The sequence below is a fragment of the Corvus cornix genome, chromosome 3, assembly GCF_000738735.6.
Source record: "Corvus cornix cornix isolate S_Up_H32 chromosome 3, ASM73873v5, whole genome shotgun sequence".
NCBI classification, from domain to species: Eukaryota; Metazoa; Chordata; class Aves; order Passeriformes; family Corvidae; genus Corvus; species Corvus cornix.
Genome location: NC_047056.1, coordinates 27,497,360 through 27,758,238, shown reverse-complemented (window position 1 = coordinate 27,758,238; position 260,879 = coordinate 27,497,360). Strand labels below are relative to the sequence as shown.

The following is a 260,879-nucleotide window of genomic DNA, read 5'->3' as shown; positions in this document are numbered from 1 at the left end:
CTAGCAGTTAGGATTTGCCTTCTACAAAATAAGTGATCAAACCAGCACTTCCTATCCAGGCTTCATCCTGTGCTCATTAGAGCTTGGAGCAAGACATACTTTCGATGGCACAGGTTGAGGAGAATTTTACAGAACAATCAGAACAACCACTTGAGATTCTGAATTGCTGGAGTACTGGAAGTCTCATTTTTATAGGTAAGTAATGCAAAAAGGGATCTGACAAGAATTTTTGGTTTAGACAGTCTGGTGCCTTGATCTTCAGTAGGCTGGGAATCACACTTAACCCATTTGGTCTTCTGCTACAGCTCAGCATGCATGTGGAAACATCTAAGGTGAAAAGGGGAGGACCCTCTCTACTATCACAATATCCCAATATTCTGAGTTAGAAGGGACCCACACAGATCATGAAAGACTGCCTTGGCCAAGAGAATTGCCTTTGGTAAGATGAATGTGTGAGAAGGCCATGTTTATTTACAGTCACTTTAGCTGCTCCTTGCTTGGGGTGTTGTAATGTCAGGAATCAAAGCTGCTGGTTTTGTTTAGGGTGAGTGTCCATGTTGCTGTTACGTAAATTAAATGCCTGATTTCTAGGTCAGTAACTGAAGTCTTACAGCCCCGTTTACTTAATTCTTTCACTGCAGGATGGGAGTGGTAGATTTCAGTACTTCCTGCTAATGGAAGAATGTCTGCTGAGATACAGTCAAGTGTGGTGGAAGCTAATTGCATTGGTTATGAACCTTTTGGTGGAGGTGCACTTGCAGGTGCTTTTGCAATTGTGAAAGAGTCACTCTAGGTGGATTTCTGATGTGCGTGTGTGTGTAGGAACACTGACATTTCAAGTTCAGCTTCTGATAGCTTTACAAGAGACAATCCATCATCCTGTTAAATATGGTGGATATTCTCGTGTTCTGTTCCAGCTAAAACAAAAGCTTCTGTGGCACAAGAGTGCAGTAAAAGAGCTGGTGGTGTTTTAGTCCAAACTAGACATTGAGGTGGGAGATCTTAAGCCCAAAGACTTCTCCCTTACTGGGTAGGCCTAGGGAGATATCCTGTTGATCCCTGATGGAAGGGAATGAAGAGAGGTTAATCTTAGTAGCACCACTGGCAAGGGGAAATGGGCATACAGGTGGATGTACTCTTTGAACAGGAGAAAACACTTCTTTTACAGCAAATGGTAAAACATAGATCTGGAACCTCTGTGCAGATTCAAAACGCAGCTGATGAGGTGCTGGGCAAATGTCTCCATCAGATCCTGCTTTGAGCAGGGAGTTGGACTAGGTGATCTCAAGAGGTTTGTGCCAAGGTAAATGATTCTCAGAAATAGAAGTGCCCCTGCTAGCTTCCTGGGCTTGCTGTTGTGTCCAACCCTACCTTCATCTGGTGATCCTTCCAGTGAAGGAGGATGCACAGTTGCATGCCACAGCCTGGTGAGTTTTAGAGTAGATCTCTAACTCGTCCTAGTAGTGTTAGGAATCACCAGAGAGGACTACGATACTCTACCTCAAGGTTGTAGGTGAGCTGTCCTGAAAAAACTTAGCACTTGTGGCTGTCTAGTTTTGATGGGGGGAAGTACATGGCTGGATGAGGAATAGTAGCTGGTCAATTTGCAGCCTGTTGGGATAACATTTAATAAATTAATGATAGCTAATAGCTAAAGGAGAAGGTTAGTGAGGATTAAGGGCCTGCTAATAAGATCAGTCTTACTTGGGTGATACTATAACGTAGAAGGTAGGTGAGCAGGTAATGCAGGAGTGCAGCTGATGGTCCTGCTATAGCAACGCACACTGGGTATTTTGGCTTTCAGCCATCGGTCTCTAAAGACTTGGCTCTCTGGGCTAAAGCAGCTGTGTCTGCTGCTCTGTCGGAGTGGGCTGCTCTCGGAAAGTGTTCGGCAACAACCTGGGCACAACGAGTAGTAAAATTACTGCTTTCCTGCATTTTGTGTCACTTCTATGTGTTTATTGGACTCGGTCCAGTTAAGAGAAAAACTGGTTTGCTAACTGTTGAGTAACTAAGGGGAGTTCCCATAGTTCAAGATTAATCTTATTGCCAGCCATTTCCAGTGGGGGTGGGTTGGATATACTAGAGACACTTGAAAATTTCTCCTTCAAATACTGCTTTTAAAAATGGCTTTTCTGTGGAAGTCTCCATGCTGTAATGGACAATGAAGGAAGTTTAATTCAGTTTTTTAAATCATAGACTTTTCAGTTAAAAACATTCAGCTCTACAAAACTTCTATAAAATTGAGTCTTGAAAAGTACTCTTTTTTTACCGAGAATAGTAGGTATTTGGGACAGCAATGTGTATGAATATTCTGGGGGATGCAATGTGAGTATGAAGAAAAAAATGTCATCTTCAACCAGAAGGGACAATTCTGAAAAAAACGTGTACTGCATTTTATACCAATGATTAACAGAACCTTGGAAAGGAGATTGAATCATCTTCGGGACCGAGAGAGAGATGATGGAGAATTTGAGAGATCTCTTTTCTATTTATGCCTACCTTTATCATTAGTACACATTTGTGATTGGAATGAGGAGAGCTAGCTTGTATCTGCTCCAGCTTCTGGTTTTGAAAAAAGTTCTCTCCTACAAGAATAGATACAGCTTGTCAGGGTATCTCTTTACTCTGTTTTCGAATAATTTAGTTGTTGATAGCTGTGTATACACACCAAAAAAAGGATTTTTAGGGCTTAAACTAAGTTTTTGAAGAAAATATAGAAATGACTGGAGTAGGGATGGGGACCTTAATTGTCCAGTTTCCTGTAAGGACAAGTCTGATGTCATAGTTACATCTTTGGATTATGTAAAATAGCAGTTTTGAAATTGTTGACTGCCTTCTAGCTGCTCCTTGGAAAAATACTTCCTATGGCTTTTTCAATAAGAACTATGGAGAAGAGGGCATTTATTTCAGTGTCCTGAACTTGAGAGTCCTGAGATACTGTTCAAGAAATAGTGCAAAGGTCAACTGGGACACCTTCAGACACAGAAGATTCAGTAAAGATGACTTTAACAGTAATAGCCTAAAGATGAGTGTATTCCCTGTGCAACTAGTTGGGTGATGTGGCACAATAACTCTTGATGACATTATTGAGAGTTTCAGCTTCAGGCTGTTGAAGAATGGGTCTGCTTTTTACTGGGTGCTGTATGTACACAGAGTAGCAGATTGTTCCTGCTCTAAGATCCTGCCATTCAAACAGAATGTCATGCAGTGTTCTGTAGTGACTGCACACTGATACTTGGCTTTTTTAGGAGGAGCTGAACAGGAAATTATAGTGAAAAAAGGCGATGTAAAAGAAAGGGGGTGAAAGAATATAAAATTAAGAAAATAGCATGAGAGGAAGACAAAAATTTGATGCAAATGTCCAATAATTTGTGCAAGGTGAATCCACCACTATGTTCTGAATAATATCAGCACTGTAGGGCTGGGAACCCCTGCCTTGCTCCTGCAGGGTGTTTTCAAATCGCAAGGGTGGTAGCTGGGTTTATACATTTCTAGTGGCCCCCAAAGCTGGAATAGAGTATTTAGATGGTTCCAATTGCATAATCCTCATCCTTGCAGATCAGACCTTTGGCCAGGCATGTACTTGCTGAGGAGTTAAACTTCCCTATTAGTAAACCAGTACTTTTATCAGTAGTAATTGACACCCTGATCAGCAAACCATACCAGCTCTCCGTTCAGTACCTCTCCCTTAGTCACTGAGGTATCACCATCTTGTGCTGGCTCGTTCCTTGTGACAAGGCAACCCTCAGAGGTCAGACAGGTATTCCCCTTCCTTCCAGGTCTGACAGGCTTGAAATTTGGATTGTTGCTGACTGCATCATCACAGCAGCACATCCCAGGTCCTGTGGTACCTTCTTAAAAGGCACATGCTTTTTGGCAGCCAGAAAAGTGCTACCAGTGGCCCTCAAGAGAAGGAATTTCTGCTAGCTTTTTGTGTCTGGAATTGCAGAAAAGTTGTCTGTTTCTGGAGTGAGAGATAATGTATTTTTTTAGACTAAGAAGAGGGGTTTTTTTCACCCTGCTAAAATAAGCAACTCTTGAAATAAAAGGGGAAAAAGAGGATCTGCTCTCTCCCATCTTCCCACTCTATCATGATTTCTGAACCATTAGATGATTTGCAACCCCAGACAGGCTGTGGGGTTTTACAGTTCCCTCTATTTTTAAGGTCTTTGAGACCTGACTACCATAATTTTTTTTTCTATTAAATAACCACTGTTTTTCAAGTACTAATTAAACCTGAGGCCTTTGAAAGACCTGTGAAGCTCCCTGTGTCTGAAGTGGAAATGCAGAGTCTTTTATTGCTGCCAAATTAGTCACACAGACTAGGAAAATCATAATTTAAGGTCTACTCTAAAGCTCTGTGGTCAGTGTAGTCTTTACATTGATTCAAAAGGTCTTGAATATGCTTAAAAATAAAGCTTCTTAATGGATTGGGATGTATGATAATTTCTAATAATTTGGAATTGATTCACAAAGCAATGTAAAATGTCATTAGAATTTTTCCTTTTTTAAAAGATGTTAGAATTAAGACACTGCATAATTGATTTGCATTTTCCACTCTGAGAATGCTAGGCATTTTTCCATGGAGTTAATAATGGCATTTATTTATACATACATTGCACTTTTAAAGGCTGCCAAGATAAAAAGTATTAGAGGAGTGTTTTCTGCTGACTCTCTGAGGAAGTCATTGCCACCAGGCAGATTAAAAGCCAGTTTGCAAGTTCATCTGAAGCCAAGAGCAAAGGAGCACTTTAGCAATTCTTCTTGTCATTTTAATCATTCATTATTTCACCAGTAGGGCAAGTTTCTTCATTTTTTAAATGGACTGTGATGCCCACGCTAATCATAAAGGGAAGTTACACCTCTGCTAGCTTTTCCATTCCCTTCCACCATAGCAGCATAACTGCATTGATACTGTGGGGGTTTCTGCAGGCAGTAGCTTCCCTAAAATCTTTAAAATCCTTTTGTGGTTCTTTGCTGGGCTTTGGAAGGAATGCTACAAAATAATCTCCTTCTGTCAGCTTTTTCTTTCCCCTGAATTTGCCTGTGTTCTGCCTTTCCCTAAGGAAGCATTTGCTAAGGAGACCCATCTCCACATACCCTGAAGAAATCTTCATGTGGTCCAAGCTGGAGGTCCCTAGATTGCCATGATATAGATTCATCATTCATCTGGCATAAATTACACTTTGGGTAATTTTGGGTGTTATTACCAAGATTCTCATAAATTCTCTTTGGCTACTGAAGAGATGTATAAAATGCTCTTGCTGTTTTTCTCTTCTTAAAAAGTAATCTTCACAGGCAATGGAATTGGGGAAAACAGGGAAAGGGGTTCATATGCATGGTCTTTGCTTTCTTGGCTGCCTCTAGCTAAAGATAAGTCTGCTTCCACGTTAGCAGTTGAAAAATAATTAAAATCAGTCATTTGCTTGTGAAGCAGATTGGAAGTATTACCAAGCCTGAGACCTTATTTCTCATCTGCATTTGAGAGAAAAGTACCTCCTTGCATTCTGTCTGTGAAGTGTAGGCAAGCAGTTATTGAGGTAATTTGCTGAACAGTCTTAAGCAAACTGGCAGTTTTCAGAGAACATCTGATGCAATTACATTTTCTATCAGAAGCATGGGGAAAATGCACCCCATATTCAAATGTGTATGTTTGTCTTCAGCCCTCTCTTCTGCACCTAGCCAAAGCAGCCTGTTTTCACCAAAATTGCTGATAGTTACATCCATTCACTGTTAGGTTAGTAGGATGAAAGCAGTCATATAAATGGTATACTCCACTTGGGTTGAGTTTTTTCCTCAAAGGGGACAGGCAGATTTTAACTTGCCAATAATCCCAAAGGGCAAAATTTCACTGGTGATCTAGTACAACTCTGAGGAATACTCTAGCCTTTTCAGACGAGGCTTCTCTTAGCTTTTCATAGCTCTGGATTGTTCTGCTATTTCAATAATTTTCAGAAGAATCTATTTATAATTTCACTGATGAAACAAATTGGGTGCCATACTGGTTAGTGCTTTCATCAGTTTTTGACTAATTAAAATAAAGACAAATTGAGAGTTTCCATTTCCAATCTGCCTTTAGAGAATAAACTGCGCAAGAAACTCAACTTACCTGCTTATTCAGCCAATGCTAATAGTAGTTATGCTGTGTAACATTGCCTGCAAGAAGCCCAACTCAACAAGTGAAGCCCACGCACAGTTTCAAAGGAGAAGGCAGAGAAAGACTTTCTTTCTAGCTGTAAAACCCAAACTAGTATCTTGCTATTAAGTGCTTCTGTGTGCTTTCTTCCTATTTTTGGAGGCGTGACAGGGAAAATGTTACCAACATACTTGTTTAAAAGCACCCTGAAGAATTCCCAGCACCTTATCTCTTAAAGACAAGGTAAGCACTTATGTACATATGAGAGACAGAAACAATAGCCATGGCTCACTTTCAGAGCGTCAGTGGGTGGAGGCTCTAGGAATTGTTATCTTGTAGCTAATCTATGACCTGTAATATCTGCTAGAGTTGTACTAGATCAGCAGTGACATTTTGCCCTTTGGGATCATTGGCAAGTTAAAATCTGCCTTTCCCCTTTGAGGAAAAAAGCCCCAACTCTAGTGGAGGATGCCATCTGAGATTTAAAATACGTTCCTCAGAATATTTTGCTTTCGTGTTTTTTTCACGTACAAGAAGTAGGTTGGTTGGGTTTTTTTGATTCCCTCAGGGAGACATTTGAATGTTGTAGTTAAAGGTACACATTTTTTCATTTGTCCTATTTCTTCAGTTCTCACCACCAGTCTCCCCTTTGTTGGGTGCAAGCAATCCCCAAACAAACCTACATATTTACCTTTTGAGTTTTTGTGAAAAGCACTGCCATTGTTGCTCCTCCCTACTCTTGGCCTTATTTTCTATTCAAAATACAGAGCTGGTGTGTTTAATTGTTCAATGGACTCCAGCAATGCTGATGGTTTTGGCTCCACAGTCATTCTTGTGAGATAACTTCATTTTGCCAATAGAGCTGCTTTTAATTCCACTGTTCAGAAGATGTCTGTCCTTGTGGGCAGTACTTTTTGTCCTGAATCCCAGCACTTGAGATAGCATAGGGAACAGGAGACTGTCTAGTGTGACAGGTACCCAGCAAAAAAGCTCTTCACCTCTTGAACAGAGATTTTACCTCTTCAGTGAAGCTTAGAAGACTGTTCAGAGCACCTACAGAAGACTATTTTAATACAGCCTATGTGAACCTGTTGCCATGCTGAAAACAGCCCCAGTTCAGATCCTTACTGTTGCTCGTGATATGTGTATATTCTAATTCATTCATCATGGGGAGGGTCTATCTCCTCTGCTAACTTGCAGCCTCAAAGGAGAGCCTAGCAAGGGCATTCTTTTCCAGGCTTACTTGCTGTTTGGCACAGCAATCTCAGTAATGTGGAGACAAAAACAAAAGTGTCATATGAATTTTGAGCCATTCAGTCAAGCTACCCACAGCAATAAATCCGACATTCTCAGCTCAATTTGAATTAACTTACCAAAGAGATTTTTGGCTATTTGCCACTTACAATTATTCTAATTTTGTTTGAACATGTAAGTCCTAATTTTTATCTTAGTGTTTATTTTCTCCCTAAATATTCTCTATTACAATAGAGCACTTTTGTGCAATTACTTAATTGTAAATAGTGCTTTAGAAAATCATTGGAGCCTTAGCTTTATGGGAAGCTGTGCTTAAGCAAGAACAGAACCTTGAAAGATACCTATGCAAAAGGATGGGCCATACCCATGAGTCAGTTTCTACCTTCAGTTCCACCATATTGTTCTTCTCTGTCATGTGGAAGTCTGGGAAGTATTGGTAGCTTGAAGGTCCTGTCATCCTGCTGTCTGTGCTTTTTCTTTCAGGATATTAACAGTACCACCAGGACATTAAACCCTCAGCTCTCTTCCAGCTCCTAGGTTTGCATGCAAGTAAATCAGATGAAAATTATGTGATAGGAAAACTGATTTATGTATTTCAACATTGAAGCACACCTGTGACTCCCATTTATATGCTTCAACTAAAGGCCGCTGAAGTCTCCTTTTGATTTCAGTGTTATCTGGATCAAGCCCTCAATCTTGACCATCTGTGGGGTAGGTCCTGATACAGTATATTCTTAAGGATATGCTTAATTTCATCCCCATTTAATAAAGCAATTAAGTATGTGATTAACTTGAGTAAGAGGTGAAGCCTGTGCTAAAAATCAAGCATGAACTTTGCTGAACTGGGACTTAAATACTAATTTACTTTAGAGGCTATACTCACTCAACATCTAGAAAATAGGTCTTCTGCAGAGACACAGCCCTGGTAGATATCGCTGTGGATACAGATCTTTTCAGACTAGAGTTATCTAAAATCCAACCATTTTGAAGAAAAACACTCTGGCTTGTTTGTGCCCTGTAATGTACACGGGTCCTTCATTTTACAGTAAGTTTGGCTACACTGCCTGAGTGTACTCATAATGAAAGCAAGTTATTTTGAAGTAAAATCTGGTAGAAATGATTGATAAAACAGAAACTGTGTCAACAGTGCCTTAACTCACCATAATTGCTTCTTTTTCAGTCCAGGTGGTTTGTTTTGTTCTGCAGTCCCAAGGATCTCAAAAATTTACTTCAGTAAGTACTATGCAAATGAATATTTCCACTAATAAAATATGCATGGACATCTGAAATGCAAAACATGTACATAAATTGCCATGTGTTTGCTGACGCATAGGAGCTCTATGTGTGACCTGAGCACAAGAAGTAATTCAAATCAGCTTAGCACTAGCACTGAGGTGATCCAGAGAGCTGTGAGGGGCTGCCTTATTTAAATAAACTCGAACTTGCCAGAGACTAGAGGCACTGCTAAATGAGATCCAGTGAATGGCTCTGTGGTGGTCTGTGAAGTTACCTCACCTAGTTACTGGCTGTCATCCTGTCTTGGACGATGCCCCTTTCCACAGCAAAACTAGCAGAACAGAAGGTGTGCCCCACCCCAGCTGCTTTATTGCTGGAGTCTGCTTCTTGCTTTAAACTGCAGGTGAAGTGAAATTGAAGCTAAACCAACAGACTTCACACTGAAGCTGTTGAGACACTGACTATATTCTCTTGACTTCACTGTGAGCATGGCAACCACAAATATGGTGTTAGTAAGTCCTTAAATTATTGCAGAAAGGTGTGATAAGCTGATCTATTAATACCCTAACAATCATCAGCAACTTCATCTCAGCTGGTGCGGGAGGTCCTGTTACCCTATGACTTGGACCTGTGGCTTTGGTGCTCTGTGGCACACCAGGGCATTGGTGTTTTAAGCACAGCTTGCAAAGAACTGTATTGCAGGAACTGTCTTTTTAATGGCAATGAGATGGCTGCTGAAAAAAGGGCAACACATCAGCTCATGTTTATGGGTTTTACAGCCAAATTGTCTTCAGCTGGCTACTAAAACACCTTAGCTTTCTTTTTGTGGCTATTCAATCTTGAAGGTCCTTTCTGGTGTGCGTAGTGAAAAGTGATATATGTTAACCATCCTCAAAAAAAGAGACAAGATAAACAGTGTTTTATTTCTTCCCTTGTAAGGGTTTAAAAGAACTAAGAGTATCTGCCAGATTTACAAGGAGGTGTGTTTTGGCGGTGTGGCTAAGATGAATTCAGATTGTAGAGGAGCCAAAGGATGAATATTTCTGCTGCTGAAAACAGGAGTGAGTGCATTGGATGCATATCATGTCCATGTGACAGAAAAAAATGATCTGTAAAATTTCTGTCTTGCTTAAATTACAATTCCATAAAATTTAAAATGCTTTCAGCCCTTTCAGTATTGCAGCCAACTCTAATCGCTTCAGTAGTAGCATGACTTCTCTGGCCTCTGTAATACAATTCCTGATTGACTGCAAGAGATCAAGCTCAAGGCCACTGCAGCTCCATTTTAGTATTTCATTCAAAATATTGTGTATGTTGTTTATTAGATTGTCAGCTATCACTGCACAGGCAATACCAACCTGAGTAACTATACTTCCCATCTGTGGGTTTGGCACTGCATTGAATAGCCCTCCAGTCACACCCTTCTCAGTAAAGGAATAAAAGCAAAGAAAAGGCCCCCAAACCTGCAGCTTGATGTATTCTCACTGAAGAATGCTCAAGTTACCCTACCACTGGAGTATTACAGAAGGGGCAATTGCTTCAGACAGAGAGACTGGGATTTAAAAGCTGGTGTCTTCAGTTTACCTGACTGAATTTGCTAAATTGAAAATGCAAGTATGTCTGCAGTCTCCTCCTCCAGCAGAATTAGATGATGGGCCATGCTGAGAAGCTGGAAAATGGCAGTCTTCAGTGATTACTATGCTTCACAAAATGGACATCTGTTACAGGCTGAGCTAGGCACCTAAGGGAATCTCTACATGATCTACTGCAGGAAGGCTCAGGCTTTCTCTGTGCACATCCCAAGCCAGGTGCATGCTCCAGACTGGAGAGAAGCCAAGCAGCCATGTTAGGGGGCAATAAGCATGAGTTGATACCCCCGGCCTCCCAGCAGGATTACTAGGTCAGGTGTGGCACTTTACTCCTGAGAACTATGCCCCTGGCTCCGAGCGGTTCATGTCTGGGAGGCACAGCTCAGCAGCAGCAGTGTAAGCATCTCACCTCCCACACCCCAGAACGCTGCAGGCTGTCCATCCAACTCCCTGGTGCTTTGTGCCCCTCATTCCCTTCACAGGGGCGATAGGCACCTAGCTCAGTGTTGTAAAAAGCAGCATCTCAATTTGCTTTTAGGTATGGCATTATCAGTGCTACAACATCCAAAATGGCACTAAATACCGATGCGTTATTTTGGATCTTCCCCAGGGACCAGAATTTGACTTTTTAAAAAATCATATTTTGTTAGGAAACATGTGTTCAGGGCTCTATTAACCTCTCTACAGCTGACACTCAAGGCCATCTGTGCAGCAGTTTGTTACACCACTAAACCTGGCAATTTAATTATGGGATGCCAGTTCTTTCTTCTCTGCTGTGAAGTGAACATAGTCATCACTTGTTTCTATTTTTGCATGAAAATGATTCATAATGTAGAATGTACTGTACTACAAAAGGGATGGAAGAAAATAGTTCCATGATACATGTTGGGAGACAGAAGCAATGGCTTGCTGTGATTCATGCTTGTACTGCCCAGGCATTCCAGAAATGGTTTTCTTCACAATTAACCACAAAATCTGTAAACCATAAAAGGAAAACCATCAGTTTAACAGCAAGTGATTCCGGCTGGCTGCTTGAAATAAAGGAAGGTGATAATTCATAGAGCAAGTGAAATGTCAAAACTTACTGGACAGTTTCTCCTAATTAACTTTATAATCAGGCAGCCCACAGTGGCAGTCTTTGCTCTGAAACTGAGAAGACTTACTGTGCTTCAAAAATCGATATGGTCTGATGAGAACCAACTCCTGATGCTTATTATGGTGTGTCTGTGGCATAGTACCCTCTGTACAGCCGCTTGTTGAGGACAGGGGCATGTAAGGGATTGGCTGAACTGCAGCCCTGCTCCCCTGGACAGCTGAGGGGCTGCTGCCCACATATTCCCTGTGGAACAGATTTGGCAGGGAGAAGGCAGTGAGTAGGCTGAGCCCTGGCAAATTGCTCTTCCCCCAGCACAACAAAAAAGTGAAAACAACACTGCTGAGAGCACTCAGCTGGATGTCAGCTGAAATATGAAAATGTGGGTGTTGCTTCCCTCAAGAAGCCTTTTTGCATTTTTTGGGACCTCCTCAAGCTTGGTACAATTAGGTATGTCTCAAGGACAACATGCTCCTTCCAAGGTTTCTTATACGGTCTGAGGATTTGTCATCTTTGACTAGGAGAAGTTTACAGTTATGAGACAGGGTGAACTGGAGCTATAGCTAATGATGCCCCTCCTACAGTTCATAAGCAGTATATTTACTAACACATGCATCCTGAGAGCTGCCATGCACTTGGGAATGACTCTGGAAAAACATACATACACAATTATTACTACAGAAGCAAGGACAATTTATTACAGCTGCTAATTTACTTTTTTAAACCAGAATCAGCAGTGATAATGCTTGTGTACGTTCTGCTCTGTGTCTGCCATACCTAACTCAGCCGTGGTCTTGGCTGTATTTCTTACAGTAGACAGAGAGCTCTTTTACCTGTTTGGGCTGAATCTATTTGCTGATCAACAATCTTAAGGAGCCACTAATTTCTAGATAGCTGATGAAAATGAGAAAAGGGGTTTTTTTTATCCTGAGTTATCTATGCCTTGCCATATTTATAATTCTAGATAAAATAGTATTTTTAGGAAATAAAATAAGCATCACTACTACTTAGTGTTTGCCTGAAAGTATAGCAAAGGATTGTATTAATACCAATTATCATGGGACAGATGCTCTCATTTAAGTAAAAGCTAACCTTTTATTTGAAAATCCTTTAGGATCTCATTAACTGCTCCATGCCAGTAACCCATTTTGGTAGGAGAGCTGTTCTGAGTAAACAGCAACTTCTTAAATGAGTTACAGATACTGCTATTACACCATAATTTGCAGCAAACTAACGCTTCTAATGTTGTACTTGCAGCCTTGGAATTTCAGCCAGAATCTGGAGTGCTTTATGGACAAATTAGAGCTGCTTAGCTGCTGATTTGGAGAACACATTTATACTTAGTGTTTATTTTGCTGTGTAGCTGTTTTGTGCCAGAAACGTTCTAGTTTGACCTCAAGCTAACAACTAGTTATAAATGGCATCTGTGCTGAGGTTTTTCATCATATACCCTAAGTAATCTCATAAGCAACCGCTCCTCTTCTAAATTTCATCGTCATCACCATAATGACACAAACTGATACACTAGTGTAGTGCCACTATGTGTGGGGGCTAGCTTTTCAATTTCATAAATGTGTATCAACATCCTGGGAATGGCTTCAAATACAGTTATGGTCAGGAAAAGGATTTTGTAAAAGCAATGACTCTGTGTTCTATATTAATTCTGAATTATAAACATAGCAGAAGATACACAAGACCTACTTTCCAGATGGTTTTTTTTATCCTGGTATTAACTGTCAGGAGAAAGCTCTGCACTATTAGCAGTCTTAGGTCTATTGCTAAATGTCAGCTGCTCCATGTACAAGAATTTTTCTTTGTCACTTCAACATTTCCAATATTCTTTTAATTAACCTCCCCCTCCAAAAGAGTCTTTTAACAGTCATGATCCCAAGGGTCTGTGAGTGTCAGGATTAAGGGCTCCTGGGATTTCTTTCTGGGGTCCTGACTGTGTCAGGAAGGGCCTTTCCCACTAATCACCAATCACCTTTACTTAATCACCCCAAGTCAAATCTGTCAAATTTATAAATCAAGGGCCCAATCTTTTGTTAGCTCTGACTCAAGAAAGTTGCAGCACTTTTTGGTTTAGCTCAGTGAGAAGGATCATGGGCCTCCAAAGACCAGTCAGATTATGCTTTTCCCCTTCCCTCCTGCTCATCACTGAATGCTTAACCAGGTCTCTGAAGCTGGCATGTAGTCTCAGGACAGCCCTGCAGCTACTGCTGAGGGGTCAGATCGGCACTGCCCCAGTGACTCAGGCTGCCACCATCCAGCAGGGACAGGCTGGAGCTCGGGCGTTCAGCTCTGACTGTCATGCTTATAAAGCTTCTGCCTCAAGCACTCCAGTCCCTTTCTGGAAGCCTCTGAAGCTTGTTTTTGTAGTGCTTGGTCACTGCAGTGTTTGCTTCACCACTTGAGTGGCATCCTGGCCTGTGGATTATGCCCATGGCTGTCTTCCCTCAGTAGCTCTGCTGCTTCCTTTCCCCAGCACACCACAAACTTGAGTTTAGCAGGAAATCTTCTTAGTCTTCCTTGGGAGAAAGTAATCTCCCCCTTGACCTCATCTGGCCCTTTGGCATTTTCTTTGATGAAGGAGAAAACATGCATAATTTACAAACCATTCCCACATGGAATAACAACATCCAGCTAAAAGATTTGTTCCTATCTCCCTCCAGGAGACCAGGATATTTGAATATGCCAAATGTATATAGAAATGTCTCTGCAAGCTTAAAAGAACCATGGCAAGCCTTGCCACTTCTCTGGGAGGCTGCTGCAAGCCTGTTTCAATTGGTGGCTATTGGGTGTGGGATTAAGGTGCTTGTGCCTTCTTTCTTACTTCTCTTTTGAAGCACACATAATAGCTATTACTGATGGGGAGCAATCAAGTCCTTGTCCTAGAATCCCACCAGTGGAGCAGCTGTAGAATGAGAATAGCAGTATTTGTAATGGCAGGGTGCAGCATATGCTGACTAGCTTGTAGGTTAGTGCATACTCTACCTACTTCCACACCCATTGGAGGTCAAAATGCTTCAAGAGCCAAGAGAAATCTACTAATATCATTCAAAGCGTTGTGGCTAAGATCCAGGTAAGGAGAGCCTCAAATTAGAGAAGCAAAATTCTCTATTTCCCGTCCATATTATGACAACTAATAATCTCCTTTTATGGGTAGTCATTAAATGGTCACTGAATCAGTGTCAGTGTGGTTTATCTGCCGTGTAACAGTAATGGTGAATGTGAGATCTGACTAAACCATGGTCTGGTTTGGAGAGCTGACTTGTCAGAATTCTTTGCACTCATAAACCTGCTTTATTTTGTCATCTGCAACCTCTCTCATGCCTTTCCCTTGTTGCTCACTCTTTTTTCCTCTTCTCTGTCTTGTCCATAGGATTATACTTGGCATCCTACCCACTTTTATTTCAAACATACCAACTTTGATCCATCTGATCTTTCATTCTAGCTGACCAACATGAGAAAAATTATGACACAAAACCTAGGGAAAATGCTGCTAAAGTTTAAGAAAGAAATCCAGTAAGCTTCTTTATTTTATAATTACTTATTGTATTTTGTGTTTACTATTTGTCATAAGGTTGATCTTTAGGATACAGGATTCTAAGCTTCCCATCCTAGATGACAGGAGTATTTGATGGCACATTCATTTATTCAGGATGATGAAGGCTAATTCTTTGTTAGACTGCAAAGGAAAGACATCATGCAGGTTTTTTACTATGCATCTCATGACATTTTATATTTAAATGGGACTTATGTGGTTCATGAATTGGCCTTAAATCATCTACATGCTGTCATTAAGCATTTTCTTAACAGCTATTCTTTAGTTAATTACTTATCAAATGTCAAAATGTGAAGGCTGAGTGAAATGTCCTGTTATCTGAACAAACCCTAACTTCACAATCATTTTCTGTAGACAAACAAAATTAAGTGCTACATGAAAAATCACAAGACATTGTGACTGCACAAAAGCTTCATTTTAATGCCTGACTAAACCTGACAATCAAAAAATAAGGGAGGGGAGCAGGGAGAATGAATAAATATACATTGCCCTACCTAATGGTTATGAACAGGTTCAGGATGGACCACAGCTGTTAAAGACCAGGTTGTGGGGGTTTTTTTCTGGATATCCTTTTATGGAAGATTATAATTCAAAATTGGCTGGTGGAAGTCGTTGGAGTTTTTTTAGATGAGTATTCCAAAATCTTCTCATCTTCAACAAAATGTATGTTTTCATTCAAAATGGGGCTAATAACCTGAAACTTCTGGAGAAACAGACATGGCTGTAATAACTGACCAGGATTATCTGTATCTGCTGTGGCCATAAAATTATTATTTGGGTTTGGTTTGGAATGGGATTGAGGATTGAATTATCTGTTCAAAAATGTAAACCAGCTCATTTCTCAGTTAAAAAAATAACATAGCCATTAGAAAGAAACGTAAATACAATGTATTGCATAATATGCTAAGGCTATTTTAGTGTGCTTTTCCTCTTCACAGAGTTGCTGTGTATTTTCTTAATGGCAGAGATCAACTTCCAGATATAACTAGGAATGCCTTTTCTGGGTTGCTTTTGATTGCTTCGATTGCAGCAATTTCAAGTTTGGGCTTAAAATGAGGTAAGAATATGTAGAGGAAAGCTTGAGTTATGGTGTAGTTTGCTGTCAATGTCTGCAAACAAGTGATATGGATAACACTTCAGTTTCCTATTAGGAGGAACTTCCCTAAATAATGTTCCTTGTTAGTTCTCCTCTAACCCCGAAATGACAGGAGATACTAAAATAACATGAGAGTTTTATACCAGTGTCTATCAAGTCTAATCAGAAATAAGCCTTTAATGTGTCACTGACAAAAAAACAAAAAAACCAAAAAACAACGAAAAAAGTGAGGCCAGAATCTTGTTATATATACAAAAGTACTTTAGCTCAATAGGATGAGTCTACATTTATTTTAAACCTTGAAGTTTTTTCTGTGAATGAAGAGCGAGGATCAGAGTATCTGAAGAATGAAATATCTGTTTGTAGCTCTGCTCTGGAAAGTGTAGCTCTCATTTGCACATCTAAAGCCCACTGGTTAAAAAGCTCCAGCGAAAGGAGCAGAAAACCCTGGCTGAGCCCTGCAGCAGCTCGAGCTGTCCAGCAAACAAAGGCAGGAGGACTATGGCAAAAAAAGATGACAGGCAATGTTTTGCTCTGAGGGCTGGAAAAGAATGTACCAGCATGTGCTGCCTTAGTCTGGGACTGGGTTAACTCACAAAATGTGTATATGACTCCCTGGAGAGGGAAAAGCAAGAAAGTAATGTAAAAAGGGGTTATATCCCTACCAGGCATTCACAACACCAAGCAGGGGAAACTGAGGCAAAGGGTTGTTGCCCACCGTGCTGTGAGCAGCCATGTTTTCCTTTCATTTTATATAAAAACAGGAGCTTATTTAGCACTCTTTTGTTTGTCCTTTTCCCTCCCTTCTTTGCTTGTTAGGAGGGGAGCATGGCCTCTCATGGCAGTTCAGGTAAGATATTTTCTTTTCCAATGTCCTGAGCAAAAGGAAATCTTCCTCCCTTTTGTTGCTAATTATACCTAAGAAAAGAGTTGCATCTACTGTTTATAAGTAACAAATTATTCTGTGCAATTGACTACAGTCTAAACAATTATGAAAAATTCAGAAATTAGTTGGTAGTGATGCACTGGAAGATAATGAAGTTCTCAACTTCTTGTTTATATTACAGCATCTGTAAGTAATGTTTGATAATGTATCTGCTGGGACATTGACATGATTATCTGCATCAGTTAAAATGAGTGTTAATTTATAATCAACTGTGATTGGAATACTGTTCCATGGCATTGAGTTATTCACAACAAGAAATATTCCATTAATCAATCCAAGAGACTAAAGGACAGGATTAAAAAAAAAAAAAAATTAGCTGCCTAGAAGTGCTAATGATGTTCTTAGGTAATTTTTTTTTAAAATTCTGGTGTTTCTTCAAAATACCCACTTACTTTGAAACCAGTACTCATAAGACGTTTATTTCTTGTACATTGTTTTCCTTAAAAGTGCTTGCATCCATGAAAATATAAATAGATATGTAAATATATATTAAAATATATTAATAGTTTGGAGGGCTCAAAAATTAAGGCCGTTTTTAAAAGAGCTATTTGGAAATAGGAGAGACCCCTGAACTGAGAAATAACTGTCTCCTTTTACTCCAGGAACTGATAATTTGGCATATACACCGCAGGATGTTCTTCCTCGGTTATGTGCTCATTGTCTGAGGCTGCACTGAGGACTTGCAGGATGTGCAGCACACTGTAAAGCCAGGCTGCTAGAAACCGACTGTGTGAAATGAAAGTTCCTCATCAGCATCAGTGCTCATTCTTCATTGCTTGATTGGGGTGATCTTGTGCTTTCCAAGAGCTATTATGCATGCTGTTTAAAAAATCAAAGCAGCAACAAACTTCCAGTGCATCGAGATGATTCACATCACAGCTACTGGTGCTCAAAATATTGTGAGCTACATATGGTAAAGAATACACTTCAAAGGCATTTATCTAACTCCAAAAGTCTTCTGTTGTTGATGGGCAATGTAAGGTCTGTGAGTCACCCACCACACTTAATCACTGTGGCTAATAATTGGAGAAAAGGAGCTCCCATGGGAGCTGTTGTGTAATGTTGATTTTAATAGTCCTTGCTCAAGCCTACCCTTTTGCATAATGTGAGGGCTCCTAGTACCTCTGCCACATGAATAACCCCAGTGACTTCACTGTGAGTGAAGCACAGAACATTGTGAAAGCCAGACTCCACCAAAGCCAGTGGTAAAACCTGCATTTCGTGCAGCAAGGACAAGATCTCACCTGCAAGGGCTCTCTCTGCCCAGCTCTGCCAACTGAGAGATGAGAGTCATGGGGCCAGTGTCCTCTCATGTCCTCACTGTGTGAATAGGGTGAAATGCTTGCCAGACATGCTGGTATCAGTCTTGAACTCAGAGGTACTTTTTTATCTCTTTGAGTCTCAGATGCTTTGATTCACTTTTATGCAGTCTGTCATTTTTATGTCTCAGGCTGAATCCTACTTTCAACCAAGTATTTCCACTAAGTCAGTGTGAGTTCCAATCCCTGCTTTGAATCTGTCAATGTAGGAAGCAAATCTTGCAATCACTGTACTGATGTGCAGAGGTGCCAAGTTTTGCCTAGCTGACTGTCCCCTGGACAGCGAGGGGGGCTGTGTGTGCCTCTTGGGAGGGCTGGCATTGATGTGGCAGAGCAGCACCCGGGGCAGGAGCCCTGCTGCAGCTCACTTGTAAAATAGAGTGTTGTGACTCAGCTGGTTTTATTTGTGGCAGAAATGTAAACGTCTGGGCTACAAGGCAGGAGCTAACAAAAAGCTTTGTTCAGCAAGCTTGGGAACACAAAGCTGCCACGGTGTTCAGATGCCTAAGTCCCTGAGTTTTGTTCAGATTTTACTCCTAGCAGGGGTTGTTCTCCCCCTCTGTAAATGAAGACATCTTATTTGGGTAGTCAGCATGGTTTTAGAATAGATCCTCAGGTTAGTAAACTTTGGCCTCAAGTTTTATTTACAATGTAGTACTCTCATGCAAATTGCAACACAGAGCAGCGGGGGAAATACAACATCTGGTTGGGTTTTATAGTTTCTACACTAATGCATCAAGGCAAATCCATTTAAGTAAGCTGTACAAAAACATCATCACTTCTGCTTAATTATAAATCTGTTGCATATCATTTTGGGTTTTGAAAATGAATATGGATAAAGAGACTTACTTCTAATCTATATAAAGAGATGAACAGATGATGAACTCAAACCATCCAGTTCTATGCCAGTGCATTTCCCATCTGTACAGAAATGGAAAAATGTTTACTGTAATTAAGACCTGACACTTCAAGTAAATAATTATGGTGGTGAGAGACAAAAAAAAAACAGTAAAAAGCAAAATCACGTGAGAAAATGTCACTACATATTGCCAAGGTCAGTTGACACCAGAATACAGAAGGCAGGAAATGCACTTTTCAGTTTGAGTAATGGGTGTGTTCTTCCTCTTGGCAAAATGCATAAAGGTGAGCATATTGCTTAACAGCTACGTGCTTCAGCTTTGTCTCCTCCAAGGTGGGGATAATAGCTTTCTAAAACATATCTGAGAACACTGGTTTGTTTTTATGCTGATACTGTATTAGTCAGAAGAAACAATCACTCATCTTCCAGGTCTATCACTGCATTGGGAAAGACACACAGCTAGAGTGCAGGGGAAGTGATAAAATTCAAACACCGGAGAGACAAAAAGGCAGATGACACCCATCATAAACTGCAAAGGCCAAGAGGGCATTAACCTCTGTTCCTTGTGTGAAGATCCTTGCTGGCTTAGGTTTATAAGTATCAAAACATCTTGAAATGGTACCTTGAAATTTCTGTCTGCCAAGGTAGTATTTACTGTGTTTAGTGGATGAAGAATCCCTCAATAGAATGGTGGAATAATATGTGACCTGGTTGGCACTTGTGAGTCCTGTAATCTGTCCTCCTGTCTGCCTAGATTTGGAGAAAAAAGATCTGTATTTCCTCTACTTTCTACTCCTCATCACATGTCTGACGTAACTTCGTTGTGAAGTATCTGAACAAACAACTCGATTAACGAGACGACCATAGGGATATACATCCAGGGATGACAAATCTCAGGGACTATGGGCTTAGTCTACTTAGCCAGCTGTGAGAAGGAAACATGAACAAGGATGAGACCGTTTTCAGCTTAGCCAAGGATGAGCATAACCAAGACTTTCTTTTCAGCTGTGGCTTGAATTATCACCAGTGTCTGGATACTCAAGGTAGCCTTGGGGGCAATTAGAATGTGCTGTACTCCATGCACACCTCTGAATAGCCCTTCCTTTGAGGAATGTATTTAGAAAACTGCAAATCACAACACAATGATTCTTTCTCCAGAAACAAGAATCATCACAGTACATTTATATCTTCCTTGGAGAAGGAATTATACACACAGCTCTATTTTATTCTTAATTTCTGAAGCAGTAGGAGATAATTATCTTACTTCAATGTCCTATTCCAATTACATTCTGTTTTACAATCCTATAAAATTCAAAATAACATGAAAAATCCTTATATGCCTATATTGTTATAGAAGTGTTATGTGTAAAACTTTGTGCATTTAGAGCCAAAAAGTTTAAAAAGAAATCCAGTGTCATTTATTTGTGCTTGCTTACTTGCATTACTTTTCAGCTTGAATAATACCAATTTGATGGTTTATGATTATTTCACATTGAATTTCACTGCAGGCTCCCTCTGCACCAGCACAGCTCTTCAGTGGTTCACTGGTTGCAGATCCTGTGGGGAGAAAAATTATTTCTTTGTTGGAAGATAAAATTTAGTCTGGAATTTGTTTAAATTGCAGCTACCTGCCAATCAATCCTGGACTTTATCACAGACTCATTAACATGTCGGCCCTGACACTGTAATGGATGCTTGGGCAAACCTCAGATCTGGCTTGGAAATCCCTGTAATGCCAAAGAATTAAATCCCCGACCCACTGAGTGCCAGGAGTGAGGAATAAGTACAAGAAAGTACAGTTAAAAATATAAGTAGCTGAAGCAAGAGTTTGGGCATGCTGACTTAGCCAAGAGCCCAGGAATCCCAAACGGGCTCATGTTCAGGGAGTGACTTGTGTCCCGTTGGCACACAGCACACCACAGCCTGGTCACCAGTTCCACTAAGGAGGTAACAAAGGGGTGCTTGCTTTTTAAAACAAGTTCACTCTCAGCCTCTGTCTCACCCCAAGCCCTTTGCAGAGGTTGGTGCCCACACTTCCCTCCAAGAGCGTGAGTCAATGAATCAGAAACAGGATCGTGTGTGTTTGTCAATGAGCAAAATCCAGAGATCCTCCTGGATCCTCCAGTGTTTTACTGGGCTTTCTGTTTGTTGGAGGCAGCGTGGCTCAGCAGGGCACTCAGCAGGGACTGAAGAGCTGTGGAGACCATGGGCAAGTAATTTCATCTTTTTGTTATTTTGACTTCCTTACACATCTAGAGATAATGACCTCTTGCCTCTGAGGACTGCTTTGGAGGTTGCAATGACAATGGCTACTCAAGGCATTAAGTCATGGATCTAGATATGGCACAAGAGAGGCTGGGCTCTTATTTTGACCTTTCAGACCCTTTTGCAATACAGTATTCTTAAAGGAAGTCCTTTTCTAATAGCCCTGGAAGTTTACCACTCATGATTCCTTCCTTTATCTGGTATTTCTTGGTTTTGATTTGTGTGGGCAACACCAGGGCCTGGAAGCTATGCACCCACAAGGTGGTTTCCCAAGCAGCCACCAACTCTTGCAGGCCTGGGTCGGGAGCACGTCATCTTCATCAACTTGCAAAACAGCATCAGGAGTACAAGGAGGGAGGCAATGCCACCTCTCTCCAGACACGATTTCTCACCTGGGGGAACCTAGGAGGGGGCTCAGAGGAGCTGCAAATGAAGAGGGAGTTGTAGGCCATGCGACTCAGAGGAAGAAAAAGTATTCAGGGCTGTGGGAGGAAAGGCAATTGAGAAGTTTTTCTAAAAAACCCCAACAGCTCTCTGGCAGAACAAGTAGAAATAAACCTGAAAAGAATTACAAGAAACTACAATTAGGTAAATGTTAATCAGAAAAGAAGGCTCTAAATTTAGGGTAATGTACTTATTGATGGCAATAGCAGAAGTTGCAAATTCTGCACACTTTATTTTCTGGCCTGATTTTAGGATTGTACTCAGTCTATGTATAATTTAAAGTATTGACTTCAGTGGGAATACCTGTGTTCTGAAAGCCCTGTGTGTGTGTTATGTATCTGTTGGAGCCAAGGGCTCTGGTGGGAGCAGCGCTTTCTGTGCTGGTAAAGGTTGCTAAAGTGTTTTTAATTCTATTTTTGCTCTTTCTCTGGCACTTACAATTGCTTACAGCTTTCTGAAACTTTATGTACTGAACTGAACTCTTTCAGATGGTTTCCTTTTGAAACTGGTTTCATGCATGTAGGCAAGAGGAAAACCAGTTCAGCCATTTTAAATCAGGAATGGGCTTTATTTCTGTGCACTGGTTTTAAATATTTCAGAAATGCCTCCTAATCCATACAGTCGTTTCCAATTAGAGGTCAGACTTGCAAGGTGTAAAAGACCCTCTCTCCTGAGACTTGAAAAACTGAGCACTTCACAGAGATGTAAAGCTTACCTTTATTTGATTTGCCTTTTTTTTTTTGTTTGTTTATTTTTAATAATTTTCTCGAAGTAGTCCTAAAAATGCAGAGTGCATTGTTCATAAGTTGATGCAGTGTTCCATGTTCCCAGTGTAGGTGCAGTTTTAGATTTCTGCTTTGGTGACTGAAATAAATCACTGGGCCTTAATACTGCAAGTGAAGTGGGACACAGCCAAGGGAAACTGTAGAATAAGCTTTCGAAATTAAAAAATGTCACATCAATGTAGTTCTCCTCCATGGGAAGCTGAGCAAAGTCTTGGAAAACTTTGCATTAGCAGAGAGGGATTGGTGATCCAGGGTATGTCTTTGCCAATGACAAGCAAAAGCAAGCAAGAACCTTCCTGAAGGTGTTTTATTTATGTGGTTCCTGGTGATCCTCAGGCAGGAAAAGCTTTCCACACAGTGCTGTGTTTCACTCAGGAAACACTGAACTGCTTTTAAAGGACAGTAAAATATTCTGCTCTTGATTTGGCAGGGGAATCTGCAAGGTGGGTTCAGTGCCCCATGTGTGACTGCCTCATCTGCTGACTGGTGTTAGCAGCACCTGTGCTGTACTGATGTACTGTGCCAGGAAGGTGAAGGTGTCCAGCTGCCGAGAGAGGGAAAATCCCTTCTTGTTTCAGCTGATGCTTCACATCCTTCTCTGGTGGCACAGTGTCCTTAGTAGCAGTGAAAAGGATCACCCTGGTACTCTGGGTGAAAGGGAGACAAAAGAAGCTTGGATGCTGTGGTGTGCCATGTGCTCAGGCCACCATCTGGAGGGTGGTGCTTCCTTAGGAGCAGAAAGGTGACCATGGCCAGGAGCTGTCACCCTGCCCAGGGAACCCCTGTGAACAAGCTACAGCAACACAGAAACACCTTTCCCCTATTTCATTTGTCTCTTGCAGCTTTCCTAAATCTTCCTCCCTGTGAAGTTTCTCTTGGCTGGTGTGATGCTTTCCACCCAGCCAGGAGAGAAGGTGGGTTCCCCTGATACACCCAAAGGAAAAGAGATATTGTTGTGTATCATTTCTTTTCCATATGGAAAGACAGGGCAGAACGAAGGTGGGGCAGATGGGTGTGACCTGCCTCGAAAGAGAGCAAGGCCAGATGAAGAAATACGGGGGTGGGAGAGCCATCCTTATCAAGCATCATAAATCGCTTTCATTGTGACACATCAAAGCAGAAAGCTTTAATATCTTCTGGTATTTCTCGCTACAGGAGGACTTCAGAAGAGTTGGGGCAATCCTGAGCAGACTTGCCCGGCAGCATGAGGTGGGACTGGTAAATGTCCTTGTCCCTGGGATGAAGGATGCCTTCATCTTGCACCACAAGTATTTGTAGTGATGTTATTGGCTCTGGGAATCAGTAACTAGCTAAGGCTATGAGATAAAACAGAGTGGCTTACGGCACTTGGCACATGGGAGCCATTTTAGATCCTGGCAGTGGTGTGGTCGAGCACTTGGCAGCCAGCTCTCCCTGTGCCCTGCTTGCCATTTCTGCAGTGTGGTGTTCCCAAAGGGGCAAAGGAAGGGGCTTGCTGCTGGGATCTGCGTGCTTCCCAGCTTGCCTCCAGTTCTGTGTTGATATTAAGGAAATGCAACTTGTACCTCAGCCCTCTGTGCCCTGGGGCTTATCTAGGGACAAACTGCATTCCCATTCTCTGTTAGGAAGCCCAGGCATTATCTGCTTAGGCTGTAAACACTGAGAGAAGGGTGCCTGTGGCTTTACAGCATCTAGCTCAGGGTGAATCCAATCCTGAATCAGACTTTGGACTGTCTTGAAATTTGAATAATTCTAAAGGTCATTTCTCTTGCAGAGGCTGGGAGAAACTTGCTCCCAGAAGAAGGGGACAGCTTAGGCAGCCATCTCCTGTGTTGTGAGCACTCGTAACAGGGAGACTGCCCAACACTACATTTTTTGTCAGTCTCTGTAAGTAATAGATCCCTTTGTGCTCCATGTAAATGACTGGGACAAAGTGTATGTAGAAGAGTCTGATTATACCTACAAACTGTATGCCACTCCTTAGTGTTGGGAAGTGCAAAGGTTTCTTGACTTGCTTTACCACACCATGCCAGACCTGCCAACCCAGCTGCTGTCAGGACGCATCTGCCTGGGAGACCTTTTGCTCTTCTAATACTTGAAGAACCTGGGAGATCGTTCAAGAGGCATTCAGAAATGCTAGTCCAGAAAAGGAAATTAGGTGGGCATGCTGTAGACAGCCTGATCTTTTCCCTGTTGCAGCACTGTTAATTAGGTGTGTCTTCCCCATGGTCAGCAGGGTGTTAACACTACAGAGTCAGCAAGAGCCCTGCTGCTGTTTGGTGGCACATTCAATGGCCCAGGGAGCTGCTGTCCTTCCTGCTAAGCGGCCTTGGCCTAGACTTTGTTTTCTAGGAAAGATCCTAAGATCCCAGTTCTGAAGCCCTCCCACCAACCTGCCTGCCCCAGGGTGGAGAAGTCAAAAAGCATATGTGTTTGTGCATTGCCACCTACACTTCAGCTATTGTCAGCTGAAGACAGCTCTTGACTTGTGCCAGGTTAAGGGCTGGCCTTTGCTCTCAGGTTACCTTCATGTGAAAGGATCTGCCATGCCTGATTTAATGAGTGTCTGTGAGAAGCGGTTACACTGTCCTCTCCTTCCCTGAATGGAAGGAAATGACTGATGAATAACTCAAACCTGCAACCTGATCTATAGGTTTTTTGCCACCAATTATGTTTTCTGCTAGTGTAACCCTGGGGTTCCCCTTCGAGTGGGTGAGGTGGTTCTGCTGTTCCCTCATCTCCTCTCTGCAAACAACCCTCATGGTCTGTGATACTGGTATTCCCACTGTGTAGTGAAAATACATCCTCTGATGGGTTTAAAATAAACAAATATCTCTCTAAAACGGCGTTGAGTAGAAATTGATAGAGATTGATGGTACAATAAACCTCCTTGTGTTGCTGTTTGTCTGAACATGGCTCCCATTGTACCGATGTGGCTGTTGGGGAGGCAGCAGGGGACGCATGGCTGAGTTTCCTTTATAGTTGCTTTCAAATATTTATCTGCAGGAGGATAATGGGAGAGCTGTGTTTCCTCTTGTCGTCAGAATTTCAGAAAGGATTTTAATCCCCTGTGCTCCTGCTGTTTGTGGAGCCCTGACAAAAGTGGCTTGATGCTGCTGGCACAGGACTATTTCTCCTTCTTGGTGGCCTCCAGCAAGGATGTACTTGGACTTGCCAGACTGAGCAGCACAAAGTTTTGGGAACTCGACTGAGTCTGCTTTTCTGGGCTATAGGGTACAATGAGTGAGAGCTAACAGGGGTTCCCACTCTTTCTCCTCTTTTTTTTTCCCTGTGTTCCTCCACTTCCCCTTTGGAACTGACGAGAAATTGAGTGAAGCTGGAGGATGAACAAGTCTTGACTCCAGTGTGAGATGTAGGTGTCCAGCACATCCCAGTGATGCCATGAAGATTTTTTGCCTTTTCTTTTATACCCCTGTTATACCTTTTTACAACTTCTGTATTCCTAGTGCTTTTTCCCTACATTCTTGGACTTGTTTGTCAAGCTGAGAGACGAAACATTTTAGAAACTTCACAGCTAGAGATCAGTGTGCCCCAGACCCCAAGGTCCTCTCCAGAACACATTCTGTAAACCAAGATAGAACCATCCAGGGGAAGGCTCCTTGGGGAGGGGGGCTCACTTGAGCCTCTCATTGGGGAATTTTTGATAGATTAGTAATTAGTAAGACCTATAATGTTATACCAAATCTTTTGGGAGTGTGCATTGCAGTGTGCATTTGGGTGCATTTGACCTGGACGTGTGCACCTAAGGATCCTAAAAATAAATACCAAGGTAAAATCCCTTTTCCCTTCGAACCATGTTTGACTCTTGATTTTAAGACCAGGAAAAGGCATCACCAGCACTGAGCACCAATTTCCTTCTTGCCAGCATGGCCATTAATGTGACCATGTCTTAAGATGACTGCAGCTTTTGCTCCAAATGCTTATGACTTATGAAGGGTTACAAATGTATTGTTTAAGACCTGGTTTAAAACTTCAAAAGCTACTGCAAGTCTGGTATACTGCTCAGTTTTAAGTCAGCACTGAGGTTACACTGCTTGATACTGTTTACTACAGGTCTGTCCACAGGGACTGCCTTAACTTGCTGTCTGCTGATCACTGTTTAGTGCCTCATATTTCCTTCAGTCTGAAGGTCTTCTCTTCCTTTGCTGTATCTCTGTGTGGGCAATTAACAGTTTTATTGTGCCTTTGGAAGTAGGGAGCACTGCAGCAGCCGTAGCACCACTGTGCCTGGCCTTTACCTTAATGATGGTGTTACAGGCTACGCCCAACAGAGATAAGGATCATGTAAGGTTGCCTTCTGCCTCCCCAAACCTTGGAGTGACAATGTGAGCTCTTATAACATCATAAAACACAGTTCAACAATTGCTGTGCAGCTAGGGGGAGAACCTACCAACAGCCTGCCTCTGCTTCTCAAACTGCCCCTCTTGTGAGGCACACTCACTGCTGTGATATTGGTACACAGGGAACACGGCATGCACAGTGGCAAGGCACAGAGCCAAGTGTGTATTGCTGTGTTGTGATATGCTACAGGTGCACCCATGTTTTCACAGAGCATGTGAGAGGAGGGGCTGCAGCCTCCTTCCACCAACACGGGGTTTTTCACAGCTGCTATGCCCCCTTTATTTGATGCATCCCACCCCTGCACTAAGCAGGAAAGGGATTCTTCTCCCCTGAGTCCAGACATGAAGTGAAATTCATTTCTCCTTCCTCTTTTGTAAAAGAAACAGCCATGGAAAGGGTCCTTTAGGAGCAGAAAGCTGCTGTGAGCTCTCCAGGGGACCCCTCTTGCAAAGCACACTCCCCAGCTGCTGGGGCTCAAGCCTAGGAGGAGGTGAGAAGGGCCCATGTGCTCACGTGTTTCCAGGCCCAGTTATCGTAGAGATGTGTGTAACACAGCATTGTGGCTCACAGTGGTAAAGTACAACCTGGTGATGGGAAGGGAAAAATTCCTCTGTGAGATAACTGGGAAGTAAAACCTTGGACTCAGGTGCAACCCAGTTCGAGGTACAATACTGGTGTTAAGCTTTCCTCTATTAAGTGCTTGATAAAATAGTGGGTTGATAGATACCAAGATGGTATCTAAAATCATATTTAAGATTGTGTAGGGTTTTTTTCCAAAACAGGGCCCTTCATGAGATGTGCACATGTAGCAGTGTGTCTAGATAAACACATCGCTCCTCTCCACGTGGGAGGAGCAGCCACAGAACCGCATCACACTGAGCCCTGCTGGATGCTCCTCCATCTGCAACCTACTTGGTATGCAAAGACACCTTTTCTGCAGTGAAAAGGCTTTGATTCACCCAGGTCGAGATCACATTATCAGCATTGCAAAAGTGCCAAGAGCCTATACAGCAGGCACCCTTCTGCTCGGCTTGATCATCTGCTACAAATGTGATCCTAGCAGAGATAATTGGGAAAGGTGTGTTTATTGCTTTGCACTTAGCAGATAGGGATATGCCTCACAGTTGCACAAACATGCCCTTGGCTAAAGTCTGTTGCTAAGCAATAGTTTAAGATAAGGAATATATACAAATTCCCAAATGTTCAAATTTTAGGGCTTTAGGTACACATAGGAGAGAGGCATAGCAACATCTTGCCTTTGTCCACAGCCCCCAAAAGGAATGCTCATCTTTATTAGCCTGGGAACAGCATTAAATTGTAAGGATCTACTTTGTGTTCCCCCTCCTGCAGCCAGCTGTAGTGCACAGCAGAATAAACAGGTCAGATGAGTACCCAGCTGTACTTCTCATCTGAGGTGACAAGGTACAGAGAAAGGACAGCTCCTTCTCCCTGTGCCTTTGTTTATGGCAGACTTTTGCACATGGAGATCACAGAATCACAGAATAGTTTGTGTCGATAGAGACCTTTAAAAGTCTTCTAGTCCAACCTCTCCTGCAGGGAGCAGGGACATCTTCAACTGGATCAGGTTGACCAAAAGCCCCTTCAGCCTGACCTTGAATATTTCCAGGGATGGGGCATCCAGCACCTCTCTGGGCAACCTGTTCAGCATTTTACCACCCTCATTGTAAATAACCTTCTTCCTTATATCTAATCTAGACCTACCTCTCTTTCAGTTTAAAGACATTCCCTTTGTCCTATTACTCCGTGCCCTTGTAAGAAGTGTCTCTCCAGCTCTCTTGTACCCTGGAAGGTGCTGTAAGGTCTCCCTGGAACTTTCTCTTCTCCAGGCTGAACAACCTCCACTCTCAGCCTGGATTCATAGGAGAGGTGCTCCAGCCCTCTGAGCATCTTTGTGGCTCTTCTCTGGACTTGTTCCAGTGGGTCAGCATCTTTCTTGTGTTGGGGGTTCCAGACACTCCAGGTGGGCTCTCACCAGAGCAGAGCAGAGGGGCAGAATCACCTCTCTTGCCCTGCTGCCCACACTGATTTTGATGCAGCCCAAGATACAGTTGGCTTTCTGGACTACCAGTGCACATTGTCATGCCCAGCCTTTCATCCACCAAATGATAGGGAAGAGCCAGAGCTTTTCACTTCTTATCTCCCTCTCTCTGCTCCTGTGCATGCTGTCCACGTGGCCCTTGTAGCTAGAAGTCACCTCGGTAGCGTGTCTGTCACCCACGTTGCCTTGTTCCCCTCAGCCAGTGAGTCACTTCATAAGCAAAGGGGAACTCCCCCAAGGTGGGTCTCTGCTGCTCACATCTCATGGATTGTTGCAGACTTGGTCTGATTGCATCTGAAATTGAACCTGCTTCTGTATTCTCCACCTGTCCATAGCTTTGAGCCACCCAGTTTCTCCTCGTGCCCCCTGAACAGTTTTCTCTGCTTTATGGCCTGCTGTTGGTGGATCCAAGCAGTGCTGTGGGGTAGGAAGTGAGCCCCATCCCTGCCTTTCAGCAGAAGCCTCATGGAAAGCCTTCTTGTGTTCTGCTCTGTGTCTCCAGTGCCTGTGAGGGAAAAGCGAGTAGCTGCAGGAGCTTGGCAGCAGCAGTGGGCATGAGCTGAACTGACACACAGGGTGCAAATAGAGTCATAAAGTATATGTGGCAGTGTGATGCATATTAAAGCAATTTGCAGGGTAATGTTTCCCTGGCTGTATTCTTAGTAACAGAGAGAAGCGATCTTCCCACCTTCGCTACAGGCACGTTACAACGCCCAGCAGAGCCTGTCAGAAGCTGGATGCAGTGCTGGCTTGCAGAAGTCTTCACAGCCTGGGTTTGCATGGGCCCCGTCCCTCCTGGCCAGCCTGTGTCCTGCAGCTCTGCATTGTGCAAGGCCACGTGCCATAAACCCACAAGTGGGCACATGCCATCTCCCGTTCCTGGCTCTCAGTTGCATGTATAAAAACATGCCCAAGAAATGACTGTGTTCCCTCAGGAATAAGGAAGGGCCAGCCTGGCTAAACCGAGAGGAGAAAATTTTACATCCATGTAGCTACTAACTCTTTATTTGGAAAAAAAGAGCTGTTTGTCTGGTGCTTCTTGGACCCTTGGCTTAATATTAAAATGACCTTCGCACAAACCTTCTCCAGCTCCTTCCCAGAGGACAAGACAGAAGTTACCATTTCCTTTCCATTGGCTCTTGCTTCAGAGCAGAGGTTTAAAAGCTGGGCTGCAGCTGCCCTCTCCAGTGAGGCCACAAATGAAGCAACTGCACTTCAGCTCAGGAGATGTTAACCCCTCAGCCTGCAGGGTAGGTCACTAAAATGCCAGCTGGCAAGAGATCCAGTGAGCTTCCCCAGAATATGTCCTAAAGCAGGTGAAAGGTCTTCCTCTCACCTGCTATTTCCAGGTCTGAGATCTCTGAAACTCTGGCCTTTTCATCTCTTCTCTCCCTCTGTGTTAGCACAGAAGGTGTGTATTGCAGGGGTGGTGGGCACACCAGCTGGAAAGAAGGAAAAGGAGGTCTTTTCTTTTGGTATATCCACATGGTTCCCCCAAAACCTGTTGCCAAACACCACCACCATAATTTTCTGCCCACGGCCTTGCTTGGAGAGCTTTCCTTTCACAGAATCACAGCATGGTAGAGGTTTGAATGTATGTTTGCAAACCACCTAGTCCTACACCCTTCTCCAACCAGAGCAGGTTGCTGATCCAGAGTGGTTTTGTCTGTTTCCGAGAGTGTTTGGCCCACAGCCCCTCTGGGGAACCCATTCCTGTGCTTGACCACCCTCAAGAAGCTTGGTTTCATTTTTAAATGGAATTTCTGGTATTTCACTGCCACCAGCAACACACCCTTGTGTGAGCTGGGCCAGGAGGTCCTGCTTTCAAATATCTGCTCAAAGAAGGATTGCCCTCCTTTTTGTGCTGTTTCTGAGATGCTACATCTGCTCCCTTGTCAACCATCTACCTCATCTCTCCCAAGCCAAAGGAAGTGGCAGTATCTCCTCTTGGTTTCTAAGAGATTTAAAAGTCTGCTTACATGGTTCTTACAGGCATGTGAAGCCGTATGTGCAGACCATAATGTAAAACACAAGTTCATCTACTTAGTTTGTGCTTTACAAACAAATGGCAATGGTGTCCTGGACCACCTTCACACTTTGCTGCCAGTGTGAACAAAGGCATCTTGAAAACATGCCCTACCTTTTCTGCAAGTAGCTTGTTAACCTGCTAAGAATACTATCATTATACAGCCTCTAAAGCCCAAGAACACCAGTGCCTGGGTTGTTGTTAACGAACATGGCCTGAGCTTTTCTGCGTGTTCTCCTGGGGGGTTTGATCATGGAAGTTACTTTTGTTACATCCAATTCCACTAAATATATCTCCAATTTTCCTGTCTCTACATCAAACGTTACATGTTAGGGAGCCTCGAATAACAGCTGCTGCCACTCATGTTAACTGAGAGGAGCACAAGACACTGAAGTGTCTAGTTTCTCATCACTTATGGGATGGATAAAAGTATCTGTTGTACTGACTAGTCCATCAAATATGAATGATGCAGATAGAGTAGCTGTTTACACACAGCGATCTATTTTAGTTAAATTGAAAACACACACGGGAGTGTTTCAGCTTTGAGGATAGAAAACACTGGAAACGTCAGGGGGTTTTTTTGTTTTGTCTCTTCTGTTTGCTGGTAACAATTAACTCTTAGGAGTGCCCAGTCTGTGGCTAGCAGAGGATGAGCTCTGCTCTTCTAGGACAAAGATCCAAATAGTGTTAGTTGTCCAACCAAATCTCACAAAACCAAGGACAAGGTGCTTGCCTCCTTTTGCCGTTCTAATTTTACCAGAATACTCAACTCTTACGTACAGTATTAACATAAGCATTTACAAAGCCAGTCCCTCTGGAGGATGACAGCAATTGTTTTGCTTAATGTTTAATGGCTTCCTCTCCCTCTGGACTCCCCGCCAGGGCATATTGTAATGAACAAGCTCTGGAAGAATATTATAGCCTCACTTGATCTATTAGGACACTTTACATAGAAATTTATTTTGCTCTACCATGAATTATATAAACACACAAATTAAAGATACATACGCAGTAACTGCTTGCAGAGAGCATTGTCTGCAGCAAACTTGTTAGGAGAATGAATTACTGTGTAGAAAATCACTTAACCTTTGTAGATTTCCTGGTACTGTGTTTATTAGTGCCCTTGCTTTATTTTGAAATAATATCTCTGTGTTATCTGAAAACATGCTTCAGATTAGAAAATGAACATACAGCATAGAAGTTTCGTATAAACACACTAATTATATTGGAAACAAAAAGCGAGGTCTCATTCTGCGCTCCGGTGTCGCTGTACAGAAGAGTATGGACGTGTCACCCTGTTCAAAGACTTTTGAAAGCAGAATTGGGCAATACTGGGCTAAACTCCTTCAGAGGAGGAAAAGGAAAATAATAAAAGGCTTTGGTTTCCATGGGCAAATGTTAATTGCAAGCGGAAGGCTTCTCTGAATAGCCTTTATCAGGATTTGTCCACCAGGCTCAGTGGCTAATGTTCTGCTGTGGAAAATATTTCTCCAACAGCAAATGGAGATGAAGGAAAATATCAGTCTAACTTTTTGGCAAAAGGTCTGCTTCAGTTAGAAAAAACAATGCTCAACATGCACATGTTTCTGTCAGGAAGGCTGCAAGCAGGAACATGGCAGCTGTAGTAATTTCACAAATAGTGAAAACAGGATGTCTCAGGAATAGCAGGCTGGGTACAGAGTAACCCACACAGAAGTGCTTGGCCACAGGAAGCTGTGTGTGCATGCAGACCTGCACCCGTAGATATTTTCAGTGTCAAAGCTTCGCTGAGGCTTTACATAGTATTTTTGTGATAAAAGAGGCAAACGATTAGTCACTGAACATTTCAAGTGACCTCGGTAACCTGACTGCTGACTCATTCTGTGACCTGTCTTGTACAGTGGTAGAGCTCCCAAGTAACTGAGGAGAAGCTGTTGCAGGTGCCTATCAGGGTGACTCACTTGCCATCATGTTTCTGACTGCATGGACATATGGGACTATGGAATGAAGGCAATGGAAAAATTTGGTTCAGAATGTTTTAAGTCTGTAGCCTTATTTCAGGGTCATACTATGGAAATGAAAGCAGGTGGTGATGCTGATGTGTATTGGAGCAGATCTGTTATTCCTTAAATCTTCTTGTGGTTTGGGGCTTGATCCTACTTCCGTGGTGCAAAGTTGTTTTACCTTTGCTGTGAGAATACCTGTCACTGTGTGCATGCTGCATCATCCTTGTATCTTATACAGCTCCAATTATAACCCTGCAGGCTGAGTCAGTAGAGAACAAAGACTCCTCACTTCCACTGAGAGCTTCCAGGTGATATAATACAAATAGAATAAAACTTTGGCCTTGAGGGGAAAGCTCGAGCACAAGGCTACTTGGAATAATTACACCTATCATAGAAGCCATGGCATCCTGAAATGAGCTGTCAGGGAATATTAACCTGACTGAAACTCCAGCCTCCTTACAGGCTGGGAGCCCTGGAAGTGACTGCAAGGGCATCGGGGCGGGCTGGAGGGAAGACATGTATGCTCCAGCTGGCAGCACATCTGAGTCTTGCAGCTAGCTAACGGTGGAGTAAGAAATAAGCTGGGGGGGGAGAAAGTTTCCTGCTTCTGCACATCAGCAGCTACTGCTTTTCCTTTGCACATTGTGGATTCAGTATGGAATGGCTGCCGGCAGGGGAAGGAGTTGCAGATACTGCCTGCAAAGCAAGTAGGAGACCTGGAAGGTGGCAGGGGGAGGAATCAATGTGATGGAGAGAGGAAGATCCGAACTCCTGCAGCCTCTGTGCTCTGGTGTTTCACGTCCACCTTAGGAAAGAAGCAGCTTGTTAGCAGCTGCTAATGCCAAATAGACTATGGATCAACAGACTTCAGTCTCCTAGGAATTATACAAACAGTCATTTATTGCTGGAGGTTACAAGAGGTTAACCCTGCGTATTGGGGCTGTAAGATTTCTCAAGAGCAATACAAAGCACTTCACACAAGGGCTGAACAACTGAAGTGTCGAGTCTGTAAAAGGACCTGATCCAAACACAGTAATTTGCAACGATAAGTGAAGCAAGGTTACATATTTCTGGTGGAGACTTAGGAGAAGAACATCCCTTGTAACTATTTAGATTTTTCTGCGATAGGAGCAAAGGGAGAAGAAGGTGATGCCAAAGTCGATTAGGGGTATGTTGTCCTTTTCTGTAAGAAAAGCCAGTGAATTTTAGAACAGTTCTTTCTAGTGAAACCTAAAGTGCTCTGATTTTGAAAGTAACTTCATTGTCCTGGAGCTAGAGCACAATGATTTGTAAGTTGAAACAAAACATAACTTTGTTTTAGTTATGTTTTAACTGACATAACTGATAATCTTATCAGCATGATCTGGTTACAAATGAGTGTTTTCTCTAACAGTGAAATCCAACTCTTGAACAAAAACACTTGCTGGATATCGAGCATTTCTTTACACTTTAGGTTTTGCATAATGAAGTTATAGGACCCACTGGATGAGGATGAACATTTCTGGTTTTAGTAGGTTGGTAACATGATTCTCTCATGTGGGATGACTGGAAGCACAGCTCTGAGCATTTTGGGTTTTCCTGGTACAGTTATTAACATGAAGGAAAATGTGCATACACAGGTTTCAGAAAATGGACAGACTGTCAAATCCATTGATCAAATGTTCAGAGAGATGAAAGTCGAAGACACTTTTCAATGCAATAAGACAGACAGCTGTTAGTCTCTAATTCAGTAGTGAATAGTGAGACCTATATGATAAATCCTCTAACTGTTCTATTGCAAATTATGCATGCTCCTCATTTTTACAGATGTTTGGGGGTTTCATTTTTTTCCTTAAAGCTCTTCAACATGCACACATTCCCATCTTCCACCTCACTCTCCCAAATGCAATCATCTCTCTGCGTGATTGATCACCATGGTTTCCAATTCAATTCAGGTCCCCAAAGAGGTCTTTTAATTAAGAAGCTCTAATAGAATCTCAGAGAAAAGTTCTAAGTCCTCAGTCTTCAGGCTGTGAGCTACAGATCCCAGGGGTGTCTGTGGCCAACTAGTATGAGACCCTGAACATGTCCTTTGTGGAAAGGTCATATCCTATGCAGAAATTTGTGTTAGTGAATCTTACAGATGTAGACATCCCATGGAAAATTCCTGGGGCTCACACAAAGCTGAAAACTTCTATAGGAGGCTGCTGTTGAGCAGCGGGTAGTGACCAAGAGAGAGGTGAGATGGAAGCAGGTGTGCACAGAAATGTCTGTATATGAAATTCCAGCTGCTATTGGAATTGTGAGGTGCTCATCCTGTGTGAGGTGCTCAGCCTGTGTGAGGTGCTCAGCCTCACTCCCCCCACTGCAGCACAGGGGAGCTGCCGGGGCTGCACCCACAGAACCTGGCTGTGCTTTGCTACATGTAAAAGTGCACTTGTTTTGGTAGCAGCACTCAGACTATTTAAGAACCAATTTCTACCCAGAAAAAAAAACAGCTGCAGACTTTTAATCACCATCACTGGCACTGCACAGGTGTGATTTCCAAAACTGCTTGGGACTGGTCTCTGTTTATTTCGGTGAGGACAATCCCAGCCTGTGTGTGCGCAGGTGTGCAGGGCAGCACATGCTGTTGTTTACTCAGCAGTTGGTGCTAATCTCCAGGAAACAACCTGTGCTTGCTGGACTGGGGATGCAATGTTTGGTAATGTTGTGCAGAAGCACTTGAGAATGCTTTCACACCAGGAACTTCAGCATTAGACACGTAGGAGAACAAAAAGTGGAACTGGAAAACACTTCTGAACTCCTGCAAGCATGGTATTTGCTGAAAAGTAAAGTTCCAGAAAACTGAAGCCACATATAGAACTTGAGATAACTTTGATGAATAGTTCTTGGCTGGAAGACAAAAAGAAAAACTTAAATGTTCTGTGTCGATTGTTTCAGGATTAAACATCTTGCAGTTTTGTTTCAAAATGCTCTCCCTTCTGGCAATTCTCTCAAAACTTCTGGTCATATAAATCTGAATTACTGAAGATACTGCTTGAGGAGTCCTGTCAGAACAATATTTTGTTTAATTGGAAGCTTTTTAAAGCTCTTTATTTAGTAGAAAATCTCTGAAGTTTTTCTTCGGAATGTAGCTTGAAATAATTTTTAATTTTTTTCAGCTTATTACTTCTCTGTTAGCCAGATGAACAGAAAGCACTTTGCAAGTACTCAAGAGGGGATGATGGGAGAACAGAGAAGAGAAAAAAAAGATAAAAGCTTTGGCTGTGATAACTCATCCCCTTGGCACAGCAGTACTCCAAGGCCAGACCTGGACCACTTGTCCAGAGGAACCTGGTGTCCAAAGTACATTTCTGTACCTTGTAATTGCACCTTGTAATTGCACCCACCTGTGTCTGATGCAGGCCACTCTGAAGATTTACAGAAGTCATTCATAGTGTAATAATATAACAAGTGAGTGGAAACTTCCATTAACTCGTCCTCCACAGAAGAGACCTTGAAAGAAAAAGGGGTTTGAAGGAGGGCTGTGCCATGCTGTGACTCGGGTATGGTAGTCAGGGGTGGGAGGCAGACTAAAGAAAGGAACAGAGCCTGAGTCACAGTGAAGGAACCAGTTCTGCACAGAAAAACACCCCTCTCTCGGCTCCACTCCTGGCAGAGTTGGTCTTTCATCTGGTGAAAAACGGGGATGAAATACCTCCCTTGCTACCCTTTGGGAAACTCTTCAGTATCCTCAAAGGAGTTATAACAGCAGCATCATTATAAGTGGGAAATGAATTGCTCTCTTGCTGGATTTAGCAGCTTCCTGTTTTGGAAACCCGAGATACCATCTCAAATTTCTGTTTGTTGTCAGCCTGGAAGAAGAGACTCAGAGGCTGCAAAGCCTCTGGTGAGGCAACGCTTCATTTGCTAATTGTCTCTGCCAGACAATGCCATTTACACTGAGCACAAAATCACCTCTAACCTCCACTGACCAGAAAATCGCTATATCCTTGAACTCCCATCCTTTTGAAACAGTACCCGGCACTGCAAACCCGGCCAGCGTGTGTCAGCCCCTCTCACTGGACAACAAAACACAGGGATAATTATTGCTGATTCATTCACAAGCATCCTGGTTGCCAGACATAATTACAGTATCATCAACTACTGCATTATAAAAAAAGATGTTTGACTTGTTATGCATAATGTAATGAAGCTTTTGCTTGAGGACCGTGCTGAGAGGCACAGGACTGGCATCTGCCCTAAGCACGCTGTGGAGGGGTCTGGGTCCTGTGTTCTCTGGCTGGACTGGGGTCTCTGGTGCAGGGTAGAGACAGAATTGACGTCCAGAGAGGTCTTTGCAGTCAGGAGGCTGGTGAGGGGCTGCTTGACATCTGCTCTTACTCTCACAGACTGAGGTTTTTGCATGTTTCTGTCAGAAAAGCTGCTGAAGCTGGGCTTTGCCTCTGTGAGAGCTCCTCAGTAAGGAAAATGTCCCGTTGTACAGTTTTTATTGCTCTTTTGCTTTTTTAGGCCATGTTACAATGTTTGCCATTTTTGCTGCATAAAATTCAGATGTTCTGCCTACCTGCTTCTCCTCCGTTAGCCAGATGATCACAGCAGCTGCATCAGTTCTAAATGGGATCAGACCTGAAAGTTGCAGCTCTGACACTCAGGGCAATGACCTGCAAGGATTTTTTCCTCCACTGTTTAACACTTGCTTAAGTTGGAGCACTGAGAAAGCCTTTGAATCCTTCCCTTCAGGTGGTGGATCTGCAGGGATGGTTTGGCTGTGAGATGTCGCACTTTGTTTTGGAGACAAAGCAGCAGAGGAAACTGGCTTGACAGCCACAGCTCACTTAAATGCTCCCGTGGCTGCTAATGGCAACAAATATGCCAGTGTTGCCCAGTGTTGCCCCTATCTTCTCTACCACCAGTCTTTAAAGAGCTGGAGGTTATTTTTCCTTTGTTCCAAAGACTGGTTCAGGCACGTCTGACTGGCATGCGACATTTCCTGAGGGATGTGGTTAAAGACAAAGTAAACGCTGGTGCTTTGGTGACTCCACAAAAATCTGATAGCCAGAGACTGTCATGGAAGAGGGCATCTGGAAAGCAGTGATGCTTCTCATCTCTTCCCTTGGGAAGTTTATGGGACTGCTAAATATCAGGAACTGCTAAATATCTGGACCTCACATGAAGCAGGAATATATCATACGTATCTGAACATTCTGGTGCAGAAAGAAGTGGAGGCATGCATAAATCATTAAAAATTATATAAAATATATAATTATTAAAATTTATTAAATTATTCTTAATGACCTTTCAAGAGTATTGTGTCAAAATTATCACTGAAATGCAACTTGGTTCTCTGCAAGGGAAGAAGTGATTCTGTATTAAAGGTGGAGCTCCCAAACCAACTGGAGCTCCTTCCAGCAAAAATGAGGGGCAAAAAGGCTTTTTTTCTTCCCATTTAAACAGAAAGGGAGTATTAAACATCTGTGTGATGCAGAGAGGGTACCAGGCAATGTACCAGCAAACATGAGTTGCCTCCCTCAGAAGGGACTGAACAATGACATTCCCCAGCTTTTGCTGGGGTTCAGTTGCAAGCCTCCAGTTGGGCTCCTGCTTGGAGGGGCCATGGAAGCCTTCTCCTCCCTCCCTCCCTCCCTCTGTCCCCCACACCAGTGTTTTGCTTCCTCTCTGTATCGAGAGGGGGAAAAAGTCAGAGCCAGTATTTTATTCACTTCAATTTTCAAGACTGTACCAACAGCTGAAGGACTTAATTCTGTTACTGCCACAGAGGAACCTCGTTCTGCTTGAGTTATGCTGAATACACTCATAAACCAAAGTAGCCACAGTTATGAAGACATGTTCTTCAAAAAGCTCAATCTGAGTATGAAACTATGGGACGGACTTCTTAAGCAGGCCCTCTTGAAACTTGCCCAAAAGATTATTGTGTAAATGCAAAGAATGCTCTGGAAGCTCTTGAATGGAGACATTTTATTTCCAAATAACCACAGGAGTAACTGTTTGTAGCAAAAAGATGATTAATGGCATTGTGGCCAAAATAAGGTGAGTCCCTAAACTTGACAGCATAGTATTTGCATATTACCTCGATGTTACAGTTTCTCACACTACCTTTTATTTTTACTGGAAGAAGCACAAGAAAAGCATGATGCTCGCTTAAATCTCCACAAACCCAAACATCTGAAGCTGCATGGCTCCGTTTTCCTGGCTCTGTTCCTCTCTGAAGGCACGCCGCTTGCTTGCTCACTCTCGTTTTTCCCATGAACTACAGGGTATAGGCCAAAATACCCTTTGCAACTGGTAACTCCTAGGCACACTGGGTTCCAGTTAATATAACAACTGGACATTTCATAATGCTTGAAGCATCTGTGGCATGAATACATTAAAAGTCCTGAAATTAGCAGGAAATATAAGGAGCACTTTTTGTTTTCCACAGGGTCAATTTTATTAATTTCGTGGAAATATCTTACAGTGACAAAGTTAAGTTACATGGAAAACTGATTCTGACACCCGTGACAACAGTACGAGAGTGGCATGGAGGACATGCTTGGATGTGCAAATGCTGAGCATCTCTCTGTGCACTGGCCCAGGGAGGTTCTTTACTTGTATCATCATGGGCTGCTACGCAACAGCGCAGCGTTGCATCCCTGTCAGTGGTTTCAGCCACCAACTGGAACGTGTTTCTGTGGGAAAACGAGCTGCATCTTTTAGTACCCAGTCACTTGGGAACCTGCCTTGGTTTGCTGGAGCTGAAGGCACAAGCCAGTTCATCAGAAGCCAAGTTGGAGGAAACACGTTGGCAACTGCTGGGTCAGTGGTTACCTCCCCTCCTGCCAACATCACTGACTGAGGGACGATTCAGCTTTCCATTTCTGGGAAAAAAACCTTCTATCTGATCATGCACTGATACCCTGCAGCACTGAACAACTCAGCAGTAGGGAAACTGACCCTTGGAGCCAGGCTTAGGGAGCAGTCTGAGGGTCACTGAACCAGCACAAGTGATGGGGTGTTGGCGAACAAGACCCACTGGGCTGGTGGCAGCAGCCACCTTGCAGGTGGCAGGCACCAGGGCAGTGCTGATGGGCACCCAGATGGGCACCACAGCTGCCCCTCTGGGCACAAAGCAGCCCCCCTCAGCCAAAAAAGGAGCGAGAGGCGTCTCAGCTCCACATGCCCATTGCATAATGGTCAAATATGCCTGTAATACAATTGAGTCAGAGGGAATTATTGCTGCACCACGGTTGCTTTGGGAAGCCTTTCTCTTGTAGGCTGAACTGCAACTATCAAATCTCTGTTGGGTTGGTTGAAAAAAGATCATGGCAGTGATGTCTTTTCACTAAAAAGGATTGTTTCCCACTCTGCTGTCAGTAAAAAGAAATACAAACTAGCCAAACTCATTCTTCACCAGGAGTCTCTGAAAATAGAACATTTTTGGACAAAATAACTGTAATTCAAACTGCAGCAGCCAGTGCTATGCCTACTTTGGTACCCAGCCAGTGAATTTTAAAGTAAACACCCTCTAGGACTGTTCTCCATTTGGATTTATTAGTCATTACCAAGAAAAGATAATTAGCACTTGTGAAGCACTGTGATAATCAGCAGCATGAACTGTTACCAATAGAAACAGACCGGGGTCCTTGCGTGGCGCGGGAGGCTGCAGCTCCGCCGTTCTGTACGGAACGAGTACACGGGTGGGCAGACCCTCAGCTGGGGAATGCTCGTAACCAACTGCTCCAGTGGAGCTAATGACACTTTACATGGGCTAAGGGAGGGAGGGGAGCTGTTCCCTGGCCTGCTGGGCTTCTCCTTCTGTTATCCTGGAGGTAGAGTCATTTTTGTTACAATATACAATCCTTCTTGTTGGTCAAAGACAACGGCACATACTACTCCTTTACTGCACAACAGGAAAATAGAAGGTAATTATTTTTTCTCTTTGCATGCACTCTGCCAAAAAAATGGAAAAGAACCTTGTGGTGGAACAAGAGGAATGTGATACTTTACGCAATGATGTGGGCTTTTTATCTTCCTCTTTCAAAACGAATGAATGAGAAAACTCTGTTAGACTCAAGTCAGTACTGAAACTTGCAGAATTGGTTCCCCATTGTTCCCCAAACTTCCATTACTTATGATGTGTTATAATCATATGAGAGATGGGATGTAAATCTTGCGTTCTTAAATCTCAAACCCTGAGCATTAAGCATGTCAGGCTCCCTGCCACGCGTATTACCGAGCTCAGGGAAGTAAGTCTATCAGATTTATCAACATTGCTGTCTGAATAAATACTACAACACATAGGCTTGTCTCAAGCAGTTGTCTTTGTTTCTCTGTATCTGCAAGTGTGAACAAAATCCATGCTGAGTGAGAGAGCTAGCATGTAAGTTTGGGAAGACTTCTGTTTTGGCGAGCACAATTAACAAATACAGCTGGAGGATTTAGCCCTGAAGTACTTTTAAGTCTGCAACAACCACTCTCTTTTCTGCATTGTACAGAGCATTTCAAGCCAATACAATACCCCTCCAGCCAAGAGGTGCTTTGTATTCTCTGGGAAGCATGCAGGAAATCTTGGGATTGAGTCCAGTATGCATGCAAAGTACTTTGCCTGCAATTGTTGAAGGGGCTGTGGCGTGGTGTGCTGGTAGAGGGTACCATACCCCTCTGATTCCTGTTGATGATGGCCTTTACTCACGCGCATCTTCCCTGCCACACGTGCAGCAAAGGCTCTTAGGACTGAGATTCCAATGCCAGCAAGACTCATTAATGCACACAAGATGGAACCACCCTGGCAACATCTGACTTGATGCACTCAAAGTACTCATGAATGCTTGCCCCTCTCCCAGGAAAATGAGTGCTGTGGCAAGTCTGATTATCACCAGGATGAAGTTTGCCTGATAACAAACGCGATGGGCTGGTGGCCGTTTACAAGCTACGTATGCAGAAGCAAATGGGTCCGTGAGTGTTTGCTTTTCAGCTGCTGCTGGGAAACAGGCACCCTCCTGCCAGGTCACAGACCAGCTACGTTACAGACCTCTGAAGGCAGTTCCCTGCTCGCAGAGGTGGATGTGTAGCTTGTGCTCCAACAGCCCCCCAGTACACGGAAGTTGCTATGGCAGTGCTTTGCAAATATACATTGCACAACGGAGCGGCGACGTGCCACCACACGGGCTCTGGTTTTGTGTCTTACACAGAAGAGTCGCTCCCATCCTGGGAACTGGGCAGCAGAACAAACACCAGAACAGAGTATCTATCTATACATGTATCTCTGCTTAAGTCCATTGTCAGATTGCATCTGACTCTGGAACTGGGTTTAAAACACCTGGGTAACAATTTACATATTATGTCAACAGCAGCATCTCTCCCCCTCCCCTTCCCTCTTTCCACCCTGCAGGGCAGAGCAAGCCGACTTCATAGCATCCTTCACAACAAAGCGTGTCTCAGCTGTGTCTTTTTGTCTTCATGAACCTCCTTTAATTCTGGTACTTTAACACCTACTCCTTCCTCTGCTGCTGGTGCTCTTGCAAACAAGAAATGCGGCCGGGGAACACCGTCTCCTTGGAAACCTGCCTCTGGCCTAAAAAAGTCCATTTGGGTGCCTGTGTGGCACCGGAAAGCCAGGGAACTCGTGGGCTGAGCACCCTTCACGGCCAGGCTGCTTTCACCTGGAGTGAAATCAGCCTTAGATCGGATCTGGAATCCCTCAGGGAACAGATACATAAGCTGGGCTATTGCATCTGCATCATTTAATGGGAAGAAATAAAAATATTGGCCTGGGAGTGCACCAGGCTGCTGCGAGGAACCTGAGAGCAGTGTGCTTCCCTCAGTGCAGGCATTGTGAGGGAAGGCTGGGGGCGGGAGTTCTTCGACGGTATGGGCTGGGAGCAGCACAAGGGCCCAGCTCTCCATTAGCCTGCAGATTTCCAAATAATTGTAAACAACGCTGACTTCAAGTCTGCTGCCAGAGCCTCAGGCTCTGTAAGAAATAACCCCATCTTATTTATTGCCTGAGGATATTATTATTTCCAGAATGAACTAGCTGTGGATCACAATACTGGGCAGAATTATAGTACAAAGTGTGCTTTAGTGCAAACTTACTTATGACATAGTCACAAATCTTCTTTGGATGAAAATGGGTGCAAAGCCCCAACTTTTTTTTTTTTTTTTTTTTTTCCAGAAAAGTGCAGCAAATTTTTGCCTCATCTTTACCTTGGGACTGGTCTGGACAGGGCTGGCTCTCGTGTGACAGCATGGTCCAGCTCCACCTCGCTGCCAAGGCCCTGGGGAGGTCACGCAGAGCTAAGGAGAGCTCAGCAGGGGCTGTGCCAGCTGCATCCCCTCCCTGGCTGTGCCAGCCGTGGGGAGGCTGTGTGGATTAGAAGCTCCTCAGTATTAGATCCTGCTGAAGGCTCAACTCCGTACCTCTATTGTGAAATTTCTATGGACAATCCAAAGATTCAGTTTTAAGGAAGAAACAATTCATATATAGACATAGTGCCTTCAGCACACTTTCCCTTAAAAGACCGCTGCCTTCTTCTGCATCATGAAAAGATGGATATGAAAATGTTTTGTGCCAGGAATGGTAATGCAGTAGAGCACAGAGTTCAGTCACTACATACTGGTAAACACTATATTTCTCACTAAACTGATGCAACAGGTGATTAATAAGAATGAAGGAATGAAGCTCAGAGTTTAAAATTAGCTACTTCATGTAAGGCCTTTCAATAAATATGCAAGTGGAGATACTTATGTGTTTTTAATACTAGTTCAAGTGTGAACTGATCTGGTCTTTGGTCTTTCTGCTTTTGTGAATTATACTGCAATAGCAGCTTTATTTTTAAAAAAGTATTTTTAATTTAAATTGGTCTAGGCAAGTGCTACACTAAATATAGTGAGCATATACAGTATATAAAGGCAAGGCAGAAAAAGGATTATCAAAATAGCTGAAATTATTTTGTAAACAGCATATATTGCATGTCTATTTGGTGCAACTGTCATTCTTGTCCTGTCAGATCTGTGGGGAGACAGCCACAGGCTTAAACACAACTTGGTCAGGTTAGTTGGTGAATTTACCCCTATTTAGAGCAGGTCTGGGCTGTAATTCAGGGCTTGGGGGTTTTATCTTTAATGAACACTGAAAGGTGCAAGTGCTTTGAACACCTATACCTAAATGATCTTTCTACAGTCACCTTGAACCAACACTTTGAAATAAGCCTTGCTATTAACTTGAACAGGAGGTTAGCCAGGCACCTGTGAAGAAAAAGGCATTCTCTGTTTTTGCCTGTTGCAAATTCTTCTACAGTTCATCTTGTCTAAGCCAAGCCTGTAGCCCTGAGCCCCGTCCTGGAATTACTTAGCCCAGTTCCAGGTTACAATGGCACTTCTCTGTTGGGCTTCTTCTTTGTTTATTTGTTTGGTGTTGGTGTCTGTCCGCACAATGAAAGTGCTTAGCTGCAGGGAAAAGCTTCAGAGCTCCCTGGGTATGACGGTGAACGGAATGACAGGACTGCTGGATTCAAGGTCCAGGGCAGTAAGGAAGCATTCGATGGCTGCTTCGTTTTTCCCCTGAGCTTGCAAGACCTCTCCAAGGCTGTTCCAGGCGATGTGACTGGTGGTCTGGGTGCGGACGGCATCTCTGAGGACTTTCTGGGCCAGTTCCCTCCGCCCAAGTCTGCTCAGCACCAGGCCCTGTCAACAAACAAGTGATGAGCAGTTAACAACAGCGCAGAAGAGAGGAAGAAAAGGAGCACCCCGAGCTCCCACCAAGCTGCCCTGCGAGTACAGGCACAGGAGTCCTATGGAGGGAGCATCTCCACCTATTCCTGAAGAATAAAAGTGATCAGTTGTCAAGTTCTGCGTTTTTTGATAGCAATGCGCAATTTAAAAAATAATTGTGAAAATAATTTTTTTTTAAGCAGATACTGATTCAGCTCTGCAAGGGCTCCTGCTGTGTGTTACTGGGAGAGCATATACTGCTGCTATACAAGAAGGGTTACAGGCCCTTTAAGCATCCCTCTCTCCTTGCCCAGAAAATATACACAGGTTTGACTACAGCCAGTATCTGAATTCATTCAGGCACATCTGCAACACCCAGCTGAGGCTGAGGTAAAGTCTCTTATCTCCTACATCCTGACCACACTGAGAGATCTTCTCAACAAACAGGGGGCAGAGGGATGTGGTCTCTTTCCAGCCTTCTAGAGGCAGGCTGCATGGAACAGCATGGGCTGTGACAGCTCCGTCCTCCTGCACTTCAATGTGGATCCTAAAGCAGTGTGGGGGAGGAGAAGGATGGAGGAACCTTGTTTAAAAAGCTGTCCTTAGGGTAAGAAAAGACACAAGTGGGTGTAACCATCTGGAACGAACAGGAGGGGGAGGATGAAAGAAGTGTTAGGAAGAACACGTTTTCCTATAGGGCTCTCATGGATGTGTCTGAACCCACAAAGCACCTAATGAGCCAGGCTCCCTGTTAATTACACAGCACACCGAGCCAGATGGTCATATGGGCTTTGCAGGCCACAACGCATCCATGGCACTTCTCTGCTTCTTCCTGAAGGTGCACACACCAGAATGAACCTTCCATCAGCATGTTCATCCAGGTGTGGCCTCTGGAAGAAGCAGCCACCGCTGCCATGTCCCCAGCCAAGCTCTGCACGGCCTCTGCCTGCACTCACCCATGGAAATGCTGGCAAGTGAGATGACTTCATGCTTTTCCTGGGACAGTGTAGTAGGTGGATGCATATATATAAGGAAAAGCATTACCTTAATCTTTAATGTGTCTAATTGCCTTTTAGTGCATATGAAAAGATGTAAGAAACCTGAAATCTCTCACAACCAGAACCCAAGTAAATTTCTGATGAAAGAATGGTGATGCTTTTGGAAACAGTGAAGATTTTTCCTCTGTTTTGTTTGCCTTTACAAAAGTACCATTAAACACAGGGTGCATCAGCATCCTCAAGGCCAGTGAAAGTACTAATACCTACAGAAACACATTAATTTGCCAGAGAGAAAAATTAAGAAACACCCATTTAATGAAATATTGGCAGTTCTACAAAAATCTTCACTGCCTCTTCCTTACCCATAACCTTGACCTGAATAATCAACTCAGTATCAAATCTGATAATTTAGAGATGCAGTGGGGATGTTTTTTCTTTAGGTTTCTCTCTATGTAAGAAAACAACAAGGCAACAGGGTCTAACGTTACAATCCCCCTGGGAGCAGGCATAGGTGGCACAGAGGTACCCTGGTGGGAGAGGCTGGTTCCCCTGGAGGTAGCTGCCTGGAGATGGCTGCAGGCACGTAATGACAGACTGGAAGGAATTTGTGCAATTATAATTTGAGTCACCCGCTTGACAGGGATAATGAGGCATAGAAAGGGCAAGTAGTGTGGCCATAGCAAATCTGCTGCTGAGCCAAGAATAGACAGGAGCTATCTCAGCTCAAGTTTGTCCTCAACCACAAACCCACTCTTCCTAAAACCTCCTCCTGTTGCACTGACCGAGCAGAGCCATTGTGCTCTCTGGTGGCCGGGGACCCAGCGCTGTCCTCACCCTGACACATCGAGCCTCTCAGTGCTCTCAGAGGGCTGCTGGCCCCGGAGGCACAGGGGCCAGCGAGCCCATGCAGCTGCTGCCTGTCATCCCTCTCCAACGAGGAGGGGAATTCCCTGCCCGGCTGACATCTCGCGCCTCTCAACAATGCTGCAGTGAAATCCACCTCATCGTAAACTGCTCGTGCAGCACAGCTCCCTTGCATGCCCCAGCACCCTTGCCGGTCAACAACCAGAGCCTGGTGTGGCTTCCCTGCCGGGGCTCCCCAGTGTTCGCTGTGCCTGTGCTCGAGGCCCCAGGAGGAGCACACCCAGCTGCTGAGCCCACCGGGGGCAGATGCCCACCAGAAGTGCAGCTCATATGAAAATTTGCTCTTTGGTATTCAGTGCTTTCCAGTTTGCCAGTTTAGCTAAAAAAAAAAACCATCTGTGAACCCTCAGAGAGAGCTATTCCAGGCTCCCCAAAGCCAGGAGAAGGCCTCCTGTTGATGCTGCAATATACTGCATGAGTGAAAAACTGCTATTTTTTTGGAGGAAGTATTTGCTAGAAGAGTTCGAGATTTTCACCTCCTCCTTGCTTACATGCACAACTGTTGGTGCCAAATGCTGCCCAGGTCCGTGGCCCTTCCCAGGCGTGCCACCATCCTGCTTCCCCCTTCTGGTGAGGAACAGCCCCATGCCCTCTTCCTGCACACATGCCTGGACTTCCATGCAGTGTGAGCACAGGACACTGGGCTGCAGGCCTCAGCCCACACGGAGACTGGGATTGGCCAACCCAGGTCTGCCAATGCTCCCCAGCCCCAGCACAGAGACCTAGTCCTCTGCCCAGAGTGAGCTGTGACAGATGGTGTCAGCCTTTTAGCGAGGCTTAACTGAAGCGGCACAAACATGCTGCTGATGTTTAAAGGACAGGTTGAACATCATTAATTCTGTGTGCAGGAGAGTTTCTTGCTTTGCGTTTCCTCTCTCCCCTCCTCCCCACACCACTCCTTGCAAACCACAAGCATTTTGAGAGCTGGAGGCTGCACAAACCCCAAGCCTCAAGAAGACGCAGCACTGAGCACTTGAGTTGTTGTTTCCCTGAGGTATTTGCACTTGAGAGCTTCTCCTTGCTACTGAATTTCTCATTTCCCCATGGAGTCTGGCTTGCTATAAACAATGCCTGCATGTTGTTGCTATGTAGGTCCAGTTGGAATCTGTCTACAGTGCAAAAGAAAAAAATTATATATAAATTCAGAAAGCCACCCACTGACAGGCAATTTGTATTTTTATCTGGAAGATTTTTTTTAAAAAAGATTTTTCTAATGGAAGTTCAGCTCCTGAGTTTCTATGGAAACTCATCTGCTTGGTGTGCATGCATAATTTCATAAAGTCAGATCTCAGGAAGATGAGCAATTAGTATAAATACAAGCAGGAATGTGATTAAGGGTTTCATCCTCTTACTCCTGAAAATGGAGGTTGGGATGGGGTTTTGTTGTCTGTCCTCGGATTCTATTTGTGTTTTTGCCAAACCAATGCAGAAACTGGTGTACAAGGTAGCCTGACTCCTCTGCCACCTCCTGGCTAGCACTGGCACTTCTGGTTTTGCCCAGTGACTTTCCTCCCAAAGATGACAAACACCTCTAAGTACAGCCTTCCCCGTCAGTGGCGTTGGTACTGAGTCAGACCCTAAGGAGCAATGAGGACAGGCTTATTTTTAAACTCAAGCAAATTATAAATAGTGAAAAAATCCCAAACCAACTCAAAAGGTGAGTGGGAATAGTTTTTCCTTCAAACTCCTGTGGGCAGCACATCCCTAGGGCTCCCACCCCAGGCCCATGTCAGCCACACACAGGCGTTTCATGGCCTGCTTGCACCAATGCAGCTGCACAGCGCTGGGATGTGAACTCACTCACTCACTCGAGGAGGCCTGAGGGTACCCTCTGCAAATTAATTTGATTTCTTCCTTAGGTCTGAAGATGTACCTCGGGTCTTGCAAACAGAGGCAGAGTGGTGAGGGCAGAGTACAAGCCAGACTGTAAAAGACGGCGCTGGAAGCTGTGGCAGAAGCTCATCTGAGGTGAAGGGCTGCGACACAGCGAGAGCGGGACAGTCTAGCGGGGTATGAAGGCTGAGAGGGGACAGCGAATCTGCTCTGCTGATTTAGTGTGCCTTATGCTGACAGCTGGACTCCTGAATTGATGGGTTTTAATTTCATGGAACAGAGGGTGCCTATGGGAAGCTTTTCCAAAGGTGTTTTTGACCTCGCCTGCATGCAAAACAAACAGAACCTAAACCACTTCTATGGTGACACCGGACTGGACTCCCTTGCCTTCAGTGACGTGATACTTAGTAACTGATACTTGAGTGAGGCTATTTTTGTTTTAGAATAGGAGAGCCATATCTCAATTTAAGTTAGATGGGAAAAAAGTGACTTATTTTCAATTTTCACTAATAAAGAGAGTGAGCATAAACCACACTTGAAGTCCCACTTTTAGAAGGTAGTGAAATTTCCATCTGTGCCTTTATTTCCTTAGAGTTTGGCAAAACCTCTTCAAATGTTAGCTCATAAAATTCCCAGAAAATATTGCAGGAAGACATTATAGAAGACTACAAAGTAAGCCTCATGTACAAGCTGGAGTTTATTTTTAGTAACGAAAATCAAAACTTCCTTTGCAAATGTTTAGTTCAAACACCTGATGAGCTGCAGGGAATTGTCTCCTTCCAAATAGGTGGCACAGATTAGCTTGTCCTTTCCTTTAGGGCTTGCATTGGAAAGAGATGTCCAGAAAAACATTTCATTTCATTCCTGGAAGGTTGCTTTTTGTTGTATTTGCAAGGTCATCTCATTTTTGGAGAATCTGTATAGGTGGATTAGACTCTATCCTTTACAAACAGATTTTAATAATCATATTAAATGCAAATTCTCACTGTCTTTGCATGAGACTCTAACTCCAAAGTGAGGTTGTCTCTGGTGCTTGTCTCTGCTCAGCACAGCATTTCTGCCTATTATTGTCTGAATACCCTAAGAAGTTTCCAGAATAAATCAGGCTCCGCTGCTGGGCTTCCTTAAGTGCATTATTTAATTAATTTCAAGGTAAATGCAGTATCCTTACTGTCTACTCCAATTTGTAATATGGACATGTCACTCGTGGTTAGTAGGAGGGTAATCAGCAGCTGGCAAAAGCAGGGCAGGCTGCAGAAAAGTGCTCGTTCAAAAGTGTGCTTATTCAGCAGAACCCTACAAAAAGCCTTTCAAGATGCATTTGGCATTTGGTGATAACAGTCTCATGTAGCAGAAAAATCCGCACTGCTACAGGGCAACATACGCTTCTGTAATTATTTAGCAATCAGAATAAGTTGTAAGCAAAATCTGTTGCATAAAGCATGAAATATCAGAGTCCTTCTGGAAAATGGCAAAGATTAACACTGGAAATCCTAGGTCTCCTAGAATACAGACAGACATGTAAGTAGCCAATTGCTCTGTGATTCTTTCCCCCTACATTCACGACCTTTGCCTCTCTAAAGAGCGAGGATTTTTTTTAGCTGTGAGCAGTGAAGTGAGATTTTGTTGTGCTGTCACTTAGCCACGCAGCGCCTGGCAGCATGGGGGTAGCTAATCACCCATTTTGCTGATTCAGTCCAGGTTGTGGTGAACCTGAGCTATACATCTGAGCTCTGTTCCCTGAAAAGACACTGTAGGAGTACATGGACCAGTCAGGGTCCTCTCACTGAACTGAGTTAGAGACCTCATCTTAATTTGCTGCCCTAACAAAGGATGACTGGGATTCACTTCTGGCAGAAAGCTTGTCTTTCAGTGTTTCTGCTGCCTCCTTTGTTGAGAGCTGTTGAGAGCAGCTTTTCCTCCTCTTCCTTCCCCCCCTCCTCTGCCCAAGCTGCTGCATCCCCTGTCAGTCAGTGACGCCGAAGTGCTGCATTTGATAAAGCAGAGGAGGGGCAGGAGAAGGGAGGAGAGGGAAGGCAGGCAGGGCCACTGCAAAACACCGAATGTGGAAAGGAGAAACGAAGGAACGCCACTGGTGGGGGGGAACTGGCAAGTGCTGGGAAAAGCAAAAAACCTGAGATTGCATCATGATTTGTAGCACTTGTGCACTGCCTGTGGGTTTAACTCAGTAGGCTCAGCCTGGAGACTTCAGCTCCAGTACTGCAGGCACCAAAAGGCAGCCCAGCCTTTGCTGTTTAAACTTCACTGCAGCCTCTTTGTGTGCTACAGAGGAGTGTGAGGGAATGGAAGAAATGAGACTGCAAGGAGGCATCAGGAGAGAGACCAGCTGAGTGTGAAGACAGTGACGACTTAAGCCCACCAGAGACCTGGGCACATGGATACGCCTTATCAGTCACACCAAGGTAGTGCTTGCAGGGAGAGAAGAAAAAGCAAAAGAAAGAAAAGACCTAAAGTGGTGAAGTCCTGAAGAGAGGGACACCCCCTTCCTTAGCCTGCCAATGTGTTTTCCAAGGCAGTGAGTAACTGCAAAGGCAGCATCTCGCCCGGGCCCCCTGTGAGGCCGAGGCACCCCCTGCCCCACAGAAGGGAAGCCTTGTGCCGTGCTGCACACACTGCCCTCTGCCCAGGCTTGCTGTCTCTCTTTGAGTTCATCAAACGTTAGCAGGGATGTTTCTACCGTGTTTGAAGCTTAAATGTGATAAAACATTTATTGACATAAAAAGCAAACCCTAAGGCAGCATCTCAAACCAGGAGGCTCTGATCTCTTCACAGGGAGGCTCATACAAGCCTAGGGAGAATGAAGAGTTTTTCTGCCTTGTTGGATTGTCATCACTTAAGCTTCATGCAAAGCAGAATCGTTTGCTGCATGCTGAATATTCTCTAGACAGTTCTTCCTTTGCTGAGACCTACATGGAGATGAAACAGTAAGCAACGAAACCTAACAGGATTCCTCAACCACACATCTGAGAGCAACTACATCCAGTATTTGTTTCACAGTCTCTTTTCCTAGGGAAGGAAAGATTTCTCCCAGCCCTGATCTTAGCAGTTGTCATAGTAATGCTGCAATAGAGCACACAGGAGATTCAACTACGACTCAGGCTCATGGTGTCATCTGTAAAAATATGCACCAAAAGGAGGTCCCAAACTAATCATAAATAACAATTTAGAACACGTAATTTATAACCTAAGGTCCCAATTCTGCTATGCATTGTAATGGCTTCCCTGGCAGAAAGCTTTGCTGAAGTTAGTGAGATTCAGCCTAGATACATCCAAGTATTTCAAAATCTGTGCAGAACTGAAACTGATAACAATCAGCAAAGAGAGAAAAGGCATGTAACACACATGCAGGATGTTGAAGAGTGGCAGGCAACCTGCTGGCTAAAGCACTCGACTAGAAAGCAGTTGCTGTGCTCCACTGGCTGCTAATACATTTCACATTGAATAATTTGTCATTACTCAGGAACAATTCCAACAGCAGGGACAGGGTCAAGGGACAAGCTTTGGGAAGCAGAAGTCCTGGGTTTAAGTGTTCTCAGGCTAAGGAGGGTTGAGAACTTGCCTTTCTTGCACCCAGGGAGTACATGCTAACTTCTAGCAAATGTTTTAAGAAGGTGGGGCAGCTGTTAAGCCCCCCCATTGCCCCAGGGGGGTAAAAACTCTGCCCTTATTTTGATAGTAAGCAGGTGCCTATGTTTTGTTGCACCTTACACGATGTTGCTGCAGATAGTTAGGGAATGTCTAGGCTTAAGCACTGGACACCCAATTAATCTGAGTGTCCACAGTGTGCTGAAGAATAGGGAATTTCTGTTTTCTTAGGTATCTCTCCAGTGCCAATGCTGGATCTTTCCCCAGTTTTTAATGCACGGCTTTGCAACAAAGGAGGGGCTGATGCACCCATTTCCTATGCATGTTACCTTCCCCTCTGCAAACAGAGTAAATCTTGTCTGACTATGAGTCATGAACAGGTTCTCACAGATAACATTTTCAGCTCTGCCGAGCCTCAGTCCCACAGAACTTATCACCAGAGCAAGTGCTGCATATGGTATGGCGCTGAGGAGGGGCGCAGGGCAGCGAAGACACGCTGACAGAAGCACACAGCATGCCAATGTAGATTACAGCAGATGTCTTCTGAAAGGAGAGCCGAGGTATTTAAAATATCTTAATTTGCTTAGTTTTCCACTACTGGCAGTCTCTGGGATAGCATGTGATTAATGACATCCTCCACACAACTACAGCCAGAGCCTCCGCCTGCAGTATCGCAGCTGAGCGCTGAGCTTAGCTGAGCTGCTGGGAAACACAGCGAGCTGGGCAGGAACACACTGCTGTGGTCCAGCCAGTGCCTCCAGATTCTGCTACAGTGCCTCTGATCCCACAAGGAGTACGTTTCCTGATCGTCTCTTAACACAGGATCTCTCCTAAATCATGAACCTCCATGTACAAAGAGATTTTGCTGAATTACAGGTTGCATTTTGTGTTACATGCTCAAAAGAGAATGAACAAAGAAACCCCTTGAGAAGGTAAAGACTTGATAAATACTGCACATAAATGGAAGCTCCAGCAACACTGGAGAGCTGTGATGTTTTCATGTTTCCCATTTGTTTGGCAAGAAGGGACTTCTGCTTCCTTCTCTTGACTGTGACCAGCTTGGTGTGTATCAGGACAGCTTGCTGAAAACCTGGAAGTCTTGCTAGTTCCCACGCCCCTGTTTGTGCAGCTGTGTTGTATGTACCAGGAGGCAGCATATTCTGCTATTGTGCTACACACTTTGTTATTTACTGTATTACTACAGTCTATAACTCTGTCCTGTCCTGCGATAACAAGCAGCCTAAATAGCACAGAATTTAAACTAATTATAACCGGTTTGCTTGTTTATGAAAAACAGTGTTGGAAGGTTGAAGTATAAAGGGGATAGCCATTCCATCCCTTCTCCCTTCTGACAGTTCCCTGAGCACTTTCTGAAACACCATTTATGAGTTCAGCTGCAGACCAATTTGACTACCACAATCTCTCTAGGCTTTAATTTGATCTTGGAGCAAAGCATGACCGGAGGACAATACTACTTAGTAAAATTGCAGTGGTATCTCAAGGTCTGTGTACAGGAAACCGTAACTAAAGCTAGTAATCACCTGGAAGATCAGGTTGGAGCTCAGTTGAGAAGCATCTGCTGCAGGTTAAGATCAGGCCAAGGACAACTGGATGCAAGTTTTATTCTCCAGAGATGACTGAACCACCCCAGAAACTCAAGGGGTTTAAGAAATGTATTGGGTTCTTCTCTAGTAAGGTGTTACTCACACTTTGGAGAAGAGATCAGAGAAGAGCTGGGGAGTTTTGTCTTGCAGGATTTTACTGTGGTTTCTAAAGTTATATAAACAGAGCCTGAATAACGTGATAATGAGCACCTCGGGGACATGGAGAACAACTTTCCATAACAGAGGAAAGCAAGTGATTGGCACAGAAAAACAGGAGCTACAGATTCCCTGGAAACGGGGATAATCCACCTCTGAGAAGCAGAGCACCAGCCCTCCCGCTAATGGACTGAAATCTCTGCGCTGTGCACTGGATCAGATTTGCTCCTTCCAGCGACCCCAAATGCCCCAGCAGGCATATATCAGCCTTTCGCTGATACGGGGACTGCGCAGTTCCCCCAGGAGAGGAAATGGCCCCTCACAGTGTCTAAGTGATGGCTTCGGTGACAGGGAATCGCTGATCACTTTGTTTGTGATGGCTTCACTGTCTCCTCTGCATGGAGGAAGGAAGCCTGGTAACTGCAGAGGAAGAGAATGGGCAACAAACCAGCAAAACAACTCTGTCAGCTCCTAAGTGGTGCTCAGGGGCCCTGATCCTGCTGCACTGCCAGGGATTTGCTCCGATGGCTGGGCTACAGAAGCTGCCAGCTAACTAATGGATTTGCTGGGAGGATGGCCGTGGGGGAGGGCGGCTTCTGCAGCAAACAGAAATGAGGGGAACAAAGTGTTTGCAATTCCTTGGACACTGAGTGAGCTGACACACAAACTTATTAACGTGAGTATCCAGAATGCTCATTTCTCCTCTGGGAGCCAGTGACTAGAGGCAAAGCCAAGTTTTCTCCCTCAAGCTCAGCTGCTTCAACACAAAAATTTGAATTAAGAGGCTGCTCTAAGGATTGCTTTTCCCCAAGGAGAGCTTAGAGCAGTTATTTTGGGATATCTGAAGCACAGGAACATTCCTGGGATTCTGCAATAAACTTCAGAGTTGGGAAAACAGAATCTGCTAACCAGCCATGGTTTGGAAGGAGACTACCAATCATCTCCAAAAGCCAAATGTTGCTCTACTGTTGCCCTACTTGGTGGAGATGCAAAAGGTCTGTGCCGGACAGGCATCACATCCATTGGGAGAGCTTCTCTTAGGGTCAGATTAGAATTAGTTTTGGTGGTTCTCTCCAGCCCAGCCCATAACCCACCTGTGTGAGACTGCAGGGTACTGCTGTGGTACTGACAGGCAGAAGGCAGCTGTCCTGATTTCCCTCAGCATGTCTGGGGATGCTCCCTGCAACCACCGCCTTACGTGCCGCGAGCTGCCAACACTTGCTGGGGAATTCCAGTGGAGAGCACCGTCCCACAGGAGACTGTGCTGATGGTCCACCAGCAAGTGCTGCGCTGCTGACATGCCATTTTTGGAAGGAGGTGTAACTAGCTATGTCACCCTGCAGAGCAGGCTGAAAATAGGATTGCACTCACTGTGCCATGTGGCTCAATGGTATGTCAGGACATGTATTTTTAGGAAATTCCTCCTTTGGGCAGAAAGGGTGAAGAGCATGGCCTGGTTTGAAGGCTGCTGGCTTTGCCCAGATCTTTCATTCTAGAGTGTGGGAGCATGTCACTCACCAGTCGGTCTGTGGAGGCTCCCAGAGCCTGGGTACAGTGCTAGTCCTAGTCACCTCCTGATCAGGGTGGCTGTGAAAGGGTAAAAGATGACTGGTCTGGAGCTGTGCTTTGTTTTGTTTCAATGCATGCATGCTTGCTCTCTCTTTGCTGGTGCCTTCAGGGAGGGAACTGACCTCCAACAGAGCAGAGATAAAGAAAAAAGTAAGGAAGATCAATGTCTTGGGAAGACTACGGTCCCTGAAGAGCAACAATAAAAATGTACCTTTCAGAATGAATGTGTGAGGGGAATAAGGAGCTCAGAGAAGATACCTCATGCAGAGAAGAAACAGAGAGAGAGAGGGAGAGAAAAGTGGACGGTAAGTAGGGAATTTGCCTCTGGTGAGGTGCTTTCTGGGTGCAGCATAATGAAAAAATGCAGTACACCTCCAGGCCCAGCCAGTTACTGATGCACAGACAGTGCTGTGAAAAGGACAAGGCAAGGCAGTGCTGGACTCAGAATCAGTGTCTGACAGACACTTGCTGGCTTCCTCTTTTCCCCAGAACATCATTCCTATCAGGCAGCATGTGTTCAGCTCCAGCATCTGGGTTGTGATTTTTTGGCAGCTGCACAAAATCTCTGCTATTAAATCCCACCTGCCAGTCTCATGTCTGCTCCCAGAGACCTTTGCCTGTTAGCAAATGTTTCAAAATCACACTGCCAGGCACAGCACGTCATTCTACAACCATACCTCAGGCAAAAACCCTCATGCAAGGTCTCCTTTTAACTTCAGTGGGCTGCAGAAGGGAAAGGCTAGAGGACAGGCCTCTAGAAGACAGCCAGAAATATTCATTTAGGTCATGGCTTGCACTGAATTCCTTTCAGCACTAATGTGAAACAGCTATTTTCCCCCTGAATCATCTGAATAATACTTTTTTGTCTGAGACATATTAAGAAGCTTTCTTTTGAGACACGTTCCACGCTAGAGCTGCGCAGAGAGAATTTGTGAACTTTGTTCACCGGAATCTGTTCATGTGAAGTTGTTCTTCCCCTCTTTAAAATTCTTCCTTTCCCTTCTCTTGCTTCTTAGCAGCCCAGATGAGCAATGCTATCAGTACGATGTGTGCATACTGTATGTCCACTCTTGAAACAGTTCCTTAGTAAACAAAATGCAGAAATACAGCTTGCTCATCTATCTTGGATAAGAGCTCTACCCACAGGAATAACTGCAATTTTTAATTCTGCACGGCGAGAAAGGGTCTAAACTTCCACATAAATCATCTGCTGTAATATTTCACAATCTGATTTTCCCTGGCATAAGCCTAGGCAGTGAGGCTGTGCTTCTGGTGCAAAGGACAACATCTCCTGGAGATGAAACAAGCTACTTGATTATGGTATCTCTAAAATTGCAAACAAAAGAGACAATCAGTGCTTTTTGATGTGGACATCTGTCAGCAGAGAAACAACTGCTAATTGTCATGTAATAAGCATACCAGACACTTCCATAGCAGCCATCTTTCTGGAAGTCAAGCATGAAAAAAATGTTACTCATCCAAGCACCAAGCATATTTTGTCTGAATCTGGCTGCATTTCTGCAACTGTTTAAAACTCCAAAGTGATACAGTGCTCTTTTACAGACAGATACTTGAGATCAAAATACTTAGCCAAAATATGTAATGGTTTTTGTTGGCATGTGGTTAAGGTATCTAGCTTTATATTCTAATATTTACATTTTAGTTTTAGAAGCAATGTAGGTGTAGTGAGAAAAGGTGCCGGTATCTCACATAAATACAAGCACGTGGGATTTGTAGAGAATTGGTTCAGCAGCAGAACCATTCAGTTGCACTTCATTCAGAGAAGTCCTTGCTCCCACAGAAGCACTGTAGGAGCTGTCAGTTTGGCAGCTACATGGCTCTACATGAGCTCTGAGCAATGCTGAAGCAGCGCAATGCTGTCTAAAAGCCATGTGCAGGGAGAATAGCTAATTCTCTTTGTGTGAAAGGATGGACTCTACACAGACTGCCAACTATAGAATCCATACATGTAATTTCCTAGAGCATCTGCACACCTCCCTTGCAGGCATGGGCTCATCAGCCCATCACTTAATTGAAGAGAATGGAAAAAATAGCTGCAACCTCTCCAGGAACAACCGGTAAGGCGATGTCTTCTAATGACTGAACCAGGTTTGAACCAACCAAGAACTTCTTTGGAGCATCTCTTGTTTAGATGGCACCCAAGCTGCCTGCACTACAGACCAGTTATTTTGATGGTTACAAAGTTTGGCAGTAGTCTAATGATGGATACTGTATTTGGAATGAATTTTCTTGAGGGCTGCCAGAGAACTGCTTGATCATCAATTAAGTGGTTAATCTCTCCTGATTTTCAGCAAAATGGTAAAAAACTCGACTGCCTAAGCATAACAAGCGTGGTAACTCCTGCAATCACACAGAACCATATACATAAGATACATTTTAGCACTGCCCAGAGTCCTAAGCAACAAAAACAAAATAACAAGCATCATGAAGTCTTTTTTATCCGTACGGAGTGAACAGAACGCTTAGAGAGCAATAAAAGCTCCAGCACTGCATCCATTCTCTAGTCTAGCAAAGCCTTTTCATTTTAATGAGGTTGGTCTGCCTTTCTCCCAGGAGGAATAGGCGTGGGTACATTAAATGAACCAGCCTGCATCTTTGAGATGCCCAGGGAGGCAGCATGGAAAAGACCCATGGTGTCTGGGGAGCACGGGAGACAGAAAATGAGGAGAGGGGCATCTTCAGTTGCTACTGTGTCAAAGCCTCAACAAAACACAGACTACAGCAGCAGCAGCCCCTGATGGGGATGATGTACTTGTAAAACATTTACATTTTCAGCAGGATGTTTCTAATTAAACTGAATTGGTTTGCACACCTGCTGGGAGTGACTGCTCTGCACCTCATCTCCCGCTTCTACTTGAGCACAGAGGATGCAACTGCCGAGGCTACCAGACAGCACTGTGTTCCTTTTGTGCACTGACAGTAATTGAGAAAATGGATGGCAACAGCCGGGTTTGTGTTTGCTACCGTTCTAGGAAGCACTTTATTTTCTCTCTGGTTTTTTTTTTTTCCCCCCAGATCATCAGAGGTTTTACAGCCCTTCTGCAAGACTGGGTGACTGACAGGGCTTTGTGTAGTTTCCTGACTGTAGGACATTACGATTGATGCTGGTATTAAACCCCTCAGGTCCGAGGAAGGAACCCGCTCAGATCCTGGCTAGGATCAGATCGCAAGGGAAAGGATGGTATTGAAGCATACCATGATTGGTAGTGCAAGGCACAACAGCCAGCTGTCACTAAGCACTTCTTACCGTGTTTTATGAGCACAGCCTGACTCAAACATTTTAAGAAAGGGTTTTATTAATACTGTGTTATATTGTCTGAGGCATTTATGGTTTTGCCCAGAAAAGTCTGAGACAACCAAACCTCCAGAGAAAGCTGCTAAAACTGTGTGGACAGTCTGCAGGACTTCTGGATTATCACTGCTGTCCTAGGCTCCCTTTCTGCATGTTTAGGGAGCCAGCAGTTGTCAGTGAGATGTAAGTCATACCTCAAAAGAATACTTGAATGCAATGGCCTTGTTGTACTGCGGCATTGCCCTGCCATGAAATGAGAAAAATGCACTTACTGTGCCGAGGCAGCAGGTCAGCATCCCAAATGTTCTCCCCTCCAACAAGCTCACTGGGTCAGAATAATTCTGTTTTGGATTGTACAGGACAGTCTCCTGGGTAACACGCTTCACAGCAATGCTTGGGGGGAACACGCCCTTGAATGCAAGGCAGTCAATGAGATTTATAATTACTGTGTTTTATAACCTGGCTCATTCAGGCAGGGAAGGATACTGCTGAAGGGAGCTCAAACAAGAGAAATCATCTATCTGCAGCTATGCAAATAATTGTTGTTAATGTGGTCTAAATCCCAGATGTCAAAAGGCGCTCTTTTGGCCACTGTGCTGTCCAGAGTCACACAAAAAATGCACACACTGGTTTTAAACTCAGGTGGCTGTAGGACATGGAACTCTGACTTCGGCTACCCTCTCCCAGAGAAGGGAATGTAAAATCCACTCTGTATCACTGAAATCTTCTGACTGCATTAAGCGAAGTCTTGGCTCAAGGCCAGGTCCCAGCTGTCCCTGTAGTGATAATGACCGCTCTCCCCCGGGGTGCTGGGCACAGGCAGAATCCAGCTGCATTTTCACACACGCACACATGTAAATTGTCTGAACACGGTGGTGTTAATGCTTCTGGGATGGCAAACTGAACCTATAGATGTCTCATCAACAGCGAGCCCCATGCAGAATGCATTTTATTTTTGGAAAAGCCTGGAGGTAAAAAAAAAATCTCCTGGTACAGTTTATCTGATGCTTTTTTTTTGAGTGTCCTTGATGCGTAACAGCATGCTATCATCTCTAAAGATTAAAAACAATCCCTTCTTATTGCTCTACTGGGTATTTTCAAAGAAATTCATGCACAGATGAAAACAAATAAAAACAATGCCCAGTGGCTCTGAAGAGATCCTGGGCCTCTAGTTTCAAGTAGTCTGGAGACAATTTTAAACAAACACAGACCTCCTAAAATCCTCAGCTACAGCTCCAATGAGGACATGAAGACAAAACTTCAGTAGCTTCAACAGGGTGAGGCTGGTGGAGGATTTTCAGCATCATCTCCATTTTGTGGTTTTTAGGGTACAGCTTAACTAAGATCTAGAGTTTATCACATGCAACACTGCATTTTCATTATTTCTTAAACTGTAGCTTCAAGTTAAATAACAACACCTTTGTTCAGGCTTGGTTTAAACAAAAATTCAGAGTAACCAGATTGGTTTTCATGATGTTCAAGTCTGGGGTTTTTAATGGACTGTGGCAAGGACGGAGAAAGTCACCCCCTTAACATCAGTGCATGACTGGGGCCCAAAACGACTGAATTAAACACAGTGTAAACTGAGAGGGCCTCAGGCACTGATGAAGGAACAGTTCAGCTCACTTCAGTTAACATGTCTTTTGCTTTTACCCACTTGGCTTCCTTGTTCCGAGGATATGGCCCAGTACAAGAACGAAATCCCTCCCCCAGCCCCTGTTCTGCTTCCAGTGTTTGCTGCTGGCTAGCTCTGATGGACAGTTGCAGGATTTCTCTTAAGGAGAAATCTATGTGACACTGCTGCACTTAGGGAAGTCTGAAAACAGGCTTTTTTCTTTTTCTTCACTCCTGCTTCTGCACTGGCTTTGCTCAGACTGGAAAGCACTCTGCCAAGGCATACTTGAGGGTTTGTTTTTTAATGGCTGGGCAAAATCATTCACAACATCACCCGTGAAGCAAAATAATTCCAGATGGAACTAAGCATAAGATGCTTGGGCCAAGCACACGAAGTTGAGTACATGAGTATTGATTTAGGGGTGTTTGTGGTATGGAGGATAACAGAGATAATACTGAATAAAAAACCATGCTCTCTTGATGATAAACAGCCCCACAATGCAGTGTATCACAGTGCACAGAAAGGAGGACACAGCAGGTCATCTTCAGATTATTCCTGCTGCAGACTTCCATTGCATTTTTAGAAAATCTCTCATTTATTTCTAAATTAACCTTACATCTGCTGTGCACTGCCCACCTACTTTACTGCAGTTGAAATTTCTTTGCTTTTAAGTCTGTATGCTGTCTGGGATGTTGAAACCCCTGTCACGTTCTTGGACAGTAATACAAAAAAATCCCTCTGTGGCCTTCCCTCAGCCTCTTTAAGGCATTAGACTGGTTGCTTATCTGTGTTTGTTAACCTTGGCCATCCCCTATGCTCTGCTGTGAGGCCAGTGCTGCTGACCACACTGCTGTTAGTTGGCTGCTTGTGGCGTAGAAGCACTACAGCAGCATTTAAGATGTACAGCACTGCAGAAAGGCAGTTACTTTCAAGGCTTTCTTTGCCTCTTCTGCTTTGGATGGGGATTACTGGAAGCACAGTGACTTGCTTTGGGAGAACTCGTTTTATCCTGTCCCTGGTTTACCTCTTGAAGTGCTGTTTTCCCAGCATACTGGGGGAGCTGTGGAGGCATGAGATACCTGTGTTGCATGAAGTGAGGGACAGCAATGTTCAAGCTAGTTAGGTTAGTTAGGCTTGTCAAAGCTCTACGCAGCAGTCCTAGTCACCGGCGGAAGGGGAGCATGTGGGGCAGCCACACCCACACAGCTGTTCCTCTAACCCCCCTTCCCTTGAGAAAAACAGCTCAAGCCTAGGAAGTGTTAAAGGCATGCCACAGACATTTCTTCTTTGCCGCAAGCACTGGGATATTCTGCCATAGTTACCTAAAAGCCATCATAATTCCTTTTAATTTGAAAGGCTTCACCTTTCACCATCTATGGTATCTGAGCAAAGGAAGTCTCTCCTAAAGGGAGCTCTCTTCTAATAGGAGATAGGGAGAGGCAGCCCTGGTTCTTCTCAAACTGTGGCAGGCTCTATGACCACTGAGATGGAAAAAGTTTGCAAATCGTCTAGTTCAAAGTATGCAAAAATAGCAGGGCTACAATTCCAACAAGGCTGCTCTTCTGTCCCTGCTTGATGCCAGCTTGTGAGAGTGAAAATGACTAGTGCAAGACTATCAAGACTTAATCCATTGTAGAATTTCAGTTGTATGAATTTGATTTGAAAGGATTTATGCTACATGTATGTATCATGACTTGTCATTGCTGCCTGCACTGACACTACATTATGTGAGCATTCTTATTCCAGAGACTAGCTGCATTGATAAAATCACTTGGTACAGCTGACCAAGCTAAAAATAAATATATAAAAAATAGGCTGGTTTTTGGCTCAAGGATCTCACATATACACCATTTTTACTTTGTGATGCTGCTATTTTTGACGTTGCTATTTTATATTTTCTGGCTTGGGAAAGCTAATTTCAAACAATGGGTTAGTTGCAAACTACTTCCTTTGATTGTTCTCCCTTCACTACTCAAAGTATGAGATAAGTTAAAATTATATATGCTTCAAGTTAGTCTGATCTGCTGTGTCAGCCAGCAAACAATATATAATATAGAATTTCTCAGAGAACACAAAACCTGTGAGCTAAGAAAGTCTTCTAATCACTGGTGACTATGGTGAGGTAAAAAAAAAAAATTTCAAGTTGCAGAAATGTGAAATTAACACCTATCTCAAATACATTACAATCCTTTATCATTAGTGGAAAGCAGTCCTGAGTTTTCAAGGTTGCTTGGTCAACATATTTGTGGTATTACAGGAAGAGCAAGGAATGCTAAGGTGAGGGTTTCTGCTCCTGAAGCCTGGAATTCTCCAGGGCTTCTGGGTTTTTTACTGGTCTCTCTCTAGATTTATTTACTTTTCTTGCTCTCAAGGCAAGACTGTTTTCAGGCAAACAGGATACCAAATGGTCCATGAACCCAGTGCTGATGATACTGCAGGCAATTTTGCTCTTAATGTGCATGAAATATGTGCAGAATCTCTTACTCTCACTGAAGTCACAAGGAGAACTGGTATCTGCTTGTACTGCAGAAGCCTGTTCTGAACTATCCTCGCGTAAATAATCTCAGTTCAGAAAAGATTTAAATGCTGTGGGGTCTGGCTGTATGTTAGCAGATCTATAAGCTCTCCTACAACATCAAGCTTTGAGCCTCACAATGCAGTAAGGGATTATACAGGACTTTAGAAATGCTTCACTGTGGCATTTGTTTAATGTGACCTAGCTTCTTTTGTCTGTATTAGTCACTCCTGTGCTCTGCTGAGCTCCAAGTGACAGCCTCAAAGAGAAAATACCTCTGCTGGCCAATCTGCCACAAACATTACTACAAAAAATAATTATATGAAGTACAGTGACATCTTCAGAAACTCTGTATATTTTGCTAGATACAAGGGAATAATACTACTCTCAATCCCATTAGAAGTGCCAAACCTGCTCACCATTAGCTGCTTTGGGAAACAATGGCCAGAGGGGTATTTACATAAGGATGAAGCTAACTTTTCTCCAAGTTTAAAAAAACTGCCACAATCTCAGAGCACCTTGAGAACTTATTTTAGATGCAATTCCTCGATCGTCCTTCACTACCAGTTTGGTTTAGCCAGGTTGGTATGTTGTGCTAAACGTGCTGAAAAAATGCTGTATTTCACTTTGCAAGGCAAGAGAGGCAGTGGGGGAGACCTGTACAGCAGGGAGAGGCTTGACTGTCTAGAATTGAACGATGGTGATGATAGGGTTGAGTGTTTATGGGCGAGAGTCAGGGGGAAGGCCAGTATGGCAGATATCCTGGTGGGAGTCTGTTATGGACCACCCAACCAGGCTGAAGAGGCAGACAGAATATTCTATAAGCAACTGGAAGATTAAGTCCTACAATCCCTCATTCTTGTGCGGGACTTCAGCTTACCAGATGTCCACTGGAAATACAACACAGCAGACAAGAAGCAGTCTAGGAGTTCCTGGAGTAAGGTTTCTGGGGTTTGAGCTGGAGAAATAGAGGCTCAGACAGGATCTTATCACTCTCTACAACTACCTGAAAGAAGGATGTAGCCAGGTGTCTCTTCTCCTGAGTAACAAGTGATAGGACAAGAGGAAGTGGCATCAAGTTGTGCCAGGGCAGATTTAGGTCAGGTATTAGGAAGAAATTCTCCAATGAAAGGATTGCCAAGCATTGGAAGAGGCTTCCAAGAGAAGTATCACCATCCCTGGATATATTTAAAAGATGTGTGAATGTAGCACTCAGGGACAGGGTTTAGTGGTGGACTTGGCAGTGCCCGGGTAACGGCTGGACACAGTGGTATCAGAGGTCTTTTCCAACCTAAACAATTCCATGGTTCAGCTGTATTCTGTCTCTAGTGCTGGTTCATGTCATATTCATTGCAGGTGTTAAAGTCTGCAAGACACAGACTGGCTTGACAGGTTGTGGAGAAGAAGGGCTCCTGTTGCTTGTAACACAAGGAGAGACAGACCACAAGAGTAAGTTCACCACTGAACAGCAACAGCATGTGCTGTGCTAATATATGGAACAGCAGCTTCTCCTGACCCTCAGGGTTAACGGGCCCAGGCACACGAGAGCCAAAGCAAGGATGGCAGTGTCCCAGCATCTCTTGGTATTTGGGCTGCACAGTGAGGTTTTGGTAGTGTGGGGGCCAAAGGGGTGGCTAAGTCAACTCCTCTCTCTCTCCATTTCAGGTACCCAGCACTGCCCTCGCTCAGCCTCCCACTCCACTCACTTCAGGATCACTAACTGCTTACAAACAATGCTTCACTCTTTCAACAAATTAGACTCCTCCCTCCTGCCCTCACCTGGCTAGTTCTGCAAGGAAAGTCTTCTTTGGAATCTGGCTCATACCTTCCTACTTTGCTCTATCTTGGGGCACAGCCCACTTCCCAAACAGCCTTAGAGGACCTGCTCCCTTTCCAAAGCACCAGACCCCAGCCAGTCAAGATTTTCAGGTGATGCAGGAGATGCTCCTTCCATCTAGGGTTTCATAACCAAATCTGAGCCTGCTAAAACCAGCTGGCACTATGCTTCATGTAGCTCTGATGTCCACAAGTACGTGTGTGTACACAGAGGCACACACACGACGACAGAATGGAAGCTGTAGCCCTGCTGTTGGCCACAGAGGATGCCAGACCCATTCTAACAGCTCACCTGTTTAAGAACAAACAACAAAAGCATAAAATCACATCACGGAGCCTCCTACCAAAGGTGTCTTCCTCCAACAGCTTTCCAATGACTAATGAATTCCCAAAAGGCCTAACTTGTGAAAAAACCCCAAACCTAAGCACTGTGTGGTTTCTGGTAGGATGGGCACTGTGAGTTACTGAAAAATTCAGTCTTGATATAAAATCTCAGCACAACTCAGAGATGGCAGCTCTATATCTTATTTAAGCATTGAATAAACTTAATTTTCTACTTATTCTGAGTGTAAAGGCTTTACTTGCTGTAAGTGGTCATTATGTGTGATTCACCTCTGGCCCTTAACAACATAGGTCTTGCTTGTGATTTCTGTGCCCCAGTCTCCCTGCAGCTTTAGGGGGAACTGCATTTGCTGAATAGTGACATTTTGCACATGGCATGTAATAACCTCATGCAATTGTACAGGCTGGACACCAGCTGGGGAGAAGTAGCTCTGCAGAAAAGGACTTGGGGATGCTGGCAGACAAGGAGTGAGAACGAGCCAGCAGGGCACCCAAGCAGTGCCCAAGGCTAATGGCTTACTGTGCTGCATCAGGTAATGCATCACAGCAGACTGAAATTAAGTATTTGTTTCTATTTGATTCATATCTGGAGCACTCTCACCAGTTTTGCATTCCTCATTTACAAAAAGATGATGACAAACTGGAGAAGGATGGGTGAATGGCCGCTGAGATGGCTGGGGAGCCATGATATTATGAAGAGTTTGAGAGAGGAACATCTATTCAGCCTTTCCCTCTCCAGGCTAAGGAGAGATTCAAATGCCATCTTCAACTATCTAATGGGTGACTGAAAGAAAGACAGGACCAAACTTTTCTGAGAGGTGCTCAGTTGCAACAGATTAAGGTACGGCAAGAAAAATTCGGGTTGAGCAGCCAGAAAGAAAAAATTCTTCACATGGAGTGTGCAACATCAGAACATGTGCCCAGACAGGTGGTGGAACAGCCATCCTTGGAAATACTCAGAGCTCAGCTGGACACAGCCCTGAGCTACCTATATCAAATACAGATATCTGAAGCTGACCCCACTGTGAGCAGGAGGTGGGACTAGATGACCTCCAGAGGAAAGGTCCTTTCTCACCTGAATTCTTCTATGATTCTAATGTATCTCATGACACGTGTGCTAAGATACTAAGAGCACTTAATATATCATCACTGGTGTCAGGTATCAGCAACACTTTCATCAGCTGGAAAACTGCCGAGCTGACTCAAAATATTGTACATCTTGTCTAAATGCAATTTAATAAGACACGTGGCAGTTTCGTGTGTATTTCAATTAGCCTTGTACCATGCACACTGACATTCAAAACTAGCTGAGTTGGGGGTCTGTTCCCCATTTAGTTCAGAGTTTATATGGAGCTTGCCTGGTTTACTGTAGATCTTACTAAGGCTCACAAAACAAGGCCCTCCTTCAGAGTCACATTAACCACAGCTTAGATTTTGAGAGATCAGAGCAAAGCTGACACAGTGCAAACCTAACAAATCAAACCCTAAAACCCTAAAAGACTAATGTTCCTGCATAAAGAAGCAAATCTCACATAGAGCTCCACAGACCTGCCTCTTCTTTTATTGCTCTGCTCTTAGGATGAAAAGAGGAGCAACAGGGCAGTGACATCTCTCCACACTGGCACCTATTATTGTAATGCTAAGTGCTAGCTCCTATCACCCCTGTAATCCCATTTGGGAAGCTCTGCTACAGCATTTACATTCTTATCTTTGTTTAGTCAGTGCTGGCAAATAAAAGCATAAACAAATAATCTCCACTGTACAGCTTGGTAGTACTGAGATGTTGCCATTCGTGTTTCAGTTGCTTTTTATTTGCAGTCTCTTATGCTGGTGACAACCTTGGAAAGCAGGTACAGCCTGAAAAGTGATTCAGCTGAAAATGGACCTTTTCATGCCCTTTCTACTCCAATGAATGCTGAACAGGTGAACACAAGCAAAGGGAGAACTGGGCTAATTAAGAAAACATCAAAGCAGCAATTTCTCTGAAACAAGTCAATGTGTTTTACCTCATTTCCTGCCTTAGGCCATGCACTAGGAGATACTCAGCTGCCTCATGTGATATAATTTAAAGAAGTATGTGATCTACACAAACATAGGCACCCACTTTAATTCCACAGTCTTTCTGTATCTTCAGGGGAAGAACAGAGTGAGATTTCCATAAGGCAATGCAAAGCAGCAGCCTAACAAAAGGGGCTCTGCACCAATGCTGGAGAATCCCTCTCTCTGGGCAACAGGTAGAAAGAGTGACCAACTCTCCAAAGGCTGAGAACTAGGCAAAGTGAATTTTTGCCACATCAATCAAAATTATCGCTTCAGACTCTCAGAAGCAACGAGGAAGTATAAAAGTCCATTGATCTGTTTATTCCTTACACAGCTAATGGCTATGAAGGGAAGCATTACCTATCTGACTTCCAAAAACACTAGTAATGAGGACTGACTTAGGCAAACGTCGTATTTGACAATGCCAGTGAACTGCAAGACTCCAGAGAGCAACCACAAGACAGAGATGCTCCAGCCTGTTTCTGATTCAGAAGCTCCCAGTTGGTGCCCAATGACTGCCTCCAGTCCATGCCCTTCCAGACAGAAGAAAGGATCGGCTAACTGGTCATAAATCTCCCCACTGAAAGATGATTAGCTTGAAAATCCCCTGTTGTTCTGTCAGGAAGCCATAGAGAAGAGGTGCAAATCCATTAAATTACATCTGGCAGATATACATCTAAGAATACATGGCATTTGGTGATACAGGGAAACTACCATGCTATACCTTCAGACAGCTTATATGAGTATCTCTTTCCAAATTAACATTCTTGCCATCTGATTCTCATTAGACTCACTCAACTGTTCCATTAATCTTGTATTTTTCCTCCCAAGGGATTAACATTGATTTTTTTTGTCTTGAGCACACACAGGAAGGTCATACTGTTTCCTACAGGGCGGATTCATTCAATCAAGAACTACACTATTAAACCCGACTTGATGTTATTGTCAATAGAGCTGAGCTGCCACAATGCTGTTTAAGAGAATTTCCATGCAACTCTCCTGAGTCCAGCTACATCCATCATTCCACTTCACGACACACTAGACACTCGACAACTCATTAAAAATATATGTAAAAAATGGAAGTCAGGGCTGCATCCCAGGGAAGCCCTACTAACATTCAAATTCCACCTCTAATTTAAAAAACAATAAACAGCAAAATAATTACAAAATGCTTCTGAGAATAGAAGTTCTTCAGCAGGAAATGAAAACAGGAAGGCAGGACAGAAGGCAGACCTGCAAAATATTTTTAGCTGCATATTCTGCATTTCAGGTCACAGGTAAGTACATTATTAATTCAGTCACTGGTGGTCTGGGCAACCACTAATTTGGGTTTGGTAAAGTCCTGCTTTTGGGGTGATCCAGTCTCTCCCTCATAAACTGATCAAGCTGAAGTATCAGAGGGATGAGACTGTTCTTTCCACATCATAACCCAGAAGGCTGCTTCAGAACCTCTCTGCACCAGTGGCTGGGAACCCTCTTCCATCTGCAGCAGCAACTTAGAGCAAAGCTGCCTCCTCTAGCCAATGCAGCTTTCCTCTCCCCACAGCATTCCCTCTTTGCTTCCACATGTACCTGCAGAAAGCAGATGTATCCCTTCCCAGTCTGTGTTTTATTACCTTGACAAGTCAAGCTCTCTTTTGCCCATCCCTGAGGATCACAGGTTGTTCATCTCCCTGTGGCTTCCCTCCTGCACTCCATCTTTTTCCAGCCAGGCATTCTCTCAACTACTTTGGCAAAAACAGGCAAAAGTCACATTAGGAATATTGAACAGCAGCTCATTGATAGACTAGAGCTTTATACAAGCATGAGGAAGGACAAGAGGAAAGGAGCAAGAGGAATGTTTTCAGCACGTAAAAAATGCACAAGTTTAGATGTCACAAAGAGCAAACAGGAAACGTATAGTAAGTTCCTGCCTCAGGACTTGAGTTTTCCAAAGGGCTGAGGACTTCCTCCCAGTTTCTTGGTCCTGGATTGTTTGTTCTGTTGTTTTCAGATACTCCCTCAACACCACCGGAACAAGCTTCTGACCTAAGTGCACTTAAGATTCTTAGTGAATTTTACCTTTCTTGGATAAAATAGCAAATAAATAGTATTAAAAAAGCCATCAAAGTTGGGTTCACGTCCTGCAGAAATCTACAAGGTGGAGAGAGATGAAAAAGGAAGAAACATGCTATTGAGCAGCTAACGGAAGAAGAAAAAAGCGATTTTAACTGTGTCTGAATGGTCAATGCTTTATCTTGGTATTTTTAAAGTAAGCAGCAGTCTATGCTTTTTTCTGTCTCTTCTATGTTCCTTCCAATTCTTTCCCCTTCCCTTCTCTTACGCACCTATATATCACCATCTGCCTGTTCTCCAAATGTACTGGAGAAATGCAGTGCATTGAACAGAAAAAAAAAGTAGTGAGAAAAAATGCTCACAGCATACAGGGACATCAAGGGGAAACTTGTGAGGTGGGCTGAAATGCTTAAATGTTTTGTACTATCAGAGCAGTCCAAAAATATCCTGCTGGATATTAGGACTTAGCAAATTCACCCTTGCAGTGTTTTCCTGTGCACTCCATATTAGGCAGACCTAAGAGAGTCCCAGTGTCTGTAGCTCTCAAAGCTGCAGTGCACAAGACGTCACTGGTCTTCCTCTGGGTGGCTTAAATCTCCTGTTGACTGTCACTTACTTGCTTAAGGAAGGAAAAGAAAAAAAATGTGCACTTTTGTTCAAGGTTGCTCCATTTTTGGAATTGCTTGTAATGACTGTTGCTTTACTGCACCTTCTACCTTTAGGTCTGTCATCTCTCCCTTAAAATCCAAACCCCCTCTCACCAGGGAAAAACTGCAGAACTGTACTGGTACAAGGGTGTTCTGCTTGCACTGAATTTGCAGAGCAGGAGGATACATTCACTGCCAGAGAAAGGAAGCACCCTCCCACCTCCCTGCAAAAAGCTATTTTTTGCAGGCGTTGTCATATCTTATCCCCAGGAAGAGGAGAGGGCTGTGCTAGAAGGTTGTCAGAGTCACATTTGCTTCTGTTTTACTCTGTCCTTCACAGCACCACTATAAGAATTTATCAATACAGTTGAGGGCAAGGCACACCACACAGGCACAGCATATTCCTCTAATGAAAAAAAAATACTTGCTAGAGGAAGAAACAGTTTGCAGATCGGCCTCCTAAATCCCACTCCCATCGCAATAATGTTTGCAGCACTACTTATATTTAGGGACATAAGGGTACTCAAAGCTGTAAAGCACATCATTTGTGCTGAACAGTTGCAGTACTTTGTCCAAAATAATTTGTGGTCCCAAATCCCACATGAAAAAAGGAATCTAGACATATAACTAGAATAAGTAAGATTTTGTGCTTACAGTGTGTCTATCATCTGAAAGTGTGTGCAGATATTAATTAAGCTCCACAAACCCCAGATGAAGTAGATTAGTAGCTTCATCCCTGTTTTACAGAGGTTTAGAGTAAAGTGTGACACATAATCAGAGCTGAAAGTGCAGCAGAGCTGGCCGTGCCAGCAATGGTGAGAGCCAGGGCTCCACCTCCTCTCCAGCCTCTCCACTGAATTGCCTTCAATGGAAAATGACTGAGTTGCAGCTCTTTGCTCTCTGGAAGAGAAAGGCACACCCCTGTTGCTCAACAGTAGCAAAGCCCCAGCCTGAAGTGCTTTGATAAATACCGGGAAATGGTGCTTAGTTTGGGAAGAGAAACCTGGAGCTCTCTTGTTCTCATACATTTGCTTTGGGTGCTGTGTGTCTCTCTTTCTGAGACACCAAGAGATCCCCTCTGCAGCAGCACCTCCCAAACAGCCCCAGCAGCACGGCTTGTGGCTCCTCAGGCTTGGAGGATATGCTATAAGGAGTATCTGAAGCACTTTAACATGCAGTATTGGTTTGTATATTTCTATTTCTATGCCGTTTTACTATAGCTCATAAGCCACACCAACCCAGGATCAAACAGACAGAATGTAATTAAAAACTGTAGTCAATACATACATTCAAACCTTAAAATAGCCCTCTCTTGAAGCAGGTTTTACATTCTGTTTTACATTTTACATCTGATACCATCCAAAATATTTAACGTAACGAACATAAAGTATATGTCTATTAAGGAAAAAACCCCAGACCTTTAGAAAGTGTTACTAGTAAATCTTCAGTGGTTTTGTATGTTAAAGAATATTTATTTTGCAGGCATTACCTACTAAAATTCAAGTTCTTATGACAGCAGTTTCTCAAAGATTCCCCTTAAGTAGTAGGTGTGATAATGAAAACTATTTCTCAGTATCATAAAATAGTACAACTGTCCAGTTCCTCGAAATTGCCTAGTCCTTAACTCTGCTTATTACCTTTGCCTAAACAGGAGCAAGGGGAGCAGCATCTCATGCAGCCAGGAAGAAGTCTCTCCAGAACAGACAAAAACAGGTCGCTCACTGTATCTCTCTAGATACAATTATCCACCTAATTACACTTAGGACAAATGCACAGTTGTCCTAACAACCGGCAGATGCATTTTAATTGTGATGTTCAATTCTCTGTACACAAATATAAAAAAATGAGCAAGAAATGTCACTAGAAAATGGAAACAGACCATGGCATACCTATCTACAAAATAGCCAACAAATTGGGTAAACTACAGACATGAAGCAGCTCCTTAGAAGATAAATAACTCTATTAATATGAAAACTATGCTCTTTCGTTCTCACATTTAAGCACAGAAAGCATTCTAATTTCAGTTGTCAAGGTAAAAATGGTTTTAATTAGCATCCTAGCTACCTTATAAGACATACAGACCTTGGTATGATGGAGCCATGATAATTTACCCATGCAGAGAATCTGCCCTGTGATTTATATCATTACTGCATAGCAGCATGAAACAAATCCCCAGGGAAGTAATGCATGTCATCCTTGAAAATATTAAGCAATCAAGCTATGTTTTATTATGTGAATGGATGCCTTTGAAAACAAGGATGCATGCACCATACTGTGAGGTAAAATGAAATAAATGAACAGAAATAATTCATTTCCATGTTCTAATCAGTAGAAACTGTAGTCTTCAAATTACCCTGATGCTACCAAATGCGAGTCTGGAGACAATAGGTTGACTCTTCTACTAAAATGAACATGAAATTGCATCTTAAGTACACAATGAAGGCCAAATTAAACCGTCCAAGACTTTGCAAAGTCTTTTTCTTTTTATTCAGCCCTTGCACTCCACTGAACAATTAAGAGCAGAAGATTTAAATAAGGCATCATATAGTTTTTAAACGCTCAAATCTAATCAAGAGCAATGCACTTATCTTAGGCAAAAGGAACATAATCTAAAAAAAAATCTGTTCTCAATCAAGCTCTTCAGCTTCTAGCATTACCAGCAGAGCAAGATTTGTGTTCTGCCAGCTAAAAGGATGTCTCTGGCAAGCAAAATGAAATGTATATATAGATATATATATCTATATATCTATATTGGACTAGAACGGCACACTTGCTGGCTGTGCTGTATTCAGACTGGGACACCGACATCTCTGCAAGGACCTGAGACAAGTGTTACACTTCTTACTGCTATTATATATAACCATGCATTTATCAGAGATGCTGACCATTCAGAAAATAAAATCCAGCCCCTACAGGCATGAGATGGAAACTGAGCTTTGATAACAAAATCAGGTTAATACAAAACACCTGAAATAGAACATTGTATTTCTATGAAAATGTATATAATTACATGAGTAAAAGACCAAGGGGTGGAGAGGGTTTTTTTAAACACTGCATCTACAACATTGCCTTTAAAGCTAAGCTATTTTTCTCAAAGCACATTATTTGTTCTAGCCTGCTCATCTTAAAAAGAACTGTAAGAAGTTCAGAGAGAGGCAAGAGCAATGATGAAAGGAACGGAACTGGTTCAGTGACAGATACCTGCAAAATCAGTAATGGGAGGGGAATGAGTAAGAATCAGCAGTAAGTTACATCTTCCAAAGTGAGAATAAGGTGCATCAGTGTGGCTAAGAAGAGCTGCATCAAGAACATAGAGAATTTGGCAGTTCTTTGTACAGCAGAAAGGAGACCTCCTTGCCAAAGGATATTGTGGATGATGAAAGCTCTAACACAGGTCAAGACAAGCTCATGAAGGAGAAATCCACCGGGAATTACTATGCAAGCAGAATCTACCTCTACTTTGGGATGTCCCCAAGCTAAGTCCTAACCTTAGAAGTATGACACACGCCTGCCCTGGCCTCATTCTTTCCTAGGCACTTCTTTGCCACTGCTGGTGAGGAGGAGTAGTTGAACCTCTGGCCTGACCTGATACAGTCATGCCAATGTTATGTTTAGTATCTACTTGCAGAAAAAATTCCTGGTAATAGCTTCAGATTCACTTTGGCAGGGGAAATGACCGGATGAAATGCAGGTTTGCAGAAAAGGACTTGGTGAACAAGCAGCTGGCCATGGGCCAGCAATGTGCCCTTGCAGCAAAGGCAGCTAACAGTATCCTGGGCTGCATTAGGCAGAGTGCTGCCAAAAGGTCGAGGGAGTTCATCCTGTCCCTCTACTCAGCACTGGTGAGGCCACACCTGGAGTACTCTGTCCAGTTCTGGGCTCTCCAGTACAAGGAAGATGTGGACATACTGAAGAGAGTCCAGGCAAAGGGGCACTGAGATCATTAAGGGACTGGAGCACCTGTCATACAAGGAAAAGCTGAGAGCTGGGACTGTTCAGCCTTGCAGAAGAGAGGGGACACCTTATCAGCACAGGTAAATATCTGATGGTAAGGTGTAAAGAAGTGGAATCTCAGAACTTCTCAGGGGTATCCAGCGACTGGATGGGCACAAACTGAAATGCAAGAAATTCTATTTAAACATTAGTAAAAGCTTTGTTTATTGTAAGGGGGGATCAAACACTGGAAGAGATCACACAGTGGTTTCTCCATCCTTGGAGATAGTCAAACCCCAGCTGGACACAGTCCTGGTACTCTGCTCTAGCTGAACCTGTTAAGCAGGGAGTTGGACTATAAGATCCCCCAAGATCCCTTCCAATGTCAACCATTCCATGATCCTGGTACGTGGGTGATACCTTCCCAACTCCATTTACCACAAAGATCTTCTCCCATAAAAATAACCAGGACTTCCTGTGGAAAGGCCACAATCTACACTCATCTTGGAAAACGATGGTCACCAAACAGCCTACAGTCAATTTGTTGGCCTGGCTTAGGAGACATAAACCCAGGGGATTGGGAAGCTTGTTTTTCTAACTTCAGTTGGAGAGTATTCTGTGGCTGTGAACCCTTCCTGTATGGCCGCCAACCTTATGTTTCGTGGTGCAGATGACAGCCAAAGAACAACTCTCTTGATTAGCACCACCTCTGTTAGCTGTAAACTCTCTTTGATTTCGTTATGGAACAAATCAAGTATGTGTTCACAAGATCATGTTTTCCACCTGTTCATGTGGTCACAAGAAAACTTTATGAATAGGGACACGTTACAAACAAAACCCAATATACTGTTCACTTTGTTTTGCTATCAAGGATAGGGATGAGGTAGGGCAGACAGCTACATGGCATTCTGATACCAACCTTATTGCCCTTGCCCCAACCTTCAAGAGAAGTAAAGAATCATCAATTTTCCACTGCATTCAGTAATATCCAAGTATAAGTCAAGAAATTTTTTTGCTTTGTTTTGATGGTATTTCTTACTGTTTTCATTAAATCTGGCAGAGTGATGGAGATGAGGGTACCCATTTCCTTCCCTTTGAAACAGACGATTCTGTCTCCTCTTCCCTGAACTAAAACGTGTTGAGAATTGCTGTGACTTGACAAGGTGCTATGTGAGATGCGTCCTGGGCAGGAGTCTTCTGAATATCTCAGTTTTTAGTCTGACTTGCAATATTACATATAGAGCTTTAGGACTCAAGTCCAATGTGCTGGCATTGATTTTCTCCTCCTCTGAATCAAAAGTGAGAATGGTACTGAATGCACTGTGGCTGAGAACTAACAAATTTCAGTGTCTTTCTCTAGTTACATACAGGTAGGTGGATTTGTGTATCGCTTTACAAGGAGGTATCATCTGCTCCAGCTTATGTTGTATTTTCTGACTTGGTTGGGCACATGTCAATTCTGTTATCACCATCCCAAAGCTGTGTATTGCATGATGTTATATAACCAAATTTGGTACATACTGAAAAAAGTAAGCCATAGTTATTTGGTTGTAGAAATGTGCTGTCAGAGGCCACAGTGTAAGACAAGGAGATATGGACTAAGCTCTTGTTTCTAGACCAGCAAATATACCTGCTCAGTAGAAACTCCATCAGCCCCTGGGAGGGAGAAGTGCTCTATGACCCCTGCAAGCAGGGCCCAGAAGGAGCCTGTGAAAGGGAGGAAGAAAGAAACAGGGCTGTTCTAGTAAAGGAAAGGACGACAGAAATATGTGAGACAGAATCAGGAGCAATGTGGAAAAAGAACCCTAGCAAGTTGTATTTATTAAAGAAACCATGGTATCACAGGATGTACAATTTTTAGGAGTCAACCCAAGCTAATTGTTTCTGGCAGCAAACAACTATCTAACCAAAGGAGTAGTTGCTCACCTCACCACGAGTATGCTTCAAAGAGCCCCGAAAACTGATTCTGTATGTCTTTGACAATGAAAACAAAATTCCCCAACAAATATACTTCCTTAGATTAGGTATTAGCCAGTATTACTTACTTTGTAAAGGCCAATGGTGGATTCCCGATACAGGTTTAAGGATCCAGTGACACCACTCAGAAACTGCAAGTGTTACAGGAAGCAGCACAACTGTGTGGTATTTTCCAAGTGCCCGTGGTCTCCTAACCACAGCATTGGACACCAAGTGCCAAAGGCCCCTCGGACGAAGCAGAGCATGGTACCCACCCCCTGGGATGTGCTTGGCACTGCAGTGCTGCTGCACGGTGCCCCTCTGCCATGCAGCAGCGTGCTTTATATGGAAAGCATGCTGATTTGACAGCTATTGTAAACACCCTACAGTCACAGCAAAACACAGCCATTTTCAGCTGTGCAGAGAAACAGACTGTGTGTATTATGGTGGTGAGTGTACCTCGTGTAAGGATGAAGTTACTGACACCCAATGGACTCATTCATTGCTAGATCTGTGCCCTTCATTTAAAGCCAGCAACACTCTTCAGGCTGGGTTTTTCCAAATATAGCTTTGACAACCCAGTTCTGAGAGCCCAGGGGAAGAGACAGGACTACTTTGCTAATTGATGCTGATACACCAGGGAGGCTAGGCACTGTCTACAGCAGAGTTTTCCCTTTAAGTGGATTAGGTCAGTTGGATGACAATTGTACCAACTCAAACTAATTCTCACAACCAGATCCTCTTTCTCTAAATTATTACATATCCACAACACTACCACTAGAGTGGGAAAACAATGTATCCAGACTGGGGGGACCAACACCAAAACCTGTGTGAATTTAATTCCAGCTGCTTGTGTATGTGTCTCGCATAATTTCAAACCCCTTGGAACTAGTTGATTAAATCTAGTTTGCCCTCTTGCATAATCCCAGACATATATTTCCCTCCGGTAGGGGACTGAACATACTGTGCTCAAGAACTTGTATTTTTAATAAAAGTACAGCTAGTACTTGGCTAATACATACATTTCAGAAAGACATTCAGTTTTCTTCTGATGGCCTCAAGGAGATTCAGAATTTACCACTTGTTACATTACATCCTCAATTGCATAAACCCAGTCTTAAGTTCTCCGTGGGGACAGTGTCTCATTCAGAACACAGGACAAAATCACTTAGCTAGCAGCCATTCAGTATTTTATTTTCGCCCTTTTTATTTGATGCATAGCCCTAAAAGCCTTGTTTACTGCACATTATTCCAGCTCTATTCTGAAGGCAGAATGATTAATTTCTTTACAGACTTTTCTATAGTGCTCATCAGATGCTTCTAACTTGTTATGTGCAATTTCCTAGCTTTTGGAAAAGCACACAAAGGAATACCATTATGTGCCATCATGTAACTACTGCCATGATTCATGGTATCAGCAGGGATAGACCAGACCTTTGCTATCTTAGCTAACAGGTGTGAACCACAGGCTGCCAGCAGGGCCAAGTTAAAGGAGGTGAGGTACATGCTTAAGTAAGTGATTTTCACTGGTATTTGCTGGCACCAGGGTGGGAAGAGCCACAATCTTAAGCAGACCGGAGCACAAGGAAAGGAAGTGCTCTTACAGGTTCCTGCTCCTTTGTCATTCTCCTAAGACTGACCCCTTTATTTCATCCTTTCCAGCATATCCACCCCTCCATCTATGTGTCTTCTCATCTTATCTTCCAGCCTTATCTGGTGTTATCTATCTTACCCTATTTTCTATCTATCCTTATTTCTCTCACTTTGTTATTCAGTTTCTTTCCTCTTTCTTACTTGCTTACAGACTGAGTCTCTGCCCCCAAATTTCTCATCTCACTGTCTTTTTCAACTCTTGTAAATTTTACATCCACCCTTGACCAAAACATCATCACAGAATACTCTGAATTGGGAGGGGCCCACAAGGACCATCGAGATCATCTCTGGGTCTCACACAAGACAGCCCCAAGAGTCACACCATGTGCCTGACAGCATTGTCCAAACACCTCCTGAACTCTGGCAGGCTTGCTGCTGTGACCACTTCTCTAGGATGCCCATTCCAGTGCCTGACCATCCTCTGGGTGAAGAATCTTTTCCTAATACCCAACCTAACCTTCACTGACGTGTCAGGCCATTCCCTTGGGTCCTGTCACTGTCACCACAGAGACAGAGCAGTGTCTGCCCCTCTTCCCTTCACAAGGAAGTTGCAGACTGCAATGAGGTCTTCCCTCGGTCTCCTCCAGGCTGAACAGACCAAGTGACCTCAGTTGCTCCTCATATGGCTCCCCTTGGAGACCCTTCACTGTCTTGGTTGCCCTCCTTTGGATGCTCTCTAATGGTTTAATATCCTTCTTATATTGTGGATCCCAGAACTGCCCCCAGCACTGGAGGTGAGGCTGCCCCAGTGCAGAGCAGAGCAGGACAATCCCCTCCCTTGCCCAGCTGGTGATGCCGTGCCTGATGCCCCCTAGGACATGCTTGGCTCTCCTGGCTGCCAGGGCACTGCTGGCTCACATTGAACTTGCCACTGACCAGGACCCCCAGGTCCCTTTCTGTGGAGCAGCTTTCCAGCCTCTTGTGCCCCATGCTGTTAGGTACACCCAGGGCTGTCCCGGGGCAGGTGCCCTCATGAACCCATGCTGGCTGTGACCAACGACTGCACTGTCTTTCAGGTGTTTTTCAATACCTGCCAGAATAATCTCTATAATTTTACCAGTCACTGAAGTGAGACAGACAGGCCTTCAGTTACAAGGGTCATTCCTCTTGCCCTTCTTGAAAATTCCTAGTGTGAGGGGAATAAGCATTCACAGACTCCTTAAAGCTTTCAGAAATACTTACCTACTAAGCATGTATGTGTTTTTTAAAGGTTACAACTTGGATAACCTAGGAAAGATTTTCTCAGGGATGGTAAAAAGTACATTTATATGTTACCCATTCCTAACAAAGCCTGGAGACACTAAGGCACAGTAAAGAAGGTATCGCAGAAGCTTTTAAGGTTTCTTCTTCAGCCTCCTTTTCAGAAACAGCTAAGCCATGTTGGGACGACATTTTCTGAAGTAAACAGGGTCAGAACATCTGCGATGTGCACCCTGGAAATTTTTATTCCAAGTTACTAAAGTTTCAGAAAATTGCAAGCAACTGAAATGTGAAGACACAGGATGTGGTTATGTCCATAAAATAAGACAAAAATGAGAGCTATTAGTATCATGTTGGCATCTAATTCGATGGCTTTTCTAGTATCAGCAACTTCTCTGAAATCATGACACAGAGCAAAGAACATCGTTCCATCTAGCTTGGTTTTTACTGAGTGAATTTGTAAAGGCTGTATTACAACAACAAAGTAATATTATTGCCCCATGGAAGCCTGACACGTGTACAGCAGTCTCATAACGTTCTCCTGACATGCACCAGCTATTCATTGCTATTTCTGTACTGAACATTTATTATTACCAAATATCTTGCTCTTTGCCTGTAGGTTCTACTATTTTCTCTCAATTATAACTTCACTTAACATTTGATCTCTAGTACACTGATACCCCTTCAGTTCTGGAGTTGCCAGCAAATCTCATCAGGACCAAATTTATGCCAGGAGATACAAATGTGCTAGCAAAGACACTAAGCAGTCACATGGACATAGAACTCCTGTACAAATTAAATTAGTCAAGACAAACTTCTAAAATCCCAGAGAGACCTGGTAAGGGCTACAGTTAACAAGACACACCATTGATGAAATATGATTAACTGTTGTGATTCCACAAGAGAAGTGGGTTTTGGTCTTCCACAAAGCTCTCTGTATAATTATTACTGTTATTAAGCTCTAGGCCCTGTGTCTGGAAAACAGTTTGTTTTGGGCTTGGTGCCACAGAAAAAGAATACTTGCTGGGTAGGAGTGTTACCAAAAAAAAACCCACAAATGTGGAGTCACTGGAACCCTACACAAGGCTGGAACTAAGCTGCAGCTTACGACAGTAACAGATGCATTTTATTGTAAACTCTCAGTTTATCTTGATTTGAGTAGACAAAAGAAATCAGCCCAAGGTTTACAAACCCCATATCTATCTATCTATCTATAGTTATTTAGTTCAGATCTTTCAAACATCAGTGTACTGCTTATTTAAAATGCATAGCAGTTAGTAGAAAAAGCAGCAAAGACAAAGCAGTGAACTGACTTCCAAAACTATCAGCCTTTGTCAACTAAAATATTTACTTTTGACACAAGTCCTAATTAGTCAAAAACATTCAATCCAGTCTTGAAATAGAGGTTCAAACGACCCAATTTATTCTTGGAACAGTCACTTGCTCTCAGGATTAGGAAGACAATGGCATCCAGAGCAAGCATGAGCCCTCTCCCCTCTTATTACAGTTAATCAGGAACATAAATACTATAATGGAGCTGAGCCCCTGCAAACTCACCAGGCTGTGCATAATTTCCACTCCAGCTGGATTCACTGTGAGCGCTTCATCATACAATTGCTTAGCCTCCTCCAAATTGCCTTTCATCTCTGCAAGCCTCCCACGCATGTACAGTACAGCATGAGATGTGGGGAAAAGACTAGCTGCCTCCTGGGTACAAAAGCCTGCTTCTTTGAGGTGCTGCTGTTCCAGGAAGAGTTCAGCTGAAGGAAAAACAAAACACCAAGCCATAAAAATAAAGCAAAAAACACCCTACCATTAGATGAAATGAAGCAGAGACCTTTCCTCATATTAATTATACATCATCAGCCTTAAGCATATTAAAACATGAGGCCATGATCCTGCACAATGCTTGGTACTATGGTTAGTGCTTCCTATCATGACTGGATTCACTGAATGTATCTTTGCCTAATGCTAAGGCATCTGTACGGATGTTCATGGACACTTTTGGGTGGTGTTCTGACAGAGGCCTTAAGGATTCCTCCACTGCTGAAATGAGCCCTAAGGAAGCAGGGCTGGTAGCTACTTGGAGTCATCACATACATTTCCAAAAATTCTGTGGGGGAAAAAGAACAGAAGAAGTCATCGTTGTCTACTGAGAACTTCAAAAATGTCAGAGTAATAGGATACATCTGAGCTGGACACTAGATAACTTACTTAAAAGAGTATTTTCCCGTTTAAAAAGATGATTGAGTGTTTTTCTCTGCTTATTTGGCAAGTTTGTGAGACAACTGTCTTCATTTTTCAGAAGACTGTTAAAATCAAAATACCTTTATAATATAGATTTATTTATATTGTGTATTCACCCATTTACATCCTCATACATTACAGAAAAACAAAATACACCTCTTGGAAGAGACTGCTCATTTACTTGCTTGAGCTATCAGCCACTATGTTAGTGGTTTTCTTAGAAAAAAATATGTAAGAGGCATACTTATGTGTTTGAATGTCAACTTGTTAATAAAATAATTTCTCATTATAAATTTCATAACATATCTTATGGTTGAACTTTAACATTTCTCAGGATTTGGACTAGATGATTGGGGTGTTGGACTGGATGATTGTTGTAGGCCCCTTCCAAAAGAAATAGTCTATTCTAATTCTAGATTTATTAAATTCATTCAAAAGGTCAAAAGTGATACTCAGTTTTCACTGCCACATGTAATTGAAAAGGGAAACTGTTTTTTTACATATATATATATATATATACACACACACATGTAAGCATGTATGTAGATAAAATAATTCTCTTACTTCATACAGCAGGCATTGCTCTTTGATCCATAATCTGGGTTCTACATGTTCTCACTGCAAAAACTTGTTTAGTGTCTTTTTTTTTTAAACTGATGTCATGCAGTAAGTATTGACAGTTCAAGAGTCCAATTCAAAACTACTAATTCAGACTCCAGATTTAGAAAAACTATTCTGAAATTAGACACAACCTTAAATGTCCTGACTTTTAAAGGCAGTGAATAGTCTCGGGAAGTCTCTCTCTGGGAAGGAGGAAATAAGAGTGAAAATTCCTCTTGAACAGCTTTGAAACTGCGATTTCAAAACACTGGGAGACCCAGACGACTGCGGGGACTTGGCACGGTGACGTGGAGCTTGCTAGAGGTGAGCAGGGAAGCATCTCAAAGGCAGTCCCCTGCCTGACCACGGGAAGGCTCCACCTTGGCCTGACATGAGACTGGGATCACAAATGGCATTCCTACTGGTACACTAAAAATGATTCTATAGTGAAGTGACAGCATGGCTGAACACCCTTCCACTTCTGAGGTGACCCTCCTAGAAGAAGGGTGAGACACTGTCAGAAAATGCTCTAGTATTTCTCAGCCACCCCTAGGTTGTGGTACAAGATAAATGTCATTCTCCAAGGCTGTCAACATGAGCAAAATATTAGTTCCTTCAGAAGAGTTATACTCTTTCAGAATGACTCACATACATTTCTTTCTGGTTAATCATAAAATCTCTGCATGCATCCCCTTCCCTTGGCTCCAAGAGGCTGCAGCTATCTATAAAAACAGAAAGCAAGGCCATGTACCTTGTCAAGCTGAATACGTGCACAGCCTTATGCAGAAATTTGTGGGAGGACAGTATTTTCCTTGCACTTCCAAGGAACAGAGCATTTTCCTGCCAAGTGCTGCATAGCAGCTGACGCCACGCATGTGGCATTAATGAGCCTGGGGATGTGCAAAGCGACAATTCACAGCCTCAAGATGAACACTCCATTCCCAAAGTTTGCACAAACTCAGCAGCACAAAAGAAGGGGTGAAATCCTGGCACTGCTTGAAGTCAGCAGAAGTTCTGGATACTGCCATACTAAAAGCTCTATTAGCAACTAAGAGCATCATGTGACTCGTTTCATTTCAGAACAGAACTGGGAACAAGTGGGTTTAGATATGAAATCACGCACAGCCGGTGTTTCAATGCATGCAAAATAGAGAGTCCTTATTCTTCCAACGGTGCCTGTAAATCTTCTTCAGTAATAACAATTATTTAGAGGAAGTGCAGCAACACAGAATCTAAATAAGATCTACAAATTGTATTTTATGGTATCGTAATGTAGCATATTAAAGTTCAGTCCATTTCTTTGCAGGCTCAATAGTCAATAAAAATGATTTAATGGTGTGGGAGGCCTAATTTGCATAGAAAAGAATGAGAGGGGTGCCTTTTGGTTACAAAAGGAAATGAGTGTTAAAATTTTTAGCTACCCAGCTAAAAATAGACATTAAAGGACATCGTTTAGGCCTGCATTAAAATGTGTTTTCTGTAAATTCATTTTTCACTTCTATTACACACTCATTTGATTTACAGATTAACAAGATATGCTTATGTAACAGGGAATAAAAACATAACTAGAGGCAGAAATCAAATGCAAGAAACACGGACCTATTAAATTTACCATGGTAAAACCCTCAGCAGTACTGAAAGTATTGAAACACCTGCTTTCATGTTACCTGGGTTAGCAGCTTCCTGACCATTGGATTAATCAGCCTATCTCCTTATATGACCTAATTATGCTGTAAACAACATCTAACCAAATTAGCAGCCTTTGCGAGGAAGTTCTGTTACAGAGACTTGGCATCCAGTTCCACTCCAAAGCAGAGCATACCTTCTCATGCTGACACAGGCATCTAATATCTGTAATTCTTATCTGTGAAAGGGTCAATGCTTCAGGGAAACCATTTATGAACCTCTAATGGACTAGATTGTTCTTGGTACTGACGTTCTTCGGAGCTTTGAATCTAAAACCAAGCTTCCTTGCTCTCTCTTGCTTAACGCCATCTCCATAAAAATTTAAATAAATTTACAGATTTACAGTCTGTTTTGAACTAAAAGGTCTCTGAATGCTGCTGAGCAGAGAGAGGACGATCCTGGGTGTACCACTCTTCTATTTGTCTCTCTCTCAAAATCCAAGAAACCGTGTGTGTGAATGACAACGTTTCAGCACTCTAACCTACAGGTAAGAGACCATCCACTGCATGGATGGGCAAAGACAGGTTCAGTCCTTCACTCTCTCCTTTCATTCAGTTATTGAAGCCTGCACTTCAGTGCCAGCACTGAGACCACGAGCAGCTATCCAGCTGACTTCAAGGTTCAGCCTAGCACGATTCATTCCTTTCGCAGATCCACTTCATGTCTCCTGTTTGTGTCCTCTTGCACTACTATCCAACCTATTCTGCTGTTCTTCCAGACACCTGTTGTCTTCTCTTGTGGCTATGGCCCCTTCTGCCTGGACTTGCAACTAGACTGATACACCCATTTTAATGCATCTGCACTGAGATTTTCACTAACTTCTAATATAAGCTCCTAGTTCTTTCAGCTGTTTCTGCTAGCATTTAAACTCATCTACAGTGAAGATCCTTAATCAAGTGAAAACTGGCAGAAGCGTATCATCTACTTGCTCTCCAAAGACCACTAACAAATGCACAGACCAAGAGCAATTGCCAGAACACTGACAAAGCTGGGTGTCCTACAGTCAGCCCCTTTATTTTGTCCAAGATAAAATTACTGCAGAGTCCCGTTAGGGAGTCCATCGGGGTGTAACAACAGTTTAATCCAGTTCCAGTCACGTCTGTATCACACTGCTGTCTGAGAAACACAACTGTTCAACATCACCTTGAACACTGACCCTATTCCCCAGTTCAAACCAGTGTCAAGAGTGATAGTGCTTGTCACTGCAGAAACAACTGTAATTCTAGCCTAAAGAAACCAAACAGATTTGAAATGTTTTTCTGCAACGTGAACAACCCAAGAGTTAAAATTTTGTTCCTTGTGAATCACATTTGGTGTTATCCAAGAGGCAGCACTTAACTCCCACAAAGTAGACTGCTCTCCATCACTTGGGTTGTGTGTGCCTGATGCATTTGAAGCACTCCACTCTTGTCCACCCTGAAAACGTTACTGCACAGTGACAAGGCCAGGGTAGCAGCCAAATGCCCAGCAGGATGGTACAGCGCAGAGCAGCTCTTCACACTTAAGAAGGTGAGACTATCTGTGAGGGTGTGTTGGAAGGTGATTTCTGTTCCACATCATCTGACTTCAGGAGCTATTAATGCTTGTTACTGCAGGAGCCCTTAGCCAGCTGGAAAGACCCACTCTGAGACAGCTCTGCCACCAGCAGTGACTACTAAGCTATTACTATGACAAAGGGTTCCCCCACTGCCTTTCCTTTCTGGCAGGTGAGGTTTAGTCATTGTTCCATGCTATGACACCACCCTGCATGCAGCAGCTTGACAATTCATGGCAGATTAGACAGAAGATTCCTCAAGGCATATCCTGACTACAGTAATTTCATTTGATGCAAACATTTGATACAGAAATGAAGTACAGAAACTGCTGTTTGTTCCCATACACCTGAGCTCAGCCACCTGCTCTGCTGAACGAGGCAACAGATTTACATCCTCTCTTTGCACGCAAACTGAAGTCCAGGGACTGGCTTTAAATTCCCAAGCTTCGGGTCTCACAGGGCCTGAAATGACCACCAAGCTTCTTTATTTACAAATGCAGCATTAGAGTGAAAGCTTCTGGAAGCAGCACAGAAGTGCCACAAGCTACCTTCTATACTAAATGGTGCAGTCAAAACATGACCACACAGCCCAGTCAAGCACAAATTCCTACTTTCCGTCTCTGGTATGAATAAATGTCCTGCCTCCTTCTTCACTACTGTGTACACTTTATCACTTATCCATACTTACTGAGCAGCTGAGGAAATGGTAGGTTTTGGTACCCTCAGTCATTCTCTGGCAGTGCAACAGACTTCTCTCCATCTCTTGGCAAATTTTCTACAGAATGCTTAACAAAAACCATTGGTAGCTGCTGCCTGTTTCCTTCTCAAGCGAATGTTCAAGACATGTGTGAATGTTTGCATGTCCCAGATTTTGAGAAATGGTATGTGCTCTTTGAAAACTCTCCAGGCCGAAGGATTACCAGTCCACAAAGTTTCACATCCACCTCCAGCAACAAGAAACATCCAGAAACCTCAGGAATGGAGGAGGCAATCCCAAATGCCCGGTACTGACATAAGGCTGTAAGAACCCTTTTGACTTTTTAAATTCACTGTTGAAAATAAAACAAACCAAACTGGAGAGTGTAGAACAAAACTTATTAATCCCTCTTGAGGATGATCAGATGAAGAGAAATAGGGAATTTCGTGATCTTTAATCTCTACCACAAGTCTAGAACAGAGCTTGGTAAATCAGGAAGCTCAGCAGAACCACTGCTGGCTTCTTAACTTCATTAATAATATTTCAAAGGGGACAAAACCAGCTCATGTTATCCTTTCTATCTCCAGCTGAAGTTTTCCTAATTCCCCCCTAGAAAGTAAATACTGCAGGGGAGCCATCTTTGCAATACACCTTTATTCTCCTCAGAAATGGAAGTGTAATAAAGGACTCTCTCCTGCTCCCTGTCACCAGGCTCCAGCATTTCACAGTGCTTTGTGTCACTGTAAAGAGACACAAAAATCAGCAGCTTTTATGGAGCTCAAGAACTCAAGCAGCGAATGGGGCAGTTCTAAACTTGAAATTCTAAGACTTGAAAGCACTTTAAAAAAGAAAAATATTAGAATTGGTTCAACAACCAGTGCTGCATTACAGGACAGTATCTGATCCAGCTATTCTGGCAATATCAATAAAGATGTCTCCCACACCGGATAAACACTTTTAGTATCAGTGCAGGGGCTTAGCACTGCTAAAAGCTTGGAGAAGGAAGAACACTGAAGTGCCCATGCGCAGGCTGTGCAAACACAAGCTGTGCTGGGTGAGCAGAGGGGCAGCAGGGAGGCCTGGCTGCACCCTTGGCTGCTGCCAGGATCTGGCTCTGTGGCCGCGGAGCAGCGTGTTGGAGTCCTCAGCCCACTGGCCCTGAGGACACTTTCTTGTGGAACAAAGCCCATCCCCTCTAACACAGCTTTTTCCCAGGAACTGGCCCATATGGAATAAAATAAATAAATCACAAGTGTTTTGCAAAGGGGAAAAAAAAAGTTCCTGCTGTACATAACTCGGGGGAGCAGATGTTTTTCCATTAGCTCACTGTTCTCTGCTGCACTGGCTCTCTTTGCATTTCTTGTTTGTAGAATGTTCAGGATAATCTATTTTTCCTAGGTTAAACTTTAGCATGTTAATGAGACAGCAGGTAGCCCACTCCAGTCCCACTGTGAGTACACAGAATAGTATCCTAGTCATTTTTTCTAAATGCTCCTTTAAGTTAGCCTTAGGGTCTACCTGGTGAGGTTCACAGGCTGAGCTTAGCAGGCATTTAGCCAAACTTAGATCAAATTACCAGACCTACTTTGCTGTGAGTGGCCATATTTGGTAAAGTATTGGGTTAGTCAAGAAGCTAAATTGTCGGATATAAACTACTAGTAAAGACAAACAAAGTGGACCTTGTAGTTAAAAGTAAGGCTTAAAATAATACAGTAACAGAAGCTAGAATATTAGAACTCTTATTAAAACTGGCTTGTAGCATTCTAAAATACTCTGTATAAATAGAGCATACAGTTATTACTGCCTGGAAATATAATCACAGGTAGTTCAGATAAGAAATCATGCCAGTTACCCAAAGAGCTTAGAACTATTAACACTATCTCTTTCCAATACTGACATGCTTTGCTCTCTGGGTCAAAAGTGATCTTATAAAAATGTCGAATGAAGGTAAATTTTGGTCATAAATTTCAACGATTTCAAGTATATATTTTCCTTAGCCAAACAGCATGACTCTACTTTCTAAACAAAAAGGAGGAGTACTGGCATGACTTTTAGAAATATTAACACTAGTAATCTCTAGGATTCCCCTTGCAGCTCTTCCTGCAGGAAGAGGGAGGAGTTAACAAGCTTTACGAGTGCCACCAAAGTTCCTTGCCACTTCTCAAACTTGAATTCAAGCTCTCGGCGATGAAAAGCAGAACAAAGAGAAACTAAGCATATTGATTGCATAATGACCACCTCTCCTGGAGCTGCACCACCACAGCATGTACACTGTAGCACAGTTCCTAAGCACTCCCTGAAATGAGCCGTTTCTCAGACATGGGGCCAAGAAAAATGTTTAGGCTCATAAATGTTGAAGTGTTCCAAGATGACTCTTCTTAAGCAGCCATTACATTGTTAAAAGGGACCAGACAAGCTGTGTTAACAACCTTTGCTGCAGAACACTTAGAAATAGAATACGCCTGTTAGTGTTCCAAGCATGCCTGCTGCAGGGGAGCTCTCTAGTCTTTGAGGACAGCCCCACTACTCTTCCAAAGCTGTGACTACCTGTGCAGAAAACAGGAAGATGTGGAAGCCCACTAAGGAAATGTGTCAAGTTCCCTGCTGCAGATGACTGTACTCCCAGGTGGCCCTGTAAGAGATGGCTAGACATGAGATTAACGATGAGAATCCACCATTGTATTTTGATGCTTGAAAGAGACAGTGACTCTTTCTAGAGACCACAGACCCATCAAGCAGCTCTTTGTTTACAGGAGGCTACTAAAATTTAGCTTGCCAAAGATCACTAGGCATTGCTGCAGGGAAAGACAAGGTACAGCATCTGTTACAGTGCAACGCATTTGGATTTAGCAGCTGCACATCCAAAGGTGGTGCTTTATTGTCTTCCCTACAAAACTATGCTGGTCACAAACCCAGAAAAGTTATAGATAAAACCACTAAGTATATGCCCTCTTATGGGCGAAGTAAGTATCTTTATCACAGCACAAAAGGGATTAACTATTGGCACAGGGTTCACAGCCTTCCCTTCAGCCACTGTTAAGGGAACGCACATATTCTCATGAGCTAATTGTGAAACCCATAGAGAACAAGGGGTCTCCAGCTTGGAGGGACTGAGGACACTTCCATACAAGGCAGGAACTCCTACTGCAGCTGCAGGATGATCCAGTAAGGATTCCCCCATGTAAGCATCACTGGATAGCTACCATCCCCTAACAGTCCCTTCTGCAAGTGTATGTGCTGGCTTTGTGGCCTGGCCTGGCTGCTGGAGGGCTGTAAGAGCAGCCCTGCATAGCTGTGGGATAGCTGGTTTTGTGTGCCTCTTCCCAGTCTTAGTGCACAAAGTTCTAACTGCACCAGTGGGTTGGTACCATTGGTTTTCATGCCCTGGGATATGAGGAGGCATGGGAACTGTAATGGCTCTAATGGAACCCAGACACAACTGCAACCTGGCAATCTCAACCCATACCCGGGCACAGAGACACAGCCAGCTGCGTCCTGGGAGTGTCTGAGAAGGACGGATGCTTTGTTATAAATCTACTGCAGTATAAGGTTAGGAAGTTGCAGTAATTTTATCTAAGGATTTATGAGTCATGCTAAAAAGGTCCAAGTGTTAATGACAGCAAAAACAACAACACACAAGTCACTTCCCAAAGGCAGCTTAACATTTTTTCCCTTTGGAGATAGGACATTGAGGTATGAAAAAGTTAGGCGACTTGCTTGGAGTCACAAGATGAGTCATTGATTGAAAAAGGACAAGTCCAAGCTAAACCTGATAAAAATCTACAGCATACTGATGCAGACCTTTCATGAATATCAAGTGACTCCATATGCAGGCATCAGAATGTTACACTAATTGCCTGTTGCTTTCCACAGCCATTAATCTTGGGGTGAGCTGTAATGCAAAACCACCTGACTACCTCAACTTTCTCTAACCATACATTTCTGTTTAATTTGTTGTCTATGAAATATCTCTAGTTTGGAAGTTACTAACTTCTTAAAAGTATATTTGTTCCTCCTTTCCCCTCCTTTCAGACGGGAAAGATCCTAGTAGCGAAAGTCAGTGATACCCTTTGGATTATTCCATTCACTAAGACCAGCAAAAGGTCGACCCACTTCCAAGAAGCCCTCTAGTTATTCAGGCACTGTGCCCTTCTCCATAGAGAGCAAAGACTACCCCAAAACACCTGCATCTCTCTTCATCCCTCAGGATACCAGAATGCAGCAGCTTCCACACTACTGTGAGAAGAGAACGGCCAGTACCTCAGCAGGAGCTCATTAAGCTGCATCCGTAACAATAACTGACTTCAGTAATGAAATTACAAAGCAGTCACAGTACATGTTTTCAAAATATCAATCCTGACTCAAGTCCAGCTAAAAGTAAGCATGAAGCAAAACAAAGGCTTAAAAAGTGATAAGACAGAAAAGTTACACCTAATAAAAATAAATTATAAAAGAATTAATTAACACCTTTCAGAAAGGTGCTCTATTCACACTGAAAAGCAATCATAGCAATTCACAGCAAGCACTAAGTCTTTATTGCTTTTGTCTTTTCAGACAGCAGCAAAAACATAAACTGCCTAGAGCTATCTGCAGGATGATGGACAACAGACACCTGACTTCTCATCATAATAAAACTCCGTTTATTTTGCTCCCCATCAGCCTTCTCTGCAGCCTTAAATCAGGACTATAACCTGAATAAAGCAAAATCTTGCTGGTGATTTTGAAGTCCACAGCACATTACTGAAATTTACATCCACACAAGTCATTAAGGTGAACACGTGATTAACTTAAAGGATGATGCATTCCATAAGGTGACTTCTTTCGTTAATATTAATCAAACTGTAGCAAAACCAATGTAATTTATTTTGTTCTAGAACTAAAGTCTAATAGATAGGAAATTACCCACAAAAACAGCTATGACAATCTTTGCTGAGAAGTAGGGTGAGACTGCCAGGTCCTATGTGAGAACTGTCAATTGCACAGATTAGCGAAATGAGAATTTGAAAGGTTCTCCTGCATGAAGAATAGAAAACTATCAGCAGCTTTCCAGGGGGTTCTGCTTTTATTTCTTCATTGTAAATGGTGAAACATCTAATAAGCAATCACAGCACTCAAAGGTAATTTCAAGGGCACAACTGCGGGCCCAGTTATGGAAGAAAAACTGCTTCTCCTAAAAACAAAATTACAGTGTTGGAACTCTATCAGTTCTGAAACGCTGGAATGCAAATGGCATAATGTGCTGGGCAACTCTGTTCCTCACCAAATGTCCTACATAAAACCCCTCCATGGGTTTGGAGATTGCTTGTGGGTAGAGTCTCTCCTCACTTTTCTTTTCCCCTTATGTGCTCTGTTGTAGCATCTCTGCATCAGTGTCTCAAACTGATACTCAACCTACAAGACCTTGGGAGGTTCAGTCAAGGATAGAGTGCAGAACTTGCTCTTTCTAATAATTTTCACTTAAATCTCAGCAAAGACTGGAAAGCTCTCAGTCTAAATTACAGTTAAGACATGGTTTGCTCAGTTGTATCACAGGGAAGCGTGCAGGAAAAGGAGAATGGAAATAATTGTCCTCATGAACTACCGTTTGTTAGTCAAGAACTACCTACCCTCTTTTTCAAAAAGCATATTACAGTGATTACTAAAGTTTTTTGTGTGTTTTGGAAAAACAAAGGTGAGCTGAAAAATCACACTACTACAATATTTTTTTGGGTCAAAATCAAATAAGTGATGTTTCAAAAACCATCTGGGATAGACAGGCAGATTTTCTGCTGGAATAGAGTGATTTTCAACTAATGACTTCAAATACTCTGTTAATACTTACATTATTTGGTTCACCACTGGAGGGAAATAGGAACTCCAAGTGGCCCAGGACTTACCAGCTTGTAGCCAAATTTGTTCAAGAGTTGTCCACAGCTTCACAGGTCCCTGCTTCATTGTGCTGCTTTGCATAGTTACTTCAGACATGGCCTGTTCCAGTCTTGATGCAGCAAGGGAAGAGGCTCGTTGTGATCCTACGAACCAAACAAACAGTAATGTGTTTTATACTTATTTATGATATTTCTTTGACTCAATGAGGCAGTGGGTCTGATCCTCCACTCACTGCATTGGTTTTATGTAATAAGAACTCTGCTGAATTTTCACATGACAAACTGGAGAACTGTGTTGTATAAAAGGTTAATTACTGAAAAAAACCCCCCACTAAATTATCCAAGGGCTGCAGCTCAAACAAGCAAATTAAGAGACAGACAGTAATTTTATAAAGGTCTGCTTAGCATTCATCAAGGAAGCAACCATATTTTGCTCATTTGGGAAGCAGAAGTCTAGCATCAAATATTTTCCACAAAACCCCATTTTATAAGTGCAGACACCATACAATTACAACATGTGCCCCAGTAAGGTAAAAAATTCATACAGCATTACAAGGTAGCTTAGCCCCATTCAGATAGCAGACACATTTCAAGTGACATCAATATTGTTCTACTGATTTAGAGGCAGCGTGGTTTTTCATTTAACCTTGGGGAGCAGAGAGTTCAGAGCTTTGACTATATTAACCTTTAGTATGCACTGTAACATTTACGCAAGAATGAAGTATTTGGCGCCCACATCTCTGGGACAAAACATCACATCAAAAGCTTATCCCAGGAGGGCTGCATGGGCACTGACCACGTTCTCCAGTACAGCAAGTGGGATTATACTGGTGAGCTGACCCCCCAGAGGGGTATCAAGATGGTGGTAACAAAATAAGAAGCTACAAAATGAGATTTCAGAGTTGGCTTTGTAAAGCTTTGAGAAATAAATATTTTAATATACATAGGTTTTAATGTGATTTTATGGTTGATAAGTTCCTTCTTCTCTGGAGAGCTGCTGTGACTGAAGCACTTGTGTTGATTAGCATTACACTTGAATCTATCCTTACAGGCTGACCTCACAAACCACAAGACCCTGGAGTTAAATCCTGCTTTTTCTCTCCCACTGCCACAGGGCATATGCACTTAATGGCCTCTCTGAGAGGGACAGCATGCTTTTCCAGCTGGAGTGTGCTGAAGAGAGGGCTGCCAAACCACGCCTCCTCACCAGCAGACTGACACATCACCCTGTGGTCCCCAGCCACGGTCTGCCAGCCATCTCCGCTCCGGATACTGAGCAGGGATCCTGCCTCCCGCCAGGCATGAGGGGAGAGACATTTCTGCCTCACCCTCCTGTGCCAAGACACCTGTGCTTCATGAGGCAAGACATGGCTGCAGCTTCTGCTTAACCCGAGGTGAGCATGTCATGGCTTGGGAGAGACCACAAGTGCAACTCCAAGCCCAGAACTGCTATGGGAAATATTTGTCCTATTATCTCATCGCTAACTAATGTCATTCATTTCAAGCAGGAGAACTTCAAAACAGCCCTGCAGCAGGCGCCTCCCACGGCTCCCTTGGAAAATGCAAATGTATTCTTCCCAGATGCATTTCTTAAATTCCTACATCTTTTCAAAGACATTCCTGATCTAATGTTCCAAGAGATGACAGTGCAGTAACGGAGCAATTACGGCTTTAACGGTATGGGTAAAAGCCATTCAGCTTTGCAGGGAGACTTTATTGTATTTAACAGTTTATTTAACTGATCCACCTTCAGACTGTTTCACTGCACGAGATTTCTCCCCGTGCCTTGCCCACTCACACTCCTCTCTCCCCCACGCCTATCTCCACCTGTGAGAAATTTCACTGAAACTCCCAGAAATTCAAGTCAGACTAGAGCTGTTTGACACAGGGAAAACTACCAAGCATTTATCCCCAGCCATCCAAAACACAGGCAGCTTCTCTGCAGTGCAGAGACAAGAAAATGGACACATGAACAGCTAGTGATGTTATTAGCAGAGCTTTGAAGTTAGGGCAGATTTCTTGCCTTCTAGATTGGCAAACTTGGAAAAAATTACACATGCTTTGTGGATTGTGCAGTCAGCCTAACCAGATTCTCATATCAGCATGCTTTTAAAGCAACTTTCAGTACCACATTTTTCTGCCAAGACTGCCCTCTCCCAAAGAGGCTTCGTGGAGCTGTGTTTCTTGCAAGCACCCAAATGTAATGCTGGGCTGTTTGCACTGGGTGGGCAGAGGGGCTGGTGTCTTATTCACATCCTCACAGAGCTCACCAAATCCTCTTTTCCTTGCAAGAAAACTACATCACTGTAAGGTCCCTTTGTGCATTTTCGAGAGGTTTACACACAGCCTAAGTAGATCCAGTTAGAATCTACTGAAGTATCCTTCCCTCACAAAGCAGACTTCACAGGAATATAACAGCATAATTGCTCTCAAAGAAACCCAAGTTAGCTGCTCCTCTTCTTCTCTTCATTAGCCCAGCAGTTGCCAACAGGGGAATTTCAGACTGAGACTGATCCTGCCCAGTGTAGCGGGCATCTGCACAGCCAGACAAATGAGACCCCAATTACTTAGCGATTTACAGTGGAGGCTCTTTGCATTTAACAGCCCTTGCCATTCCAGTCCTTTGCTGTTTACTTTCTTTCCCTTTTTCCAGCCTACAAGAGGAAGCAAAATACTTTAGGCAGAGACCACGCATCCCTGCTGGGTCTCAGACACAGATACACTCCTTGCTCTAGACACGTATATGCCAGATGATCAGGCTCCCTCCAAACCAGCCCATGCTCCACATTTGCCACCGCTGCTCTCTCCCATCTCTGCTGGGATGCTCACAGCAGTTCTCCTTAAAGCCTGCCTGACCAAATAAACTCTGTAAGAGAAGGTTTTTGCCAGCCTGGCCCTTCTGGACTGAAAGGGGCTCAGCCACATCTCTGAATGTCAGGCAAGCAATACGGTGCCCCTGGGGTTGGGCTGATGGCTACTAGAGCCACAAAGGAGTTTAGCGCTAACACAGTGTATCCTGAGAGAGGAGGTCAGCATGTGTCGTGCTGGCAGGACTCTGACCTCAGGGTGGTGGTGGGAGATGGAAAAACTTAAAGCAACATTACCAAAAAAAAGTATCTGTAAGTCTCATTATAAGAGATCTCTTCCTAAAGAAACGTGCTAAAAAAACCTCCCCACAAAACCTGTCTCTCAGAGCTTTAATGTCATGCCTCAAAATACATGCAAATGTTGGCATAAGAAGGTATCACATCAATTTGTTATTTTAGTGCAGTCTCTTTCTCTATTTAACAGCTCCACTAGACAGAACATAAACTTCACATTTTACAATAAAGCCCTCCACACAATTTTGGAAGTAACTCATAAAAATAACAAACTGATTTTGTTGTGATGAGCTCTGCACATAAGCCATACAAAACCTATCTAATTAATTTTAAAGCACTGTTCTAGGGTGGTTTAAGACCAAAAAGTCCAAGTTTAATATTTTGCATTTATGAGAAAACTGCTATCAAAATAAAAGTGTAGCTCAGTAGATTTACTAGGCTTATAAGAAACACAGAATTCCCAAGCCTAAATCACTTCAGGCAAAAGCACTGCAAGATAAGACTACATCAGAGAAAGAATGAAACAGCAAGGCAGCTGTCTGATATCAGTGAATTTAGTTAGGAGCACTGCTTCAGTTAGCAGAAGATTAAGAAAATAAAGAGGAATTAATCTTTCTGGCAACAAACCTAAAATTCTGGCACAGCAAATAATCTTATTGTGGTCTAGCTGAGGGAGAGGCCAGTGTCAAACCTGGCCACAGTAACCCCCACCCTTCAGTGATGAGCCCAGAGATGACAGAGCGCCTGCGCGTTACAGCGATGCTGCTGCATGCTCCCAGGGGATTTCTCAGCAGACAGCAGTGCCTGTTCCACAGCCATGCAGAAATAGCAGACCTCCTCCCTCCTTCAAAGCAGGCAGCCACAGCCCCAGCTCTGGGGAAGCACAAGGGCAAGAGGGGCTGGAGCTGTAGCCTGCAATCTCACCCATTACCGTCTTCAAAGAGGGTCCCAACAGGGACAGCAGACCCAGCTGCCTCCCTTCTGCAGATGGAGAACAGCAGCAGCCAGAGCCTGCAGAGAAGGGAGCCACAGACCCCTGCTGCAAGCAGCCAGTGCCAGCCCCACACTAAGGTGGGTGGTGTAATTGCAGTACGAGCTCCATTCTTACATCCATTGTGGGGGCAACCATGTTAGCATGGAAACCTGGATTCTCAAAGTGGAGGAGGAATATATTTCTTGGCTAAAACCAAACTGCATTCAGTGCAAATCACTTCAGATGCATGAAAAGCTGGTTCAAAGCTTGTACTTTACAATAACTTGCCCTTCTTGGCAGACAGCACCATGGCATACAGAACAATTAAGACTCAGACAAACGCTAATTCCTTGGAGACCCATGAGATTTATGTGTTAGATTTTTTCTTGCCCAGTTTCCGAGTCTGAAGTTCACTTGCTTTTCAAGTGTTTCTTCTACATCCACAAGGATAGACATTTGATTCCCTAAAAAACCCTCCAAGTTAAAAGGCAAGTTTCTCACATCATCATCTTGTTCTGAGCTAGGGTTTTAAAGGAAGTACCAAATATCAGGAGACTTACGATGAAAATCACAAGTCAGCAGCGCTCTCTGAAAGCTTCCTTTCCCCCTTTACTGCCAAGATCAGCTTTGATGTCTCAGTTATTTCCATCTGGCTGTATCTGTGACTGTGAATATGTATTTACCATATAATAAAGCATCACAAGGTTTATGCACAAATCCCAAAGCAAATCACCATCTAATAGGAATTGACACTCTCACTCAGCTTTCCAAAACCAACAACAGCAGCTGGCTTGATCAGGACATCTAAAAAGGATTAAACAGGGAGAGACAGGGTGAGGGACGGAAGCAATAAAAAAACCAAACCAAAACAAAAAAACCGAAAAAACAAACCAGAATTATACATCTCAGAGAGCTTTGTAAAAGCAAGCAGAAAGTCCTCACTGTGTTTTGCATGGGGAAGCCAAGGTACACGCAAACCACAGTGCCACATTCTGCAGCAGAGCTGGCCAGGGAGGCAGACCAGCAGCCCAGCAACACAGATGTGTGCAGGCCCACCACCTTCTCCGAAGAAAATGGAACATTCATCTCTCACAAAAGCACAAATCTTGTTTCCTTACCAGAATCGGTATCATGAGCATCTGGGAGAGTGAGATGCAGTCCATTATGCTTTTTGATCACTGGTGTTTCAGTCACACTACTTCCTTTCTCAGAGCCACTGTAAAGAAATGAAATTGTGTCACCTGCACATCTGTCAGTGGAGAAACGTTCTCCTCAAAGCAGGCAATAGTTGAGCTGCCATGGTAAGTGAAAAATCAAGGTTTCCAGTTGTGAGAAATCAGCTTATTGAATATATTAATCCCCACCCCACTGCCAATGGACAGGAAGCTCAGAGACTGCCCAGCAGGGGCTCCAGGGCACACACTCGTATTTAGTTTACTTGGCTATAGGGAGTCTTTGCAAACCACTGGACAGGAAGCATGTTGGCAGCTAGAAGTCAGACCAGAGGAGGCCCACTAGCAGACCCACACCCAGCAATAACCACCATCTCTTGGGCTTGTCTGCAGAATAACTTGTTCACAGGTCTACTCTGCTGATCCTTTTGAAACAGACCAATTACCACCTTCCACCTGGGTGCTAATTTCTTCATTCTTTCATTTCAAAGGGCTTATTTTCTCCCCTTCCACCTTTGTTCTGTTCAAAAAAGAGGAGCAAGATAAAAGCTACCACATAGCACTGCTTTATGAAACAGGGAGCCTCTAGTCTGTTCTTGTACTAGACTTCTGTCCTCACAGGAAAGGCCTTACAAAGAGAAATTCACCAAAAAAAATCATGTGCCTAACAAAAAATCACTTAACACAGATCTCCTGAGCCTTCCTGTCACCACATAGTTTGCCATCCCCCAAGGATCAGTGGTGATGATATCTCCTCTCATCATCCATTAAGGGACAAAATACCAAAAGGAAAAGTGACTGCCTTGGCTACTTTTTCTGGCACACTTCCAAGCCTGCAGCTCGGCCTTTGGACAATATTCCTTCCAGGAAGCAAGCTGTCAGAGAGACATGATTGCTGTGGATGCCCCCATCTTTCAGTCTGATGAGTCCTTTGGTAGGGATTGCACAGAATTCCCTTGAATCTGCATTAATCTAGCAGAAGAATTAGCTTGGGACTGCTATTTGGTTTTAAACACAATTATTCCGTTATCACAGAGAACAACAGCAAAAGATAAACCAAGTCTTGTCCTTCCCAGCTAATAACCTAAGACTGAAAGCCACTTACTGCCATTCATCATAACAGCAGTCATATTTAGAACAGCTAAATAACCTTCTACTTGGGCTTGGGGATCAAACATAACATTTCTGTCAATGCACTCTGAATTCTTGGGCACTGGACTGCACCAGTCTGTCCTAGAATGGGCCTCCCTTGTCTTCCATACTGGTTTCCACACTGAAAACTCATTTGAGACCGTCAGAAGGGAAAATTAAATTATCTGTCCTATGCCTCAGCCTTGCCTAGACAGGACTGACCCAAATACAAGTGCCCTGGCCGGGAGCTGCTGGTGGAACTGTAGGGGCAGCTCAGTCTTACTCCTGTGTATGCAGGAATAAGGCAGCTGCACTTTGAAATATTACTGCCATGAGGCAAGTGCTGCCTTAATGCAGCAGCCACCACCATGGAGTCACTGTTCAGGCACATGCTGAAACACTGGCTAATACACCGCACTCCTACTCTAAGGACAGGTGAAGAGACTGGAAAATCCCAGGCTGAAAATCCTGTGTAATGCATTGTGCAAAACAGCCTCTCCCAATGGCTTTGTTATCCCAGAGAAGGGCTGAAAATTAACTACCCCTTAAAAGCTGCAGTACAAAGCCCTCAGCCAAGAAAGCTTTTCCATGCACCACGGATGGGATAGTAGCCAGATGATTTGCTTTCTGCATACAGCACTGGAAAGGCTGACAGCAGGACATCTACTGCCCATGTTTTTGAAAGGTGGTTGAGACAGCGGACAAAACAGTGACAAAAATGTTGAGCGGAACACTTGATTGTGAGACTGCAGAGGCACCAGTTTGTCAGAGAGAAGACAGGAGGAGAGTTGAACAGGGCATATGAATAGCTGCTGGGGATAAAATATTGGGCCCTGCAAGACTTTTTGGTCTGTCAGAGTCACAGTAAGATTCCAAAGCCAGGAAAAAGGCCAGACAAATGCAAATAAAGTGTCATTTAATTGTGTAGGCAATTATCTACTGATTGAACTAGTAAAGAGTATTGGGTGCACCAGCTCTCAACTTTGTGTAAATACAACCTTCTCTTTTGCAAGAGGCCCTAAAAATGTTTTTGTGCAAGTCTCACTGATAAGAATTCCCCTTAAGTTCCTTTGCAAGCCCTACCCAGAATACTTTACATATTTGTTAGCTGACACTGCTGCAATTTGCTTAATACAAGGTGCTTCCTGGGTCACTGAATCCAGTCTAAAACTGCAGGTATCAAGCTGATTCTTGTTACCTTTCAAGTAGTATTTCCCAATAAAAAATACTTTATGATGTATTTTTTGAGGAAAAAAAAGTCCCCACTGGGAATAGCAGGGAATACACATTAGAGTTCCTAAAAGCAAAAGCAAAGCAATTTGTTTTGTTTAGGCTTCTATGGCTAAAGCTTATCAAAAGCCTCTAAAGCTATTACATCTTGGGTTTTTAAGTGTAAGAGCCAAAGCACAGCTTGGGATCCAAATGCAGTCCAAATGGCTGAACTAGTTATTTGTCTGTTTTCCAATGTACTCTCTACAGTCTCAGGCTTGCAGCCCCCCCTTGCAAGAGAAAATCTTCCTCAGTCATAATTGTTCAGTGTGGATTTGATCAGCTTCAAGAGGACTACTCATGGGTATAAAGATTATTCATGTGAGAGGTACATGATTGAATTCTTAGCTAAAGATGCTAAGGCCTAAGGAAATCAATGATTCAAGTCTGTAAGAGACCATTGCTGCTATGCAAATATCTTGATTTTTGTGTTTGGTTTGCTGCTCATTAGCTAAACCAACAAGAATTACTAATAATCCCTCAAGGACTACTTGTACACAGGCATTCACCATTCTGTACATATACTTCTGGTGTTTATAAAGCTTATGCAAATGCATACAGAAACTGGGGAACAACTCAAGCTACATCTCCCTGCTGTCTTGACTGTTGCCATCAAGCATGTTGTCCTTCCCATCAAACACAAGCCCTATGGACATTATGGGTGCAGGATCTTGGTACAACATTCCCAAAACATTGTACACTGGCACCTTGACTGAGGCAATATCCAAAGGTGTGGGAAGGAAGAAAACCCAACTCAGTGTCTTCCACACTTTCTAAACTTTACCTTTCAGCGGGGCAGCAGATGAAAGGGAGGAAGCAGAGAATGCAGCATTGTTTGGATGCAGATTTACTAGGACAAGGGAAGGGAGAAAGATGCTACATCCTTCCCTTCTTTCCTTGCCCAGTTAGCACCAGGCTGTGCAACCAGCGTGCAACTGCATCTTATGAGTTTGGCAGTGTGCCTTTCCTTGGCTTACTCAGTTACTCAGTGTCACCCCCACACATTCCTGGGTGGTGCCAACTACTGCAGTCTGTGAACAATAGCTGATGAAAGCTCAGTGCTATTGGGGAAAAAGAAAATCTGCCCTCCATTCTGGACATCCAAATATGGATAGAGATGTTTAGACATTTGGATCAGAAACTCGTGGTTCAAACTGCTTCTTCAATATTAAAATACTGAGGTTTTGGTTTTGTTGCTTTTTATTTTTTTAAAAATAATGGCTATTAAAATCTTGCTTTTTTTTTTAATCACTGCCAGAAACATTATCTTTTAAACAGTACTGTTTATCACCATTTTTGAAAAATAACTCAAGTGCCTAGAAAACTTAAAAAGATAACCACATTGCAAATAACAAATCTGAACTTGCTACAGTGGAGGAAGCCTACCTGTGCTGTAAAACATTGTATACCATCTGCCACATCCTCAACATATGTCTGCATGTCACCAGAGCTTCTTCAGGTCCTTTATGTATCCATTCCAGTTTTACTTTGGTGAAGAGTAAGCTGCAAGATGAAAAAGAGTAACTCCGGTTTTACTGGCATCTCATAAAAGTAGAGAATCAGTATCACTCCAGAGAGATCCTGGCAGGCAGCATTTTTACTTGCTTTGTACGTGCAGCAATAAAAGAAAACGGCGTAGCACAAAACATTTCATTTGGCTCAACTTTGATTCCCCACAAGGAGATGAGAGGATTAACAATATTCCTCAGCTGCAGTCAAATTTGCGTCACAAAGCTGGCAGGACAGTGTTAAAAGCAAAGCATTGCAAAGCTAACAAGGTGAAACATACACTGAATCTCATTTATTTTGGACAGTATTAAAAACAGGAGAAAAAGGAATTGCCATAATACATATGCCCAGGCTGTTTTCTTAGTCTGGCATCTTCTTATAGCACTTGCTTATATAATAAATTTCAGACAAAAACCCCAGCACACTTAACATACACAGATAATTATGTAATGCCTCACAGGAAGGAAATGCTTTTGCTTAACCCCAGCTGGCAATCATCTCATGGCCCTAGGCAAGACAGCTGATAGCCTTGTACATTCTTGTTCTAGGTAGTATAACTGCTGCTACTATTCTTATACCTAGAGAAGACGTACTTGCATAGACCACTGGAATTCAGCAGAATTGGGTCATGCAGAGGTTAGAAGGCAGATTTGGCAATGACACAACCTACCACTTGTTGCCAGCATGGCTTTTAACACCATCCTTCACTACACCCATTTTATTTTAATTGTGAATATGATTTAATTTATTTCTTTTATATTAATGCAAACTTACTTCTCTGGTTTAACTGTTTTGATAAAGTCCAGTATCAACACAATTTTAATTCACTTGATATGGCTAGCAATTAATCCACTAGAAGCACATATGTGTACATACATGCATACAACAACAGCTGAATGTCAAAAATCCTAAAAACGGTTTTGTGAATGTGACCTGCCGGCTCCTTAGGAATCCAAACTACTTCAGAAAGAGACAAGAACAACTGCATATACGATGTTAGAAAAGAATTTGCAGCTGAGTAGGAAATCCTTCACTTGGAATAATTAGAAATCTATTGCCAAGACTGTGTGGTGCATATCTACAGGAATGTGCTAAAATGGCAGTTCCATTCCAGCTAACAAACATTAGGGTGGACATCTGTGTTTTGGGTTTCTTGGTTGGTTGGCTGGTTGGTTTTTTCTTTTGGGGGTGGGGACAGTAGTGAGCAAAATGTAGCCCAACTGTATCAACTGCTGTAGGGAATTCTGCTCATGGCTGCTGCAATTTGACCTCGTAGAACAAGCAGTCAAATTCCTCAGGTACAAACTTTGACTAGGAAAGGAAGATCAAGATTCATAATCAAGGGAGTTTGTCTCTGCCCTTTACTATTTTACATCCCTACTCTGTATCTTTGATTTTCTTGTTACTGATGTGAACAAAACAAATACTAATAAAAACATCATCTGCTCTTAGAAATACCGACCCCATAACTGAGAGGAAATGCCTTTATGATTCAAGTATTTGAGGCTAATACACAGACTGATCAAAATTTTGCTGGGACAAAGATGTAACACTGGATGCACTGTTAAAAAAATGTGTCTGAATTCAGAGGAGTGGTTAGCAATGGAACTGGCCAGTGATGCCTGCTGCTCTGTATCCCCAGTGAACTGGGCTCATAAGAACAAAGCTTGTTTCAATAGATCAGAATACGGAATCAATCACTTGGAATATATATCACACTTGAAACATGGGAAGTTACACCCTGGAGTGCAATGGTATTACAAAAGATGTGCAGTTCCTGAGCAACAAGGCAATTCAGAGGTCAAACTACCCTTAGCATCCACATACAGAAATGCAATCAGCTAGGAGTTGCAAGACATGGCTATTCTTGATCATAGCATCAGCAAGACACTTGTTACAATCCTCTTTCTAGTTCTTGCTCTTTGATTCCAGAAGATGAGTAAAAATGGGATATGGTTCAGAAAATGGTTATGCAAGTGGTCTGAGGGCTAGAAAAATGTACTTCATCAGAGGCTTAAGAAGCTCAGTTTATTTGGTTTAACCAAGAAGCAGCAAAGAAATTATTTTGTCCCAGCCAGCAAGCACCTACACAGAGAAGTATCTCACTGTGAGTCTTTGATGTAAAAGAAAAGATGCAGAGAATCTAAGAATTTGTTGGAAGCTGAAACTCGTCAAATGGAAATTTATACGTAAATGCATTCACAGAACTATCAAGGAAAATAATCTTTGCAGCAACACTACCTTGTGTGCACAGTAAATTCTGTAGTCATTACAGCCTTTTCAGCAAGACAGGATACCATCTGGAAAGCAATGGTAGTGTACAAAGAGAAGCTGTGGGTTTCATGCACAGGCTCATGAGTGAGTTTCTTTGGGCTGCGTTGTGCAGAGGGGTGAGACTGCGTCACCGTCCTTCTGGAAGTTACTCTATTAAAATGTTCTTCTGGTCCCAGAAACAAGCACATCGAACAATCTATGCTATTTTAAGCATATAGAGTAATTTTTAGACCACTACAAACTTTCAAAGTGAAAGACCTTCTAAAGCACTGAACAGACCTGCCTGCAGCAGAACGGTGGTCAAGGAGACCAAGGCCCAGAGACCAGTCATATTACATCCCAGAATAACACCACACTTTTCAGCATGGTAGGATGCCACTCAGTGTTAATCAAATAGAAGAATCTATTAACAGTCAAACTGCTGGACCAGGAGGATTATATTAAAGGCTCCTTCTCCCTTTCACATTAGTAGGGACATAGATGGCATATCAGCAGGCAAATAAAATCAGTACATAATATATTTATACATTGCAGTTAAACATCAAAAAGACAAAGCAAGCATTTCATCACTGTGCTATTTACTGCTTAGAGTGAGTACATGTCAGCTGCTCTGGATGAAGGCGCTATGTTCTATCTCAGGAGAGAGAACAACTAATGAAATCGGGGAAAAAACCAAGTCTCTCACAAAAACATAATGAAGCCTCAGCACAATACTATCACGAGTTGTAAGGCACAGGCACACTACAGGATCTTGGCAACACCATGCTCTACTAACTGTTGTGGTAATTCACCTTGGGAATACTGTTATCCATGTCATCGTGTAGTCTTATAATGAACCAAACCAAAAGACAAATGGGAAGAAGGTAAGAACCAAAAGGAATCAAACCATACCAGTAGTAAACAATGCAATTAAACATGATAACTAATAGGGAAATGCAACCAAGGTATCAGGCTGCATGTGCCATACGCTGTTAGTATCTCTCAGTTTCTAATAAGCTTTTTAACAGTGAAAACAGATAAGTAAACACATTGAGGAAACACTGAAGTGAAGCAGTATCACTTATCTCAGGCTTGTAATTTTATTAGTGAGCAAGAACTCTTGCTACACATAAATCTACCGAGGATTGTGTCCTATCAGTGTCTGCGCAGAATTTGAGGGGCATAAACAAAAATTACATACACACAGATCTCATCTTATTATATTTTCTTAATATCATTGTACATTTGTATGATGCTCATAGTATTAAGCAGTGCAGACTTTTAAAAAGATTCAACACATAAAAATAGCCCCAAGATTATTTGTATAGTCACTGGTAATTCTATTAGCCTGTGAATATGAAAACAGATTTGGGGTAAAGCAAGTATATAAATTGCTACTATATAAGCATAGGAAAACAGAGCAAAAAACCCCCACAGATCTTTCTTGTAATGTGTATGATTTCAGGGACAGTAACAATGGAAAATAACCAGAACTTAAGTCTTGATATGAGACTCTAAGCTCCCTCTCAGAAGAGGTTTTCTTTTGTGGTGTAGGTGGACAGTATGCACAGGCTTTTTATTCTCTGATGTAACATCAGGCTACTGCCACAAGGAAACACAACCATCTACCACTCTATCACATTAATGCTGGCAAATTAAAATCTGTGTACAGTCGAATTTGGTCGAAGCTCTGAAAATTCAAAATTAGGCTTTCCAAGTAACACAACTTCAATAGTATAAATTACCATATCACTATAATATGTCATGCCTTGACAAAAAATGTAGAGACTGGAATCTTGGAAGACCTACAAAAATTTTCAGAAGTAAGCAAGCTACTTTGGTTGATTTCAGGATTCATTCAACATTTGTCTTCATTAAGACTGATTTCAGTTACTTATACTCATGATGTCTCAAGGCCTAGCCAAATACACCTATCTAGCACTTTCAAGAGTCTTCTAATCTTACGTGGCTAAATGCTCAGTCTTTAAGCTCTTTAATAAAACCCATGAAGAAAAGAGGCAATTCCTTCCTGTTCCTGACAATTTAATTACTGAGGTTTAATAGCTAATATTTATTATCAGAAGATCTCACAAGTGCATATGCTATACTATCAATGCTTATGAGCTCATCTGTGGAAGTTTTAAGTTGCTATGTATAGCAATAACCAATTGACAACTTTATGGATGCTCTAGGATTCTGTAAGATTTATTAATCAGTTAATCATCGGGACTTTTAAAACCTGCTTTAAAATTGAGTTCTTAGTATCAAAGGTAGCCCTTGTACTACACATTTATACAGAATCACAGCGGGATCTGTGTCTTAACACTTGACAAGCAATAAAAAATGCCAGTATTGTAACCAACAGTAACACCTTCCACTCATTTCAAGGCTGAGAGACTAAATTAGGACTAATGAGTATTACGTAGTCATTTTTCTATATATTTTGCCATTCACTGTCTGCTTAAAACCCCTCCAGTTTTTCAGAGCTTGTCAGCAGCTGCTCAAAGATCTACATGTCTTCGAGCTTTACCAGATCGGTGCTGTCATTCCCCAAAGTCTTTCATTATTTACTGAGATTTGTCTACCTACACATACAGCTGCTGGGTTATTTTGGATTCTGAATGCAAAGGAAACAAAACAAGACACCAAAACATGCAGCAATTCACCAGCCAATTGTGTACATTAGCATGAAGATACTGACCTTCTCCAGCTAATAAGTGTACTTTGTTCCTCTCTTTTATTAAAGGATGGGATGCACGTGCCTGGCTTGTTTGTACGGACATTTGCCCGGAGACGGGAACCAGTGCCAGCCCCAAGAGCAGCAAATGCAATTCATCGAGTGCCTGGCTGGTGGGGCATGGAGCAGCAAAGTGCCACTGGACAGCAGAGACCAGCTCACACTACCACCTCTCTGCAGCCCAGATACATGCTCTGCATCAGCTCCAGTGAAAAGCAGGGGACTGCCACAACCTGGGTGGGTGGATGACCCGAGTATGCCCTCTGAGGAACTGCGAGGCATGGATTCAAACCCCCAACACTTTGATCACTAACTCTTGAATCAGCTTCTTCTCCTTTAAGGTAAAGGATATAGAAGGAGGACACAGGTGAATACAGGACACAAACTGGAGCTGGAAAGAGGATGAAAGAGACAAGAACAATGATCAAAGTTTTGGAATGCTTTTGATATATAGAGATAGTAAACAGACTTCTCAGCCTGAAAAAGAGGCTGAGAGAAGAGATGACAGATTTATAAAATCATTAATAGCATGAAGAAGATCAGGAAGTCAAAGCAATCTGTGTTGTTTCAATGAAAGAAGGAATATCCAATAAAGCAATCAAACAGTGGATTTAAAACAAGCAAATGAAGTGCTTTTTAATACAACACAAAAGTAAAGTGCAAAACCCATTGCTGCAGGATATTCTGGAGCAAACACACAATATGCTCAAAAAGGGATTAGATAAATTCACAGATGACAGGCCCATCAGGGGCATTAAAGACAATCTAATGCAACCTCTGGCTCCGAAAGCCTCTGAACCAACCTGCTGACAGAAGCAGGGATCACATATGAGGGGGAGGATCACCCTACTGCTACATTTCTGTATACTTTTCCCTGTGCATTCACCAGATGCCCTGCTGAAGCCAGATAAGCCCTTAGTTTGATCAAGAATGGCTACTCTTACATTTTGATACAGCAGGAACATGATTGCAGCCCATATTCTTTTTATAACCTAGATTGTCTAGCCTTGTTTTATCTGCCAGTGGAACTGTAGTATCTTCACAGAAAAGCAGTTGCTCAGTTTCCCAGTTACTGAGTTTAGCTTCAGCGGTGAGTCACCCACACAAGTCAATTAGATTATGGGTACTCTTTCACCATAACTGTTATGGTTTCATTAACTTTCCTACAACACCTGCTAGTGCCCTAGTCAAATTATCAATAAGAAAAAAAGGAGGCAGAATTAGAGGGCTGCTTTTAATCTCCTGTATTTTTGTTGATAAAAATCAACATCAAAGTTGCTGTCTTCTCAAATAACTCCAGGCTTCTTGCAGTCTCCTGACATTTAAGGGCACATTCTCTAGTTAAATTAATGCCAGCAACTCTGACTGCAACCTCCTTTTATAACTTCATGCGGTGCCATGTTATCTATCACTTTCCCAACAAAAATAAATTGATCATATACTTTTACAGACATACAGTCCTAATTTTTATGGCTCCCTGCCCATTTAGCCCCCAATATGAACAAAAAAATAAAACCAAGAAATCTGTCACCATGCCCAAAGAATTACTGACTTCATCTTCCTAGCCCAGGGAAACTAGCAGACTCAGAGATGCCATCTCCTCCTTTACAAGAACGCCCTGCTCAGAGACCAGTCCTGCACAACAACAGCAATTCGGCTGATGTTGCTCCACAAACTGTGACTGCTACAGCACAGGGTGAAAACAACTTCCAGGGTGGTAGACTCTAGGCTATTTAAAAGTTAACACAATGGAGACAATTTGCTAGGCTCAGCCTCGTGGCACAAGGCACCTAGAAGGCTTTTGCTTACAGAGAAGGAGGGAAACACAAGAAGAGGTTATCAGGAAAGCCAAGATCACAGCCAAAACTGTAGGAGGAGATTGCAAACCAAAATCAAGGGAGCAGCCATTGGTATGGCTCAAGCTCTGGGTGTTTTTTCTTGGACTGCTTCCTCCCAGAAGCTGCAGCTTGTACCTGATGGCAGAAGGGCTTCCTGTCTGTCAGGTGAAGGCCCTGCCCATGGACTATGCTGCCTAACTCTGCACAGACCAGAATGCCTCTTCCCAAGGCAAACATGTCTGCAGCCAGTCCAGCAACCTCATGCGCTTATTTCAGCATTCAGGTCCATCAGATTCATTTCTGATACAGAGAGCAAATATACTATGAACATTTAGGTGGTCCAGTCAGAAAGCGCCCCTTACATCGAAAGCAAGTCTTGTAACAGACCTCCTTGATCTGCTAAATCCAGTCTGGTTGTCAACTGAAGGAAAAGCAACAATTAACTAATAGTCTGGAAAAAGCAAGCTGATTTGCTTGGAAAGAAAAAAACAAAAGATGCTGAAATTCTTCACTTGTCTTCAGTATCAAGCCATATCTAGTAATATTCAAGAAAAGAAGGCACAAAAAAGGGCGATTAGAATTATTGTCTGCGTTCTTTTTACTTAGTCATTACTTCTGAATCCCAGACTTACGGTATTTTGCTTTTTGTTAAGAATGTAGGAAGCAAATTGTTAGCAGAGCTGATAAAAACCCTTGTCTCACCCTGTTACGTAGGATCCTTTGGGTGATACACCTGAAGAGTTTTTATCTTCCTCTCACCCTGATGAGGAATTGCCAACAAAACAATTTTGTACTATCACAAATCATATGTATTTCAGTCCATATCTTGCCTGAATAAACACAAAAATAATTTTCACAGTTTTAAGTTTTACAGCAAAACCTGGAAAAAAGTTCCCAGTTTTGCTGTGAAGTGTACTTACATCAAATTTTTATTTGCAATATAAAAATAGGTGTCATTTGCAAGAACAGTGTGTTAAATTCTCCCTTGTTTTACTGTATTTTGTTGCATAATTAACATCTTCAGAAGATGTTAAACTGAGGTTTATTCTGCAAGTCTCCCCCCCCAACATTGTTTTGTGACTTTTTTCTTCTCTGACAGACTCCACCTACATGGAATATTCCCCATTGTGCTGGATACTGTTATGAACACATTTGAAAACCAGGGCCAGGTCTTGAGCATTCAAGGCTAGGAGCTTAGAGGTCCACCTCCTTTTTAATTTAAATCATGAATTCAGTAGGAGTTCAAGGCACAGCTTCTCCCTCCAGCAGATCCAAGCCCCTGCACTTAAACTCAGGTGACTCTGTGGTGCAGAATCTCATCTGTATGTGCAAACAGACATCGATGTGGCGACGTGCACATGTCAGTGCGATATCAGAGGTGCTCTGCAAACATGGCCCGCTGTACTTCATGCACGCGGGCAGCGAATATCCCGTGGCGAATACCCCGTGCCTTGGGCTGGCGACCTGCGAGAGCCGCGCTCCACTCCTGGCTCTCTCGCATGGCTTCGTGGCCAGTTTTGGGCAAGTCGATCCAGGCCGCTGTGCTTTAACTCTTCCAACTGCACAGCAGATAACAGGAATGACCTTTGCGAAGCATTCAGAGAACTAGGTCCTTCATCATCGCCTGCCCCATATCCTTTACATCTAATCTCTTAATACTGGTGCTCTCAGCTTCAGAGTTATTTGTGGACAGGAAAGAAAGCAGGTTGAGTTCCTCTGTGACTGACATCACTTTTAAAGTATTTTCTCATCAGCTGGGCCTGATTCTTCAGAATTTCATGAGATGTGCCCCCAGAATAAATTCAGCCAGCCCTGATTAAATAGAATTCATTTGGAAGGCCAGAGCTGAGAACTATCATGCTGCCACAACCACTGGAATAACTCTTGATTTACAGAAATTAAAAAGGAAACCAAGACTAAGGTCTCTGATTGCTGAGCAGAGATCCTCCAAGACAAGAAAAGAGCACTAACAGACTAAGATGAATATTTAACATGCTGCTAATACTTCCTATCCCCAAAGACTGCAGAACTGGATGCTTCACTTACACTTCTAAACTGTTGTATTTTTCATAAAAGTTTCTACTATGTGTAGTTCAGGCAGCTTTTAGAGGAAAGGATACCAGGACTCTGGCTCATAAAGTAACACTCGACATCAACCTCCAAGTCACCTCAGTCTGCAACCACTAACATAGCTTCCTTTTGGAAATGTATGTCTGAATCCTGATCCACGTATTTAAAACAGAGTGAAATACCTCCTAATTAACCTGGTGTCAAGGTAATAAAAAGTGATAGCATAGTCTTACTATGGATGTATAAATTATACAACAAAATAGAGTAAAGCAGAACCCCATAAAGGATTAATAAAACATTTCTACCCAACTCGACATATTTATGAAATCTTGTACCACAGAACCCCACAAAATTTGGCTTTGCTATAAAAACAACAGGCATAAAATAAGCTTTTCTTTTTCAAATTGCATTATACAATGATGGTAAACAGACTTCACCCTCCCTCTGATTTTAATCTGGAGCAATATAATTTATGCCACCTTGCACTACTACAGTAGTAGTATGCACTTATAAGAGGTCTTCATCTTTAAGCATGAGTCCTGCTGACGTCGACAAGAAGCCAATTATTCCTCTCCTTAAAACTGTGTGCTTAAGAACCTTGGTAGATCCAGCTCTTCATGAGGAGAATGATCTATGAGATTCTCTCCTAACTGCTTAACTTCGCAGAGGACCAAGTATTAACATAAGTAACACAATAAGGGCCAGAGCTTGCTGATATTTAGCGTGCACTGTCTGCACACCTCAGCAGAGCTGAAAAAGGTGAAATCAATCTGTCAAACACCACTGAATTTCACTATAGAATATTGGTTGTGGGGCACATGCGGGCATGTTTCAACCTAGGTTCTGGCTAAGACAGCCTGCCATATATTTATTTATGACAGTTCAGAAGCAGTGCCTTTTACAAGATGAGCTTGTTCAGTAAAACATGGAGGAACACGTTTATATGCCAGCCTGAAAAAACATAGGGGCGGGCTTCTATGCCAGCCTGAAAAAATACAGGGAAACACATGGTTAAAAGGTGAAAGAAGTGACAGAAATGAAGACAGACAAAAGCTCCTCCATTTTTTAAAAAAACCCAAACAAACTCAACCCCAAAAACAACCTCCAAAAAAACCCAAAACCCAAACAAAACCACAGTATCCAGAACAAACCTGTGTTTTGGTAGGTAGACAGAAAACTGCTGGCTTCACCAAAGAAAATTCCAGAGAAAGAAATGGCTATTTTGCTGCCAACAGGAATCATATTTGTCTAAGCCTGCAAAGCAAAACCACGATGTAGCTGCAGCCTATGTCAGCACCAGCTGAACACGGTTAGTGCAGGAACTGCAGCAGGAAGACACAGGAGCATGACCTTGAATGCAGAGCTAGGGACCAGTGTACACACTCAGGGCTGTACTCCAACACGTGCTGAAGATCAGCTACTGCAGTTTCACTCAGTCCTCCACTGGCACAATTGAGCTAACCTAACAAAACCTGTGTTCCCATCTGGCTCAACATAGCACAGGGACTGCAAAAAACCAGGCAGACAAACTGTATTCCATGGTAGTGCTGGGTTGCATTTTCACCACAGTGTTTTGAAGATGCATTAAATTTCCTTATAAAGTTCTTACTTTACAGTTCCTTTCTGTTGTGTACAAGGCTAACTGCAGAGTCAGGACTTGTAGCCCTTATCCCTGTCACATTTGAGACCATGCAGATTGGCTTTGGCAATGATGGCACTTTTTGTCATGTTGTTGCCTCCCCCCCATAAAGATTCTCCACAGATCTCCGGCCTGACAGCTGAACTGATACAGTGATAGCTCTCCTTAACCATTACCCTGAGATAAAAACTCAGAATATAACTGCTCCATATGTTTCCAGCCACTTTCTTCCTAATAATTTCCCAACTACACACATCAACCCAAGGACATTGCTGACTAACAGAACCCAGTTCCACAGCTTGCATCCTTGACTACTGTTCCAGTGTCAGGTTTTCCCAGCAGAAAGCTGTGCACAGTTCAGCTGAACACAAACATAATTCAGGATCTTGCAGGCTGTATATTAAATGTGAAGCTTTATTCCTTAGCTTTGCTGTAAATTTGAACTGCACTGTTGCATGCATGACTCCAGCAGGTACATTTTACACTGTACAAGTAATGTGAGTCACTGCTTACAAGTGACAATCAGCAGTCTCAACCTGTCAGAGAAACCTAACAAATTTCAATTAGAGCTGTCAATAAAAAATTAAAGCCTTAAGAGAAAGGTGAGAAATATATATGCATGGTAAAAAACACCAAAACAAAACGAATTGAGAGTAAAAAGAGAATCCACAACAGATTGAACCTAAAATCAGATTAATGGATTACTTTTCTGCAATATATTACACCCCAGTGTGACAGGTCTTCCAGATGCGCTGAGAGAAGATGACACAATATTATACATCTGAAGCACTGCATATGTGATTAAAGAAAATCCTTTGAGAAAACATGCATAGTAATTACATTTTAAACATTCAAAAATATTTGGCCTTCTTTCAATAACAGCCTGAAAAAACCACCTTAGTGTAAAATGGCAAATACAATTTAAAGGCTGGCTGGAATTAACCAGGTCTGACTGCTGAAAAAGAGGTTTCATTTCACAGTACAGTGCAGGTGACAGGATTGCTGGTTTTTGGTTTACTTTTGTGTTCTTCATCCACCCACAGAAGGTGGGTTTTTTTTGAGACACAGTCCAGCACTTAGCAACCACTGACCTTTACAAATTTTTACACAACAGTACTTTTAAAACTGAACTCTGTTCCAAAACTTAGAGCTAACAGCTGTAATGAAACAGGTAAAAAGAACTAAACATGCAGGGTCTGACAGTGAGCTGAAGGCAATCGGCTCTGTTCACCTGCAGTGAATGGATTTTTGTATTTTTAAACTAGCTGAGGATCTGGCACTCAAGCTTCAAGTCAGAAAAGCTCAGGCAGCTTTAACTCCCTAAAAATGAGCATGCATCAGATAAACAAAGAAGTGAAGTGCAGGGTCAGTGCGGTTTGATCAGCTTGTATCAGCTGACCCCCTATGCCCTTAAATAAATAATTCATTTGCAGAATTCCAGCCTTCCATACTTCCACAAACATTCTGCAACTGAAACAAAGAAAGGAACAGAAGCGATGATGCACAGCAAGCCCCATCCTTTCATAGAGAAGAGCTCTATGCTTTCCGTTCTCCTCTGTGGAGAGAAAGCCCACGCGGCAATGCCCGGCTTGCATGGGCTGCCAGTGCTGATCGTGGAGCAGCCCTGCAGCACAGCAGCCCAAGGTCAAACCCTGCACCTCAACATCTCAGCCAAGAAAGAGGCCAGACTGAACTCACTGAAATCTGAACACAATGAAATCCCCATGTTTATCCAGTGTTATATATCCTGTTAACTCAGTGCAGAGCCCTCTGCAGAGTAAGAGATCAGAGCACACTAGGATAAATCAGAAGAGCATATTTATAATCTGTGCCTTCTGATAAGTTAACAGCATGTTCCAGTTTTTTCTGGAAGTAACTCTGAAGGGGAAGAACAGGTATCAACCTAAAAGTATTAAGAATAGTGTAACTCTTCTGTTTATCATTTACCACTAGGCATAAAAAACACTTTGCATTTATGTATGCCTTTACTTTCCCTCTTAGAAGGCCACCACACAAACCAGCTGCAATTCAGAGCTCCCAATCTAATTTCTGTTTCTTTTCTTTTCTAAGCCAATACATCCAAAGCACAGCTATAGTACTCTCCTCCATTCGCACCACACCGAGGGCACTGTATTTTCATTAATATGTCCACACCTTCCCTTAAGTACCTTACTGAAAGGATATCCAAAAGCCACCGTGCAGAACTCAGTACTCCCAGGCAACTGAAAGTGCTCGGGCTGTCTGCTGACCTGACTGTTAGTTTTTCCTCCAGAAAGCTTAACAGAACCTGTCATTATGTATGTGATACAGCCTATCATAATTAATTCCCTCAGGGAATGACATCTAGAGGAACCATGGTTCAAATACATAGCACGCACCAGAAATCTGACATTTTGAAACAGACTCCCAACACCAAGATGCATTCGTGGAAGAGCCGATATTTTTATTTTCCTTGACTGTAGATATATGGCATAAACTAAATCTTGTTATAAAAAGACTGGCTAAAAACTGTTGAATGATACAGATAAAAATCGGTGTTCTTTGCTCCTGAACAGATTTGATTTAATTCGTTAGAAATCCAGAAGGTGTTTAAAATTATCATGTGCCATTTAATATACGATGAAGTAACAGCTTCCTTCAGCCTTAGTGGAAAAGACTCAGAGCTGTAATCCTTTTTCAAGTAATTACCCTGTTCATCAGGCTTCAGCACAAGATGACTCCAAGAAGAAGTGAAATGGCTGGACTAGCTATGAAAGCCTCAGTATATACACACACCAAGCTGAATGGCAGAGAGCATTTTGCAAGTGTTTGTCAAGTCACAGGCCCAAACTGGGCTAAAATTAGAACTGAGAGGGAAGGGCAAGAGCATGTGAAAGTATCAAGTCCATCTGCCATATAAAAGGATCTTTGAAGACAAAACTGTAGGAAGGGCGGGTTGGTACGCAGACTGAATGAGGCAGCTACAGCAGTGAATTACTGCTTTCACACACACAGCCTGTGGTTTTGACTCAGCCACTACCCAGCTCTGTGTCACTACCCAGGAAAGTAAAGCCACATGTAGAAAAAGGAAAGTTGGTGGCTGACATAAAGAGTTAGGATAGCTTACTGCTAACCCTGCCACAGGAGGCACGCACAAGTATCTCACTTGCACAATCCCAGGACACTGCAACTATATCCTTACTCAGGATAACTGCAGTGTTTCCAACCCACAGGTTAAGGATATCCTGCATCAGTTTGCACGAATGATTCTTTCCAACAGAAATGGCAACATAAAATCCAACATGCTGACGAAACAGTACTACAAATTACATCTGTACAGAGTATTCAGGACAGCAGTCAATAAACTTCTTGGACATCTTTTTCCTGGAGGCCCTAGAGACATTAGTTAAAGTAGAGACATGTGAGTTGCAGTGCACTTTTAGCATAAATGAGACAGAGAAGGAATTAATTTGGAGAAACATCAGCTCTGCTGGAAGCTGACATATTCCTAATGCATCAGATTTGTGATTGCTTATGGCATGACTGATTTTTTTTTTTCCCCTGTGTTTTTCTTCCATTTTGTTCCTTATTTATAATGAGATTCTACAGTAGCGACATTTGGCAGGTTTGACAGAGATACTGGCTTTGCCATTAAATTTTCCCCAATGCCTTTCTCTTCCTGTTCTAGGCCAAGATCACAGCTCTATCTGTCAGGTCTCTCCAGGTACAAGTCTACTTTTCATGTAATACCTGCCATCCAGTCAGTGTCAATGCAGAGTTTTTAATGTGATTCCAGCTAGCCAAACAGTTTCATTTCTCCACTGAAAACTAAATAATAATGTGATGTGCTTGACTGACCCAAATCTGCTGAAGTCTGCTTCAGTAATCCCTGCAGATCTATGTACTTCAGATTGCCATCTCTTCTGAGCAGTTTGCTGCTTCCTATGGATACAAATTCTGGTATTTATGTTCAGGACTACAACCAATGGACAACTGAAGCCTCAAGTACAAAAATACCACTTTTGCAAAGCCATTGCATCACAACCACCAGAGAGTATATAATGCCCAAGTCCATAAAAGCTACCATGGAGACACTATGTTGTAAAACGCATCATGTACTTGGTTTGCTCTGTAACACAGTTCTATAGGAGCTAACCCAGCAAAGACCACCCTGGGAAATGGATTAAACCACTGAAACATTTTGCCTCCATGTAAGCTATGTGTTCCCTCTTGTTAAACCAGGTGATTGCACTGACAGGGCAGCCTGATGTGGCTTGGTACAGCTCTGCACCACTGCAAACTGCTCCATCCCAGTTTAAGACACCACGTTCCACCGTGGGCAGCATGTGCACCAGCGCACAGAGGCTCTGCTCACATACACGAGCCCTCCCTGGATAAACAGTACAACTGTGAGACTCCCTGTGTGAGTGTGAAAAACCTGCCAGGGCACTGGACTCATCCCTTCCTCTCCTCTCCTCTCCCGTGGGCTGTGCCTCAGGACATATCCACTTGTCAAATTTTACTTTTGCTGCCATAAATAAGTTAAACTTACTTTGTCAAATGAGTCATTCCATGGTTTATTATCGCTGCTCAGGAAGCAGGACTAAACTACAAGAGTGGAAGAAATACTATGACTGCTCTTGTGTCTCTGCTTAGATACTTAGACAATTTTTCTTAAGTTTTGTAGCACAGACCAGTCCCCAAAGCACCTATGGACACATTTTTATGAGCATGGTGGACTGGCAGAAGGAGAAAGGGACAACCCTAAAAGCAGTGATTACAGCATTTCAGGCCCTTGTACCCACAGAATGGAGCTATGCTAACTGCTGTACTGCTGTCTGTTTTCAACACTACCACCATTCTGCCAGGAACGGTGATCTCAGCTTTGGGAATTTTGTTCGACAAAAACCCAAGGGATGAACCTGTCCAATCCACAAGCATCAGTCTGTTGGCCACCGATCAGGAGAACACTTATGCAGAGGACACCATGCAGAAACTGCTGTACTCTTAGAGCTGCTATACCACAACATAAAGTTAAATGCTCTTGGGAAAACAAAACAGTAGCATGAAGCCTGAAACTTACTGCCTGCATTAACTCATCCTATAAGTAATTTATTAAAACAGAGAGAAAGGCAGAAGTTGAGTTCTTCATTAATAACCCTAACCAGAACAGTGCAGCAAAGATAGAAAAGCCAGCCAGTTCTACTAATTTTAGAATGTTCTATTATGGGATTTAGTGCTGTAGCTGATTTAAGGGAAGCAAAAAAACCCAACTTTCCAATTGTCAAATGAAAGAGGTAGATTCATTTATATATGGCCAGCTTTCCTTAACACTTCGAATTAAATTGCTTTTATTTGGAGCTTTTAAGATTACATTTGTCCCCTTAAGATTCAAACATTTTAATACCCATCCCATCCCTTGCTAGGACATTAATTTATTTTAAATGAAATGTAAAACCCAAGTCTTAATTAACTGAAGATATTAAGGAGCCTAAGTCACATTTCTCACACAGGTGCTAGCTCAAATGATATGGTAAAACTCCACCTCTGTTCTCTATATTCTGCTTCTTTACAACTATCTTGCCAACTTCAGTTTGCAGATTATTCTTCCTAACTTCACAACCTCATCAGATACGTACTATTGGTCCTTGTCACACAGCTGTTCTACTCTTTCCCAAGCACAGCTGCATTTCACCAGTGTACAATGTCATTACAAAATGTTTGATGCATCACAAGGCTCCTGGGAAATTCAGAGAGAGTATTATTGCAAGGAGTCTGGAGCTGAAATGGTTTACTCCAGTTATGCACCATCTAGGAAATGTGCTTTTTGCAAAAGAACAGCTTTTTGCTCCCTGTCTGCTGTTAGAAAACAACCTCTCACTATGCAGAAGAGGTGAATTACTCAATTTTCTGAGTTACAGGAACAGCCCCAAAAAACTACATAAAAGCTTCAGATGGATATTTCTACCTTCCTTCAACTCCAGAGAACAGATTTTTGGCTTTCTTTTACTCTTTTCCCTTCTATTTTCCTCAGCTCCATTTCCTTGCCTGGTGCTCCAAATACTTTACCAGCAAATGGCTGGAGAATTAGTAGGAGCAAGTAGCTGTTGCTTGAAGGAGGAAATACAGTGCAGTACCACATTTAGTTTTATTGGAGGCTCATAATGTGAATTGGTGTTTCATGAGCCATTTGAAGAGAAAGTCACCAAACTTTAGACAATTCACAGACAACAGAAGAGAGGGTTAGGGATCCCTTTAAAAAACCAGCACTTATTTATGAAGCCAGATAAGGAAAGTCACAGGCAGACTGTCCAAGCAATCACAGCTTTGGGGCCATTCCTGTGTTTTCAGCTTGCTTCAGCAAATGCCACACTCTTTAAAAATGTCTTTCTGCTCCTCATAAAACACCCATTTGTAACAGGAAAGCTCTCCATTGAAGCTTTATAAGACCTTTTAATTAAAAAAAAAAATTCTTTCTCCTGTTATTTAACCAGACTGTCATTTTCAGGCCAGAATTTCTGTGAACACCTAAGAAGTGCCATTCCCTAGTTTTCCAGAGAGGTGCATTCCTGCAGGCCCTGCTGAGACCCCAGCCTTTTACCTCACCTCCAACACGTGCAGGTTTTGTTAAGATGTGCTGATTACCACTTGCAGCATCTCTCCTTTCCTTCCTTACTCAGGCTGCTATGATTTGTTACACATGCAAATGAGCAGGTAAGACACAGAAACAAACAGTATGCATTTATAGTCTTCACTTAAATGCCACAAACTGTCCTTTCCCAGGTGGTGTGCAACTTCCTACAGATTTGCATCCTCTGCACCTGTCCCCCAGTGCAACCTGTCTCTGTTTCCCCCAGCCATCCCTTCTCCCAGAGCCACCACCCCCTGGCAGTGCTGCTGCCATGTCCCCGTGTGTTGTCCCCACTGCCCCGCTGGCGGCTGCTAACCCTGGCACCACATGGCTCGGCTCTGCCTGCCCCCTCCAGCCTTGACTCAGCAGGCTGCTTTTAGAAAATTTGCTGAAACTTATCTTCAGGACTTCTAACACACTGTCAAAACTTGTTTTAAATCAGCCAGTATTTCCAAAAGTGTTCAAGGTATAAAAAGCCCAACTACATAATCCCCATTTCTTTAGAAAAACAAGTTAAAAAAGCAGGAATATAATTAGAACATTTCCATTTGAAGGCAAAAGGAGCAACCTCCATAGGTTTTAGGAAAAAGGGGGGGGGGGGGGGAACCCACACCAAAAGCAAACAAATGAAAATTTCTAAATATGTTTGAAAATACAGTAGTAGCTATTAAAATAGCATTGCACACAAAACTGATAAATAAGCATATTTCAGGGGCTGGATCAGAAACTGATGTCCTGCTCATTGGAAATACTCCTTCACTAGCTAGAAACTTTGTTTTGTTACTATAGTTACTGTCACTACAAGTGGCCCTGACTAAGGCGTGAAGTATTTGTTATATAAAACCTCGACGCAACTGCAGCCCTAAACTTCAGAAAGTACCAGCTCTGTGCTCAGTCCCCTTTGCAAATCCTGTTCCAAGCCCGAACTCAAAATGCTTTTGTGCTGAACAGGGCACACTCTTGAGCAGCAGTTTAGCAGCACTACTTAAGTGCTGAAAACATAATCAACATTGTTCACGATACACACTACAACTGTGAGGGAATTTAAATGGACTGTGCACTGTGCAAGGGGAGCAGTGACTTCCTCCCTGGAGAATTAACGCTCTTAGCAGTGGCTGTGAGGTACAAGAGAAACCGGCAATCAACCTTAATAAAATCTGCTGACTGACCATTGAATTTGATGGGAAAAAATGCCTGGAGCCAGGAAGCGCACCATGTAGAAAACACATCCTGCAGCACTACAATTTTTCTTATTCCATTATATTTTTATAAGCTTAGTTTGATGAAGTTTAACATCCGTAAGAAAAAAAAAAAAATATGCTCTCTTTCTTGGCCTTTAATATATTCTGGTTTCACATAATTTTCTTCTTGTTCTTGTGGGGGATATTTTCAGCTAGACAAACTGCTATTATGGATAATCTTGGAAAAGCAGCTTATGAGATCCCCAGTGAAAACAGGGAGATGAGAGAACCTCACTTTTTAAGGTAGTCATCTGATGCTGATACTCCAGTACAATGTGCCAGTCTGCTTCAGGCCATCTGCACCATTCTCAGCTGTGCTTTTTTCCCCTACTTGGGTAGGGCAAAACAGCGTGGCTTTCCTTCCCTTCAGCTTGAAATCCAGGCACTAAGCGTTTTCTTAAAAGGCCAACAGCCCACACAGAAGCTGCTTGCCAGTGCCTATAAGCACTAAACAAGTGCCAAGGTCAGAAAATACATCCGCTTGTACACTTGCTTTCCTGCAGCAAGCACTGCTCAAGGTTAGGGTCAAGCCAATGATCAGGGATATTTCTACTACAGCACTATTTAGTTAACTTCTGAAATGGCAGATGTAGCCATTTATGCTACTTAGCTTAAGCTTTAAGCAATTTGAATGCTACAGGAGACTGGAAGAGAGTATCTTCTCTTTCCCTTCCGCCCTCAGTGCTGACACCCTGTACTATTCTTAGTGTGGTGTTAATTTCAGAGTTCACACATCAGAGGAAGCATTTCGAATTTATTCATTCATTTGTGAGAACCTCTACAGGGCTTTGTCCTTAATGACTGAGCAACACTTTTTTTTTTCAGCTCTGACATTAACTGCAACCAGTCTTACAGCTTATTACAGCCTCATAAGTGCTTAAGAGCAAATCTGCCCTACCCTGTAAGAAACACGATTTCCTTAAGGTACTGTTTGGATACAGAATTGCTTCATCGGTTCTTCCCTGTAATAACAGTGCTCGCAGTGACACCTAAAACCATGATTTCTGTCCCTTGTGTGTCTGGCAACTAATCCCAGACTAATGGCTTTGTCCATGTAGGCAAATAATGAGTACCTGCTGAAATACATCATTTGTGAGTACTGCTTCTATCAGTTTGTGGCACTGCAACTTTACACTGTACTGTGGCTTAGACTGTGTTAGAGAAGAAATAAATGATTGTTCAGCTACAATATTGTTGATGTCCAGAATTTCCAGGTTCAGGGTGCAAGTTGCTAAACCATATAAAACAAGACACTGGCTCTGCCATGTGCAGAGGCCAATTAGGCAATGAGATCAGAAGTAGATATTGCCATATCTAAAATACAGTTTTTGCATTAGAAGTTTGCTGGAGATACAGGTGGAGAGATGACGAAAGCCTAAATTAATAACTGATGAACATCAATGAAAAAAAACCTTGCAAGGATTAGGCATGTTTTGAGCCAGTGAGGCATGTGAAGAAGTTATTTTTTCTTTTAAGACTAGACTGACCTCTAGAACATCAAAAATCTGTACTAGAATTCCCTGTACACTTTTCAGTGTTGCTATCACAGCTAATGAGCTGAATAAAATCCCCCTGCAGCAGCTTATTTAGATACTGTCCTTCACAGTATCATCACAGGCCTAAATAATAAACTAACATTGCAGAAGTTTAACGCGTTTGTTCCTAAATCACCCCAAAAATTAAGTGAAAGGGTAAGCCTTAAGTCAAGCTTGCTTTGCTGTCATCCTTTCTCTGTGTATCAGACAAACCTTTTAAAACAATGGTTTGATCCAGATGCATATTGCTTTTTCTTTCTTTTTTCCCCTAATTGGAAGAAATGTAATGGGGCTTTGCTCGAAAGCAGTCTTATATATGTGGGAGAAAATCTGCCTGCCAAAACTAAGAAATACACCCTGTCTAGGGCAGTATGGAGAAGGGAAATAACACCAAAGACCACAGACTTTAAAATGCAGGTTTTCCTGCCCTGCAAAACCAGACGGTGCATGACACAAGCTTGGACATCATTATCCCACAGATCTCCCTTCCTCTTCCCCACAGGCATCTTGCACAGGACCACGCCCCTGCTACCAGTGAAGCAGTAGGCAATTGCTGGTTGCCACAGAAAAAGAAGCCACATAATTCCAGGGTTGCTAGTAGAGCAGGCTTCAATCCCTAATATATTTGAAAATAATCTGGTGTGAAGGCTCCAAAGAGCCCATATATATTGAATCTTTTTTTTCCTTAAGTGGACTTGAAAAACAAAAACCTTGTTTCAGTTGGCATTTCCAAACTGACAATGTGCAGCCTCTTGATTAAGATGGGACATAGTTTATACCCCTGGCAACAAAGGAGACTCCAGACATTTCCATCTGCTTTAACAGCAGAGCAATAAACAAGAAAATGTACCATCCAGTTTAGTTTCACAAGAATGTTTTTCATTGAAAGATAATTTAGGATATGAATCCTGACTTTTACATATAACTGTATATGAAGAAGCATTAATTCACACAAGCACTCTGGATGCAAAGAAAACCAAACAAACCACAAATCCTTCCAAACAATAAACTCCCAATATTACTGCGTACACAGCTTTGAACAAATTCTACTACGGAACAACACTACAGAGGGTGGCTCAAAGGCAGAGAACGACTCAATGCTCCTCCTCTCAGGAGCCATTCCTTCCAAAGACATAGGAAGAGCACAGATTAAAGCAATCCCACATAGATTAAAAATCCTCCAGGGGTGAGATCAGCACAGCTGGATGGCAGCAGCATGAACTACCCTCAACGAGCACTGGCCCGACGCCACCTACCAGCGGCTTCCTGAGGTGCACACTCGTGGCAGCTTTGTTTGAACGCAGTACATGGGACATCTAAGCCGTGGAGACTACTCTGTGCGGGCCAGGAAAACCCCTGGCGCTGCCGCTCTGAGTCCCTGCCTGCTACGCAGCGCTAGTTACCGCCAGCGCTCTGCCTGCTGTGGTGCTGCATCCCTGCCCCTTTTCCAGGCCGCCCTGCCATCGGAGAAATCTGGTTCTTACTGATACCTCTGCTGCAGCTTTTTTAAGCTATTGCAAGTTCTCATTCTTAACAGCTGCCTCACAGATTCAGCTCAAAGATTCAGGCTACTCAGTGCCCATCTGTCGTTTCTGCACCCTCGTCTGGCAGGGAGTGCCACCACTCCTCCTGGTGGGGCCACAGTCCCTGGCACCTGCACCTGGGGGTGGGAGACACTGCATGTCCTTCTCCTCAAGTGCCATTTTGCAATCACGCTGGCCTCTCAAAGCACTTCTGCTGCAGAGGTCTCTGCAGGGCTGGAGAAGACTTTAAAGATGATCCTCACAGCCGTACTGTATCCCTTTGTTTCATGCTGGCTTATGTCTTTCCTACTGTGCACTGTTGCACACTTAAACATTACTGAAATGCCAAGCAAAGAATTTTTCCTTCTCCTTCCCAACACAAAGTGCCTGCATTTTGGAGAATCATACAAAATGACTGACTGATGAAACTCATGGGGCAGGAGGCAGGGTTTCCTCCTCCATTCAGCAACACAGTTCCTTGCCAACTGGTCATCTCTTCTGTTCATTATGCAGACTGCAGGGACATGTATATTCCCAGCTGGCTTCAGACCCCCACTGCTCTACATACCCTACCAACACTGGAAAGACATTGACCTTGTCCTGAAAAAATATAAGAAAAACTACAGAATCATCTCAAGTCATCACAAGCACCCAGAAAGTAAAGGCAAATGGCCAGATTGCAGGAGAAGGAAAAAATAAAATAAAAAAAAAAATTATTAAAAAATGTCCAGGAGTCTATTCACTATGAATTTCAGTTCAACTGCTTACTGGTATGAACTTGATTTGAGGTGCTAGGTATCAACCTCCTGCCACTCCTCCAGCTGATAGAGACATACGGAATAGAGGTCACTGCATTCATTTCCAGCAGTTCACACGTACAGCCACAGTGCTCAGAAACACAATTCTATGTCATACTTGCATCATTCTGGATTGAATTTTCTGTTGGTGTATGTAGGAAAAAACTCTGCTAATGACTGTGGTGCTTGATTAGGCCGTTTAGCATTCCACCCTGATATTCCCTCTTCCTCCTAAAATACAGCCTTATGACAAATTTAATGCTGAACTAATACATAACAGAAAGCTTCAAGTCAAGGTAAAATTGAATAGAGAAAATGAAAATTATCCATATTATCTGTTTCATGCTGTAAAAATGTTAGCATAATATGAAATATGTCAGGATATTTTCCAAGACATGTTGGTAACACAGAACTTCTAGGTTACAATCTCTCTCCATGATAACATCTCCATTCATCATTATCTTTCCTTTACTAACAGAGACTAAAATATTAAGTAACATGAACAGTGACTAATATCAAACAGTATGAGTGTGCCTGCTAACATATTTGGTTCTGCAGAAATTAATGACAATGGCAACAGAAGCTGATTTACCATCTAAGGTGCAATTATTGCCAATTACTGCAAGTATTTCCAAGCCAGCAAAGAGCAAGGGCTTTCCCTGTTTTCAGGAGGTAAAAACCACATCTGTGGCTGAAAAATTACCATACTTGCTTTGTGTTCCCTGGTGAGTTCTTCAGAACATCTGAATAAATTCCCCTCCCTCTTCTTTTTGAAGAAAATACAAATCAAAACATTTTGTGCTCTTCTCATTAGATAAATAAATACTCCTAGGACCTTAGAGTAGAAGTCATTCAAGTCTGAAATTTCCAGCTGGAAAGAAAAAAGCCAACCCTTTCACTGAGCGATTGGAGCATTATACTCTACTCATCTCAAGACAACATAGCTTGACTGTACTGCAGACTTCTTGGAAAGTCACTTCCTGCACTGAAAAGCAATTTGCTAAGCTTAACATCCATGCCTCTCCATATTTCAGGATCTGTTTTCCAGCGAGTATTATCAACAGTAATTCTCAGTGAATCCTGATTTTTATTCTCAAAAATCAATTCCCAACCAAAAACATGACTCTTGATCATCCCTGCATTTTAGACTTTTTAAAGGTCTCAGAAATTTCAGAAAATATTCTCCTATACTTCCCTGGTAATCAGTTTCTGAGAGCCTCAGGAAACAATTTCAGATTATTGTATCTGTATGTTTGACAGCAGACTTTCCACAGCCTTCACCTTCACCAGATGTGAAGCAATGAAAAACAAAGACAAGCAGGGTATTTTGTTTTCTCCTTTATCCATATACGGAGAACGCCTTGAAGGACTTCAGGAAGGCTCCAAAACCTTGTTTTCCAGCAGAATCACTGTCTGAAGCTGCTAATAAAAGCTGGCACCCCATTCAGCCCCACTGAACACCTGGGTAGCCCCACAGCAGGAGGGGAAAGTTTAGAGCTGGGCTTCCCACACCAACACTACTTTTCTACCTTGGTTCTCTTTTAGATTTCCAGGCAGCAAGCATGCCTTAGGTTCTCCTTGGGATCTCCATTACTTTTGGAGGTCGCAAAACCACCTGGTGAAAGCACAGGGATCTCAATCACTAAGTCCCTTCTCACCCTGGATAACCCCTACATGCACATACTGTGGCTAAACTCCATTTCTAGAAGTTCCTACAGACAATGACTCTGCTGCCCAGATAATACACACATGCTATTTTTCAATATACTCTGGCATCCAGCGTAGACAGTCAGGGCTCCTAAAGGCTTCCTTTGAATATAAAGCAGAACATGCTGCAGCTGTTCAAAAGAAAAAGGCCCTTAGTAGGGAGCAAAGTGTGTGTTGGGGGTACTAACTCATTGGTGAGGCAGATATACAGAGCTCTGAAGCACAGAACCTGTGGCTGGTAACTCAAATGAGCCATGCTAGTCCTGCATTTTTGAATTTATTCTTAAATTTCTTAAGTCTGTGTATTTGCATAACATTACCTCTCCAATGCCAAAACAAACATCTAGAAGCACTGCTGCTCACTACAAAGGTCTTAAATGCATGGAGGCAGTAGCCATTTACTCAGACACTAGAGAAAAAAATTATTATGAAATAAAATTGACTTTTCATCCAGAGGAAAGATTTGAACTATTGCTGTTAAGGCTGGAAAAGTGCGTATCTGTTCCTTCTTTTCATACCAGACTGAGAAAATTAGTCTGCAGTAGGTTTCCTTTCTAAGCTCCATTTAACTCCTTTTATTCAGATACTGAACCCTGTGCTACGAGGGAATGGCATTCCCCCCAGTTACCTTTGAGTACACCCCTGTAATTTTAAGAGGGGTCCATACGTACACTAACACAAATCCATTCCTGGCACAAACAGACATTATCTAGGGGGGTATTTCTTCCCACTGCATTAAGCTAGTGGATAGAAGTCTACATGCTCACCTGCTGAATTTTTGTCCTAGATCACAGATGGTGATCCTTAGAGAAGCATGCATATGTCAATTTGAACCTGTCAAAAGAGGAATCCAATCTTGGATACTGTAACTCAAGAATTCATTTTGGTTCTTTATCATGGGGTGGGGAGGGCAGTGCCAGAAGCTTGGAAATAAATCCAAACCAGAAAAAAGCACCCTTGGATTACTAAACTTTTTTAAGCTTTAAGCATCTGTGTTACCTTTAGTAAAAGTCAGGAGACTACCTTAAAGCTTTTCCTTCATCTATTTGCCATACAAATACTCAACGTCATTACTAGCTCTACATAGTATAGTCCCGATTATTGCAATATATCGCCAAGGTTGTTTTAGGTTAGTTCTATAAAACCAGAAGCAAACATTTGTGGTTACTACAGCAAAAACCCCAGCTCAACCCTTCCATCTCCACATCTCACTTGCTTTAGTGAATCACAGAAGCCTAACACATTTTATATTCTTGTAGCACAGTACTGTTATATCACTCAAGCACATTCTTCCATTTTTTATTACTTTGTATTACTGTCTGGGGTGTCAATAAAGAAATAAAATCATTTTTGGGTCACTCTCACCAGCCAGGGTGTGAACGCACCATTACAAGAAGTCATCTTACAAAAGCTCCACCCTTAAGAGTTTTGAACATCCTATTTATAAAAGTTGTCTAGCATGATCAAATGCTACAGCCAAAATATTAATCCATCCTTGCTTTAGATCTTACACCCTTGAGGAACTCAAACAAAACAGCATTCTGATAATTCTAACAAGCTCTTCTCTCACCAAGATGTACTGACTTCCTTGCCTCCTGCCTAATGATGAGCTGGAATCGTGTAAATGGGCTGATCTGATTCTCTACAGCCAAGAGGCCACCACCACTTCCATGAGAAAAGTGGTAAAACCATTCCAGGGTGTGCACAGCTGTAATACCTGGGGCTGAGGTGGGAGGGGAAGGAGGCACAGCTACCTTCACTTAACAGTGGTAGTGCAGATCAGCCATAACACAAAGGTGGGCAAACCATCGACTGAGGGACAACTGACCCCATGCTCTCCATGAAGAGTACAGGCAAGAACACAGATCTATTTTACTGCTGTCAACAATACTGGAGGACTCTACCAGTGCCCATAAAGATACAGCTCAAAGAAGGCACGAGTTGTTTACTTTCAACACACAAGAAAGAGCTTGACAAGCAATGGAAAGAGAATTCAAATTGGAAATGCCAGTTTAATCCTGCATTTTGAGATCCTGATTTTACATCAGGGTTGGGGGTTTTTTTGAGGCAAATGGAAGCACCTGGTAAAAGACATTGCTTATATTCCACAGAATAGCTCTCCCCACAGTAAGTCTGTAACAGACTATGACAAATCTTGCCAGATGATTACTTCATATGTCCTTAATGAAATTAATATAGCAGTGATGAAGTCAAGGACATTTTCTGTCAGTAAGCCACTTCTAATCTTGAAGAGGACTTTATATTTTGAGGGTTGGCTGTAGCAAAAAAACCATTTCTTCTAGAACACCACCAAGACAACACACACAATTCCCCAAGCAAAATTTACTTCCTTTTTTATAAACACTCTCCAGGATACCCATTTAATATTTCTTGGCCTTCTGAGCTTTTTTTCGCTACATTTACAGTAATTACTTTTGTGATAGCTTTCTGTAGAACAAAAGCACCTGCATTTGACAGCTACATTGCTCCAAAACACCAACCCACCTGTTTCTTTTTGAGTCTTTATGTGTAGAACAGCAGTGCTTCCCAAAAGTTTTGTTATTTCTCTTTATAACTAGTTTACAGATTCTGGGAGCAACAGTTACTTATAGTCTAGAAAGAGAAGGAATATTAGGATTTGTTCATTTAAGAGACTTACAACTCCTGTGCAACATGCAGAATTGCTACAGAGACACAATCATTTAACAAAATATTCACCATCACATTGGGCAGCAATTAGATGATGCGACATGTTATGCCAGAGGATTGTATTGTTCTTCTAACTTAATGGGGAGCCATCCAGGAGACAGAAAACTACCTGGTGAACAACAGAATAGGTTTGGATAAGCAGTCTGGGAGCAACAGAGTATCCAAAAAATTTATATACTATTTCCAACTTTATACTTGGTATAGATTTTAATTTTTTTTCCAATGCTGGAAGCTAACCAATCAAGAGCTAAAAGATCACCAGAGACCAAAAACAGTGTTTGGAAGAGTGGCTGAATCAGGAAGGCAAAGACACACAAGCAAAACTGGAAGGAAGAAATATTACCAGCTGAAAATAAAGGAGCATGTTAGGCTCTGTGGTGGATTCTGCAGCCTGCTAGACCCACGGGACTTCTGCACGGAACATTGTGAGGTGTGGACACAGACTTTAAAAAAGTGAAATTCTTTCTAAATAAACAATGAATTATTTTAAGAAGATCACCTGAAGGGCAAAGGAGTGGTCACTAACATTATTTCTTCCCTGAGACAAGCCTGCAGAGGTAATCGCTGCCAGACTCAGCTAGAACGCTGACCAAAAGGCTGGCCTTTGAGCTGGAAAAAAAGCAGAGGAATCCATTGTCAGAAAGGCTTACGATTAGCATTACTGACCTGGACGGGACACACTTGATGCTGACAGGAATCTTCTTACCCAAATGTGCTGAAGCCAGTCCTTTCAAAATTATATACCAAAGCCAACTGTTGGTACTGCATTCATTCGCTTCTTTTAAAAGCATACCGTCATCGACAGGATGTAAAATCACTAAGTTTAATCCTGGGCAGTCTCACCCCACAGATGTCAGCAATTTTTCAGATGATACCTTCCATGTAAAGGTTGCTATTTCTATATTTTATAGTCATGGCATGACAGTGTATTTCTTCTGGCTCCCTGCAGCATGCAGTGTGTTCAGCATAGCTGGCTCTCATCCTTCCTTTATGAAGTCTTCCTCTGTCATTGCTTGACAGTACCTTCAAGTGTTCAAATTCAGTCAGTCATTCACTGATGGTAATGTAATGGATTTGTTACTATATGCCACCTTTCAAGAAGTCATCTTCCTAAGTTCATTTTGTGCCTTCTGGATATCCAGGTCCTCTTCAACAGCTCAGTCCAAACCACTGCATCTCTCGCTGTATTCAGTGCCTACGTTTCACATCCCTCCTCCCTGTGCACCACATCAACCTCAGAAATGTGCAGTAAATGTTTAAACACATGAACAAGGGGCACTTTCAGACATATTTGGGTCACTATTATGAGGATGTTGCCAAAGGATGTTGTGTGTTAGCTTAGCAATGCAGTGTATTTTTTCCAACTGCTTCAGCCACCAACCAACTACGTGAACTACCCTGAAAAATTTCTTTAAAATTTGTAACGAAAGATAATTTAATATAAAAACAAAAAAAGCAGGAACTAACTCATCTTAATTACATACAAAGACCAATGAAACAGTATGAGATGGCTGTAGGTTGGGTCAGCTAAGTCCTTAATTTTTTGTATCTTATGCTTTCTTTTATTTAGGGTATACATCTAGGTAATGCTTCTGGGATTTTTCTCTGCCATCTACAGAGCCCTAAGGTCCTTTAATACAGCTTTCATCATCTTTTCTTGATACATGCCATCAAACCGTGCTTCCAAAAAGAGACGTCATTAGGAAGGGAGCCCCCAGGCACCACATTACACAGTTGCTCGGTTCATATAAATGTGAAGTGGGGAAAAATAATCAACCACTTTTAAATACGGCTTTAAAATCAGGCAGTTGAACTTGCCTACACTATTTACATGAAACATCTTGTAGTCATTCCATACAGTAGTAAAATTTATTAGCATTTTTCTGTAAGGCAGTAGCAACTGGAGATACACAATAGCATCAGGTCTTTGTCCCTTCAAAGAGCTTTTACAAAGCAGTAAAGCCTTTCTAGCATAAACTGCACTAGAAAGCCTAGAATTTTTTCAAATTTGTACAAACCAAAGACGTACACTGTTACTCTTGCTTTTCCCCTCCTTATTGAATTCCAATTCCTTTTTCCAGAAACACTTTTTTAATTCTACTCTTTTAAGCTTTTCTTCTTTCTTGCCTTGCAACTCTGACATTCTTTCTCCATTCCCTCACTCATGAGTTATTTGCTGGCTGGTTTAGAGAAAGACCCACATGGAGACAGGGTAGTCACATGGCAGAGGCAAGAAGCCAGCCCCTACTCCTCCATCTATGTGTACCTGTGATTGAGTCTCAGTGTCAGCCGTGTCACACAGCCCTGTGCATGCAAGGAGCAAAGAGGGGCCCTTTCCAAGGAACACACTTCAGCAAGGCTGTGTCTAGGAGCAAGCACGAACCTGGGCCTTCACTATCAACACCAGTGGTTTCTATCAAAAACAACCTATTCTGCTACTCCTCAGCAAAAGTCTTTGTGCACACAGAGATTTGCACTCACAGAAACACAAGAGATAATATTCTTCTCAGCTTTGGGGAAATCAGATTACCAGACAGCACAAAGGAACCCACCCAGCAGTCCTCCAAGCTGCTTTGCATATAATGCTTTGTATGCTTTGTCCTCCCTGAAACATAAATAATCAGTAACTGCTGGGGGAAAGATCCAGGACATGATGGGTCATCACTTGGTCAATCAGACAAGGCAAACACTCTTCTTCTGACATAAACAACCTCTTCCTCTGTCACTGCTGTCTTGTGTATCTTTAGGTGTTTTTGTAGCTTTCAACAGACTTTCAAAATCAGATCTTCGACTGTACAATGTGACCTTTGACTGTATGAGGGTTTTTTACTATGTTTATTACATTAAAACCCTAAAATACAATTCAGCAGCCACTGGGCTATTTCCTGCTTCAGTCATACCTATGTTCACACTCTGAAGAGACATTGGCATCATTTTAATAGCGTTTCCATTACTAATTTCCTCTTCATTCTCAAAGATGTGCACTGACAGTCTTAGCTCCTCACATACACAAAGTAATTGACCTCAAAAACACAGGCAGAAAAGCTATTTTAAATGGCAACATGCAGCTTGCAATAAAAACATTATGTGTTGACATGGCACCATAATTCTAAAAGATCCTAAAGCATTCAAGCATTCTAAAGCATTTAGACAGCCTCGATCTTCCTCTGACCTTCCTTTGCTCTGTTTAGACAATATTCCACGCAGCTGCTGGACTAAACCTGTGGAGGCTGCTCCCTCTTGCTATTGAGAATGCAGGCTATCTACAGACAATGATGCACAGGTTTAGAACACCATTTAAGTACAGGCAATTCTGAATGGAAGTTGGTCTTCCAGCAATGCAACAGGATTTTCTGCAGTTTGGCTGAGAAACTCAGCTAGTATGAAATCACCAGAGACTATTACAGTAGCTTTAATTTTTGCACAGAACAGACAAATTCATTGTTTTGAAAGGTCATGACAGTAAATTGCATGGAATTCAATTTGCCTCCCTCAGATGGATGAAGGTCTGAGTCAAACATAGAACAGTAGAAGCCTTTGGCTCCAGGAAGTCTGTGCTGATTCAAACTTACTCCTAGGCAGGCAAACCACCCTTCCTCTCAGCTATACATTATCACAGCTTGTGATTTTCAGCTGATCTTTTTCCCCAGCTGTGATATTGCAGCCAACTGTGTCATAGATGAGCATCAAAACAATGGTCAATGCAAGAAAAATCTGTTTGTTTTCAACCACGAAGTTACCAAATATAAAATTGTGATACAGACATTGTCATGGTTGTCTCACGCTTCTTTCTCCACATCTAAAGTGAAATACAAAAAACTCCAGGGAGATGTATGGGAAACAACGCCATCAGCACAAAACAGAAAGACAAATACTGGAAAACCAAGCAAGAGTAAGGATTACAGAAAGACCATGAAGACAAAGTAAAAGAATACCTTCTCCAGGAGGAGGGTGACACACCTGTAACACACATGATTTAACAGGCTCCTTGTGTGTAACTGAGAGCAACAGAGCTAGTGAGCAGTTCACTGCTGACTGGGTATATGGCACCAGGTAACAACTTTTACCTAAAGCTTTCTGGGTATTCAACGACAGCCATGTTGATAACATCCAGTGCATGCTGATAGTGCTTCTGAGCTGAAAAGAGGAGGGCCAGTAGATGAAGTGAATTCATGTCATCTTTGCACAGTTGCAGGGCCTCTTGAAGATGGTCTATAGCATCTGAAATCTAGAAGGAGATGGGGTGGAAATAACAAGAGAACACATTACTGTTTCAGTCCTACATTATACCTCAGAAATAAGAACAAATAGAGTAATTAGAAATTCTGAAGAAGTTCTACTTAGGCACCTTCTACTATCAGAACAGTCTGCCAAAATTAACAGACTGCACTGCTTCAAAAAAACCCACACATTCTAGAGAAAGAAGTCTGCAGCATTACTAAATCACTGCTTATAAACAAGAGCAGCAGACCTGATCCAATCAACCCCCTCTTCCTTTGGCATGGTGATTCAATGCTGTAAACAGATCCACTACAGAGGCCCAATTCTCAGCCCCATTTTCTAGGATGGGTGGCTGGCTCTTCACCTGGGGGTGAGCATTACACACCTCTGCTGCATTTTGTCTCTCATAATGGCTGTACAAAGCCTTTCATGATTTGGATCACGAACATAAAAATTAAGTTTGAACGTTCAAGGGTAAAAGAGTCAAGATTTAAAATGCTGTCAGAAAAAGAAATATATTTTCCAGCAGTGACGTAAAGAGCAGTCCTGACAGTCACAGCAGCAGCATGTTATTAGAACCAAGTATCACTTGGCAGAAAACTTAACACCCATAATGAATGCAAGTATATCACATGCTCTTTGTGATCCAGTACATTATTTAAGTGTACTGTTCAAAAGAGAACTTCTTAGCAGATTTTCTTTTGTTTGTTTAGCAGTATGTTTTATGCAGAGGATTTTCTTTAAAATTCTCTAGTGTCTGAAATTACTGTTACATAAATTATTTCATGTCTGTGGCTCTGGAAATCTGCAGAAAACAAAACATAAAAGTGTATAAATTTCTTTTTCTCAGGTATGCTTTCCTGCTCCTTCTCTTAATGGATGGAGAATGTAGTTCCTTCTTTCCTACTATGAGAACTTCCCACCTAGCAAAGCTTTGCAGACATTCTTCTACCCTGGCATACCACCAGTGTCAAATTCCCACCGCCTCCACAGATCTCTCACAAAAACAAGTAGAACATAACTAAGGAAAGCAACAATTACACTGCCTGCAGCTACAACAGAGGTTGTTGATTATCTAGATCTAGGTGTGCTTCTGGGAGCAGTGTATATTCTGTTCACAGGACAACTTCATCCTAATGTCCAAGTGACATTTCTCTCTCGCTGTGCACGCACGAGCCATGGTACTTAACTACTCTATTACTGGTGACTCCATGCAAGCCTGGAAATCAGTGTGACTGCTCCAGACATAACCCCAAACTGGCATCTAGCCTGCAGCATCAAAACTGCTGAATGTCCTGGCTTGGATTCAGGTTGGGATATATGACTGAGTGCTCAGCTTTAATGAATTACTGCTTGTCAGTGGAGCTACTTTAACCACATGTGTTATTAGAGCCTACTGCAAAGGTAAACATGTTGGCTTAAATCACCCATGTTCCCTCAGCAGCTTACTAGAACACATTTTCATACAATGTAAAAATTCTAGCAATGACAAGACAACTTGGAGGCAGGATGAGACACTGGTGAGCCCAGACCTGCCTGTCCACAAAGTTCATCAGTAGATATACCAGAGGTATATAGATTTGATGTGCTAAAACAAAGCTGCTGTCAAGATTTCTTGCACTCAGGGCTAAAAACCCCTTCTATTTTTTCCCGTTTTTCTGTCTCAGACTACACAAGTATTCATACAGAAAATACAAAAATTCATTAGAAGAAAAAGAAAACCTGCAAACCAAACAAGTGGAGGAGACTTGGAGCAACCTGTTCCAGCTGATCCTGCTTTGAGCAGGGATTGAACTGGGTGATCTCTAAAGGTCCTCTTCAAACTATTCTATGATTAAGACTTGGGAATGGGATCCTAACTGGCTAGTATAAATCAGACAAAGAATAATCCTTGCAACTACTGCCTTTACTGGGGGACTTCAAAATTGTAGCGGTACTTGACCTTACTCGCATGTGAATGTGTACACTGAGACTTTGCTTTGTGTGTTGCCAAGTGACTTAGGATCAAACTGCAGGTAGGTCCATAGCCCTAACAGAGACCTGCCATGCAAGCTCTCTGTTGCAACACACATGAAATAAAGCTGCAAAAAAGGGAGTTGTGATCACTCCTGCAAACCTGTGTCTGCTGGACAGGCAGCCACATACTGCTGAAAGAGATGTCACCTAAAGTAATTCTGTTCTGTAGCATGGGGCCTGCAGTGGTTACATCTCATTTCAGTGCTTCCCTCTAGTACCATCAGAGTCACAGGCAATGGCTGGTTTTGAAAATTAATAATGCTTCCCTGGTAGCTAATTTATTAACTCGGGTCCAAAAAGATTCCTTAGTCCTGTAACACAACTGTACAGCCTCCACGGTACTGCTGCATAATTAGAAACAGTGGACAAAAATAATATGAACTCCATGCCTTCACAGAAAGCATTATGTGAAACAACAACCTACAACAGACCAGATGCAATGAAATACAAACTAAATTTCTAGATCAACAAAAGCAAGATATCTGGCAGCAGTCAACGCAAACTTCTTTTGAAAGATGTATTTTTATTTAAGTAACTATATAATTTGAGAAAGATGGAAGCGGGCACCGCAGATGGCACCCTGAAACATCAGGGCTTTATCAGAGACAGGCTGCCACTTAAACATTCCCTCCAAGTACTGAACTTTAAAATAATCCTATTTCAGCTGGACTGCAAGTTCAAGTGGGGCCTGCAATTAGAAGAAGTTACAGTTCCCTGATTTCTCATTCTGTTAACAAATATATCACATGTTTTGTATGGCACACAGGTATCTTCACATTGCACTGATTAGGAAGCAAAGATGCTGCAGTAGGCCAGAAATAGCATCTTGCAGCATTACCAAAATAATGCCACAGTATGGATTGTTTAGGCTGCCTCTTATATAATTGGATTTATTTCAATAATGCTATATGTTTCTTTAAAAACAATGCTGGTATGTCACAATTATAGGTATAAAAAGGAAAACAGAATGAGTGTAAAAAATACTTCCTAACAGTAGAACGCACTTGGATATTTTAAATGGTAAATGAAACAGGAACTCTTAAGAGGAATTTTCAGGCCTTGTAATTTCACATCAGTTGACAGTTACACTTAATTAACCATTAAACCTACCCACTCCATCTCTTTTTATAGCATGGGAAGGAGAAAGTTTTACTGACTGGCAAGAGCTTTCATTGAAAACAGACTTGCTACAGTCCACCAGAACCTCAGGAAAGCAGGCTTAGATACATCAGTGGGTTATTACTTAGCTCTTCCTACAAGCCACTCTTGATCACCAGAACAATCTAGGCTAGGACGTAGGCAGAAAAGCAGCATGTTGCTGTTCAGCAGAGGAGGCAGTAGCTGGTCTGGGAAAAAGACAGGCCAGAAATACCTACATCCAAGCAGTCACTGAAAGAAGCACCTCTTGATACCTCCTAAAAGAGCTCCTCTCCTGGGGCAGAGACAGCAGTCTCTCCTTCTTGAAACCAAAATAAAAACCAGGGAAAGCAGGTAAAATACTTTCTCTGGTCTCTAGAATAATGTTTATCTTAGCTGTACATCCAGACACTCTGGAAGGAAGCAGGTGTTTTCTGGATAGTGCCACTTGGAAACTTGAGGTCTGTTGGAAGTCCACAGGAAATTGGTGAGACTTCCAGTGCTCAGCTGCTGACCCTCACCCACCTTTCCCTTCCCATTTTCATGAAAAGAAAGCTTATTAAGTATTAAAATGGTATGAAGCCTACATATGTTGTTTTTACATATCCAAACTGATTTACATGGCATTCAAGGTCACAAACACCATCACCCCCCCAAAAAGGGAATCAACACCTAAAATTAACAAGAGTGCTGCTGACTCTCTAGAGTCATTTCCATAGAAACCGGTCTGCTAAAAAACAAGGCAATGCATTAAAATCAGTGAGCTTTAAAGTGTTCATTCTACCTTGTTTTTGCTGATCCAAATGCTGTTACCACAGAAACAGGAGAAGCAGCTGAACCAGCCGCTGGGAGTCGGGAGCTACAAGTCTCATTTGTCGCTCAGCTCGGCCGGCTGCCAGCCAGGCGCTGCAGGTGGAGATATCCACTGCAGCAGATACTGACCTTGGCCTCCTGGCACTGCAACTCGGGGGGGGGAACCAGACTGAGACCCTCCTTACAGAACAGGTTCTTGTACTCTGTATTTGGCTGAAAAATGCACTAAAACACTCTGGGGCTATTGCAGACCCTCCAAGTCTTCCCAGTGACTCCCGTGGTCTTTAAGACACAGGCGCACACATAAAGCTCATCATCGGTGTTTTTTATCTTGGTTGCTGGTGGTTTCAACTGCCAACCCTGCATGAGCCTTTTATAACCATTCCTCTTCTTGTCACATCCTCATCTCAAGTCAGAGGGATGCTTATGTTTTTCCATTTCCCCTTTCCCTTGCCCAGTGGTGACAGAGACAAGTGCCATTGGAAATATTTTACAACCTTCCAAGGAAGATGAATTGCTCCAGCTTTGCTTGGCACTCCACTGGTCAGCTGCCTCTCTTGCTTTGTTCCATGAAAACACTCTCTTATCTATGCAAGCTGATACCTATATTTTTCAGTGCTGGGTACAGTTACCTCATTTATCGACTCTGACCATGGAAACAAAAAGGCCTATTTGCTGAGAAAAACATTCAGGTATTATATTGTAACCTACTATGTAGAAAAGGCCTGATTTATCAGTATTATAGCATTGCCTGATGAAAGCCCTAACTATGATGTTCAATAGTTAATGCAATCTATCAAAAAAGGTATCATTTATCTTCCAGTTAATCAGAAAGAGAATATATTAGATACTTTAAATAATTAAGGATATTAAAAATGCATTACCAAATGTTTATCATTAAGTAAACTGGCAAAAGAAGAGTAGGATATTTTACAGCAGTCTAAAAATAAAGATGTCTCAGGTATCTCGTCTCTGTCCAAGCATGCGTTAAAGATTTATATCTCACTTGATGGGAGAAGAGCAGGAGCACCATTGCAGGGGTCAGGCTGACACTACATAATACACTGAGATCATACAGCTGTGGGAGCAGAGGCGACTGGTAGAACATCAAGGATGAGAACACACAGGTGAACTAGACAAAGAGGAAAGTGAGCATGGGGACAAGAGACTGAATGGAAAGAACAGGAGAGAAGGGAAATGAAGAAATAAGACAGATGAAACAACACTGGAAAGACAGGCTACAACCAGAGAAAAAGAAAGGGTAATGACTTAAAATGCCAGTAACCATGAAAACAAAACCAATGACCACAAAAATCTTGATTTTATTTTTCAGGATAGCAGCTGAAAAGCTGTAATGTTTTTACTCATGGCAAGAAGCAGAAGAGGCAGCAGATCAGACAGTCTCCCTATGAGGCAAAAGCTATGAGAGAAAGAAGGGTAGCTGGGTGTTTTTTAATGAAAGACCCTGAGCAAACTGCATCATAAAGCAGCCAGCAGGCAGATGAGAAAGTTAAATAAGCCATTTTAATTATCCTTTCTTATTGCAGGCTCACAGCACACTGCTCTCATTATGAAAGGGTTACAAAAGTGACATTATCAAGAGGGTGCTCTCTTGGAACAATTAGTTTAACCTAATGAACACACAGCTCCCCTAATTAGCTCAGGAAAGTAAGAAAGACCCAACTGTTCAACTCTGCAGTGGAGACTAAGGAGAGAAAACTGCAGCAACAGAAGGCCTGCCAAAGAAAGAAACTCCAATGATGAAATTTCAAATCTAGCTAGAGAGGTATTTAAAAAACAAAAGCCGCTCCAATAAAGATTTAAGCTTTGAAACAGAAAGGAGAGAGAAATAAAACACCCCAATTTTAAGAAAAAGGGGCAGAAAAATAAAGCACAGCGCAAGTGGTTTGGGGTTTTTTTCTGAAAGGCAATGCAGAGCATTTTCTGATCAGCTTCATTTTTATGAGTTAACACCTGCAGCAGCATTCAAATGCCAACTAATCCCACTCGCTGCAGAGCTCCAACACTCGTCAAAGCCGAACGTCAAACGTGCCCAAGTATGGAATAAAGCAATCCCAGCGCGGGGAGCACGATCTGGCATGAGACGGAGTGGGGCAGTAACGGGAGAGCCTCTGGAGCAGGACACAGCGTGACACCCGGGGAACAGGAATAAACACACCTCGCTCATCCCACACACACATGGGTGCTCCAAGACTGCTCGGGGCTTAGAGCTGAACCCACTCGCTAGGGAAGGCCATTCCACGTGCTACAGAATTATTAGTTTTGGAGTAAGAAAAAATATTTTACATAAACATATTCTGATTGCTTGTTACCGGTTACAATGCAGGAAGGAAGGGACCCTGTTTAGCGAGCCTGGGTCTTGTTCAACTGGGCTGTCCTTCCACCCTCCCATGACTCCGTGATTTCCAATTATTTCACATACCTGTCTGACAAGAGCCAGCTGCAGTGACAGGTAGAGGATGATTTGGTGATCATCGGGGGCCAAGTCACGTGCTCTTTAAGGACGACAACACAATACAAAAAGAAAAGTGACTGTTAGATTGCACTTTGCAGAACTCCTTCACCATGAGTCACAAAAGCACAGAACAAAACCCAGTCTTCCCCCACAGAAAACTAGTCCAGTAATGGGGGAGCACACTGAAACTAGACAAAAAGCAGAACAGTGCTGGCCTGGCTAAGCCAGAATCCCAGGAACAAGTATGAGAAACACAGCTGCCAGGATGTTATACAACTTACATGCTCCTTTATTAAATGCCACCTAATATTTTGGAACTTGGATAACTAATATGGAAAAAGTAGCTCTGAGCTCATAACAAACCCATCAAAGCATTATTTTAAGTAATTTAGGTGATGGATATAGCTGTCTAACTTGTTCCTATACTGCCACTTTTCAAACATTAAGAGAGGGTTAGGTTAGCACTGAAAAAAGTAGTCACTCTGAGCATGTACAGGACCAAAGATGCGGAGCCTGTGACAACCTGGTGCTCAAACACACAACACATTCTCTACCCTGCAGCTTCTAGTTTAACTTTTGACAGTAGACTCCTAATTTGGAAAGGGACACTGAGGGAGGAATGATTTGATGACAGGAACTGCGCCTGGACCAAACCCAAGGCCCTTACTTCTCAAGCCTGGGCTCTGAGATATTACCTTCCAGTCCATAGCAGGCAGCGGGCACTGCAGTGAAGGGAAGCCCTGGCTAGTGAAGGCTGCAGTGTCTCCAGAACCATATTTGCAGGCCCTCAACGAAGTCTTGTGCAAAGCAGGCAACAAGGGACGGACAACCTGGGCAGAACTGTCCCCTCTCAGACTATGCCAGGCACGAAATTGCAGCCTGAATTTGGTAGCCTGTGGAGAAGCCATTAACCAAGGCAATGATGCAATAGTGTCTTGAGGAACCCAACCTAGGAGGAAAGGTGGGGCACCAGCTCATGCCATCTGGCAGCCCAGTCCAGGAACCAGTGGATTCTCCCCTTCTGACTCACAGAGCTCACTCATAGCTCTGCAGCACAGGGAAGTCATTTCACATGGGAGAAATGGGGAAGAGGAAGGTCCCTCATAGCCAATTAACATTCCTGACCTCTTTCTGGGCTGCGTTCCAGGACACCAGGGAAACCTGCACCTGCATTGCCAGGCCCAAAGTGAGTACAATTAATGTCCTTATGAGGGAGAAATGACAGGCTGACAACACTGGTGGCTAAAACCCATGCCAAAACTATTGATTTGCTAATAATAAACAAATAACAATAAAAGAATTACTTCAGGGAACAAACCACACACCATTTTAATGGCAGTCACTTTTCAAACGCCATCTTGGCCTGTGAGCAAGAGTATGTTGAAGCTGATTTTTATAACTAGTGTCTCTAGAACAAATTAATTTACTACGGACTGAATGTGTCCTGTAACTTTAGAAGTCAAGGTGGCACTCATGTTCTGAAGCAATGCCAAAGACATCAAGGTGCAATCAGTACAGGCAAGTCACTAATTTCTCCTTCCACTTCAAGAAACAAACAAAAAAAAAAATACCCAAACAGCCACAAAACCCCAACGAAACAAACAAACAAAAAAAACCCCCAAAAATTGCAAGCAACAACAAAACTTCACAAGTTAGAACCCAGCTTTGTCCTAAGGTGTTAGACAGGGTGAGCCACCTCTTTACAAAACGTCTCTTGCAAAACCTTCAGTAGCCTCTCCAGCAATAAATAACATGGGAAAGTTCACAAGAATATAGCAGATGAGATTAATGGTGCTTTTGGAAAGAAACAAAGAATTGTCACTTTACTGCTTATTTTCCTCAGAAGGAATTAGAAAACATTTGATGCAATCTTCCAGCTGAAAAGGCCCCTTACAAAGATGACTGCAGGCCAAACCATGGCCTGAGAGATCATACATGTTCTTCAAAAGGAGGTGAAAAACAAGGAAGGTAAAAAAAGATAAGAAACCAAACTTAGGCATTTAGAAAAACACTAGTAATCAGCTCACTGTCACATTCCTGTTGGCTGCGGTTTGAGTAACTAATGTTTGGCTAGAAGCTTGTCTGCCTCCTAGCTAGAGTTAAGCTACCATGAAACAAGCCAAAGCCAATGGGAAAGGTCAAAGGATTAAAAAAAAAAAAGTTTAAAAGCAGTGCAGCACCACAGTTCCTTAAAATTTGTCACTAGTTAACGTACTACGCTGGAGTCCAGAAACTTGCTGAACTTAAAAGTACACTCCTGATCCAAACAGTGAATGAACAAATGGCTTTTAAAAATTCTCTCTCAGATTTCCATAAAGTAAATATCCAGAATTGTATCTGTGGTTTCAGCTCTTGCACTCACTACAAAACCAGTTTTAAGACAAACATGTTAGGCTCCTTGTTCAGCATCAGCAAAACAGCTGAGATCCATTAACTTTGTTCAACTTGCTAAACCTGTACCTTGGGATACCAGAGATCTCAAATTTTCTTCACTTCTGTAATTATGACCACAACTCACTCACAATTAGATATTTCAGCCCAAGACATAGACCATACAAGCTTCCATTTAGTTGCCATTTGTAGTCTGTAGGCATCTACATTTACAGTAGGTTGTAAATTGTAAATATAATTGTACAAGTGTAAATAACTGCCTGAACACCACCCAGTGTATTTTGGGTGGTGTAACTTAATCATAACAGAGTCAGGAAGCTCACACCTCACCTCTCTACCCCACAGAATGGACAAAAAAGAGTATTAACTCAAGCAGTTGTACTTGAGGTCTCAAGTGTAGCTGCACAAGAGCATAATTCACAGTTGCTTCCAGGGTGGAGCCATTGTATCTGTTCCCCCCACAAAATACAGGGATGAAGGAGAGGTGAGTGGTGCATGTTTTGTACCCTCTTCTTCCAACAACAGCTCACATAAACACTCATTAGGACAGCAATTATCCTCTCCCCTAGGTGCAGTGGTGCCAGGTCACCCCACAGCTGCCTACACCCTGATGGCAAAGGCACTTTCCCACCATGACGGAAATAGGATTTTAAGCCTGCTTCACACAGGAATTGAGACAAAATTAGCTTTCCACGTTTGCCAGCTGGCATGATGTGAGGAAGCTGCATCTCCCAGCACTGTAGATCTCACTGCAGCTAATTTGGGGCTAAGGTTATTTCTGTAAGGTGGCAGAGCAGTACTCTTACCTTGGATATTCAATCAAATAATCACTGCATTTAGCCATCACAAAAATGGTTTTGACAGACTACTGCTGAAATCTAATGAACTGTTTTCAAACTTTCCAGCAAGGAAGCCTTACACAGAGGAAAAAGAAACATAAAAAGAACAATTTTTCTGAATTCATGCAAAAAATACACAATACAAGCATCTGCAAGATTCCTACTCACCTCTCCAAAGTCTGAAGTGCTTTCTTGTTTAATTCATCCTGAGTGCCCTTCAGACTAGCTGTAGGACAAGATACAACACAATTTAAGAGTTAATTCAATGTTTCAGATTAAATAAATAGACGTATAGAGTATTTCAAACTGGGAGTGTAAACACTGCGGAAATCTGCATGTGATCATTTCGACATGAATTCTCTTCATTTTTATTAAAGATGTTTTAAGTCCTTCGTTTGAAATACTGAAGCATTTTTTATTTACATATGCCACTGAAGGGGGCTGGGAGAAGGGGCCATCCACTAACTAGATACCAAGAAGGTAACAGGCCCTCAGCCAGGCTGGTGCAAATGCTAAAAGCAGTAACCTGCAGCACATTCTGACTCAGATACAGACCACCCCCACCACCACTGCCACATAGGAGGGTGGTGCACGTTGAACAGGGAACACCAGCAGCCAAACTTACAGCTCTGTCACAAAACACCACCATCTCTGAGACCACAACAGACATCTAGGTTACTTTAGATGTGGCATTAGCCACTAATGCCCTCCTTCCATGCTTCTAACTACTTGACCAATGGATCCTGCCCAGTATGCTCACTTATGAATGTATAAATTAATTCCTACCTAAAACCAGAAAAAGAAGAGAAGACTCAAGCTCTTGTTATACCTGGGTATCGTAAGATATCATCATCAAGATCAACAGGAACAGAGGAAGAGCTTAGAGGAACATGGCCTTCTGAGATCCAAAATATCTGGAAACCCAGTGATGGTTTTTAGAAATGCACTGGCTGTCTTGTTCTGGTTCTTATGTTTACAGATTTTGTATAGCAGTTGCTTCTTGTTCTGCCTATCCTCAAATTGAGAGCTATTGATCAACAGCACATGGAAGTGATGAGTAGTTAATCTATCAGCAAACACCACCCATGAATATATCTGATTTGATACATCAAGTCAGTGTATGCTCCAAAATAGAAAGTTACTAAGTAGTATATAATAATGCAACAAACCCAGCAAAATTTAAGTATTCTTAAAAGCTATTAAGAAGAAAGAGATGAGTTCTTCTGCAAGACCTGCAAAGGTAACCAGTTTCTTTGGATTCTGCAATATGTCAGCAAGTGAAATTTTGAAAGTAAATTATTTGCTGCAGCAGCTATAGTGATCAGACTTTTTTTATTCCTACATCTTCCAACAGTTCTTCAAAACACCAGGTTCATTTGGGGGGAACAGCAAGCTTCAGGATTTCCTAATCATAAAGATCAAACTTTGCTTAGGCCACAAAACCTACTCTATGCATTAAAAACTAATCCCAAAATGTGTATTTTAAAGAATAAATTTAAACACATGGACTTTCATGCAAAATGCAGCATTTATTAAAAATACATCGCTCTCAACAGCCCTTCAGTCCGTCTACTGCAAAATACTGGGAAAAGGTAACAAAGGAAAAAAATTTACAAAAAGAAGAACCAAGATTGATGTAAACAAAAATACCTGAGACACTGGAAAGGATTTGATCATACCTATAAACATCCCTACAGAAAAAAATCTGACATTCTGTTTCTCAGGAAAACTACAAGATTCTTCATTTAAGTTACAGAGCAATTCTGAAGATGTCACACAATAAGAAAGACTGAAAGAAATGTTACTATTTGTCCCTCAAATTAAACACCAAATGGAAAAGCTACAACTTCTAGCTTCCACCTGTTAAGACATTTGACTAATGTTCAGCTTGCAGTCAGAAAGAACACAAAATATACTATGGAAATGAAGTGATTACAGCTAGTCAGCTTTGCCTCTGCATTACTGGGAAACAGCATGTGACTCTCACCTCCCACAATATGGACTGCATCTTCAGCTACCATGAAGCTGGAAATCTGGTTGTCCATCTCTAGCTTTGTGTCTGACACGGATGAACACACTGAAACTTGTGTTTGACAATACTGAGCACTGATGCTGCAAGTTAACTATGCATTTACAGGACCTTTACCACTAAGGGAGATAAATGAGGGGAAAAAAAACCCCAACAGTGGAAAGTGACTTGGGGAGAGATGCATAAAAAGAAGCTTGGCCATCAGGTCAAGGGAGGTGATCTGCTCTGCTATCTGAGACCCCCACCTGGAGTGCTGTGTGCAGCTGTGGCATCCACAACACAAGACATGGTTCCATTGGAACAAATCCAAAACAGGGCCATGAAAATGGTTAGAGGGCTGGAAGACCTCTCCTATACAGAAAAGCTGAGAGAGTTGGGGTTTTTCAGCCTGAAGAAGAGAAGGGTCAAAGGAAGCCTTACTGCTACCTTTTAATACTTAAGGGGTTTTTAACCCCTTTTAACTCTTTATAGGCCCCTTTTTAGCAGGGCCTATAGTGATAGGACAAGAGGTTTAGTTTTAAGCTAGAAGAGGAAAGATTTAGATTATATACAGGAAGAAATTCTTTACTAGGAGGGTGGCAAGACTCTGGAATAGGTTGCCCAAAGATGTTGCTGATGCCCTACCCTGAATTATTCAAAGAAATCTGCAACCCACTTATATCACTGAAAAGCTCTCACTTCAGACAAAGAAAAGCTTGCACTAAGGAAACAGAATCTGGTAGGTCTGATTAAACTTCTAAAATTTATGTTCCATTCTCCCAGGTTGATGACACCAAAGAATTCTTCGGTCCCTACCCAACTTTACCTCCTGCAAGCATGGCTGCTGCAGTTCCATCAACTGAAACAAAATATGACTTATTACTTAGATTAAAAGCTGGAAAAGCAGTCTGACCAATGGGAGAGTGGCACAGGGGAGTTTCTGAAACCTGTAAGACACAGTACTTTTGCAAATGTCACTTGAGCAGCCCAAGATTTATTTTCTGAAGCACTCTGGGTTTTTAAAGGGGCTTCAGCCTTTCTAAAATGCAACAGGTTCTTCAGCAATATTTTGGTATGTAAATACAAAGCTCTGAAGTCACATTTGAAAACAAAGGAGGACAAGTTCTGTCTTAGCAAAAGCAGTTAAAGCACATCAGGAGTAGTGAATGCATGGAATGAAACACAGTGCCAAGGATCAGAATCAACACTACAAACAGGGAGAGAGGAATCTAGATCTTATCTTGTCCAATGGATTGAGCACCCATTAGCAGCTGAAGCACAGTCAGGTCTGTTTATGTAATACATTTGTTTTGTGGGAAAGAATTCAATTTGTAATGTGTGAAACTGCTCCTTTATGTGAATCACAACTTAAGAAGTGGGGATGACAGATAAATGGACTTCAAAAATACACTTCTGATCCAAACTAAAACACTGACATGCACGCACCCTTTTGCAAATATCACCGAGTTTCAGAAACTATTCCCTTGTGTTAAGACATCTGATATGGCACAACATACAGTTTTAGCACCCAGAATTATAATTAAAGATTGCATGCACTGGTATTTCCAAAAGCAAAGATTCTAAGTTTGTTCACTAATAATTTATTCACTTCTTAGCGAACAAATGGGGGGGGGGGGGGGGGTTAACATTAACCAGTGCTGTCAGTACACTGACTGTTAGTAAAATCCACAAAGACTGATAGGATGAGTTTCCAATTCAAGTCCCTGATCCATGGCCTTCTACCAAAATTTTAAATGAAAACAGACATACAGAACACTCATCTCAGAAAAAAGAATGAGGGACTGTTAAATCTAAAATGATTTCACAGTTTGTGTGGTGGTGATGTGAGATAAGAAGAGCACTTGTATTTCACGATACAATTCTCAACCTAGTCTTTCCTCTTTAGCCTTTGTTAAATTCATCTCACCTTTCCCTGCCTTCAGTGAATTCTTCACCAGACCTAAGGGAGGAAAAGTTGACAATGCAGCTTATGTCAAAACTGGAACTACGGGAGGAAGAGGAGCAGTTTGCTTTTGACATTGACCCACTGGAAACTTATCTGCAGAAAATGGACAATAACTACAAACAGGAGGCTTGGGCTTCTAAGACTGAGGCAAAAGTGGCAATGACTTCCCCTGAGGACACATCTTTCAGCTACTTCAATGAGACTTATTTCAAGAAACATGTAATTAGACATTAAGAATAAGGAAGCTATCCAGCATAAGTTTCAAGAAGTCTTACTTCCTCCAGGAGCTTTTTGCAAACCACAAAGAAAAGGCTTTATACAACTCCTCAGTGCCTTTGTCACACAGGAGGAGAAATAATCACTAAAAGGTTATATTAAATAAGAAAGCCTAACTTGGACGGAAGGCTGTAAGCTTTAGAAGGCAATTGGTCAAATGTTTCTGAAACACTTAGCTACCATTGAAAATACTGATTGACTGAAAGTCACCTCAACTGGAAAGTTATTGGAATCACATATACGTACACACAGATGTTTGACTTGTCTGCATATGTCAGTAAGAACTGGTATAAATACAAGATTGACAACATGAGGCAGGATTACATCACGGAACTGCTGTCTTTCAGCATGTTCTAGCTTTGCTTCCTCACTGTCATATGCTATTTTTTAACAATGCTAATGAAAAATGTCTTTCTAGTGCAAATTTGACATTTTCCAGTAAAACACAGTTCCATATTCATGACCATCACATGTACACTTTTGAAGGACTTAATCCATTTTATTAAAATATAATCTGAAAGATGGAAATACACTCTTCCTATTTCCCTCAAATAACTGAGTGACTTGCCCTATTGCCTTCAAGGCTAGAGATGCAATGAGAAGGCAGATACATTCCGCTGTTCCAAAACATCAATCAGAGGCTAATCTGAAAACAATCCAAGGCAGTTGTTGTGAAGACTGTTTGTTTTACATAAAAAAGGACACAATATTGAACTAATCTCTTGAAAACTGAAGAGACATCCAGAAAAAGTTTCCAACTCATATTTGCTGCACCAAAATATTTTTAGAGCCAGAGTACAGCATATGCGTCTCCAACTACATTCTTTAGAAACCACCTTCTTTTCATACTGATGTTAACAAAGAGATTTTAAGGGGCTAACAGAAAACCTATCTCTCAAAATAGTCTCTGGGGTCTTGTATAGCTTTAGAACAGTTTAAACAACATCTAGGCAAAATGCCCTTAAAAACTAGGCTGTTAAGCAGAACTCTATTCCTAGTGGACTTAAAATATATATATAAGAGAAAGTTCAGGCTAGGAAGGACATACTTTTTGACATGAACTTTCTAGGGAGAACTATTCTGAGACAGAGAAATGGAGAACTGGAGAGAGCTGCGGTGCCTGTTAGCCTCCAGGATGAAAAGCAGTTCTCAGAACAGCTGATCAGACGTGGCTGGCTGAAAAACTACACCAACTTGTGCTACTGAAGAGCACAAAAACACTTTCTCATACACATGCCTTGCAGAATTCTGGTGTAAGTTGCAAGGCCAGCATAGTCCATGACAACATAATAAAGTAATTTTAGCTTTGATTCTTTGCTGGAAGAAGTTGGTTTGTTTATATGAAACCTACCCAACAGAAAAGCCATTGCTTGCATGAGGGCAGGACTGCCAAAATGATTAGGAAAACACACAAGCTCAGCCATTATTCAAAGAAACTGTGTTAGAAGGCCTCCTACCTGTGTTAGAAGTCACAGAATAAGCAAAGACTGTTCCCACCTGTGAGCTTGATGAAGGTCAGAGCTAGAACTCTCCCAAATACTTCAAGCCCTTCTGACTACAAAGCACTAAATCTGCAGGAGCCCCTTGGCCACTCATTCAAGATCCAAGTAAGCAGCATTGAAATAAAATACTTCTTAGATTCAGTGGTCTGTTTCTAGTCAGCATCCACACCAGTGAGGTAGGTATTTTTATCTTGTTTACTTCTAAGTAGAAAAAATAAAAGACATCACAGAGAGGTTGAATCTCTGTGGGGACTCAGTATCACGCCAGGAACTGCAGTGAGGCATTTCTGACTCCAGTTCTTGGATTGTATTTCTTTCTGATTTATGAGTGGGTGACAAAAATATGAAAATAGATGGAAAGTTTGACTTCTTCTTGTGTAAATAAGTGAAAGAAATGTATTACAAATATTCAAGTAAAGCACACCAAGCATTGTCAGCTACACTCAGATTATCACCCCCTAAGTAATGACCTGCATTTCTTCCTTTACCTAAAAACTTCACTTTTATTACCACAGGAGACAGTTCTCTGAGCAAGTGAACAGTTCCCATTTATCTTGCAATCCGATTGTTTTTCATGTCTAGTCAGCACTGAAAGCAGATTTTCTGATAGATTTCCATTGGTTGCACTGAAGACTTTGAACAAATGCTCTCCATACAACACACTTGACAAACGAGGTAACTCACCATCAGTAGCTTGAAGGCTGTATGTCAGGCCCAGTGCCAGGTAACCCTTTGCTAGGGACTCTCCAGCATCCTCACCCAGGTCTATCACCATTTTAGCAAAGTGTTCTCCTTCTTCCAGCTGCAAAAGAGGTAGGTTGAGACTTACAGGCATTTCTCTCTACTCGCTTCGATAAAACGTGCCATTAAGCTTACCTGTAAGTGATCTGAGAGCCATTCACACAAGGGCTTTCAGTGATCCCAGTGAACACTCAAAAACGACGATGCAGAAGGTCAGATTAGCAGACCTTGGTGCAGAGTTTTGAGAAAGGTTTGGGTTTTGCCACCCAAACTCTTTTCAGATGTTTAAGATCAATCAAGGGCACTATCTTATTTTATAGTTCCCTTCAGGCTCCCTTCAATCATGCAACCTTAAATACAAATGCTGGATAAGCTGGACTACTTACATGCTATCCTAGCACTAGATGGAAAGGTCTAACATGTTTCTTCCCACAAAGACGACCATTCAGTTTTACTGTCTGATTTTTTTTAAACTGTAGCAAATTCTACTTTCTTTTACCACTACAAGAGTAAAACAGGAAAGCACTAACTTCTCTGAAAGCTCTCAGCTGCTGCTTGCAGTTCTGCTGCCACAAGGACGCAGAAATTGCAGGACCAGAATTTTGATCTGAACTACCACAAGACCTTGGCAGCTCTTGCTGCACTAGCCGCTTTCTGCATCTTTTGCAAAGACACAATTTCCCTGAAAATGCGCTTTATAGTATAGATAGTAACTGGAGGAGAGAGCAGTCACAATCTCTCTGGGGCAGCCTCCAAAATGAGGATATATGTAAGCTGGTCTCTTCTTACTACAGCACAGCCTGCTCCCCACAACCTTCCTTTCTACACAGATCTATCAGCATCTGTAAAACCCAAGTTAATGGTAATTTTAAACAAAATGAGTAAGTTAAATATTTTATTACAGAATGAAGGGTTTCTCATTTCCAACTTCAAACTCTCATTAACATCACTCACTCATTTTAAGTAGAAAAGACTAAGACCTGTAGACTGTACATACCTTGAAAGGTGTGAGTTGGAGAGACACTGGCAAAACTCTTAAGTAATGTTTGAAAGATAGAGCCTACAGGAAGATCTCCTTTCTGTACAAGACACTATGCAGATCCTGTCAACCATAATCAGAGTCATCCTTAATCAAGAAGCAGACACCATTATACCATCTGATAAATCCTCCTTTTGGAAACTTTTATTACATGACAATTGACTTCATGGGATGCAGTTGTTTAATTATGAGAAAGTACTTTTTTCTTTGAAATCCAGCTGGTTTAGACACAAGTACTGTGTATGTGTGCCCTCTTAATACTCAGCTTTGTCTGACTTCAGCACCTCATGGCTCCTTAAACACCTAAAATGACTCACCTGTAAAAAACTGGAACTAAAATGCAACATTAGACAATAAATGTCCCTTCTGCAGTGATCAGTTAATAGGCTACCTATGAACAGAATCTGTTTGACTTCATGTAGCATCCTGTCAATGAGCCTCCTAGTCACATCACTTGAAAATATTCAGGTGACAACACTAACTAATGGCTTCATGAACAAACAACCTGGGATTTAGTAGATGATATCAAACATAAGACAAAGACTACTGCTAATGTAAGCCTGAAGAAAGGCTGAAAAGTGCAAGTGAAGAAGCAAATCTCCTCTGCTTGGATTTCTTCCTCACTGGTACAACTCCCTGAGGCCACAGAATTCAAACTAGATGTAGAACAACAGTTCCCCAATTTCTGTAACCTCAGATCAGTCATTCCAATGACGAACACATACATTATCATCAAACCCTTTCCTGAAAGCACTATGAAAGCATTAGTCTTGCTAATTGCCTGGTTAGCTGTGATTGTGGAAACCACTAACTGACACAGGAATGCCTCTTATGGAATACCTGGACTTACCAGCTAAACTGCAAGGCCTGTCTTAGAGGGTATAATCCAAAGCCTACAAAAACCACTGGAAACAGTCCCACCTACTTCAGTAATGTTCAGATAAGACCCTTAAACTCTGATCACATCAGGAAGACTGAGATTTGTTTCAGGAGATTTCTTAACCTGTCAGTAGCCCTACCAACTTCCCTGCCACATACTGAAATGTGTTCTGGACCAGAGCCTAGGAAAATGGAAGAAGTGGCCCATGACTTGCCACACAGAAAAAAAACCCAAAAACCAAAACCCACAAATGAACAAAAAAACCCCATCCTATAAAACTATAACACAATTCTTCATGTCTCAGAAACTTTTATGTAAGACATGAAATCTCTGCAGCCTGAAAATTCATTATGCACCTCTTTGCCGCCATAAACAGCTAGATTCCCACTCTTCTTTCTTCATTGTTTCTCCTCTTCTCCCCACACACATTTCATCCAAGAAGTCTCCATTAGATGAAGAAAAGAGCTATACAAGGAATTCTTATGACTAGTGAACAAGAGTAGGGGTGGGTAGTGTGTATGGAAAAAAAGATTAAACGAAAAGTTTGAAGCTGAAATAAAGAAATGTAAAATTAGAGAGATTCTGCTCCATTGTTTCTCTGAACGGTCACCTGATGGTATTTTCAGTCAGAGACTGGAAATCTCAGAGACAATGCATAAATCAGTAGTGCACCATTCAGCCTTCTTGTCTGCCAGCTACCCAGGGCCACCTGTCAGTATCAGATTAATCTAATAAATGTATAGTTAAAACCGCAGCTTTTCAGAGTTCAGGCTGAAACAGCGCTGCTAGCACATCTTGTACACATTTATTCATACTAAACACTAGTGGCACTTTGACCAGCCACAAAGACTCTTATGAATGCAAACTTAGGTCAGCTGAAGTCTGCTTTGAAAATAAGTGGCCTCACAAACTCCAGCACAGCTGGTTCTGTTGATGAGAACATTTACTTTGCCTTCTTACAGCACTCAGACACTTCCCCTGCCAGCCCTGCTGTGGCAGCCATCTGCCCCCTCTTCTTCCATTCTCCTACTCTTCAATCACTCTGGGCAAGTGTGAAAAGCCAAACCTTTCACTCACATCACCCACTGTGAGGTTTCAACTCTCCAGTGCATCAGTCTTGCGGATGGCCTAGCCAACTGTGAATCTGAAAGTACTACCTGAAACAGGAGTAACTCCCTTGGGACACACTTGGGGTAACCAACTGAACTGCAAGGACTACCAGATTGCAGTCTGGATAAAAGCTCCCCCTCCATACACCCGAGTGAGGGACCAGCAGTGAGCCTGAGCTGTGATCTGCCAATAGAGCTGTGTCTGTGGGGGTCCTTAAGGATATGGGATGTCTCCAGTCTGTATTGTGGAGATGAGAAAGGGAGGAGGGAAGGCCTGCCACTTGTTATTCTCTTAGAAGCAACAAAAAGTGAAGTCTCAAAGCCATACCTCCAACTTGGCCCTTACTGTTCTTACATTTTTCTGCATATTTTGCACCGAAAAGCTGGTGGAGAGAAGAGTAGCATCCCGGGTTGCAGGGAGAAGTTCCCTGCCTTCAAGACCTGCATGGAAGAAAGAAGGCATGGGGGAAAAACAACCTAAGAACTTTCTGCATTTTGAACTCCAGCTATATAAAGTATCAGGAGGCACCTGCAAGCACTAACTAAACAACCCCTCCACCACACCAGAAAGCAAACACCTGGCACCTGGAGTGAGACGAGCTGCCAAACCGTGAACTGACACCAATGAGATTTAATACTGTGGGGTTGGCTGGGGTTTTTTTCCCCTTTCACTTCCTCCTTTATATTTGATAGAAAAAGAACAGTTGCTAGCTGTACTACCCTGAGGGATAGTTCCCCTGGTACAGAGAGTGGCTGTTCCAGCCACCACTGTTACTTGGCCACAGGTTTTGGTGTGTGCTCAAGCCAAGCCCGGAGGCATACTGACAAGGGAGCGGAGAACAGCAGGTGCTGTCCCCTGGCCTAATGCCACCCAGCTGGTGTCCAACTGCCACCCAGATTGTTTTTAGAAAAGCTCAAGCCCTACCCCACTGAATCAACAGTTTCCAGGACTAAGTAGGAATTGCATTTCTCACTAGCACACATTTAGTGTTACTAAGGACAAACAAATCTATGATGTACAGCAGCATGAAAACAGCACTTTATTGTGCCAAAAAAGAGGAACATGCAAAGGAAGAGGCAGGAAATACATGAAATGACACTGGACTTAGAACAGCAGACAAGGTTAATGAAGCAGGTGAATTTGGACACCAGTGACACTTAAGAATACCCAAGCACTTAAGAGATCAAAATCCTACAGAATGGGTATCTATACAAAATAACACATGATATTAACAGTTGAATTGACCTCTTCTTACCATTTTTATTACACTGGGTTGTAGCTATAGAGACTAATTCAAAGAGAAGAATATACATATTGTGAAGTGAGAATGCTAAGAGGAAAAATGCATAGGAAGAAAGTGGTCTATAAGGCATAGTCTAATGAAAAGGCTTTGTCCCACAGCTATTTACAGCACACAAAGCTAATCATGTTACATATGTCAGAAAAAAAGTCCTTCGCTTTTTATCGCTCTATAGTCAGCATTCACTCTTTGTGTCACCATTGTTAAGCCCACCAATTTACTCTGTGTAAACTCAGCCCCCAGCACTTAGCAATACTCGGGCCTTTCCTCCACTGTAGCTAGAGTGGTTTGTTTACAAAGGCAATGCATAGAAGACAAAATTCTTGGTCATTTTTAATGTCTAAAACCAATGGGATTGCCGCAGTAACAGTAGTGGTGATGTAATCAAGAACATCTTTTAAGAGACAGAAGAAATACCTAGTAGCTTCCCTGCTTTCTCAGCAGCCTCTCACCCTGGTGATGCCGATCCTCTCGGATGTCCGTCAGCAGGCAGAGTAACTCCAGTAACAGGACTAGATTTGATCTTTTAATATTATTCATACTGCACTAAGACCTAAGCACTTCCAGGCAACTCCAGGGCTCCTAAGTGACTGGGTACAAGCACATGCACAGCATTTATTATCTACAGTGGCAGGGTCAACAACAGACAGAAGGGGAGAGAAGCACTCTCTGATTAAGTGGTCTGTGTGAGTAATGAATGATAAGCTGTTACCTCAGAAGTATGCAGCTCTAAATCTACATCCTGCCAACCCCCCCGACACACACACCGTGACATCCTGACCTCATGGTATGCCTTACTCAGTTTTTATGACTCCATGCACAGTCTACTCCAGCCCAACACCACTTCTTCTCCCTTTCCCTGACTGATGGCATGATCTCTGTCTTCCCAGCAAAGTGCTGCAGCAGAGCACTTTGCTGTGTATACTAGTTGAAAGAAATGTCTGAGGTACAGCACATCCTGTGCTGAAGCTTTCACCATGGGACGAAGTCCTTTGAAAAACTCAAATTAGATGATAATACTGGCATCATTTGGTGCTACCCAAGGTCTAGCATGCCACCACTCTTGCTATTATATGAACTGTGGGGCAATGAAAACGTTAAGAACATGCCTCATGTCCTCCTGCTTTCTGTCAGAGCAGAGTTCTAGAAGATTCAAGCCTATCCTAGGACTACAGTCCATTTTGCTCTATGGGTACTTACAATGTTTTCAACATGCCTCCATTGAAACCAATGGAGTAAAAGGCAAAAGAAAGCATCAGAGTAACCCTAAATGCCTCAAACAAGGCTCTTAAAATGGAGAAACTCAGGATTTAACACTTGCCTGTAGGCAGAAGTTCCGATTTTAGTATTTTCACAACACCTGCCATAACAGGATCCTGAAGAACCTAGATTAGTAGTGAAATTAACAGTACTGTACTATTAAAATATTAAAAACAACAACTCATACTGCAACTCAAAGTCACTGCCAAAATAGGCAAGTGAGCATTCAGCTGAGGCCGTGCCAGGGAAGGCTGAGTGAAAGAGGAAATTGTAGCAAGCCTTTTAGTAAGCACAACTCTGAATTTATAGTGGAGCAAGGCAAGACAACCTCAGTATGGACATGTTCCAGTGCAAGCTACTTCAACTTTCCTATGGAAATTTAAAACAATACTCTGACCTACAATAGTGAAAGACCTCATAGTGCATTCTGGAAAGCTAAAAGACAGCTGGCTAAACACAAATGGGCTTTGTGTTCGCTTGACAGAATCATCCACATGCAAGTTCAGCAAACTGTTGTGCTGAAACCCCAGCAAGCTGGAAGGCTTAGCATCATGTTGCCTCAAAAGTAGCTCTGAGCCTACTACAAAAACATTTAAAACACCTGTGTAGTGGTTTAGATACAATACAAAAGTTCCAACTCTGCTGTACAGGTCTGACTGCATCCTGACCATACAAATGTGGCTTACACACGTGCACTAGTTTTGAAGCTGCTCTGGTCCTCCAAGTCTACTGGCTTAAGCTTTAGAATTAATAAAGTACTGATTTATTGTTTACACTGGGTTTTTTGGTTTTTGTTTTGGAAAACCTGTAACTCTTGAAAACATAGCCAAAACATTGCTTTTACCACACAGTTGTTTACTGCAGGCCCAATCCTAAAACTTAGTGGTTGATGAGACAGATCATCTCCTGATGTAAGCCAGCATGGTACCACTAACATGCCAGAGGAGTACTGCCAACTTACATCAGCTAATAATCTGGTCATGCTGCCACAACAGAAGCTGGAGGAAGCTCAGTTCTTTTCTGCATCAGGCTCTGTTATATATTGATTTGCATGGCACTGTCTGAATGCATCCACGTTTTCACTTTGATTTGTTCTGCACTGAGAGATTATTTCATAGATGTGATCTGAGCATCCTCAATGTGGTAAATCACTATAGTACACTGCAATTAATTTTCTGTTTTCCCTGTTCTTCAAGTGTGCTGAGACACCACATACAAAGCCAGCAAAATGAGTTAAGTGATCACTAGATTAATCACAAAAGAAACTGTTCTGTGCTTCTCATGACATTCTGTAATTATCCATCTGCATAAATGTTGTGTTTGGGGGTTTTTGTTATTGCTAGTAACTGAAAGAAGACTAAAGTACTGCTTGCCCATGGGCTATAAACAAACTGGCTACAATACTGCACCACACAGTAGATAGATGCAGGACATAAATTAGCTGTTTCATTTGGATAAATGGTCATTTGATTTCACCCTTTTCCTGCCTTGCCAGCAATCAAGTACACAGATATATTTCCTAATTGAAAAATTAATCATATTTTATATGTCCTGAAAAGGAAGATATATTTGAGTATTTGTAACTGCTAATATTTGTCCATTAGACTGTTCCTGTCCCATGTCTATCCTCCTTTCTATTTATACTGGCATTGATCAGCCTGTTCACTTCCAGTTTAAATTATTCAATTCTGATTTGATTGCCATGTAATTTAAATGCAAATAATTACTGTAAGGATGACATTTAGAAAAACAGCTCTGCTAAGCAGGAAGGTCTTTATTAGGCACAGGAGTCTACCAGTAATATCAGAAGCACCCCTTTGACTAAGAGACGTGGGAACCTATCATTTCAGTTCTTCTAAGAGATGCTCTTATTTCCCTCTGACTCCCCTTAATTAAAACTCTTCTATATCATCATCAAGTTTGGTATGAGGGTAAAGCATAGGCCACTGACTGAAAGGAAGGGGGAAGGGAGTATTTTTAATTTGGTTTTAATTCATAAGGCTGTGCTCTAGATAACTGCAGTAAAATTACCCTCTTGTGAAATCATAATTTTATTTCATAATGCCCCCCAGTTCTGAGCCAGGGTCTGATTGAGTAACACTGAAAAGCAATAAGAAAGCAGTATGTTGAAGAAAAAAACACTCTTGTTTTGAAATTATCAAAACCAGCTCATTTTTCTCTTCTTCCCTTGCCTTTCCCACTTTTTAGGGTTAGCCAGTTGTTTTATCAGCTCTGCCATGTATGAGAAGTCTGGAGATACTGGATTGCCCAAGCTGGAATTGAATTATAGCCTCACTGTCTTTTCAAAATAACAAGGTATTTTTATATGCTAGCTGTGCTTTGAAAACTTCATCAGACATAGTAAGAACAGCATTCAACACAGCTGTAATGCCTCGCTTTCACACTGTTTTAACATCTCAGAATCAGAAAGAACCTTATTTGCTTTATTTTAAAAAATAACATTCACTGTGAATGTTATTTTATATCCCTGAATGACTTCAAGCTTTCAAAATTTAGAGACTGAGCTGTGGGTACAAGGGAGTTAAATTGCTCCAAATGTAGAGTAGAAGTAGGTTGGGCAGTTCAGCAAGGATTCCCTGAAGGCCCTCAGACCTGAAGATTTTTCCTAGAAAAAGATGCTGCCCAGCTTTTGCTGACTCACATATAAGCTTAACCATTATAGTTTGAACAGTATAGTTCATTCAAAAACATACATAACCAGACATCCTCCCCAATGGTGGTGTAAACTAATACAACTCGAGCTTAGCTGAACACCAGCTTCCATCAGAAAGGGATGTAGAAGGTTGGGAGGCGGGATGAGGGAACAGAACAACAGCAAATTGCCTTCTACAACTTTTTACCAAGACCTGTGCAGATTCTTCTGGCATTTTCTTTCATGTTTTCTTGCATCTGTGTTTTACTTCTACTTAGCAATTGTAATCCTTCACTGACTGCAGGGACACCTCGTGGTGAGGACAGGTGAGAACAGCAGGCTGCCGTGCAGTTAATTAAACCAAGTAGCAAAAGAGTGACAGATGTTTCGGTTCCTTTGGATAACCAGAATTTCACGGGCACCAACTTCCACTCCCACTCTGCTTCTGGGGCGTACATGAACACACTGGGGACACAAAACACTGACACAGCAACTTCAAGAACAAAGGACTGAGTTGTCCAGCAGACCTCAACTGTCTAACAGCCCACTTGTAACTATTAGCTTGTGTCTTCCAGGGGCTAGAAGAGTGGCCGATTCAATGTGACACCCAGTTGAAGCAGCAGTCCTCAGAACGGCTGTTATGGCTTTCCTCCTCCTCCTTTCTCTAATGTGCCAGCAAAATACATTTAAATGACTCACTGCAAACCTTCCTGCAGGGATTTTCATTTTTTATAGAAGGCACACACGTGTGTATGATTTTTAGCAGGGATTCCCTTTCTCCCCACTGCAACTACACTGTGGCACTGCCACTGCAGCACCTAATCCGTTACATAATAAGAATTACATCAGCTTGCTTACCCAGTGCAGTGACCCAATGCAGACCTTGGCAGCCAGAAGAGGAACGGTGGGATCTGTAGGTCGCAATTTAGCGCACTCTTTGAGCACTGACACAGCATATGCCGACTGGAGGAGTGGGAGAGAGGAGGAGGAAACATAAAGGCTGATTAGACAATGCTGTTGGGAGTCCAAGCAAAATATTGCAGTGGCATGTACAAAGAAGTGCTATGGAGAAAAGAATCACAGGTCAGCAACAAGTTAGCAACTTTATTCCCACCTCCACACACAGACATGTGTGTACACACACGCACACAAACACACACTCTCCCACACTCACAGGAAACACGCCAAAGAAGCAGCCCTGGCTGTGCACTTCACAAGAAACAGTTTTCCTTAGCTATCAATGCACTGGTTATTTTAACTCTGCCCTCCCAATACATGAGAACTCTGCTGTAATTTTCCTTGCATATAACCATCTTCCAGTAAGCCAGGAAAGATCATAGTTTATCCTCCAGTACGTTCACATTTTAGGCCAACTCCACTCACAGAGGTCTCTGCAGCAAAGTAATCTGCTCAGTAGGTTCTTTTGTGTCTTCTCCATTTCCAGGACATACAAGAAAGCAGCTGCGACCCCACCACACAAAGGGTGGAGCAAGCAACTGCAGATCAATACACTGTTCAGTGGGTGATCCAAGCATGCGTTAGAAAGAAAGCCCATAAAACTCCTGCTGTCTTTCTGGTGTTAGGTTACCATTAATGAGGATGTTTTTTAAGATTAGCACTTACACAGCCCTTTTGATCCAACGTGCTCTGCACACATTGCATTTTACAGCACACTCAGGGCTGTGCATTTCTGATGCTTTAAAGGGGAATGAAGAAAGCTCTGGTCTGAATTAGTGACGAGAAGGCCGTCAGTAAGGAGGTGGCAGAAGAAGTTGCCCTACCAGAGTCCCCCAGCCCATCCCACCTGTTCGTCTCACATTTAATCTTCCTCACTACTGACCCCTGATCCACTCAAATTTTCTCATGCTTAAGCTCAAGCGGAAGTTTTATTCTCTTGGAATTTCTCCTTGCATGCCTGTTTTCTCCTAAAGTCTTCCACACAGTCCCAAGACAAAATGTTCCTGCTCAGAAGCACATTGAATAGTCATGGCCTTTCCACATTACAGAAGAGCAGCAACAGAAGCTTGCAAAGTCAAACACTCTGCTACTCCCTCCTATCAGGTCCTGGCCATCCCCTCCTGACCCCCAGGGGCTCTCCCTACCAGAACTCTGACCAGCACAGGGAGATGGGTCTGGTGACTGCTGCAATCCCCTGCAGCAACACCACAGCTTCATATTCCCACTGCCCATCAGCACTTTTCCCCCCTCACACTACACCAAAGTGGGCTGTGCCTGCCAGCTCCTTCCTCACAGAACTGAAGGTCCACTTCTTGCTGCTGAATTCAAAAGCTTGATTAGGAATTTGTGTGGAAGGGAACCTGGGAAAATGGAAAACCAGATGTATACCAGCCATGCCCACGTTAAGGCAAAGAGGGGTTTCATAACCAACGCAGCACAGAGCAAATCCTCGTGCTTGAAAAGCTTGAGTACCGGCCTTGCGGTCTGAACAAGAGCAGCAGCACGCCCTGTATTCTTCAGGTTGCTCCCACTTAAGTAGAGCATCAGGCATGACCAGTAAAAGTGAGGAAGCATTTGCTAATTTAAAATTCAAAATGCACAATTTGCCTAAAGCCAGAAGGAAGCCTGTCTCAGACCAAGGACAGTAATCAATAAACTTTGTCCTAGAGCTTGAACCACTACTTCATCCCTCTCATAAATGTAGACAAGTAATTCAACCCTGAGGTATAGGAAGAAACACGGTGCTGTGCTCTGCTGTTACAAGGAGCCTAGCACCCTCAGAATGAACCTCTCTGACACCTGTTTGTTCAGAACAAGGTGGTGTCTCAGGTTTTAGTGGCATCTTAGTCCTCTCTCTTGCAAAATGCTACCTGCACTGAAAGCAGCTGGTATTCCCAGCAGCATGACGGACATGCTGGAAATCCAAGCATACCTCCATAAGGTACCTAGGCTGGATATCATCTTCTTGCCCTCCTACCTATGTTCCAGCCCCACAGGTGCTTCCAGAAATGAACAAATGTGACAGCAGGACAAAATGCACCATGACAGCCAGTGTATCTACAGCTGAACCCCACCAACCCTTGTCACCTCACCATGCTAAAGTGAACTGCAAAGGCCAGGTATGTAAAAGGCCATACACAGTCCAGAGCCAACACTTGCAAAAACAGACACAAGCTCAAGCCAGTGGTCATTTCTCAGCTCCCCACCAGCACTGCAACTGTGGGGAAAGCAGGAGGCACCTGGGAGCTGGTGGCAGCTCTCCTGTGGGTTAGTACAACCAGCACTAACACAAATCAAAGCAGTGACAGACCTGTCCTATTTTGGGCCACAGCTGTAGGACCTTCCAAGGTCTACACCAGAAGAGAAGTGACACAACCCATTCTTTGCCAGTTCCTCTTGAACTCTGCTGCCTCCCTGCCTGCAGGACAAGCCAATGCCACAGCCTCCAATACCCTCAAACCACAGAGCCCTTCCCGTGTCTGTCCTGTCCCAAGCCTGCTCAGGAGGCCACTGCAAAGCAGTGGCTACTGAATGCTGCACAGCAGAAGGTCCCACCTTGTGCCTACACCCAAACACCTCAGGTGTGGAGTCACTTTATTACATATGCACTCAGGAGCTTCTGAACATGGGTTTACAGGGCAAGAGGCACAGTTTCCAAACTGCTTCTAAAACATTTACAAAGTTATGTCATTTTAAAGAAGTTTATAAAATTTGCAACTAAACATATGGAGCAGAAGTGGTTTTAGAAACAGGGTGATATGAAGCCTTTCTCCCCAGCTGCACTTTAAAAATTCAAGAGATATTATATAATTTCACCTTGAAACATTTACTCAGCAGATATTTTATACAGATGATGAAAACATTAGTCAAGGAATGACAGGAGAAATAATATCCCACTCCCACAGTGACCTTACTTACAGGAGACTGGCATGACATGTAATACCAAGGTTTCTCAGAGACACTAATTACAGACATAAATAACCAGAAAAAATATCAAACACTCATTATTGAATACAAATATCACTGGTTTGTAAAAATATTTAATATGAAACAGTGTTTGTGCAACATTGAAATACTCTGGTAATTAAAATGTACATATTCCTTCACTTAGTGTGGGTGGACCAGGCAGCCAAGTGCATTGTTTGTGAGATTCACTGCAAGGCAATAATAATTTGATTTATTGGTGAGGCATGTTTTGAGAAGAGCAGAAATTGAATTCCAAGTGAGTACATGCTTCCTACTCATGATTCTAAGCTTCAGAGGGGCTCACATAATAATTCAAGGCAGGATTTATGTTGTTTCTATTTAACTTACTAATTGCTGGATTATAATGACTGCACTAGAACCAGTTCCCAAGGACTTCAAAATACTAGGTCTCATTTGGCCTCTCATCTCCAGCAAGGAATCACAAGGAAGCTATTGGGGAAGGAAAAGGATGGAGAGGACACCATCTCCTAGGTAATTACAGCAGCCATAGTTTTGAATGCTATAAGGAAGTAAAATGTGAAGAAAAACAACTATCCAAACACTCCCCATTTACTAACTCAATAACGAAGCATGGAAGCATACTCCTCAAAGATGCTTCCACATGAGCAGAAGAGAACACAGAACATCATACAGTTAATTTTCTTTTTTCCTTTTCAAAATGGCTTGAGAGAACTTGACATCAGTTATGGTAAACCCATAGATGCTGCCCAAATGCCCATTTTCCTAGCTTACTCCAACACAATTTCCATTCTTTCCCCTCCTTTGCTCTCTCACCATACCAAAGCACCAAAGACGGAAGTTAGAGAGCCGTTTCATATTTAGAAGATAAAGAAAACACAGATATAAGTAAAAGGAGGAGTAATTTCCAGACAGTAAATCATGCCTGATAGACTTTGACATGCCATGAACAGTTGCTCTTCTCTTGCACAGGTTCCAAAAACCTCCCTGGTTTTGTGCTTCTTTGGTAATACTTTTCAGCCAGAAGGAAAAATGTTCCTCGAGATGGTGGGTTGGAAGACAGCCCCATTCCCAATTTACCTGGCAGTTTAGTACACAAATGAATTCCCACAACTAGTGCTGCTATATTTCTTGCATTATCCTGTCTAAAAACTGCACTATTTCAAAGGGATTGTGGGGAAGTGGAGGAATTCCTTCATCCCAATGCAAGAATTATTATTCCCTGTGTGCTGGGATTCACAGCCATTTAGATATAAATGACCTTGAACTGACACAGAAAGATGACAGAATGAGCAAGCAATTGAGAACTCTGGAATCATTAGTTTTGCTGTTAGCTTTCCACTGAATTTAGAGATTTCTGTGAATCTCTCATCATGAACGTTATTCCCCGAAGACATTTACTTCTCTTAACACAGGAACTGACTCTCTCCCTTTTCTTTTACCTCGTGTTTATCAAATTAGAGCACTGGAGTTAAGCAGCTTCAAATACTCCCTCTTAAAAGCACCTCTTACATTCTAAGATCTATAAGCACACATTTGTACTTGCTAATGTGACAAACACCTCACTTCACACTTTCTGTCAAGAAAAGAGAGTTAAGCCTGAAGGCAATTATATAGCCCACCTAGGTATTCTGCTCAACAGTCAGGCATCTTAGGAAATTTCCATTTTTTGTACGATCTACAGCACACAGGCAAACTTCCTTCTAATCTTTCTTTTGCACCAAAGGAAACCAAACTATTGAATATCCCCTAGACAGCTGACCTTTGTAACAGGATCTTTAACCAATGAATGTTCAATATTTTAACTTTCATTCCCCAGCAATGCTATTTAGGGAGCCATCTGAGGCCTCTCCTGCTCCCAAGGTTCCTGCCTGCAATACAAAGAGAAATGTACTTTTTTTTTTTTATGCCAGTTGCCTAGCAACCAGCCTAAGCTTTTGCAAGGATATCAACAGAAGGAACAGCCTAAATCATAAAATTTGTCTGCTGTTGCTGCAGAATTATGTATTAAATATATTTATAACTTTCCTTCTAACCTTCTGGAAAGCTGTATGTTGCCAATACAGGCATGGCTGAGTCAAACTTGAAGCTCCTTGAAGCACTTAGAGACATCTGCTTTTGCTGCACTGTTTAAATAAGGGGAAGGATTCCTCTTTTTTGGGTGCAGCACAGATAGGGGCAGCTCAGACGTTAGCTTGTCATTATTTGGCTATGACCAGTGTGTATCAGCAACTTGCTAAGGGCTCCAAAATCAGAGTTCATGTCTGTGTAAGACTGGTTTCAAAACCTTAAAAATGCTGCCAGCACAAGCTTTGGGCAAGGCTGCAGTATCTCCAACTGCTGAGCAGCCAAAGGGAGCACAGTGACACTGCAAGACTAGCTCTGGGAAGAGCTGGAGCTTTGTCCCTCAGAAACACAGCTGAATGACAGATGCCAGGAAGGATTTGATTATTTCCCTTAGTAATACACCAGACACCTGAAGCATTACACGATTAAGAAAACCATTCGGGTAGACATACGTGACTTTTTTCTTCCCCTTTGCCTTAAAAGGAGCAAACAAAATGGGTAAGAGCAGAAAGGGGCGTTTTGTGTAGCTGAAAGCAGCTTTATCTGCCTGGTTTTGCAAGGTATTACGCTTGGAGCTTACATCCCCTAGTGCCAAGCCTATCCATCTATATGGTAATGTTGACCACTGTCCCTGTGGTACCCTCAGTATGGGCTAGAGGGGGCTGGGGAGGGTCAGCAACAATGCAGTAGTTTCTGAAGTCACACAGTTGCTGTCCTCAAGGCAAGCACTGAGCTGACTGTGCTCTGCAGGGCTGGAGAGCTTTGCGGCCAGCACCACAGGACCCCATAACCACCATCAGCAATCCCAGTACAAGGCCTGCTGAGCATAGTCCTTGCCTTCAGGTACCTGCTTCCAGCTCCACTGAGCTCTCACAGAGGCTTTTCCCCACAGACCCTTCAACTGTTCCCAGCCTCTTCCTTTATTCACTCTTGAGGCACTTCATCCCCTCAGAGAGTACATAGCTGAGGGGTGGAAAGCAGATTATCCTCTCCTAGTGGGTACTCCAGACTTCCTTCAGCTGGCCCAAGGCTATATTACTACTCAACGCCCCTCTCAAGAAACACGCATCCTAAACCTCTTCACTCACTAACCAAGCTGTGTTGTGGAATTTTTTCAGGCAGACACGTTGAACATGAGTGTGAAAATGTTTCCATGCATTGCATACACTGACGACAATAAACATCCACTGTACTTCAGAGATAAAGACTCACGAGAGTTGAATGGCTCAATTAGGGCACCCAGCACTTTTAGACTACGCAGACTCAGTGTTCACAGAACAATTTCACAGCTATCCTTGAAGAACCCCTCCCTCACTACCCTTAGTAAAATGGCAAATCAGTGTCACTAAACACAAATCTTGTCTCCTTGTGTGGTAGGCAGAAGACAGGCACCAATATTACTTCATGTTGTTCAAGGCATGTATTTTAACACTCACAATGCAGATCTAGGAGACTTTCTTAAGTACCATAAATTTAAGCTAGAGCCTACTCACGATGCACTTCTGAATCTCTATTTCCAGGGAGCTCCAGTGACACTTTGGGATACCCAGGCTAGGTCCTGTGTGAGGACAGTAGGTGTGGAAGGGGACAGAAATCTGAAAAGGGAACATGTAACTGATCCAACTGGTCCAAGGCCAAGGAAATGCTTGCGAGTGCACAAGGACCCTATTACACATCCCTTGTGCTTGTAATACATCATCTAGACACTATGATAATTTTGCCTCCGACTTCAGAAATGTCGGTAGAGCTACCCTAGTCTGCAGGAGAGCTGTGTGCTGGTAACCTCCACAACCTCCAGGGAAAACTGTTTAGCTGGAAAGCAGCAGCAGAGAACAAGTCTAGCCCAAGCAAGTTCTCTTCACTTCTGCAAAGACTACAAAGTCTTTTGCACTGTGTAAAAGAGAGTTTGGTCCTTCCTTTCCCCATGCTGCTCAATACTGGTCACTTTTCCAAAATCTTGAGACGAGCAGACGCAACTGTCTGCACTGGTTTTACTCTGGCAGCAGGACAGTGGCTCATCTCATTGCCTGAGGACTCTGCCAGATGGCATCCGGCTATCACACCACTCGCCACTCAGACTCCAGCCTGTCCACGCACGGCAGCAGAGCCAGGGAGCTGCGATGGCCACTCAGCCTCCAGCTGATATTACCGCATAGCCAAGGTTATTACCAGCACAAGCAACTTAAAGCATCTGTGAAGAATTCAGCATTCAGCACCACAGGAACAGGTGGTGCTGCATTAGAATGATTTAAACCTCTTTGGCCTATTCAGAACTGCACACAGGACATATCCCACCATGTCTTTGCCATTGTCTAGGCTTTCCCAGCATTTCCTTTCCCTTCCCATCTAAATTTGCCTACAAAAGTATTTCAAATGTAATGGTGGATTTTTTGTCATTTAAGTATACATGCCTCTCTTGTTCAGTGAATATACAGCTCAGTATAATAGGCATCCCTAAGAATGGGTTAAAAAACAACCAGACCACACCATCTTTCTCATTATGCAAGTTGCTGAGAAACACAGGAAAGTGAAATTGCTGTCACTCCATTATTTCCACCACTTAAGTGGATAAAAGACAGACAGGAAGGTTATGCTTCTCTGAATTTTTTTCATTCACTGTTTTAGGAAGCCCCAAGGCCTGCAGGAACTTACTGAAGTGATGTGCCTATTTTTGTTAAGACACATGCTTTTCAGAATAATGTGTAAACTCAAGCCTACACGTGGTAATGAGCCAAGGTGGCTGGCTTGACATTCAGACTGATCTCTTGTGAAAAATGACAATCACCATTTGGCAATTTTTTGGCTGGCAGAGGAAGAAACTACATTGAAATATGACTTGATCGACTTCATCTGAATACACAAATTAAACGTACCTCTGGTAAAATTCAGCGTAGAATAGAGGGCAAGATAGGATTTTATGGCACTTTTAAGAAGGTCAGAGTTGAAGATCCTAAAAACACGTTTAAAAAAAAGAGAAACCAAAATTTCCAGCATTTACAGGTTGATAAAACTGTTCCTGTCACGCCCAGGATTTATGAGCACAATTCGCTGTACTGCAGAACAAGTAATGCTGCAGGATGTGAGGTTTCATTACCAAGAAATGAGATCATGAATTGGCTGTGACTGAGACAGGTGAAAATAGATCTTCACCTATAAAAGCTCAAGTGTCCTCTGCATTCTGCAGTCTAGACTGACCACACTCTTTTCTCATCAGTTCTTTCTGCTACACTGGAGCACTTGCTTTTATATGAACTCCATCCTGCTATCAAGCTGCAAAGCAATATAAAAATGTATGCCACATCTCCCGCTGGCAAGATGACGCATTGCAGAGTATATGACAGGAATCCTCAGGGAATACTTTGGGATTAGAAGTGAAATACTGCACAGATGGGATTGTTGGGTAAGGGAATTCCCTCTGACCCACATAGGGCTCAGAACATTTAGCGCTTTTACATCAGTAGGCAAGATCAGGACATTTTACCTTGTAAATATTTAAAGTGTAGGCAAAAAGACACGATGTACTTGAAAATCTGAAAAGACAGGACAGTTACAGAGATTAAAAAAAATAAAAAAGAGCAACACAAATATCTAAGTACCAAATATTCTGTAACAGGTAGGGAAGGTGAAGAGGTATGCAAACACAGAAGGACAAGAATGGAATTGCTATCCAAGTTGTTAGAAGCTAAAGATCAGGCCCCACTTCTCCATGCTAACCTGGACTGAAACAGTCATTCTCTGCTCACTTTCAACCATCAGCAGTTAAAAATCTTGCTTTGCTCTACAGCAGATTACTAGAGCTACAGCATTGTCTGCCATTGAGAACCAGTTTACACAACTTGTAAAGCCAAAAAAGCTCCCAGCCAAACCCCATGTTCATGGTAAGATTCTGTGCCTTTCTTTCATGGCCTATGTAGTCATTGTTGTCCTCAGTATCAAGGGGTCAAGTACCTGGAAGACTTGCAGAAACACAGAGAGCAGGACTGTGCTAATTCCAGCTGAATTCCAAGGTGAGCTGGACATGACACATAAGCCCCCACCTGACATAGGTCAGTGCAAGGTATTAGCACCATGGCACCAAGCTCATTGTTTAAGTATTCCACCAGCAGCTTCAGGTTTCGTTATACATGATCGAGTCTAGCCATTGTTTTCAAGCTTGGAATTGGATTTTGAAATGCTTGCACTGAACTTCTGTAGGAATCTGTGAGGCTCTTTCCGACTAAAGATCTCTGTTCAGCTCCCTGCTGATCTAACATGCATTGCCAAAGCTTTGGTATCTCATAAATCAGCCAGATCTGTTATATTCAACAGGAGACAATGATGGATTCCCAGAACAGAGTTTACAAGGTCCCACCCCGGTGCCTCACAGAGGGGTCACTACAGATTTGCCTAGGGTGTTCCACAGTGATTTAGGCTCCACACAATCTCCACAGGGCACTTTTTCCAGTGCTCCACTATCCTTATTTTTTTCCCCTCTTAATAAGAAACATGAACTTGTGTTGCTGCAACTGGATGCCATCGTGTCTTGTCCTAGCCACCACAGACAAGATTAACCCCTTCTTTTAAGGGCCCTTGAAGACTTGTTTCTCTTAAACTTTTTTCTCCCCTTTAAGGTGAAAAAAATCATTTCAGTCTTTCCATAGTACTGCTTACTATACCTACTATACCCTTAGTCACATCTGGTCTTTATTAGACTTTCTCTCATTGTTGTGCCATTTTTCTGAAGTAGAATGCTTAACAACAGTCTTCCAAGATAAGGCCTTGCCTATGCTCACAGAAGTGAAGGAATCCCTTCAGACATCTTCCAAGCTCTGCAGCCACTTTCACCTCACAGAAGACAATTTCTTTACAAGAGCATAGATTCATCTCCTATTTCCATGCCAAGGCCACTGTTTCCAGCTCAGCTTACAGCCATAGAAGGCCAGCAGTAGCTGTAATTTGGCAGATGAGTGCTAGTTGGTGGTCTCCACTCAGGTCCACATGGATTCCTGTACACTCCATGGGCACAGAATACAGGACCATATTAAGTGGTCTACTCTGCACAGCATCAATTTGCTCATACCTCCAGAAAGTGTAAGTGGGGACTCCAGAATGAACTGGCAAAATTTTGTACCATCCACATTTCCTACAAAAGTCCACTCTTTTTAAGACTAATAAAGTAAAGCTCCCATTACCTTTGCCTGCTTTTCACAATCACATTTCAGCAATCTCAGTGGTTTACTGATGACTTCCACAAATACCACACTAATTTAAAAAAGCCACTTATGCTGAAACACACGACCATGCCAACATTCACACTGTTTCTTTTTCTAGAGCATATTTTGCACCAAGTACTTTAAAAATATTAAACCTTACAAGTTCTCTATGAAAAAACATTAACATTTCCTTGAAACCACAGCTTAAGTCAACTGCCCAGAGACACACAGAGTGAGCTGATGGCAGTTTTAGACATCAGTTCTTTCTTATACTGAGCCCATTTATGTTGAACCTGCAGACAATGGACAGCTGTATAATGCTTTTCGACCCACAGCTATGCACAAAATCCATTTTTCTCCTTGATAATGAGAAAAAAACACTACACAGAAAGAAGAGTACTCAATACCAAACACACAGCCCCGATCACAAAGTGCAATCAGAGACTAGAAGGAGAGCACTGTCCTTCCATCGAGCTGCCTGATGGCACCTACACCCACAACACACATGACTCTACACATTCAAACAAGTCATCTAGATACACTCTTCCCGAGGAAAATGTGTCCTTTCTGAGTCCCTTGGTTTGAACCTTACCTTTCCACAAGCTACCATGGACAGGGCAAGTTGGTACCAGAGGTGAAATTCACCAAATGCAAACTTCATGGCTCTCTCCAAGCACTGAGAAAGAAATGATGAAAGAAATATCAGATTTTATTTATTTTCCTTCTTACACTTTTTGTCAAGACTGCTGCTTGGGTCAGGAAACAATCTGTTGTGGCCCTGGAGACCAAGGTGATTTTTTTTTTTTTTTTTTTTTTTTCCCATTTACACTTCTCAGCTAATGGGACTTGCTAGTGTACATCATCACTTCAAAAGGCAGCCACTTTGTTCAAGTGCCTACATATAAATTACACTAATGTCTCAAACAGTTCTGTGTGCATTTCTGGCCTGTGCTGCCATAGCTCTGTAGGTGTCTCTGCTAATTGCTAACTAAGCACACTCCATGTGCACCTTCCCCACAGAGCCACTGCAAAGAGGGGCTCTGCCAGCGTGTTTGGAGGGACAGCTCGGGCAGAGGCTGGGGGAGGTACCTCAGACAGCATCACATACTGCCCTCTTCTGCCCAGCGTGATGCTGAGGAGGTCGTAGACTGCAGAAGCATCCTGGAGGCTGACGGCTCGGTCATCCTGCTGCTCGGGGGCTCGGCTGATCACCGCATCCCGGTTCGCCTGAGCACAGACACAAGTGAGGCATCAGAAACCAGCAGAGCAAAACAGAACTGACTCCTCCATAGGAAGCTACACCCACCACTCACAGCATTTTGTTTAAAATCATCCCAAGGCTTTTTTCTTTTTAAAGTGTATCCCAGCATAAGGAAGGTGTTTCCACAGAGGTGCTTTCTATCCACATGAAGCAAACTCAAGAAGATAGCTGTATCTACAGAGAGGAACTGCTACACATACCTCATCTGGATTTGTGTCACAGAATTAGAGCATTATGAAACAGACCTACCAGATCCCATTTCCTCGACAATTAGAATTTCAAGGCCATCCTTAAACCATCTTCCTTATTTCCTCAATAATTAGAAATTCAAGGCCATCCTTAAACCATCTTCCTTATTACTTCAACTGCCTGCAACTGTGATAACTGCTTCCATGGTTGATAATTTATCTTCTACATCTACACTAGATTTCCTCACAATAGCATCCATTTTTGTTGTTCTTTTCCGCTACTCACCTTTTATTTTTTAATTTGAGCAGCTTGCCTAAGTAATCAGATTTGCCTGCCATCAACTTAAAGCAATTAGAGATTTGGGCACTGCAATACGAAATATTTTTTTTTAAATATATATTAAATATGTCTTAATTTTGCTAATCTATCAGTACATTTCTGGGCCTAGATCAGGAAGAAACATTACTTTTGGCAGAAAACGATCAGTTCAGCAATTTCCAAGGCTGTCCCAAAATGCCACATGCCACAGACTCAGATTTACCTCAAGAACCCAGCCCTTTGCGTTTCTGAGCACAAAGAGGCAGACTACAGCTACAGAGTAAACGGAAAAGTCCCTCTGACTCCCAAGCACAGAGGAGCTCACCCAGACTGCCCAGCCTCTGGGAGAGGCAGTGCTGGATGCCACTGAGCCTGAGCACTGACACCACAGACACACTGCCCTGGGCTCCTCAGCTGAAAAGGGTGCAATATCAGACACTCAGGTCTAGACATCTAAAAGATCAGAAAAATTAAGAAAATTGCCAGCAATTTCACCTTGAGCAAAGACAAACAAAATGTTCCCTCCTTGAAACAGGAAGGTTATGAGATTTATTTTGTAATACAACTATAATCTTGTATCTATTTCTTTCTAATTGTGGGGAGATTTTTTTTTTTTCTGTAAAAAAGGTTAAACATGGGAATTAAGTGTAACAAAAATTTCCAGAATATGCAGCCCTTAAAGCCCACGCATATTTCACTGTGATTAAGCTGCAGCTGTTTCATTATGATTTTATCTGTGCAATGCCCCAGTTCCAAGCACTCTTCATCACAGCCTCCAGCCAAGATTGCAAACACAACTACTGACAACTAACACAATCTCAGCCGAGAGCTAAATGGTGACTGCAGTTAAAGGCAAGCTGACAGATCAGACCCAGCCTAGTGTTTGCACAAATAAACTTACACCAACTCCTGCAGCCACAAAAGCATTTTTCTTTCGCATGCTACTGCAAACGATGTAACTTGCACTTAAAAAAATAGTTCAGAACAACAGATTGCATGACAGAATGAAACCAACTTTAAAAATTCTGCAACCAGAATACAGAGGCATAGCTTGTCTACCTTTATTAGCAGAAATAGGTAAGAATAAAAAAATAAATAGATGTTTAAGCTCTGTTTGGATTTAACATAAGACTTCTACTTTAAAAGGAAAAAAGGAGTTAAGTAAAAGGCATGTACTGTATGATCCTTATTGCCAAGTGAATCCTCCTACAGTTTTTTCTGCACTGGTTACACAGTTATGACAACTGTTTGTAGCAAACAGCTACTGAGCTAGCACCCCCATGCTCTGTAATCATCAACCTCCCATTACAGTCAGCTACAGCCTGATGCTTTTTTTTTTTTAACTGGATGCATTAGCACATACAGAAAATTAATTAAAACTCATGACTGTCCATCAAGTTTTGCCATAGATACTGGTACTAGAAGGAAGAACACAGCCCAATCCTACAAAAGCAGGAATATAGGGCATATTACAAGGACGCAACATTCTAAAACTGCAGTCATACTGAACATACTGTACATATCATACTTTACCCAAGACAACAGTTAAATGCAACATATGCATAGGCATGAAGAATATTCTTTCCAAGAAGGTCATAAACCTGCTGATTTTGCTCAAGCTTTTAAATCTCAAAGCCACAGAAGGTCTCTGCAATCTATCACTCTCTATGCTTGTATGCATAAAAGTTGCCACTAGCAAAGTCATTGTTACTTCTATCTCCACAATTTCTTCAATACTGAACCTATTCCCAACTGCTAATTCCAGCTGCTCTAAAAAAATAAATCAAGAGCCCACATTATCACAGAGACATAAAAACCCCACAAACCTCAAAACCAAAAGATGCAAACCTCATAAAAAAACTGACTGAACAGTAGCAAGAATATGGAGTGTGTCTAACACAATACCATCCTAAGGCTCAAGGTACCACTGCAGTGTATGTACAGAGGTCAGCAAAGGGAATGTGAATCACAGTTTCCTGAACCCACTCAGGAAAATGGCATGTTTCTGTGACCCACCTCTCACAGAAGGCAGGCTGCTGTCACCCAGACCACCACTAACTTTTTTTTTCTTTGCCTTTGTTTACATTTTTGTAAGTATCAGTTTGTCAGTGCGAAATCCTGACAGTCACTGGCAAGTAGAGGTGCAAAACAGTTGCAGAGTTACGCAATAAAGAATACACCCATTCTGTGGGATGGGGAATTTTACCTACAGAAAGGTACACAGAGAGGCACCTCATTTTGCATTTGAGAATGCAAAAATTCTAAGCTATTAACAACACCATTTTTTTAATACCTGTGTTTCTGTTGTGCCAGACCACTAGTTTTCCTGAACACAACTGAGAAAAAAGTTATTTGTACAACACTGGTCTCAAGCAGCGTATCCGTATCATGAGCAGCAATTTCAATTTGTCCTACTGCATTATTTCCTCCTCCTCCACTATTAGCAGCAGCAAAACATAGCTACAAATACATTTTCAACACCCTCACCAAGACTATTCCCTTTAAGCTGTTCCCATTGTCACACAGACATGCCTCACAGCACACAAGCAGGATGGAGAGAGATGATGAGTCACATCATCAAGAGAAGCTCTGTTCAAGGCTGTTTTGTGGGATGGAGAAGGTCACCAGTGCTACCAACACAAGCTTCACCACTGGGAATTAGCATAACTTGCATTATAAAGGCAAAAATACACAGTCAATTCCCCTCTCTTAAGTATTCCAAGGTAATCGAGCAACCCAGAGTTGCATCACATTTGCATATTTTGGGATGCATTAGGCACAATTAGCTGTGCACGTAGGTGGCTCAGACATGACACCAATCCTATCTGGGGAGACTGGACACATTTTGTAGTGAGGCCAGACCTAGGACATTGAGCATCTCCAGCCCCCCTTTCCACAGCCCAGTGACACAGCCCTCCTACAGGCCACACATGCCCAGGAGGCTGCAGCCCAGGCTGGTGGCCCTGAGCTAAGCCAGCATTCAGCCATGGTGGTGTCTCTGAATCTGACAGGGCACAGAACCTGGGGGTCAGCAGGGCCTTTCAGTCTGGCTCCAAACACAGCAATGGCACCATATGGGACTTTCAGACCCGTGCTGGCTCTGACAGCAGGGAACACCTCTGCCTTTGCGAGTGCCCGCCGTGCTGAGCTACACGCAGCTTGGACCTTCCCATCCACGTACACAGTACGCTCACCTGCAAACTGGATAAGCCCCCTGCCCACAGAAGATTTGCTGTACATCAGTGATGCTTATTTACGGCTTGTTTATTTCAGCAAGAAAGGAAAAGAGCCACAGCAAATCCAAACAGCCATTACTTCAGCAGTTATTACGCACACAGTTACGCTGCAGAAAATTAAATTTTACCACAGTACAAAGATGTGCTTCTTAATAAAACGTCAAGCAATTGTATGAATTACAATAGAGATATTCCATGTAGCAGCCCCTTCTCACAGCAATTAGCTATGAAGTATCCTTTAATTGCTCACTTTGAAACATGGCTTTCCCTGCTTTTTTCCAAAGAAGAAAAAGAAAGCAATTAAAATCTTTAATGAGTGCCTGCTGCCTGCCCCCTAATTCATGGGCATTTGAATGTTCAACTTGTGTCTTTTCATAATAGACATAATTGCCAGATCCACTGCAACCCATCTATACAGAACGGCAGCATGTTTTACACAGTGTACTGTAATAATGTAATTGGTGTGATTCAATACTACCATTAAGAGAGAAAAACAAATGCTGTGTGTGTAAGATTGACAACAGGCCTTTGAAATCATGCAATTGATGCCTTTTCTGCTAAGAGCTGGGAAATATTTATACCATATCCTTTGGGTCGCCCTTCTGGTTGTTTTGCCTGTACTGCCAACAAAATGAATGAATTCTTCATAACGGCAAGAACCCATTCAATGGATGAGGCTACAGACTTTTTGCCTAAGCTATTGATCACCTCTACACAGCACCCGAAGGTTTCCCTCACTAACATATGCAAAGAAAGTATTCAGGGTTGACTGCAAAGCTGCTGTGAAAATGACGTGTACATTAGAACAGGGAGGACTAACCATGCCCCAGGAACTCAAAAAATTTCTCTCAAGAGAGATACTACAACTCATTCCACTTCAGACCAGAAGCACAGCAAATGAAAACTTATCTCCTTGTGAACTGCATGGCATCTGTCTCATTTCTGGTAATCAACAGACCACAGGTTACTGGTGCCCAATTCAGATGTCTCATCAAAACAGCCCATTATAACTGCTTATTAAATGTGACCATATAGATACGTTTTACATGTTTCAGGTGCATTCTAACACCCTGTACTGTAGCAGAACTAATTCTGGAAACATCACCGAAAGCAACGCAGACATACGCCCCCCATCCAAAGCTGCCAAATGACCCTACACGAAAGGAACAGAGAGAAGCAGAAAGCAAGGAAGGTTGTTTATGGATACTATCTTGGGTTTTGCTAACAGTTATCTGGATTTAGAAAGCTATCTTCCAAGAATTTAAATCCTCCTTGCACATTTGGAAACAAGACTTACTACTGCAAAGCAGAAGAAAAAAAGCTCTCATACCCTGTTCTCCAGCAACTCACATTAGAACCATTTATTCAAGAGGTAACTAGCAGAGGTAGTGTATTTCCCACTAGAAACATCCTGCAGTCCATCTCTGCAGGTCCCAAACACATAACTTTTGCAAACCAGCTAAAGAGACAGCCAGATTTGCTACTGTAAGTGCACAACCACGATTTGGCAGGAACCAACAGAGCAGGCAACCCCGTCCCCCAGTTGTCTCTTTCAGCTGCCATAGTCCAATGGCCCTCAGTAAAATAGTCATGATGGGAATCCAGCTGTTGTATCATCACTGGGCTTGGTGCCATTTAAAAAAAAAGGAAAAAAGGAAAAAAAGGAAAAACCAACCTACAAAAGCAACCAGAGATTCTTCTCCACCAACGTATTTGTTGGACAGCGTTATTTTATAAAACTAGGAACTGTAGAGCTAACAGGTTTTATTTATTTTTGTGCTTAAAAATACATGGGTTTAATGTTGTTCTGTTAAAGGCATGCTCACAGCCATGAGTTTGTTCTCACCAGTAAAAAGAACAGGACAAGTCCCAGTATCCTACTTCCCCCCTCACCATCTGTTCCATGCTCTCAGGCCCTCCAAGGTCAAATCGCCTTTAGGGATTCAAATCAGAGATAAGATGGGGATGACATTTCTAATCTTTGTTACACAGGCACAGAATTTATTCGTTTTGGATACAAGAAGCTTCATTTCCAATATGAGTGAATACAGAGCCAAAAAAAATAAACCATGTTACCTAGTATGTTTGGTGGACCACATCAGCCAAAATCCCCAGCTGTTAAGAGCCAGCATTGCCAGCACTGAATAAAGGCATTTTAGACTGTACGTTGGACCTCAGATTCCAGAAGGGAAGGTTTCTAAATGCAAACAAAGAACTTTTTCCTTTTTTTAACCTCAAAAGTAAACACAAAAAGTAACACAAAGTGTTCCATTCCTGGCTCTGAGAAGCTTCTGGGTAACTTTAAAGGCAGTGCAGTCAACTCTGAATACTCCTGAGAATGGCTATTAAAATAAACAAACCTGCAGGGTTAGTCATGCCAAACCTTCTCTGTCTACACCCTGCAGCTCAAAACACCGAAGTCCCTGATGGTGGAACCAGTCCTGTTCCCACTAGTAGGTGATGCAGAAAAATCACACTCCAGCAAGTCACAAGATGTCCTCAGTTCTCCTCACAAACAGTGTCACTGGTTTAGATGGGTTAAACACAGTAAGAAGGAGGACTAGTGGTTTAAAAATAGGCAAGTCCATTTTTCTCCAACATGTGATAGGAACACATCATTCTGCCACAGCCTGAGCTTGTAATGGCTGTCACCAGCTGGCCTTCTTGGTCTGAAGGAGAGCATTTTCCCCCTCTCAGAAACACAGCCCATAACTTATGCTATACAAAAGGAATGAGAGAGTAGCCAGAAGGCCCAAACTCCCATAAAGACAGCCCTGACTGTGGCAAGCTTCAGGCTGCCTGATTTGTTTCACTAGATTCCCGCATGAGAACTGTACAGCCAAAGGCTGTGACTAAGAAACAGCTGGCACAGAGAAGGAACGTTTGCCAAGCTCAACAACCAGGATTCTTTTCATTGTTTACTGAGATGCCTCAGCTTACGAAAACAGACTCCCATTTTTAACAGGACATAAAGAACACAGGACGCAATTCGTGAGAGTGCCAGGGCAAAACAGGCTACAAGCTTTCACTGTAAGTGTTAATACATCCACAGAAGCACCTTCAGAGCCACGAAAGAGGCTACCATGTTATTTGGCCATTTGAAAACCTTTTACGTACACAGGCTCAAAGGCAGAGTGAGTGAAATACTGAAGGAACCCTTAATTGCCCCTTTATTCTCATTTCATCCCACCATAATATGCAAACTGGCTGCCTTGCAATGCAAGGGAAAGTGATAAGAAGTAATCACAAGCCAGAACCCTCCACCATTAAGAGCCAGAGAAGGTTTGGTGAGAAATAGGGTCTGGCTCTCAAGAACCTCAAGGCAATTTCCTGCTCTCCCCTTTACAGGAACAGTTCTACTCCCCCATAAGATCTCCTTGGTAGTCACACAGATCCTGGCAAAGCAGATGTCAGCTTCACCTTAGGAATGCAAGTCAAACGCAAAAACAGAGTGAATTTCCGCAGCAAAGGTGTTCCAGGTGTATACTTCTTGAAAAAGTACCATGTCTCCTTTTCAGCACGTATTTACTTTGAGGTTCTCTGATGATTCATGCTCCTCCCCAGTACATCTTTGCTCTGTGTCCCCTCCACAGGCTGACAATTTTTTCTGTCCCTCCTTCCCCTAGTTTTGTCCCCCTTCAAGGTCATTTTGGAGTGGTAGGAGTCAGGAACGGGCGTGTGAAGAAGCTGTTTGGATTTACAGTCCTGCAAGAGAATTACAATGGCCTGGCTGCCCTTTGTCAGACAGGAGAAGTACCATTCTGGTGAGTTTTGCTCTGATAGACCAAAGTGTCAGAGTAGCCAACGTAATTGCTTACTTCTGTTTCGTTTTAAGGGGTTCATAATTGTAAGTACTGAAAGAACACCTAATCCAGCCAAAATCCAACTATGTTGCTTATTGGCCTACAGAAACATACCACTACCACTTGGCACTGACATTCTCTCCAGGAAGGAAAATGTTTTATCCAGTTGTTAACATCATATCATTAGGGAGAGACCTCAGTTAGAAATCTGCTTCCTGTTAACTCATTCCACGACCTTCTGTAAGTTTTTTAAAGGAAAAAAAAAATTCACAAAGCCAAAAACCAAAACTTCAAACAAACAACAAACCTGTACATGAGAAAACTCACTAGCCTACAGCAACGCTGTTATAAACAAAATTCCCCCTTCTAAGTACCATAATAAAAATCTACAGGAAAGTATTTATGGATTGCAAACATATGTAAGAATTAGAGTGCTCCCTCTGTTCCTTCACTTAGGAAGAACATTCACGTGGCTCCTAGGTGTATTTCTATACACTTGTCCTGAATTTTAGTTAGAACAAACTCGTGGCAAGGCTGATGCAAGATGAAGGCTCAGATGTGCCATTTCCCCAGAATCAGAAACACAGTTACATGGCTCCTGCAGTGCTCTGCTACAGGATCTTCTTGTATTTGTTTTATACGTAGCAGATCAAAATGCCTTGCATCTTCCTCCAGAAGTTCCTATATACTGGAGGCAGCATTTAAGCATACACAAGCTTACTTATTTAACCTGGAACTCAGCACAGCAATCCAGCTTCTATCAATAGCATTTTCACACTACTTCATCCATAACTTAGCTACAGGACCAGTTAGCTCACCATTTTACACGCTATTGGATAGGGATAACTTTCACCTCCTCAGCAGAACAAGATTGTGGAGTTCGGGGCTCCACATGGCCTCTCTAACTGCAAGTCAGTCCCAGAAAGGCTGGAGCAGCCGGTTCTGTCACTGCTCCAGATCCCGATCCTCCTCCTGCTTGGATCAGCCCCAGCAAAACCCACTGACATGAGTACTTCTGATTTTAATACAAGTGTCCATGATATTCTACAAGCCCTCACTCCTGCCATCTCCACTACTAATTGTGAAAAGCCCTTCTGACTGAAGAAAAGCCCTTGAAAACACAAAGCAGATGTCCTGCAGAGGTGTAATCTAGAGAGCACTGAAAAGCACATAGTAACACTCTGATGTACATGACTTTGAAGTCAATTTAATATTTTGGGGTGGTTCCACCTCTTCAATTTTTCCCCAAATTTTAAAAGCAGACAATATTAAATTGCCTTGTTCTGAAGAAGTTTGCGGAAAAGGGAAAGGACTTGAGCCAGAAGAACCAGACAAGAAAAACCGAAGGAAGCAAAAACCCAGAAGTTTCCACAGTATCTCTTTTCAATTTGTCTGAAAGTTATTAAAAAGTTTCTAAGAAGGTTGTTGATGCTCCAAGGTTTTGAATCTTTGAGGTACAAGTATCCACCCTGTATTTAAGGCAAAATACACATCACTTGCACACTTTCAGAAAACATTTCTTACACATTTTCTGTATGTTTGCATCTTCTCAGAACATGAAAATTATCAAAGGTTACCATGCAGTTATTTTTCCTCCAATCTTCTGCCTGCCTCTTAAATGGATTTTTTAAAGCCAACAATGTTATAAATAGAAGAAATCTAATTATTTCACTGTAGCTTATTATGAATGTTTCTGCATGTCACAAGATTCCCTGTATCACTGCATCAGAAACTGTCAAAGATTGCTCCAGGCTGAAACAGCCAAGGACTGCAGACTAAGGCATGACTGCATCCTGCAGTTCCAAACGGCAGGTACCACCATCATGCCTGGCTTTAGGCAAGGCTCTCTTCCTCTCATTCTTGGTCCATAAATCCACACAGATGTTATGAATGGAAACATCTGTCTACTGACAATGTCTCTGGATGTCAGAACCTGCAGGCAGCAATGGTGAATGCAGTAATTTTCTCTTCTTAGACAATTCCCAAAACTCTTCACTGACATTTCATTTAACAAAAGTTGTGTCACTAATAGAAGAATAGATAGCATTTTCTGCTCAGCATCTGAACCCTTGTTTCTGTTTATCTAGGGAAGATTCTGTAAACAGAACCAACCAGGAGATATGGTAATGCTAGCTATCCCTTTGCACTATTAATACTACAAACTCATTTTTGGCTTACCATGGATTCACTGATTAAGAGGAGGAGAAGAGCCTCTTCCACGTTGTCTTGAGGGCAGTACACACTGAAAGACAGAATACATTTTTCTGAGGAAGGTCAAGAGTTATCCTGTCAGCCTCTTTCTCATTTCACTAGAGAAGCAGAAACTTGAAACATCTCATGCATAATTCATTTGCTAGGCAATACTTTCTTTGCCAGTTCACACAATTAAAAGCTCTGCAATATATCTTAGATGAGCTATACTGAACCCTAAATAGATTATTTCAATTTCATAGCAACAACAGCCCTTTGGTTGGATTTTCTCCTTCCTGAGGGGGGAAAAAGAAAAAAAAAAAAAATCACTCTAAGTTTAATGTTTTATTTTTCCAGCAGACTTTTTAGAGGGAAGCTGAAAAACAAGAAGATACGAAACTACTACATGAAGAAGTGACATAATTAGCAGTACCAAAGAGTGTTCAAATACACTCCTTCCTCCTTCCAATAAACTGAAATAAAAATGAACACTTACTTCTCTTCCGAGTACATCTCAGGCCTCCGACAAAGAAGATTGCTAACATAAGACTGATATTCCTTGTTCATGAACTCAGGAAGCGGATCAGATAAAGGGCTCCAGTAACACTCTTCACTGAGGGAATGGAGAAGTACTTGGGCTAACTGTTTGGCTGCAGTCTAGAGATCAGTGAACAGTACAGAAAAACACATACATCAGTGAAGCCTTCTCCAACACAAAACATTCACCCCTCCCCATGTTCCACTTTGGGAAGGAGATGTACCAGCATGACAGTACCATTTTTCAGAAAGCTGGAGTAGCAAGATCAGCTGCTAAGGTCTACAAAAGTGTCAGTTTCTTCCCTCCGCAGAAAACCCAGACTTCTGCACTTACATGGTCTTGTTGCAATGCTCTAGGAAAAAAGCATCAAAAGGGCCTGGCAGCAAGGGATGCTTTGGTGAACAAGGACAACTGATTGCCAGGTGGACTGCTGAGAATCTCACAATAGTTACTATAACAGAGTATGATGACACTACACCATGTTCTCAGCCTCAGAATTTTGTACGCAAGTCTCAGGACCAGAGGCGACTTTTGTGTCAGGTTTAAAAGATCAACCTTTTATCTGTTAATATCACTCTTCCTTGTAGACTTTTATAGTTTCATCTTGGTACTGCTCCTCTCTTCCTGTTGCAGTAAAGGACAGAGGAGGGAAGATGCTTAGGAACTTTACAGTGAGACAGCAACATCACATGTACTTCTTTTACCATCAAGCAGTGAAAGATCCTTAAATACTTGCTTTCCACTTCATATGCACAGCTGGCAAACTGGGCCCAAAAGGAGGCAAGTTAACTTCACTTAGCAAAACTATCTTTGGCATTTGCCCTTGTCTGACACCCATCAAATCTCTAATTTCTTGCACTCAAAATAGATGAGAATGCAAACAAGCTCAGAGATATCAAAATGGGTGGTGTCTTCTGTGAATTCTAAGCAGCACGCCACTCTAAGCTATAAAGTAAATACTGCACAAAACAGAGGGCAGGCTGAAACTTCAGCCCTTCTGTCCTGATACTTGTAAGTTGTATTTTGCAACTTCTCTGACTACTGGATATGTCTTTTATATGAAATTTACACTTTACGAGATGTGTTATGAGCCCACCAAGAGTCATTTTCTTTTAAATACCAGGACAGGTATGTTATAGATGTCATACCACAACATCTATGGGATCAAATAAACCACACTGAGGTTAAAGTTCTTACTATCAATTTCAGAAAAACAACTTGTTTTGATGCAAGGCTCTTGATTTTCATCTACCTCATCACACATGAATTCACTGAATTAGTCTAAAATGCAACCATAGTAGCAACCACTGTCTCTTAAACATCATAAAGGAAGGCTTCATAGATGGCAGTGATCTGAGTGTGCGATGGGGTCTCAAAGAAATATCGTCACGTACAACTCCCTGGAAATCCCAAGACCTTCCATGCCCTCCTACTGACAAGTTACAGAAAGCAGTCTGTTTCTAACTAAGCTTTTCTATGCTTTTTATAGCAAGTAACTATGAGCAAAATGGCCTCAGGCCCTGCAACATTAGCCACTATCATTTTATCATCTCAGTGTGTAATTATTCAGTCAGTTTTACCCTGAGGAGTCAACTCTCCTATATTTTTTTTTCCTACAGTCTTAGAGGGGAGGGAAAATAATAAGCCAGCAACAGAAAGATCTCTACTGGTTCACACAGAAGTAGGAGTACAGTTTGTGGTAAGCCATTCACAAGGCAAGCACCAAGTACTTCTAGTGTCTTTAATTTTAATATACAGCACAGTAGCTGTGTAAATTAGCTTCGCTCTTGTTTTGAATAAGATCAAACAAACCAGAACAGGCCAAGACTCTGATTTATGTTATTACTGCCTTTGGCTAAAAAAAGCATCATTATGCTTGAAGAACACTGTGATCCCACAAATCAGGGGGGAAAAAAATCATGTGTTTTACTTTCATGCTTGAAAAACTTGTTTAATTAAGCACGTTCCTCCCTTTGCCCTCTTGACGGCTCTTTAAAAATAAGTAAGAAAATGAAAATGCAACTTGGAAATCCCAGGAAAAGCTACTGAATGAACACCTTGAGAGTTCCCCTAAGGGATAATTCCCCCAGGGGTGTTGTACAGCTGTCCCCAGTTGCACAGGGACAGGAGCAATTGAGCCACATTCTGTCACAGTCTAGGAGCAGCAGATGGTTAAACTCATTTCAGCAAAATGGTAAAACAGGTGAGCACAAAAATAACGCTGAACCCTGATCTCAGTCTGGAGAAGGATGCAACCATTTGAGTGGACATTTATTTAAGTCATCTCTTCTAATTTCCTGCACAAGCTTCCACATGCATCTCTATTCTCAAAACCACTACGCAAACCCATGCCCACCTCCCCTGCCCAACTCCTCTGGAATGACACAGAACACAAAGTAGAACCAAGTACAAGTTTAGCTGTAAGAGTATCAATGCTCTTAGGGCTGCAAAGCTTTCATTCCCAAGACTGCTATTCTGCCTGCTGTTGACCTTGTCACCTCCTGAGTAACTTAAGGACAAGATCTCTCCAAGAGGAGACAGGGAAGAACCAGTTACAGGTCTAAGTTAAACATAAATATTTCTTTACCTGAGACATTTAGGATAAAAGAATGCAAAGATGCAGAATGCCAACACCAAAAAAAAAAAAAAAATTAAAACAATTAAAATCATTCGCTACTGCATTGAGGAGGGTTTTACAGAAGAGACACTGCTTGCTGCAAGAGACAGAAGTACTTAATGCTTCTACATGCAAATGAAGAAAGGTGTGCATGCACACTGAAATTGAGAAAGAAAACAAGACGGCGTCACCTGAGGACAGCACTGTCAAACTAAATACATCTCTGTTTCTACCAGGGCTAGAAAATGCACTGAAAACAAGAAAACAAAACAATCAAACAAAAAGCAAAACACAAACCCAACAAAAGTAACCTACACCCCCAAATCTGAAGGCTTGGAGGTTTCAGTTGGGCAGGTCTTTGAATTAAGGGGATCACTTGACATATCACTTCCAAAAGTTAAAAAAAGAAAAGAAAAAAAGAAAAAAAAAAGCCAGCAATCAATCAAGTAAGGACAAATACACTTTTGTGCTACTGCACTGGTCAATCAAGAAAATTCCTGCATACCAGACTGCCCCACCCTCCCATCTCCCATCCCCTTACCATTTTGAAGGTCTGAGTAGCTTTTGTTTCCGCAGTCCGTAGTATTTCTCGCAGACTCCTCATTCCTTTCACAATGTTTCTGTGGGGAAGACAGAAAAAAAAAAAGAAAAACCCCTAAAATCAGCACACTGCAGACAGAATATTTTTATAATGTGCCAAAGCTCAGCAACACACCTGATATTCAAACAGCCCGTGGAACAACCACTAACACTGAATGTGCAGTAGCAGACAAGTCACTCTGAGGCACAGACAGGACAATGGCACAGAGCAAGGCAGCGACTGCAGCATTGCCTACTCCAGATGGCTTCCTAAGAGAAGATCACATTCACATTTGATGAACAGAGGGGACATTTGGAAGCCTTTCGTAGCTCATATTTATAAAGCAGATGCTGCTCCTTAAAAGCATCCACATCTCCTCTTCATACACACAGACTGTACTTGTTTGAATTATACTGAGCTTACGTGATGCTTATAAATGACGATTTCTTTTAGGTGGTGCTTAAATGTCTTGTGTCTGATGGTCCAGGCACATGATGAAATTACAGTGGTTTAAACAGTTTATTATCAGGCAGTTAAGTTGCAGTAACTGTCTGCAAGCACAACTTAACCTGCAATAAGAGTGTTAGACTAAATAAAACAAAAATTTAAAAAAAAAAAAATCACATTACTCTGCATACACCATGAGCAATTAAAGCTGACTAGTTGCCAAATGCTATCTTAATCATGTGTCTGTGCACTCAGAGGGATGCAGAGAGGAAAGATTAAACACTGGACATATTAGTTAACACACTGGCAGCCTATCAGCTGGTTCAAGGCTAAGGACACGGCCCCACCACCACAGTAACTGCAAAATGGTTCAGTGCACATTCACTGCAGGGTCAGAGCTACCCTAAGAAATACAAGCTATCAGAAAAGGAGCAATGTTGTACAAGACAACAAAATAAGCAGTTGTACTGGTACATTAACTGCCACTTCAGCTTATCCAGGAGAATTTTCTGTGCAGACAAAAGCTAAATTTAATTTAAAAAAACAAAGCCATAAAAACCTTTTCTGTCAAACTGATTAAATTTTGAAGGTAAGCAGTACAGACTGCATTTGTGCCTGCTTTCATGCACTGCAAACCGTCTTGCACTCCAGGATCAACAGCAAACATTTGATGACAATAAAAAAAAAGTAATCATTTTGGGGGTGGGGGGATAAAAATGTGATCACGTTTACCATGAATACTGGCTACATAAAATGCCACCCTAAAGCTTGTACTCACCATGCCACAGAATGCAAATGCTTATGGCCTTACTTCCAAGCAATACCCATCTCAGTTTTAAGCTGTGAAGTAATCTATAGACTACCTAATAATGGCCAATGTACAGGCAAGCAAGAAAGTAAGACAAGAGCAAAAACACTGAAGACTTGTAGAGAAAGTCAGAATGCTGTCTCTTTTATGTCCACTTTCTCCCAAGTAAAAAATGCGCTTTGAGTTTCTCAAGGGGAAAAAAGCTCAAGGAAGTTTTTGTAAGTTGGACTTAAATACTTCAGCAAGCTCTCCAACGACAGGGCCAAAACACCAGGTGCTTTTTAGTGGGTCTAGAATAGAATATACTCACAAAGATGGAGTTCTGGACCTTATGCACAAGCAGTGACCAAATCCAACGGAACTGTTTACATGGTATTTACTATCAGACAGAAAAAATTAATAAATTCCCCCATCTAAACAAAATTCAGCTGCCCAGCTGTTCTCCTTGATTACCGAAAACTACCAGCATTTTCTGTTCTTCCATGGACTCCTTAAGAGGCTGGACAGAAGAGTTATGGAGGATAACAGTTCTACAGCATTTTCAAAAATGCATTTGTTTAGGTTTCTTGTTAGCATAATGATATTTGTCTTAATACAGTGCCAATGAATTGCATTAACCAGCATCAGAAAGAAGACTAGTGACCACTTGCAAAGCCAATTAATTTCACATTTGGCACATACTTACAAGAAAAACCTACAGAATGTGATAAAAGGAGACAGCTCTGTTCCTAGAAAACTAAAGCAGCATTACAGTTCAACATTTTAGACAAGGCCATAAAACAAGCCTCCTGGTAGAAACACCTTGCTCTGGGATGGGGGGAAGGGGAGAAGACAAACAAGGAATAGAGACACTGAAGTGAATGAAATAATAAATGGCAAATTGCTGTACATCTGCAGCAGTCAGGGCTGGAACCATGCAGCACATGACAAATGCTTAGGAACACCTTTAACAGATGGCAGCAGTGCAAAATGGATGGCACAGGAGGAGCACCCAGCACTCACCACCTCCCAGACAAGTGCCCATGTGGTCAGGATCTATCAAAGAGCACCCACTCGATCCCCTGAGCTCTCAACAAGACCAGTTCTACAGGACTGAGGATTTGGTTCGGCAGCTTTTGTATTCTGAACTTTATCGAACATTACTGAGCCATGACAGGAGACAGAGCACACCTGCCAGCATTTTGCAAACATAGGAGTTTGTCTTTCCACTCTACTGTTCCAAGCCAGGAGACCATCCCAGCACATTTCATTTCAGGCATACGAATTGCTCTGCCCATAACAATAAGGAACTCACTGTTCCGTTAATATATGCTCTTTACATACTAAACATGCACTTGAAGAGATATATATTTTTTTCAATTAGGACCTTAAGAAGTTAAGAAAAAGAAAAGTATGTATTTGAACAGAAATACACGCTATGTAGATGACTGGATGAGGATGCAGACATAAAGCCTCCAGCAACCAGTGGTGAAAACACTTGATCTTACTTAGGTTAGAAACTAAACAATCTTGAGTCCCTGCAAGACTTGGGTAGAGGACTACCTGGAAATCCCAGGTAATGCTGCCTCAAGCCATGGCATCATAAGTGAACATTAGATCATGGAAATGAAATTAGTTGGAAGAGTCCATAGGCCCCTATTGTATTGCTAAGAAGCCAGAAAAAGAAATGAGGAAAAACAGGAAGAGAAAAGCACATGATCATTAAACTGCCTTGGTTTTAGCCACAGTAGTGGCCAGAGCACCATTTGAACAAAACATGATGAAGTGCAGTTTAGGATTCAGTTACGGCTAATCTAATAAAAATGAACACAGACAATCATGGGCACAAACTGTGACAAAGGGCAACTTGAAAGTCCAGTCAGTCCAGCTTGGCATAAAAATATGTTTTGTTTGTGCATGTACCCTGTTAATATAGATGAATTACCAGTCCATGAATCAAAGCAGTCATATCAGAGTTGTCACATAGTTCGGTTAACACTACATAAAATTTTAAGACACAAGAAAATAAAAAAGTACACTGTTTTCTATGCAAATTGCTGGGAAAAATATTGACAATAAAAGAGTGGACCATGGACACAAAGGTCTGCAAAGACAGTGCCCCAACAATATGGTCACCAGCAGATCATGTTCTTATCTCCACTCATTTACTGCTAAAACAGCTAGTTGCTGAGAGATAGAACAAACCATCTTGAGATAATTACATAGCAGTTTGCATAGTCACCTCTCCAGAGTAAAGCAGTACTCAAAGCACAGAAACAGCAGCAACACCACTGCCTTTTCCACCTCCTTTTGCACCTCTGCACCTCACCCAGGTTTCTAACAAACCATACCCTCTCCTTAAACAGCTGTTCGTGCACAGACACAAAATGCACCTAAAGAAATGAGCCTTATGTTTATACATCTGCATCAAAAAATAACCAAAACCAAACAAACCAACTAAGACCCAAAACCTAGTGCAGGTGATAACATGAAGACAACTGGCTGCCTCTTACAGTATGACAGCATCTGCCTTCCTATGTTCTGCATCCATAGCATCAACATTCCTCACTGGAGGACCAAAAGAAAGCTTTCTTGGGTTGCAGCATGGCAAACAACTGCAGGAAATGCACCTGCAGCAACACAGTATTTTTAAGTAGCATGTTATTAAAAGCATCTGTGACTTCCACAGCTGCAAGACTTGCTGCTCCTTACAGTTGGCAGTTCAACACCTGAAGGGGAAACTGGATCTTTCTTTTATATTGCTGCCTTCTTTCCACTGCACACTGCAAGAGAAAAGGGCATCCCTGACCACACTCCAAGAAAAGCACATCTGATCCTGTCAGCAGGAACAAAAGCATAACAACAGCACTTGGATCTCGCAGCTCTTTTGCCTGTTGAGACAAGAATAAAGCCCTCACTATTCCTTTTGTACACATGTAGGACTGGGGAAGGACATCCCACCTGGTAGAACCTACCCCCTGACAGCTTGAGCAGTCATCATCCACGGCTTATTTCCTACCTGAACACGCTGGAAGCAATAAGGTGAACAAAAGCATTTCTTTGAGCTGTTCAGTATCAGGTGGAGTAATCTATTATACTCATGAAGCATCCTAAAAAGCTTCTTCCCGTATCCCTCCCCTTTCCTTAACATATCCCAATGCTGCTTATGCCCTCTTGTGGCAAAAACCACACATTAGTATCAGCCGCGGGGGCGGACAAGTTGCCACATCCCATCAGGCTCTTTTTATCCCACCGGACCTTCCAACCCTGGCTGATGTTTCTCACTTGCACCGAAGGAGGTAAGGAGCCCATGGGATTCCACTCCCATCCCAGCTGCAGGAGCTCCATTGCTATTTCATCAGGAGACAGCTACAGAGAACATTTTGCTGCTGTTGCAGCAATTCATCTTATAATCAAAGCACAGTTTAATTCACACATATTTTGCTTCAAATTGTTTTCCTGGAGGGTTTTTGTGGTTTGTTTTTGTTTGGGATTTGGTTTTTAAGGCCATCATTAAAATAACATGGGAAGGGAGCATGCAGGGGCCCACAGTAAAAGCCAAAATATCCCACTAGATATAATGAACACATCACTGATAAAGACTGAACTTACAATGCTGCTGAACAAAATGATCACTAGTTTGATATTCAAAAGGTGCCTAGAGGACATCAGTGCCATATGTTCTAAATGGGATTTTATTTTACTACATAGTTAATGAGCTTACTGGCAAGACCCGAGTTTTTTTGTTTGCCATGAGAAGGACAGAGGGTTAGGAAAGCACATACTGTGCCACAGCTGGCCAACCCCCAGCTCACCTGGGAAAACCACATACCAAGAGGACACTGAGACTACGCTTTACAAGTCCATGCTTTTCTCTCTGCATAAACTTGTACTTGCCTGACTAAAGGGGTCATTTTACAACATCTGAGCTTTGTGTTTTTGTAAGCCTCCAGGTTCAAACAAGGCTTACCTGAAGGCACCTCTCATGGATATGCTTACAGGTACAGCTTCACTCTACATGCATGGAGAACAGTGGCTATTCACAGTTGCGTTTAAAGTCACTCTTGGGGGATAAAAAGGTAGCAAAAACCCTAAACAAGAAGCAACCCTCCTCCAGCAGAATCAAAAAACGGTTTAAATTTTCTACAGAAGAATTTAAACTAATTTTTGCTGGGATTTTTTTTCCTAGTTTTCATCTTTTTAATCTTCCCTATTTTTTTTTTTGCTTTCTTCTCCATTTTACTCAGCAGGAAAGGAAGTGAAGAAAATGAGAGAAAATATCTTTGACTGTGGGTGAAGGCAAAAAAAGCCAAAGTTAAATATTTGTGAAGACAGTTTGTACTGAGAAACTCAGTATCTGATTCCTTGAGAATAAATGGAGTAATATAGTGCAAGAACAGGACTAAGGAAGGATAGATTCTTACAAGTGCTGTTTACACATGCTGAAGAGACACCCTCCTACATGACAAAATCTCTCCATTGGATGACCAGAGTTAATTACATTTTGAAGACACGTTTAGGGAACGTCTGAAGGCCTGGTTTAGGAACAGCCTGTCCTCACCAACGACCTTTGGAAGTGGGCTTTCACAGTGTCTTTTCTGCTGGTCTCGAGAAGGTTTTCCACAGGTGAAATTCACTGTAGGCTTGTACATATTAACTCCTCTTGCCCTTCTGAAGTTCACTAGGAGCTGTATTTCAGAGGTGTAATAAATCCCCTGGAGCAGCACTGTTCCCACATGCATTCTCCATAGTAAAAACACACAGATTTGGGGCATTGATCAGGATATTTAAGACCTCAGACTAACAAACAAACAAATAAATGAAAGAAACTACCTGTAAGACTTTACTGAACTCTAAATCAGGTGCTGTGGCTGAAAATTTTAAGGGCACACAGCAGTGTAAATTCCACTCTCTCTTTACGGTCAAACTCCCCTTGTCTCCACAGGGAACAAAGCTGAGTCAAGACAAGAAAAATTTTCTACCCCACTCTACTTGCAGGTCTGGAAAAATGATGCTTAAGACTCTTAAGAAAGACAGAGAGACACAAATAGGAGAAACGGAAGGACACTGAGGAGACTTGAGGTAAGCCAGCAGCCAAAAGTCATAAAGAGAAAAAAATTAGTCTTCATCTGAGACAAAACATGCAATATTATGTAATTTTATTAATATCTGCATCCACCTACCCTTTCTTTAACTGAGTCACGTAGGCACTCTGTAGAGCTGCTTCCAGAAAGTAGGAAAGTTCAAACTCAGAGTAAGTCACATTGCTGCCCTTGATACTCCTTGAATGTGTGTTGTTTAAGGTCTGTGAGGAAAAAAAAGAAATATCTGGGAATACAGACAACTGTTGGAACTAGCCAGATCCTCATGAGCCAGTGACATCTTCAACAATAAAATATTACCTTTATTAGCTATTCAAAAATGTTACAAAATCAATTTTAAAATAAACTATACAATTACTTCCATGAGATATTCTGCATGCAATACGAGTTTTAAAACACCATCCATTATTACTTTCCAACCTTTAATAAAGTAAGTAGAAAGCCACATATTAACACCAACAGCTTGAGAAATACCACTCACACTACAAAGATCCAGCATCTTGCACAGAAATATTAATACAATGTTTGAGTAGGTTTATCTAGTTTAATATAACATAAATATTTGTTAAGAGTTAGCAAGCCGTCAGGAGTCCTGACGGAAGAATCTTCATCCTTCCTCTATTTGTCCTATCAAAATCTCTCCTGGTTTTGCTTCCTTACCGGTAACAAGCAGCTTCCATTGCTGAAAGCTGCTTCTCCAAAGCAGGGTTTTTCATTTAGGACTGGAGAAGGACTTTTACTTTTACTTGAACTTTTACTATGTCTATCAGCAATCCTGCATTTTTGTCTCTGTGTCCAGAAGACAACTACGTGAAAGGAGGTTGGTAGAGAGGTGGGGGTCGGTCTCCTCCCAGGAGACAGGACAAGAGCAAATGTACTCAATTTGTGCCAGGGGGGGTTAGATTGGATACTAGGAAAAACTTCTTCACTGAGAGAGTGGTGAAGAATTGGAACAAGCTGTGCAGGGAAGTGGTGGAATCACCATCCCTGGAAGTGTTCAAAAAGCACGGGACCATGGCACCCAGCAACATGGTTTAGTGGCAAACACGGTAGTGCTGAATTAATAGCTGGCCTCAGTAAACTCAGTGGTCTTTTCCAACCTTACTGGTTCTCTGATTCTAAGTGAATGAATTACAGGTCAGACCCTTTCCCTTCTTCACAGACCCAAGCTGTCAGTAAAAAAAATTTACGGTGTCCAGCACTGGCAGGAACTCATCCTTCCACAATGGAAGGACAGTAACATTTTAGATTTAAAAACTATTCCTTTTTTTTCTGTAGAGAAACAGAGCAGGCCACTTGTTAGTTGGCTTTCTTAATGAATTGTTATACATGCACTAAGCTTGTTTTTTCTTGGTTCGATGCAATTAAAAACAAAACCTGAGACAGAAACACACCTTTGTTACAGAGAAGAGCAGAAGTATCTGGTCAGGTCAAAGGCCTTTGAGTTACAGGACAGGTAACATGCACTGCCACCAGCACTGCTAATGTCAAGCCTAATGTGTGGCAAAGGAAGGGCATGGAAGCACGTGGTATGTCCTGAAAATTCAGCTAGGCAAAGTTTGCATGGGCACAGCAAATCAGTGGCACACAATCTGCATGGCTCAGGGGAGGGCCACCAACCATGGGCTGAGCAGTTACTTGCTACTCATCACAGAGCCACAGAATGGTTTGGGTCAGAAGGGACCTTACAAGATCACCCAGCTTCAATCCCCCTGCCATGGGCAGTGGTGACACCTTCCACTATACCAGGCAGCTCCGAGCCCCATCCAGCCTGGCCTTGAACACTTCCAGGGATAGAGGATCTAGCTTCTAATGACCTAGATTCCTCAAGGTTCACTTGGAAAAGGTGAAGTACTCGCAATTAAACTGCTATAGCTGACCCCAAAAGGTTTCTTTCAGCTCGTCAGGGATCTCAATATCCACTACTGTGTATCATTTACACAGCAGGTACGTAAAATGTCTTGAGTTCCTTCATGCCAGGACTCGCCATGTTAAGTTCATAGCTCCTCTTTAGTAAGGGCTAAACTTGAGACCCAACCCGTGCATATCTGAAGTATTTGGTGCTTTACCACAGACAAAACTGGTTTCCAGACCTCACTGTCAGAGAAAACAGGTAGAGACCAGCTAAACTGCTGTTTTGGAAATGATTTTACTGAGACACTTCATTCTTTCCAACTTGTTTTCATACTCCTTGCTATGATCACTTGACATTTCTCCATTTTTTTATTTTTGCTGTCAAAACCCTGGAAATCCCACGCAGGCCACCAGGCAACACCCTAAGTACATTTCTTCTTACCTTCTCAAGCTCCTGCAAGTACACCTGGGCAATAACACACGCTCTCTCAAAACAAGCCATTACCTCCTCCTCCCTTTCACACAGTCGAGCACGTGAGGCAATTGAGTTGGTTGAGCGCTCCAGCGACAAACCTGCAAAATGGCAACATCTTCTTTAACTGAAGCCCACCGACAGCAGTATGGCCATATTATTCTTAATTTACCAGCTGACAGGAAGGCTTTTCCACATGTGGGTTTCCCTCTTGTTTTGATGACTTTCAGGACACTGCCCCCAGGAAAATACAATTCCTACACATGCAAGGCATCTTTGTCATGCTGCTCTAACACACAGTGCCACTGCACACTCCTACAGTGCCTTTCAAACACTTTATGAAGACAGGACACACAGTCCCTCTGGTAGGAATCAGCAAACAGAGGAATTAGGGTCTGTATTTCCAAAGATGGCTATAGATCTTGGGTGCTTCAATTCAGTGCCAGCCTGGCACTGAGTTTGATAATTTCTAGGCATCTGCTACTTCAAGTGAAGCTTTCAGTAAGCAGCGTTGAGGGGGAAAAAACAAACAACAAAAAACCCTAACTGGAAAATGATACAGAAACTAAGTCGGAAAATCTGAAGCCTCTCTTGGAAAATCTTAGCACATGCAGATTGCTCATGGACAAACAGCAAGCTCTTGGCAAGGCACAAGAGACTCAGCCACAAGATCATTCCCTTTCCAAAGGAAGGAAAAAACCCTGGGGTTTGTACTACTAAACTTCTTTCTTGTATCATTATCCAACACCACCAACAGACAGAGAGTATGTTAATTGCAGATCCACAGCTACTGGTCCCTACATTAAAAACTTCTACTATCAGACCCTTAGTCTGGCATCACACTGACATCCTTTATATCCTTAAACCTATTTGGATAGGCTACACATCCACATACCAATTTTACTCTGATTGGTACAGGTTCTCATGCCACACTGGATCTCTACAAGACACCACTGCTTGAAAACTTGGATCTTCACCCATCACAACCGTATGTATTGATGCCCAGTAGCCCAACACAGGCTGCAAAAAGTTCAGCACATGCTTTCCAGTAAATTTTTATATATAACAACATCCCCTAATAACAAATATATAAGATGTAATACAAAATCCTAGTGTTCTTGACACAGATCCGCAGAGGTGACAAAAGAAGAAAAGAATTCAACTGTCCAGACAGTCTTTCAATGAAGTTATTTCAACTGCTGCAGCAGGTGGCAAAGGATTCGGGAGGACCCACCACAGGCACCAGCCATGCTTTCCTGGACTTCCACAGTCCGGGAGACACCTCAGCTCTGCCCATTCCAGGAGTCTTGGCCACAAACTGCTGTGAGGCAGCAATGGGCAGCCAGGCTTCCCCATGATGTACGATACAGTCTGGGCGCTCATGCTGGAAGAGCCCGAGGTTCCCAGGCAGTGTTAGCTTTGTTTACTTCTAATGTTCAACATTTGTTTTGTCCCCTTGGTTACTGCTAGGAGTTTCCCTATCTCATGTCCTACATTTGAGCCAGACATGAGCAGTTAGTTCAGTGGGCTGAGAAAACGCCTCCCTGGTTCAAGCTCGGGACGTGGCTCCCCACTCCTTCTGCCCTCTCCCAAGCCAGAAGTATATGGTGTGTTCCCTCAAAGATCTGTATCTTGGAGGAACACATATCCATACCTTTCACCTCTGAAAATACAGCCCAGAGTAGAGCAGGAGGACTGAATTTATTTCAAACTGACAGGGTGTGTGGGACATGGATGACAATCATTTTGCTGCTTTTAACCAATGCCCAATCTGTGTTTTCTTTTTTTCTTGAACACCTTGTACAGCATCCAGATATAACCGATTTTGTCTCTAGTCCATCTATGAAGTCTCTGTATCATGAGTTGTTTTCCTATTATTTTGATGCTTCCATTTTCCAACCCTGTCACTTTGTAATGAGTAAAGGGAAAAAATGCACATTAACTCTCTCTACAGCAAAAGAACAAACCAAAAGTATCCAGCACTCCAGCCAGAATAAATAACCTACAAATATTCTTCTTGTATCTGTCTCCATTTAATCTACCTCTGAACTTCTAGTCATTCCCCTTAAGTGAAAATAAATTTTAAGAAGTCTGCATTTCAGAGCCACCATCCCCTTAAATGCAAAGTAGGGCTGAGGGCCCTGCAAAAAAAGTCCAGTACAATCCACTGACATTCATATACAAGCAGCATTTAATCAAATGGCAAGAGCCATCCTAACACAGTCTGCGTGGGGGCGTTTATCGTGGGAGATGTCACACAGAGAGAACAGGCTGATAAAAAGCCATTTACATACATGCTACAGCCCACTGCAAGGAGTTACTATCTCTGAGCTCTGACACGGGGGAGGAAAGTAAGTAGCCTCTGCCAGCATCAGGTACTGACAACAAACATGCCCATCCATGCAAGTCAGAGAAACAAAGCTGGGGCTGATCGGAGACGGGAACGAATATCTCCAAAAGGATTCTTGCCACAGTAAGGATCCAGCAACATACAGTGTATTAAAACAGATACTATGCTACACTGCACTACTTGTAAGGAGCTAGAAGGAAAAATGACCCACACAATGTGACATTAGTCATGGTTCTCTCTCTGCTACCGTACGCACTGACCTGATGTCATTTGAGTACAAAATCTTCTACAGAATCCAAACAGGGCGATTCTTCCCTACCACAGAAAGGCAATAAAAAGAAAAATTAGAGCAAGCAGACTGCAAATCCAGTATACAAGGGGAAGAACAGAAGAAAACCAACACAAGTTCCCTACTCTTGCAGCCACCAATTCAGTTCTCGCAATACAAAACCCCAGCAATAAGATTAGCTTAGGGTGCAGTTGGATAAGACTTGACAAGCCCTCCACCACAAAGAGCACAAATTCCACTAACTCTTGTCCATCCTCCAGTTATCAGCACAGAAAAAACTTTGCAGCACAACAAGCAATTTAAATTCAACTCAGTTCCCACAATGTGTCAGAAAACCACTAAAGTGCATGCTACTTCCACACTGGGTTTAGCAAGAAATGTGGAGCTATTGCCAAGACAGAATTAACTTCCAAGTAAATCATAAGGCTGTATGCTTTATTGTTAACTGGTTAAGGTAAAGGGACTCGGGTATTTTTCACAACCAGTTGTGGTAAGAGACTATCAACTTAAAGCTTATCTATACTGAGATTTTTCTCATATGAATCAGGTGCCTAAATTTAAATAGATACTTACGTATATACTATAGTAGTTTATCATATAGTCGAGACAGTTTTCTAGTAGAGTATGGCCCAGGCTCAAGATTTCAAGACATGTTTCTAGATTATCCTTCTTTAAGAACAAATTCTACCCACTTCAGAGGAGGTAGCTTTCTATGTATAGAAATGTGGCTTTCCTCTCCTGAATAAAGACAAGGCTTCCATTCACCTACTCTACTTCTCCCATTGATTCATCTCTGGCTCTTCACCCTTCCATAATCTTTGTCCCTTCTTCCCTGCCCCCAAATCTAAGCTGCAGTTATGTAAGAAAAAACCCAAATCCATAAAGTTTGTAAGACATATCACTGAACTAATCTCTTCCTCAAGTTGAAATGCACTGCTCTCATTTATGGAAATCTGAAAGGGGAAATTTTATGAAGGCTTATTTCCACTTTCATCTCAGTCAGTCCTTGCCAAGGGAAGACACTGATATCATATAGCTCCAATGCTCTGAGGTGGTATTACTACCAGAACTGGAACATCCATGTGTACGTGGACGTGCGGTATCAGATTCTCAGCAATACAAATGGGATGAAAATTCATGCTGCAAGGAATCCTTGAAGGTCCATGGTCTGATTTTTCTGCACAAAGAAGGGCCAGCTCAGGGTGTGTTACCCAGCCTGGTCTTGAAGGCCTCAGTGCACAGATGGAGACTGCACATGGACTAGGGTGGAGATTAAGGTGGGTGGCTTTATTTTTCTATGGTTCATAAACTACCTCACCAAATAGCAGCGCTCCTCCTTCCAAGTAGGAACAATGTACCAACCCTCTCACAGGTTCTTTTAACTTTCCTTTTTACACAGACTTCAAGCCTCCTGCACTTGAATGAATTTAGACAACCAGGGAATGGTGGGTTCATAGGTGCAAGAATTCAGGGTCAGAAGCAGCCCATCACTTTCACCAAGACTGCTAACCCCACAGCTCAGGAGCATCAGAGGTACCTGGCAAGCTGAAGAAGAGATCAAAGAAACACGACAGCACAAAGAGCATGAACCCAACCTCCTGTGTTGTGTCTCAGCGCTACGTGTTGAACACACCTATGGCAACCTGAAGCAAAAGACATCTTAGTGTGAAACTCAGAGCCCTGCCAACAGCAGCAGCCCCAGTCTGCAGAGCAAGGTTCCACTGTCTGTGCTCCTGTGCCCCACAGACAGGCCAGCCTGGCCAGAAGACAGTGTGATGCTAAGCTAAGTGCATGCAGTAGTTCTACTCTAGTACAGGAAGGTAAGTCATTTGCATGAAGATACTGCATGGCAGCAGCCACTGCAAGGAAACAGGTTCTCACCCTGGAGAATGCCAGGTCATTCTGGGTCACTGTCCCCAAGCAGAGGATGCACTCCATTACTAGCACATGGCCTTCAGTCTAGTTCAGAAATGTGGCTGTAGGAAATTAATTAGCATTGAAACAAGACTATTTTTAAGACTTCAAACATATACATGTGCATGCTGACTAATCAACATTCATCAGAATACTAAACACTTCTCAGAGACAAAATTCAAAGGCACAATCAAACCATTCTAGAGATGATATTATAACCAGTCTGCCGTGCCAGCTAAGGTTTGAACTTGAGAGCATAGTCCTCAACTAAGCTATTCCATTACAGTGTCTTGGAAAGCAAAATGGCCCAAACATCAACAAGCAGCAGTTGGGATTAGGTTGACACAGGCAAGACCCAGCACTATGCATTATTTCTGCCATAATTCACAGCAGTTTAAATAATTCACAACCTGGTCTTGACACTTATCTCTGCAGCAACTAAGCTATGATTTTTTCAGCAGGGCTTATTTGCAATGCAAATAGAGGAGGGGGAAGAAAGGCCTAGAAGCCCTTGGTTTTGAACACATTCATTCATACTGCAGCCCATGAGAGATAGGGATGAATAGACACGTTTAGTTGTTCAAGAAAGCTGCATGTACTTCTTTCCCTGCTGCTTCCTATTATATAGGATTATTGTAAATTCCTGGCAATCTGTTACAATCTTGAGGTATTTTTCATGTAAAAGTCTCAAAGGTAGAAAGGCAGAAAATGCCAGTAACGTCAAGTAAAATTATCTGAAGACCTTTCTAACTATAAGCTGGGAATGAAGCTTAAAATTTAAGCAACCTGTGAAGGCCGCTCAGTTGCATCAATGCAGAACTCAAGACCTCCTACTCCCCGCTTTCTTACTAGATGCAATAAACCAATACTAACAATGTTACTCCAATTATTATCAAAGCAAGAACTCTATCTGGTTAGACTTGTAACTAGAGCTCAAGTGTATAGCTCAAATTAGGACAGCTTTTTGATCGAGTGGCTGTGAAGCCAGAAGGCAGCAAACATTCCCCTGAGATGCAGCCTCAGTCCCCTGCCCTCAATCAATGCTGCGTGGGCTCTGCATCACACTGCATATCTTATGCATAGCAGAAATCAGCAACTTTAATCCACAGACACTAAATCTTTGGAGCATACCCAGACCTGCTCAGCTGGCTGCTCTTAACCTTCATGGCACATCTTTTAACCTTTGCTTCAGCCTGTAATACAGTGGTCTCCAAAATTCTTTGATCATATTAAGTAAAAAAATTTTGATCGTGCACACCCAAACATATGCTTATATTTATATACATACATTGCTTTACAATCTATTTATTCTATATTTAAGTGTTTATTTTTTCAAAAACACCTGCTAGATTACATGTTACTGACAGCCACCTGTCACCAGAGAAAAGGCCTGCAAATTCAGAATACCTGACTTTTTGTAAAAGCAAAAAGGCATAATTCACCCTTAAGTTTGACAACTATTTTAAGCATTTTGCCAGGAACAACCACTGAGCTTTGGTGTGTACAGATTTTCATGGTCACTCCCCAACTCACTACAAACTAGATTCTATTTAAAAGTCCTGTGTTAATAAAGTTAACCCCACTGACACCATCCTACAGCACTTTGTGCATTTCTGGGCCCCACTGTGCTGCTAAGCAATTCTCTGTGTATTTCATTTTTAAACCAGAATCTGGCAAGGTGTTTCTCCAATGGTACCTTTTTTTTCATATTTTGCTTTTACGTAAGAAAGCTCAAAAGAGGCTTCTAAAAATTTAAGTACTGAATTGAGTGTCATTAGACTTCATTGATTAGATCCAATTAGACTGTCACTGCTTTTACCTGATTGAAGAGCTCATGCTAATAGTGTAAGCTCTGACATTCTTATTGTTCACTTGTGCTCCAATTTCTACTACTACTTGGAATCCACAAGTAGTTTTTGAGGGTATCTTTAAGCTACTTGTCTATTTTGTATATGTTAGTTTAATAAGAACTAGACAATATAATGCATAAATCCACTTAACTAGGCACAAGTGAGCTGCAACATATGGAAGTGAATATGGAACATATGGAACTACTGAGGATGGCCTTCCACAATGTGAAACACCCTCTCTTTTGGAAGACACTTTTGTAGGCTCTACATGACACAGGACCCTCTGACATACAGACTAAGTGAGGGCACCACTTTCAATAAAATACAATAATCAAGATTTATTTCAATGTGGGGCGCTTTTTTTTGCTGGTGGATTTTTTAAGAAAAAAATAAACAGAAGTTATAATACTTTTCTTCTGCACCACAGCAGATCATCTTGCTTACCCCCTGGGGCACATGCACCACTTTGGGGACCACTTCTATAACGTATTGATTGTCCTGGTATAAGAGGCCACCTCCATTCCATGACACCAAGATACATCTACTGGAACAATGCTCTGAGGCACAGCAAAGACAGGGGAGATCAGCAATCTCTTACAGCTCCACATCTAAAGACTTTTGTCAACACCATCCACATCCATAAACTGTCATGGCATACTGCAGAAATTGCATTTTTTTCCTTGGTCTAAATACAACAGGAAGAAGCAGAAGAGAAAAAATGCAAGGTGGAAGGGGCACAAGGGGAGAGAGATGGCACTGATGACCAAGTACTGGAATTTGTTCAGCTTGAGTTCACCTGCACCACAGTTAAGCAGCATCACCAGCAAGAAAGTTCTTTTCTAGCTGCAGAGTCACTGAATCAGACAAGCCCTAGAATCCTGTGTTCAATTTTTTGGCCCCTTACTACAAGAAAGACCTTGAGGCGGTGGAGCATGTACAGGGAAGGGCAACAGAGTTGGTGAAGAGTCTGGAGCACAAGTGCTATGAGGAGCAGCTGAGTGAGCTGGGGATGCTCAGCCTGGAGAAAAGGAGACCCTCTACAATTACCTGAAAGGAGGGTATAGCTAGGTGGGGGTCAGTGTCTTCTACAACGTAGCAAGTAACAGGTAAAAACAAGAGAAAATGGCCTCAAGTTGTGCCAGGGCAGGTCTGGACTGGCTATCGGGAAAAATTTATTCACTGAAAGAGCAGCCAGGCATTGGAACAGGCTGCCCAGGAGTCACCATGTCTGGAGGTATTTCAAAGATGTTTTGCTGTAGTGCTTAGGGATGTGGTTTATTACTGGATTTGGCAGTGCTGGGTTAATGGATGCACTTCATGATCTTAAAGGTCTTTTCCCATTTAAATGATTCTATGGTTCTATGTGTATTTGGGAAGTAGAAGAGAGAGAAAGGAAAGATAATTCATATTTTACTATGCTGATTCCTATCAAGCACTCAAGACAATCCTACTCAAAGTCACTAGAACAGACAGAGCCTGTGAGGACTAACAGGCTTGTTGCCCTGTCACTTAAAAGATAGACAGACATTTGAAGCTTACTCCAGGGCAAACCAGCACAGAGAAATCTTCCCATAGCCACTGGACACATACCACGCTGCACAACACAGCCCCAGCATGACACCATCTAAAAGCTACATCTGTATTTGTTCTCTTCTAGTGAAAGTAAGTGTAGCATGCTGTCTCATGTAACCTAACAAAAATTGGTCCCTTGCCTCAGAAAAGCATGGGCAAATAATCTTCCATCTCCTGATGCTGCTAACCCCACAGCTTTAGAGAACTAAGTCATAGTGCAGAAGGTGGAGAAGGTTTAATGCACATGTGCAACCACCACCTACAACTACGTGTGGGGAAGGGAGCAGAATAACTAAACTTTACCATCGCAGAAACCAAGTCACATTAACAAAAGGAACCAGAAGTTATTCCCTTTTTCCACTTTCCAAATTTCAGTAATCTGCATTTAGTGGCCTGCATCTAACTCTCCTCAAAAGTCTAACACTCACACTGCATTTGTGCATAGCTGACTGTGCTAAACAAACTACTGCTGAAAAGGTAAACCATCTGATCCAACAGCAGAGAAAAGCTCATGGGGCACAACAGAAAAGCCTAAGAGCATCACAAACACCAAGGCTGGGCTTGGCAACTCTTTCACATCCAAGCAGGAAAGCAGTGGCACCACAGCACACAATTCACCAACATGCAACAGGTTAAAAGTCATCACTGTCACAATGTAAGGGCAACTCCAGACTCTTAAACTGCTTTTCTGAAACCCCAAATAAAACATACTAATACTAGGTCCTTTTATCAAGACAACAGCATCTACAAAGTGGGGCTTTTGCCTATCAGACAGCTACTCTGATACCAACATGAATTAACAGCATGCTTCCTGTCTTGCTGTCAGAACTGTGAAAACTAGCACTTTGAAGTGCATACCAGGTATAGAACAAAGTCCCTCTCTCTCTCTCTGATGTGGATTAACATTTAAAAGATGCATCTTTTGCCAAGCAAAAGTGAAAACAAGTTCTGCCAATGTCTTATTTTAATTTTAATGTCCTATTGTATCATATATTCTTTTGGCTGGGACTCAATTTTTCTAATGGCCAGGCAAGAAAAATAATTTTGCTATTCAGGCTCTCTTTGAAGGAACCCATCTCCCACAGATCTCAGTCCTCAGAGAGGCAAATCTCAACCTTTTGTCATCATCAGAGGATTCCAGCAAAGGAATTTGTGCCCTGCCCCTGCCAGACCCTTAAAAAAACAAAGCAAACAAAACAACACACAAAAAAAAAAAACCAAAACAAACAAACAAACCCCAAAAAACCACAAAAACAAACCACACCAAAAAACCCCAAACAAACCAAAACAAAAAACCCAACACAAATTCTTCTCTTCTACTTGTGTCCCACTAAGTTCCACTTAGTCAGAGCTGCCAGTAGAGGAAACAGCAATGAAGTAACAGAGACAACTGCAAGCAAATATATCATCCTAAAAGCAGCATTCAGCTTAACAGTTGCATGCTGGCAAGTGTTAATGATCCTCATGAAGCCCATTATCACTGAAAAGCTATACATCAGTACGAAAAAAAATGAAATCAAAGTTTTAGGTAACTTTTCCCTTAACTATCACCCAAACCTACACTTTTCTCATCTCAATTTTGTGCCCAGTATAATTCTGGTTCTTCATGATCAACAAGCTTTCCTAAAGACACTGAAGAACAGTGGTGCTGTCCTTAGCAAGGTTCTAGCTGCCCCTCTCAACACTTTAATGAACTCAAGTGCCTCAGCCAGCACCATCACTCCCAAGGTGGGCAGGTTCCAGACAGCAGCGAATTGGGACCCCTGGGAAGCCAGAACATATTACGGTAACAACCCTTCCACTTTAAACAAGATTATTTAAGTATAGAAGATTTAGAAATTCAAGTAAAGGCCTATGTATGGTACACATGCTACAATGTCAACAGCACCTAAACAACAATACCTGACACTAAAACCAATGGAGAGAGACGGGGAGGGAATTCAGGCTCTTAGGATTTTTCCCCTGCACCTTTCAACCTGCTGCCCATTTCTGCTAAATGGGTACATCATAGCACACTGCCCCCAGCTCAGACAGTAACTGCAACGCAGGCAGCATGAAGACTCAGCTTCTAGGGAGGGTGGGGTCAGCTGTGCAGCAAGGAGGACAGGAAGATCTGTTCCCTCTTTTTTTACCACTAGCAGATTTGAGTACTTTCCTTGCAGTCATGTGGTTCCTAAACAACAATACAGAAATGGAGCATCTTTATCTTGACATGGGTAATTAAAACACACTTTTACTTTTCTCCATTAGTTTCTAGAGAGAATATAAAGCAAATTACTTACTTGAATATGGAGAAAATGCCATCAACCTTCCATTAATCCATTTTCTACTCTTGTCTCAGTGGACAAGATAAAGCATGTTCTTACATAGTAAGATACACACACACAATCTCTTTTTAGGTATTACAGCAAAGTTTTTCTTAAGGAACTTCAAAAATTCTTAAAAATTATCCTGTAGTAAAGATCTCAAGCACAAGAGTGTGTATAACCACTGGGAGGGTTTTTTGGCATACAAGAAGTGGAATAGTATTCCAAACATTGTCTGCAGAAAGGAGAAGACATCCTGAAAAATGCTATGCCCTCTGAAACAAGGAACAGACTCAGAAAGTGCACGTACAGCCCATTAAGAGGCTTATAAAACATGACCTGAATTAAAAATGCTTCTGGCAAAAAGAAGTTAGAAGTGTAAACTCACTTTCAAAAGAAGATTATGAAATAAATTATGACTCTGCAAAACTATATGATCTTTCTAAACTCAATTGATCTGCACTTGAAATTGTTCAAACTAGTGGTACTCAACATCATTCCACACAGTCTGTATTCCAGAATACTCCACAGTTTTCATACTACGATCTCACTTACCAAAACTAAGTGGACAAAAATCTCATTCCAGAGAAGCTAACAGGAAACTCTAATTAAAAGTAAGGCTGCTTAAGTTGAGCCAATAACACACAGTAACCCATTAATGTTATTTGAGTGGAATATATCCTTGTACCATGGGATCAGCAGCATTTAGTAAAGAACAGAACTAGAAAGGTTACTAGCTTAGGATCTGAAATAAGAGTTAGATGAAGCACTGGAATAGTCTTTAAAATAGAGGTGTTCTCTTGCAAAGAGGACAAAAATTAATAAAATAAACTTTAAAACCCCACAAACCTTAGCTTTCTCTCTTTCAATTCTCTCCACCATTTTGTTCAATTAACCAACACTGAACTAAAAAAACCAAACAGGAAAGCTTATTTTTCCCCATTTTAATCAGCGAATTAAAAAACATGTACACATGACAAGAAATGTATCAGCTTATGAGAAACACTGAGTTAAAGAAATTCATTTACTAAACTGAAAATTCTTAATCAAATTCTTAAGAGGAAAAAGTAGATTTCTCAGAATACGGCTTTGCAATAAAGCTATCTTTGACTCTACATTTTATTCTAATTTTCAAACAAAAGCAGCTGAATACAAATCTCACCTAGGAAATTAATCATCATATGGAAAACTATATTAGAAAAATGAATGACACACAAGCAAATGTCAAAATTGAAGACTCCAATTAAGCATATGAACAAGTGCGTGATACATCCTTTGATTAGCTAGAATGAACAACTTCAATACCAAACTCTTATTTACTGAATGCAAACCTACTGTTTTTAACAGTAGTGCAAGCCAACAAAATAAGAAACTAACTAAGCAGCACAATCACAAAGAAGTTTAAAACCGCTTATTCAAATTTTGAGGCTTCACTTGGTCAATTTAAAACCATGATTAAAACCAAGCAAATGGTTTTCAAACCAGTCAAGTAGAAGGTCAGGTTTTCTGTTTATCTCTGTATATCACCATTTTCCTTTCAGAACACCGTAAGAAGCTCCAAACTACCACTTCCAGTATTAAAAACCCAAGACAATTATTTGACATGGGGAGAAAGCAGAACAATGTCATTCCAAGCATATGGAACTCATTACCACTGAATTTCTGGAAGATACAACCACAAGAGAAACAGGAACACACCTAAGCTCAGCAATTTGTCCTAAGACCAAACAAACGCAAAATAATCCACAACAAGCTGGGCTGAACCCAGGACACTGGAAGTAGGTTCCAGGCTGTTTATCATTATCAAACTCGGGGAAAAAAACCCACGTGGTAGCTTCAAGGTTTTGCTCTCAGAAATACCACTCACAGCTCTTAGGAGAGCTCTAAAGATCAGTGACTCAATCCAGCAGTGTTTGTCTCAAGATCTTATCTTTGGTTTTTCAAAAGTGTCACACCACAGATCTTGAACATCCTGAAATGACTAAAATGGGTTCAAGAACAAAATATAGGTAGTTCTGAACCACTGCGTTGACACAGTTTCATTTCCTCATAGATAAGACTTTTGGTTGGATATGTTACAATAAAATGCAGACTATGATCAAGGCTTCTTACAGACATGTTACATTATCACCTTATTCTCCTCCACATATTTTCAAAGATCTTAAAAAACCAAGCTCTCACTGCAGCCTTTTGATAAAATAGATGTCTTTTCTAAAGTTAAAAATAAACAGAAACCAGACAAAAAAACCAAAACAATTTAGGAACAGATTTACAAGGGATAAATCTCAACTTAGTCCACAGTCTTCTCTCACAGTCACCAAAGAGGCTGTGTTGTACAACACCATTCACTTCAATTGTGTCACACACCATTTAAAGAGGTGATGAATCACCCCAGAACAGCCAACTTCTGACTCTACAGAGAGTTCAGACTCAAGCTGCACAACTTAAATCCACCCTGAGTTGCCAAATGGCCAATATAGCACAAAAATGACTAAATTACAAAAATTACAGGATGGACTGGGTGAAAACGAAAAGAATAGGCAGTGACATTTCTAAAGCTTTAACTCCCTAGAAATCCATTTAGAAACTAGATACCATGTGCAATCCTATGCCATTGCTGCACAAATTTAGATAGGTAGCTATCTCCAGGCTACCCCACTCCAGGCAGAGGAAGTCCCGTGCCTGGCCTGACAGACAGACGCAGGGAGCCCCTCAGCACAGGGCTGACTCACCTTGCAGCAGCTCTGACACATCCCTGACCACAAGCTAAAGCCCCTCTCAGTTGTCACAAAGACAGGACCCTGCACACGAGCCCCGCCTGAGCCTCCATCACTCGGGCTGGCAACAGCCTGCCTCAGTTGAAACAGCTCTCATTGTGCTCTCAGCAGCACAGCAAACACTGCCACATCAGAGAAGCCTCTTTCTTGGATTTGAGGTATGCTGAAGCCCTGGCTAGAGCTACACTTACTAGAGCTTTGAAAGGGTTAGGCAGTGACCTAACCTACTGCCAGGAAGAATTTCTCCTTGTGAAGAGAGGTCTCTGCAGAGTTTCTGCAGCAAGCAGAACAGAGGGAAATCAATGGGCTCTGACAGCTACACACTTTGTTCTGAAGTCTTTTTTGCTTGCTTGTTTCAAATGGGCAACACCAGGTAACAAATCCACAGTGTGTCCCAATTGAATGAGAAGCAAAGTTTACTTACTCAATACTGGTTTAATGCAACACAGAGCTGCTTGCATCAGAGATTACCAGCAGTAATGTGAACCGAGCAGAGGAAAAGTTTTAAGGAGGGACTGACTTCAATGGAGGATGGGGAGGAAGGAGACAAGTACAAACCAACCACCTATTAACTAACCATAGAGGTTTAAATTAGTCATAATGAAAAAATCAAACTGTTGTCAGAGCTCCACTCACAGCGCCCACGAAACTCATCTCCTCACAATGCAGAGATTTAGAAACAGAACAGGAAGCAGCAGTCAGATGAGAAACTGAAGAATCCTGCTCTCTCTGCCATTTCTCCTGTGACTTGTCAACTGCACAAGTGCTCAGACTGATAAAGAACTTCCACGTTTACTTGTTGATACTTTGTGTGGAAGTTTACTGAGAAGGCAAGCAAGAAATTTTTTCCCTGCTCAACTTCTGTAGTCCAAACACAAGGGTGCAAATCCATACTGCCTCTTACCATAATATGAACCTACTACATGCTATGGACCTCCAGAGAAAGACTCCAGAGATTTAGCTCAACATCCAACCTTCAGTGTTGCGGAGGTTAAAAGGTGCTCTAACGAAGGAAACTTGGTTTTGCTGGATTTCTACAAGCAGCTTCATCTGTGCAACTCCTCCCAGTGCATCCCACATCCTTCTTGTTAATTTTTGTTCATTTCCAACATTAAAAGGATAGGTGTCAACATTAAAAATATAAGCCTTTGATTTGACTTTTCTTTCTTCCATGACCGTTTCTTCCATTTCTTTCCAGCCTAAACCTATGCTGCCATTCAGCATACAGGCATAACTCAGCAGTATTAACTACACAAAACTGAGGCAGTTTCAAGTTCACACTACGAGGTGATACAAAGTTCTGCTGCTTTAACTAATGCTGGGTGAACAGGGAAATTCTATTAAACCAACTGCTTTCTCCCATTTCTGAAAATGTGAACAAGAAATTAATAGGGGAACCTAACTTCTGCCTTGAAGTAGACAGGACTGTGGCTTTTCTGGATATTTGCCTAAATGACCCCTGCAAAAAATTTTACTACCAGCAACATTCAAGAGCATCTTTAAAGAACGTTTCATATTACATAAATGGCCAATAGTTCAACCAAAGGCAGTAATATGGCATGGATCAACATAATTTCTGGAGAGATACCAAATTAAAAAGGGGAATAAGAAAAATCTATAGCATAAAGTATCAATGAATTTTAAATAATTCAACTCCATATTGTTACCTGCCCTGCAGAAGCAGCCTGGACACGTGCTTTAAAATGAAAATTTACATCTACATTGTTATTGCCATAGCTACCTGCACAAAGTGCTAACATAAGAGTGGGAGGTTGAGGGAACATGGCATGAGGGAACAGTGATCCTAGTGAGTGCCCTCTCCAAACTCACCTGGACTCCACTCTGCTGGACTTTTTTCTGCCAGAAACTTTGGCAGAATACTGAGTGACTTACTACACCCTTGATATCTTAGCTAATAAGAAAATAATCATCATGGAGGATGAAGACTGTGGAACTGTAACAGCACAGAGGTTGCTCTGCAATGGCAGAGGCTCCTGCGGTTTACAGGGGCAACACAGTATTTACATTCCATGCTAAACCACACAGGGAAAGAAAGCAAAAAAACTGCCTGATGCTCTGAGGCAAACACCTCCAATATCTTCATGAGTAAGTTAGGTAGTCACCACAACACAAGGGGTCTTATAACAACAGTGCTATTCCATCAGTTTCCACTCACACATTATCACTACACTCACACCTCCCCAAGGGTCATATCCAGTTCCCAAAGAGGACAGTGCATCTCCTTCAGACTCTGGAGTGCACCAAGAGTTGCTCTCAAATACACTGCTGAGAATGCATTGGCAGCTACTCACTCCTCTGCGCCATGCAAGTGTCAGTGTGAGGTACAAGTAAATTAGTCCTGCTTCACAAAAGCTCATTAATGAAGCAGATTCGATCAGTACCACAGGAAACAAAAATAAAAGCAAGCAAAGCAGCACAAACAGGGTTTCAAAATAAGCAGAATGACTCAAATTATTATCAGTAATACTAGCAGCCCAGTCAAACAGTATTTTGGGTTGATTTGGTTTCACTCTTTTACATACCAGTTGAAGGTATCTGATCATCAGAGTTCTCATTCACCTAATTAGCTGGTGGACATGCTGAAAAGAGTAGAAAGCAGTAGATAGGTAGCAGTACTTGAGCAACATTTATAAAGGAACCGAAAGCGAAGGAGAAGATTACTGATCTTTTTCTCCCCCCAAGTCAAAAACTGACAAGGGTCTTCCTTTCCCCCACTGAAAAAGGAAATGCAATTTCACTACCCACAGAGGTAGTTTTAATTAGAATCTCTCAAAGAGTGCAATGTCTGTAGAGTTACAAGGGGGAGGAGAGATTCCTGTTTGTACATAAGGTCTGATACTGTGTGACATGCATTGCAAAAATATACTACCTGCTTTGAAAGCACATATTCTGTTAGTCCAAAGTTTAAAACTTGGAGACGTTGTCCTTGTTTAATTCACAGAAATCACTGAAATGTACAAGTAGATGAACTCTTTCTCAGAGAAAGCATAGGCCCCAATTCAGCTGAGGGCTTGATTTAGATTTTCCCAAAATGGACACACAAGCTCAAGCATGTAGCTGACTTACAGCCAAGAGTTACCACAAGATTTCCAATTTCAAGCTTTTCTTTACAAGCCAGCCAAGTTTAAAAACCATGGACTAAGACTCCATAATGCCTTTACGTTTAAAACTACACAGACCATAACCAGTAGGATTTTCTACAGCACACATCTTTACCCTAATCCTGCTCTAACCAAATCACTTGGAGAATTAGCTTCAACCTAAAACCAGTATATTTCAAATACACATCCATGGTCCTTTACCTTTAATCACAAAGGCTTCAGTTATCAAACGCAGCATGTACAGAGGTTCATCTTTGGCTGAGACGTCATCAAGTCCTGCTTTTGCATACATGCTGATGGCATCTCTGTAGCATCCCTCCACATAATGAAGCTTTCCTAGGATCAGCATAGCTTCTGTCATATACTTCGGCTGAAATGGAGCAGGGAGAGAGAAAGTGTTTACAGAAAGAATGAAGTACTCCATGGCAAATCAGGCAGGTACAGAATGCCTTCCTGTCACAACTGCAAGGGCTAAGCTCATGAGAGCAGTAGGCAGCGAAGGTCAGGCAACCACTTTGGAGCTCAGTTTTGAAATACACAGTTTCTAAGCCAGCTCTTTGGTCTCAGCTGACCTACTCTATCAATTCTCCAGCCACACAGAGCACATAAAAGGTTGGCATTGTCAGAATTACCTACACACACACACACACACACTAAGAAAAACCCCTGCTTTTAAACTAGGCAGTAAACATCACTTTTTAGACAAGTGCTTCCCTGTCCTCTGTATATTTAATTAGAGAAAGCTCCCAAATTTTCTTCAGTTGTCAAAGAATTTTTACACAACAGTGAAAAAACAGAAGGCACACCTAAGATTTGTTTCGTTTAAGGACTGAAAACGTGTAACAGAAAGCTCTGTAAAACACATCTGTTCAGACCCTTTGGAAAGCGTGAAAAGGTTCCCAAGCCTTCATACCCATTTTTTTAATACATACAACCAACACTACATGAGTAGCTAAGTCACCACTAGCAAAGAAACAGTAATGGCAATTCTTGCAGCCAAACTAAACACAAAGAACTGGAAGAATTCAGTAGTTCTGACTGTTAATGGGGCTAAACTATAAAGGAAGAGGGTTGGACAGACTCCTCTTCCTTACTCCCTCTATTTTATTTTCTAAATAGGCTGACCTTGCTCATTGGAAACTAACACGGTAAAAGTACAATATACATTTCCAACCTAACTAAACTAGCCTGGCAATTTCAGGACCACAAGTAATACAAGTCTAGAACAGACTGTTGTAATTCATTTATATCTAAACCCAGTTATGCAAATGTGTGTCAAAGGACACCAACGCAGCAGCAGCAACTATCAAAGCAGAGTATTAAAACACTCTTGAAGCTCTGCAACTGAGTTGACAAGCAGCTACCAGCCACACAGCCAGACCACAAAACAAAATAAAAGCATTACTTCTCTGACAGACACTGAAAGCAGAGCGAGGCTGTAGTCCTGGACTCACAACACAACCCTAAGTTCCTGACAGCAGCTTGTGGCACATTTTTCTCCAATCAGGAGCTGACCAGTTGTGCACAATTCCCTCAGATCAGGAACAGCAGGAGGTCACTCAGCTGTGCAGGCCTGACAGCACCCTTATGCGGCCACGCCTCACCACCCAAGAGAAATTCTAAATATTTATCCTGCTTCTTTCCAGTTAAAGAAAAAATAAACAGGATATGTCTCTGTAGCACATAATTTCTTTGCATATGAAAAAGCAAGTCTCACAAAGTAAGATTCTGCCAAGGGGAATTACCATCCCTTAGTATCACCTACAATACAGCACTGTACATCCATGGACATCAACAGCAACACCCACACCCTGTATCAGACTAATAATCATATAAGAGAAGCATCCAGTTGGCAGGAATTACGATGATAGAACCCACTTACTCTTAGTTTCCCTCTGCTTAAGATATTGGTCAGATACTGTTTAGCTTCACCCAGTTTGGGCTCACTCTTCTCTGACAGTGGAATGGAGTCCTTCAGTTTGGCAAAGTTTTCCTTCAAACATTCTTCCAGCAGAGCCTCTGCAAGCAGCATACTCCCATGGTCCTCTGAAAGCACATACCAACCAACAAAAACATTGCTTACTGCCATACTGATGACACACAGAATTCCAAAAACAAAACAACACACCTTTGAGAAACAACAAACTCAAATGATGGGATAAGGAAGAACTAATATACAAAAAAAAAGGTTCCACTAACTTCTATCTAGTGGAAATAGTATGTTTTGTATGGAAAAAATGAAATAAGTTTCTTGTAACTTGAAGATTTTCCCTTAATCCTTTAATTTTTGGCAGCACCATTCCTTCTTACATTGCCACGAATATAACAGTTAAGAATTTTCATCACAAAACTCACTTTCAAAAGTATAAGATCAAATTTTGCAAACATTTCAGTGGATGCTTTTTATTTACAAAGGTACAAGCATGAAATGAGTGCTTTAGACTATAGAGAAGTGATAGTAGTAACTCATCAGAAACTTGTACAATTTTCCTGAAAGTACACAGAAAATAAATTTAAAAGATTAATTAGACTCATTCTACACATCCATTAACACACAAGGATTGATCCTCTGCCATAACTAATATGCCACATAAAACTCTTTCTACATTAAAATGCATGCCTGTTCACAGTTCCACAGAAGACAAACAGAGGTAGCAGCACCGGATACAGCATGAAGCATCATCCAATGTGGCAATCAAGTGCTGAAAAAAAAAAGTTTCATCTGCCAGAGCACTTGGAGTTCTTACACAATGGCCCAGTTCTGCAGTTGCTTCATTCGTAACAACAGTACCTCCATCAGCAGACTAGTGAGTCAAGCAGGGTAAGGAAATCTTTGAACATCAAAGAGCCAAGCCCTATATTTCATACATATTCCACGTTTCAAAGTCCAAAATTCGAGAATAAGTGGAACACAATAGTGTACCTATTTCTGTATTTTCAGTCCAGGGGACATCTTATGACCAGTTTTTACCTATACACTACATGTAGCATTAATAATCAACTGTGTGGTGGTTTAGACTTTCTTGCTGCTGTGGCCTAAGTGTTCAGCTGCATATCAAATTATAACCATAGCTCTTCCTGCTCGTTTGCAGGTCTGCAACTTGCATAACCAAAGTACAGGTACATAAAATGGAAAGCGTAAGTGTTCCACTGTACTCCCCCCCAAACCTGCATGCAATCATTTCTACACACTGAAGAGCTTTCAGGCAATCATTAATCTCTTAACCAAACTTAAGGAATTAGGTAAGACCATACACAATCAAGAAATAAATATACACAACCTCAAAAAGCAAATACTACTGTTAAATCCCATCCAGACACACAATCATTTCTAGAAGCACAAAACCTGCTGAAAGAAGCTCTGCAGCAATAACAAAGCATTACTCTTTCATAACTAGCAAGTTATGATGACATAGCAGTAAATTAACAAATCACGTTTTTACAGCAGTCATACTGCTGTTATACCTCTTAATTACAAGGGAAGAAACTACTGTGAACTCTTCAACTACTAATGCCCCCAAAGTGCATGGTGATCTCTGCACCTGGGAAAATGCAGCTGAAACCTGACTAAAGTTCAAAGGTTGGCTGTGTGGTTCTCAGCACAGGGTTCGATCTGCATCATGTACACCCTTGGAAAGCCTCAAAAATAGACATGTACTAAACTATCTACATCTCCCCCATCACGGTTCCCACTGTGAAGTTTAAGGCACCTCAGAAAGCTTCAACTCTAGGGCCACATTCTGGACACACTCCTCTAAAGAAGCAGGTTTATTCCTAGAAGTAGCTCTTCTAACTTTCAGAAGCCCTTTGCACCACTACCGTGGGTAGGATCAGGTCCTGTTCACAACTTACTTGCTGATCTCACAGTGAGTAAGGCTGCCTCACTTTTTGCAAGAGATTTCATTAAAAAAAAAAAAAAAGCAAAGCAGCGTGTTGTAACAGGAAAAAAAATACTAATACATTTGCTATTTATGAAACCTGTTTTACATGTGAAAGGCTTTAAGTAAAGCAGTGCCCCTCAGAAATGGAGAGGAGTAACACAAGGACACCACCCACCCAAGAACAGCGCTGGGCAGGGGGCAAGAGCGAACTAGCACAACACGTATAGAGAAGCTGAGGAGACACATTTCCAAAGGGAGTTGTTAGGGCTGGCTGCACCCCGGGCGGGCTCGGAGCGGGGCAGCCGCCACCTGCGCCCCCCTGCTGACCGCGGCGGGGGCGGCATCCCGAGCGCTCGGCAGCGCTGACACGACGAGGAAACGCAGCGTGATCTTGCTGCACGCCGCTTCCTGAGCTCCCGCCGCCTCTCCCAGCCATCCCTCCTTCCCTCCCGCTGCGGGGCCGGCGCGCAGGCACGGGACGGCAGACGACGCCCCGCAAGCCGGCGCTGCCCAGCCCGCTCCCCCAAGCTCGGGAGCCGGGGCAACCACAGCTCCCGCCCACGCCAGCCCCCCGACGCGGGGCTACCGAGCCTGGGCGGCGGCAGGGAGCGAACAGCCGTCCCTACCGCCGCCCCGCGCCCGGGCGGGTCGGTACCGGCGGCCGCCCCGCCCGCCCCCCGCCGCCGCCGCTTACCGGCGTCCTGCGCGCCCCTCGCCGCCTTCGCCTTGCGCGGGGGCCGCAGCTGCTGTGCGAGGTGGCGGAGCCGCCCCCATTGCCCCTCCGCCCGGCACCGCTCGATCTCCGCCTCCAGCTTCACGTGCGAGTGCGAGCCCTTGGCCGCCATCTTAGCGCCGGGACGGACCCGCCCCGCCCCGGCCCGCGGGGAGTCCCCGGCGGCAGCGCCCGGGAGGCGCCGGCGGGCCCGCGGATCCGCCAGGTGCCGAGGGGCGGGGGCGGATGGGACGCCCTGCCCGAGGGCTGCGACGTGGGACGGCGAATCAGCCATGGCCGCCACTCCCTGACGCCTCGCGCCTGACGCCCTGGCACGGAGCCGCGTCCCGAACCGGCGGCCGCTTGTCGCGGTACCGCGGGTGTGGTACCTCGCTCCCTGCCTGCGTGAGCGGGCCGGTGCCCTCGGAAGTCACCTGAAACCCCGGGCTCTCCGCTGGTTGATCACCACCGCCACTGCCCCCCTCCAGCAGCAACTTCGGCACGAAACACCCGGGCGGTGTGTCAGGAACGAGCCAAAAGCCCCCCCTGGCTCCCCGAGGCCGAGGTTTGCTCGGGGGTTATGATCTGCGAGAGGTCAGAGCGGTGCCTGTGTAGGCGTCGAGTATGGAAACAGCGAGACCTGTGTGTGGCGTGTAGTGCGAGGGGAAGTACAGAACGCACACACCTTATTAACTGCAGTGGGCACCGGGGAGGGGGCACAGCAGTTCCCACTCGAGCAGCAGGGCAGGAAACACGGCAGTCCTTTGTGGATGGGGCTAGAGGGAAGCATCTGGAGTAGGGGTGGCCGGGGACTGCCCTAGGAGCAGGACACACGCTGGCCCTCACTGCCACCAGCTCCGCCATTGCCTTCCTTCTCGGTTCTGCCCACGGCATTGGAGGGCATCCCTCCAATGCATCCTCTGGGAGGGAGTTCTCTGGATCAAAGGCCGGGGTTGTCGAGACCCCACAGCACCCAGAATGGGTTAGGTTGCAAGGGACATCTGATCCAAGCTCCCCTGCTCAAGCAGGGTCACCCTAGAGAACATGGCACAGGATTGCATCCAGGCAGTTCTTCAATATCTTCATTGATGGAGAGTCCACAACCTCTCTGGACAATGTTCCATGCTCAGTCACCTGAACAGGCTGTTTCTTGTTCAGATGGAGCTTTCTGTACATCAGTTTCTGCCTATTTCCTCTTGTCCTTTTGCTGAGCACCACTTGAGCAGAACCTGGCTCCATCCTCTTGGCACCCCCCCCCTTTGTATACACTGTGTAAGTACATATATATGTGTATATATATATATGCACACACTTGCATACGTTGATAAGGTGCCCTCTCAGTTTTCTCTTTTTGAGATTGACCAAGCCCAGCTCCCTCAGCCTTTCCTGGTAAGAGAGATATTCCAGTCCCTTAACCATCTTTGTTACTCTCCACTGGACGTGCTCCAGCAGCTCCATGTCTCTCTTGTACTGGGGAGCCCAGAACTGGACACAGCGCTCCAGGTGTGCCTGACCAGGGCTGAACAGAGGGGCTGGCAGTGCTCATCCCAGTGCACCTCAGGACACCGCCGGCCTCCCTGGCCACAGGACACGCTGCTGGCTCACGGACACCTTGTCGCCCAGCGGCACCCGCAGCCCCGCGGTGGGCGGAGCGCTGCCGCACCTGCGCCGCCGCGAGGGCTCCACGTGGAGCTCCGGGAGCGGTGACACCGCCCGCGGGGCGGGGCGGGGCGGGGCGGAGCGGCGCGGCCAATGGGCGGCGGAGCGGGCGGGGCAGCGCCGGGTCAGGGGTGATCCCGGGATGGTGTCCCGGGAATGGTGTCCAGCCCGCGCCCAGCCCGGAGCCCGCGGCACGGCGGAGACCCGCCCGAGGGGTGCGTAGTCTGGCGGCAGCGGGGCCTCTCCACCCGCCCCGACAGCCGGTGCTGGAGCGGGGGCGCTGGGGCCTGGGCGGGGGCGGCGGGCCCAGCTCCATCCTGCTGCGGTGGCGCTTTTCTCGGGGATCCAGCCGGGCGGGGAGCCGGGGGTGGGAGACCGGCTGGCGGCGGTGGAACCGGGGGTCGCTCCAGCTGGGGCCGGGAGAAGATCAGGAGCGGAAGCCACCAGCCCGCGCCTTGGCTGCTCTCGGCAGCGCGCTCGGCCCCTCTGAAGCTCTGTACGCTGTCACCTGCCCGTGAAGTGCGCACATGCATGGCTGCATGGCGTCTTCCAAGGCGTCTGCCCCTTAGGGAATTCACTCGTAATAGAGCTACTAATTAGATGGAGCCGCTTCGATACCGTAAGCGACCTTTGCTCCCATAGCTGTGGGCAGGTCTGCGTGAGGCAGGCATGGTAGCTTGGTTGTCTGGAAGGTATATGAAAACCCAAGCATGGCTAAGGTGTGCGCATCTCCTATGAGGAAAAAAAAAAAAAAGACATGATCTGAAAATTACTGCATAATCCCGTAAAATAGGGACCCTCATAAAAACTCTTAGTTGGAGCTCTCTGGCTCTCTGCCTGCAAAGTTTTCAGTGCAGCAGGTTCTTCTATTCCGAGACTTAATGAGGTTGTTTCTAAGCAGTCTCTAAATCTGCCAAAAGTAAATTGCATTTTTCATATGTTGTTTTTGGGGGGGGATGTTTTCCTTTTTGTAGATCACAATGGCCCAAAGGATGTTTAGAACACGTTTGCTATTCTGCTTTCTGGCTGCGTTCTTCATCTCTGCCCTAGCTGAGGAACACGTAGGAGAGAGTCAACATCCAAATATTCGCCTTGATAAGAATTTGGTACAAGATAAAGAGTATGTGTTCCATGTTCTAAAAGCGTAAACCTTACTTCTTAATGATTTCTTATCTCTAAAGTGTTATGCGAGTTGGACTTAAGCCTAGGGCACCCTGTTTTCTCAGAATGTTGTATAACTAGCTAAAGCCAGATATGATACATGCTTGCTTGATAAATTTGTAGAGATATAAGACCTGGAAAGGTCTCTCTGGAGCCTTCAGCCCTACTTATGCTATAAAAAATTTTTTACAGAAATCTTGCTTACCCATATCAGCATACTTTAGACAAAATCATATTCCTAACAGGTAGAGTTCATTTTCTCATTTGCTTCTTCATAAATGCAGAACAGTTCTAGCAGAAAATAAAACTCCCTGGAACACTTCATGGTTGACTGGGAAAGATGTTCCTGCAGTTCCTGTGCTTTGGAAGACAGCCAAAAAGAGATTTTGGGCTCTGCTTCAGTTGTTTTGATAGCCTGCTAAGTAGGCCAGAAGAAATAGAAATAGCTGTCTAAGGTATTAGAGGCCTCTACAGCCCCTGTAACAAGCAACCTTTGTGCCCCCTTTATCTTAGTATCAAACTGTAGTTTTTAGTTGTCCAGGGTACTTTTAGATGTACAATATTTGATCAAAGACTAAATTTGCTGTAAACAGAACATTAAATATTAACTGATGGAAATGTTGTGGGTTTTGTTTTTCATAGACACATCATGGAACACTTGGAAGGTGTTATCGAGAAACCAGAATCTGAGATGTCTCCACAAGAGTTGCAGCTCCATTACTTCAAAATGCATGATTATGATGGCAATAATTTGCTAGATGGGTTAGAGCTTGCTACTGCTATCTCACATGTCCACAAAGAGGTAGGTGTAGTTTTGTAAGGGGATATGTGTTTGGAAACAGTTCTGACTCTAAAAGCAGCAGAACAGTTGCAACACATCTTCAGCGCAGTTACAGTTTTGCCTGAAAATGAGACTTCTTCTCCTGATAGTTCTGGTTGAATTTGTAAAAGTACATTATCACAGCTTTTCATGTCACATTGCAGTTTTTAGGAAGTTTCCATTTTAGTTTAAAGTCTAGAATGAGGAAGGGCTCCAGAGTCAAAATTATTTTACAGAAGGGTTACTTTGGTAGGTAGGGATGGAGAGAAAGGGAAATCATCCAAAATGGGGCATGAGGGTAGACATATCCTGTGATACGACACTGTTTTAGACTTCAGACTGTTACTGCTGTGTATACACAAACTATGAAAAACCTCTTGCACAAAATTTGTATTAGAAGAACCCGTTATGGTTTGCCTCTTCCTAAACTCAAATTCTCTTTCCAGTCATTAGGAACACACTAGAAACACACTATCTCATATTAATGTTCTGAAAGTTAAAACTCAGAATAGCAGAACTTCCTGCTAATAACGTGTGGCAAAAATTACTGAGAGGAGAACAGAGTGATGACTGGTTGTTTCTTGTGCAAAGGCACCTCTCTGTGTTCCTATAAGGGGTGTTACTAAGAATTTTACTGACTTTGAGCTACAGTGCTGAATTTTTTCACTTCTCTTTTACTGTAAGATGTTTCTGTACTGTATAGAAACTACAGTGGCTGTGCTACATCAAGATCCTAATTAAGCATACATCTATTAGATGATTGTCCATCATTATACATTGTCCTATTCAGCTTTTGGAACTTCTGGCGAAGAGTATTGACTGCAGTATGCTTGTTCTGAAGTCCAGAGAACTTTGACTTCAAAGCTTCCATCTGATGAAATTTGCTTATATTGTTACAAATGATTACATAAACCTTAGTGCTAAATTAGGCACCAAACATGAACACCTTAAAAATTAGATGTCAGTAATCTGTCATATGTGCCACTAGATGGGAGAGACTGCTGAACTGTTCAATGGGGTTTTGTTTCTGTAGGAAGGTGGTGAGCATACCCAAGCAATGAAGGAAGAAGAGCTGATTAGTCTAATAGATGATGTCTTACGAGATGATGACAAGAACAACGATGGATACATTGACTATGCAGAATTCGCAAAATCACTGGAATAAGGGTTTGTTTCTCCTTCTAACCACGTGAAAATGTGAACCAGTATAATGTGATTCATTACTGTCTCATGTCAACCTCTGTGCTGTGAGAAGGAGAGGTGTACCAGTTCCAGCTGAATTTATTTGAAAGTTCTATGTGTTAAGAGGCTGGCTAACTTGGAGTGAGAGCCATGTTTGACTAAATGTAACTACACATTTGAATGATGCACATGGGAGTGTCAACAGTACTCACACAGGGTACAGCTGACAAACTCATAAGTAGCTCCGTATGAATACTAAATAGAATCATTAGCATCTAAATTTCTGGGTTTCAATCATTAGGTTTTATAGTTCTTATTTGCTTACATCTTCTATTTAAAATTATACCTAGAAAGCAAGAAATGATTACTGCATATAGTTGTATTCCAAGGATAAATGTCTTCACCTTCTCTCTAATTTACAGGGAAATCTGCAGATAAGTGCAGGAGCTTGAAACAGCAGTTGTAGGGGGAAAGCATTTGAATGTGGGTTACATTTCAGTTCCACATGACACCATATGGACTTAAACAGTCTTTGAATAAATTGAGTATTGTTAAATATGTGTCCTTCCTAGCATACCTTACATATAAATATATATACATGTTTTTCAATTTTTTGTCCTCTACAAATTTACTTTTTATATCTTAATTTACTGATTTCTTTTTCATCTACCTTCCATGTTTTCTTAAGAAAATGAAAGTATTTTTATTACATTTATATGTTGTGTTAATGCTGTATAGCATTTGCTAGAGTAGCTTCTGCTATCTCATTTTGAATCATAGAATGGCCTTGGTTGGAAGAGACCTTACAGATTATTCAGTTCCAAGACCCCTGCCATAGTCAGGGATACTTTCCACTGGACCAGGTTGTTCAGGTGCTCCTTGTCCAGGGCTAGGTCATCTACAGCTTCTCTGGGCAACCTGTTCCAGTGCCTGTCCACCCACCCAGTAAAGAATTTCTTCCTAACATCTCATCTAAACCTAGCCTCTATCACTACATACTCTTGTAAAGAGTCCCTCTCCATCTTTCTTGTAGGCTCCCTTCAGGTACTGGAAGGCTGCAATTAGGTCACCCCAAAACTTCTCTTTTCCAGGCTGAACAATCCCACTTCTCTCAGCCTTTCCTTGTAGGAGAGGTGCTCCACACCTCTGATCATCTTGGTGGCCTCCTCTGGACTCTAACAGGTCCCTGTCTCTCCTATGCTGGGACCCCAGAGCTGGATGCAGTGTTCCAGGTGGGGTCTCAGCAGAGCAGAGCAGAGGGACAGAATCCCCTCCCTGGCCCTGCTGCCCACACTGCTTTGGATGCAGCCCAGGACACGTTTGGCTTTCTGGGCTGTGAGTGCTCATGGCTGGGGCTTGTCCAGCCTCTCACCCACCAGCACCCCCAAGTCCTTCTCAGCAGGGCTGCTCTGATCTGTTCATCCCCCCGCCCGTGTTGATACCTGGGTTGCTCCACGCAGGTGCAGCACCTTGCACTTGATTTTGTTAAACCTCATGAGATTCTCATGGGCCCACCTCTAGAGCTTGTCCAGGACCTGGATGGCATCCCATCCTTCAGGAGTGTTTTGAAGGTTACATTAACAGTAAACCAGTTTAATATTAAAGCTTTTGTTCAATTTGGGTTTTACAGTATTAGCCAGCAGCAGTGAGCAAGTAATGCTGCCTTGTTAAGGTTTAAGTTCATATTCCTTGACACTTAAATTATGGTATTACTTTCACGAAGTATTTCATAACTTAACAGTTTCAAGCTACTTGAGTGTTTGCAAATCATCATGGCTCTAGGAATGTTTTCACTCTCTTGACTCAATATTTGATAAATCAAGCCGTTTAAGGGTATTAGAGCAGTGATGTATTGCTGTGTTATTGATGTTTGGTGACTGAAACATAACTGAAATCTTAAATTGCATTCAATGATTATTCATTAATAAAGAATCTAAATGTTAGCCTATTTCTGTAAATGTATAAAGAGCTATTTTCTATACAAAATTATTCTTATACAAGAGAAACACATTTGTAAAAGATATTATTTCCTCTGTTTAAATGTTTGTGCAATGAAGCCTGAGTGTTGGATTTTTTTTCCTTGTACTAATTATTTATTTTGAAATCTTTGTGGCCAGGTTTGTGCTGGTTGTACAAGCAATAAAATTAAGTTGGGGTTTGTGCATGCTGATAGGATACACAAGGCTGGAAGTCCTAGTAAGAAATGTACCTCATTTGCTGATGTGTTTTTAAGCCCATCTCTCTTACTCACAGTCATCTTATAAGAAAATTCTTTTAGTTAAACCTACTTTTTTTTTTTTTAATCTTTTCTGAGGCTGAATGATCTGGAGTGAATGTTGAATCAGAAAAAAGTGTAGGATATGCTAGTGGCTAAGAGGGCAGAAGAGGTTAAGCTGCTCAGCTTTGAGCACTTAAAGCAGGTTGCCTGTAGCCCTGTCAAGTCTTATATGCTTATTGCTCTTGTGGTTTAACCCCAGCTGGCAGCAAGGGACCACAGAGCTGCTCGCTCCCCCTGGTCAGATGGCAGAGAGAATCAGAAGGGTAAAAGTGAGAAAACTTGGGGGTTGAAATGAAGACAGTTTAATAGCTAAAGCAAAAGCCCTGAGTGCAAACAAAGCAAAATAGGGAATTCCTTCACCCGTTGCCATGGGCAGGTGAGTGTCAGGAGAGCAAGGCTCCATAACACGTAACAACGGCTTGGGACGACAAATGCCATCACTCCGAATATACCCCCTCTCTTCCTTCATCCCCCTTAGCTTTATACGCTCAGGAATATCCCTTTGGTCACTTGGTGTCAGCTATCCCGGTTCTGTCCTCTCTCAGCTCCTTGTGGCACCTCTCACTGGTGTGGTGGGATGAGAGAGTAGAAAAAACCTGGCCTCTCTGTAACCTCTGCTCAGCAATAACGAAAAATCCCTGTGTTACCAACTCTATTTTCAGCACAAATCCAAAACACAGCACCATACTAGCCACCATGAAGAAAATGAACTCTTTGCCAGCCAAAATTAGCACAATACTTAAGGCTCTGAGTTTTAGGTTTATTTGAGATGAAAGGGCATCGCCAAGGAACTGACTCTTATGCATGGTTTTCTCGTCATGTGCAACCTCCTGTAAGTCCATTTATATACATCTGTTGTATTTATATGCATATTTATTAACTGCTATTTATGTGGCAAAAGACATGCACTATGGAAGCTTCATATTGCAAATCATGATAAATGCTGGTAATGTGAACATTATTTGCCAGCTATTTTAAACTTGTTTTAAGGGTTCAGAAGTATAAATAGATAAGTTGTTTACTGAAAAGGGAAAACAAAATTGGCACCTTTGATATGCATGAAGAACAAAATAAAGTTTCTGCTTTCCTAGAAAGAACAGTTCAAGAAGAGTTATCCAAGCTGAAACCTGCATCGTCTTTACTCATCCTCCTAAAACAAATACACATACGTCATTAAGTACAATTAAAGGTAAGTGTTTTAAGAGCTGTCTGGGGAGCTTTCTCAGTTATTAAGTAGGAAAGTGCAAAATTGCTGAGAGTGATGGTGAATCAGACTTCTTTTTTTTCAAATAGAACTAATTCATGTGCTAGTTGTAGCTCAGATGATACCCCTAAATGCACTGGTACAGGCCATATATAAATACAATATTTTTTGTTTCATATATAGAAAATAGGGTCTTTACAACAGTAGTACTTATCATCTATAAAGCAGTTTTAGCTTCCATAGAACAGTACAATCTCCCATTTCACAGATAAATAACAAAGCTGATCTTCACTGTTTTAGTGAAGATCAATCACATCCCTGGCAGAAACAGAAGACAAGGAGAATGCTGTTGTATGTGATCTTCATGTCTTCCTAGTCCATGATCTCAAGGGATGAAGATCAGCTTTCCCCATCGGGTGAGAACACATCTAGCCTTGCATAACTGTCTACTGTGCACTCAGTTTAAAATATTTAGATTATCTGCTTTTACCTCACAAAATATTGCAGAATCTAGCAACTAAAGAAGATACTTAAAACTTGTTCTTGAGGCACTCCTGAACTGACTCCGTTTTTTAGTAATAAATATAGAACATAGTCTGTATAGAAAAGAGAAAGATCTGTCATACTTCTGTTAATGACAGGACTGACTGCCTGGAAGTCCCCATCAAGAGTTTTGCCTGCACATTCACACAGACTTTACTATCTTTCTGGGTTTTTTCATTAATCACTTATGACCTCAAAATGTCTTAGATTCATTAGGAAATGGTTACGGACTTACAAATGCCAATTTTGTCTGAAGTATTTTTTAATCCCACAATTCACAGGTGAAAGAATTCAGGGATAATGTCATAATCGACAGAGCCACTAGATAGCGTATGGACACTGCACATCAGTTCCCTGCAGTATGGAATAGTGATTCAACAACCTGGATTTCCCTAAACCATCACCAGTACTCCAGCTACAGTCACGGCTTGCTCCTCTATCTTCCAACACCACATTGACAGTATGATGCCTACATTTTTATTTGTTTATAGCTGTCATAAAAATTGACTACAGATGAGACTGGTTACTGGTAATTAATTTTCATTCTTTAGGAAATCCAAATTGACTTGAAGTGATAGTACAGGAACTCTCATTGTAATTTTGTCAGTAAAAGTAATTGTGTAAAAGGAAATATAATTTCTAATATAAGCATCAGGCTTGGTCTGACTTCGCGACCATCTCAGACCTGTGAGAGGGGCCATGATATATCTACAGTGGTCTCAACCAACATTAAAGAATATTGGAGGGTTTTAGTTGGACCCGAAGACTTACTGCTTTTGCAGTAAGATATAAGAGCTTCTGTCACTGTTCTTACAAGGCATAGGTCCAGTATGGTCTGATCAGCCCTTTTTGCCTAAGGTGAAGTTTATTGCTTTTTTCTTCCTCTCCCCCATTACAGTCTCACTGTCTGTCCTTTGCACCTTATGCATTATAGCTGCATAATGGTCTTAAGCTTTTATTAAACAAAGTAGGGCAAGGATCCTCTCATACCTTAGTCTGGAGTATTTATTTTCACAAAGAATTTGTGTTCTAAATGCTTCATTAGCACAGATCCTCTGTCCACATTGACTGAGATTCATTACAAGGGCAGTTATACCTTACAGGAATTTTCTCTGAAGTTGTATTTTTCTTCCCATTCTCTATGATAAATTCTGAAGAGCAGCCTAACTCTTATGGCCTAATATACACTGTAATTGTCACAACCTTCCTCAGCTGCACTGCAGCTTTGCACGTAGGTAGAGGGCAGTGTAACATGCAACTCAAAGTTTGCTGCCAGATAGGACATTTTACAAGAACTCAGCTCTACAGTGCCATAGTGTCATCTTCTGCCACTCTATCCAAGTGACCGACAGCATTGGATTTCAAGAAGGCAGATGTCAGTAAACTCAGAGAATGGGTAGGGAAGATCTAATAAGAGGCAAATCTAAGGGAAAAACAGATTATGGACAGCTGTCAGTTCATTGAAGAAATGCTAATAAGAAACCAAGTGCAACCTATGGCATTTTAGAGGCAAGTAAGGAAATTGAGCAGAAGTCAACTAATTCCCAACCTTTTAATTGACCTCAGTTGTAGAAGTGGTATCTATAAAGTAGAAACTAGTACAGCTGGTTGAGAACCCAGCACAATACTTCATTCATGGGAGGGTATAGATGGGGTGTAAACAGTTATTAAGATAAAATGGATTAGATACAACTAGCAAAACTTACCAAAAGTAAAATAAATTTTACAGGTAAGAAGACAAAAATAAAGGGAAGTTTGAACCAGTACTCTGTGATGGGGATGTGCAGAGGATGTTAAGAAAGTGGAAGAGTTTTATGCCTCTTTTTTCTCCTTTTTTCATCAGTCTTACTAAAAAGATCAACAGCAACAAGACAGTGCAATTATTTAGGGGGCAAAATTTCAGCCTAAAATGCGCAAAACTTGCTTAGAGAATAACATCTCACATTAGATGTCTTCCGGTCCCCTGAGCAACTTCATTTTAGGAGTCTTAAAGGGAGGTTGAAGTACTAGCTGGAGATGTCACATTGTTCAATTTTTTGCAAGGCCTTTAGTGGTATTTCCTACAATATCTTCATCGACAGGCTAGTGAACTGTGTTCTAAATGAAACTGCTGTGGGAAGGGGCAGGATGTCAAGTCTAGTTGGACAATTGTATCCACAGGGTAATTCCATCTTAACATATCAAAATATGTATGTTTTGTAAGGAATTCTGTGGGCCTTGGTCCTGTATAAGGTTTTATTTTATGTTTTCAATGAAGGCACAAAAGATTGAATATGAAGTATGAGTATGAATCTTGCAGATGGAACAAGGAAGGGCTGCAGATGTTACAGATACTAAAAAAATCAGAATCTAAAATGTTCTTGATAAGACTTAGAGATCATCTAAAATGAATGGAATACAATAGTGCAAAATGCTTACACAGAAATACTCATCTGTACTTGCAAAACTGTCTAGGTACCCGTTCACAAGAGAAAAGACCAGGGACTATGTTGGAACAAGCTGAGCGTGAATGGCAAAGCCCTCACATCAGGATGTTTAAAGGGTCTTAAAGACTACTGAAAGAATCCATGTGGGCTGATTCCCATAGGTAAAGATTCACCTGGAAGACCACAACCTGTTTAGTGCACTGTTTTTCAAGCAGGAGATGAAACAGTTGGCAGGGGAGATCAGCAAAAATTGACAGGGGTCCAGAAAACATGAGGGAAGACTGCAAGAAATGTGGCTTTTTTTCTCTGGAGAAGTAACAACTGAGACAGAAGGTTAATATTCTTCAACTAAAACGCTGTTGCAAAGAATAAGGAACTAGTATGTTCCTGGTGGAAAGATCAGAGAGAATAAAACATTAAGAAGCATAAACCAAACAGCTTGGGAGATTTAGATTGGACAAAACTTCAGTATCAACAATAAGCTACTGCAGCTTGGGGTGATGTGATTGCAACTTGGTCTTGGGATAGAAAGGTGGAGTTAATTTCTCCAGATTCCCTGCAGTGAAACATACCTCTGAGTGAGTCAATGACTGTCGGTATCTGTGTGGACTTGATTCTTGAGGAGAAGTCCCTTATGATGGGATCCACAGCTGAGAGCCAAATACAGGACCTGAACACAGGGAGCCTGTGCTCAGCTCCAGGTCTCAGAGAAATCTTCCCCAAGATCACAGACTGTCCTATTCTCTCCCTGCTGTAAGGCCTTCTTCTTCTCTTTATCATCTCTGCAGACCATCATGGAGCCAGCCATACTCCAGTTTTCAACTAATCCATCTAGATATCAGTTTTGCATCTCTTCTTACCATCATAACCCGCTTCCTTCTTGAAAAGTTTCTCCTGAAAATTTACACATCACTTCTGCCTTCCAGTCAGGCCATTCTTCAGTCCCAGAAGACAATGGCCAGTGAGACAATCCTCCTGCACTCAGTTCCTGTGCTGCATGGCAGAGCAGTCTGCAGCCAGCAGCCTCCTGCTCAGTCTTGTCAGGGTATGATCACTGTCACCAGCATATGGATGCAAAACCATTCCCAGTTTCTACTGAGCACATTCGAAATGTGAAGAGCCAGAAGTGAACACTTTGACTCCAAGATAATGCTTCATTTAGGATTCAAATCCTAGCTCCAGAGCACAGAGAAAAAACAAAAAAAAAAAAACCAAAACAACACAGTAAAGACTGTTAAGTCTTTAAAATGACAAAGTAAATTCCTAGACTTATTTCCAATAAATAGTGAACTATTTTTGTTGACACTGAGAATATAGTGTAAGAACATCCATACTGAGTCAAAACCAAGGTCCATCTAGCCCAAGCGCTTCAAATAGTGGTCAATAACAGATGCTGATGGAATAATAAATAGAGATAGAATGGTCATACTTCTGCCAAGTACACACAGGGCTCCAGCAATTTGTAGGTCGGGGACTTGGCTTCAACAACAGTGAAACCAAAGCTCAGAAAGATCAAGGCTTAAATGTCAAAGTCTGGGAACATTATTAACCAAACCCAAGGTCTCACAGCACATGTTCCATTGTCTATGGTACGTGCTGGGCAGACTTTACTGTTCACATTGTTCTGCTATAACTTTCAAGGCAAGCTAAGGGAATCATCCAAGGAGACCACTTTAGTGCAGTGGTATAGCAGAACTGTACTATTTGCAGATGTCACATTCTTCTTAAAGTGAGAGATGCTGAAAATTGTCTAATGAATGTTTGCCTCTGGTTTTGGTCATACTTCAAGAACCATATTTAAAAATTTCCCAATTATGAGAAAGTTCTAAGTACATATTTTGCAATAAATCCTCTTTAAGAATAGAATATTATACCTCAGAACTTACTTTGTCATAAAACCACAAATAAGCCACAAAACACATATGCTGAAAAATAGTATTGGCTTAAGTCTCATCATGTGTGGCTCGCAGCCATATTGGCACAAATCATGGCAGGTATGAATTTTTTGACCCAGTAAAAAGCACTGAGATGAGTAGACAACTTTGAATTCTGTTGCCTTTGAAAAAAGGGAGTGTGCAGAAGGGACTGTAAAGCCATGCTGTCGATTTCAGCATGGTTTGCAGTGGGAATCAGGAAACATATAGGTGAGGATTTTAGACAGCAGTACCTGCAGACAGGACCAGTCTCAGATAAGGAATATGTCTGTTCAGGACGCAAGCAGAGTTGTTTAGAAACCTTGCACTGCCACCATAAATTTATAAGCACATTGGTACTGACTAGTTGAGTGAAGCTCTGCAAAGGGCACATAACACATATATATACACAAACCGAGGCAGGGACCACTTTCAGTAACCAAATAATTCTGTCACCAGACAGCCTAAAACTATTCACGGGCACCACTTTTAGCCAAGACCAACAGATGTGAAATATTTTTTGAATCTCTAGGCAAATGAATTTTCAGGATGTGACAAGCCAAGAAGTCTTTAGGAAACTCTCCAAGCAGATGAACTCATTTTTTTAGCCATCATCTCTCTTAAACACCTTGACCAGTTTCCTTCAACTCTTCCAAAAAATCTGTCCTAGAATAAGATTATGCCTGTGAAGTTGTAGGTGGATAGGGCTAATTTTGGCAAAGGGAGGAATAGGAATAAAATCAAGTTTATAATGGAAACTTAAAGACATCTGCAGTTTGCTGAATACTGTTCCATGGGATCTATATAGTACATGATCTTTCCATTGCAGCAAAAATATAGTGTGCTTTTATTGTCACTAAGGGAAAAGACCACTTCCTCCATATGAAGTCCTACCTAGGAGACAAAAAACCTGTCAGGTCATGCAAGTATTTTTGCTTCCTCCCATTAAAATGTTTATAGGACCCAGATTAATTTTCTAAAATCTTGGCTTGAGGATCTGTGCAGTGTATTACACTATGATGGCAGAGCAGAATGTAATTTCTGACTTCAGGTGTGCCTCTACCACAGACTTCATTAAAACTGCAGCATGGCATTGACACACCAAACTAGCATTAAATTAGCCAGCCAAGTACTGCAGCACCATGGCACTGCCATTACAGAGTACAGCATGCTGCAAAATGCACTCTGAAAGCAGAGCTCAGTCAATGGCCAGCTGTTGTTGGCAGGCCATCCTGAACAGTCTTCCTGGGATAATGGACCCAAGGACCCACTTCCTACTAACTGGACCCAAGATACCTAATTTAGTGGGAGTTCAGGTCTGTCAAAGCTCTAAGTCATATGATGGTCCAGTAGTGCAGGTAGTTAAATGAAAGTATTCTATGTAGTTGTAAAATCTCCTTCTAGATAGTTCCTAGGCAATAGGTCCTACAATTCACATTGATGCCCAGTTTGGGAAAACATAATGCACACTGTTCTTACTGAGATCTAGACATTTTCTGGTTTGCATAATGGTTAAGGAAAAACTCCCCTTGGGGACCTTACATTGCCCTTTTCAGATTTCTGTGGCAGGTAGAGGTCCTTTCTAGGTCTTGTAAAGCTCACTTAATAAAAGTCTCTGTAGGGAATGGAAAGGGTTATACAGGCTGCTGGCCAGAGAGCACATTTCCACCCAATGTGTCATTGAGCTATCGTGGGCAGATACTACTCACAGAAACACACATCATCCTCAAAGATACTTTACGTCCTCTAACCCCATCCCACCCCTGACCCACACCCATACCACTTCTTTCTGGTCACCAAATGTCCTCCCAACACAACCATTTCACCTAGGAACTATTCAGCCTGAAAGCTCTTCCTGTTGACCTCTGCAGTACTGTTTGGAAATGCAGAGGAAAAAGTACCAACATTGATTCAGTGGGTCAAATAAAAGTTATTCTAAAAGCCGCCAAGCTAATTCATCTCTAGGAACTGGCAACTTCAGCCTGGTACTTAGAGCAGCATGGAGATTTGAAAATCTCCATGTCCTAATCCTATATGGCAGGGATTGCTGGTCAGAAAAATGACCACTGGACAGCAGTAAAGAAGGAAAAGGATGAGCAGAGCAGAACTATAAAGCCATACACATACACAAACCGAAGATGTGCTCAAATTTAAGCCATTAGATGTGCTCCCTGGTAGCATAATCTCAGCCTGTTTAAAACAACTGTCAAAAACATGGGGTGCAATATGGAACTAAGTATGTCAGTGGACAAAGTACAGCCTCAAAAGACATTGCAAAAGGTTAAAAGTGTCAATGATATCTAGCAAGTTGAGAGCCTTTGACATGGAACTTCTTGCATTCAGGCTGTTTAGCAGCAACTCCAACTTCAGCCTGAACGCAAACCACTGGGGAGCATATAACTCCAGATGTTTTTCCTTCTCCCTCAAGAGAGGAGAAATGTACAGTTACTCCCTAAAAATTTGTGTTCAAGTGACTTTTCAGTGATACATGAGCTTGGCAACGCCATGACTATTCATTTAGGCCCTTCCACACACAAACCTTCAGTTTCTGGTGACATACAGCATGGGAAAATCCAGCTCAAGCAGCTGAAGTCTGGCAAAATTATAAACAATCAAAAACAAGGTCTTCTAATGGAGGCTGTTAGACAGCATTAGCTATTGGGCCACTGTCATCTTCACAGCCAGAGAGTGATTTAATCTGTCAGTTATGTGAGCATTAGGAGTGATGAATAGGTCTTTGTATTCATTCACATCAAGTATGTATCCAGACTGGCATACAATGTGGGGGTTCTTTTGTCTGATAGTCGACTGGATCTCTAAAAAGCTGGGAATTTGCACAAAATGGCAAAGCAGTGCCACAAAAGATACCACCCATGTTCAGAAAGAGGAATTCCCAAGGTGTCTGACTAGTGCCCTTCTCCCCAACTTAACTTGTCCATCATTACCTACACAACTTAAAAGTCACATGTCAACAAAGTAGTCCAGTTTTTCACCTCGGTTTCAGCCGTCCCAGATGGCCACACTTAAAATCAGGGTGGCACAGGGGCACAAGTGCTGCTTGTCCAAAACTGCCAGCAGCTGGTAAGACAGCAGCCACAGGGCTCCTCTGCAGAGCCATGCCACTTAGGCCCTGCCAGCAGCCCAGAGGTTTTGGGTGACCACACTCCCAGAGGCACTCAGCTGTGCTGTCAGCACAAGGAGCAGAGCAGGGGGCCAGGGCTGCCCAAGCCAAGTTATTCCTTTACAGGATGACTTCTCCAGACTTTATCAGTGAGAGCAGTTTTCTGACTCCTTTTTGTTGCTGCAGCAGCACAAAAGGACAAGAACTGACCTAAAACTCATATTATGTTTTCACCTGGTATAAATGAGAGCAGAGTATGCTCTATCACAAGCCTTTTAAAAAGCCTTTAAATAAAGCTGGTCACAGCTCTGCCAATTGGACATAGCAGTTCACTCTTCCCCAGCAGCTGCTTGGGTTGGAAGCTGTCTGGAACAGAGCCACAGGGGGACAAGAGTGAGGTGTGCCATCTGATCGAGGACATTTATTAGCTTGGCTTTATAATTCTTGGGAAGCCGGTGGCAACTAGTCCTAAGCCAAACACATTCTTCATTGCCATAGAAAAAAATGTTAATGCATACAAATTCCAGTAAAATTAAATGATTGTAAAGCTTCCAGAGATATTTCCAAATTCCAGCTAAAAAGTCTCTGAAAAGTCTCAGTTTGATACAGATTATTATGCACTACCTTACAACCCCTCCCCTCCCAGGACTGGTACATCTTCTGAACTCGCCTCTGTTGTAACTGGAGTGAAAAACTGGAGTCTATCACTGGCCACACTCCAACACACCCCATTACATTTTGGCATCACCCACAAAAATTACTTCTACCATTCAGATGAATATGGTCTATTTATTTTTCTCTTATTCTTGTGATCAGTTATTTCTTAGGACCTAATCCCAGTGTGGAAAAGGTGCTTAGACTTTGTTAGTTCAGTCAGACCATAGACAAGATGAATGATGCCTTTCCTCTCCTTTCACTTTCTGAGATGCCCTTAAACATACTCTTAAGGATGAGGTGATCCTGGGAGGAGACACAGCAGATAAGAGTGGGTGTGGGTGACTGGGGATGGTGGTATAGGATTTGGAAAGGATGTGCTGGCAGATTGACCCATTATGGCCGCAGCATAAAGGCTTCACCCCTACTGTGCTGCTGGGGTGACCTGTGCTAGCAGAGCATGGTGCTACCGGTAGCTACAACCAGAGAAAGTAGGGGAATCTTTCCCTCTCCTATTTCTCTGTAGGTACGTCAGAGACTGGAATGGTTCATGCCTCAAACATTGATATAAAGTTTTAAACTGCATAAAGAAGACCATCCCTCCCTAAAGGATGCCTGATTGGAACTTTGGACTGGAGATTAGATAAATGAAAACCCATTCTTCAATCACTCAGGCCTAGGAAAAAAACAAACAAAGCTGGGGCCAAAGGAATGCATCCACAAGGGAACCAAACCCAGCAGCCATGCTGAGAGTCACCACCTCTGGTTGAGTCTGGGGTGGGGAGACCACAGCCTGAAGAAGCCAGGTTTGCACAGATTCCCTGAAACCAGGCGGGGGAAGAGGTTTCGGGTGTAACCTCTGGTCAGAGACAGTGCCATCCTCCCTTACACAAACTGGCCCAGCTGTGAAACCCCCAACCCCACAGGCCACATCCACAGGACTTTCACGTGAGAGGTAGCTGAGGGGGTGCCATAATCCATCAAAGACCCCCCCCAAGTGCCCCCCAGAGGCTTTGCACCACAGGACTGCACCTGATACAACAGATCCAGAGTCTGTTGCAAGAGACTGCCACCCCCTCCAGGGATGACATACCTGGACATTGCCACCTGGCCTGAGCATATATCAACCCACAAATTCTATGCTTTTTGGGGGACCTTCACCATCAGGAAGACCAGAAGAAGAGCATCAATGGAATGCCATTGGGATCCACAGAGTGGTAATACTTTCTACCTAGTCTGTCTCCACCTCACTCTCTCCCCCCCCACTCCCCAAGATCCTCTTTCCCTATTTCTTTCTCTCTGCTTTTCTTTCCCTCATATTTGCTATTATATAGAATCCATACTATTGTCACTGTCATATGGTCTCATTTGCACCTTAATTTGGGCTGAGGAATTCCTCAATAATTTTAATAACTGGACCTTAACAAGGTCAGACCTAGGTTTCTGGAGAGCACCTTTCCTTAATCCTCAGTGAGCAGGGCATAGGGCCCCACCAATTTCTACATGGAGTATCATGAAAGGTTTGAATGGTGTTGCCCATCACTACCAGAAAGCAAACCATACCCCCAGGCACAGGACTGTAGGGCTGGCTCTTCACTTTTATCTTATCTGGCCACTGCAAAAGAAACCGTTGAAGTGCTGGCAAACCATGAACTATGAGTAGGCACTTAAATCCATCCCTGTGCAACAAAATGATAGGAATTAAGTGCTTAGAGCTAAGTGTGTAAGTGCTCCACTGAAAGGCATCAACCTTGAACTGCAGCAGTTTTCAGAGAGTGTGAGATAAGGGGAAGACAGAACATTCACCTACAGTAGTAATGGCTATTACTTCTGCAGGCACGTGATGGGCCTACTGTCCAATGAGAATGTAGCCAGCTGCATTTGGAACCACCAGGCCAGAGATAAAGTTAAGCCAGGACATTACACATCCGCCATTTAAACATAGCAAAGAAAGACAATACAGTCCCATACCTGTAGAGATGCAACTCACTTCAGGCAATTAATAGGTTCACTGAACAACCACCGACCTGGATAACTAGAGAGAAGGTACCAGCTTCTCAGAGTGTTGCGTGCTCTCTCCTTTTGATAGATGACTCCCAGAAGTCATGCATAATTTTCATAAGGTGAGATAATAAGCTGTCAGTTGTAGGAAGCCTAGAGTTAACCACACAGAAAATCAACAGTCTGAAAACAAGAAACATGTCAAACTGCAAAACAGATTCTTTATTTAAAAATAAAATAAGGGAGTGATTTAAAGACAAAAGCTTTGGCTTACAAGTAATATTCTAGCCATCAACAAAATAGGAGTAAAGGAGTAAATTTGTGTGATTTCTGAGTGATTAGATATGAAACATGCTGAAATTAATTCCTGATATGGATTTGCCTGTCATTCATTGCTTTACAGGCTGCCTCACTTCACCCCCAGCTTCTCTTCTTCCCCGTAGACATCAAACTAGAGGGGAAAGAGAGGAGGAAGGGAGATTGCAGGACAGGGAGATAGGAGGAAACCTTAGAGTAACAATATATATAATACTTCTGTATGCTTTATCCCATATTTCATACACATGGTTTGACTCTCAATAAATATACTTACTCACATGTGTACTTATGCAAGTGACAGGGAAGACTTAGATGGTCATAGAATCCTGTGAGCGAAGGACATCATCTTGAACGGAAAGCATGTGGGAAAACACCTTTAACCCACGGCCATTGCCAGGGTACCACATGGGCTGTGGTGACATGATAGGATGTGGGGCCCATGTCCAGGCAGGGCTGTGGACAGCTGGAGCCTGGCCCTACTGCAGCATCACTGAGGTAGATGGGCTTGGGGGCAGACATGGGCAGCAAGTCCTTGGGCTGATTGAGCAGGGGACTGGGCCGGACATTAGAACCCCTTTGTGCCTCTGGAGCACTGGTGGCCATGGCATAAATGCCAAAGATATCCCAGGCCTATGTAAGGACACGAGTTAGAGGCAGGTTGTGCAGATACAGCTACCTCCAGCTGTTTTGGGTCATATTCAGTAGTGTTAGCAAAGGGAGGTCATAAAACTCCACTATCCTGATTCACATGGTGGAGCAGCCCCAAGCACCTCCATTCCTATCAATGGGGAGGAACAGGTTTTTCATAGCCAAGGGTGCCAGCAGAAGAAAGGACCAACCTGAGTCAAGTGCTGTCATCCTGCCCTGCCCCACTCTGGGGCTGCCCATGACAGCAGTTCACAAAGGTATAGAGGAGGAGGAGGAGGTTGGAAAACTGAGGCTATTGCTGCCTTCTCACACATCATTTGCATTGAGGAGGACCCAACCAGACACCCAGGTTTACTCAGGTGGAATACTCTGTTTGAGGCCTTCATTTACTTTTTTTTTTTTTCTCAGCAAAGAGACTAAATAGGATTGTCAGCAAGTGACAGTTTGGGTTGCTGGGCTTTTGTGGTTTTTAATTTTCTCCTTTTGGTGATTTGTGCCAACTGTTACTTCATCTCACTGGTGTGAAGTAAAGCTTGGCACGTGCTGAAAACAACAAGCAGAAATTAACTTGCTCTCTCTCACCTTTAATGTCAATACCCACCTGTAATTATTTGAAGAATTAAATATGTAGTTGTCTAGCCATCACCCTAATTCACCATATTAAAAGGGATTATATAACAAATTAGCCTGATTTAGTCTCTCTTCTAGGGACTTACCCACTGGTTCACTCTTCTATATTAATTAGCAAAGGAGCTTTTGGCTTTCAGATGTGTTAGGAAATCCTTCCCAAATTGAGACCACCACTGCTAGGAATTGCTGAAGTGCTCAAACTGCTCTGGAACCACCTCCTTGGAATTTACAGAGCCTGAACTCCAGGTGACCCACCACACAGTGAAAACACACAGGTAGACACTTGTAATCTGATCTTCTGACATTCACCCTCTAGTTTATAAAAACCAATCCCCCAATTCACAGGGGTCATAGAGTCTTCAGTCTCTTTCCTGTGCTCATTTAAATATAACCCAGGGTTCAGATTTGGGGTATGTGACAATGGGATCTCTGCTAATTCTCTCTCTGGCTTAGCAGGAAGCAGCAGTTGCAAAGCAGAGCTGGATGTCTTTCCACCAGTTATTCAAGAACATCTACATTGCCTGCAGTGACAGGGATGTCTGCTGACCAGAAGGGTGAGTTGCAAAGACACAGCGTGTCTTATTCCTCCTCAGCTGACTGTATGTTGGAGAACTAATGCTTCTTTCATACAGAATTACACAGTATGAAGTCTGCTGATTGCCAGTCATCTGAAGGCCTGATGCAATGCCCACTGAAGCAAAAGGCTGTTTTTCTTCTGCCTTTATAGGCTTTGGATTATCGCCTTACTCAAAACACTAAACCTTTGAGTATTTCAAGCTGTAGGGTCAAACCCCTTTACTTTCAGCGTTCTTTGCTCTTAGCTGTAACAGTCCATGTCACCACCACAATGATAGCATTGATGGCAAACAGATCTGTGAATCAGTCCAGAAACAGTTATGTACTCCTGGTTTTTCCTTTGACTTTCTCCAGCCTCTCCCTTGAGGGTATAAACCCAGCTGCTCCAGATAGGCCATTCTCATAGGAATTGCAGCTTATTGATTTTAAGCAGTAATTTCCAGGTTTCTTATTTAAAAAAAAGAAAAGTTTCTTATCTATTTTAAAGAAAAAAATCCCGATCAAGACAGAAAAAATAAATTATTCTGATTTTTCCAAGGCTAGACAGTAAATCTGATCGCCTGTACCCACCTTCTCATTAGTTTGAGCTCCATGCCTTTGAAGCTGTTCCTGAAATGCTTGTTGGCCTGAAATGTGGGACAATTGATCTCACCCATGTATCTGCATTGCTTTTACAGCAGAGGCAGGGAAAGGGTGTCTGTTCTCACACAGAAGTGCTTGCATCATTTGCCTGAAGAAGCACTAAAGGACCAGTGGCTGATGAGAGCTCTGAGTGCTGCCCACCATCAGGGTGCTCACACAGCATTCATGGGTACCTCATCAGGGACTTCAGAGGCTGGTTAGGTCACCACAGCTTTCGGTCACCACTGGTAGCACTTGTGCTCCTCTTGTGCTCCACTCCCCATTCAGTAGACAAAGCAGAATCTGAAGAGAGAAGAAAATATAATCCCTTGTTTTCAGAGTTACTGATACTTAACAGCTACTGATTGTGACAAATATGTGTTCTGGTTAAATCTGGTCTATAGCATAGCAGACTCGTCTTGACTGGCAAGGTTTGGAGATGACAAAGGTTTGGAATAGGTCTAAAAAATCTCATTCCTCTCAGTGTTGACTTCTGTCATTTTCTGCTATGTATCTTATTTTGCCCATGCAGTCACCTCAGGGCCTGTTAACCCATATTGCTTTGAGGATGCTCAGTTAAAGAAAATCCAATATAGAGCCTATTTTTTCCAGTAACCTCATGCTCTGCCTATGATAGTTATAAAAGAGTGTTCATCCAGTTGTACAAATTATCAGTAACTTTCAAATGACACTGAAATTTTATTTTGAAAAATCTTTATGAGTGGTGATTTTTTATTATTATTTTATGAAAATCTGATTCTGTCAGATGATTATTTTTATTTCCAACAGCCTCTGACTTAAGAAAAGCTAAAAATTCTCATGGGAGGTGCATATTGTACCATGCCTCAATAATCATCAAAGTAATTAAGTCACCCAAATCTGAGACTGAAATCTGAGATTGAAACTGTACTTCTTAAGGAGTGACGGCTTACAAGCAGACAGGATAAACAAAATGAAAAAATCCCAACCCTCAAGTGACAAAACACACATGTAACAATAGTGGTTCCTGCTGCCTCTGGAGATCTTCACACCGAGAAATGAAGGAATTTGCAGTAATTGTACTCCTAATCATGCTATTACATGCAGTGTGAAAATAGTATATTTCAAAATCCCTCCCATCAAAAACTAAAAGCTTCTAGGCATTCTGAGTGAATATATTAAAAAAAATGTCTTAGAGAAATGGACAGGGATGAAAAATCTATGTAGAAAGGATTTCTACACTTACAAAAGTAGTGACATTTTGATAATGTTTTTTTTTTTCCTCATTTTTAACACATTTTCAGAATTTTACAATGCTGATTTACACATCTTCAATTCTGCAGCCCGGTTTAATGTGATCTGCATGTAACATACCCCACTGGTGGTATGAACTACATGCTTCCTCTTTCCTATACACACAGCTTCAGTTCAAAGTGCAGCACCCTGTACTTTTCCACATAGTGTCTTTGCTTTGGTCCCCTGTATCAGGCAGTATTGTAACAGGTAAATGCAATATTCCTAATAATACACTAAAAATGCCTCCGGCTCTATAGAATGTGCTAGTCCTGTAGAAGTGAAACTCTGCTGGAATATTGATCACTCAGTAGGAGGCCAAATAATCAGACACTGGCAGTTTCTGCAGAATATTTGCGACCTTTGTTTTTAGTCCAGCAGCATGGATAGAGTGAAGTTGCATTGGCAAGCCCACAAACTTGCCAAAAAATTTCAATTCCCCTCCCAGTGCAGTTCTCTGGGGTTCAAAACACTACAAACAACTTCTTACGTCTCTGAGCAGTGATCACCCCCAAACGTATCATTCTGCAAACTGGAAAACTATACAAAGAAAAGTAAACTAAAGAAAACTGGTATTATTAAAAAAAAAAAAAAAAAAAACAACCAAACAACAAAACCAAAACAGATGAACAAACAAAGCAAGCCACGCATTCATTATCCACTTAAATATATTTTCTGTAATATTTTGCTTTTAAAAAAGAGAAGAGAGGAGCTGGAGACTAAAAAAAAAAAAGAAAGCAAGCACCCTAAACTGTTGAGGTACATATTGTTCAGTGAGGAATGTACTCAGAGAGGTTTCATGGAAGTTCCTCACATAATCCCTATTGGCAGCAAGCAGAACTTGTGTTGCAGGGCTTCTGGGCTTGGGTCTATGAGATTACTACAGAACACCAGAGCAATGTCTGTAGCAAGAATAGAGAAACAACTCTAGAGTACATAGGACTGAAACTAAAGAAAATTACAAGCAGATTTTAAGAGCAAGACATCAAGAAGAAGACAGGGATGCTGAAAATATGGAAGTAGAAAACCTTTCAAAATCATAAAAAGCTAAAAGATTCATTCAAAATTGTCTCCTCCAAAGCAAAATATTCCCACTGCCTCACTTCGTTGTCAATGACATTTCCATGGGGCCTGGAATCTGATCTGGCACATCTAATTTACAGAAGCTCATAAAATTTGTTTACTGTAACAGCACACCAACAATGATATACTATGGATTTTAGATGAGTATTTTATATCTCCACAGAAGTCAATAAAGTCATGCCAGCAGAAAACTTGGCTTTACATTCACATAAAATACTTTATCTCAAAGAACAATAGAAACTCTAATCAAATTGAATCACTTTATATTGTTATAAACTGCAATTAATCTGCTCAGACTGAAAAGCCATATGAATTTTGACTGAAAGGCATGTCATTAAGTTTCTCAGTTGTTTACATGTAATGCAACATGACAGGAATTTGTATGGAGATGAGAGAAAATGAGCTATTTGCCATTAACTGTTTGGAATCCTGTCTATGGCTGTTTGCAGGACTGATTACAGGGATAAGTGTAGGATTTGTAGGATTTCTCATACTGAGTTGTTCTTTGAGGAACACTTGGTGAAAACTCACTGTGTCTTTGGGTATTCAAGCCTAAGGAAGAAGTCAACATTGACATCAGTATTTTCTAGCAAGAGTAAATAATAAATCTGCAAAAAGGAAATACATTATTTATATGAAGCAACACAGGTAAAAAGTAATGTAATTCATACCTCATATGTGAAGCATGGAAGTTACCTCCCCCAGTCCTTTTCCCATGCAATGTTGAAACAGATGATGGAGACCTGCAGAATGTCTGGGCAAAATGAGCAGCTGGGCACCACAGGGACTGAGTCATGATCACAGCAGATGCTGTGCAGAAAGATGGAGAAGATTGGCATTAGGCAAGTGCAGAAGAGTATCTGCCACCTTACCTGTAGAGTGACTAGCTGGTGTTAGCTGGGATGTAGAGTCAAGGTGAGTGGAGGCTCTAGTCTCTGTGCTTAGGTTGAGGCTGTAGGCAGAGTTATCCTATTTAATAAAGTTTCTTCTGCTGTGCAATTTTTTTAGCACCTTAACATGGCTAGTTACTTAGAAAGCAAGGGGAGAAGAAAATCTCTCTCTGAAAAGACTTAGATTGAAAACATGAACATGGAAAGTTCAGAGAACAAGAAACAATTTTAAAAAGCCAAGTATTTAACTGTTTGTTTTAAACTTCAGGCTTGGCAACATTCAGACAGCTTTCTGAACTGCGGCAGAATTAGAAGCTTGAATGTTTGAGAAGTATTTTGGGTCAAATTGAATGATGGTCTTGTTTGCTAATTTAGGACACCTCAAATAAATAGCATTGGGGATCAGAGGGCAGGTAACCAGCATTTGCTGTCACTTTACAATGTTTTTGAACAGAGTACCTGAAATATTGAGAACCCCATAACGATCAGGCACTTTTAAAATCTTCATTTAAAACTTCCTGTGTCATAGAGGAATAATTTTCCTTCAGAGATTAACCTCCCCCTCCTCCAGAAAAGTGCATTTGATGGTGGGAAAGGAGGAAAATTCATTAGACTAATCAAGAAGGCAACTGGAAAACCTGACTTCATTCTAAAAAATGAATATGCTCATGGAAAACCAGCCTTAAGTTAGGGCTTCAAATGAATCAATTTTGAAGGAGGAAGAAATTACATTACTGGCATTAAAAAGACAAGTCTTGAGACAGATGTCATAATTTCTTCCACTGGCAAAGAGAAGATGCTGAGCAGCGATGAGAGCAGTCACTCTTGGCGGGTCCCTCTCCCCTGGAAAGTTTTGTGACTGTTCTCAAGCACAGAAGGATGTTGTGGTGTCTCTGCCCACCCCAGCATCTCAGCTACCTTTCGCACAGGTGCCATATTGACCCCCAAATTGCTGGTGGCCTATGCGCAGTAGCTTTGCTGTGAGACTGGACCAGCCATCAGCATGCTCAGGCACTTGCTCAAGACACAAGCACTGCCTGCCTTCATCTGGGAAACCTCCTGGCACAGAGGCTGAAGGGTGACATTTACTTACTTTCATCAGTTGTTTTTGGAGAACTGGATTAGCTACTGGATTTTTTTCATGGATTTGCTTTTATTGACACACAGCAGCTCTTGCTCACCCTCCTCAGCAAATGAACTCCAAACCACACAGTCAACTTCCACAGGAGATGGATACCCTCATAAAGAAAAATGCAGAACTCTCAGAGGGAACCACAGAAAGAAACAAACCACAGAGCAAAAATTCTGTTCATCTCTAAACTAGCTGTCCCTCAATTAGGTAATCAGAACTCTAAGAGACTGAAAAGGCCTCTACAAAGATAGCGCGATAACTTCACCATGTCTGAGATGATGAAGGAAGACAGGGTCATTAAAGCCAGGGGAAAATTATTAATAAAAGAGGTGATTTATGTGCTACTCTTGTTTCTCTAGCTTACTGCTGTTTGACTGAGCTGAGAAATGACAACTGGATCTGTAAGTGTAAGTATTGCATTTTTAGCTTTCATGCCTACTTTGAAGACTGAGTCCAGTAAGTGAGGAGCAGTGAATTTATAAGGGATATTCAGGTTAGCCTATAAAGACAAGTTTATGAGATGCTGAACCTCTGGCAAGCATCTGCATCTGTTCTATTTACTCAGGTAACACGAGAGAGGCCACGCTACTAAAACACATCATAAATGAGTTACTGAATTAGGTCATTCAGCCCCAGCATTAAGACTGGTAGTGATTATATATTGGTTTATTTTATTAATGTAGGCAGTTACCTCTCTAATGGGACTCAGATGAGGATGTTCCTACCAGTAATGGGAAAAATAATCTTTTTTAGTTCTTACTGTCTCTTTCCTTCTCACTATGTATCTAAAATGACTGAAATCCAATGGCTTCAGAAGATGTAACCTCTCAAGTAGTGCTTTCTTGAAAACAAATTTTAAAAACCCCAACCAAACAAAAAAAAATCCCCTGACAAACTAAAAACACTTGGATTGTACAAAATACCGTGAGAAAGCTTCTCTCTAAATAGTTCCTCTGGCAAATACAATAATGGAAGGAAACAGTACACTGAATGAAATCTACCCCATGTTAATTACATTGCTTTTTTCCCTTAGGAAAGACTGTTTGGTATATGGCAGAATACAAACTGCTGAAAATTAAAATGTGCTGCAGAACTGAAATCTCGTTAGTCTCTGCTTAATGTTTAGCCTTTCACTTGCAAGCTGGGAAGATATGGCAGTTTGTGTAGGAAACACCACATCTCTGCCAGGCTTTGCATGATGGGAGCAATCAAACAGCCTGCACGCAGGGCACACACATGCACTTACTCATGACAAGACAAGGAAATGTTTTTGGGGTACAAACACACAGGCAGCTGCTGCAGCAATCTGAGGTGCTGCTGTTGGTGCCTTCAGCCTCCTTTCTAGGCTATGGAAATGCAAATAAAAACACATCTCCATGAAATTCTGTATTTTGAATAAAACTGAAACAGGGATTTTTGACCAAATTAAACAACTTCTGCTCTTTTGTTAGTGGCACTTATCTAGCTAATGAGAAGTCTTATCTAGATAATGAGAAGTCATCTTCTTGTTCTTCAGTTTAAAAAAGCTGCTGTCAGTACATAATATAGTTAACAAAACACATACATAACTAAGCTTCATTTTAGAAGTTGTCAGTCTCAGTTTTGAAATGGTGTGTGACATAGTATGAATTACGGGCAACACTGGCCACGTTCCCACATAAAGAAGATAAAACATCAGAGCTGCTCCTTGAATTTTGCTTTTCAGCAGAAAATATTGGTGTAAACAGCAATCCGTCAACTTACCCACTGCAACCTAGAGCATTACCATTGTGATGAAGTACCAACAGACAGCTTTCTCTCAGAGCATCCCTCAAGAGCAGAGCGTAGCCCAGAGCATTTGCTTTGATCCATCCCACTGCCATTCACTTGATGCTTTGTCCCTGCAGACCAAGTTTCAGATGAGCAACTGGAGGCTTTGAAAATTTGGGTCAAAGCATACCTTTGCCTCTTCCCAGGGACTAAGCTCTTGCCCTGGTCCAAAGTATCATGAAAAGTTCAAAGGGATCATCTGACAGTGCTGGAGAGGATAAATACCAGCATTTATTAGTGATATGAGTAAGCAAATAATTTCTTGCCTTGCAGAGTCAGAAAGTTTGTAGCTGTCAGGTTCCCCATGGAATTTGACATTCTGTCATGAAATACACTGAATTCATGAGTGACTCCAACCTAATAATGAGTCAGAGACTCACACTGCTCCGTCCTCAAGCATGATAGCCAAGGTCCTCCTATTGCCAGCTGTAGGATCGGATCCAGAATCTCAGAATAATTCAGGCTGGAAGGGACCTCCATAGGTTATTTGGGAAAACTACTTGCTCAGAATAAGGCTTGCTGAGGTCACATTTTTTCAGGGCTTCATCCAGTCAAGATCTGGTTATCTCCAAGGTGGGAGATCCTGCAGACTCTCTGATCATCAATTCCAGTGCTACATCACCCTTCCAGTGAAAAACAAATCCTAATAACAAGCGAGAATTTCCCACATTGTGCCTGGTGTCTCTTGTCCTGTTACTGTCTTCCTCTTAGAAGAACTTGGATTCAACTTTATATATATGCTATTTTATCTAGCTGCTACCAAGTCTCCTGACATTCTTCATTCTCTCTCCCTCCAAAACATTCAATGGACCATGTTCCTCCTTGCCACCATCCTCATTCATGATTTGCAGTCTTCCTTCATCCCTCTTTGGAGCCACTCCATTGCCTAGACCAGTGAATGAGTTCAATGCTGAAACAGAGCCAGCTCTTATCTTCTTTAAAAGCAGTCAGTCAGCAGTGCTCTACAACTAGGCGAGCCTTTCTGAAACAAATGCACACGGCCAGTCCTTCGGGTAGCAGGATCCAAAATTCCTCAAGCCAGAAGGCTCAGGCCAAAGTTGATTAAGCCTTCAGCAGAAGAGGACATACTGTTTTCTTGGTATTTTCTCCTCCAGGTATTTAAAATTCACTCTTTTCTCTCTTGTGGTCCCTGTATACTTTTCCTCAGCCTGTGTTTCCTAGGCAGCTCATGCATGTGGAAATAATTTCCGCAATGCCAATATTTCCTTTTTTGAGTCTGCTTCAGGTCAAGACAAAAGAGCATGGCCCTATTCAAGTTTGAAAGGCTATTCTGCACCACATTAGACCAATACAAATGGGCTCATGTTTTCTTGTCTTTCAGCACAATATGAGGCTCTTACCTATTTCCTCCCCTTATAAAAATATATATACAAATGCTGGGAAAGAAAAGCAAGCCCAGCAGCATGAAAGAACTACAAAACATCCTCATATTCTGCATATTGACAGTCTGGTCATGGTCAGGTTTTGATGTACACAACAGGGAATTTATATGTATCATAAAAATTTATCTATGGTGAAGTTAGAAGGATTGAATTTGTATGTCCTAAAGCAAAAAGCTGCTGCAGTAATCTAGTCTGAGATTGAAGTGTCATGTCTAACAAGTTCAGGCCTAGTAGAGACATCAATATACTGTGAGATAAGCAATATCTGCCCAAAGGACTGCTACTAGTCAAGTACCACAGGTTTATTTTGTATCTCTGGGCCACTAACATTATGTTCACTTACTCTATTACATTTTACATAGTGACTTCATATTTTTAAAATAATTTTTCAAGAGCTGAAAGTAGAATTTTCCATTATCTCATTTTCAGAACTAGCCTAACTCATACATTGGTACAAGGATGGTAGGGCTTATTTATTTTATATCCTGTCATTAGAAAAATATTTGAAAAAATATTTTTCTATGGCATTTCTAGCAGCCAGGAATTGATGACAATAATCAATCAGATTATTTATAACAATTTTGGCTATAAGTCAAAGCATGCATTACAGTCTTGAGGATGCTTCCATGCAGCAGAAGTTCTGGAAAGCATTTAGGTGGTATATTGACATTTCCAGACAGCTCTGGGAAATAGATATTAAGGAAACTCTACAACCTTTTGAAAGAGTATTGCATGTTCTCCTTTCTCCTCAGAGTTCCAGTCTGTGAGGTTTCATGATTAAAGCCTCAACTCACCCCAAATTATAAGGGAATCACATGCCACTCTACACTGACATCAAGAACCCATTTCACACAGAATTTTTGGCTGGTGGCTGGATGGAGGTACAAGAGTAAAGAAGCATTTGTACGGCATTGCAGAAATCTAGTCTGAAGTTTTTCTCCTCTTCAGCAAAGCCCAGGGTCATTTATGTGCTTTGCTGAATTCACTGAGCTCAGAATCTTTAGACTGGAAAGTACATGGAAACCCAAAACGTCCTCTCACCATAACTAACCACTGCAAAGCTCACAAAGGATTGCTGCTCCCAGGCTCTGTCCAGGCTCTGCCTGCTAGAGTGCTCCCAAGGGTGCTTTGAAGTTGAAAATCTCCAGCATCTGAAGTCCAAGTTTCCTCTGCCTCAGCTTGGGCTGACTGTAAATTCAGTCTGCTCTTGACAAGGTCGGAGCCCTTTGGAAAATCCCAAGATCCTCACAAGGTAGGATCTGCGTAATGCTTTCTGCCAGACATTGTCACTAGAAGATCAGGAGGGTGGTGGGAAACTGCACAAAGTATCAGGACCTCATAGTGCCACAGGGGAGCCTTCAGGTAGTAGTGTGAACAAACTGCTGAGTCCTGAATCTATCAGAGGCACAAAAACCAGACAGACTTGAGATAATCTCCTCCACCTCCACTTTCAAACCAGGTAGATTTCTTCTTCCCATTTTTCCCACTGACTTGTAACTGTTTCAACCATTAGAGATTAATTGTCAATGTTCTCGTACTCCTTTTGTGTGTATGCTCTTTGCTTAATTAGGTCTGCTGCAGGGAGGTTGGACCAAATGACTCACCGTGGTCCCTTCCAACCTTACCCATTCTGTGATTGTACCCCACAGATGATGCCTCTAATATTCTCTTAAAGAGCATCTGACCTTGATTTAGGCAGCTCATCCCAATCTTCTCACTCTGCTGTAGGCAGAGTAGAAATTCCCCTTTTCCTGTGGTTTCCTTGATCCCTGATATTGATTCTGGCTCTGACTGCTGCCCTCCGCAGTGGAGGCATCCCTCCAGGAAGAAAGAGAGAGATTCAGTGTCAGCAAAGGCCAACGTTTTCCTGTCCACCAGCCCCGTTAGGCTGAAATACTCATAGCAGTGCTATGATGTTTCACTGGTGACATTTCTTGCCCTCCCTGGAAAGAACTGTTCCTGCTTGGATTCTTCCTTCTTGCTTAAATAAAACACACATCACCAAGTGTTGCATATTCAGGGAAAATTGCTATTATTTCTTTTATATGAAACATATCAATATACCACAGACTTGGAGCAACTGAATTAGGAATTAATAGGGAAAAAAAAGAAGATTCAGAGAAAAAAACACCCCAAATCACAAATGAAACAGCTCCTGCCCTCAATCTTATGTTTAAGCCAAGAAATATATTAAAACTTGGTTTTAACTTGTAAGTATTGGCAAGCAAAGTCAATCCTAGAGCAATCACAGAGGAATAAAATAGCAGCCATAAAAACCAGACTGGATACTGAGAGATAAACTCCTGCACATCCATTTACACAATTATTAAGTGCCAGAATAACTGCAATTCATTTAGGAGTTGAAATCATATCATAAATCAGTCCTCAGCCACATGTTAAACAAAAAATACCAATTTTAAAACATAATTGCTGAGTGTGGCATTAGTAATTGCATGTTGTAAGTACAGATGCTTATCCCTTTAGGTTGCTCACAGTTCTGCATGCATGTTTTGCACTACCATTTGGTTCCCAGAGGTATCACATTCCACGTTATTTATTCCCAGGATAGTGTATGGCAGATTTCCATGTACCTACTTGGCCTGTTTGCTCAATGGACTTGTGCTGCATCATTTGCCCAGTGATCACATACATGACTAGCAGTCCTTCTTGCTAGGAGTCTTAACAGAAAGAGAGGGTTCTCCAGGCTGCAGCAGTGAGGTTTAGTCCTGATAGAACAACTTCCAAATACCATTGACTATTACAATGACAAAGCAGAACACATGATTCCTGTTCGCAGGGCATTAGTATGTGTAGCTGTAAAACTCAACCTTCGCTAAAGGTTTTACTTATATTGCAATATTTCATCCTTACAGCTTGTTTCAGAAGAGAGGGAATGTGTTGCATCCTTGACAGACATGCAGTTTCTGATTGCCTGTGATGGTTTGCTGCTCCTGAGCGGACGTGGTGAGGATGAGGCAAGGGGTCATGCCTGTTTCCCTCTATTCTCTCTGGTTGCTCATGGCAGGTATGGCATATGGACTTCCTATCTTCTTCATCTCTTGCAACTTAGTGTAGACCTTGGATATGACTCAAGAAATTGATCCACAAATTAACTCTATCATATTCACCTTGAGAGAAAAAGCAGCTCCTTCCTCCCTCATATCCATTGTAAACCTCATGCAGAGTAAGACTGAGGTTTAGTGGAATTCTTGTGTCCCTGCATTTGAGGTAATTGCTCTTCAAAAAAAAAGTCCCATAACACATGCAATATTAATGCACCATGGGGGATTTTCTTCAGCTTCACTGAGCTTTGGATTAAGCTTCATATAACTTGAGACTTTCTACAGTCTCAGACCTCATTGTTTTTGGCCTCTCTGCAAGCCTGCAAGGGACCCAGCAGCACACACACACCACACGTCCCTCCCTCCTCACCCCCAGCAGGATTTCACTCAGCTCCATCTCTATCTTAATTCATCAGTTGATCTAATGATATTTTGAGTGAGGCCAATTCCACATTTACTCATCAATACTGCATCTCACATCTCAGCCCTAGAGGTTTCTATATTTATCTTGCCTGGGATTGCAGGGAAGGATGTAAGGAGACTGTAAGTAGTTTGCACCATTCCCCTTGACTTATTAAGGGCTTCTGGTATGGAAACAGGGCTGGCTGTTTGGAAATTAATTTGCAAAACAAACATAGGTACAGACATACACACCAAGTTCCCATACAGTATAACATAACACATGATACATAATATGATGTATGGCTGAAAAATATTTTGCTTACATTTCCTTACATATAATGTAATATTAATATTCCTGTCCATGGCAAAGCAGGAAGTATCTTTTGGCAGCATTTCCCTGATGAAAATAGGAAGGTACGTCTTCAGTGCATACCTACTATGAGTAACTATGTATTGCCATATAATTATCTGTATTTCAGGTGAGATCTATGGGACACCGCTGAGGGCTTGAAACACTTATTCTACCTCCATTTCCTTTGGGATCATTCTGGATTATGCTATCTAGTTACTTAGCCTTTATAATACAATTTTTAAGCACTTACTTGGACAACTATCAAGTATCCTTTAGGACTCCCACAGACAGAGAAGCAGATTCACTGTAACCATCTGGGGCCAGAACTATGATCAACTTTCAAGTCAGTGTGCCTGTAGGAAAGGACTGTATGTTAGAAATGTTTCTTCCACTTCAACCAGAAAAAAACCCCCAAATTTAAAAGTGGCCTCTGGATTTGGGTGCCCAGCATGAGACATTTTTTCTGTTAGGCATGCAAAAATCACTGATACTTACAAAATATTGGAAGCTGGTGGTCTCCTGTCCCTAAACCAGAGATACTCGCTCCCTTACACTGGCAACTGAGTTCCATTCACAATTCTTATGGAAATTACTCATTTGACACATGGTAATAGGGTCTAAAATCACAATGTCCTTTTGTAATGCTATGACCTGCCTTTCCTGCTGTTGTTTGCATCATTAACCTTCAGGTTTTGGTTTCTTTGACTTTATCTGCTGTTTTAATTTACAAGGGAATGACACCAAGACAGGCGTCTCAGTTGGAGAACTTGGGATGGGTAATTGCTCCTCATTTGGCTAAGAAATTCTCTAGCTGTTTCTGTCACACTGTAAGACTGTCTGGAGATGTCTAAGACCTCTGATCTATACCTGCAAGCTTTCCTGATCCCATATGCCAAGAGCTCCTTGACTCCAATAAAACAGGATTTCTTCATTGCTTGACAGAGCATCTCCTACAGTGGCAGTCTGCATGCTTTTACCCCTGAGCACCCCAGCTGCTCACACCTCACAGACATCCCTCTGGGCCTACCAGTACATCAGTCATCCCTACCACCGGCAACCGCATCCACTTTAACTTTCAGCAAAGCACCAAAGGCACCTCCTTTGCTGCTTCCCCCTGCCTGATTATCACATTTCATTGCCTTTTAACTTCCTGGTGCATTCAGAGGAACATAAGCTTCACAGATAGATGGTGAGCAGTCTATGAATGAAAATAGACTGGTTGAAGTCCAAATAATGGCTATGTAGTCACAGGTAGACCAACCCAAAGAAGACCCTTCCTAAGTGACTTCATGTGCAACTCATTGGGCTTAGGCTGGGAATAGTGTCAGTGCTTTAAGAAACATAAGTCTTGTTTATGACATATCCCTTTTCAGCCCCTGAACTAAATTCATTCTCCCTCAAACCCAATTTCAGTCAGATTACTCATGTGCCAGCTTGGATGCAACAGTGGGACAGAAGGGGCTGTACAGAAACAATGTAAGCCCCACATGTCAGCTGTGGGGCTAACAGGTGAAGACCAGGCCAGGGAGGTATGCGTATACAGATGTTCCCTGGTTTCCAGCAGACCTTTGCAGAAATGGTGGACTGAGGACAGGGTGCTGCTATCTCAGCTTGTATCAGAGAGAGGCAAGAGCATCTTATAGCTTTGTCTCAAGAGTGTATGCAAACATTTGGAAGGAATTTGGCTCAGCATTTTCAGAGTCCACATGATAGCAGGTGTCTACAGTGCTGAAAACAAGCTGGGACCTTGGAGGAGCCTACTTTTGTAGGCCCAAAGTGCCAAGGAGAAGTAAATCCACTGCGGGGGTGACAGGGCCCCTTTAGCTGTGCTGCTGTAATGCAAACAGTGGGGTAGCAGGGCAGTGGAGAGGTTGTGTAACTGTGCAGCTCCCACATTCACACTGCAGCTGTCACGAGACTCAGAGCCAGCCATCTACTGATGCTGTTGGCAGGCATCAAGAGGACAGTGTCCTAATGAAAACTTCCCAAAACTTTGAAGATGCCTAGACTGAGGGAAGAGTGGTTCTTTGGACTGTCTCTGGCAGGAATTGGGACGAAAAATTTCAGTTAACGTCAAGTACACCAGCTTGTACACACACACCTTGTCTTACAGAGACTCTGGCAAAAGTATTGGAGTGTGTAGAGTATCTATCTTATTTTCAAGGTAGAATTTTCAGCCAACAATGTCAGACTGCTTTGTAATCTTTAATTAGTCAATCTGAATTATTTCTGTGAAATAGAAAGACCACATGGACATGGATCACTTGAAGCACAGTCACCACTGGAGTACAGCATCAGCTGGGTAGTAATATGCAATGATATCTTCTCAAGTTTAAAAGGAAGTGAAGACTATCACCTCTAGTTCAATTTCATGAGGAGTGTGGGAGGCTCAAGTGCAAACTTCAAAGTGAAGCTGTGCGCAAACATTCCAACTGGACCTGGCGCTGTTAAGATTTGCTTTGCAAAGCAGCTGTTACTCTGTCACAATAATATTGCTCAGGACTGGGAGTGATCAGGGTAGCAAGGCAGGTCAGAGTCTACATGTTGCAAGAGCTTTGGTTTCTCTGTCAATAGCTGAATCAGCCTGGAAATAAATCTTAAGAAAAAATCCCCAGCACCCTTCCAGGCTGCTGGAAGCCCACATGGGCCCAAGAAGTCCTTGTCTGCACTGTTCTCCATCCCTTCCAGTACATCTATGCAGATTCTCAGGGTAGGAGCAATCTCTGGTCAGCTCTTCCCTATTTAGGGTAATAATTAATCTTGCGTTTACCTGAAAGCCAGTTCTGATGCTTGTTCTTGGATCAAAAATTTCTGTAACAGCAACAGATGAAAACACTCAGCATTCTCTCACATGACTAGTAACATTTCCTTTTGTACAGTCAGCAGGTGAAGAAACTCAGCAGTAAAATTCTTCTGCGCATAAGGACCCAGAATATGACAACTCCTGCCTTATCAAGAGAGCATATGTGTTGAATCCATTCTTTTCAGTGAAGGCAGAAGGGAAAGTGTTAATTATTCTCTGTGGGATGAATGAAATGCACTGTACAATTAGCACCTTCTGTGCTGCTGCCTAATGACAGGCTTAACTTAAGCGAATTCTCTGTACTGTCCTACGTATCACCTTTCCTCTGACATTATCTTCATTTTCTTGGCTCTCTACATAGAATTTTAATGATATCTTAATTGTTTTTCCATCAGCTGCAAGAATTTCAATCCCAAGTCATATGTTGGTTGTCGTTCTACAGAAGGTGGTATGGGGAGCTGTAGAGATGTTCTCTTGCTAAAACAGAGCAGGAGGCAGCCCCCAGACCTCGCACTGCATCCCAGGGAAGGGCTGTCTCTGTGTTTCCAGTGCAGGCCCAGAGAATACAGCTTGCCATTTCTGCCATCACACTGTGGGGATGGGATGGGAAAAATCAGTCACACGAACCACCACCACCACCTCTCTGCAACTCCGCTGGTTGCAAGGAGGTTTGAGGTGTTGGTTTCTGCATCTGCCTCACAAGGGTTTGCACTCAACACCATCAGAGGACTTGCGAGTGCCAAATGAGCTGTACATCAGCCTCCTATTTTATGTCCTTGCCATTTACTAGTCACCTGCATACTTTTGTTTCATCATTCAGATCACCTTCAGTAGCACAGCCTATTTAAAACACATTTACTTACTTCTCTTAAACGGTTTCAAGGGCACTTCTGAAGATACCAGAAATTCCCTGAAGCATCATGAGGAAAACAGGATGTTGCAAGAGCAACTGGGTAGAGCTCACTATATGTGCTGACCGTGGGGAGCATGAAGGGTTCCTTGGTATGCAGATCCATGATGTGGTGCTGTTATGGAGAAAGATGCTACGTGCTAGAATTACTCTGTATGGTCATCAGACTGCATGAAGATAAATTTCAGATTTAATTTATAGAGGTGCTGCCCTACAGTTCATTACCAAGCCATTTCAATAGCTGTCACTGCCTGTGGGAGCCCAGCACTAGGTGTGAGGGTGCAGGGCCTGTAAGAAGGGGCGGCATCACAGCAGGCAGGTAAGCCCTGAGCACCAGGGCTCTGAGGCTGATGGAAGAAGTCTCAGACACAGAAAGGGAATCTTGGTCTCTATACAGGGCTCCCACAGGGCTTCAAAGTCTGCACTCAGCAAAGGGCCAGGAACCTAAAACCAAAGATGATTAATTAGTATCTCGGAGTTCCATAATATTCACTCCTGGGTCCTTCTATATAACTTATCACCAATGGTCTGGAATTATGTTAGCAAACAGCAGCGTTTAAGAAATGAGGAAACTGAGACACAGAGGAAAATACAACTTGAGGTCTTAGAGAAAAGTAGTTTCAGGGCCAGGAGGAAAACCTCAGCTTTCCACTCTGAATCACGTGTTCCTCAACCGGACAATGCTACACAGGCTAGCCAGCCATGTTTAATCAATACTTACATATTTTTGCTATTCATCCATGAACTTAATATTTATTAAAATACTTCTCACAGCCTTGTTCCTGCACACTACTCTATTTCAGCATGCAGAGCATTCAATGACAGTTTCCATGTAGCTGTCTTCTGTAATCACATCTTCTGCCTTCCTAAAATATCTCTTTCCCTTACAGGAAACAGTATGGAAGAAATAGCATCTTTTATGTCATAGCTGCTGTGTGACAACTATGTGGTTTCCATCTACACCTTACACTCATTATAAATATTCACTTTTTGACAGCTAGAATCTTCCCTTTGGGGCTTTGGTGCCAATCCAAATCCCAGGAAAGTGTAAGAAAACAAATTAATTAGCAGGCACTGAAGGGTGTGAATGTTGCCCAAAGGTATACATTGGCAACCAAATATGAGAAGCCTATGATGCTTATTAAATGACTAGAGCTTGGCTGGCTGGCAAGAACACAGGTCCTGCACCAGGGAGCAGTGGGCAGTTCTGCAGCTGGAAGCACAGCCGGAGCTCGGCACTGCATCTTTCTCATGCTGGGCATACCTCCTGCTCCACTTAGGGGTGACATCAGGAAGCTGCCTCAGCATTTGAGGCACGTGCTTTACATTTGATCAGTTGCTACAAACAAGATAGGCCAGAGTCTCCACGTTAACATGGAAGGCTGTAAGATAACCACACAAAGTGACATCCCCTCAGCAATGGGCTGCTTCCCACTTTGGCATCCACAGAGCATCGTAGCCATTCAAACAAGGCTCTAATTTTGACCACTAATAGGAAGATGCAAGGAAGGTGATGAGACCTGAAAACTTTGTTTACTCCCTCTTGCTCAGACTATCTTTCATTATCCATGACAAGTATTCAAATTAAAGCAAACACTGCAGATAGGAGGGAATCTTTAATTCACTGACAAGAAATGCTGCCTTCAGGACCTCTTTCATGACCATTATAAATAGAAAGCCATAGCACTGCAAAACTAAGATCAGTGCTGACAGTCCAGCTCTTGTCTTCCTCAAACAAGTTACAAAAATGTGCAAAAATTTAAGTATTCAGAGAGATAACACACTGTTTGCTCAGTGTACCTCATCTGTAATTTACAGATTGCTAATGCTGGCATCACTTGAACACTCTACTCTTACTTTAAAAATGTGTTCCTTGCCTAGAGCTTTAGACAAATCATCTAATTTCCCAACAAGCCAGTTGCATTCAATTAAGTGCTGCTACTAGAGCAGAACAAAATATGTTCCTGTTGTATCATAAATGGAGGACCGTTGAGTCCAGAACTTAAACATCAAGGTGCAGGCAGGGGCTGATGCATTTGTCATACCTTACATTTCTGGATTAACTCCTCTTTCAAAAGCATAACCATCCTTCTGAGATATGCAAAAGCAAGCAAAAAGATGGCTATACCAGCTCTGGCCTACACCACCAGATACTTTCATGTAGATAAAATGTAATGCTCATGTAATAAGCAAATTCCAAAAAATGTCAGTTTAAAAATTCCTCTGAATATCTTATGTCAACTGTGTCTTATGCCAACATGCTCCCCATTCTCTTTTGTACATCTTTCTCCCTCTCCAGTTACATTTTCTGGTGTCATGTACCTTTTAATCAGGAGGAAATATGTTTTACTTTTTCTACACAAAAAACTCTCAGCAATCTTCTGAAAGCAGATACCTTTAACAAACAACCTCAAATTAAATTGCGAAAGAGTCACACTTAAAAAGCAAGCATACAAACAAAAATCCCTGAACAAGCCCCGTCTTGAGAGAGAACTTGAGAGAGAACCCTGCACTGGGTTGAGGGTATGATTAAGCAGTGATAACTGCAGAAACTGGAAAGCTTCCCAAAGGTGTAATAGATCTTTAAACATAATTCTCTCTGCAACCAAAACTTGAAGTCAGTTCCTTGGAACTGAAACTCTAGCCTATTCATCCTGGTAACCTCATGTTAAGGCACCATGTGAAGTTCCTGGCTTTTCAGGCTACGACTTCCTACGTCTGCTGATGGAGAGCTGCAACAGGGCCGCTGCCGTGCGGAAGAGCTGCAAGGTCTCTGGAGGAGGCAATTAGCACCAGGCTGATGCCTGTTGATACCTGCATTGTGTGTGAAGGTGAAAATGCAGGTAATGTGAATAGAGCAGGAGCCCACACACATAAGGAGGGGCTGTGGGCTGTTGAGGCATGGACAGCTAATGGAAATACCCTCTGCAGTGCCATGGAGCAATGATAAACCCCCAAGGCACCCACAGAGCTGGTAGGGCTTTTGAGCCCCTAGGAGGATCCATCCTCAGGAAACACAGAGAGAGATGATGTGTTTACTCACACAACAGAAATGTTTCTGGCTTTGCACACACATGTATGGAGTCCCTTGACTGGGGAGGAAGCTGGCATCTATGAATTTCATGACCAAATAGGGTACATAAATGCACACATTTATGCAGTCACGTGTGCTTTCCTCATGGTCTGTGTGTGTGCCTTACCTGGCTTTATGAGAGGTTGGATCAATCAGTTTGGAAAAGTGCTTGGGATCCTCAACTTCCAAGGAAGGAATGGATAAAATCTCCAACAGATCTGGGATTTTGGAAAGCTGTTAGACTTGCCTAAAGTAAAACACAGAAAGTATATCACGAAACACTGAATATAGTACTTTTCTTCCATAATTTCTGAAAAGGGTAATTAATGTCTTTGCCTGTGCTGTAGTGAGTCCTTCAGGTCACAGGAAGTGGTGGCATACAGGCGAAAATAAGATCAGTATTGCATTCAGTTCACATCTGTGTGGTTCCCACTGCTAGAGCCAAGATTATTTTTTTCCTTTAATTTTAATCACGCATGCAGAAAATGAGAACTATGTAGCACACTCCTTCCAAGCCAGAGTGGCAGACAGCCTGACTCTCTTCCCTACCAACAGCCTTTTGGGGCCATACCATCCCTGACCATTCCAGAGCACAGCTTCACTGACAGCGTACACAACTTGACAAGTAAAAAGTACAAGATGGTGAAGGAATTTTCTTCTCTCCCCACCCCCACCTTTTAGTAGCACTGAATCTATATAAACAAATTATATCATTGACTTTGCTGGTAGATGAGCCTTTTCATCTGGGAATACTACTTCATTTAAAATGAGGGATTGGAAACCCTTCACGATAGACAGCACGAGAGACAGGTAAAACTACTATAGACACATCATTCCCAAATATACCTAAAAAAAAAAAAAAAAAAAAAAAAAAAGATAGCAAGAGGCAGAGATTGACCAAGGGACATACAAGTGTTTTTTTCCATTTCTAGCTGCTATGGGCTTCCTTGGGGAGAAACAGTTGCTGTCTCCCAGAAGTGATGGAAACCCTGGCTTTGCCCTGGCTTGAAGCTGAGCTAAACTGGAGGGGTGAAATAACTTACAAGAAGTACTGATTGCTCTCCCTGTTAATTCAAGTAAGATGCTGGCCCACAGGGCCCCTCTGCTGCTCCTCAGCAGCCAGGGCAGGGACATAAGTAAGGGGAGCAGAGTGGGGGGCAGTGCTTGACTTTCCCCAGGGTTCCCACAGTGGCCAAACCAGCTGCTGAGGAGAAGCAACACCTCACATTATCCCCTTTGTATCCCTTGCAAGGAGCACAGTGAGCAAGCAAGCAGCCTGTCCCAGGGCAGCAGGGAGGGAAGCTGCCGTAGTCAGTGTGGCAGGAGTCAGTGCTGCTCCCTGCACTGTGAGAAGATGGAGAGAGATGTGTCCCCATTCTTGGAAATAAAATGTTTCTCTTAATCATTTCAGTATAATAACGAAACTTTCCACTCAGGCAGAGCATACAAGACCTCTCAGATACTCTCAAAATTTCTTCCTTAGATTTGCTGTGCAAAAAGGCACCATAAACTACCATAAACTACAGGTAAACCCACAGGTTTTCTTTCAGTGCTGGGAGCCCTCACCTCAGCGCATTCCCACTGGAGCTCCACAAACTGTGAAAATTGTTCTCTTTTGTTTTTTCCTAATGGTGCCATGAAACCAGGACACAACACCAGGGCAACTAACTGCAAATATCAAGCTTCAAAAGATAACAGTTTATATGATCTCTGAGGAGTTTCCATAGATGTTTTCTTTTACTACTGTTTAAGCCCACTGCAGAGTCCTTATGCATCCATATAGGGAGTCCTGGAGTGGATTTTATAGGGTAACACAAGATCCCCAAGACAGATATGGGCCACCTTGGAATGACAACAGAAAGGGGAATATAAAAGAAGATTCCAAGGTCATTTCCAAGCCAACAGTAATTTTTTTTCTGCTTGCCAAGAGACACTGATTAAATAGTCACATCTTGTTAGAATTACCTTGATACAAACATGTATTACAAAATTTTCTGTTCATAGCATATAAACGTCTATAAAAGTTCAGCAAAAAATTCATGTGAATTCAGTCAATGACCTGGAGAATAGGGAAAAGGGGGTATTCATTTTTTTTGCACCAGTAATATAAAATCAGCCAAAAAAATTGCATTTTACTGTCAGTCAGTATACAAGTTCTTTGTATGATTGGGGGGGGGAGGGCATTACACCCAAATGGCCTAATTTCAGTGATTCAATGCATCTTCTGCCAGTCAACAAGAGCTTTCAGCCTAGACAAAGACTAAAATAAAGCATACCAAATAAAAGCCATGGAGATATAATTGTCATTTCCCAAAAGCTTTTTTCAGTCCCAGCTTCTCAGAAAACTACCCAAGCATTAAAGCTGCTGCCTCTCAGGGAAACTAATTATAACTCAAAAAAAAAAAAAAAAAAAAAAAAAAAGGGGAGGGGGGCGCGGGTGAAACCTACATCTCTAACTGAATATATAAAGGATAATCGAATCATTAAAACTAACAACATTTGAGATGGCAAAAGAATCACAAGGCAAGAATGGATGTGTTGGACACCATCAGGCTCCCATCAGATTATTCACGTCAAAATGCAGCCATCACCAAAAGAATGTAATCCTTGTGTGCTTCCACTGATAGGGCTCAGATGTGCATGCTGGTATTTCTGAGCTCTTGCAGAGCTGCAAGTGTCAGCAATTCATTGTTTACTGTCTGGACTGAATTGACTCTTCGAGCTCCTTGATGATACACAGACGGCCAATGCTTCATCCACCAAGGCATGCTGATTGCCATCCAAGTAAGTATAAGCTTTCACATAGTTCTAAAGCAGGGTCCTCCTCACATCGTCCAAGGAACTGTTCACAAAGGCTCCATTTAATCAGCGCAGCTCCACCTTTGTGGCACAGCAAGACAATCATCCTTTTCAGAAGAACTAAGTCCTGGAATCAAGAGAAGCCAGTGGGTGCTGCGAGGAAGGCAGACAGCAGAGGATAGGTATGCTTTCTGGACATAATTTATCGTGAAAAAGAGTTGCTATCTCTGTCGGTACAATTGCACAGCCCCAAAGAAATCATGAGAGCATATTTTCTGAATAACTTCAGTCATTCCCTCGTCTAACCTTGCCAACAAAAAGCTCGATAAGACAAGTTCTTCTGTCAGCAGTGGAGCTAATGAAACTCAGCTTTCTATGGATTTGTTACATAACCCCACAATACTGCTGAAACCAGCCCACTACCACCCTGTTACACTTTTGATTTTACTCTGCATCCCTCACTGACAATATTCTCAGGTCTTTTGATGCTTGTTCATTCTTCAAAAACAGTCATGTTCCTGAAAAACTGACAGTGAATGATACCTTATAGGTATCCCTCCCTTACAGCCATTCATCATGGTGGTCTCACTTATTTCTCTTTCCATCTGATACCCTACAGTTCCCCTCCAATCTCTTGCAGGTCTCCAGTGGCATCTTCAGCTCTCACAAAACCTTTCCTTTTCCATTGCTTTGAGGCAAGCAAGAAACAGCCTATGCTCTAACTGGTTCAAAACCTTTCACAAACGAGAAGGCAGATGGCTTTCATACATTTGGAGAAAGGACAATGGCTGAATGATCATGGCTTTACCTTGAGGGGACATTAATCAAGCCTTTGGAAAATTTCCACCAGACTTCCTGAAATTCATAAAAATGGTCATGTCTTTGACTGGTTTTCCTTTCTTTCCAGATTGGCTGAAATTTGCTGACAGTTTGAAAAGATACGTGGAGGAGCTGGGGGACCAACAGATGGACAGACAGCCATGGCAACTGTATAAGCCTCATTTCTTCAGAAAACCACACTAAAAATAGAAGAAAAATACAGTGGCTGACAGATTTGATTAACATAAACATACAAGGTTTTTATTCCATTAGCATTCTTACTGGTCTAAATATTGCAAGAGAGGTTTAGTTGCCATTTCTGATAGAAAATAATTCAGCTGTGCAACATTCTGTCTGCAAAGACTCCCTCAGACTGAATTTCTAGGCAAAAGACACCCTTTCCCACTGCTTCTTCTCATTAGTCAAGAGTTGCCTCTAACAGACACAGAGCAAGCTCTTAAACTTGCCTTGCGGATTTTTTTCTTCTCTCTGTTTATTCATATTTAACTTGGAAGAGCTGCAGACTGAGTAAGAATATTAAGACTCATACTTGAAACAATGCGTTATGTACTAAGCGTATAAATCAAAGTCATGATGTCAGTGGAAAGACTCTCGTTAAATTCAATAGGTTTGGAGCATCAGCTAATAGAGAGTAGAAACTCTTGGTGAGAAAGTATCAGCATCTCATGTGACTGAGGTCCTCCAGGCAGCTGAGTTGAGCCACCCTGTGTGTGCTGGGGCCAGGCAAAGTAAATCCAAGCAGCACCACACAGTGGCTTCCAGAAATGCTAACCTGAACAAGCCCTCCAGTAATATAGCTGTTAGGGCTGTTTCTAGCATTGATGCAGATTGTGATACCTCTTCTTTTGAGTCTAAAAGGGTTGTATGCCCTCATAACACCTAAAAATTAATAAAAACACTCCTCTGCTCAATCTCTGATTTTGGGATTAAAGTTCCTGAGTTATCCTTTCAACCAAGACTGTAGCTAGGATGTCTTGTCTGAATGCTGCCTTCAATTTTTAACACCTTGACCACAAATCAGATATATTTTTCTTCAGTAATTCAACACAGCCTTTAGGACACTACTAGATGATACACTAGAATCATCTAGGGACTTAGAGGGACTTGTCCAAATGAAATGGAATTTAACCTAAGGAAAAAGTCACTACAAATTCCACCTAAAATTCACCTTGGAATGTCTTTGATAAGTGGTGAGCAGATCTTTTTTGGGTAGGAGTACAAAATTAATTCTATTTAAGTATCAGAGGTGCTCATTCCATGAGATACTGACATGTCAGACACAAACACAGAATGAGCAGGTTTTGGCTGAACCATTATTAAACTTTTTGGCTCTGTGATGGCAGCAGGGCAACTAAGAGAACACGCAGATAATTGCAGCAATATGCAAGGATAGCAGAAACTAAAATCACTATAATTCATTTAAAAGTGCTTAATCTTCTGCCTAAGGAAATTAATGTCATAGAAAAAGATTATCTGAGATAGGATACTGCTGGGAGAGTTCAGATCTTTTTTGATCTGCTGCTCTGTTCCAGGCAGGCTTTTTTTTTTCCTCTCAACTCATGCAGTGCAATCATGCTGAGGAGTTCTTGAACATTTTGTGACCCTAAAATTTGCCCCTTATTTGGTTTTGCAGATGCAATCACTTTACAGGGTCCCTAGCCTTCCCCAGGGGTATGGACAGACCCCACAGCCCTGTGGAGACTGTGAGATGCACCCTTGCAGCCTTACTGGTTTGGGTTAGCACCCTGCCAAATGACCCAGAAGCAAGCGGTCACCTCCTGCTTCCGTACACCAGCATCTCCATTCATTTCCAACGTGCCAGCTCACAGCTCTCAAAGCAACATTCTTCAAAGCTTTCTCTCTGCTGCTTCTCCTGCAAAACACTGTCTATGGGAAAGGAACAGACAGATGTCAAGGTCAGCCCATGACTGACAGTCAACAGCTTTTACTTCTCCTCCCTGGCTCACTCTTGCTCTGTAACTGACAGTTCAGCCTTTCCACAGCCATCAGTTTCCTTAACTGCTACCCCAGCCATGTATCTGCATTGTGAAAATTTGAACCTGTCTTGTTAGTTATTTGCAGATCTTCAATGCACACAGACACTGCAACGACATGAATACAGGTCAGCAGCCAAGTTAGTGACATGGGACCTTTGGGAAAAGGAGCTCACATGACATATGTGAAAAATTCAAGTCCTTGCAGAGATTTCTGTGATGATTAATAAATTCCATCTCAGCAAAGCCACGTTCTGCTGTATTTCAATGGCATGGAAGCTTCAGAAAGGATTTTTGGTTTTCCTTTATCTTTTGATATTTGCCACACCAATCTGGTATAAAAACTTGCACTGCATTTCTCCAAACTTTGTGGCACAGGCAGGAAGAAAACAGAAACAACTACTTGTGAGATCTGCCTGGGAGATGAGACAAAGAAAAGTCAAGATCTAAACCTAGCTATAGAAAAGGAAACAGACTATAATTGTTGTGAGGTGTAGCGGAGCCTCTTGGGAGTTGCAAGGATTTTGTCTTTCCAAGCAATTAGAAAAATAGCCATAAAATTATTTCTTTTCAGGGAAATGGATGAATCCTCAGTTTTACAGGTTGCAGAGACCTGAGGAGAAGACATCTCTGTGTTTTCATAGCTTGTGTTTGGGTAGTTACTCATCAGAAAAAGAGGGATTTGACACTGTGAGTATACCATAAAACCTCATTTTCCTCTTGCATCCCTTACAAATAAGTATCTTCTACCTTCTTCTTTCATTATCTGGGCTGTAAATAAGGAGGATAACTATTCAGGAAGAGCATGAAGATGGCAGTCAAGTTTGCATAGCAGCAGCTGAAAATTTTCTGGTTGTTCAGAAGAACTGAAAGCTACTTAGAAGGCACCCAGATGCTGGAAAGGAAAACAAGAGGTGTCAGTGGGCAAGAGGGGAGTCTGGTGCCATCCCAAAAGCTCCCTGACAAAGTTCTGCAACTATTCAGCAGCCAGAAAATGGTAAAGCTGACTGAAAAGCTGAAGGAGAAGACAGCATGGCGGGAGGAAGACCTTGGCACTGTATGGAAGTGGACACTGGATGAACATTTCACCAGAAACCTCACCACATTTCTCCCGGAGGAATGCACAGACCAGCTCCACAGGAAATGCTGTAAGATGAGGCAGCCTCTAACTTTAAAGGATTTTTACATCAAAATCCCAGGTAGTGTTGCAGCATTACAAAGCCTCTTTGAGAGCCTTCACTGAAGCAGAAATTTTCACCTCGTAAGAAAGCCAAGAGCAGGAGTTCCTGAAAAAACAGGCCAAAAGCAGTTTCCTTGTAAATAACACTAATATCAGAAAGTCTCCTGGACCTCAAACAGAAACCAGTGGCCCAAGGACCTGGTCACTAGGCTGTACCGGTCCAAGGATATGAATCATAGAAGCAGGATGGTCACATTCTGTTCTGAGCATGCTGTTTATTTTTCCTCCTCCGTCAGTCCTGGACCTCTCTGCTGTGCCTGCCACCAATGCTGCCAGCTGCAGAGGCTGTAAGGTGGACGACTGTCAACAGGAACTGAGCTGTAATCACAGCAGTTCCTGAAGCAGCCATCAACTGGCAGCCAAGTTCAGAGAAGAGCCAGAAATCTCTTGGTCAAAAACTTTTCCTAAAACTGACTGGTTTTTTCTGTCAATGGGAGTACAAAGCATGGAAAAGTACTATTCTGATTCAGTTATCTCTCCATAACCACTTGCCTTATGTAGAGGTAAATCATTGGCCACAACCAGCAGCTGAGGAAAAGCAGGCTTCCTACCTGGCACACACCAGCCTTGAGGCAGTTTTGGTATGTAAAATCAGTTAATAGAGAAGACCAGCTCTGCCTCCATATCAGTCTTTAAGACTGTGTGAAAGACTCCAAAGCAACAAACATACTCATTTTACACTCAGGAACTTTGTCCCTGATTTTCTGGTCAAAGACAAGAGGGCAGTGACAAGCACAGTATTTAAACTTCATGACACATGGGTAGAACTGTGGCCCCCTGGTGCTGTTCATCTCAAGCCCCTCAATGAAAGACTAAGCAAGGAAGCCCTGGCTAATTTAAGCACAGTAGGAACTTGACCACTGCCTTCCATGGGAGCAGAGTCTCGTTGCACAGTTATACTGACACCTACCCAGCCACTGCGTTTTTATAGGATGCCAGCAGACCTAACATGGGTGATACTATTTTTCCAACGAGTGCCCTTATTAACAGTAACACCATGGCTTGTCCAGACAACACACAACTGCGCAAAGGTCACCTTGAAAGGAATTGTACTGAAAATCCCAGTCCTCTCTTAGCTAGAAGATGCAATTAAAAGTGTATTACTTTCAGTATCTCCCAAAGTCATGCCCTCATTGCTGCAGGATGTTGGGGAGGCAGATATTTAAGGGACTCCTTCATTTGTTGAGCTCATCATAAGATATGTTATTAATGCTTTAAAATGTTTCCTTTGTGAAATCAGCCATTTAGAGCAGAAAGGTAGTGGGACGTACACAAGCAAGCATGCTCCATCAAAAGCAAACCTTGGGTTAACTGGCACACACAGCAGAGTGCCCAATAAGACCAAAGCTTCTGTAAGGAAATAATTGTACAAGATAGCCCCTCTGAAACACATTAATGTTCAGTCTTCCTGCCATGGGTGTAATTTTCCCTGACCTCAGCAGCCTTGAGCCCAGAGGATGCACACCTTCCAAAGCTCTTCTGCTCCCCTTGCTCCTTGGAACAAGATCAGCCTGGATGTTCAGGGACCTCCTATAACAGCTGTGGTTACCCACAGGACCTGGGTAGCCAGCAGGCAGGGAAGTGGCATAACAAAATATTACATTTGAATCAAGCCAGAATCACCTTGCCCCCACTGGACAACTTCACAGGTATTTTACAGAAGGTGTCCTGGTTTTTTGTCACTCCTGCTGTTTCATATGCTGGAGCTACCTTCAGGAGGTATGGCAGATATACCAGTCCTCTAGGAACACTCCATCCTTAACAGGGTGAGACCATAACACAAGCTGGAAGAATGCTGAGATGAAGAAAAGAGTTGTTTTTCCTACACACTCCAGAGAATGCTCTTGACCACGAGTTGGGGTTGAGCATCAGTTTCTAAAATCGTAGGGCTGCCTATGTCAGGAACAGCACTTTCACCAGGCTCTCAGCTTTCTCAGGCCAGTTAAGGTTTGTAACTCTGAGCAGAGCAGCAAAAGTTTCCTATCCCTGTCAGTATCCCAAGAAAAAAGCCCTAGTGACTTCTGTCATCTTCCAGTCACTGGAAGCATTGGCCCAGGACAGACTGAGACACTTCCATTCCCCAGATACTGAGCACTGGTCCAGTCATTCCCAAATTCAGGGTTATGAGCCCATTCGGGCTTCAGGAATTATGAGAGTATTTACAACTAAAGTTCAGTTGCATCCAATATCTATGCTAGTGCTACAGACCCAGAGTCATTCACACCCACTTCTGTTTCCCATCCCAGTGTTCCCTCATCTTAGTCTTCTTGCTGGCTTTTAAGCAAGGAAGAAGAAATAGGCACAGTAATATTGCATTTCCAGTATCTAGTTCTCAAAATTTTAGTTACTATGAAAAAATTTCCCAGTTAGTCTAGATTCACATCAATATTGCCTTTATTTTAGCAAGTGCTTTACCTAAGAGAAGAGAGAATACGAGAAAATTTGGCTCCCTTCGTACTGTTAATATAGTTGAAAACTGGGCTGGAGAAGAAATAGTACCTCTGTCAGTGGCTTCATAGATAAAGTAACCTCTCTCAAATAACAAGAAGCATACATGTTATTAGAAAAAAATAAATACAATTTCCCTGTCAAGGAGATATAGAACTTCTCTCTGAAGCAACTTGTCTGGGGCCATATGACAGCAATCTACTCATGTACTAGCAATATGCTCCGGTGGGAAGCAGATAAAACAAACATTAGACAAAGGATCAACATGTCCCTGCAGGAACTTACAGATTCAACAAGAAATTCTTTATGTACCAGGCCTGTTAGGAAAACACTTTTTAAAAAAAAGGCATCCTGATAACAGCTTAATACTAAATAATCCCAAAGCCTGTAGAGCTCTCCTTCACTCTCTGCCCTAGCAAAATCTCATTATTCAATCTACACAATGTATATTGGTAGTATAGAGAAATGAAGAAATGGAGAAGAAGAAGAAAAATAACAGGAAAAAATGGAGAAGGATATTTATGCCAGCTGGATCCGTTATTCCCTAGGATGAAGGAAGTCACAGCACCCCGGGAGCAGCATTGACAAAAAGTCCCCAAATCCTTCTGTCTTTTGCTATGTGCTTCAAAAAGTTGTCATTGACTTTAACAAACATAGCTCCAAAATTTTTCAATAAAATCGTCCCTAAAACTATTCACCCACTTTTCTATGTCAGTTACA

General features: G+C 42.4%; 2 protein-coding genes and 1 long non-coding RNA gene across 9 annotated transcripts; 1 reads left to right on the top strand and 2 right to left on the bottom strand.

Annotated features, from left to right (window-relative positions):
* Nucleotides 1-38,945: 38,945 nt before the first annotated feature.
* On the bottom strand, nt 38,946-211,061 carry TTC7A (tetratricopeptide repeat domain 7A). 7 transcript variants are annotated; one of them, XM_039568241.1, is made up of 20 exons: nt 210,875-211,061; nt 208,182-208,345; nt 206,501-206,669; nt 190,090-190,220; nt 187,875-187,996; nt 181,419-181,497; nt 178,219-178,379; nt 177,711-177,774; nt 167,815-167,952; nt 167,318-167,401; nt 156,422-156,526; nt 147,265-147,382; nt 140,997-141,054; nt 137,566-137,638; nt 131,003-131,163; nt 100,154-100,270; nt 96,314-96,411; nt 91,131-91,265; nt 80,048-80,250; nt 38,946-44,668 (listed from the first exon to the last, which is right to left on the bottom strand). In XM_039568241.1, exons 1-20 carry the CDS (start codon nt 211,023-211,025, stop codon nt 44,447-44,449), a joined length of 2,553 nt encoding a protein of 850 aa, XP_039424175.1. In that variant the 5' UTR covers nt 211,026-211,061; the 3' UTR covers nt 38,946-44,446. The 7 variants fall into 7 exon arrangements, with proteins under 7 accessions (XP_039424175.1, XP_039424178.1, XP_039424176.1 ...); XM_039568244.1 differs by lacking the exons at nt 208,182-208,345; nt 210,875-211,061 and adding exons at nt 192,730-192,784; nt 205,721-205,777 and having other exon boundaries at nt 206,501-206,589; XM_039568242.1 differs by lacking the exon at nt 156,422-156,526.
* A 1,587-nt stretch (nt 211,062-212,648) lies between these two features.
* On the top strand, nt 212,649-217,889 carry MCFD2 (multiple coagulation factor deficiency 2, ER cargo receptor complex subunit). The gene is made up of 4 exons (XM_039568245.1): nt 212,649-212,765; nt 213,526-213,671; nt 214,355-214,514; nt 215,566-217,889. The coding sequence occupies exons 1-4, from the start codon at nt 212,694-212,696 to the stop codon at nt 215,695-215,697; spliced, it is 510 nt and encodes a 169-aa protein (XP_039424179.1). The 5' UTR covers nt 212,649-212,693; the 3' UTR covers nt 215,698-217,889.
* A 14,670-nt stretch (nt 217,890-232,559) lies between these two features.
* On the bottom strand, nt 232,560-237,120 carry LOC109143803. The gene is made up of 3 exons (XR_002044168.3): nt 236,986-237,120; nt 235,674-235,812; nt 232,560-232,950 (listed from the first exon to the last, which is right to left on the bottom strand). It is a non-coding gene; the product is annotated as an uncharacterized LOC109143803 (long non-coding RNA).
* Nucleotides 237,121-260,879: the final 23,759 nt, after the last annotated feature.

Bases quoted from the DNA above. Each gene is read 5' to 3' on its own strand.
- TTC7A (XM_039568241.1), bottom strand. From the start codon at position 211,025: ATGGCGGCCAAGGGCTCGCACTCGCACGTGAAGCTGGAGGCGGAGATC. The intron at 206,670-208,181 runs GTAAGTGGGTTC...GCTCCATTTCAG, and splicing joins TAAGCAGAGGGAAACTAAGA to CCGAAGTATATGACAGAAGC. The intron at 141,055-147,264 runs GTGAGTTACCTC...CTTGTCCTACAG, and splicing joins CAGCCTTCAAGCTACTGATG to CTAGTCTGAAGGGCACTCAG.
- MCFD2 (XM_039568245.1), top strand. From the start codon at position 212,694: ATGGTGTCCCGGGAATGGTGTCCAGCCCGCGCCCAGCCCGGAGCCCGC. The intron at 212,766-213,525 runs GGTGCGTAGTCT...TCCTTTTTGTAG, and splicing joins CGGCGGAGACCCGCCCGAGG to ATCACAATGGCCCAAAGGAT. The intron at 213,672-214,354 runs GTATGTGTTCCA...TGTTTTTCATAG, and splicing joins AATTTGGTACAAGATAAAGA to ACACATCATGGAACACTTGG.